The following is a 243,793-nucleotide window of genomic DNA, read 5'->3' as shown; positions in this document are numbered from 1 at the left end:
GAGCGGCCCGGACGGGCGGCCGCCCCGGGGTCACCCTGAGCCGTGCCCAGGAGGGCAGGTGTATCAGCAGCCCCGCACACCTGCTGTCCTCGCCTCTGCCCTCCGGGTCTGTCTCTGGGTCCGCCGAGGTCTGTGCCCCGGGGAGGCCGCGGGAGGCCGCGAGATGCCGGGACGGACAGCTGCCCCGGGGCTGTCCCCCTGTGACTCCCACACAGGGGAGCCTCCCTCGGGCCTCGGGCTCACCGCGCTCCGCGCTCGCTCCACCAAGCGTCTCCACAGGGCCGGGCGGGCAGCCGCCTGGAGGTGAGGTCCCTTCCGGCCCGGCCCTCTCCCCTCGCGCCCCTCCCGCCCCGAGCACCCCCGGGCACCCCGGGCACCCCGGGCAGGAGGAGGACGTGGGCCCCGCCCGGTGGCGTCTCCCTCTTCACTCCCCCTCCACCCCCGCCCCGCCTCCCCGCGGCTTCATTGTCCAGGCCAGCTGCCCTCGGGAACGTCCACCTCCCTCGCTCCCGGGGACCCCGCTTCCCGGGCTCGCGGCTTCCGCGGCGCCCCCTCCGGCCGCCACCCCTAGTGCCCGGGGCGGGCGGGGCCGGGACCTGGGCGGGGAGGGAAGGCGCGCCTGCGGCGGGGGTACGGGGTGGGGAGGCGCGGTGGTGCGGGGTCGCCCCGTCGTGCGGGGGAGGCGCGGTGGTGCGGGGTCGCCCCGTCGTGCGGGGGAGGCGCGGTGGTGCGGGGTCGCCCCCGTCGTGCCGGGGGGGGGGAGGGGGCGGGGCGCGGTGCTGCGGGGTCGCGCCCCCGTGCCTGGTGGGGGGCGGGCGGGGCAGGGACGTCGGGCGGGGAGGAGGGCGCGCCCGCGGCGGGGGGGTGCGGGGGGAGGCGCGGTGGTTTGGGGTCGCGCCTCCTGCCCGGGGCGGGCGCAGTGGTGCGGGGTCGCCCCCTCGGGCCCGGGGCGGGGGCCTGGGCGGGGAGGAGGGCGCGCCCGCCCCGCAGTTCCCGGAGGTGCCCCGCCCGCCCCGAGGGGAGGCGCTGTGGTGCGGGGCCGCCCCCTCCCGCCCCGGGCGCCCGCCGCGGCTCGGCCTCTTCCTCCTCCTCCTCCTCCTCCTCCTCCTCCTCCCCCGCCCCCCCGCCCTCCCGGCTGGGAAAGTGGGAGGTGGCGGCGGCGTGCGCGCGTGAGGGGGGCGGCGGAGAGGAGTCTCCGTCTCCGCCGCCGCGTCAGAGACCCTGCGAGCGGCGGGCGCGGCGGGGCCGCGGGTGCCTCGGTCTCCGCCGCCGCTGCGGGGCCGCGAACAAAGAGGAGGAGCCGCGGCGCGAGGTAGGGCGCGGGGCGCGGGGCGCGGGGCGGGCAGACGCCGGCGGCCGCGGGGGGGTGGTGGGGGCGCCCCTCTCCCCTCCCCCCTCCCCCCTGCCCCCCGGCCCCCGCCCCCCGCCCGGCCCCGTGGCCGCGGCCTCGCTCCTCGCCGCCTCTGAGCCCGGCAGGAAGCGCCCCGGGCCCGCGGTCTCCCGCTGCCCGCCGGCCCGGACTCTCCGGGGACTCCCGCGTCCTCTCCGCGGCGGCACGGAGGTCCCCGCGGCACTTTGGGCGGCCGTCCTCCGCAACTCGAGGCTGCGGATTTGTGCTGGAGTCCTTGAAAACTTCAGCAGGCGTTCGGGGGCCTTTTCGTGCCCGGCCTGGCCCGGAGCGCGGTGGGAGCGGGCTGTTGGCGGAGCGAGATCCCGGCTCCCGCTCGGCCTGGGGCCCCGTGCTCGTCGCCGGCACCTGGCCCTGGGGTGTGTCCGCGGGCCTGGGGCACCTGTACCTGCGGGCGGCGCGCAGGCGGCGCGCCCGGGGCTCCCCGACCCGGCGGCGGGCAGCTGTGGATGCCTCCACCAGAACCCCCTCCCCTCCCCTCCCCTCCCCTCCCGTCCCCATCCCTCCCCTCCCCTCCCCTCCCGTCCCCATCCCTCCCCTCCCCTCCCCTCCCGTCCCCATCCCTCCCCTCCCCTCCCCTCCCCTCCGTTCCCGCTGACACTTGCTTTGGCGGCAGGGGCGAGCGGCGCGGGCACTGGCTTCAGAGCTTTTTCCTGAATGGCCCCATTTTCATAGGATGCTCCCATTTTTCAGCCCAGCATTCCATTGTCGAATTCTTTGGGCGATGATTTTGCCAGATTTTCTGAATGGGATTAGGACAAGCTGTTCAGAAATATGTTTCAGAGTTTGTCAACCACTGCTCTGAAGGGTGCTTTTATATTTCAGCTGCTCTCAGACAGACCTTTAGTGGTGTCCTCTCCAATTGTCAACCTTCGGCTCGTTTTGCTGGGGCAAGATGAAACAGTTCTATTTTTAAGACCAGCGAAGAAACATATGTATTTAATATTGGGATCATTTACCACAAGTGATCACGCGAGGCATGGTTTCTTAAACACTAAAGTGACTTAAAGATTGGGAGGTTTGTTGGGTTTAAAAGTAATTTCAGGTAGAGGAAACTTTCCGTTGCTTCTGTTCAGCTTCTCATACGTATTGGAGACTTTATTAAGGCAGCCAGTATCGCTTTGAGAGCTGAAGAAATTATGTTCTTTATTGCATTTCGTAAATCCCATTTTACTGCAGGAATTCTATATAGTACCTATTAGCTGTTTCTGCACAGTGAACTCCTAGATACCTTTAGGGATTAATTTTGAATTGTTTAAAAAGCACATTTTGTTTTTAATTGTTGACTTTGGAGTTCAGGAACCACATTCCAAAGCAAAGCTGCACTATTCAGAGGAAGCACTTTTGTGTACTCTTTGGTTCTTGGCTCCTCTGTGAACCTTCTCCCCAAATAACAGTACTAATTTTTTTTTTTTTTTTTTTTGTCTTCTCTCTCCCCTCCTCCCCCATCACTCCAGAGCAAAGTCTGAAATGGATGTTACATGAGTCACTTTAAGGGATGCACGGAACTATGAACATTTCTGAAGCTTTTTTCTCAGTAAACTAGATAAAGATGGATGAATCTGCCTTGTTGGATCTTCTGGAGTGTCCTGTTTGTCTAGAGCGGCTTGATGCTTCTGCAAAGGTCTTGCCATGCCAGCATACCTTTTGCAAACGATGTTTGCTGGGGATTGTAGGTTCCCGAAATGAACTCAGATGTCCTGAGTGTAGGACTCTTGTTGGCTCGGGTGTTGAGGAGCTTCCAAGTAACATCCTGCTGGTCAGACTTCTGGATGGCATCAAGCAGAGGCCTTGGAAACCTGGCCCTGGTGGGGGCAGTGGGATGAACTGCACAAATGCATTAAGGGCTCAGAGCAGCACTGTGGCTAATTGTAGCTCAAAAGATTTGCAGAGCTCCCAGGGAGGACAGCAGCCACGGGTGCAAGCCTGGAGTCCCCCGGTGAGGGTGAGTAGCCTGCAGAAGCAGTTTGGTGAATAAAGGTGGTGACAACTACATTTTTTTTTTTTTTATGCTCCAGCTTTATATTTTCTAAATCAGTTCATTGCCAAAGAAGCCACACTTAATGGAGCAGATAGGAAATTATACCTCACGTTTATTTTTTTCCCCCTTTTGGAATGAGAATGGATATAAATAACAAAATTTTCATTTTTAAAAATTCTTTCCAGGACACCTTCATGGCTCATGGTTGGGTGTCTGCCTTTGGCTCAGTTCATGATCCCAGGGTCCTGGGATTGAGTTTTGCATAGGGTTCCCCTCAGGGAGTCTGCTTCTCCCTCTGCCTGTGTCTCTGCCTCTGTGTGTCTTTCATGAATAGATAAATAATCTTGAAAAAAAATTAAAAATAAAAATTCTCTCCAGATAGTTCCTAGTACCTTTTAAGATAAATTTTGAGAAACAGGTAGGCGTTATTCACTGAAATCTAAAACAAAGCAGTTTTTTGATGCTCATTTTAAAATGGAAATTTGGTGTGATTTTTTTCCCCTTTTTCATGGAGTTGGGAGAACCATAATTACATATATATGTGTATATGCGTAATATATGTTATAAATATGTGTGTGGGTGAATCACAAGTAGGAAATTAGACCTTAATTTTTATGTTGCATTGAGCCATTCTAGTCATTCTTTTGGTTTTATGAATGCACAGCACAGAATTTACTGGTTGGAGGAATTCTTAACAAATCATGGCCACAGGTAGCAGAGTTTCGTTGCTGTAGCAACGAAATGTCATTTAGGACTATGTGTAACGGAGGAGAATCTAGCTTTATGTTGGGTTTTACAGGGAGTGAAATGAAATGTTTGCATCAAAATGATTTTTCTTGGGTTTGGGGTTTGGGCTGAAATGATTTTAAATGAAGCTATTTGGATAGTTACCACATTTTAAATTTCCTAGAAGGTAAGGTATTCTGAATAAGTCTATATTATGTTGTGGGTGATGGCATCCCAGTAAGACACATTTTTTCTCATTTTTATAAAAATAAAAAGTAGTTATGGGCATCAGATAATTAAAACAATTTCATTTTGTTGGAAGAAATGATTTTGATAGTTGGCCTGACTGATAAAATAGGTTTTAAAAGAACAGTTAATTTGGATAAGAATTTTTTTTTTCAAATATTCATGGTTAACATCTAAAGCTGACTTCTTTCATTTAGTGTGAGAACAGCCATTGGGATGGCATTAGATAGTATAAATTTACAGATGTGACTATTAGAAGCAGGCTCCATGCCCAGGAGCCCGAGGTGGGATTCGATCCCGGTCTCCAGATCAGCCCTGACCAAAGGGCAGGCGCCAAACCGTGCGTCCACCAGGATCCCTCGAGCTCATCTTTTAAAATAATACAAAATATTTATATCACTAGATGTAAAGTAGGAAAGCATTTTAATTGCTAGGGAACAATTTATTAGGCTATCAGGCTTCTTGTGATTTGTATTTAATTTTTTTTTTTTTTAAAGACAATGAAAACTTTGGGATAGGGAGATATTCTTTGCATATTTGAAGCCCATGTGTTGTGAAGTTGGTCTTATAGCACTTTTCCTGGATTTCCTTTATTTTATGGAGTTTACTGGTGCATTGATTAGTGTATATGGTCATTATTATTTTAACCTCACAACCAGTGATCAAGTTGGTCATTTCTGAGACACCTGACCCAGGTCTGCTTAGCTTAGTGAGACAGTAGATTTGCTTCTCTGGAGAGATTTTGTTTCCTTGTTAATTAGAGATGGTGTAGCTTCTGGCTATGAATGAAGTATCTTAGTTGTTGACACATTGCCTTCCTTGTTGTGAGGAATGCATTGAATGTTTGATTACTGATAAAAAGGAATTTAAAGGGGGGCGCCTGGGTGGCTCAGTGGTTGAGTGTCTGCTTTGGCTCAGGTCGTGATCCCGGGGTCCTGGGATTGAGTTCTGCATAGGCTTCCTGCAGGGAGTCTGCTTCTCCCCTCTGCCTATGTCTCTTGCCTCTCTCTCTGTGTCTCTCATGAATAAATAAAATCTTAAAAAAAAAAAGTAAAATAAAAAGGAATTTAAGAAAAGGGCTTTTAATTAAGCATTCAACTTAATGTCCTTTGAATTTGTTTTCTTTCTTACATAGAAATTGACTATGTAATGCTGTAATGTTCATTTATCTCAACTGCTAAACTCTCAAAGTTGAGCTCCATTTATCTTGGGTAAATTATTTTGGGATTTTGATGATGTTACTGTTATTTTTCTGTCTTATATGAATTCCTAATTTGCATCATGTTTTTTCTTTAGCAAGAGAAAAATTATTGACCAAGAGGCTGATGAACTTGAGCCTTATAACTTGGATAAAATAGTTGAGGTAAATAAAACAGAAGATGATGTCTGTTACTTTAGGGGATGGGGAGGCACAGATGGTAGAGGACAAAACAAAATTACACAGTAATTTGAGTTCATACAAATGCTGCAATACTTATAAAAAGAGCAGTTTTATTTTTTCTATTCTAAAATAATTTCTCATTGATAGTTACTGGTACCTTTTGCTTTCAAGTATTCAAAACAACCAGAGTGGGATGCCTGGGTGGCTCAGTGGTTGAGCATCTGCCTTTGGCTCAGGGCATGATCCTAGAGCCCCAGAATCGAGTCCCACATTGTGCTCCCTACATGGAACCTGCTTCTCTCTCTGCCTATGTCTCTGCCTCTCTCTCTTTGTGTGTCTCTCATGAATAAATAAATCTTTAAAAAAACAAAAAACAAACAAATAAAAACAAAAACAAAACAACCAGAGCTGTACAAATAGTCCAAGTACCTGAAAGATAAATACATCTCAGACAATCCTCCTTTTAAAAAAGAAATCTGTAACATTCAGGCATGTGGAGGTTGTAATGCACTCCTTTGGACACTTTCCTGAGGTGAGTGACCATAATAAATCCCAAACATGCATTCCTCTCTCTTAGATTTTCTGACACAACTAAGTGGTACATGAGCCTGTTTCCACATGTTGCGCAAAGCTGAAAGTGATAACATGTGGAATGTTGCTTCAGTGTATTAGTTATGTTCTATGTTCTATTAGATTGTGACCATGTGGCTTCCTCATGCATTTAGCCGAGGTAGATTGAGTGTTATCAGCAGACACAAACATTTCCAATGTGTGACACAGATCTTATTCCCAGAATTTTAGTGTTTCCTGCCTAATATGAAGGAGAAAATGAAAAAGTGTTGGATTGGAGTCCCTGTGGGAATCCGTCAGGTCTCTACCTCATGTAAAGAATTCCTGTTGGTTTTAGGCCAAAGTTGAGCAGTGGAATGAGCCACAGGGTGAGGGGGATTGCAGATATTTGCTTAAATGGATTAAAAATGCCCACAGAAGATAGATAATATATAAAAATATATATAAGGGCACCTGAGTGGCTCAGTGATTTAGAGTCTGCCTTTGGCTCAGGGAGTGATCCCCGGGGTCCTGGGATCAAGTCCCACATCGGGTTCCCCATGGGGAGCTCGCTTTTCCCTCTGCCTGTGTCTTTGCCTCTCTCTGTCTGTGTCTCTCATGAATAAATAAAATTAAAAAAAAATATATGCAAAATTCCATATGGGAGACATGTTTAAGTAATTTCTACAGAATTATGACATAGTAGAATGGTTAAATTTCTGTTTTCTATGAGGGGTTCCATTCGTTCAAGATCTATTCATACCTTTGCACCTATCTGTCTGTCTAGGAATTATTAATGGTTTCACACTGCCTCTATCTCAAAGTGAGTTTATTCAGCAAAAATAGATCCACATAACCACTGATTTATGCTAATTCACACTTCGTTTATTCTTTCATTTATCTAACAAATATGTATTGAGCACGTACTGGGTGCCAGGCACTGCTGTAGCTGCTCAGTAGATAATGATGAATAAATGAGATACAGATTCCACTTATGAACTTAGGAGTATGTATCAACCTTGGGGGAGAGACACACATTAATAACACAACAATGCAAGTACATAATTAAACTTGGTAAGTGTTATGACAGAAAGCTAGGGGAGAGGATAGGAGAAAGACCTGTGTTTAGTGTGAAGGTAAGTGTGTGTGTGGGAGGTGGTCAGAGGAAGCTTCCGAAGCTTCCTTGATGAAGAGGCATTTGAGCTGAGATCTTAAGGATAAAATGATTTTTATTAGTTGAGAGAAGACTTGGCAGGTGAAGGAGCAGGGGGAAGAGTATTCCAGTGGCTTTGATCTGTTGTAGGACAGGGTATGGATTCTGGGAAGAACCAATGTAAGGGGAATGTGGACTAAGCAAGGGACAGGGATAGTGACCTGAGATGAGGCCTCAGGTGCAGTAATGCACAAGGCATCCAGAGCCACCACAGGCCACAGGAGGTTAAGGGCCAGATGAGCAATATAGCTAGTAAGTGCTCTGCATTTGGGCTTACAGTTATGAGTCATTAGGACTGAGATCATCAGGGCTCCGAATGGAAATGGCAATTTCGTGTCAGAGGACTGAGAGAGAAGGAAGGTAGGGAATTCTAGATTTGGGTGAAATTTCCTTCTGCAAATGTAGAGTATGCATTCATTTCTCCATAGCTACACTCACAGCTTTCTCTCCCTTTCCCTATTGCTGACTATTAGAGGCTGAATTGTGTCCTCCTCTACCTTATTCCCCAGATTCATAAGATGAAGTTGTATCCCCTAGTACCTCAGAATGTGACTGTGTTTGGGGAATAGCAACTTTAAAGAGGTGATTAAGGTCAAATGAGGTCATGTGAGTGGGCCCTAATCCACAATATGACATATATATATGTGTGTGTGTGTGTGTGTGTGTGTGTATATATATATATATATTTTTTTTTTTTTTTTTTTTAGTGAGAGAGAGAAGTGAGAGGGGCAGAGGGAAGATAGGGGGAAAGTTGAGTCTACAATGTGGCTCCAGGTAGGATGTGGGAAACTAGTGCTATGAATTGCCCCATTGGCCATCTATAACCTCCATTCAGTGAACAGGTATCTGCGGAGAATTTTTTTCTGGCTCACTTCTATGCTATGATATGTTGTAGAACAGAGGTGGCATTCATGCAGGTTTTTGTTGAAAGAGAGTGTACATTATGGGGAAGTAAACACAAGAAGCAACAAATAAGGCAGTGTATAGTGAAGCATCAAGCTATGGGATAAGAAATGGAAAAAGTCTCTGTGGTGAGGTTCGTGTATTGTGGCTCCTGGATTAAGTGTGTGGTCCAAGAATGGAGTAGTGTGGATTAGGGTGGACTGGACAGGGCAGGGTGTGCTACCCTTCAGTGGAAGACTCAGTCCAACACTGATGCAGGAATAGATGTCTTTGGTGGTTTGGATGATGGAGACGTTTGGCTATTTCTGAATGGCTGAGTTAAAATAGAAAATTGTGTTTGTTTTTGCCAAACAATGTTTGTTGGAGAAATTATTGACTTCTTTTATTGATCATTTCATTCCTGACCCCTGCTTTAGTCCTTATGTTCATCTTGTCCTTGACTTGACTTCTATTCCCGAGTCATCCTCAATGGCTAGGGCTCAAGGCTCAGATTTGGGAATGGGACAGAAGGCAGGGATGGAGAGGAGTCTGGCTGCATACTGATGAATAATTAAAAAAAGAAATGCCTAAGGACTCTTTTCTTTATTACACAAAGTATCATGTGACCATTATCATGTAAATCTTGCAACAACCCTCTGGGGTTAAGTACTATTATTATTTAAAAAGTTAAAAAGAATGTGAATTTCAAAATGAGTTCCTAAAAATATTCTGGTGGTAAAAGAATTCAACAATATAGATGTATAATATTATGAAGTGTGCATAGCATTCCACATATCTTCATATATGTTTGTATGTGTATATATATATATATATATATTTACATAAATGGAATTTCACACTCTGTATCTGATGATTTGATAGTTCATTTAATATATCTGGGAAACCTTTTCATGTTTGAGCACATATATCTGTCTCATTAAAAACACACCTCTTTACTGAGGTATCATACACAGAGAAGTGCACCTATTTTAAATGAACAACTCATTGAGTTATCATGCTTCGTTCTTTTTAAATGACTTGGAATTTTCTCCCTATTTAAAAAATTAAGGAATACACACTCATAGTAAGAAACTTAATGGTAGAAAAAGATGTAATGGAGAAAAATCAAGGCTTCTAATCTCTCCATTCTTAACCTCTAGGAGTGACTACGTGAAGAGGTGTTCCCCCCCCCATTTATAGAAATAAGATCACATTATATATGTTCTTCTGCAATTTGAGGTTTTTTTCTTTTTTCTTTTTAGAAAAAAGGCTTTCCTAGCTTTCCATATCTGCTCTCACTGATGTCTAAGAGGATGTTCTGTACTATCATTCTCATTTTATGAATGTGGAGAGGATGGCAGAAAGAGGCTGAATAACTTGTTCTGGGTCTCCTAGCTAGAACGTGGTGGAGATGGGCTTTCACCCCAGCGCGTCTGGTCCCAAGAGCTTCTTTCCCTCCTTTCCCACACTCTACTTAAGTGACAGACATTCTTCCAGGGTCCTCATGCTGCTTGTAACAGGGACAGCTTTTAAGTGGAGGTACTTGTGTCATTACTGTTGGTGTATGCATTGTTGTTTTAAAGGGACATTGAAGCTCCTTTACAGTGACAGTAGACCAAGAGACCAGATCTTGTTTAGCTTGGCACACGGGAGGAAGTGTGGTTTCGAAGAAGAGGTTGTGGCCTCAGTTTCTAATGCTGCCATCAACCAGCTGTTTGGCTTTTCTGGGTTTTGTATCCTCAGCACAGAAGTGCAGAACCTTAGGTCCCTAAGCTCCATGCAGGGGATGGGAGGACAAGAATTGCTGAGTTTGGTTCATCTTGCACTTTTCAGAACCCTTTGTGGTATCTGGCACATAGTATGCGTTCAAAAAGAGGTTTGTTGAATGAATGTTTGTTAGTTTTCTGGGGCGGCTATAGCAGAGAACTGTGAACAGGGTGACTTAGAACAACAGAAGTTTATTTTTTCACAGTTCTGGAGGCCAGAGTCTGAAATCAAGGTATTGGTAGAGCCATGCTCTTTCTCAAACTTTCAGGGGAGAATCCTTCCTCCCCTCATCCTAGCTTCTGGTGGTTCTGGCAGTCCTTGGCTTGTAGATGCATCACTCCAACCTCTGCCTCTGTCTTCACATTCCTTTCCTGTGTGTCTGTGTCGAAATTTCCTTCTTATGAGGACACCAGTCGTTGGATTAGGACTTCCCCTACACTAATATAACCTCATCTTAACTTGATTACATCAGCTAGACTATTTCTAAGTAAGGTATTGGGGGTTAGAATTTGAATATGTTATTTTAGGGGACACAGTTCAACCCATAACAGATTGAATGAATGCAGGGATGAATGATTGAGTGACGTGAATTCTATTTTTTTTTTAAAGATATTATTTATTCATTCATGAGAGAGACAGAGAGAGAGAGAGAGGCAGAGACACAGGCAGAGGGAGAACCAGGCTCCATGCAGGGAGCCCGATGTGGGACTCCATCCCTGGCCTCCAGGATTATGCCCTGGGCCGAAGGCAGCGCTAAACCCCTGAGCCACCAAGGGATCCCCCGTGATGTGAATTCTAATCACCTTGTAAGGATCCTTAGCTGTGCGTTCCCTCAACAATTTATTTGTACATACCCCCTTTCTTCCTTTTAATAGGTTGCCTAGTGGATAAATGCAAGAATTGATGTGCAAACATTTAGAAAATTATAAAGTCAACATAAATGGATGTATTATTGTTAGTATCATTACTATACAAATTATCAGTCCTCATAGGGAATATAATATCACTTCTACTTGGGTGACAAGAAACAAATAATTGAGAAGAAGTATAAAATTTCACAAAATGAATGTAGAACTACACAAAATGAGGACATTAGCTCAGTTATTTTGGTCCCTTACTGCGAGAAACAACCTGATGCATGTTCATTCTCTTTGGCTACCCCTGGAGGTTCTCCCCCGATTTCCCCCACTTGATTACTATTCCCTCGACCCTTAATTCTCCTGGACATGACTGAAAGAGAGGAAGGGAAGGGGAGATTATTCTATTGTTGCTAGCTGGACAGAGAAAAGGAGGATAATGAGATAGTCTAGTTTTGGTTTAGTCACAAGCCCTTGCCCTTCTTCCTGTTCTCTGAAAAGTCCTATCTCTGCTGTGAGTTCTCTGGCTTCAGCCTCCGGCTCCTAGCTCCAGCCTCTGCTGGTGTGGAACTTCTGTAGTTTGTTCACTTTTCTGTCTTCTAGCCACCTTGCATTGTCCTGTCATGCAACCATGGTCTGTGTTTTCCAAGTAACTGAGATGAGGGATATGAAAGAAATGGTGGAACAAAAAGGAGAGCAGGATTCCTGTGTCGTTCCATTTCCTTCCTTGAATTGTTTTTCCAGGTTGCATTCACAAATTGCTCCTTTTTCCGTCATGATTAGTCTCTGGGCTGGGAAAAGAAAGATTAAAAAGATTTAAAAGATTAAAAATAGATACAAAAAGGTAGGGGTAGTCCTACCTCCACTTCACCATTCCAAGAGTCCCTGGCTCTTCTTTGCACACCTCCATTCCTTAACTCACCTCCTCTACTGGGAAGAATGCTTGCTTTTCCCCACCACCATCAGGTGCTCACTCTGTTTATGAATCCATACCTCTCCAGTCCATTGCATTGATATGGTTTAAGCAAACCTGAGACAGTACTTGAAAAGCCTTTTTTATTTTAAGCTCAAGACAGATGACTTTGTAATTTGCTTTCTAGCAGGATTCTTTATGAGGATTCACAATAGTAGAGCAACATAGTATACGTAGTACAGTATAGTGACAATACTTGAGATAGAAATATTATGTATAGCAACATAGTGTAGTGAGGAACTTGGATATCAAATCAGATGTCAAGTCAGGCAAGCCTCTTTTACATAGTAACATAGAATAGTGAGGTGAACTTGTGATAGAAATACTACACTTGGAAACAGTTTTGCTAGTAAGGCTCCCTCATTGTGGAATTTAGACCTCTCACCCGCACAAAGCTTTTATCAGAAAGAATGGGTCTATCCCCTCTAACTCTTTATTTAAAAAAATTTTTTTTTAAATTTCCGAGACCTTGAAAGTAGTAACCTTAAAAAGAAAAATTCTGAGCCCCAATCCCCCTTCTTCTGTTCCTGCAATCCTTTGCAGTGTATATGCCTGCCAGTGCTTAGTCAAGAGGATGGTGGTAGCAGTTGTTTCATGAATAGTGACATATGGGTAACTGTAAACACAGCCATGTTAAAGATAAATGTGTGAATGGGCTCTTCCGGGGTAGCAGGGAAAGGAATGGAGGTGCCACTTCAAATGGTTGACAGTAGCAGTTAAGTAGTAGACTATTTGAGTTGTGAAGCATGGATAAAAGGGAGCAGTAGGAAGATGTGCAAATGAATTTTTAAATTATATTAATTATAGTACAGAAAGGCAAGGACTGGCAAGTTTGAACATTTTTCTGTTAGCCCAAGAAAATAAAAAATTCCTTATTTTTGCAAGAAAAAAATCCGTTTTTTTTTGAAAAAAATCCTTTTGAAACAGTGTATGTTTATTGTTTCTAACATTGCAATGACTAAACAAGAGTGGATTTTCATTATTTTAAGATATAGTGAGTAGTCCTAAGCAATGAAGAATTATACAGAAGTAAAATTGAAGTTTATTACAAGGTGCCCCATATCTAGTTTTAATTTATGTGTAAGGGATGCCACCCCTCCCCCCAGTAAAACAATAGCAGTAGAGTAAAAATATCAGTGTGGGATACTGACAGCTCTGGCATCTGTATAATATCCTTGGAAGTATGGTTGAGCACTAATGTTTAAAAGTTGAACATTGATTTGTTTTAAGGAGATACAGTTTCTATAGAGCTAAAAACATGTGTATACTCCTAATTACATAACTATTCAGTTTTTAAATAATTTTAAAAGTTCTTTAACACAGATTAAATATTATATATAAAAAATTAAATTTCAAACAAATTTTTATTTGTTCAGCCTGTTCAAAGTGACATGTAGTTAGCAAATCTCAGTTTTTCCCCTGTTAAGCTTGTGTTTTAAGCACACTTTCGATGAATTATTTCTGGTATTTCATGTTTTTACTTTTTTCCTCCACAGTTGAACACAGCTGAAGAGCTTAAGTCTGTAGGCTAAATATTTTTGGCATTTTTGGTGGGCCTAATTATTTTCATTCAGTATTTATTTCATAGTACATGATACTATGTGCTGGAATTAACACTTTCATTTTCCTCTCTTCTGTTCATTTTTATAAAACAAGTCCAGAACATTAGATGATATTAAAAACCTGATCTTTTTGCTGTACAAAGACAGTGATGCAGCTGTCTAGAGTGTTCATTGAAAGGCATCATCATGTGACAGCTAAAAATGTTTATATATTTCAAGAAAGTTCCACTCCTATATCAAAAAAGTATTGAGTGTCAGTATAGGAATATGAAAATGTATGCTGTGCAGAAGTTGGCAATCACCTACATGGTGATAAGAATGATGGTTTTTACTACTGGCTGTGTGGCTGACTATGCTGGTGATTTCTCTTTTATAGGCCATGGTTTCCTTTTGTAAAATGAGGGCCTATTTGATATCCCAAGTTCCTCTGCTTTCCTGATTTTTTTGAAATAATTAAGCTTTGACATTGAACATGATGAACAAACTGATTTGGTGTCTGCATATCATCTTGGTGCGATGAGGTGAAAGGTGGCTCTCAGAGTCACCCATGGACACCAGACTCTAATATCCCCCGAGAAGCCCACACTTCTGTCTGCCACAGGAACCTTCAGAGGAACTGTTGGATAATTTGGTTATGTGAGGTAGAATAGAGAAGCAAGGACAGTGTAGGGAGCCTGACTTGGGATCAGGCTCCAAGGAGGGCTGGTTTGCTTGATGGGCCATTTTTCTGTGGAATGGTCTACCTCGATCATGCCTGAATATTACCTTCGTGTAGTAGTCACACTGCTGGAAAATCTGACAATTAGAGATTGTCCATATATTAAAATGTTCTGCTCTTTAGAAGGGGTATGAAATCATTGAAATATGTTGCTTTTCCCATTCTTACTGACTTGAGAATACTTGCTCCGATGGACAGAATTCTTTATGCTGAAAGGGAGAGATGGAAGTAACTGAGTTTCTTTTGGGGTCAGAGAAGCCTGGATGAAGGGAGTGCAGAGGGTCGTTAGTGGAGTGACCATGTAATTTATTCTCTGCACTTTTGAGTGTAAAGGGATGCTTTTGATAATTTTGCAGAGTCAACGGGGTAAGCTGGGTCTGTCTGGGACAAACAAGGCCATATGGTCATCCTAGCTGAGAGCAGTGTGAGTGAGCCCAGGAAATAGAAGAAAGTTTCATCAAGTATGGGGAAGATGCCAAAGAATACAGAAGCTCTTTCAAACATTTTCAGGCTAAATGCAAGAGAATTGATTTTTTCCTGTGAATGCTTCTTTCTGTGGGCTCTGTGGTTCTTGCTGGAGAAAAAATGTTACATAGTGTAGGACAGGCAGGGGATTTAGCTTTAGGCAGACCTTCCTCTATTCTTTGTTATCCATGTGGCTCTTGGGCATGTTACTTCATTAGCCTAATTTATTTATTTGTAAAATGATGAAGATCTACTTTCCAGGGTTGTGAGGATTTTATGAGATAAAGAATGTTAAGTGCCTAGGATCTAGTTAGACGTTCAGTAAATGTTAGTACCTTCTATCTTTTCTCTTTCCAGAAATTAGAACTTTTAGCACCTTATATCAGTTACATTGTAAAATTATCTGTGTGTGTATGCATGTGTGTGCACGTGCATGTGGGTGTGTGTAGTCTGGTTATTTAATTAATCCACATTTCCAATGTTAATGCCACAGGAGATTTTGTTCTCTTCAACAGACAGACTTTAGGTGCACAAGCTGTCCATCAATTAGTGCCTGCACATGATGCTAAATATCTGGTTTAAGTCCTGCTTCTACCACTAACTCTGGTGTGACACTGGTTCTTCGGGCCTCATCTGTGAAAGGAGATGGTGAGCAACATTATCTCTCATACCTCTTCCTGTTCTCTCATCCTATAAGACACTCAGCCAGCAGAATTCATTGTATTAGACCATCTGTGACTGTTTTCATTGCCTGCCTGCTTTCCTTCCTGCCTTCATTCTTGCTGTGGGGAAGATAATAGTTCAAATAATTTAAATACTGATCTTTGTATTTAAAGACTTAGTACTAAAAAGACTTAGATCTCTAAAACTTCTGTAAAGGAAAGTAGATATGCTTTTGTAGTGCAAGTTTTTGTTCAGTGCACTAAGTTTTAAACGTTAGTGTCAGGAAGGATTTTTATGCCTTCACACAGGTTCTTAAATGCTACTACTGTTGGATATAGAATGCATGTGTGTTTTATTCCTTTGTGGCTGATTTTTGTTTACCATTCCTACCCTTTCCTACCCCTCGCGTCCATAGAGCATCAAGATTATGTTCCATGTTTTCATTAGTTTTATATCTCCTGTCTAGAGCAACTGATTGCTATTTTTATGTGATTAGAGCTATCTTTGGCTAAATAAATGCATTTACATAACTGATAACTTTCTGGTGAATTTTTAAAATGCTGCAATAGTCAAGAGCCTTGCTGTGCTTCAACTTGAAGCAAGTTGGTTTTTTTTTTTTTTTTTTTTTGTTAAATGGAGCTTCTATTTATAGTTAAAATATTCACTTCCTGAGTTTGAAGGGTAAAAAAGGACACTGAGTGAATATTTTATGAATATGGTCATCTACTGTATTTTAAAAAGCCTCTTGAAAGGGGCATTTCAAAAACTGGTTGGTAACTTATTCCTGTGACTTGCAAGCTTCATCGCCAGGAAGTTCCTTCTTTTGTATCAAATACAAATCCCTGTCCTTGCAATTTAATCACATTCCTCTAGTCTCATCCTTAATGGAAAAGAAGTGCTCCCTTGTACGTTCTCCTTGTAACCTTGCAGGCGGTTGTGCGGCTGACCTCCTCACTCAGCCATCTTTTATCTGGCCTAAATAACTGCATTTCCTTTACAGGTCCTCTTAGGACTCATTTCCTGACATTTTAATCATTTTCGTCGTTTTCCTTTGGATGCTGGCCAACTTCTCCTCATCTTGGTTGGGTTCAGGTCCAGAATAGCTCTTAGCATGGTACTAAAGTCCCAACTAGACCATCGTGCTGTGGAAGGCTGCTAGCACATGATCCTCCTGAGCTGGCTGCTCGTTTGTTTGTACTTCCTGATGCTTATGTATCTTTAAAAATAACTCACTGTTGCTGATTCATACTTTGCCTAGACCCTCAGAGTTTCTTTTATATAAAATTTGTTTTCCCCCTACCTCTTACTTGAGTGGTTAGTTTTTACTACCTTTCTAATTAAATTGCCTCCTGTTGTTTCTGTAATCCTTATGGCAGCATCAGCAATTTGCAGCTATCGATGGGAACAGAAAAATGTCAATCCAAAATGCTATCTCTTTAATAGGTATTTGTAATTATATGGATGCTTGATCTTAAACACATATATAACCTGTTTATCATATATGTTTTGAGTATCCTCTGCCCCCATTAGGTTTTTGGTCGTTCTTTAGTTAATTATGTTTTAGTTTTGTCTCTGAACCAAGTTGTAAATAACCTGAAAGCAGGAACTCTTGTGTTTTATATCTCTTTTCTGTTCTTTCACTGTTGAAAACTCAGTGTACATCTTGATGGGATTGATAGATTCTTTGCATTCCAGAATCCCGAAGTCCGTTTGAACACAATTACATCTTCATCGGAGAGAGTGCCTAACCACATGTATATTTTTGGTGCATTTAATCATATTCAGTTCTCCATTATTTAAGTCAGCAATGAAAGTATTACCCAAAGGCTGGGTAAACCCTCATGAAACTTGACTGTAACTGGATCTTGAGTAATAGTTCACTTGAGGGTGGCCCTCAAAACATTTGTGTTACACCCACCATGGTGGTCTGGAAATCATGTTTTCCTAGTTTATTAGAAAGAATGTTCTGCTGAATTGAATCGGAAGCCTTCACAAAAGTTAAAATATGTGATCTGTTATCTCCTATCCCCCAGGCACCCCATCGCTCTGACATAGAGGAAAATGAAATGGATCTAATAGGAATTAGCTATCCAACAGTCAAGCTGATCTTTACCAAACACCTTGTGATTTCTTTGCTTGCATATCTACTTTTGGAATGCAAACATTACATGTAATAAAGGCCTCTGTTTTGATGTAGATTTTCTATATACTAAGTAATTCCTATGGTAGGTAATCCTGTGGATGGTAGGAAGCACAGGTAATGATGTGGTTTGTAATAGCACCTCCACATTCTAATTCCCATAAGAGGCAACATGCTCATTCAAAATAAAATTAAAATTCTCGAGAATGAAGTGGAAAGGGGGGAAAAAGGCAGTTAGAAGAATAAATTAGCCCCAAGTGACTCTTTCCAATTCTCAAATTATAAGCCAGTCAGCTATGATATGAAACATGACAAGGACCCCAGGCTCTCTAGGTCAGGTAGCGGCAAGGCTGATATTCTGTGATTGTTAGTATATCAAATATTTAACTATAATGTGTGGAAATACCTCGAGTTATTATTACCCCTCAGGAGACTAAGCTATGTGATACCTACAAATAAGTAACACTAGATCCACCGAACATTTTATTATAGATGAAAGAGAATGGCATATCTCCAGGAGCAGCATGTTAGGAAGGCTTGGTAACTTTAGAAATGTGTCATGCTGTGGTTTTTAGGTATGCAGTGAATGAAGAGCTTGGTGTGGAAGGGGTAAGAATACTCTATGAATACTTATTATGTAAATTTGCATATGTTGCTAGGTTTATGTACGTTTTTCTTTTGTGATCCCAGCTTTCTTTATTTCCTGGACTGAGAAGCAAGTTTATTTTTCACATCAACCCAATATGTAAATTGGTCAGTCCTTGCTGGTGGCTTTCTCCTTCCAATTTAGTGGTGTCAGGTTAGTATCTGGGCAGAGGGTACCCATCATTAGCAATTAGTTAGCGTCTTGTCTGTGTAAATGCAGCCATGCTATGAGCCACCCAGCCCTTCTGTAAATGGAGGCTTTTGACCAGCTTGGGATTTATTTAACGTGGTTTATGTTTAGTGATATATGTTAAAATTGAGAATGTATGAAAACAGAGATTGTGTTTAGTGCAGGCATGTTATCAGTCATTGGTACACATTTCTTTGTGTCTGGAGTGAAAGGTCGCCATTTCTTGGTACTCTTACCGGACAGACTGGGATATTAAGCCAAAGAATTGAATAGGTGGGTTAAAGATAGATTGAGACTAAAGTTGATTTATAGTTTATTTTATTTTATTTTTTTTAAGATTTATTTATTTATTTATGATAGAGAGAGAGAGAAAGAGAGAGAAAGAAACACAGGAGGAGGGAGAAGCAGGCTCCATGCCAGGAGCCTGACGTGGGACTCGATCCCGGGACTCCAGGATCGCGCCCTGGGCCAAAGGCAGGCGCTAAACCGCTGAGCCACCCAGGGATCCCCGATTTATAGTTTAATACTTAATATCAATTTTCCTAGTCAAGTGTCATCTGAGAAGCATGCAGAGTTGCTAATTATCGGCAGCCATGTACTGGATAATATTCTCTGCACAGGTGGGGAGTAATTAGATCACAATGATATATCTGTAGCTTTAGGATGAAAATAGTAGTAATTTTAGTTTGACTCCAAAATCACACTTACATGATCATGAAATCATTTATGAGCTGATCACATGGAAAAATGTATATCTGATTCAAGAAAATAAGTTCTTTATTACTTGCCCTTAAGGGAAAATATGTAATGATGTTTTGTGATCTTGAGTGAGCTAATGAGTTGAGTGAGCTAATGAATTTGAGTAAACTGATATTTTGTAACTCTGCTCTGTTTGTTGCATCTAGGTTAGCAATGATTGAATTCATTCTTTTCTTGAATAACTTATTTTGCATTGATACCACTGAAAAGAGCAAGCTATAGTAAATTTCATAAGCTGGAAAACTCAGGATGCCTTAGAATGTGAAAATGCTGGGCTTCCTTTTATATACTGAAACATCGGGTTAATTGCCTTTATTTTCCACATCTTACAAAGTTCTTGAGTCTCTGGACAGCATACCAAAGTTCTTATTTCTGTAGATATGCATTCTATTGTTTATAGTCTACAACTGATAAATACCCTTATTTGGCACAAACACATATGATCAAAGGTGATCTGAACAGTATACCGGTTTGATTAATGAATATACTAGGCTTTCTTTAGGTTTGAACAAAGAATGGTATCACAATCGGTTTTGTTAATAAAATAAATAGAGGTTAAAGATTAGAACTCTTTCTGGTAGACTGTGCAGCCCTAAATCATTCAAAAGAAATGAAGCAGTTTTTTGAAACAGATTGTGTTTCCTTACGAAGGAAGCCACCTTTGTTCCATGTCACTGATGCATTCTTTATAGGTGAGGTCACTCTGCATTGCTGATATCTTTTTCCTTTCATAAAAGGGAGATGTGGACCGCTCCCAGTGCATTCCATTTCTCACAGCCCATAAAATAAGGCTTAAATGTACCTGTCCATTAAAAGCTTTTGAAGGACGAAAGCCAACCTCAGAGGCTTTGTGAACCATGAATTGACAATAAAAGACAGTATGCTTCTGTTTTTCAAATAGCCTGTTTAAGGACAAAAGAACTATTCACTCCTACATGACTTTCATGTAGTTAAAATAAAAGCTAGGAGGATGGTCATCTTGTTTTGTGCATGATTTTAAGGCAGCTTGACAGATTATTTGAAACAATAGTTTTGAGTTATTTAACAAAGTCACTGAGAGGGATGTGTGGTATAAAGTCTATAAACACACCTTTATGTCTGTTTCTTTAAATAGAATTAAATTTAAGAAGTTAGCTCCTCAACCCCCACAAAATCTAAAGGGCTTAAAGTATTTATAGAGTATCAGATTGAGCTTTAACTATTGAAATAGTCTCCTAACTAATCTTCCTCTTCTACTTGCATCTCCTGGCGTTCCCTTACATCTCAATGTGAAGGGACACTCTATTGCTTAAAACTATGTAATGGCCCATTAGACTGAAACAGTATGATTGAGCCATATCTTTTCCTCTACCTTATCGTTTAAGCTTATATATTTTGCTTCAGCCATACAAATTTTCTTGCTCTTCATCAAACCACCTGGGGCCATTTGTACTCACTCTCCATGGAACCAGGAAGGAAGGTCTGCTTTTACCCAGATTTCAAGATGGCTGCTTTTTTTTTTTTTTTTTTTTTTTTTTAAGATTTTATTTGTTTATTTGATACAGAGAGAGCACGAGCAGGGAGCGTGGCAGGCAAAGGAGCAGGGAGCCTGAGGTGGGGCTCCATCCCAGGACCTGAGCTGAAGGCAGACACTTAACCACTTACCCGAGTGAGACACCTAGGTGCCCCAGGATGGTTTGCTTCTTCAATTTGATTTCTTCTCAGATGTCACTTCCTTGGAAGGGTCTTCTCTGGCCACCATATTCAATCTTCTAGTCTGATATTTTCTTTTTTTTTTTTTATAAGTATTTTTTTTTTAATTTATTTATTCAGAGAGAGAGAGAGACTGAGAGGCAGAGACACAGGCAGCGGGAGAAGTGGGCTCCATGCAGGGAGCCTGACACGGGACTCGATCCTGGGTCTTCAGGATCAGTCCCCGGGCTGCAGGCGGCGCTAAACCACTGTGCCACCGGGGGTGCCCTGATATTTTCTTTATAGCACTTATGTCCACTTAAAATTATATATTTACTTGTTTACTTTGTCACCACCCCCACCCCCATAGACGGTAGCTCTATGAGGGTCAGGACTGATTAAATTTATTGCTGTCAGTATACCCAGCAGCTAGAACACTGCCTGGTACACAGTACGCCCTCGGTAAGAATTTGTTTAATTAACAAATCAGTGAATGAGTTTTACTTGATGTATGTTGGCCCTAATAACTCTGCAAACCTCATGTTGAAAAAATAATTCAGGGATGCCTGGGTGGCTAAGTGGTTGAGCACTTGCCTTTGGCTCAGGGTGTGATCCTGGAGTGCTGGGATCGAATCCTACATTGGGCTTCTTCCATGAAGCCTGCTTCTCCCTCTGCCTATGTGTCTGCCTCCCTCTCTCTGTGTCTCTCACGAATAAATAAATAAAATCTTAAAAAAAAAAGAAAAAATAATGCAAATAGGAATATGATTGTTGATCATTCAGATGTTTAAGTTAGAACTGAAAAGTTTTATAGATAAGTGAATTAAAGTGTCATATTTGCTTCCTTAGGAATTCATTTTGTATTGTTTGGCTTATGAATGTAAAAATGGAATGATTTAAAAAATAATTTTGCCATGAGCCTTTTTTTCCAGTACAAGAGATGAACAGCATGATTTCAAACTATAGCACTATCTCTGTTTTTAGCTTTTGGAAATGAATACACACCCTTTATAACTGATACTGTCAGCATACTTCAGTACTCATACATTTAAAGCTACCCAGAACACCCAAGATAATGAGAGCATGGAAAGGAGCACTGTCTTTTTCATATATTTCTGCAAACTCCTATGCTTAACATATTCTTTAGAAGAGAAGTGACATTGTTTTCTGTACCTAAAACTGTTTAAGGAGTGGGTGGAAACACCTATTAATCTTGGCTGTGTCGTGATTTGAGAATATTTGCTCATGGGATGTTGTGTAGATTCAAATTAGCCTACAAGTATCCATTTTTTTCCTTTGCAAAATAATACTACTGAATTGTGGGTTGATACTGTTGAGTGTCCTGAGCCTGTTGATTAATATTAGAAATGAAGTTCTTTTTCTAATCTAATCTATGTGCATTATATGTAAAATTCACTTAAGTGTCTCTGTGTAGACACTTATAAACATGATCACCATCACGTTCCATCATTTACCATCCTTAAATCTGTATGTGTTTTTTCTAGCTTATTGACATGGAGTCAGAGCTTGCTATAAATTTATTTTTCCCATTGTTGCCCTGTGTGCTTCTATGAGAGGGATGGATCTTTGTATTTTTTTTCACTAACAGATAATTCTGTGTTTTATCATATATTGGTACTGGTCTGCTTTCCACTTAGAATTAGAGGTTGTCTGGCACCTAGGTGGCTCACTCAGTTAAGTGGCTGCCTTTGGCTCAGGTCACGATCCTAGGGTCCTGGGATGGAGTCTCAGGTCCAGCTCCCTGCTTAGTGGGGAGTCTGCTTCTCCCTCAGCCTGCTGCTCCCCCTGCTTATGTGCTCTCTCCGTGTTAAATAAATAAAATCTTTAAAAAAATAGAGGTTGTCCCTCCTACCCACTAATGATTCTGGGGCAGTTCTATAAGGTCACTGTACATAGGCCCATTATTAAAACCAGGCTCTAGCTTGCACCTTTAGTGTTGCCTCACATGACCAGGCTGTGTCCTGTGTTAATCAGTGTCCCCGAATCAAGTACATACCCCTGATGTTGCTGTGGGTTATCCACCATTCATTCGCTCAGTAAATATTTACATGGGAGAAGATCCTTGAGCTACTTTGACCATGTCTTCTTTTCACCCACTATGGTCTCTGTCTAAACTATATCAAGCTTGTTTTTTCTTTTTTCATTTTTTTTGTTTGCCTCTTTTTTATCCCTATTTATTACCCACTCCCAAATCTCCAATTTGAGTATCTCAGTCTTTGTTTTATAGTCATCCCTCTTTTCCCAGTAAGCACATCATGTCTTAATGTCCTTTTTAAAATTCTTTAACCACATGGTTAAAGAATTATGGTAGAAAAACCAATGGTGAATAAAGCACATAGTAAAAAGAGGCATTAATAAGTATACTTTGCAATTTTTCTGCAAAATGGAACTTTATCTCCTTTTACTTTCCCTTTTTAGATGAAGAGCTATGAAATTATTCAAGTTTTTCTATAGCAGTTTTACAGGATTGTCATATTACCTGGGATTATTTTATAGATGAAAAAATTTGGATTGGCTTTTAGTTTCAGAATAAAATAATTGCTAGTTAAATGACTAATGTTAGTCGATCAGACTTAGTTAATATAAGTTTGTGGCTCTCTTAAAATAAAAGTTGAAGAATTAAATTTGTTTCTTGGTAATTTGATTTGTAGGAAGTGGGGAACAAAGGATTCCAAACAGGGCTTTTAAAATCAGTTCTAATTAATCGCGTGTGCAGATGCATCAGCAAAGATTGGGAGGCAATTAGTCTAATTATGTTTAAAATACAGTTGCATGCTTAAATAGATAATCACACCCTCAGGCTTGCCTATCTTTTTATACTTTATCCTTTAGGCACGTAGTGAATTTTTTGGCCATTAAGCATGACCTCATCAGTGTCTATGGAGCAGAACAGAGTGACAGAATGCAGATGAGCACGATTGCACGATCTCCCAGCTCAGAGTTCGATACTTCAGTGATAATACCTGCACAACACACGTACATACAAAGATTAAAACATACTACAGAAAATTTATGTTCTCTAGCTCACCGCTCCCCTCCACCACTGCCAAATCTAACTTTTGGAAAGCTGAGCTCTCTTTATGAACTCTTTCTTTCGTACTCCAATTTGGAGTAAACTATGGCTGAGTCCTATCCTGAGTGTTATGAAATAATTTGAGTTTCAGAGTAAACCTTGAATAAGCAACACCTCGCCTAACAGCATACCATTTGCATGACTCAGTTACAGGCGAGGTAGAGGGGCCAGGTAGAAGTGCCATCTGGGCTTCTGAAGTACTTTTTTACCTCTCAGGTCTTCAGTTGCTGCAGCTTACAATGGATGTGACACACCTGACAAAACTGTTTTTCTTTTCAGCTTCAGCAATTGCTATCTGGACAGGTGAATGAACAGAGATGTTTCACCTGTCTTTCATTAAAAACTAATGTGACCATTTTTCTCTTCAGTAGATTCAGCTTTATTGGAATCTTTTGAAGGTGGTCTTGTGTAAATATTCCCCTATTGCCCTTCCTTTGGTTTCTGGTAGCATTAAAAATGATTTATAAATTACATTTTCATTTTATAGGCTATTCCACAGTTACAAGACTATAGTCTTTATTACCAACCTACCACAGCGATTTTGCTTTTTCTTTCAGCTGCATTTGCTGTATTTCTGACCATATTATTTGTAGCAGAAACTGAGGTTTATTATCATTGCTCTATTTATAACTGGATTGTGTGTTTTTCTCCACGTAGGCAAAAACAGGATCTTGAGGATAGATAGCTAGTGATTTTAGGACAGTTGGAGCTTTGCTTTCTGGACTGTTTTTGCTAATCTTGGTATGAGAACATGGTTTACTTCATCTGTGGCTATCAAAATATAGTGGATTTAGGTGAATGATAGATAGAGACTTGAAACATGGACGTTTGAGTATGCAATTAAGATTGGTTAATATGGCTTGTGCTCTGACTCCAGTATGCGCCATCATTAGGGCATTTTGTTCACATTTCATGCATGGACATAGGCTTAAACCCAAGTAGATTTGTTAGATTTTTGTTGACAGTACCATTTTACTTCTTCCCTTGAGATTACCTTGTTAGAGTTGGTAGTTAAGGTTGTGTTTGAGACGTTTATTCTTCCTTTAATCTTTGAAACAAACTACTCTTATTATGGTAAACACAAGTTGTTTTCAAATTTAGACCAATTTAGGAATTTGGTTTGTAATACAAAAGATAAATGTATTATTTTAGCAGGTTTTTGGTGCCAATTGTGCTATCATTATGATGGAATAGCTGCTTATAGAATAGAGGTATGTTTACTGTAGTGTATAACCTCTGTGTGTTAAGTGATTTATATAAGTATGTAACCTGTGTTTTTGCATAACCTTTACTAAAAACTGGATGAGTTTCAGTGTTTCTTTTCATGATGAGTCTTATGTACCACCCTCTTTGTTTCTTATTAATAGGATGTTAAATGATAGTACAATTTAAGGATATTAAAGGAATTAGGTTAGAACAACAGAACTGAAAACCATTGACTAGGTTTAGAAAAGCTTGGTGCTGCAGGGTTGTCATTGTGTCTTGGTTAAATTTGTGCAACTCAAAAAATCATTATTCTCTTCTATATATTATTTCATTAGATATCCTTCACATACATATCAGTTTATCATAAGTATTTCCATGTGCATTTTGGGTAGTTAGGACACTGGATTTTACATGTCTTTCTCCTTCAAGTAATGCTGGTTATAGTTCGATGAATTTAAATTTATTAACTTATGGACTAGCAAAGTTTAGATTGATTGACAGTCTGGCATTAGCAGTATAATGTATTCTTGAGTCCACAAAAAAGATGTATTGTGAAACTCTAGAATTGGGTAGAAAGAGATCATCTGTGTAGTGGCTTCAAAAAAACTGGGAAGAGCTTTTACAAAAGCAGCAGGAAGTACTTACTGAATCAGCACTCGTCCATTGTGTGAAGGGGTTTGCAGATTTCTAATTAAGCCACTGAATACTTACAGTCCTCAATTCACATGGAAAAATTTTAAAATGGTGGCGAGGCGCGTGTACGTATGTGTGTTTGTATAGGGCAGCTGCTTGTAATGATTGAGAGTGAAAATTAGAAAAAAATAATGTATGTGGAAACAGCAAGAAAAATTGAAATAGAGCGTCTTTAAAAAAAAAAGTAGAACCACCAAAAAGTTACTCCGTGTAATTTTGAGACCAGACAAAGGGATGGCCAGAGCATAATAGGAGCATGTAGAAGCCTGTTGCTAAATCAGAAATGAACAGGAATGCAGTTCAAAACCTCATTTACTACTCTTTAGTCTGTTGCCCTAGAGACAGACTTAACATATTGACTTTGGCAACTCCAGGGTAGCCTGCCATGTCTGCAGTTATTTAAGTGAAAATCTGAATTTGTGACTTAAAAATATAAGTTTACTGTATGTAGTCAATACAGTCAATTACATTTGGGTGGGTGGGAATTTCCAGGAGATTTTAAGTCATCTTATGGAAAATAATGAAATAAATGGATAAACAATTCTGTTTCTAAAAAGTTCAAATAAGAAAACACAGTAAATGAAAGCAAGACTTAATGAAAACCCAGTGCAAGATCTGTTGAGACTGATTTAAATTTCAGGCACCGTCTCGCTTTATAGCATGAGTGAGGTAAGTGGAGAACATAGATAACAAAATTAATAGTCAGAGGAGTGCTTAAAATATTGTTTAAAGATTGAAATGAGTTGGTCTAGAATGGTCAAGATCCCATCTAGTCCTAATTTTAAATGATTCCTTAGAGCAAGTGAGCTTTTCAGCTTTCTCTTACACCATCTCTGCTGTGTCTTGCCTTCTGGCATTATTATTATTCTGTAGTTGCAGTGAAAATGACATTTCAAAGATTTTCCTTGAGAAACACTAATCCAACTAGGGATTGTTTAAAAAGTGTCAAATGAAAAAAAAAATCATGGAGTTGGGATAAGGGGCTTGAGGACTGGACAGCTGTAATGGAAATGAATTCTTTTCCCTGCAGTGGTATTTTCCAAGACCACCTGCATGAAAAACGCCAGGGTGCTTATTTAAAGTGCAGGTTCCTAGTCCCAGCCCAGAACCAGAGATTTTGATTTCCGGGGACTGGGACACAGGAATTTGTATTTTGAACAATGTCTGGTGCACACTTAATGTTTGAGGGAAACCAATTCCAAAATGTAAATGCAAATCTTACCTATTAAGCTGCACAGATTGAATGTTTCAAATCTCTCTTTCCTCTGAGTATGATTTTAGAAGTGATATTTCATCCTAAAAATATTGCCTAATAGAAAAAGATTACATAAATGCTAGAATTTGGGCCACTGAACAAGTGAGGTGCCTGTGGGGGGAGAAGAGTTTTCATGGGAAGCAGTTTTATGTTTGTGATTAAATCACACATCAGCTTAATGATTGAAATGGTTTTAGGCAGAATATTTTCCCTTTGGGGAGAGTGACAGAATCATTTAGCACTATATTTTTTTACTCCTCTGTTAAAAAAAATATTCTAATTGAAATAGAAAAATATTTGATTAAGAATCAAATCCCTTCTTTCCTACCAAAGGATCCTCTTTATAGCTTTTTTGGCATTTAAGGATTATTGTGTATATATATCATCTTCAGATTTTATTCAAAATATGAATGACCAGAAACTCAAATGACCTGAAACTTTATCTCCTATTTTTTGAAAACAGTTTTTGATGCTGTGCTTTCTACTGTTTTACTGTCTGCTTAACAGACTTAGGGACTTCAGCCATAAGGACAGAGAAGCCCACACTGACTTTGCCAAGGGTCAGAGGGCCTTGTAGGAAGGAACTAGCTCCTGTGTCCCTGGAAGTGCAGAATGTATTCAGTGACTACACTACGAATGACATTTCAGCAGGATCTCAGCCTGTGCCTTTAATTTTTCATTTTAGAAAGATAACCACCTTCTCCTTTTGGTTGTTCCGATGCCTGCCTGCCTTCCTGCCTTCCTGCCTTCCTTCCTTCCTTCCTTTCTTCCCTTTCTTCCCTCCTTCCCTCCTTCCCTTTCCTGATACATTTCTGGAGCCCTATTCCAGGACGTGCTGGTTTTCTCAGAGTCAGCCCAGGTAGAGCTCAGGTGTGCCCCTGTTGACAGTAAGCCTATGCCAAAGCACATTTCATTTGCTCAGATACATTCCAACACTTTTCTATCCCTAAGGCCTTTACTTTAGTGGATAATTTAAGACACAAACAGAACCCCCCAAAATCATGTCAACAATTCTATATGGAATTGGAGGTGAAGTTCACTGCCTATTTGCTGAAGGATGAATTTGAATCTATTGAATCTATTCAAGTGCCTTCTCAGTAGTATTTAGCATGTATTTCCTGTTAATTTGAATGTTTAAACTTGGTCCATTTCACAGACTTGAGCAGTGGCACTGATTTGAATTTTTTAGACCCTAGTAAACCTTTAAACAGAAGGCTTCACTTCAGGAGGGCCTTCCTGATGAGAGGATGATGCTTAGGTGAAGTTCAGTTAGGTCTTGTAAGCACATGGATCGTTGTACTGAATGAGGGGCTGGTGTGCAAGTGAGTTGAGTAGTGTATAAAGCAGGTTAGTATTCCAAGTTGAACACGGTTTCTTAAATTGCTTTCTTAAGTGGTTTATTATAAAACACCTTGGGAAGTTTTTATTGACTTTGAAAAAGTTGCTTGTCTTAGGATTCCACTTTTGGATATCCCAATGTCTATTTTGGGTTTATGCTTTGTAAATCTTACTGTAGATCTTAATGATTTTTAAAGAAAAGTTTTTCATTGGTAGTTTCATGTTATAATTTGCAATTAATTAATGGCAGTTATTCTGAGTACTTCTCAAATAAGGTACTCATTTCATTCATATAGGAATGTTTGATCATGAGGTGTACGTTGCTAAAGCTTGAATGGTTAAAAGTTTTTTTTTTTTTTTTAAAGTTTTAAAACTTAGACTGCCTTTTAATTTATTTGGAAGTCTCTGAACAGTTATTTGGTAAAAACACATATTTACACACTGATTGTGGAGCAGTGACTAGTTTCAGGGTTGATCCTTACAGATGTCCTCTGTTTTGTTTTCTGAACAACACTTGTAACCCAGAAATCACTTCATTAACCTCTCGTTCTATCCGTCTATGCTTGACTTCTTGAACTTCAGCTTTTTTTCTGCTTGCTGCTTGTGCGCTTGGCCTGCATTATATCCTTCATGGTTTAACAGAGATAAGTGATGGTAACAAAAATACTCCCTTTATACAAAGTGGGTAGATTTAAAAGCTTTCTTACTGGTGCAGTCTTGGCTGAAATAGTGACCCACAGATGGTTGTGAAAAGGCCAAAATCCCACATGGAGGAGGAATAAGAAGAAAGATCAGTGAAGTATTACTTAAGTGAGCAAATGTATCTAGTATGGTCTGTGTATAGTATAGTCTAGTATAAGAATTAACCAAGGCCAGTGCCGAGCAGTTAAGCTATCTTTTGTGAAAATGCTTGCAGGACCCGTATGATATCTTGAGACTGGAATTGGGCAAGGAAGGAAGAAGAAAGAAAGGCTAAGCTGGGAGATTATTTACCTGTCAGTTTTTATTCCTGAAATAGTTAAATAGCCTAAAAATCTAATAGGAAGAAAGGAATGGGCAGCTGTAAATGCTGCTTCTGACAAATGGGAGACAGAACTAAATGTGAGGCAGTAGGGAATAGGAGGAAGATGGTATCATAAAAGAGTTCTTTACAGCATTCTATCTATTACCACAGCCAACATGTTTTCAGAATGGAAGTGACTATTCCCTAAACTAATGAGCCTATAAGAATTTGTATTCAGCAGTCAGATGATGGGAAGAATAAACCCTGGCAGCATAGTTGGCTGAGTTGTGCCAGAATAAAGGAGGCAATGACTCGTTTCTTGTGAAGAGAGCACAGAGCTGATGCTTGACCTCTGTGCTGTCAGATCTGATCTTGCGAAAGTCATTTTACCCTGGTAGACAACGGCCCATAATTCTCAGCCTCGTCTACCTTATAGGCATCTAGTAGGACAGAGCTGTAAGAAGGTACTGTGTTTGAAACTGAAGTGTCCTATAGTTTCATGGTATTGGTAAAATGGGAATGCAGCAGAGAATCTATGGCAGCTTAATATTCTGTCTTTTTCTCAGTGGTGAAGATGGCTAGGGCCAGAGTTCCCTACAACCTTTCACACTAGGATGGCTGGCTGGGCTCCCTTCTTCCTGCTGTGATGAATTTTACCTGTATAGGCTGGATTTGGGCTGCTGTCTCAACCCTGGACAATCTTGGAGATAACATTCCAGTCTCAACTTTTTTGGGGAGGGAGGGGGACTTCTAGTCTTAGTATTGTCATTTCTCACCATTAACATTATAGAAAAAAATGGCAGCATTTGAGCATTTTTCTAGAGGCACCCTGGAATGGTGGCCAAGTGCTTATAGAGGCTGTGCCGACCTGTTGGCTTATCTTCTTGTCTTTCAGTCTCTTGTCAGACAGTTTAACTTAGCATCTTCCAGTTCCAGAAAAGGAAGTTTCTACTACTTTCTCATTTCTTCTCCTTGACCTTTGACATAAGTCTAGAGTATCCAGAAACCTCTGGCATTTTTCTCTTTTCTTTCTTAGGAGCTTTTTTTTTTTTAAGATTTTATTTATTTATTCATGAGAGACACAGAGAGAAGGCAGAGATACAGGCAGAGGGGGAAGCAGGCTCCCCACAGGGAGCCCAATGTGGGACTTGATCCTGGAACGCCAGGATCACTCTCTGAGCCAAAGGCAGATGCTCAACCACCGAGCCACCCAGGCGTCCCTCTTCTGAGTTTTTGAGAGAATTGTGTGTACGTGCATTTTTTTTTCTTTTTTGGAAAGAAGGTCCACACACTTTCCTCAGACTTTCCTAGGGTTCCATTACCCCAAATTGTTAAGAACCACAGATTTCAAATAAGCCTGTTTCTTATATTCTAATTAGTGCTGTAGGGTATTCTCTCTCTGCAGTCTTATTATTAATTGCTTATTAGTAATATATGTCCATCTGACTTTCACTATTTTTATTCTTTTGCTGGCCTTTCTGGTCTCAGGGCACTCTTCCTTAATTATTATTATTTTTTAAAATTATTACTGTTATTATTTTTTAGAGAGGGAGCGAAAGGGGTAGGACAAAGGGAAAAGGAGACGGAGAGAGAATCTTAAGCAGGCTCCATGTGAGGCTCGATCTCACCACCTGAGATCATGACCAGAGTCAAAATCAAGAGTCAGGTGATGCTTGGGTGGCTCAGCGGTTGAGGTCATGATCAGGTCATGATCCTGGGGTCCTGGGATCCAGTGCTACATCAGGCTCCCCATGGGGAACCTGCTTCTCCCTCTGCCTATGTCTCTGCCTCTCTGTGTGTCTCTCATGAATAAATAAATAAAACCTTTAAAAAAAAAAATCGAGACACTTAACCCACTGAGCCACCCAGGTGCCCTACTCTTCTTAATTTTTTAAAAGCTCTGTAACTTGCCACAGCCAAGCTTCCTAGATTTCATCACTTTACCTGTGATTTAGCTGGATATATCATTCCCTTCCATTAGCCACATTCAGGGCTTTCTAATTCATATTTGCATTAAAAAATATGTAAAACTCCACAAATACATTTTATTATAGCAGCCCCCTGAGTAGGTTAATTTTTAGTAGAGTAGGATATTTTTTCAGTATGTCAATGTGGTTCTTCTCTACCTTTAAGAAAGCCTTCCTCTATTTCTTTCCCCAAAACTGTCTAATAAAGACTTCAGAATTTTATCATTGTAGCATGCTAGTTTTTGATATGGGGAACCATCTTATGGGCAGGTACAGCCATTTCTCCTCTTGAAATCAGTTGTAATGATCTCCTGAGTAAATAAAGCACCTGGTGAAAATGGTCTTTGAATGATTATGCTTTTTAAAATGTTTTATGATTCTAAGCATGACCCTATTCCTAATCAAATCACCTTTACTGTGTGTCTAGAACATTCCAAGTTGGTTTTTGGAATCACATCACTTCTTTTCTATCTGCTTATTCTATCCCTAGCTACTTGATTTGGGTGCTGGTTCATTAGTAGACATTACTGTGCATGTCACACAGCCAATTGGCACCACATTTTTGGCTCCTTCTGATGAATCTCTTTCTAGTTGGCTGGCAAATTAAATCCGTTCATTGAGATGGGTGTGTGTGTGTGTGTGTGTGTGTGTTTATATTTATATGTGTAGTACTGGCAGAGGATGGGGCATAAGCAAAAGTTGGTTTGGTTAAATATAGTTGTCTCTTCTCTATCTTCCTTATTTTTCCTTTTTCATCATTTTATAGCAAGTGGATCATGCATTTTATTATTCAGTTTTTATGCCTGTCAGTCAATTATTTGTTAGCTTTTGGATCTGTATTTAGCATTTTATTATTAGAATAATGAGAAACAGTGTATATATTTACATATCCGTTCCTCATATTGTAAAGACCTGTGACCATAGTGACAATGTAAGTTAGCTTGCATGAAAGTATCTAGGATCAGGGCCCCTGGGTGGTTCAGAGGTTGAGCATCTGCTTTTGGCTCAGGGCATGATCCCAGGACCCGGGACTGAGTCCCACATCAAGCTTCCCGCAGGGAGCCTGCTTCTCTCTGTGCCTGTGTCTCTGCCTCTCTCTGTGTCTCTCATGAATAAATAAATAAAATCTTAAAAAATAAAAAAAGTATGTAGGATAAATAGTAGATACTTAACTGTTTTCCAGACAATGTTCTGGGTCCCTTTTTTTTTTTTTTAAATTTTTATTTATTTATGATAGTCACAGAGAGAGAGAGAGAGAGGCAGAGACACAGGCAGAGGGAGAAGCAGGCTCCATGCACCGGGAGCCCGATGTGGGACTCGATCCCGGGTCTCCAGGATCGCGCCCTGGGCCAAAGGCAGGCGCCAAACCGCTGCGCCACCCAGGGATCCCTGGGTCCCTTTTTTATTCTTAGAACAACACTATAAGGTAGTTGCTATTATGATTATTGAAGATTTCATTTATTCATGAGAGACACAGAGAGGCAGAGACACAGGCACAGGGAGAAGCAGGCTTCCTGCGGGGAGCCTGATGGGGGACTCATCCCAGGATCCCGGGATCACGACTTGAGCTAAAGGCAGACACTCAACTGCTGAGCCACCCAGGTGCCCCTATGGTAGTTGTTATTATTATCTCCATCTTACAGATGAGGTAATAGACACAGAGAGGTTAAGTAACTTGTTTAAGGTTACACATCTGGAAGTAATTGTATTATTTAGAATAAGTTAAAAAAAAAAAAAAAGAATAAGTTAAGCTTTGGGACACCCAGGTATCTCAGTTGGTTAAGTATCTGACTCTTGGTTTCGCTCAGGTCATGATCTCATGGTTCTGGGATCAAGCCCACGCACTGGGCTCTGTACTCAGCAGGGGAGTCTGCTTGAGAGTCTCTCTCTGCCCCTCCTCCCCTCACCCCCACACTTGATCGCTCTCTCTCTCTCAAAAAAATAATCTTTAAAGAAAGAAGAAATAATAGGTTAAGCTTTGGTACAGTAATGGACAATATGTGTAGTACCTTAAATATGAGAGGCTCAACACAGCAAAGACTTATTTCTCACGATGCATGGCCAATGTGAGGTCCCAGGGGGCTCTCCTCATCGTAATTACTAAGAGACCCCAGCTGACATAGGCTCTGTCTAAACTTATACTTTTAGGAGGAACGGGGAGTCAAGCTCTGGCTCTTAAAGTTACCTGCAGTGACACATTTACTTCTGCTCACATTTCATTGTCCAAACCAAGTCACTCAGCCATGACTCCATTTAAAGGAGGTAGGGAAGTGCAGTCCTGCCATATGCCCAGAGGGAGAAAAGAATTGGAGTGTTTGTGAAAAGCTGTAACAATTACTACAGTGGTGGACCTGGACTGGAAAGCAGGCAGTCAGGTTACAGAGGCTGTGACATTGTTATAGCACAGTGACTATAACTGTAAGAAAATACACAACAGCTTCTTGAGGCATATACTGTCTACAACAGTTTTGTCACTTAGGATGCAGAGGAACTGTCATTGAAAGACATTAACAGTTCTCTGTAATATGCTCATTATTATCATTTATAATTATTAATATGACATGCTAGTATATGAGAGACAGTATAGCATATTAAGTGAGAACATAGATTCTAAGTTATGCTGCTTGGATTACAGTGCCAGCTCTGTCACAGATTACCTCTGTTACTTTGGGCACATTACTTAACGTTTCTGTTTAATTGCTTCATATTTAAATGGGAAAAGTAGTAGCAACTATCCTACAGAGTTATTGTATCATTGAAAGGGATTTTTAAAATTGTGTATGTTTGGTGCTATTAGAATAAGAAGTATGAAATACATAATAATTTTGAATAGATGCTACCTACAGTTTTTTACTATGAATTTTATCCTGCTACAGAATAAATGGCATCTTTAAAAACTTAACTATAGACAAAATAGTTTAATGACTAGGTTTGTCTGTAAGGATATCACTGTGTTACATAAGCCAGATTATTGTAGTGCTTGGGTACTGTTTAACGTTTACATGTTTTCATTTGTATTCGTTAAGAATTAGAGCAGTGTTATACTGAGTCTGATTTCCACAGTAGGATAATAGGTAGAATTCTGTTTTAAGAATATCAACATAAAAGAACTTGTTAATTTAATTATTAAAGATATCTGTGCCCAGCAAACCTAAAACATGAAAATGTAGATGTAGAAAGCTTAAATTAAGGTTGTTTTTGTGTGTTTGTGTGTGTGTGTGTGTGTGTGTGGCAATTTTATACGTTTATTTGACAATCCGTGGTTAGTTCTCATCCACATGAATGGTCTGTAGATTTTTGACAGTAATGACAGGAACCTAGATAACCAGAGTATAGGGCTTATTTTTTTTTTTTTTAATTTTTATTTATTTGTGATAGTCACAGAGAGAGAGAGAGAATGAGGCAGAGACACAGGCAGAGGGAGAAGCAGGCTCCATGCACCGGGAGCCTGACGTGGGATTCGATCCCGGGTCTCCAGGATCGCGCCCTGGGCCAAAGGCAGGCGCCAAACCACTGCGCCACCCAGGGATCCCGAGTATAGAGCTTAGAGTTTCTTTGGTGACTCTTCCTCTTCATTGTATTTCCTGGACAACAGCACATGGATATGGCATTAGACATTACTTACTCCTTTGGCCCAGACACCTTTGTTCAACTTGGTGTTGAAATGTACATCTGGACTTTCCATCTCCTTCAGGCAGATTTCAGAATCGAGTGCCCAAGTGGCATGCTTCTTGAAACCTATTCCTTGGATGAGCTTATGAATGCTGATGGTATATTTTCTGGTCACTACCTCCTTGTTGGCAGGATGGCCTATCTTTTCACCACCCTTCTACGTGAGAGCCATTCCTTCGGGCCCAGGTTGGAAAGCTGGCTTTTGTTTCTTAAAGTTCTAGAATAGTGGTTGTCAGTGGGGGTAAGGGAGTGATTTTCTCTATCCCTGCCCAGGTGACATTTGGCAATATCTGGAGACATTTGTCATATTGGACTGGGGGAAGTGGTACTACTGGCATCTAGTGTCTCAAGGCCAAAGATCCTGATAAACATCTTCCAATACACAGGATAGCCACCCTCTCCAACCAAGAATTATTAAGTCCAAATGTCAATAGTGGCAAGGTTGAAAAACCCTGTCCTGGAAACAGAAATCAATTTGCCATAGATTGCTTTAAGTAGAAAGAATCCTTAGAGTGCAGGTAGATTCCTGTTGTAAATACCATTATAATGACTTATTGGAAATAGTATGAGGCTATTTCTAAATACTGCCAAGCAGCTCATTCTAGCATAGGTGTACTGTGAGGTATAGCAATGTCTATTAAATGATAAGTGTGGTCTTAGAAATGTGTTAATTAATCCTCATGAAAGGAGCTATTAGGATATCTCTATATAGATGTAAAAAGTGTTCTTCACCAAATCTGATATTCTTTAACCACCATGGCAGTATATTTGAAGAGTCTTGTGTTAATTTGCTTCCTGGGTGAAGTGGAAGATTGTGGTACTTGATTTTAGATAATGTTCTAGATGAGGGTGTCTTAGCTTTGAACCATGGACCTTTTGGGCTAGATAATCCTTTTTTTTTGGTGAGGGTTTGTTTGTAGGATGTTTGGCAGCATTTCTGAAATCTACCCATTAATAGATGCCAGTAGCAAAATCCTCCCTATCCCCTCCATCTGACCATTGTGGACAATAAAAAAATTTGGCATTGCCAAACATTCCTTTGTGGGATGCACCTAACGAAGAACTTCTGTTCTAGAGTAATTGGGATGAGGACACTGCTTTCTCTGGGGTGTTCAGGTTGACTAAATGGATAGGTTTAGTAGAGTGAGGTAGGAATGGGGAAAAAAACCTCAGCAAACCAGGAGTACTTTTCAGCTTTAGGAATATATAGAAAATCAGAGATACCTGGGTGGCGCAGCGGTTTAGCGCCTGCCTTTGGCCCAGGGCGCGATCCTGGAGACCCAGGATTGAATCCCACATTGGGCTCCAGGTGCGTGGAGCCTGCTTTTCCCTCTGCCTGTGTCTCTGCCTCTCTCTCTCTCTCTCTCTGTGTGACTATCATAAATAAATAAATTTTTTTAAAAAAAGGAATATATAGAAAATCAGAATGATAGTTGGAGAAAATTTAAGAGTACAGGATGAGGAAGCAGATGGTAACTAGCAGGGACAGAAGATGTTTTATAGTGGCTCTGGAGCAAGGGTCAAAATAGAGAAATCGAAGGGGAAGAAAGACCCTAAGACTTACCTGAAAGCGAGGTTTTCAATTATGTGCCATAATGAAATGTCAGCTTGTAAGGGCAGAGCTGACAAGTATGAAGGAGTAATGGTTCTGTGAAATAATGGTGTAGAGAGAGGCGGTTTGCTGATTAAGTTGCTCATTATCTGGAGGCTGTAAAGAAAATCAGTCAGTGAATTATGGTGGTGAAATCTAACTTTTATTTTTCCAGAAGCCAAACCACTCATCCTCACAAAAGAACCTAAAGTAACTGGGTTTGTTTTTCATGACTTAACAGTGGCAGTTCTTGTTTATCAACGAGTTGGTGAGGTAAAATATAATGCAATGAGTTAATAGATTTAAAGAGCTTAGAAGAGTACCTGTCCCATGGTAACCTTTCCATAATGCCATCAGCTGTTCAAATGAAGACCATGAATCATCATATTCAATATGGTTTTAATTTTAAATTATTTTATTATAATAATGCTTTGAAAATTGGTAATTCTTCTGTGATATATAGCTTATATGTTGCCTTCCAGATAATCAGAATAGTAAATTAACCAGAACATCCCATTTACCAACTATTCTGAGGAAATCAGAGTTTTGATATTATAATCTGCTACCTTTAAAGACTTAATATTTCCAACCAGGCAGTTTCCACCTTTGATTAGAGTTGTAGATTACATGATGTTCCGAGTTTATGGATTAAAACTAAAATCCTGCCTTATTGTTTTATGGACGTGAACATTATTTGGGTATTTGTGCACATCACTGAGAAGGGTAAAAAATATTTAATAGTAGCCAACTTTCAGGACTGAAGTGCGGTTTATAAAAATGTACTGAATCAACTTCATTTTGTACAGCTATGGTGTATGTACTAGGCCGTTTCGATCAGAAAGTATCTGATTAGTCAAGTCCAGTTCATTGCCCCAGCTAAACTAGGTTGGCTACAGTTCTGTGATATGACCAAAGTTTGCCTTTTATTTTAATTTCATGGGTTGGGAGAAGTTCAGTGGGATGAAGAAGACCTGGATTCAAGGGGCCTCTTAGCTATTATTTTGTCACCATTATGTGACCTTGGGCAAGGCTTTTGATCTTCGTGAAGCTCAGTTTCCAACATTAAATATGGGAGTAACAGAGGCCACTCCACACAAAGTTTTTGTAAGAGTGTTCTAATTTTGAAGACACTGGGAAAAATCATGAAGCCTGTGGACTTGGCATACCTGTTTTTTCTAATTTCTACTTCTCTATTATTTTTATTCTCCACATTGCTCTAGTGATTTTTCCCAAGTATGGATCTGAACCACCAACTCCCCTGTTTACCTGTTTAAATCTCTTCAGAGCCCTCTATGAACACAGAATGAAGTCCAAAACTCTTAGCACAGTGTAGCACAGTCTAAAGAGCCTGTAGGATTTCACCTCCTCTGACTCTCACTGCACAGGGCCATACCAGTGCCCTCACTGGCTATCTAGTATATAGACCACTCAGCAATTCCTGCATGTCTGCCTTTGTGCAAGCCACCCCCCTTTACCTACAATGCCTTTCCTCCCTTTCTTCCTCTGACCAGCTCCCTGGCCTGGCGCACTCGCTCCTCAGCAAGGATGTCAGGCCTTTCTTTTTGCCAATATTCTGTCTTAGATATATTTTCATTCTGGAATTATTTATTTATTTAATTTTAGTTTTCTTTTAAAGATTTTATTTATTTATGAGAAACAGAGAGAGAAAGAGGCAGAGACACAGGCAGAGGGAGAAGCAGGTTCTCTGCAGGAGCCCCATGTGGGACTCTAACCCAGACCCCAGGATTACGCTCTGGGTCAAAGGCTGAGCCACCCAGACGTCCTTCATTCTGGAATTTTTTAAACTGTTAACATCTTTTCATTTGTTCTTTTTCTAGGCTAATAGATTTTTTTTTTTTTTTTTTTTTTTTTATGATAGTTACAGAGAGAGAGAGAGAGAGGCAGAGACACAGGCAGAGGGAGAAGCAGGCTCCATGCACCGGGAGCCCGATGTGGGATTCGATCCTGGGTCTCCAGGATCACGCCCTGGGCCAAAGGCAGGCGCCAAACCGCTGCGCCACCCAGGGATCCCTCTAGGCTAATAGATTTTGAAAGACAGGATCTGATACTACTATATCTTTCTATTTCCAATGTCTGGACAGTGCTTGACATTAGTAGATATTTGAATATGCTTGAATGAATTGATAATTGAAGAGAGATGGTTCAGGTAGAAGTAGAAAAGGCATTGGAAAAAAAGAAAAAAGAAAAAGGCATTGGTTCAGGACTGTGATGGAAACAGTAATGGGTAGTAGGTTAATGGTTACAGAGAGTTGGCAGAGGTGTAGGTATCCTGTCATAGCTTTGGGCCAAAATGAATGTTGGCAATTTAGATAGACTCTTCAGAAATGTATTTTTCTTTTTATTAATGACAAATTTAGGGCAACAAACATGGTCAGAGACAGTGTAGTAAAAACGTTAATATAATAACTGTAATATAGTAATGACACATTAGTTGAGTGCCGTGTGCCAGTACTATTCTAACTGCTTGGCATATTTTAACTCAGTTAATTCTCACAGCAGCCCCACGAGGTAGGTGTTATTACCCTCTCCCTTATATAAATGAAGCAGGGTGGGCTCTGAGAAAGTGAGCATGCCTACGACACACAGCTGCTGGGAGGCAGAGCCGGATCCCACTCCAGGCCCCAGAATGTGTGGTCTTTCTGTTGTTACTTAACATCTCACAGGAGCAGGACAATGATCAAGACGTTGTTTTTCAACTTGTTGAGCCTCACGTATTGTAGATGCCATTTGTATAGAAGTTTTAAAAAAGGGGAGTCAATAATATTTGAATAGTTAACATTGTAGGATTAAAGTTGAAATTTTATCTTAGATGTAAATAATTCTAGAATTTATTGAAAAACAAGGTGAAAACCATTTGAAAGAAATTTCCTATCATTTTAGAATTAACCTCAATGTATTTTAATTAAATGTTAGTTTTTATTAACTCAGTGAATGAAGGAAAAAAACTTTTGACATGCCTTTTATGAATCTGCTGTGTATATGTAGTGGATGGAACATCCATGGCTCTATTTGAGGGCCAGCATTTTGAATGAGAGACATTTTGACTATTTATAAACATGGCATGGTCTGTTTATACTTGGATCATTTAACGTTATGTTGAGTTAAACAGTATTTCTTTTAAATGACCCATCCATATAAATACAATTAGAGGCTGCAATGCATTTTTTTATTTGTGTTGTTTCAAGTAAATCTTAATCATAGTTGCAATTCGGCATTGATTCTACATTTGACATTTGTACCTATATTTCATAAGCTCTCATGAGCTAAACTGGGGTTGCTTTTGTTCCCAGTTGTCTTGTGAATGCTCTGGGTGCTCAAAAAAAGAAAAGAAAAGAAAAGAAAAGAAAAAAGAAAAGAAAGTGGCCAACAGAAGTATTAGGTAATTTATTTGAATTTGACAAAAGAATCATTCTTAATTAAATTCAAATACTTTAATCATTTTATGTAAGTCTCTTCACTTAATAAAAAAAAGAATTGTAAAGATGAATCCATTTTCCCATAACTAAAGTTGAAATTAAAATGTCATGATTTATTTTTTTGGAAAGCACTGACACTTGAGACGGAGTTCAAATATCTTTGGTTAACTGAATGGAGACCTTGAGAATTTCTGGAAAGACTCACTCTTTTGAGATAAAGTAAAATTAACTTAACAAAAGTGTAGCCATAGGTCAGCCTGCCTATAGCAGTATGAATTAAGACTATGGACAGGAGCCTTAGGACCTTTTCTAGAATAAGCCTAAAATGAGATCATAGTAGATATTAAACTTTGTGAACCTAAAAGAGTTATTCATTGAGGTTATTGTGCTTTTGTTATCCTACTTTTTGATCAAAGTAAGCTATTTTCTGGTTTGCACTCTTTGAACCATCTGTTATTTCTTTTAAGAACAGATTTTTAAAATAAAATTTTAACACTACAAAGTTATAGGAGATATTTGTGGAATTATTCAGCATAGTCTAGAATTCATAAAGTAGAACAGAAAAATCTAAAGAATTTTGTGTGTGTGGATATGGTATATGTCTTTGTATCTATGTGAAAAGATAAAATGGTATGTGTACTAATGGATGATTACAAATTGTGCCAGGCGGGATAATGCCCCTCTCCCCACAAGATGTCCACATCCTAATCCTTGGGACCTGTGAATATGTTGTTACCTGACAAAGGGGAATTAAGATTGTTAATCAGCTGACTTTGTGATGAAGAGAAGATCCTAGATTATCCAGATGGGTCTGATGTTATCACAAGGGCCTTTAGAAGCGGGAGAGGGAAGCAGAGTTAATGCTAGGTTGAGAAAGACTTAAAGCTCTGCTACTGGCTTTGAAGATGGAAGAAGGACCTATGAACCAAAGAATGCGTCTGGTGGGAAAGGCAAGAAAATGGATTCTTTCCTAGAGCCTCCAGAAAAGAATGCACCCCTGCTGACACCTTGATTTTAGCTCAGTGAGACCCATTTTAGACTTCAGACATCCAGAACTATAATAACTTTGTGTTACTTTAATCTGTGAAGTTTGCAGTAATTTGTTACAGCAACCATAGGAAACTAATGCACATGTATACTGTAATATGTTTGGTGGCTCCCTGTGTTTGAAGACTACTTGATTTTATAGCCTGTAATTTTCTAATGCAGATTTTTAGAAGATACACATTTAGAGTATCTATGTATTTAATGATGATGTACTTACTATTCATGGAAACAGCTTGAAAAGTAGAATAGTGAAACAACTTTGAAGATTAAAATTGAAATGCATTATGTTACTTTTATAGGAAATAAAATCCTTAATAAAGTTCACATCAGGCATTTGGGATTTAGAATCATTTTATGACTCCAGAATTTATGGGGTTCCCTTCATTCACTCTTGTGGCATTATTTTTTCAAGGTTTTCCTTAAGAATTTTCTAAGGTGAGGTATTTGGGGATGCAATTAGATTCTGCTCAAGTATCCAGAGATGGTATGTTTCCATTGGGAAACTGTATTGTAGCTATCCTATTGCCCTTTGATACACCTCTTAAAAGTGGCTGGGTTTATCTCAATGGCACTGTTCTGCTTCCTGGGGATGTTGTCTCTCTACTCTCAAGTTGTTTCCAGTCTACTGGTGGAAAAAGGCACAAAAAGAGAGTAATTATAGATTAATATGGTAGTATAGAAAAATAAATAATGCATGGATGCTGTACAACACCCAGGGATCCCAACTATCCCTGCCAAATGTTGTTTCAGAATATAAAATGCTAATTCAGATTTAGAAAGAAACATTATGCTGCTGTGGGCTCATCACAAGTTGTAAAGCCTAAATTCCAACTTGACACCTGACACCTGTTAAGAAAACCACATACTTTTGTAGCCATAGATGGTCTCCATTAATCATTTTGCCATTTACCTATCAGTGAAAGATGAAATATTTGGTGATAATTACAGCTTTTTCAACAGGAATATTTTAAAAATATGTGAAATAAGGAGTAGTTCTTTATCATCTGCCATTCAGAACTTTTTAGTGTCTAATAAATTAAGAGTTCTTTGAAAATAGGTTATTGATTGTTGATAGTCTAGTGAATTTTTAATTTTTTTCCTATTGTTATTTTGTAATTGGAATTAACTGAACTCTCGATTCTTTTTTGTGTATTTTTAAAACTAGTTTGGTAATTGAGATATAGTACAACTTAGGTTTAGAATTGGGGTGAGTAATGCTGTTTTAATTTATTTAGGATGTCACCAATTATAGTTCTTATAAGACTTTAGCTTCATTGATAATTTTGGCAAACTATATAAAATATATTTGCAAAGATGCATTTTCATTATCTCTAAATGTTTCCTGGTGATACATCATGACCAATTACTTTAAAAGCTCCTGATCTAAAGACAATTGCTGATGCCTTGTACTTTTTCTGTAGTTTACTTTTTTGGGGGAGGGCTAGTTAAATGTGGTTAGTATGAGCTATGATTGATTATCTTGTTAATTACTTAGCTTATCTTTGTATTCTGTTCTTTCCTGCTCCTTTTTAAAAAATCAAGCCCCATCAGATTTTTTCTCATTATATCATATTATATCTCTGTATATTTTGCTTTTCAATGCTATGGAATGGTAGTGTCATGGTGGCTAGGAAAAAACTTGACGGATATACACAACTACAGTAAAAAGCAGAATTTTTTTGATTTATGAATTTGAAACTGAATTGTAAATGTCAAGTGATTGAGAAAGACTAAGTAGGAGTCTAAATGAATTTCAGAAACAAAACATACTGTTTTATATATAGCATGCTAAACGGTGTCTAGAAGATTGTTCTTCATTCATTTACCAAAGATACTTAACCACCCACCTCTTTCATTCACATCAAGTGCATTAAACAAAAGAGACAAACTGTGAATCATAACATTCAGTTGTTCCGATGTCATGACATTAACTAGAATAATGGCATTAGTCAGAATATTGATTCTTCTAGAATGATTATTAGTTGTGTTGCCATCTATAGCGTTATTCCTTATCTCATCATTCACTTCAGAGTTTCACATACTGTTGACACCAGTCTGTTACGCTGTCAGCAACATGGCGGCCACCATGGGTCACAAGGCCTGATGGTGTTCCCTTCTTTGTCGAGAAAGAAACAAGGATGCCTTCTCCTCTCCAAGGATGTCTTTCTGCCCATCTCTTCTGTTATCCTCTTCCTCAGCAGAAGGTGTCATCTTGCAGTTTTATTCTCTCTGTTTGCACTGGAGTTCTTCTCTTTAAGCCCCTTAAGTTAACTCCCAGTGTTAAGACATTTACGCGCACATGCACTCACACAATCTCCTCTCAGCTCTGCCCAAGCTACCCCCCTCTTATGTACTTCCTTTTATCACCACACCTTGACAAATAGTGTACTCTCGTGTTGGTTTCCTAGACTGACTCACTTCCGTTAGCACTTTGCAGTCACTTTCTCTCTCTTGATGAAACTGCACTGTTGGCAGTTCCTGACTCTTAGTCACAATGTCCTTTGGCCTTTTTCAGGCTTTCTCACCCTTTACATCTGTGCATTTGACCTCATTGCACACAGCTGTGTTCTTGAAACTGCCTCTTCCTTTTCTCCCATCACCACATTCTGTATCCACGGTTTTCTCTGCCAACCTTCTGTCTGGTGGTGGCGCTATTTCAAACTTGTGACTTGATTGGTCATCATCTTGCTAATGACTCCCAAAAAGTGATCTCCAGCCCTGATGTTTGAGCTCTGGCCCCACGTATTCAGTTGACTTTCCTACTTGTGAGATTGGCCAGCACTCAAACCCAGGATATTATCTGAAGCTGATGCTGGACATACTCCTTTTCTTCTGAAACCCTCTCCTCTCTCTCCATAATGCCCAGCTTTGTTCATGGTCCTGTCATCCCTCTGTCAGCCAGAGTAGAATCTCAGTGTCAGCCAGTCATTAACTGGCACTGCCTTTGTCTCTGTGATGTCTTTTGGATTCACCTATGCAGAGCCTGCTTCCTTTACCCCTATGTAATTGGCCTCACTCCTCTGGTCTCCTCCTTTTCAGTTTCTCCTTTTCCCATTTAGTCTGTACACTGCTATTGGAATACTCTGCTGAATGCATGGAGTGCTGCTTTGGCACCCTGTTGCCTACAGGATGAGACTACAGATTTTGAGCTGGCTCTCTAGGTCCTCAGCGATCTCTTCTCATTTTCCCACTCTAACCTCAACTTTGACTTTCCCTTTTGAAGTATTTTGCTTCAACTGGATGAAGCTACATCATGCAGATTCTGATGGCTCTGTCAACAAAATGCCCCTAGTCTTGCTGCTTTTCAGCATCTCCACTATAATGACCCCAGTTCAAGCTGTCACAATTAGCTGATTATGGTAGCCTTGTACCTGGTTACTGTGGGGCTACTTTGATCTAGACTCACTTTTTTATACAGTAGACAAAGACGTCTATTAAAGATCGAATTCAGATCATAGTTCCATGAAAGAGACTATTTCCTATGTTCCAACTCTCTAGTGGCTTCTCATTTATGCTCAACAAAATCATATCAAGTATTTATGACAATAAAGCCAAACAGGATTTACCTCAGTGGTTCTCAGTGGGAGATACTACTCCCTTTTTGTCACCTATAGGAGTGTTTAGAAATAAGTCATGGTTTCTTCTGTCATTACAAGGATGGTGCTATTGGTATTCAGTGCTTCAAGGACCATGATACTGAACAGAAAGAAGCCAACATTATCCTGTCCCAAATGACAACAGTGCTCTTACTGAGAAATGCTCATTCTTACTTCACTTACCTTTCCAGAAGCATTTCCTGCCTTTTTTCTCCTTCACTTATTCTACTCTTGACACATGGGTTTTCCTGCTAGTCTTAGATAATGCCAGACTGTTCTGCCGCAGGGCCTTTGTACATACCCCCCCCCCCCCCCCCAGTCTTTCCTCTGTTGGAATCATTTATTTTCTCACTTGATTCAGGTCTCTGCTCACATACCACCTCACTGATCACCCTTAATAGAAATCCCCCTAACTAAGCCACCGTTCCCTTGCTCTGCTTTATTTTTCTTCTTTGTACTTATCACTATCTGACATGAACTTTTATATTATTTGTGGATCTCTTTGTTCATCTCCAGTTGAAAATAAGGTTGATAAGAGCAGTGATTTTGCCTTTTACAGTGCATCCTCAGCACCCAGAACAGTGCCTGTGACTGTGTGGTGTTCAGTAAACATTTATTGACAGTGATTTTTAGATATGAATCACTTTTGAATATGGAGTAGAATAATTTGAGATAAATATTGACAGAATGAGCAGATGTTATACACTTGCGAGCCTCATGCTGTGGTGTCTCCTCTTTGTTTACCTATAGAGTATATTTTATTCGTATCTCCAATTCCCACCCATCCTTTGAGGGTTTTTTTCAGCTGTCCCCTCTTTCATAGTCCCTTCTGTGATCTTTCTAGCTCCTCAGAACTCTCAGAGGACTTTGTAGCTCTTATTATGTGTGCTGACTTCTGTTATTTATGTTTCAGTGTTCCTTGCTTGTCCATGCTCTGTGTCCATTTCAACCTACTATCCCTGTGTGCTGAGCACAGCACTTTGCAGTGGGTGTCTGTTATATGTCAGTTGAATAGGTATCCTTTTGTGTCTGCCTGGGAGAAAGGGCCCCCCTCTTGACATTTTATGCCTGGACAGCCCTGGAGCACTGCCATCAGGGAGTCAGCATGTTGGAGTACTGATACCACTTGGGAAGAAAAGTAGAAGCAATATTGTGTGTGCTTCATCTTTGTAAAGGGCTGCAGCTGAGCAAGCCACATGAGGCATGATACTACACCTCCTAAAAGCTCACAGGAGGGCAGCCCAGGTGGCTCAGCGGTTTAGTGCCGCCTTCAGCCCAGGGCCTGATCCTGGAGACTGGGGATCGGGTCCCAGGTCAGGTTCCCTGCATGGAGCCTGCTTCTCCCTCTGCCTGTGTCTCTTCCTCTCTCTCTCTGTCTCTCATGAATAAATAAATAAAATCTTAAAAAAAAAACAAAAAACAAAACTCACAGCGGTACAGGGATGCTGTCCACACAGGCTTCATAGTCTGCTTAGATCTTTCCATTTGAGACAAAATTTTCTCAGCTGAACTTCTGTATTAGAGATGTGGCAGGGAGCAGGACAGAAATGGGGAATAAACATGTTCTATAAAAGTTATGTCACAAAATAGAGAGTTGTTAATGTACATTCTTTCTCACTTTTAGTTATAAATGCATTTAAGAAAGTGAAAGATTAACAAGGGAAGCAATAAACTGAAATGTGTCCTCAGATTACGATTCCATTTTTATTGAGGCAGAGTTTGTTATTATTTTGTTATGGCATTTATCTAGCAATGTGGTTAAAATGGAGTTAAAGTCTGTTATCTTAAATCCCTGTTGGTAAGGTCTCAAAATGTACAGAAAAGCCAATGATTTATAATTTATTAATTACAACATTGCTGATTTTATAGTGTAGTATGTTTTGCCTTTGGAAGAAAAGAAGTTGACCTTAAAAGAAAAAGCAAATGGATTGAATATATATATCATTATCATCAGATAGTAGACATCTACACTTGATAATATTACAAGGAAAAATTAGTATTTTCTCAGTGGATGAGGGGAGGAAGGCTTTATTTATTTTTTTAAAGATTTATTTGAAGAGGGGGGCAGAGAACTTGGGAGAAGGAGAGAGGCAGACTCTCCACTGAGGTTGGAGCCCCACAAGAGGCTTGATCTCACCCTGAGATCATGACCTGAGCCAAAATAAAGAGTCAGATGCTAAACCCCTGGAAGCACCCACATGCCCTGGAAGGCTTAGTTTTAGAAGGATGAATTTATGTAGCTCTTATTACTGAAATCCATTCACCCACTAAGCACTAGAGTTATGCTTTAGCTTAGCAATTCACTTAGGATCCCTCTCAAAAAGGCTATCAGAATTGTAGAATGCAGATATTATGTAAAAGAAGAATTTTAAGATTAAGGCAAATTTTAGGGAGTAACAGATGAAGTGTGTCATCTTGAACATAACAGCTACATTCTTTTATTATAAGGCATAAAAGATACTGCCTTTAATTGTACATAGGTATGTTACAAATAGTGTTTATATGTTAGAATGAAATGCTACATATCAAAAGTTTTAGCCTAATCCATATATCTGGTTGAAACCTGTTTTCCTAGTGTTAATGTTTTTAAAATTTTCCCAGAACAGAGTTGTTGTTAGTATAGCTGATTATGGTAAATCTTAAGTTATACATTATTTTTCTTTGATGGAGATCAAAGTAGTAATTTGGACAATTTTTGAGTTTTATTTTTGTGGAAACTAGTTCTTAAAAGTGCTTCCAAATCTGTGTCTGCAGGATAAAGACTCAGCTGGTTGACGGTCTATCACACTTTGTAGGAAAGATCTGTTTTTTTTTTTTTTTTTTTGCATTCAGATGCTTCTGAGAGTTCTGTTTATAAACATTGTCAGAAGCAAAGAGTGTTAGGAATCTTCCACTTGAAAGGAAAATGACAAAAAGAATAAAGTCATTACTTGACTTGCCTGTGGTTTCATGCTCAGCCTCTCATCTTAATGCCATTGAGGATTACTCTTGCTCACTAGAGAGCACAGAATGATGTTGTGTCAGCAAATTGAAAACAGTATAAAATGCAGTGTGTGTGCCTCTCATTTCTGATTAACCACTTGAGACCTTTTGGTATTAAAGTTAAGTTGTGTTCAAACTATTTTGATACATGATGTTCAAAGTACTTTTGACCGAACCAGAATTATTTGCCAAACTTCTAATTTTAAGGCAAATTTTACCTGTTGACTGATCTTTAGTCTCATTACTTTTAACAGTAATCAGAACCTCTGCAATGACTTTGTTCTTGAAAATTATAAATACTAACCTCATAAGATTTGTAGATTCTTACTGTAGATTATATTTTCAGGTAATTTCAAGTTCCTCTGTGCATTACTTACCAATAAATAATAGGAGGTTAGTATATTCAAGCTTTGTCTTGCATGATGGTGAGATCTAGGGCTTTGTGGGTCAGTTGTTTGAGGAGTGATCTGTCTGGAGCTGGGTACTCAGGTGCCCAGACTTCTGGAAAGTGGGCAGAACTGCACATTGCTAAAATTGCCAAAGACCAGAAGACGGCTGCTCTTGGAACAAAGCAAGTGTTCCTCATCCCCAACACCTGTCCCACTCCTCAACCCACCCTTGTGAGAATATGCACTCTAAAAGTACCAGAAAAAGAGAAGTTTATCCTGTGGAAGAGAGGATCAACAGAAGTTCATTCGGTTCATTCATTTTTGACTGAGGAAAACTAGTGTAAATATTTAATCATAGAACTTGTGAAATGACATGTATTTAAAATGAAACCTAGTTTTCATCAGTCTTCATGTGAAGAGTCAGCTAGCTGTAGACACCACTTGCCACTTTGAGTTATAATTATAGGAAGTTCATAGGAAGGAACAAAGAAAATTATGTTAGTTTTAATTTCATTATTAAAACAGTAAAATTATGCAGTTTATAACACAAAACTATTTCTTACATTAGTTGCTTTTCTCTTAGTTATAAATAGGCCATGTAATGTGAGGCATGCTGGTAGACAGATGATTCACTTTGGCTGATTTGAAGTAATTTTAGTATTTCTTTAAAGCATAAACCAAAAGTTTCTCCTTTCTCTTTTCTTCTTTCCTCCCTTCTGTCTTTCTCTTAATTTAGATTACACAGGCTAACTTGAATTGATTGCATTAATGTTGATTGTTAATAACAAACTGTCTATTCAAATATCATTTCAGGACAGCCCCAGTGGCGCAGTGGTTTAGCACCACCTGCAGCCCGGGGTGTGATCCAGGAGACCCGGGATCAAGTCCCACGTCGGGCTTCCTGCATGGAGCCTGCTTCTCCCTCTGACTGTGTCTCTGCCTCTCTCTCACTCTCTCTGAATGAATGAATGAATAAATAAATAAATAAATAAATCTTTTTTTTAAAAAAAACAAAAATATCATTTCAGTCAGCTGAAACAAAATACAAATCTGGGAATAAGCAGCATAACCTATATGTGAATAAAATGATTTTACACAAGATGACAAGTAAATAAATTATTCTGATGATTGTTTGATAAGGACTGATAGTAGAGGGGCACAAAGGAAGAAATAATTTCACCTTTAAAGTGTGTAGACCCCTGGCTTCACCAGCAGGAATGCATGAACAGTGTTCTGGAGTTTGGGTTCTTTAGAGTAATCAGAGCAGCTATCTACTATTGGCCTTTTGCCTGCAAATAGGCCTAAAGGAAACAGAAAACAGTAGACAAAGAACAAACACAAGCTGCCCCTTATCCTTCAAATATTTGGTAAGGGATTTCAGAGGAAAGTACATTAGTTTTTTAGCAGGCAATCTCTGGTGGCGTTGAAGTAGTTTCTTTTAGGAAGAAAAACTTGAAAATAAAGCAGTGGCTACTTTATTTGGCACTGGCTAGGAAATAAGGTATTCTCAAGGATGAATATTTAATCTAACTGGAGTTTATTCTGTGAGAGTCCAGAACCCTTTTTCTTTTCTTGTAATTTTTATTAAATCTTTCCTTCCACACATGAAGGGCTCCCTACGTCCACCGAACAAAGACTACACAGCATAGATTAACTTTTTTCTGGTGGTTTAGGATTACCCTTCCACTTATTGTTGAGCAGTCTCAACATAGTGCAGTCTGTTTCTTTGTCTTTTGTAGAGGTCAATGTGTCAGTTATCACCTCTTCCATGTTGTTATGCTTGCATCTGTCAGCTACTCCTTCTAATTTTTTCTGAGTTAAGAAATCAGATAACTAGGTTTATTGTGAAGTCTCTGTTATATAAGGAAGGGTTATTAAGGAGTTTGAGTATGGAGGTTTTGTGATAAGCTGTATTTTGGTGGGGTAATCATGCTTCTGTGTTCAGTGGCTATATTTTAGAGGGTAGATCTGCAAAAGTCTGACTTCCAAATAGTATAAATTACAATGTTTTTAAAGTACCTTGAAAGAATTCCCAGATACCTGAGGCAAAATTTTACTTCTAGATGCCCTTTACTTAGCATTTTTTATTCTTAGATGCTTCCTTCCATAAATTAATTAATTTATATAGTTGTTAGGCACACCACTACCTACTTTGCAGACTTACAAAGGCATTTCAATATTAGCTTCAGGCAGCTATGACTAGGCAGTGAATGTGGCTCTGATTTTTTTTTTTTAACTTTATTTATTCATGAAAGACACACAGAGAGAAAGGGAGAGAGAGGCAGAGACAGAAGCAGGCTCCACGCAGGAAGCCCAATGTGGGACTCGATCCCAGGACTCCAGGATCACGCCCTGGGTCGAAGGCAGGCGCTAAACTGCTGAGCCACCCAGGGATCCCCATGGGGCTCTGGTTCTTAACAGTAAATGACTGATTTCTCTGTATTTAGTGTCAGGATGGTAGTATTCTCTTTTGGTCTCTGCTCTGCAGCCTTTCCTCCCTGTATTGAGGGTGGCTAATCCTCCATACCCAGGCTCCTGGTCCCAGTCCAAGGACATGGATAAAAGAAGTTTTAGTACAGGCCAGAGGCTTTGATGGGAGGAGAGTCAAATATTTTACTTAAATATTTTAAGTAATAAAATATTTGCCAATCTAAATGTGTGTTGTATGTATATATGTATGTTTATGATTTATAGTTAAACATGGCTGTGTCAACCTTGATTCTGATGCAAACTCTGGCTACTGCTTATTCTTCCTATATATGAATGCATTCACATTTGAATTACACTTGACCCTTAAATGTGGGTTTGAACTGTGCAGGTCCACTTATGCGAATTTTTTTTTCAATAAATGCAATATGGCACTGTAACTGAATTTCATTTACCAAAAATAGGAAAATACTGAAGACTGTTAGCTAGCTTTCTAGAAATAATTCATGAGTTAGCAATTAATAGATAATATAAAAGAGATGAGACAATTCCCATTAATAAATTTGACTGCATGTTTAAGAAAGCTGTATTAAATCAAGTTATGAAGATATTTTCCTATGTTTTTGTGTTGCTATTTTTTAGTTGTGTAACAGACCATCATTGAATCTGATGTCTTAAAACAACAATTTATTATTTCTTATAATTCTTAGATTGGCTAGGCTTAACTGTGCAGTTGTTCTGTTCTTGTGCTATCTGCTGGGGTGATCTGACTGGGGCTTGAACGTCCAGGATGACTTCACCCTCAGCAGATGCTGCTTTGGCCTTTCTCTCTCCATGTAGTCTCAGTCTAGTCTAGCTTCTTCACATGTTGCCAATATGCCAGGATGGTTTTTAATTTATTTTTTATTTTAATTAAAATTTTTTTAATTAAAAAAAATTCTTTATATTTTTAAAGATTTAATTTATTAGAGAGAGGAAAAAGAACACGAGTTGGAGGAGTTGCAGAGGGAGAAGTTACTCCCTGCTGAGCAGGGAGCCCGATGTGGGACCAGGACCCTGAGACCATGACTTGAGCCAAAGGCAAATGCTTACTTAACCAACTGAGCCACCCAGGCACTCCTATTCTAATATTTTTTAAACTTTATTCCTAATGTATTTAGTTTGTTTACTGTTAACTACTTTAAATAGTTAAATACACCAAAATAGTTGTTTAATTATTATATATAGTTTATGTGTGTGTGTATATCTAGAAAATTAGAGTAGAATTTTTGCTTGGAGTAAGTAGGCAGTTACGCTGTTTTGCATATGTAGATAAAATTTTCAAATGAATTGCCCTCGAGCTATTCCTAAATATTAGAGTGCAACTTAATTTTTTTTTTAAGATTTGTCCATTTATTGTAGAGAGAGAGAGAATATGTGAGCTGGGGAAGGAGCAGAGGGAGAAGGAGAAAAGCAGATTCCCCACTGAGCACAGAGCCCTATCTGGGGCTAGATCCCACGACCCCAAGACCATGACCCAAGCCTAAACCAAGAGTTGAATACCTAACTGGCTGAGCCACCCAGGTGCCCCTAACATGAGTTTTTGATGTAAAAACATGAGGAGAAAGCATTTCTTGTTTCTGGACATTTTTTATACTTCATAGTAGTCGTTGCATAAATCTTATTTACACTCACGCTAATAGCAGACTATGTAAGTGCAGTTACAGGAAATTTTGCCTAAAAAATAAGATATTTCAAATACTAGGAGGAAACAATGAAAAATGCCTGGCTATTTTAAATTCAGGAATCATAAAGATAAATGCTAAATTAATATTTTAATGGTTAAATGTCTTATTTTTAAGCATTATAATTTCAAATTACTTTAAACTCTTTATTCTTATAGAATATGGGCTTTAAAAGATTCTTTATTATTTGTCTGCATTAGAAATAATGAGTTAGACATATAGCTAATATATACATATACTACATTACCTGACTATTAGAATACAAGTGAGTATGCCACATATTCACAGATAATAAATCTGTGAATTTCATATTTCTGAGAGAAATAAAATGGAACTTTCATAATAAACAAATGATGTAATTAAATAGGAAATCTAAATAAGGCTAAATCTATTAAAGAAATTGAATCAATAATTAATAATCTTCCAAAACAGAAAACACCAGGTCCAGATTCACTGATAAATTCTACCAAATGTTTAGGAAAAATTCTATCAATTCTCTGCATTTTCTTTAAGAAGATAGAAATAGAGGAGTTCCTTTCTAACTCATCTAGGAGGCCAGATTACTCTAATACCAAAATTAGATAAAAACATTATAAGAAAAGAAAACCATGGACTAATATCTCATGAATGTAGATGCAAAAATCCTCAAGAAAATATTAGCAAATTGAATCCAACAATGTAAAAGGAATTATACACCATGATCAAGTGGGATTTATCCTAGGCGTGTAAGTCTGTCAAGTTCATCATTTAAAAATGAATTAATGTAATCTATCACATCAACAAGCTTAAGAAAAAAAGGAACATGATTATCAATATATTCAGGAAAAACATTTGATAAAATCTAATGCCCATTAGTTATAAAACTCTTATTAAACTAGGAATTGAGGGATGCCTGGGTGGCTCAGTGGTTGAGTGCCTGCCTTTGGTGCAGGGCGTTATCCTAGAATTCCGGGATCAAGTCCTGCATTGGGCTCCCTCCATGGAGCCTGCTTCTTTCTTATGTCTCTGCCTCTGTCTCTCTGTGTCTCTCATGAATAAATAAATAAGATCTTAAAAATAAATAAACTAGGAATAGAGGGGACTTCCTCAACTTGTTAAATAACATTTACAAAAACACTATGGCTACCATTATTCTTAATGGTGAGAAACTGGAAACTTTCTCAGTAAGATCAGGTACAAGACAAGGATATTGCCTCTTCCCACTCCTTTCCAACATCATACTGGCTAATGCAATAAGATAAGAAAAGGAAGTAGAATGTATCCAGATTGGGAAGGAAGTAATGAAAGTGTCTTTGTTCTCACATGACATGATTGTCTATTTAGAAAATTCTAAAGAATTAACCAAAAACTCCTAGTGCTAATAAGTAATTATAGCAAGGTTGCAGGGAGCTTAATATACAAAAATCAATTGCTTTCATATATACCAGCAATGTACAAGTGGAATTCAAAATTAAAAACAGTACTATTTACATTAGGACCTCCAAAATTAAATGCTTATATATAAAGCTAACGAAATTTGTATAAGATCTGTATGAAGAAAACTACGAAACTGTGATGAAAGAAATCAGAGAAGAACTTAATAGATATTCCATGTAAGTGGGTAGAAAATGAAAGAAAATGAAAAATGAAAGAAATCAGGGAAGAACTTAATAGATATTCCATGTAAGTGGGTACTGTTGATCTTTCAGTACTGTCAGAATACCAGTTCTTCCCAACTTGATCTCTAAATTCAGTGCAGACCCACGCAAATCCTAGCAAGTTATTTTGTGCATATCAACAAACTGATTCCAAAGTTTATATAAGAGGTAAAAGACCCAGAATAATCAGCACAATATAGTAGGAGACTAATAAAGTTGGAGGAATGGTGCTGCCTAATTTTAAGTCTTGATGTAAAGCTAGAGTAGTCAAGACAGGGTGGTACTGGCAAAAGAATAGACAAATATAGATATATGAACAGAACAGAAGGCCAAGAAATAGATCCCCATAAATAATCAACTGATCTTTGACACGGGAGCAAAGACAACACAATGGAGAAGAGATAGTTTTATCTTCTGGACATCAACATGCAGTAAAATGAACCAAGACAGAGACTTTATACCTACCAAAATAATTAACTCAAAATGAATCATAGACCTAAATACAAAAATGCAAAAATATCAAATTCCTAGAAGATAACGTAGGAGAAAATCTAGGTGACTTTGGCTATGATAATAACTTTTTAGGTACAACACCAAAGGCATGATCCATGAAGGAAAAACTGATAAGCTAGACTTCATTAAAATTAAAAATTTGCTCTACAAAAGATAGTCAAGAAAATATGGCAAGCCACAGACTGGGAGAAACTATTTGCAAAGACACATAAGATAAGGGACTGTTAACCTAATATCTACAAGAACTCTTCATATTCAACAATAAGAAAGCAAACAACCCTATTAAAACTGGGCAAAAGACCTGGGCTGGTACCTCACCCAAGAATATACACAGATGACAAATAAACATATGGAAAAATGTTCCACATCATATATTATCTGGGAAATGAAAATTAAGATAATAGACACTGCATACCTATTGGAATGGCCAAAATACGGAATACTGACAACACCAAATGCTGTTGAGGATGTGGAGCAACAGAAACTCTCATTCATTGCTGGTGGAATGCAAAATGTTATAGCTACTTTGGAAGATAGTTTGGCAGTTGCTTACAAAATAAAACATACTCTTAGCATATAATACAGCAGTTATGCTCCTTGGTATTTACTTATGTTCACACAGATGTTTATTCATAATTGCTAGAACTTGGAAGCAACCAAGATGTCTTTCAGTAGATGAATGGATAAAGAAACTGGTATATTGGGACAATGATATATTCTTTTTTTTTTTCTGAAGATTTTATTTCGTTATTCATGAGAGACACACACACACAGAGGCAGAGACACAGGCAGAGGGAGAACAGGCTGCATGCAGGGAGCCGGATGTGGGACTCAATCCGAGGACTCCAGGATCATGCTCTGAGCCAAAGGCAGATGCTTAACTGCTGAGTCACCCAGGCGCCCCATTGATGATATATATTCTTCAGTACCAAAAATAAGTGAACTTTGGGGTGCCTGAGTAGCTCAGTTGGTTAAGCATCTGAGTCTTGATTTTGGCTCAGACCATGATCTCAGGGTCGTGAGATGAAGCCCCATGTCAGTCTTTGCGCTGGGCACACAGCCTGCTTAAGATTCTCCCCTTCTCGCTCTGTTGCCACCCCTCATTGGCTCTTGTGTGCTAGCTCTTTCTCTCTCAAAAAAATAATAAAAATAAAAATGAATGAACTATCAAGCCGTGAAAAGACACAGAGGAATCTTTAATGCATATTTCTAAGTGAAAGAACCCAGTGTAAAAAGGCTACATATTGTATGATTCCAACTGTATGACATTGTGGAAGGGCAAAACTGGAGACAGTAAAAAGGTCAGTGGTTGTCAGGAGTCTTGGGCCGGGATGGAGGAATTTTGGAGCAGTGAAACTATATTCTATATGATGCTATGATGGTAGAATGTTATACATTTGTCAGAACCCGTAGGATGTACAACATCAAGAGTGAACCCTATTGTAAACTTTGGACTTTCCTAAGGATAGGTTTATCAATTGTACCAAATGTACCATTCTAGTGGGGGATGCTGATAGTGGAAGGAGTTGTGAATGTGTGGAGCTGCAGTGGGTTTATGGGAATTTCCTTAAACTTCCTGTTCAATTTTTTTGGTACATCTAAAAGTGCTATACATTCTATTTAAAAGGAAAAAATGGGAGGAAATGATGAAAAAGAAAAAATACATATTTTGCTTAGATTTTAAAAAGAGTCCTGAGGTTATTGTGTCAATATATTGCTTCAAACTAGAAATGTTTACTTTGTCTTTGCTATTGATTAAGTATTTCAGAGAATATTTTAGAAACTAACGACTAAGATGTTACATAGAAACATTTATTTCTCTTTAGCACTATTCATGAAAGTCTAAGTGATATGAAAAGTAGAAGATTAATTAGCTACATTTGGAAAGAAGTATCTAAAACTGGGTCCTGCAGTTTTTCTTATATTTTTGAATTTCAAAAAAATTTTATTTTTAATTAACCTCTCTACCCAACATAGGGTTCAAACTCACAACCCCAAGATCAGGAGTTGCATGCTCTACCAACTGAGCCAGCCAAGCACTCCCAATTTTTCTTATATTTTTGGTTTTAGGGTATAAAACAGATAAATTGATATCACTTTGAGAAGCCCTGTCTATATGAGAGTTGACTTAGAAGTGGTGGCCATCTAGATGGAGACTTGGGATGACAGCAGCACAATTTCGTGCCAGTTTCATTATCATCTAATGATTCCCTGATATATGTGGTCATAAAACTTATGAATACTTTAATCCACCAACACACATACATTTGTTATCTAGGCTTTGTTTATGAAACTTTTCCCCTTTAATGATGAAAAATATTGTACAAGTGCACAAGGTCTTCATTCATATTGAAGGAACTCACTAAGAACAGTTTGACCTCATTCCTCATTTACGGTAGATGGTGCTGATGAGATAACCTGCTTATTCTGAGCTCTCCAGTGAATGGTTGCAGCATGGTAATCTTGGATGTACTTCTTCAGAGAAGGGGTCAAAATACAAAACCTGTTCACTAATGGACAGTAGATTAAGAGACTTTTAATGGAACTTTCTATTTAAGGGTATAAGTGTTTTGTCTTTTGTTCTTATTTACATTCCTGTGAAAATAAATAATTCTCTTTTGATGAAAGTGGGGTTTTTGGAGCACATAACATTGAAATAGCATCACCAAAAAAATAATTATGCAAAGTTGTGCATGCTATTATGAAAAGAATAGTTTTTATAAACTAGGTAAATGCAATTTTATTTCAGTGGGGGTTTTTAAATTATTATTTTAAACACCTCATTAGGCTTAGACCTCTTTTGAAAATAATAAACTAAAGCATATTGTTTCATTATAATTTGTGAAATTAACATTTGTTCAATTTTTGTATCATGCTATAAATAATCATTGGTTAAAACATATCTAGAGTATAAGTTACGTAGTCACATAAAATGTTTTGTCTTGGTGTAAATTAAAAGGTAAAGTTTACAGTTTTCAAATTCAAATGATCCTTTGTGATTTGGAGATAGAAATAAATGGCAAGGCAAATATGGAAAGAAGAGTGGGAGGGAAAGTTAGAGGGAGCTGAAGGATACAGTGGCAGAAAGACTCCTACAAGATGACATGAGGGAAAGGTATTAGTGAGGGAAGAAGGTAGGAAGGGACCCATCAGAATGCAGAGATCTGAGGACTAATGAAAGGCATGAAAAAAAGGTAAACATTTAACATCTGTTGAGTCCCTGAATTGTGCTAGCATTTACTGGTACAGTACAGTATTATTTGTCTATTATGTCCATTTTGCAGATAAGAAAACTTGAGTATCTTATGTTATAGTGTGAGTTAATGGTAGAACCAGGATTTGAACTCCTTATTTAATTTTTCTAGTAATATTTACTGACCTTCTTTATAGACCAAGCTTGACATAAAAAATACTACAGTTACAAGGTAGTTAGGATTCTTGTCCTCATACAGCTTAAATTCCAGTGGGACAGGCAAGACAAGTAACTATCCAGGTTCGGTGCAAGTGATAAATGCTGTAGATAGGAGAATGAATGCAGTAGGAGAATTCAGGGTGAAAACACCTGACACTGATTTGGCATCAGAGAAAGCTTCCTGGATGAGGTGAGGTGGATTCTTGTCTGAGAACTGAAAAATGAATTGACAATGACCACTCTTCTCTCCTATAACAAACTGCCTTTTCAACCCTTTTGTTTGGTGTTTTTCATCTCTTTCCTCATTTCTGTTCTTTTAATCCCTTATTTTTCAGCCATAGAAACTCAAGTTTTGAGAAAAATATTCATATCTGTATTCATGCCTGGAGATTTATGCATGGTTGAGGCTCCCAGCCTACTTGGCTTTGTCCCTTGAGTTACAAATGACTTGGAATGAATGTTTGGTAACTTTCTAGGAGCAGGACCTGAATGAAGGAGGTAGATAAGCCTGATACAGCTTCAGGGTAGATGTATGATGCTTAATTCAAAACTCTGTGATCTTATTTTGTCCTTGGGATGCTAGGACAGGGTGAAATTGGTATAACTAAGATGGCTAGTAGTCATTTACTGGTCTTCTAGGTTATGTGTATTTGATTTAATAGGAATGAAAATAGTTATTTACTGAATTATTAGGAAAGAAACATTTGACTTCATAGCAATTGTTAAGTTTAAAAAAAAAACGAACATAAAATAGATGTGTGTGTATACACATGTATTTTTTTTGAAATTCTTGTGTCTGTCTTGCTAAAAAGGAGTATAGCTTTATGGTATTCAAATTTATTTTTCATCTTTTTCTCTAACCTACCCAGTGATAACTATTTCCTTTCTCTATAAAGAGTTTCTGTAGGAATGTAAATAAAAGTGAGAGGGAAAATGAGAGCACAGTGGGTTTCAGTGGGTAACAAAAGGATGAATGGAATTCCTCCAGAAGATAAAGTGGGTGGAAGGGCAAAGGTCATTTAAACTCTGGGCAGAAACTACTAATACTTGGGGTCAGACGGCAGGGATGTGGATGGAGAGTTAGTGAAGGAATGTAGTTTCCTTTTAGGAAAAAAACAAAACAAAACTGGAAGCCTTAAAGTCTGAACTAAATCTTTACATTTTTAAAATAAAGTTCTTTTATTTTAGTATGTTTAATTGTATCTGTTCCATACTCGCAGACAGGAAAACCTGGTAAAGCAGACTAGAAGCTGTACTTACCGGGTTTTGTTTGGGTTTTTGCCTAGACCCTGCTCCTCTCTCTGTGGAGAATCTGTTCACCCTCACTGCCCACCGCCCCCCACCATGGTGTTGTCATTAGGCCTGTGATGTGAGTCCGGCCCTGTAGAGAGGGTTGTTCCTGTGAGTGCCCTTTGGACAGTGGCACCTGTATAAACAACCCCATCTCCTGTTGTCCTCTGTTGCATCTTGATGGTTTTTGACACGGGATAAGCAGTTAAGGATAAAGGAGCTTTCTAAACAAGGGTCCTCCACAGAGGTAGATCTGCTGGAACTGGCCTAGGCATCACAGTCCGCTGTTGGGTTTATCTCTCAGCAGAGCTCACAGCAGCCAGAAGCTGGAGGGCTGAACTTCAAGAGTGCAGAAGACCACTTGAGCTGACCACAGTTCTGGACAGAGCTCTGGGTTTTTTTTTTTTTAAAGTTCTTTCTGGTGTAGTGTTGATTCAGAGGCCAGAATCTAATTCTAAATGATTTTAGTATATTGTGGTGAGTTATTTTAAAATGTAAGAATTTTGGTTTAGTAGATGGAATAATATCCAGAAGTTAGCATATCTCATTTCTTTTTAGATTACTGCCCCATTTACTTTGTCCTTAACTTGTTTGTTCATTTCTATTGGTAAAATGACAATAGTACTAAACTATAAATTTTCTTATATCTCATGTGGCTTGGTGTATCTTCTGCTGTGTGCCCTACAGATTGGACTTTTGATATTCCTAGGGTATCCTAAGAGCTTGAGCCTGAGATTCTCAGTACAGTTTTCCCTTACTATCTGAAAGTAGAGAGTTCCTGTGAAACCTTTTGTAGGCCAAAATGGTGCAAAGTGAAGAAGCAAATACTATTAATTTATGTGGGAAAGTTCTTGAGTGTTCCCAGGCCCAGAAATAACCTCTTTCAGGCTTTTTTGATACCTTAAGACACATCTTGCTAACGGATGCACAGAATAAGTCAAGATAAAGGAGAGATACTCACAGACACGTTCAAAGCTATGGAGCTTGGTGTTGAGATGCTGAGTGTATAGTTCGAGGAGAAGGAGCTTGAGGATGCCCTTCTGGCTGCACCAGGCTGAAGCTGCCTTTATAACTACTGCAAAACAAATGATGAATGCTGTTTTCACTTTTGCCTTTCTTGATAAATGCAGAAGTCCTTTTGGGATTTCTTTTAGGTTACCTGGAACAGGTACAGGTTTCCCCTGATATCCTGTGAAACCTTTCATAAGTCAAAATGTCTTATAGTGAGGAAGCAATTACCATTTTGTAAAAGTGAATCCTCAGATTTCTTCTGGTTAGCAAAAATAGGTGGTAATGTAGGGTCCTTTATATAAGTGAAGTGGTGTAAGGTGAACTTTCAGAATGTAGGGGATACCTGCATAACTTAGATTTATAGTAACTTTGTGGAGCTTTATATATGGCAAACACTTTTTTTTTTTTTTAAGATTTTATTTATTCATGAGAGAGACAGAGAGAGAGAGAGAGAGAGAGAGGCAGAGACACAGGCAGAGGGAGAAGCAGGCTTCATGCAGGGAGCCTGATGTTGGGAGAGAGAGAGAGAGGCAGAGACACAGGCAGAGGGAGAAGCAGGCTTCATGCAGGGAGCCTGATGTTGGGACTCAATCCCAGGACCCCAGGATCATGCTCTGAGCCAACGGCAGACACCCAACCACTGAGCCACCCAGGCATCCCTATGGCAAACACTTGACCCAAATATTTCTAGACTTCATTTATTTAATTTGAATCTTATGAGCAGTCTTTGTTGTACATTAGACTTAAGGGCAGAATTGGCACACCCCTGTTTGCAAGAGGTCATGAATCCAGTGGAACCTCAAGCATTCCCTGTAACCAGAGTCATATGTATGGCACACAGAGGTGTATCATTTTCAAATATTTGGAAGTACTGTGTCATTTATAGTAGTAAATGACATTTCATACATTTTGTCATATTTTCTTAATGTTCTCTTGAAATGTTCTGATATATTCAAGAGTGCTCTTTAGAACTAATGTTAAGTTCCTTGAAATTACTCATCTGATTGACTGTAAGTGCTGTGTATGCTTCTCAGGTTTCTGTGTTTGCTGCATTCCAGAATTCCATTACTGTTTATTCCATTTAAAGAAATTAATTAAGATGCACCTGGCTGGCTCAGTTGTAGAAGCATGAGACTCTTGATCTTGGGGTCATGAGTTCCAGCCCTACGTTGGGTGTAGAGAGAGAGATTACTTAAATAAATAAACCTTAAAAAATAAAGACATTAATTAAAAAATGTATTTATTGTACTTGGTGGAGAGAGGAAGAACCAATTATAAAAGGCCCCAGATTTTAAGCTTAGTTCAAATGTAAATATCTCTAATGAGCTGGAATGAGGCGGTTTTGCCAAAGGGGATCTGAGAATATCTTTGGACAAGGTTTGCTTGTTTTCTTAAGTCAGGATATGGATTCTCTCTCTCTCTCTCTCTCTCTCTCTCTCTCGTTAAAAAATATTTTAAATATTCTTGATCCTCTCTTTCCTTGAGTCAGAAGAATTCCACTCAGTATCAGTATGGTATGTTGGCAAATTTCAAGAAAGGGGAAGATAGAAATTTATTAGTCCAGTTAAAGATATCATTATGTCTGTTTAAGGGCTCCTCTCAGAATTACTGTCTAATATTAATAAGTGAAAAAATATGCTGGAAGATTTTTCTGACAGGTGAATATTTGTTAACACTTTAATGAGATGAAATGGCTTAAAAATAACCCAAGAAGGATATGCTCAGTGCTGCAGTATGCCCCTTAGTGTAGGGCCATATATTTGACACACCTGGAAGTTGGCCTGCATTTTTAGGTGATTTGATCTTATTTTTACAAAATCATAATTATTAATATAAAGAAGATAATGCATGAGAGACTTTGCCATGCTTATTATTGCCTTATCAATGGTATTTACAAAAATATACTTTTCATCAAGAAATCTGAGAAGTCATTTCTGTTTCTCCAAAGCTCTACATGTGGTGTTAATTTTGACCTGATTCATAGGTCCTCTGATACCCTAACATACAAAGAGTTGTGTGTAAAATAGCTAGACTTATTGGCATTAACTTTCTTGCAGCTCTTGCCAACAAAGAAATACTATGTACTAAATTTGAATCTGGTTTCAAAACAAATGTCAAAATTTTAAAACACTGGATTTACTGTAACATAAATAGCGTATTTAATGAAGCTATTTCTCTTGATTCCCTTGTTACTCTGTCAGCATACGGCAACGTCATGTAGCTAGTAAATTTACATTTTAATATATGATTCCTATCTTCCCTTCATTCACTAATGACTGATTGAGACTGAGAAAGGAAATTTAACCTTTTTATAAAATCTTTTAATTAGCAAATCAACTTCTTAATATTATAAATTGCTTCAAATTCCAGAAACAAGATAGATATGAGCCTGGATGCTTCAAAGGGGAGAAGTTGCTATCTGTGATAACTAGGCAAGATTCAGTCTTATCTGTGTCATTTAGTTATATATTAAATACCCAACATCATACTCTCGTTGTTTTTAGCATTGTAGAGTTTTAAGTATGCTTTGGGAAATTTTTATGTTTGAGGGTTTTTGGAGGATAGAGACAATATATTAACATAAAAATATGCTGTTCTGATTTTGAGGATGATAAAGCCTTTGACAGCGAATAAGGTAATTTAATGAAATTATGTGCTGGAAGTTTTGTTGAATTAGTTTAATTGAAAGAAGATGTACACTTCAAAATTAAAAGGAACTACAGTATTCAGGACCTTTAGGTAAATAGACCAAATAGTATTACAGTTGTTAGAAACTAATTCTCTATTTTATCATATTCATTGTGGGATTTGTTTTGCCTTACTTCATCTTATTTAATAGCCTACCATGAAGTTTACTTATCCTTTGAGTTTCTTTTTTCCTCAGGGTTAAAGAAGTTAGAATGATGGAGAGAGAGAGAGAGAGAGAGAGATTACTAGTAACTTTTGAATCCCTCTGAGTGCCAAAATTATACCAGGCACTTTCTTCACAGTAGTCTTTTGGGATAAAAACAGTTTTAATTCCTGTTTTGCAAAAAGTAACTGTTCAAGATCACACAGCTAGTTAGTAGTGCAACTAGACTTTAAACCTTGTTAAGTTTAGCACCAAGCTCTGTATTCTTTCTTCTGTAAATGTGCTTCAAAATCAATGATTTCATAGAATCACAGATTGCTGCTACCTCTCAGGGAGTCTGAAGAACAGAAGAGTTATCTCTTGACTAGAGTTCGGGGGGGTGGGGGGGGTGGGGGATGCAAATTATCCAATCATTCATTCAACAAATATTTTTATATGCCAGATACTGTTCTATGTGTATCCTTTTTTTTTTTTTAATTTTTATTTATTTATGATAGTCACACAGAGAGAAAGAGAGAGAGGCAGAGACACAGGCAGAGGGAGAAGCAGGCTCCACGCACCAGGAGCCCGATGTGGGATTCGACCCCGGGTCTCCAGGATCGCGCCCTGGGCCAAAGGTAGGCGCCAAACCGCTGCGCCACCCAGGGATCCCTCTATGTGTATCCTTAACCAAACAGGCAAAAACAGCTTACTTTTTTTTTCTTCATCATTTACCTATAGTATACATTTATAGAAGAGACCTCTTATTTATGGTAGGAATTGTTTTTTTTTAATGATAAATTTATTTTTTATTGATGTTCAATTTGCCAACATACAGAATAACACCCAGTGCTCATCCCATCAAGTGCCCCCCTCAGTGCCCATCACCCATTCACCCCCACCCCCCCTCCCCTTCCACCATATGGTAGGAATTGTTGAGCATTTAGAACAACTCCAGGGTATCTTTATTTTGAAGGAACTATAAAAAATATTTTGAGTAATGAGTTAATACTCTTTGATGCAATAATATATCTAGCAGCTATGTTAATATGTGGCATAATTGGAAAGTACTACATAACATTTCTTTAGGTGTGTTCATTTTATTTTATTTTATTTTATTTTATTTTATTTTATTTTATTTTATTTTATTTTATTAACTTAATTTTATTTTATTTATGATAGTCACAGAGAGAGAGAAGCAGAGACATAGGCAGAGGGAGAAGCAGACTCCATGCACCAGGAGCCTGACATGGGACTCGATCCCGGGTCCCCAGGACCGTGCCCTGGGCCAAAGGCAGGCACCAAACCACTGCGCCACCCAGGGATCCCCTCTTTAGGTGTGTTCTGTGGAGTATTTGGTTGAATCATTTTGGAAAATGTTTGGTTAAAGAGATTTCGTTACTGCAGAACATCTTAGAGCCCTTAATATGCTAATGTGCGTTGTCAATCTTGTGCAGTATTTCCCAAACTTATGAACCTTGTTTTTCTAAGAGATGTCTAGCCCAACTAGTGTGCAGGAGAGCTTCTAGTACTGTCTAGCTATAGAATGCTGTATCTTCCTTCTTTACTTGTTTTTCTTTCCTACTCAGAAAGCACATAATTGTGTCCTTTAGGGTTCCTTTTATTGAAGACCATCTCAGCATTTCTAATGGTAAATATATTAATCTCTAGGTGCAAAAATGAAATATCTGATGACAACAACGTGTGTAAGGAACTCCAAGGAACTCATTTGTCATAAACTCTTCTCTGCTTGTCATGAAGTTGCTAGGTAAAATTATTATGTTATTTCTTTAGAAATAGGCACTTACACAGGCCTGAAATTAATTGATACTTTGGTTTTTGAAGGTAGATATTTACTACCATTGTGTTTTCAGAGGTTCAGACAATTGTCAGTATACTTTAAACCCAAATAATAATTATAAGCTGGCTGCGAGATGAAGACTTTTATTCATTTTTAAATTACCCTTTAAAAAGAACCACATCCCTCCTTCAGATGAGTTGGTAAATTGAAATAGTATTTGGACTCCATTTTTCATCTACACAGAGACTCACTGTTTGAAGTTATTAAATGTGTACTCTTTTTGCCTAGATGTGTGGGCAGGAGAGAAAATAGAGGGCTGAGCTCGAGGTTGATCTCATATCAGGAACCAGCCTCCTGTAGAAGGAGGTAAGCATTAAATTGAAGAAGCAGGGTAAAGGAACAGTTTTTGTTAGGGCTATAGTCCAAACATGGTTCTTTATGGTCCCAGCATTCAAGCACTGTGTGGCACAAAGTAGGCACTCAGTAAATATTTGCCCAGTGACTAAAATCATAACTTCCTCTTTAATTCTATATCCTGAGTTTATAGTTCTGGGGAACTCAAGATTTTTTTCTTTTTTTAGGATGACATTTGCTAGGTTTTATGCTTAAGTGTTTTGTGTACATTGTCTCATTTAATTCTTACAACTGAATGAAGTGCTTTTCCATTTGACAGATGTGTAAACTAAAGTTTGAGAATATTAGATACTGTGCCTGAGGAGCCTTATTTCATAACCAGTGGAGCCTAGAATGAATCCAAGTAGGCAGCTGCTGGTACTTGCAGTTTTAATGAGTATCCTGTGCTACTAGGTTTCTCTACTTGCCTTTGTAATGATGATAGATGGGATATTGGTTCTTATTCCTAGAACTTTTAATAGTTAAGTCTTTTATTTACATTAGAAAGAAGAAAATCAATGTATGATTCTGACTGGGAAAGAAGAGCTGCAGGGGAAGCCAGTAATGTTTTCTCTGTGACATCACAGAAGTTACCATGGAAATGATTATGGTATTATGAATACAGAATTATAACCTCGAGTGGGAAATAAGCTGCCTAAGGAGACAAGGCTGAGAAATAGCAAAGTTGTTGTCATGACAGTGCCTTTCAGGTTTTAGATGAACAAATTTAGCAACGTGAGGTCTAAATGCCCAGTCTCTCTAAGCATGCCTGAAACATCAGTGTTAAATTATTTTAACTCTCCCTGGTTTTGTTACTATTTTTGAAACTTGTTGAAATTTAAGTAATTCCCATGTGTGCATATGTGCTTTTAGTTTAGCAAATATTGTTGGGCTTTTTTTTCCTGAATCTTCCCTGCCTAGCTTCCTCTAATTCCTTCTTCACAATATCCCCAGTGGAGATAAACTGTTTCCTGGTTTTTGCATCAACACATTCCCTGTAGAGTATGTTAGCACTGGTATTTATTAATTGTTAAAGCCAACTCTGGCAGTTGCGTGGAGGGGGTGTAGTAAAAAAGTGTTATTTTGGGGGATCCCTGAATGGCTCAGAGGTTTAGTGTCTGCCTTCAGCCTAGGGTGTGATCCTGGAGTCCCAGGATTGAGTCCCATGTCAGGCTCCCTGCATGGAGCCTGCTTCTCCCTCTGCCTGTGTCTCTGCCGCTCTCTCTGTGTCTCTCATGAATAAATAAATAAAAATCTTTTTTTTTAAAGTGCTATTTTTCCAATAGCAAATTTAATTTCAAATTCATCATTTCTGTATCTGTTTAAGAAATGCAGTCCTTAAAAAAAAAAAAAAAAAAAAAAACAGTCCTTTCCAAAAAAATGCTTGTTTAAAAAACATTGGTCATGTACTTTAAACTTTGTCAAAGAAAACTGGAAGTGGTATTGCTCTTAATTTCTTTATGTTTGTAATCCTCTTGTGTTTTTATTTATTTAACTAACATTTTGTCTGACTTTACTCTGACTTGCTGCAGGGTGCACCGAAGACTTCTGTTCTCTTATGGCTGTCATTTTGCTTTGAAAGGGCTAACGATTTTATACAGGAACTTCATAATTGTCTGGCACTTAAACTTTAGAAACTTGCCAATTTACTTATTTCACTTAGTACCATAGATTACTCTGGGATCCAAAATCTCTTTCCAGTCTCTTCTGGGATCTGAAGTATTTTACTAATCTGTGATTAGAAAGAGAGTAGTGAGTAACTGGAACTTTCTTTTCAATTAGAGGGAATTTAAAAATGGTAAAAGGAACAGAGAGAGAGTTGAATTGGTCATAGGTTATGTGACAGTGTGTCAGTTGACAGTCAAGCCTGAAACAAAAGAAAGACTATGTAAGGTATGTGTGTTATAAGACTTATATGTAGATTGGTGAACCTGTTACCCAGGTTAAGAGTCAGAACATTACCATTACTAGCGAGGTTATTTGTATGTTCATTCACTGTCCCATTTGTCTTCCAATTTTTGTGTTTAACATTTACTTGTAAAAAGAGTTGTGTAGTTCACCACATAAGTACAAGTAGTTTTGAAGTAGTAGTAACATACAAACTGTAGCAATTTGTTTTTCTCATTCAATATTGTGCTTCTTATTCATCCATGTTGTTTTGAGCTGTGGTTCATTCTTACACAGACACATTTCTTTTCCAGTCTTTACTTTGACTTTATGACTTATTTAGAAATGTTTAAAAATTTTCTCAGCATATGAAGATTTTAAATTTATTTTTATATTATTGATTTCTAACTTAATTGCTTTGTGATTTGGGAACATGGTCTATATAACACCTATTCTTGGAAATCCATGGACACTTCTATTGTGGCTTAGCAAATACAAAATCTTTGACAATGGGTGTATGAAAATAGTGCATACTCTGATTATTTGGTGCACTGCATGTGTTCACTACCTTGAACATCTTTTGGAATCTCCTACTACATGATAAGTTTACTAATTTCACCTGTGTTTATTAAATTTCCTTTATTCACATTTGAGGCTATTTTAAGGGTATATGGATAGAATTGTTATACCTTCTGTTAAGTTAAATTTTTATCATTATGTGGATGCTCTCTTTATTTTATATTGTTTTGAAGCTCATTTAAATATAATATTAATATATTTTAACATCATTTATTTAGGTTAATATTTGCCTGGTATTTTTTTCCATGTTTTCAGTCTTTTTATGTCTTTATGTTTTAGGATCTCTTTAGTATTGCTGGATTTTAATACCCTTTTAAAATGCATTACATCGGGGCACCTGGGTGGCTCAGTCAGTTGGTTGTCTGACTCTTGATTTCCTCTCCAGTCCTGATCTCAGGGACATGGGATTGAGCTCTCTGTGGTGGTCTGCACTTAACAGGGAGTCTGCTTGGGATTCTCTATCTCCCTCTGCCCTGCAGCCCCTGCTCAAATAAATAAATCTTAAAAAAAAATTCATTATAACAATCTAATGCTTAACTGGCAGATTAATTTATGTTTATTATGATTGCTGATATATTTGGTATTACCACCATCTTATCTTATCTTATACTTTCTGTGTGTCTCACTTTTTAGTCTTTCTCTTCTCCATTTTTTGTCCTTTTTTAATTGGTTGAATTTTGTGTTCTTATTACACTACACTATACTTCTGGTTTGGAAGCTATAACGAGACTCCCAGGTGAACTCTTGAATGTATATCCTCTTCTTATTCTTGAGTGTACAACTCAACTACATTTCCCATCTTCACTTGCTATTAAATATTACCATGTGGTTGAGGTCTAGAGAATAGAATCTGAACAGAAGTGATGTGTGCCATTTTGGGACAGAGGCTTTTAGGAGTGCCTGAACCTCATCTATATGCTTTTCTACCTCTGGTTTCTGGATGTAGAAGGTGATGATACTCTAAGGATTGATGGAGCCACAAGATGGAAAGAACCTGAGACTTTGTGTGTAGAGGAAGATCACTTGCTAACTGAACCTTAGACTGTTTTGAGAAATACTGTATTAAGCCAGTGAAATCTGCGTGGTTTGTTATGGTAGCTGGTGTGTTCTTGAATAATGTAGAAGTTGTACACTCTTTTTGTTCTTTTAGTGGCCCCCTTGCCCACGTATTGCTAGCTGAGTCTGAAGTTAAACCTGACTTTAAAACCCTCCCCCACAATGCAGGGATCTGAGAACACAACTCCAGTTGCTTCCCTCTTATCTTTCATGCTTTTTTTTTTTTTTTGTAAATCCTAGACATTGTTATTGTTTTGCTTTGCCTTCATTTTACCATTTTATTTCCTTGCTACCTTTTCTCGTCACTCAGACTTGCTTTCTAGTCATTTACCTTCTTGAAGTATGTTCTTTAGGAGTTCCAGTGGGTAAAACTCTACTGGTTATTAAATCCTCTTAGTTTTCACCTGTATGAATATGTCTTTAATTTTCTCTTGTTCTTTAAAGATACTTTCACAAACTTTGGCTTTTATTTCTTTTGAATCTGTTTTCAGCCTAATTGTCATCCTTTGTTAGTCTACCTTTTTCTCTTTTAAAGTTTTATCTTAATTATTGAACTCTGCCTTGCAAACTAATGATAAACTATGTTAATTGAATTTAAATAAAATTTTAAAAATTTAATCTTTGTGTTTGATGTTCTGTAATTTGATTATAATGTATCTAGGTGTGGTTTTTAAATTTATCCTCTTGAGTATTCATTTTGTTTAATATATTTATTTATACATTTTAAAGATTTGGGCAAATTGAATATCTAAAAAAGTCAATCATTTGATTTATTTCCATAGAAAGTACATTATTTTTAATAAATTGATTTGCAAATATACAAATCTAAATACATGTGTTGGTATGTGTATATTATATTGAACATGATATAAAAATGTATAAAAATATATTTTATTTATTTACTTTTGGACATTTACAAAGGTGTATTAATATCAAATACAGGGCAGCCTGGGTGGCTCAGCAGTTTAGTGCTGCCTTTGGCCCAGGGCCTGATCCTGGAGACCTGGGATCGAGTCCCACGTCGGCTCCCTGCATGGAACCTGCTTCTCCCTCTGCCTGTGTCTCTGCTTCTCTCTCTCTCTCATGAATAAATAAATGAAATCTTTAAAAAAAATCAAATACACATTTATATTGACCAGTCCTATGGAAAGTTATGGAACATAAAAAGTTAAGAACCTGGTGGCAACATTCTTCTCTATGTAGACTATATATACAATGCAGAAGGAGAACGCTATTATGAATATAACCAGGAATGTTAAAAATATTCATTTGCCCCTATTTTAAGAATTAGGCCTTTATTTGCATTTTAAAGTATTGAAAGCTACAATAACCTAACAATTTCTGATTATAGAAAGCAAAAGAAAGGTGGAGACAAGAGAACCTTGTTGTGGATCTTTTAATAATATAATTTACCTTTTGTTTCAGCCTAAAAACATTGCTAGAAAGGGCGGAAAATCTTATTAGATGCAATAATTTTGGACCAATTGATTTTTCTAAAGCACTATTATGAAACTTTTTCATTTCTCCCGTCAAAGGAGAACATTTGGATTTTGGGGGTCACTTTGTATTTAGCAGTCCGCTCATGTGTATCAATTGTTTTTTTCTTATACAGCAAAGAAAACAGTTCAAACAGTTGAAACTTTTAATATTTCCACTTGATCTGTAGCTAAGTGCCAACTTTTAGTCATATTTTAAAAGGCTGTAATATTGTGTTTTTTTTTAATTTTTTAAAATTTATTTATGATAGTCACAGAGAGAGAGAGAGAGAGAGAGAGAGAGAGGCAGAGACACAGGCAGAGGGAGAAGCAGGCTCCATGCACCAGGAGCCCGACATGGGATTCGATCCCGGGTCTCCAGGATCGCGCCCTGGGCCAAAGGCAGGCGCTAAACCGCTGCGCCACCCAGGGATCCCTGTAATATTGTTTTAACCAAAACTTGCAGGAGAAATTTTATCATTTATCAGTTATGAAAGTACTAGGTCTGTTTAACTTCTGATTTTAATACAGAATGTCAATTTTATATTGAAAAGTTTATTCCCATTCTTATCATTCCAGATACAGTTTGCTTTATAAAACATAATACCACAAACATAGTTATTCTAGAGTAGTACAGTTAAAAATAGAAGTGATAGAAATATAGATCTTTTTCCTTTTACCTTTTTTCCCCCTTAACAATGTAAATCTGGTTTACACAGTCCTAACAGCTAGAACTTGCAAGACCAAGGTGTTAGTAGGGTTGGCTTCTTCTGAGGGCCTCTCTCTTTGGCTTACAGTTGTTTGACTATGGCATCTTCACTTGGTCTTCCCTCTGTGTCATCTTTTACTTGACTGTTTTGTTTTACTTTGAGTGTTTCTTTCTCAGTATTTTTAGACTTAATGTTTTAAGACTATTACCTATTTAAATGACTTCAAAAGTAGAGAACAACTATTTTGTTGGATAAAACTAAAGCAATAATAGACAAATTCATGGGTTAATATGGTTAGACTTTGAGGAGATACAGTAAAGGAACAGCTTGTTAAAATAAAACACAGGGCCAGGGTAGTGGACTAGGTAATTTAGGTTAACCCTCTTGCTGAGGAAGACTGGAAAAGCAAGTTAAAATATTAAAAACGTCTTCTTGGAACAACCAAAATGTCTTTCAGTAGGTAAACGGATAAAAACAGACTCTGGTACATCCAAGTGTTAGAATATTATTCAGGGCTAAAAAGAAACAGGCTCTCAAACCATGCAAAGACTTGGTAGAATCGTGTCTATTGCTAAGTGAAAGACTCCAGTCCTACAAGGCTACTTCCTGCATGATTACAACTCTGACATTCTAGAAAAGGCAAAACTATAGAGACAGTAAAATGATGATTGACTGTCAGAGAGTAAAGAGTGGGGGAGGATGAATGGGCAGAGCACTGAGGATATTTAAGGTCATGAAAATACTCTGATTATACATGTCCTTGTATATTTGTCCAAATGTGTGGAATGTACAATGCCAAGAGTGAACTGTCAATGTAAACTATGGACTCTGGGTGATTATGATAAGTAAATGCAGGTTTTCAGTTGTAATGAATGTATCACCCTGATGGGGGATGTTTGTAATGGAGGAAGCTATGCATATGTGGGGGTAGAAGGATTTATGGGAAACCTGTACTTTCCTCTCAGTTATGTTGTGAACTTAAAACTGCTTTAAAACATTAAGTCTTTAAATTAAAAAAAAAAATGGGGGATCCCTGGGTGGCTCAGCGATTTAGTGCCTGCCCCTGGCCCAGGGTGTGATCCTGGAGACCCAGTATTGAGTCCCATGTTGGGCTCCCTGCATGGAGCCTGCTTCTCCCTCTGCCTGTATTCCCCCGCCCCCCCGTCTCTTTCATGAATAAATAAATAAAATTTTTTAAAAATCTGCTTGGAGGCATTGGGGAGGTTATAAGATAGTGAAGAGTTGTGAGGCCAGATCAGGGAGATTGGAGGCCCAGCTTCTAAGAAATCATCATTTCCTGAAATTAGATTAAGGTGATTCTAGAGTAGTAGTCCCACAAGTATCTGGCAGAAACAAGCCTAAATTTTTTCTGTAAGAGTATAACATCCTAATCCTCAAATTATTTTTACTAACAATTTTGCGAAAACAGTGTCGGACAGTCAAAAATAAACGCTTGTGGAAGAAAGACAAATATTAGCAAAACCTAGAAAAACAAGAGCAATAGAAAAATGCATAGAGGGATCCCTGGGTGGTGCAGCGGTTTGGCGCCTGCCTTTGGCCCAGGGCGTGATCCTGGAGACCCGGGATTGAATCCCACGTCGGGCTCCCGGTGCATGGAGCCTGCTTCTCCCTCTGCCTATGTCTCTGCCTCTCTCCCTCTCTCTCTGTGTGACTATCATAAATAAATAAAAATTAAAAAAAGAGAAAAATGCACAGAAGCTTTATATATTGGTGTAACAAGAATCAGACTTTAAAATATTATGTTTACTATTTTCAAGAAAAGATAAGAATTCAGGAGAACTTTCTAGGTTAAAGAAAATATACAAAAAAAAAATAAAGAAAATATACAAAATAAAACGGAGCAAAAGAATAAGAAAAAGAGAAGAGAGGATAAGAGACATAAAGGATGTGGTAAGAAGCTTTGCCACTCTTGTAATTGGAATCTTGGAGGGTAGATGAGAGCTAAAATAGCAATATTTGAATAGAAAATGGTTTAGAACTGTTAAATAGCCTCCATCTACAAATTTAATAAGTCCTATGAACTCCAAGGATAAATGAAAAGAAACTCATATCTAGACATATGGTTGTAAAACTGATGAGAACAGAAACAAAGAAGATTTTAAAAGCAATGAGAGAAAAAAAAATTACTTTCCAAGGGGCTATACTTATACTAACAGCTGATTTCTTAGCAGCGATAGTGGGAGTCAGAAGGCAATGGGATGGTATTTGTATTTTTTTTCAAATTTTTATTTAAATTTTAGTTAGCATCAGTGCAATATTGGTTTCAGGAGTAGAATTCAGTGGCTCATCACTTACGTACAATGCCCAGTGCTTATCATAACAAGTGCTTTCCTCAGTACCCCATCATCTAGCCCATTCTCCACCTATCTCCTTCCATCAACCCTCAGCTTATTATTCTCTATCATTAAGAGTCTCTTATGGTCTGTTTCCTTCTCTCTTTTTCTTTCCCTTCCCTAATGTTCATCTGTTTTGTTTCTTAAATTCTATATATGAGTGAAATCATATGGTTTGTCTTCCTCTGACTGATCTCACCTCTCACAGTATATTCTTGCTCCAACCATGTTTTTGCAAATTGCAAGGTTTCATTCTTTTTCATGGGTGAGTATTTTTCCATTGTATATATATTTACATATCTTCTTTATCCATTCATCAGTCGATGGACATTTGGGCTCTTTTGATAGTTTGGCTATTGTTGATAATGCTGCTGTGTGTCCTTCTGAATCAGTATTTTTGTATCCTTTGAGTAAATACTTAGTAGTACAATTGCTGGGTCATAGGGTAATTCTATTTTTAAGTTTTTGAGGAACCTCCATATGATTTTCCAGAGTGGCTGCATTGGTTTGCATTGAGATGATACCTTTAAACTGTGGAAAGAAATAACTGTCAACTTAGAGTTTTCGGCACAACAAAAATATTCTTCAAGCATGAGGGTGAAATAAAGACATTTTCAGACAAACAAAACTTGAAAGACTTTATCCCAACAGATTTTAACCAAAGAGAATAATAAGGGTTTTATTTGGAAGGAGAAAAATTATCCCAGGTGGTCAGAAATGCAACTTTAAATGAATATGATTAGATTATAATTAGAGAAATCTAATACCTTATCTTGTATAAAATAGCAATAATGCCTTTTTGGATTTAAAATATATACGACAAGTAGGTTTTGAAACCTACAAACAAACTAACCTAACAAAATGTGTTACAGGAAAATGAGAGATACAACTACATTGAAATACCACTATACTCGGCAAGTATGGCAAGGATATGGGCTACCTGGAGATTTCAGAAACTACTGGTGGAGAACGTGAATTATTCATCCACTTTCGGAAAGTAGGATAATGTGCAGACATTATGATATACATGCCCTATGATCCAGCTTAATATAAATGCATATAAAAGACACATTAAATAATCATAACAGAGCCATTCATGATAACTAAAACTTGGAAAGATCTCCAGTGTTCACCAAGATTAGATGGACAAATTGTATATTCATACAGTGGAATTATATATACATCAGTGAAAAGGAATGAACTAACAACTACATATAACCACCTGGATAGATTTCACAGACACAAAATGGAGCAAAAGAAGCTGGGCATAAAAGAATATAAGACTGCACGATTTGCTTAAATATCATCTTTAAAGACAAAAATGGAACCATAGTGTCAAACAATGCATACTTAGGCAAAAGTTTGGTTGGTTGCCTTTTGGGAAAGGGAAGAGCTAGTTATTATGATCATGAGGGAGGCTTATAGGTTCTGGCAAGTTCTATTTCTTGACCTTGGTAATGGTTACATGAGTGTTTTTCCTGTGATAAATCTTTGAACTGCCTATTTTGTTTTGTGCATGTTTCTGTATTTCACAACAAAAAATGTTAAAATGCACACTCATACAATTTTCAAACCATACAGAAGAAATTTTAAATGGAGAACTATTTTAACTTCCTATGATCTAGATGTGTGTCTGTTTGGGAGGTCCTTTTGGTCTAGTTTTTTTTTTTTTTTTTTTTTTTTTTTTTTAGCAGCTCTCATGCTAGCCATCAGGAGCATGCTAGTCCCGTTTTACAACTCTGGCCCAAATATGAACAAAATCCCTCACAGTGTTAGCCCAGCTGAAAAAAAAAAGATTTTCATCAAATATCCATGGAAGAAAAGCAGAAAAAATATGAGCAACAACAAAGGATCATAAACCTGAAAAACAGTCTCTTTTGTTCAGATATTGAATCTAACAAGAGCTAATTTATTCCCAAAGCTCATAGACTCTGTCCTTTTCCATCCCTGAGAGAGTGTCTATTAACTGCTAGGAGAGACCTCATACTCCGTTCCAGTTTGTAGGCCAAGGGACCTATTCTTCAGGTGACTGGCAGGACTGTGTGATGAGACCCTCCTTCCTTATTGTATCAATGGAGTGATGCATTCCCTGACAGGTTTTACACTGTAATAATTACTCGGCCATGCAGTGAGCTAAGCAGTCTTGGTAATAGGGCTAAGTCTCCTTATTTGTCCCAGAGGGAACAATTTTGGAATGACAGTTCTAATTTGCAGACTTAATATCTGTATATATCGAAGTAGAACATAACAGCCCTGGAATAGCTACAGGCATTTATTTATGTTTAAAAGAAAAAATACGCCCCAAATAACTCTCTGGGGGTGGAGTCCTTGTGCTTTGTCTGTTGGAGGCTGACACATCTGCAGCATTCTGCCGAAACTTAAAACATAAACCTAAACTTAACTGGGGGAAGGGGAGAAGGGGAAAAGAGGCTGACCTGCACCGAGCATAGCCTACTTTCTGTATCCTTGGTGCTTTGCATGCTCTCACCACCCCTTTCAGCCCCACGGAGCACTCAGATGAAGAAAGCGAATGTTAAGGAAGTCAGGCAGCTTGCCTCAGAGCAAACAGCTACTAAGCATGGTGGAGCAGGTCCCAAAGCTTGTTCTTTTCCTGTGCACTCTACTTTCTTTAATAATGTAGGGAAATAAGAATTTTATTTTTAACCTAGGGTATTGCACTAATGGCCCCTGAAGCAGAAAATTTGTGAAAATCTGTAAAAGAATCTCCAGAACAAGACAGCAATAATGTATTTGCCTTCCCACCCAGTTCTTTCCCTGTCCTAATGCCAACGTTTAGATTTTCATGTCCAGAGCTGTGATGAGGAGTAAGAAAAAATTCATACTAACTCACCATGACTTCAGCTCTCTGTGGCCCCACATGGAACTCATCGAAATGCATGACCAGATCTTTAAAAGAGAGTGGTTTTTGTTTGTTTGTTAGTTAATATTTTATGTATTTATTCCTGAGAGACACAGAGAGAGAGAGAGGCAGAAACATACATAGGTAGAGGAAGAAGCAGGCTCATCATGGGAACCTGATGTGGGACTCGATCCCAAGGACCCTGGGATCACCACCTGAGCCAAAGGCAGATGCTCAACCACTGAGCCACCCAGGCACCCCATAAAAGGGAGTGTTTTAATGGGACTAAAATTGCAGCAAAATATCAGCACTAGGAGCTGATGACTTTCCTGCTTTATGACTTATTTGACTAATTTCAGAGAATCCTTTCTGAATTGATAGAAATGGCTTGGGAAGGGGACTGCGTTCACTGTTGCGATACAGTTTGCTTTGTTCTGGTGGCTCTTGAATGCAGCATCAATGAAAGCAGAATGGTAAAAACCACAGTGTGTTCATCTTAGACATTTAGAAAAGCTTCTATTGAAGTGGTCAGAATGTCTTTACAGTAATTGTAAGCCAAAGCTATATTTACTAGAATGATACTGTTATTTGTTTCCCCAGAAATTTTCATTTTCAGTGTGTATATATGCGTTGTGCCTCTGTGTGTGTGTATTTTTTCTTTTTTCAAGGTAGCTAACTTCTTGAAAATGTCAAGGTGATTATATAATTTCATTGAAAAAGTCAGTTACAACTGGTACATTGATAAACTATTTCCTTAGCAATGCAGCCACCAAAATATTGGAGAAGAAAAGAGCATGTGTGTAACATTCCCTGCTGAAAGCTTGAAGCACATACAAAAAATTGAGATAGGGAGTATGGAAGAAATTATTTTGCCAGTTTTGTCCACTTCTGCACAGAGTTTTTCACTTAAAATTTATTGAACTGTGGCAGGCAGGTTGAAATTATTAAATAAGCCAGAAAAGCTGTAAAGATTTTGAGTATGTCGATTTTGAGATGTGGGCTTTTTTTTGTCAGATTTTCAGTGAATTTTGATTATAACTACATTTTCATTATTTTTTTGTACTGTAAAGAAGGGAAGCGTTTTCAGAAATGATTAGAGAAAAACAGTGTATCATTCCTCAGTGGTCATACTGTTAGGATAATAAGCATGTACACTGCCTTTTTTTTTGTAGTTAGATTTTGCTCTTACCTTGCAATAGTCTAAGAGCAAAGAGCTGCCTGAAGGTATGAACACTGGTGGTTACAATGAGAGTGATGAAGAAAGTATAAAGATTGTGTTGTTAAACTGAGTAGGAATTTGCCCCAGTGTTATGTATCTTTGCTGCCTTAATATTTTACTTGAAGAATGAATGGTTGTGGGAAAGCTGCTTTTCTCTATCTAAGCATGCCTTTCAGCCAAAGATATTATATTAGTTTCCTAGGGCTACTGCAACAAGTTACCACAAACTGGGTAGCTTAAAACAATAGAAATTTATTTTCTCATGGTTCTGTAGGTAAGGAGTCTGAAATCAAGGTGTTAGAAGGGCCATATTCCCTCAGAAGGCTCTTGGGAAGAATCTTCTCTTCTGTCTTCCTAGCTTCTGATGATTGCTGGCAATCTTTGGTATTCTTTAGTCTGCACCTTCATCATTCCCAAGTTGGCCTCTGATATCACGTAGCCTCCTTCCTTCTGTGTATGTCTTACTTTGTCTTCACACAGCCTTCAAAGAAGCAGCCCTTGAACTTAGAGCCCAGAAGAATCCAGGATGACCTCATTTTAACAAATTACGTCTGCAAATTACGTTTGCAAATAAGGTCATTTCTGAGGCTCCAGGTGGACATAAAATCTTGGACTGTTTAACCTAATACAAGCGTACCTCTTTTTTTTTTTTAAAGATTTTTTTTTTTTATTCATTCATGAGAGAGAGAGAGGCAGAGACATAGGCAGAGGGAAAAGCAGGCTCCCTATAGGGAGTCTGATGCAAGATTTGATCCCAGAACCCCAGGATTATGATGTAAGATGAAGGCAGACGTTTAACCAACTGAGCCCCTGAAACAAGCTCATTTAAAGCTTTTAACCATAAACTAGAGAGATAGTTGCTAGTAGCCCTAATAGTTTAAGAAATATCAAAAAGAATCCTTTTATATAAAACAGAGATCTTGAGATTTTATAGAAAATCTTAATTTACCTTGGAGTGGAGATTGTACTAGAAATTGAATTTAAACAACAGATTCTTTTTTTTTTTCTTTAAAAAATTAAAAAAGATTCTGGTATAGTTAATATACAGTGATATATTAGTTTCTGGTGTACAATATAGTGATTCACCAATTCTGTACATTACTCAATGCTCATCAGGACAAATATGCTCTTAATTCCCTATTTCACCCATCACCCCACTGATCTCCCCTCTAGTAGCCACCAGTTTGATCTCTATAGATAAGAGTCTGGTTTTTGCTTTGTGTGTTTTTTTTTTTTTTTGTCTTTTTCTTAACATATGAGTGAAATCACGTGGTATTTGTCTTTCTCTGACTGATTTCATTAGTAGTATACCCTCTAGACCTACTCATGTTGTTACAAATGGCTAGCTGGGTTCTTTTTTATGGCTGAGTAATATTGTATATGTGTGTTTACCACATCTTCTTTATCCATTCATGTATCAGTGGACATTTGGGCAGTCTCTATAATTTGCTATTGTAAATAATGCTGCAATAAACTTAGAGATGCATATATTTTTTTGAATTAGTGTTTTTGTATTCTTTGGGCAATACCCAGTAGTGGAATTACTGGGTCATAAGGTAGTTCTACTTTTAAATTTTAAGGAACCTCCATACTGTCTTTAACAATGGCTGTACCAGTTTGCATCCACACCAACAGTGCACGAGAGTTTCCTTTTCTCCACATCCTCATAACATTTGTTGTTTTCTTGTGTGTGTGTGTGCGTGTGTGTGTGTGTTTTAGTCATTGTGACAGGTGTGAGGTGATAATTCATTGCGGTTTTTGATTTGTATTTCCTTGATATTGGGTGATATGTAACGTTTTTTTCATGTATCTGTTGGCCATCTGGTTGCCTTTGGAGAAATGTCTTTTCATGTCTTCTGCTCATTTTTTCCTTTATTTTTTGGGGTGTTGAGTTGTATAAGTTTTTTATATATTTTGGGTAATAATTCTTTATTGGCTATGTCATTTGCTAATACCTTCTTCCATTCAGTAGGTTGTCTTTAGTTTTGTCGGTTGTTTCCTTTCCTGTACAGAAGTTTTTTATTTTGATGTAGTCTCAATAGTTTGTTTTTGCTTTTGTTTCTGCTGCCTGTGGAGACATATATATATTATATATATATTTTTTTAGAAAAATATTTTTACAGCCGTCAAAGCAATTACTGCCTGTGCTCTCTTCTAGGATTTTTATGGTTTGAAGCCTCAGATTTAGGTCCTTAATCCATTTTGAGTTTATTTTCGTATATGGTGTAAGAAAGTGGTCCAGTTTCATTCTTCTTCTTTGTTTAATATATATATATTAAACATATATATATATATATATATATATATATATATATATGAGAGAGAGAGAGAGCACATGCACACATGGGGGGAGGGGTGCGGCAGAGAGAGAATCCTCAAGCAGACTCCGTACATCCTGAGACCATGACCTGAGCTAAAATCAAGAGCCAGTTGCTTAACTGCCAAAGCCACTCAGGTGCCCCCCAGTTTCATTCTTTTGCATGTTATCTCAACACCATTTGTTGAAGAGACTGTTTTTCTTCAAAGAATAGATTCTTACTGATAGGATATTTTAATAGTCAAGAAAATGTTTATCTGTGGACATATTTTTATTATTAACATTGGCATTTTCTAGTATATGTGCTGCTGAAGCGAGCACAATATTGGCATTTTCTAGAGAATATTTTGGAATATGTGAAGTTAAAGAGATCCTTTTAAAACAGTAAGTGTAATTTTCATTATTTCGTGTACCTAAAGGAAAAGAATAGTTTATAATATAATCAGAAAAAAAGATTGATATAAACAATCATTTTATAGTCGATCTTTGAGAAGAAATAACTTCAGTTTTATAAAATGAGATACCTAAGCTGCCTAAACAAATTACTAACAGTAAGTTTGGGCACCTTTCAGTCACTCGAAAGTTAAATACTCAGAAAATAGGACAGTCATTCCTCATGTTGAAAGAGGAAATCCTTTCTTTACTTGCAGTAAAATTTTCTATATAACCTGCAGTTCTCTAAATCTTTTAGTTCTATATCGTTACTCTTATCCTAATAGTTAAAAAAAAAAAAAATGACCTGAGCCCCCATCTCACACATTTTGGTAAGTCCAGTGTCTGTCCTAGTGTTTCTGTGGATCTTGGGGAGGTGGGCAGTGAAGAGTAACTTTGGTGGAAGTATGTGTGCAGGAAGCTCATGATGTGCATTATTCTGGTCCCTGTAGCTTTGAAATCCTGTTCCCATTGGGCTCTGATTACTCCGTATGCATACTTCTCAGCTGTGATTTGCTGCCATCTTTCAGATGTTGCCTTAAGCTGGGGGAAAAATCCCCCTCCTTCATCCTCAAAGCACAGTTTATCTAAACCTGTTGTGTATAGCAGCCTCCCTCTACTGAAGGCTTGGATGGATAGAGGAGGCTGAATTAGGACATAGTTTAAAATGGACAGTTTAACACCTTCAAATTCCTATCACTCCTAAAACCTCTGGCTTGAGGCTGTGGCTGTGACATTGGACTCATCCCTACCCTCCCACCCTACCTCTCACCCCCAGACCCATTTTCCCCTCCTCTGGGGCTTTATCCTGTCCTTCTTCCCCCAGTCCTGCCCCAGTTTCCTCCTGGGTGAGCAGAGCCTGGACAGCTGTCCAATTCTTCTTACCTAATTATGTAGAATAAGTCAACTCTTCTTTACTTTTCTTCTTTCCTGTCCACACCAGCTTTGAGGCTGTTAGCAGTTGATAATCACTTTTTTTTTTTTTTAAAGATTTTATTTATTTATTCATGAGAGAGAGAGGGGCAGAGACATAGGCAAAGGGAGAAGCAGGTTCCCCACGGGGAGCCTGATGTGGGCCTTGATACGAGGACTCTAGGATCATGCCCTGAGCTGAAGGCAGATGCTCAACTGCTGAGCTACCCAGGTGTCCCGGTAACCACTTTCTAACTAACATATTTGCTTAAAATAAAAGAACAATATTCCTTAATAGTACTTTTTTTCTGTGCAGCTTAAGAGATCAGCTGAGACTGCAATTCACTCCTGAAAATTTGAGAATTATTTTCTTTCTCTTTGCTATATTTAGAATATTTCAACAGTTTGAGAAGGAGTTAAAAGTTACCATTTCATCCTGCCACTGTTTCTCTCCTGGCAGTTGTCCCTGAATTCAGGTGTGGGCCCCCCAAACTGCAGAGACTATCCTTCTCTTTCATCATTTTATTCTCAGTGCCTAGTCCAGTGCTTGGTATGTGGTAGGTACCTAGTAAATATTTGTGGGATGAAAGAACAACCTCTGTCTACACAGAGAAGGAAATCTTGAAATTCCCATTAAGACTTGTCCCTTTTGATTAAAACTTCATCCTAGGAAGCAGATGATGCAAATAACATACTTGTAAGACATTTGGAATAAGGAGACTTTTTCCCTGGTGGTCTTGTGGCATCACTATTTGAAACCTAAGGTGAGACACAAAGAATTTGAGTCAGGAAAGTAAACTATCATGCAAATTAATCTTTCACATGTATAATCTTGTCCACTGCTGTCCATTTGCTACTGTTAAGTCCACTTTAGTTTTAGGTAATGCTATTCAAATATAACTTAGTTTGTTGTACACCCTAGGGCACAGACGTTGTCTGAAATATTTCCACACATTGCCAGTGTGCAAAAAACAACAAACTGTCTTACCTCAGATGATTGGGAAGTTAGGAATCTTTTCTTCACCAGCCTTCTTCATACAGAGATAGATATCTTCTTTTTGGTGGCTCATAGTTAATTAGTGGTTGCTGTGGATTGCATTTAAAGGTCATGAGCCTTAGCTGTCTTCAGAGTATTATTACATGGTTAGTTTTGAATGGCTCAAAAGGGAAAGAATAGCTAGCTCTCCTCATGGGAGGCTCAGAAAAGTGAAGTAAGTTGTGATGAAGTGAAGCAGTTTGGATTCAAGCCCAGGTCTAACTGACTTCACAGTCCATGTTGGTTACACACTGCTTTGTGGCCTCACCATCTGGTTTTCTAGAATCTTCCAGCATGGAAGGTCAGATCTATTTTTTGATACGTGCCTGTGTGATGTGCCCTGGTATTGCTGATGGAGTTAGAAACACCTTAAAATTTAGAGTTGAACAGAATGTGTTGCCGTAAAGCATTCAGTAGATAATTTGCCTTGAGAAAATAGACATCTGTGGGAGATCCTCGTACTATAGCGAATGGATTTCAGAGGTAGGGGATGTAGGTTCACAGTCCACTGATGGGGTGCTCTTGAGGTCTGGTACCTTCTGTGAGTGAATTTCTGTTAGTCACCAAGGATTGTTAATGCTTTCCAGCTTCCTTACTACTACATCCCAGGTAACAGATTGAGGCAAAAAGAGTGACATACCCTATTATTGTTTTTAAAAACAAACAAGCCTTCCTGTTGGCCTTGCTAAAGGAGACAGTCTGTCAGCCTTTTCTTTGTAGTCTCATAAACTTCATGATTTTATGGAAATAACATATCTCTTTCCTACATTCCTATTATCTCAGCAAAGGCTTCCAACAAGTCCTAACTCATGTCCTGACTCATTTTTTTGGTGACATTAAAAAAAAAAGTCAGCAGTTATTAAAAAGTCTTGGAAAAAACCACTAACAGCCACCTTTCTTCTTTGATGATAGAAAAAGGCAATTAGGGATCCCTGGGTGGTGCAGCGGTTTGGCGCCTGCCTTTGGCCCAGGGCGCGATCCTGGAGACCCAGGATCGAATCCCACGTCGGGCTCCCGGTGCATGGAGCCTGCTTCTCCCTCTGCCTATGTCTCTGCGTCTCTCTCTCTCTCTCTCTCTCTCTCTCTGTGACTATCATAAATAAAAAAAGAAAGAAAGAAAAAGGCAATTATTTACATACTATTTCATAATATATTCTCTTTAAGAAAACAGAGTAAGCATCCTAATACCTGGACAGTGTACTGTTAGTCTTTACACTTGGCCACTTTGCCTCCTTGAAGTCCTATTAAAAAACAAATATTCAGCTGAGTAAATATCAAGATCAAATTGGCTTTATTTAATGATTCATAGATCAGGCAGCATCCTATCTAGTAAATAGAAGCACCATTGAGCCACAGAAGAGGAAAAGTTAGTAAAGGCAGAAAGAGGGTGGAAAAAAGAAATTATTAGCAAAAAATGGATTGCTTCAGGCAGAGTCACCCACCCTCATCATAAGGGGAATTGAAAAGATCTTTTGGGCAGATGACCTCACTGATGCTTGACCAGGTAATCCCAATTTGGGTGGTTAAAGGTTACATTCCTGGGAGAGGTTGAAGCTGCAGTTAGGTTAAGTATTAAATCTTGGTTTGCTGATGTGGGGCTTAGCACAGATGACTCCATTTTGGGTCTGTTGTCTCTTAAAAAAATTGCCCCCTTTTTTTCAGACTCCACTTAATTGAGAGATGTGATAAAAATTTAAGATATTAACACCACTCTTAGCTACTGCTGTATAGTTCTTGTAACTTTTGTTGATCCTTTGTGTGGTATTCACAGGCCATGACATTTTTTGCTTAATCTCTGTATAGGCCATGATTTTAGGTTCACAGTTTTTAGGTTGGTCATTGTCTTCATTTGTTTTCTGACATTCCAGTCTTGGGGAAATCATTTGCTTGACGGTTAGCAGCTGTGAATGTGCATTGAAAAGATTTGAAAGAACACAATAAACTGGGGAGATTACTATGATTTTTATAAGCAGGGTAATTCCTAGTGTTTGGAATGTACTTTGGATCTATGGTCCACAAGACCCAAACCAATCAAAATCAAGTAAGTCATGGAAAGACTGTATTGAAGGAGTCCCCTTTTAAGCCAAGTGGCTTACTCAGTGATTTTATGTGGGTGAGTTTCAGTTTCTCCAAGAGTGTTAAGCCAGGTGCAGTGGGTGGTGGTGGCAACACAGACACCTCTTTGCTCAGTTAAAGGATAGTTAAGAGCTATTCTATTATCAAGAACAACTGGCCAGAGAGTCTAATGAATGCTTTTGGTCAGGCATCTATTGTCTTAGCAGTGGATTTGCATTATTTTTAAATGTGAAGGGGAGGTTTTTCATTATAGATTCATTTACATGAATGAAGACCTATATCCCTAACCAGGGATATAGGTCTTTACCAAAGGATGTGAATCCTGAATCTTAGCAGTGGATTCTGCATTATTTTTAAATGTGAAGGGGAGGTTTTTCATTATAGATTCATTTACATGAATGAAGACCTATATCCCTAACCAGGGATATAGGTCTTTACCAAAGGATGTGAATCCTGAATCATAAAAGACTTATAGTAGATTCTTTCTGTCTTGATAGCGTAAATTCAGCAGAGTTGACCAAATGATTTGTTAATAATTAGGGGCAGTTAGATAGCGTAAGAGGCACTTCCCAGTTATATGCCAGCTCTCTAGGCATTCATAGGCCCAAGGAGAATGACAACCACCACAGACAAATCCTGTCAGGGCACAAACCACTCCCATTGGGGTGATACTTTTAATGGTCATATTGGAGTTTTGATAACAAATCCGGCAGTCTGAAAGGCAAGGTTTCCCTGTCTTAGCAATGGCTTAAGAAATATGTATGATGTTTTATCTTTCCTGGCCAATGCCAGAGTAAAGGAAAGAAAGAAGAAGAAGATGTTTTTTTTTTTTTTAATTTTTTATTTATTTATGATAGTCACAGAGAGAGAGAGAGAGGCAGAGACACAGGCAGAGGGAGAGAAGCAGGCTCCATGCACCGGGAGCCCGACGTGGGACTCGATCCCGGGTCTCCAGGATCGCGCCCTGGGCCAAAGGCAGACGCCAAACCGCTGCGCCACCCAGGGATCCCAGAAGAAGATGTTTTATGTTTAAAGTATGAAATTTTGATTCGATGTCTTGGGAGAAAGCAGTCTACCTCACTATCAGTTACTTCTCTTCCTGATTAATTTGACTTGGACACGACCAGATGATAAACGGAGCCTTTTCATCTGTATAGTTCCAAGGAGATTGAAGGGCAGTCTTAGTGATTCCAAATCAGAAGGCTGAGAATTGGAAATATTAGTTTGGTGAGTTGTAGCCAGATATTTGAGGAAACTTGAAGAATTTAGGAATCAGTTCAGCCTCAAAGACAACAGGATTAGAATCTACTGTAGACAAGGATACAAACATAATTTTTTTTTATAGTATTTCCTATTTTTTCTCCCAAGGATAATAACAGTAAAACTAATTTGTTTGCATTAGACTTGGCCTGGTTATTTACACAAGTACAACAAGAGTAGTAATTGACCATATAAGCTTCTTTTATGATTGCTTTGTAAGCAAGAACCTTGTAAACAAGATGGCAGGCTGAATTTTTCAAGGGGCTTTATTAGTTCTATAAAGTCAATCTTAGATCCTCAAAACTGTGTGGTCAAATCTGAGTCTACACATAGCTCTCTCAAATACAATATTCTAGTCAAAGCCTTGATGATATGAGCAATGTTCCCAATTGGGTCTTGTTACAAGGAGAATAGATTTTTATTGGACTTATGCAAATAACTATATTGTTCTAGAAAGAATACTCAAGAGTTTCTGAATTCTGGAGGGATCAGGTAGGAAGAAAGGTAAATGTTTCATCTTTGTTCACAAAGGCATCTTTACCACATTGTCGATAGTGTAAGGAAAAAGAGAAAAAGGCTTCCTATTTTTGGAAAAACAAAGTATTAAAGAATCAGAGATGTTTCAAACAGTAAGTCTGGAAAATGATTATACTTCTCTTCAATTTATTTAGTACCATTGAATTAATACTTGTTTGACTTGAGTTCAGTTTTTTCATTAGTTCTGGAAATTGCTATCCAGTTCAGTTTTATGATCTTAAAGTTATCAGAAACCATGTTCTAGGCTTTCCATGAGTGTCCTTGAAGATGAAACACTTTTGCAAAAGCATTACAGTGATGTCAGTAAATGACAAAAGACTTAAAAATCGGTATGATTAAAGATCTGGTGGAAAGTTCATTACAATGCAGCTGTCAGAGCAATTTGGTTATTTCATTGATAACACTGAATGATAACATTTCAGGATAAGAACTAGAATTACAAGTAATAACATACCAGGACACAGTTTCATATGATTTCTGAAACACATATTAATAACATATCTATACAAATATAATCTAAGAAGGTTTAGTATCATGTATTTGATAATACTTCCCATGTAATTTAACAAACCAAATAAACCTAATTTGTGTAACATCTCTCTTTTTATAAAAAGAGGGAAAAAAATCTTCTGAGATGTTATAGGGACCCCACTAGAGAGTCCTGAAGTTAATTTCATATCAAGAAGATGAGTGTGATTTTTGGGAAGTTTGTCAAGAATATCAAAAGGTTTTAAAAACTTGATTAAATAGACAAGTGATTATAGGTCACTGTGAAACAATACTTAGTTATCTATTTAACCATAGTACAGTTAAACACTTTGAAGGCAATATAGAAAGTTAGTTTTTAAAAACCTTAGCTCTTTTAATAAAGAAGACTCAGTCTTCTTAAGTAATCAGAAACCTGATAAAGACGCAGAATTTTGACAAATTTTTGACAAGACACAAAATCCTTGTTTTCGAGGCAGATGATTTAAAAGGTTAAGAAAACCTTTTATAGTGTCTTATCAGGAGTAAAAAAAACCAAATTCTATTTTGTAGTGACTTACTTTTGTTATTAAAATTCATTTAACCTAATTAATTTTATTTTTTAATCTTAGCCAGCTTGACCACACATTAAATTGTTTTCTTTTCCATAGACTTACAACTTTCTTACATTTATATTTTGTCCTATGTTTTCCTCCTTACCATTTTTAAATAATTAACCTCTCTTTAGAACAAACTTTCATTTCCCTCTAACAAAAATGTATTTTCATTCCTCATACCTTCTTTTTTCTTTTAAGATTTTATTTATTTATTCATGAGAAACAGAGAGAGAGGGAGAGGGAGGGAGAGAGAGAGAGAAAGAGAGAGAGAGAGAGAGAGAGGGAGAGAGGCAGAGACACAGGCAGAGGGAGAAGCAGGCTCCTGTGGGGAGCCCAATGTGGGACTTGATCCTGGGTTTCCAGGATCATGCCCTGGGCCTAAGGTGGCACTAAACCGCTGAGCCACCCAGACTGCCCCCTCATACCTTCTTTTACTGAAAACACACATTCTACTTCTGTTTCATTTGGAGATATTTTCCTTCTTTCTAGTGGCTTTAATTGAATCTATTAGAATTTTAACCCTCAAGAACCTTAATTGTTAGTGAAAATAAAGAAATATTATGAACTGTCTTTTATAATAGCTTTCTGTGGCTTGGCAAATCTAAAACTACTTTTTATAATTTCTATAAATATATGTTTTTCAATAATAATTTTTCAGCATAGCAAAAAAAAAACATGTTTACTTATAGACCCAAATATCTTTAGTTCCTCTGTAAAAGGAAACAAAAAGTAGATAAGCCTGTGTTCAATAATTGATGTTTCAGCATTTTATCTTATTTGGAAGTGATCTGGCTACATAATGAATTTAACTTAACTCACCATTTAACTTAATTTAGCAAAACTTTAAGGTTTTAGATTACAAAAAAAACTAGGGGAAAGTATTTGAAAGTTTGCTAAAAATGACTTCTATTTCACTTAACATCTTTTTCTTAACAATTATATTTAGACTACCCACAAAAACTTAATGAGACGTTAGACAAAATCAGCCACATGCCTAGCTATTGTTCTTGCTGACAAATTCCGTAAGAGATAAAATGAACTTACTTGATAGTAAACCCAGGTAGAATATAAGTTGTGTGTCTGTATTGTGTTTTATGCTGGTAACTCAGAAGACATGCCTATTTTAATGAAACCAAACTCAAGCTAGTTTTTATTTGTCAAAGGTTAACCTGGATCAGTGAAACTGAAAGTAGTTGGGTTTGTTTCTGTTGTATTTTTGAGAATGTTTATGAATACTAATTTATATAAGCACTTGATTTTCTTTAAGACACTTAAATAGAGGTCTTTCACAAATTAATTTTGGCATTGCCATCTAGAGGTAGAAAATATCACACTCATCTATAACACACACATATATAAACACACATAAACAGACAGATGCAAACAGAGACTTTATAGTTTCACAACACAAGATTTCCCATTAGCCCAAGCTCGAGTGACTTCCCCCTTTTGTTTCTCTTTTGATAAGAACTACTTCTCTGAAGTGTGTACTTTAACATTTATATCCCAAAGCACCGGAAAGAATGCAGGTTACAAGAATTTTAAGATAAATGGGGAAAGTTTGGGGATTGGTAAAGAGGAATATGTGGAATTTAAGTTGCCCCTAGAGTTGCATTTGTAGTTTTGCAGAGATTTTTAAGATAAAGATAGTTGCTCTCAATTCCTCAAGGGATGGGGTTGCACCTTCAATGACCTGATAGGTTGATCCACTCATAAATCATTTTACAAGGGCTTTGGGAGGTTTTTCTTCTATCCTGGATACATAGTTTTATTTTGTAAAAATAAAACTTAGAGGAGAAGGCTTAAACGTTTTTTTTTTTTTTCTATCAGGTTCTTGGCTAGTTTTTCACAACAGAACTACTTTAGTTTTTAGTTGAGACAAACAGTAAATATTTTTGGCAGTATTGGATAACCCCTTGGACTCAAGACACACCCCCAAAGAAGGATACAAGAGAGATTTTACTTCCCTCTTTCTTATGGGGCACTATAGCAGAGATCCAGGAAAGCTGAGGCTGGTAAGAATTGTCACCTTTAACCAGCTTCTGCCAGTTTTCCCAGGATTCCATCTACAGGCTCTTGAGCAATGTTTAAAGGAGGTATAGCTCCAGTATCCAGAATTTGGCAAAGTTTTTCATTAATTTTTAGTTTCCCTTGGCTGTTTAAGAGAATAACATAGTTTCCCAGAAAATTCCTCAGAGTCTCATCAACTCTGGGAGAGGCCCATATGGACTCCTTTGAGGGCAGATATGAGTTCATTTGAGTTGATGTTGAAAAATTTGCACAGGCCCTTTGAGAACAATCTCTTTCCCAGTGTCCTAGCTGATTACAACTGAAACATCAATCCCTCACCATTGTTTTCATGACGGACTGCTAGGAGAATGCATTGCAGGTATTTTATGTGGCTGGCCTTGGAACTTTTGTAACTATAAAGCTAATGGTTTGGCAAGATTTTGTTTATGGTCCTGTGTCTTTAGATTTTCATTAGCTTTTTGCAGTGAACTTTTTAATGAAGCTGTTACGGAATCCTTTTTTTTTTTTTTTTTTTTGCTGTTATGGAATCTTAAAGACACTTTTGGAACCGTCTACACACCAATGAAAATAGGTATCCCGTTCTGTTTATTTGATATGGGAACCCTTAATTTCAACCCTTAATTTCAAATACCCTTCTGAAATCAATTGTGTCTAATTGGAATGCTTCCCATAATGGCCATTGTAATTCTAAGTTGGCTTTTGTAAGATTTTGTTATTTTTGTAGATATTTACAGCCTTTAGGACTGCAGTTCTTAGACATAAAATAAGGAAGTGTGCCAGAAGATGGCACGCTTAACTGGTGTTTGAAGATATCATTTTTATTATTACTACTACTACTATTACTACTATTATTATTTTAGCTGGGCCTTTGGGTCTGAGCCAAATTAATACCTAAAAGATGTATGTCATGGGGTTTGGAATGGTGTGCTGTTTTACAGTATACCTTATTGCATGGAACTTTTCTTGAACCTAATGGGTAACGTAGTGTCCATCTAACTTGTTCCATGACCAACTTATCCTAACGTGGGAATTTTTTAATTAGGTGGTGAGGGCTTTATCATCTTTTAAGTGCTTGACCTATGCTCACCAATTTTGTGGCTTTTTGACTTCAAGATTCTTATTAGCAATTAGCCTTTGTCTACACAAAACAAGACAAACATTAACATGTGCATCTTAACACACCAGCAGTAACCAAGGGATTTTAGTGCACACCACCAGCAGTTCGCACTATGGATTAAATCAGCAACTCCAGTAAGTGGGGACTCTGGACTGGAACTGGGGGAAGTGATTACAAATGACTGGTAAATTGCCAACTGAACTGTTAGAGGTGGAAAGTCTGCATTGTGTGAATGGGGGTCTTGGTCCTTGGATTTTGCATGAGAAGATTTCCATGGGGGATCCACTCTAATAAAGACAGCCAGAAGGAAAGTAGCAAGCACAAAACAGTTTATAAAGCAAAAGTACACTCTCTAGGTGGGAGAGTGGGCAGATGCCTTGAGGTGGAACCAGCCCTAAGGTTATTTGAGGATTGGATATTTGTTGTGCCTCTCTGGGCTGGGAGGAGCTGTGCCATTCAGTCTTGCTGGTCTCTGATGGAGGTTGTTTCTGGTCATTTGAGGGACCCCTCCCACAGGTTGGGAGGGGGAATTTTTGACTGTACAAGGTATGGCAGCCTCTCTCCATTGAAGGGGCTGTACCCACAGTGCAAATGCATTACAATGAGCCTACGGGTTATTCTAGGGCAGAAGTAGAAGAGAATAGTGCATGCTCTGCACCTGTGGCTCTTGATCTGTCAGCCCCAAGGCCTTAGAAGCCACAAAGGTCAGGATGTTGTGTTCCCAGGCTTTTAATATATAGCTTATTTATCACCATTCTTGCCTCCAGCACATGTCTCTGTCATTCCCTTTATGGACTTGGAACTATACCTCAGGGTATTCCTTCCACTGTTCAGGTCTAGCTTCTGCCTAACAGAATCAAGGGCAAGGAGTTGGATTCTGGATGGAACTGTCTGCCAGCTCAGACTGACCTAATAAGCCCTGGATTGGAAAGCTAATTAGATTGGGAGCTCAAAGCAAAGAGAGCAGAACTCTGAACATAGGAGAACTCACCCATGGCCCTCAGAAGAAGTTGAGAAAAAACAGTGAATTCAAAAGGGTTTGTGGGGTATCATGCCTGTTTCTCTTTGTCCCTGAATGCTGTCAGAAGTTCACTTCAGATCCCACCACTGCCACCAAATCTGATAAAAACCAAAAATTCCGCTGAGTAAATTTAAAGATCAAATTGGCTTTATCAGTGATTCATGAATTAAGCAGCATCCCACCAGCAAATAGAAAAGAATTCTTCTGAGCTACAGAAAAGGAAAGAATTTTAAGAGTGTAAAGGGACAGAAAAGGAAATTATTAGCAAAGAATATGCATTGTTTCAGGCAAGGTCACCCTCCTAATGTGAGGTACAGGAGGGGTCTATTGGACAGATTATTTCATGGTGCAATTCAGGTTAATTCCAGATTGTCTGGTTAAAACCTACATTCCTGGAAGAAGTTGAAGTTTCAGTTAGGTTAGGTATTAAGTCTTGGTTTGCTTACATGAGGCTTAACACAAATGACTCCATTTTGGTTTTTTAATAGACCTTTTTGCAACAGAACCAGCTATGAAGAGAGGCAAGAAGGGGATGATGGTAATTAACAGGGTGCTGAGCTAATCGTTCATGTTCAGAAGAAACATTTTCCATAAGCCCTTTGTAAGTCACATTAGAGCAGAATTGGTTTTAAAAAACCTAAAATTACTCTATGATAGAGACTAATAAACGGGTCTCTTTTATTTTAAACTGTACAGGTTAGTTTTTATGTTAGTTTCCATACTCTAAAAGCCCCCGTAATAATATTTTTGAGGAGTTTTGAATTTTCCAGGTAATGTTAGGATATTAAGAATACTTTGAAGATAGAAAATATTTTGGCATTCTTAATTATATGTGTGTTGAAACATGTATACATTCTATGCTATGTCTTTGTGTACAAGCCATTGCTTAGTAAATGATCTTTTTGGTTATATTCTTTTGGAAATGGTGGTGTTTTATACAATCATTGGTAATTTGGTTATAAAAATGAGCTATTCCTAACAAATCAGTTGTAATTTTTTTTTCATTTATAGAGTAAGATATAACTAACTTGAAAGTTATCACGTATTTGACTTTTCCTGAATTAATCTCTATTTCAGATAGTCCATTCCATTCTCCACATAAGCAACAAAAATTTCGTTTATTCATTAAACAAAAATTAGGTAAGTACTTACCTCATGCCAGGTACATTTTCAGGCACTGAGGATACAGCAGCGAGTAAAATGAATATGATCCCATTCCTCACTTTAATAGAAGAGGCAACTGTCTCTATACAGCACAAAAATAGGTACCTAATAGAACATCATGTATATATGCATGGATAGATATGAATTGAACTGTAAACACCATAAAGAAAAATGTAGCAGAGTAAGAGGATTTAAAGTGTTAGGAACAGAAATGTCAGATCATTTTTTGGTCAGACCATGCATCTTTAATTTTTACTTTAGAAAATTTTGTCAGCAGCGCCTTTTTGCAGTAGGGCTGGTGAAACCCGAAGGGAGAGGGGAGTTCAGGCTCTGGAGACCACTTGGAAGAATGGCCATTTGGGTGACAACCTCATTTTTAGTTCCAAGAGCTGAAGAAGTTGGAAGTCTCAAGTGTTGTGTGGCCTCGTGCAGATTTCCATCCCGTTCTTTTTTGGTACCACAATCTTAGAAAAATGAGAATAAAAGGATAAGAGTAGCAGCTTCAAAGGGCAGGGTGGGCAAGATACTACATTTTGAGGGTAGAACGTTTCAGTTATGCAAGATGAATAAGAAATCTGCATAAGATTGTGCTTACAGGTTAGCAATACTGGAGTATACCCTTTAAAATTGTTAGGAGGATAGAGTGCATATTAAGAGTTCTTTTACCACAATAAAATACAAAATAAAGTAAAATAAAAATTAGACAAGATAAGGATTTAAATTCGAATGTAGTGGATAGTTACCAACATGATATAGATAAAAGAGTGTTGGGAAGACTTTTACACACTCAAATATCATCAGAATGCCTCAGATTTCACCATTATTTTCATTTCTTTGATACTTAAATCATTTTATTAATCTTCAGGAGACTTTCTTAAAGGGGTTTTCCAAAGTGAGTGTTTGCTAAAAAGTATTTTGGATATGGGACATAGGGAGGGAGGGATGACATGAAGATTAGGTACCAACCAAATAAGGGAGGAAAAAGAACATGATAAATTACATGGAAAGGTCATTATTTTCAATATGGTTCCCTGGATGAAATATGAGCCCCAGTTCCTCTTTCTGCGCTTTCCCTGGAATAGTGGCAGGAGGAACTGACCCACTGTGGAATGCTCAGTCAGCAAGGTTTTATGATTTCATTGCAACAGCGGAGAAAAGATACTGTGATTCTGTTTTTCTATAAAACAAAAGGAGTAGAACAGATGATTTCTAAACTTCCTTCCAGATTTAATAGTTCCTAGGACTGTGATCTTAAATAATTGTAAGAAAATACTTTGCGTTTCAATGGAAGGATTGAGCATTTCTCTACAGTATGTGTAAGAACGCTCAGGATACTGTATAGGATTTTCCTAAGTATCTGGGTTAGGCTACATTTCAAATTTAATTTACTTTACTAAGAAAGAATACAGCGCCCTTCATTTCCTAGAGTGAACGCATGATTAAAGAGAAAAGAAAGGGTCACTGGCAGGTGAAACTCTTCCTCTGGTTAGTGAGGGGAATGCTAATAGGTGCCTGAGACATCTGAGATTTTTTTTTTAAGTATTGTTTGTTTAGGTTAGAGTTTAAAAAGTTGAAGAATAAAACTGAAAGTATTGGGTTTAAATTGTGGGTTTTGTTGGGGGAGTTATGTTAAAGTTTACAAAGTTGAAGAGTAAAAGTGTCTTGAATTTGTTTCATGTATACACTAACATGAGGTAAATTAGTATTTATTTCCTATATCACAGTGTGTATGTGGTGCTTTTACTGAATTTTACTTAAGTAGGCAATAGCTAAAGGCTGAACCAATTAAATAAACACAAAAACAAATGGGGTGGGTGGGGGGACTAGGAAGCCAAATCCTGGATGGACTAGACTCCTCTTGTTTACTCTGTGTTAGTCTGCATACTAAACGTTCATCTCTTTTCTTTTTCCATTTTTGCTTTGAAGCTCAGCACAAATGTAGCTGGTGACGGGCAATTCACCAGACTAGTTAAAATTCCTCTGGTTGTGGCAGTTTGTTAAGCTGTAGTGTTATTATTGTAACTGGCTAATTATGTAATGTCAACAATTCAATGAGGTGGAGGATCAGTATTTATACAAGCAGGACTTGGAACACGAGCCTTTAGCCTCTCTGGTTTTGGCACATTTTTCTCATCTACAGGTTTTCAGTTTAACTCCTTTTTTTTTTTTTTCCTTTCCCACACTACTTTATTCTTCATGGATAATCCCTTCCCAAATCAAGACACATTAAGTTGGAAATTGGAAAGGAAATAATCAGTTAAGGCTTAGGTCTCATTTTGCTGCATTTGCTTCTTTTGCCTTTGGTGTTATGCAGATGGTCTGGTGTTGGTTGTTCAGCACTAGAACTACAAGTTTTCTTTTTAATTCTGCTTGCCCCTCCATGTATTGGATGTGGCAAAGATTTTTGTAGCTTTCCTTTGCATTAAATTTAAGGTATTTTATATATTCACACCTTCCTGTAAGAAGCTTATTGAGGAATGGAAATCTAAGGGATTTGCATTCACTCTATAATCTACCATGATTACCAAGGCTGCTGGTATGACTTAGTGGGTGGAATATGTCTTAGGAAAAAAATACATAATTCTGACAAGATGCTTTTTGAAAAATCCCAACCAGCTGTTTCAAGTAGAACACTGTAAAATTTATTCAAAGTCAATTTTATTTCACTTGGAAGCAAATGTAGTTCAAAGAATGAGCTAAAGTAAACAGTGAAATTTAACTTATCCAAAGTTCGAGCAGTGTTGTCTTTGTATAGGGCTTTCAGCAGCTTTCTTTTCCATTGTCAAGCTGTGTACCATTTTACTCAACTTATCCTTGTCTAACCTGCGGAGTGTGGGGAGTTCCTCAAAGCAGACGTGAGGTCTGTCCCAGGTGGCCTCAGATGTTGGACTGGCCAAGGGATGAGAATGTTGAATATGGAGTCACATAGTGAATTAGTTTATCTTGGCTGTAACAAATTAACATAAATTTAGTGACCTAAAGCAACACAACCTTATTATCTTATAGTTTTATAGGTCAGAAGTCTAACAAAGGTCTCACTGGGCTGAAATCAGGGCACAGGCAAGGTTGTTTTGTTTTTTGGATGCTCTAGGGGGAGAATCTGTTTCCTTGCCTTTTCCACTGTCTAGAGGCTACACAACGTTCCTTGGCTTGTGGGCTTCCTCCATCTTCATAGCCAGCAGTGACTCATCTCTGCATCAATATTCATAGCCAGCAGTGTTCTTCCATAGTCACATCCGCCTCTGCCTCTGCCTCTGCCTCTGAACTCAGCTGGAAATGTTTTCTGATTTTGAATACTTTATGACTATGTTTAGCCCAGCTAGATAACCGGGGATAACTTGCCCATCTCAAGGTTCTTAACTTCATCACATTTGCAAAGTTTCTAGCTGTGTGGCTTTGGGCATTCAGCTCACCTTTCTGTCCTGATGTGTGGGAGTTGGGCTAAATAATTTTTAAGATCCCTTTTAGCCCCAACATCCTTTGAGTTGATGCCTCAGAATAAGGTTAGGTTCATAATTTCTAATTGCGATTTTTCTTTTAAACTCTCAAAGATGTCATCTGTGGGAATCAAGGCCTTAGCACCTCTTTATCAGCCTTGTAAGTGAATATTTGTATGTGTGTTCACATTATACATGCATATATGTGATGTTTTCCATTCCATATATACAGGGAACTGTATATATGAACTATATATAGGATCTTTTCTCTTTTAACCTCTTAACTCCATTAAACTTGTTTACATATATGTAAGCAACTTTAAGGTATAGATTTATTTTAGGGGCACCTGTGTGGCTCAGTTGGTTAAGCATCCGACTCTTGATCTCAGAATTGTTCAAGTCCCGCTTTGGGTTCCATGTTAGACATGGAGCCTACTTTAAAAAAGAGAGAGAGATTGATTTTAAAACATTTGAGTATTTTTTAAATGGTAGATAATACCATTTACACGTGGTTAAGATGTATCTCATTGTAAAATTAATAACATGAGGGACACCTGGGTGGCTCAGCGGTTGAGTGTCTGCCTTCAGCCCCGGGCATGATCCCAGAATCCCCGGATCAAGTCCCACATCGGGCTCCCTGCATGGAGCCTGCTTCTCTCTCTCTGCCTGTATCTCTGCCGCCCCCCCCCCCATGTCTCTCATGAATAAATAAATAAAATCTTTAAAAAAAATATTAACATGAAAGATAGCTTTTACTAGACTAATCTTTTTAGTGATATAGACATATACAATGGATTATCAATGGATTATGAATATTCTTTCATGGGGCAGCCTGAGTGGCTCAGCAGTTTAGTGCCGCCTTCAGCCCAGGGTGTAATCCTGGAGACCCAGGATCAAGTCCCACGTCGGGCTCCCCACAGGGAGCCTGCTTCTCCCTCTGCCTGTGTCTCTGCCTCTCTTTGTGTGTGTATCTCATGAATAAATAAATAAAATCTTTAAAAAATATATTCTTTCTTGTTTATTTAATAAACTTTCATTGCTTATACAGATTGTGTGTTCATTCGAATCAGTGTGGGGATCTTTTGATGCTTAATTTTGTAACTTCTCTGTTTCTGTTCTTGCAAGTGTTGTCTTTATTTAGTTGATGTCTTATTAATTAAAGGATGAAGAATGCCTCCTTTGATACAAGTGGGTATTTATAAAGTAAAGATCTCTAGAGTACAAGCTGAGGAAGTCTTTAGGAAAAGATCTATCTTTTCTGAACGTATTTAAAATTGGAAGACAAAGAGATAAGCAAGACCCTATTTGTGAGTACACTTGCATCTACCTAGTGTTTGGAGTTAACAAAGGATGGCATAACATCCCTTACTTGTTTTATAATAATTGAGTGCTGGACTTTGAGATGGCTTATCATTCTTTCAAATATAACTAGCTAACACTGCTTTGAGGAGTTGTAGACATTACCATTCAGTGTTCTGTGCTGTATTTAGATACAAAATATCTAAATGTTTCCTTTTCCTTCAAAAAGGAAACACGTTGAAAATTAGTGCTGAGAGGAAAAAGGGGTCTCTGAACCCCCACCCAAATTGACTATTCTCTGGGCAGCAAAGGGACAGCAGGTTAGCCAGCCTTCATATGAATACTTGTTATTGACTAAGAAGGAACTCATTATTAGAAAAAATGTTTCTTTGCATTGAAAATGAGCATGGCCCGTTGTAACTTCCCTCTGTTGTTGTAGTTTTAGGCCCTAGAATTGTAATACTGCTCCATATGTCAACCCTTTGAGTGTTTAAAGATTACACTCTGGAATAAAACCCCACCACTTACTGAATGTGTAACATTGAGTAGGTTACACAACCTCTCTGAGCCTCAGTTTCTGCATCTGTTAAATGGGAATAATAATAGCCTACCCCACAGTGTATTGTGTGTGTGAATGTATGATGGCACATTGAGAATGCTCAGCAACTACCAACTATTACTGTCTTCACCTTCTAGGTTTTTTCTCAAGTCTTCTAAGTCATTTAGGCAAATGTTCTTTACTATGATTTCTAGACCATTCACCTTTCTAAAGATCAGTTTATTAATATTCCTCTTATAAGTTGGGATACGCAGAACTGAACAAGATTCTGTAGATGTGGCTGATCAGTCGGAACATGAAAGGTCTGTTCCTTTCTCTAATTGCCACCAGCATCTCATTTATGCAGGCTAATGTTCCAGTGAATCTGACAGCATCCTTGTTTCTTGTGGCTTATATTGAACTTGTGGCTAGCAAAAGTCCTTGAGTCTTTTTCATTTAATCTGCTTTTAGGGCAGGTCTTTTGTAGTTTCCTATACCTATGCTAGTGGTTTTATTTTTATTTTTTTAAAGGTTTTTTTTTTTTTTTTTAATTTATCCATGAGAGACATACAGAGAGAGGCAGAGAGAGAAGCAGGCTCCCTGCAGGGAGCCTGATGTGGGACTTGATCCCAGGACCCTGCGATCACATCCTGAGCTAAAGGTGGTTGCTCAACCACTGAGCCACCCTGGCATCCCTGTGCTAGTGGTTTTAAACAATAAAATACACTAGTAAATGTTCATCCCAGGAAATACTTGCTTTGTTTGGTCCGTATTTCTCATTGATGAAAATCTTTCAAAATCCTATTTCTGTCATCCATCATTTTAGTTGGCTAGCACTTCCTTCTAGTTATGTGTCACTGGCAATTTAATTGTGTTCTAAATACTTTCTTTGAAATCATTACTAAAAATGCTGGACATCCCAAAGGATGGACAGTTACAAAGCTTTGGGGTACACCACAGAGCTCTCTACCCAGGTTACTTTCTATTGATTCATTTATCCATTTTACCAGTGTCAGGTTTCTTTAATAAAACACTACAGACTGTGGGGCTTAAGCAACAGACATATATTTCTCATAATTTTGGAGGCTGGGAAGTCCAAAGTCAAGGTACTGACACATTTGTTTCTTGTTAAGGGCCTGCTTCCTGGCTTGTAAATGGCCACCTTCTTACTGTGTGCTCACATGGCTTTTCCTTGGTGTACTTTTGTGGAGAAAGAGAAAGGAAACTCTGGTGTCTCCTCTTAAGAGCACTAATCCTACCAGGAGAGCTCTATCCTCATGACCTCATCTAAACCTAATTACCTCCCAAGGGCTCCTCCTCCAAATGCCATCACATTGGAGCTTATAGCTTCCATATATGAATTTTGGAGAGGCCATAAACTTTCTGCCCATAACAACCAACATGCATTAGAGTCTCTACAACTTGTTAGGGATGGACATAGGCTTATGATCCTTACTTGAATAAGGTAAGCTGGGTTTTAGAGCTTATGTTCTAGTATTTTGGAGTGGGTGAGGGTAGACAATAAACAAGCCAACAAAGGAATGACTAGTATAACTTCAGGTGGTGAGAAATGCCGAAGAAAATGAGCATGGTAGAAAGAGTAAGGTGAGGACATTATGATAGATGTTGGTTGTGTGAGGCTATTTGGGGATAGTTAGGGAAGGCTTTTCTGAAGTGATGTTGGAGTAGACACTTGAGCAATGTGCAGAAATAAACCTATAAAGAATATTGTAGGCATAAGGAAAAACAAGAGAAAGATCCTGAGGCAGAAAAGAGCCTGTAGTGGTTTTAAGCAGCAGTAGGGTTAGGAGTTAGAGGTTAGAGTGAAGGAAGTTGGTTAAAGATAATGCAAAGCCTTGGAGGCCATGGGAAGGAGTTTGTATTTTAATATAAGTGGATAAGAAAGCCATCAGGAAGTTAACAGGCAAGAGAGTGTAGATATCAGACTCTAGGGGTTCAAGAGTGGCAATATGGAGGTAGTGTTATTTTGGCTTAGGTTAGTAGCAATCGAAGTTGTAAGAAATGCACCAGTTTAGGATATATTTTGAAGGTAGAGCCAGCAGGATTGGTGGTGAATCAGATATAGAATATGAAAGAGGCATCATGATGAGGCTCAGTTTTTGGGCCAGGGCAGCTACAGGAATGGTGGGGCCATTTACCAAGATGGGAAGAAGTGGTAGAGGATCAGGTTTTGGTGGAGTCAGGTGGAAATCAAGAGATCTATTTTAGACAGGTCAACTTGGAGACATCTATTAGACGTTCGATAGGAGAAATAGAAGCACTTGCAGCTCAGGGGAGAAGTTCAGGCTTGGGAGATATTAGCATGTAGATAACAGATCTTGGCCCTTTATTTTATTTATTTATTTATTTTTTAAAGATTTTATCTATTCACTCATGAGAGAGAGAGAGAGAGGCAGAGTCACAGGCAAGAGAGAGAAGCAGGCTCCATGCAGGGAGCCTGACGCAGGACTCGATTCCAGGTCTCCAGGATCAGGCCCCGGGCTGAAGGCGGCGCCAAACCCCTGAGCTACCAGGGCTGCCCGGTCTTGGCCTTTTATATGGGAACCATGAAGGAGCTTTTTAAAAAGCCTATATTTCTGACCCAACCCTGAAATTTTTGCTTCATTGGTTTGGGGTGGGGTTTTTATATGACTTTAAAAGAACTCCCTAGTTGATCCTAATATGCAGCCAGAGTTGGTAATAGCTGGCATAAATGGTGTTAAAAGAAGGGAATAGATGAGATTGGCTTGGGAGTAAACTTAGAAAAGAGAAACTGTTAAAAGCTTGAATCCTGGAGCAACTGAGGAAGAAGAATCAGAAAGGACATGAGGAAGGTGACTGTTCCCTGATTCCCATGCTGCTCGAAGTATGGTTCCTGGACCCAGCAGCATCACCACTGCTATCTCCTGGGAGCTGTTAGAAATGCAGCCTCTCCAGCCCTACCCAGACCTACTGAATCAGAGTTGCATGTAATAGGAACACCAAATGACTCATAGGCCTGAAAAATAAAGTTTGAAAAGCACCTGTTTTGATTTTGTAATCATGTTAGGGCTTCCACCAAATATGAATTCATTCATTGGTTCTCCATTTCTCTCTCACACTCAGGGAAAATTAAAATGGAAGTATCATGCTATATCCTTAAATCAGATTGGTAGTATTGGGAGCTGCCCTTATATTTCTAAAACACTTTGTGAGAAAGAGAGAAATGGCTTTATTTTCAACATTTTAAAAGCTATCTCAGATTAATGAAGTTTTTTTTGACTGTGGCTCTAAGAATTCATATACTATCAACTTACCTCCTACCCCCACCCTACTCCCTGCTTAAAAGTAAATGATGAGGTAACTGATAGTTAGGATCATATGTTGACTTCTTAAGTTTGCATGAGAAATAGATATTTTTGAAAGTGACATGTATTTCATAAGTTTAGTAAACTAACCTCTTTTGATCTGAGGAAAGGCATTATGGTTTTATTTCCTCCAAAGCTAACATGCTTCACTCTCCAGGCCCCATGATCTACAGCATGTCAGGATCACCAGCTCCCAGACATAAAGTCTTAAGATGAAATCACATTGATTAGTGTGGCCAGGTCTTACAGAAGTGGAAGGTATGATTGTGGAACCAATTTATGTCTTTTTTTAAAAAAACAATTTGTCTTATTTTATACAATTGTTCTATTTTTAATAGTCATAAAGATAATTAGCATAGCAAGCTAAAAAGTCTGTATTTTTATAAGAGATTTTGAAATAATAAATGAGATAGTAGGGGTTTTACTGATGTTCTGTTGATATTGCATTAAAGTGCCAGAGTCAATTATTTAGTGCAACCAAATATCCTAATCAGTAATAGTATTAACTGGAAGTGTGAACAGGGGGTGTGTATTTAGGGTCTACCTAACTTTTCTTCTTTTCATTTTCATTTAAAGGTGATTATGTGGTTGCTTAAGAATATATAAGCGGCCTTGACTGCATTTAAAATGCTGTTTCTCAAATTACGTTGTAGGTACAGAGCTCTCTTTTATAGTATCCATCTTCTTTGCATATCTGAATTATTTAATAAACAAGATAATTAAAATTTATAGTTGACTATATTAGAATTTTACACACTGCATTCCTTTTTCTTATGCACTTTATTTTTAAAGCTATACCTGTTCATGATATAAAATATGTAACCACACAGAAGAGTCTAAAATAGAAAATTAAAGTGTCTCTTCTCTCATACCCTAATCTTACTTTCCAGAGCTAAGGGCTTATACTGTGTTCTGATATTTGGTTCTTCTACTGGTTTCATGCACAACCTCAAAAAATGTGTTTCTTTTTCTTGATTCCTTAGCCTTGGACAATATCAATTTCGGATACTAAGGGATAAAATTGAGATTCCTTCTACTTCCCATCTCCCCTTCCCTAACTCCTGATTTTTGTTTGTTATATTATCAGAGTTTATAGAGTTCTGTTATGTAGCTGTAATTAATTCTTCTTTTCTATGTTTGGAGAATGATTCTATAGGTTGAAACTCCATAAAAACATTTTGTGGTATTCTGATTATATAAGCATTATTCACTGCAGTGTGGTTGGGTCCATTAAAAAGGGAAACACAACCTGTGTCACCAGATCCTGCTTCAATATAAGTAGGATGAATGTAGCTTCGAAGTTCTATGAATTCTCCTTAAATTTCTTTTCCATTTTCTTTATGTCTTCTAGATCATTTTTTAGCCATCCATGTTTTTTGTATCACATATCCTCTCTCTAGGAGTCTTCTGTCGTTTTGTTGGGGGTAGGATGGGAGATACCTCCTTGAACTTTTTTTTTAAGCTTTATTTATTCATTTATTTATTTATTTATTTATTTATTTATTTATTTATTTATTTAGAGAGCAAGGGATAGGTGTGGAGGGGCAGATGGAGTGGGAAAGAGAGTCCCAAGCAGGACTCCACACTGAGCGCAGAGCCTGATGGGGGACTAGATGTCATGATCCTAAGATCATGACCTGAGCTGAACCGAGTCAAATACCTAAATTACTGCCATCCAGGCGCCCCTGAACTTTTTTTTTTTTTTTTTTTAATCTACAATAGTCACACACAGAGAGAGAGAGAGAGAGAGAGGCAGAGACACACACAGGCAGAGGGAGAAGCAGGCTCCATGCACCGGAAGCCCGAGGGATTCGATCCCGGGTCTCCAGGATCACGCCCTGGGACAAAGGCAGGCGCCAAACCCCTGCGCCACCCAGGGATCCCTGAACTTTTTTTTTTTTTTTAATTTGAAATGCACAGGGGATGAACTTCCTGAGATTTTGTTTATTCAAGAATATCTTTCTTTTTTCCACATAAATATTTAACAACTTAGCTGGCTGAGTTTTTCTAAATCACGTTCCCTTAGAAATTCAAAGGCATTGCTCTGTCGTTTTCTTTTATCCAGTATTGCTGCCAAAAAATCAGATTCTGGTTCCATAATGGTAAACTTTGCCCTAAATTTTTGAGAATTTTTTCCTTATCTTTGGAATTCTGCAATATAAAGTGATGTCTCCAAATATGAATATTTCTTTCCTTATTAACCTTAGTACTTAATGACATTATTGTAATTCAGATCTTGAGTGTCTTTAGCTTATGAAACTTTTCTTCTAATCCTCTTATTTCTTTCATTATTCTCTTCCCCCTTATTTTTTTTTCTTTATGATTCTTACTTTAGATTGGTATTAGGCTTTTTTAGAGGTATCTTTCATATCTCTTAAATTTTTGGTTATTTTTCACATCTGTCTTTTTTCTGTATGTTTTGTGATACATAGTTGACTTCATGACGATGGTTACCATCCTGGTATTTAGTCCTGCCCCATATATTTTTCAATCCAGCTACTGAAAATTTTTCTGATTCCATTTGTTTTCGTTTTTGTAGAAATTCCTAAAGTTTTCTGGTATGTTTTCCCTGTTCTCTAGAGCTCCTGTGGTTTTATTTTTTAAAAAATATTATTTGTTATTTCAATATGACCTTAGGAAAAAAGGTCACTCAAGCAATTAAATGCATTTGTTTAGCTCATCATTGCAAAGTACTGCCTTGATATAAGTCTCTTTCTTTGATTTCTTTGCTTAGGTCAGGTAAAATAACAAAAATACAAATAGACACCCATGTCAGTCAGTGCCCTGACCTTCTGCTTGATTAGTACATACAGGCAGTTACCATGTGGGCCACTCTACTAATTTTTTAAGTGGAATTCCTTTGAGTAGAACACCAGACATAGACTGCCAGCTTGAATGGAGAGTGCAAGATAGGAGGGGAGAAGCTTCCTCCTCTTTTTTAGAATTATGTAGTTGATGAGAATTGCCTAGAGGGAGAGACTGACCTAATTTATTTCAGTAAATATGTTTTCTGTATATAAGATACATTATTAGGCTCTACAGGTGATTCAAGAAGGTGTGAGAGACCATCCCTGCCCTCAAAGTGTTTTGAGTCTGGTAGCATATTAGTAAAATACTCAAATATATATAATAAAAGGTATAATAAAGCCAAGAGAGAACTGTAAATAAAACCTTCTGAGGTTCATAAGGAGAATATACATCTATATTGGACGATAGAGAAAGGATTTGGGAAATATGATGTTTGAATTGTGTCTTGAAGCCTGGATGGACTTCTGACAAGGGCTCTTTGGGTGGAAGGAATAGCAGAGAAAAGTCCCAGAGGTTAGGGAAGAAGGATCATATTAGGGGAACTAGAGGGAATCTGTTTGGTTAGAATGTTGGGAGATACTCCAACAAGTATTTGAGAAAACAGTTTGGAGTCAGACTATGGGCATCTTAAGTGCCAGAGAGAAGGGTTTGAACTAAATTTGTTAGGAATGGAATTTAAAAAAGGTTGATGAGACAGATGATTTTGTAAAAGCTGTATTTTAAGAAGATGAATCTGGCAAATTTCTGTAGGATGGAATGAAGTAAGAGGCAGGCAGAAATCAGTCATCCAACAAGTTGGTTCTGTGCCATGTTCTGGGCTGTCTGGATACAAAGATGAATGATATACAGACCCTGCCCTCAGGTCGCTCACAGCCTGGTGCACATGAAGAACTAGTTGCCTTATTCAAAGAAACATTTAGTTAAATCATTTTAAAAAACATACAGATGTGGTATTTTATATTAGTAGGTATTTTAAAACCGTAATTTAATTGGTTGTCAATGGCTATCTCAGATGATCAATTTCTCATTGTCTCAAATTTTCTATTACAAATAGAGCTAGAATGATGTCTTATCTTCTTTGTGCAGTATGTATTAAATGCTTAATGAAAGTCTTGGATCCACACATATGGACTCCGCATAATTTTTATATTCTTTGCTCTATATTTAATCACCTAGAAATGTAAAAAACAATATATCATTTTCATATAATGGTTCATTTTGGTTGAAAATACCTATAATTCATATCCTATTGTTAATAAACAATATATATAATATATAAATAATAAATATAGGGGAAAATAGAAGAGCTGGATTTGGGCTTCTCAGTGTTGGATTAGTTAGTAAATCTTCTCCCCCTTACACTTCTTATTTCATATTTTTAATGATCAATATACTTAAATTGGAATACTTTTTTTTTGAGAAAAGTTTCAATAAACTACTCATTTTAAAATAATTATCTATTGGTAAAATTATCCATTGCAAATATTTTTTTCTTCATAGCATTTCTTGTGTAGTCATGTAATAGAAAAATTAGATTAAAAGCAATTTGCATTTTCTAGTAACACTTATTTAAGTATTGCAGAATATTTACAGATATTTTTAAAGTATCATTTTACAACAGACTTAAAGGTAAAAGAGATTTGTTGAAATAACTATAAGATTGTCTCTACATTCAGTTAATACTTAAAAAATTTTTGAAAGCCAAAACTCCAAAGCATATGCATGTAGATTGGGTTTTTTTCTTTTAATGAAGACTTAATTATCTTTTAAAGATCTGATTCTACCCAATGGGTTTCACAGGATTGGTTTTATGTCCTTGTAATAGATTTATTTCAAAGTAAGAGGATATTATCCTGCAGTAATTACTTAGTCTTCACTGTGTAAACTTCATATTAATTAACTGGCAGAGCACTCTTATGGAGAGTAGTAACAATAACACACATATTATGTATTACTTTTTGACATAAACAAAAATAATGAGATAAAAGAGGACCTGGTGTAACTGACCATAGCTGAGCTTGCCTCTACTTTTGCAAGTAACATTGCAACAGGTTGTGATAGATTTTGGAGTATTGAGGCTGACTTGATTTGATTTGATTTCTGCAAACTAATTCATATTCTCCTTTTGTTTTCTTTCTAAATGCCCTCTCCTAGCTCACTCTCCCATACCTTAGTACTTTCTTTATTCTTGAGATTCCACTCCTAAAAAAAAGAAACAAATTACAAAATCATCAAGAATACAATTGCTCTTTCAAATGGTCTTATTGCCAAAGAAATCATAGTCTTACCAGAGATCACGCATCATAATCTTTGTTCCTTTGCCTTTGGACAGAACCAAACTTGTGAGATTGTCCTATTTTTAAAAGTCTCCAGTGAAAGAGATAGAATAATCCATTGCAGTATTTAACAACCCTCACTGGCAAAAAATTCTTTTCTCCAACTTAAATAATACATACATCAGTTTAAGCCTTTATTTTTTCTTCAGTGAATATGAAGCCAATTTACTTTCCTTGTGTAACGCCTTTTCATTGTATTTGAATACTTACTTTCATACTGCCCCATTGATATATTTCACCTTCTGCAGCTTTTCCATCGTATTTTCCAACACTTCTATCATCTATACCACTCCCCATGGAACCTGCTACAGCTCTCTGTTCATTCTGTTTATGGGATTCAGAATGTAGCATGGACATCTACTGAACACCTGACTGGTGCTAAGTGTCAGGTCAGATTATAGCAGAGACCCTATATTATGTACACATACTCTGTATGTCAGTGATGGGTTTCCTTTTCAAAAAGGAGCCATCTTTCTAGGCACTAATCTCCATACATCTGGGCTTCAGATTTCTTATATTGCCAGTTTTGCTGTTCTCCTGATTGCCATAAGTTATTCACTGTGATACTTTTGTATCTTTTCCTCCATGTGCATACATGGTCACATATTCGGTATATGTGGTTATTTCCATTTTTATTTCTAAGTGCTGCTACTGTTTATATATATACACACACACACACGTAAAAGAATTTATTTATTTATTTATTTATTTACTCATTTATTTATGAGCGATACAGAGAGAAGCAGAGACGCAGGCAGAGGGAGAAGCAGGCTCCTAACAGGGAGCCTGATGTAGGACTTGATCCCAGGATTCCAGGATCATGACCTGACCCAAAGGCAGATGCTCAACCACTGAGCCACCCAGGTGCCCCATATATTTTAATATTGAGATAAAATTGGCCTATATGAATTGTAGTTCTTAAGTGTACAATTTAATATGTTTTCACACATTTGTATAGCTGGGTAATCAACATCCCTTCAAAATGTAGAATCTATCTCTAATCTCAGAAATTTCCATCATTCACCCTTCCATTTCTATTCCCCAATCCCTATAGACAACTACTGTTCTGATTTATATTACAATAGAATGATTTTACCTATTCTTGAGGTCATATAAATGTGTAGTATTAATTTTATTTTTTTCACTCGTGTATCACTTTTTTTTTTTTTATAACTTAAGGATTTCATTATCTTTTCTCTGGTTGATGGACATTTGTTTTTCAGTTTTTGGTGTTATAAATAGTGCTGCAATGACATTTCTGTTACTGGTCTTTGTGTGGACATATGTCTTCATTTCCTGGTTATTACCTAGAATTAGAATTGTTAGGTCATAGAGCAGGTATATGAATAGCTTGATAAGAAATTGTCAAACAGCTTTCCAAAGTGGTTGTACCATTTTAGACTCCCACTAGCAATGTATCTGAGTTCTGTTTGGTCTGTATCTTCGACAGCATTTTCTGTTATTTATTTATTTTTTTTTTTTTAAAGATTTACTTACTAGAGAGAGAGAGAGAGAGATGGAGGGAAGGAGGTAGGAGGAAGAGGGGCAAAGGAAGAAGAAAGAGAATCTCAGCCAGACTCTGTGCTGAGCTCAGAGCCTGACACAGAGCTCAAACCCACAGCCCATGAGATGATGACCTGAGCCAAAACCAAGAGTCAGATAGATGCTCAACCAACTGAGTCACCTCTTGGTCAGTCCCTGTTGTCAGTCTTTTAAATTTCATTTTAATGACTGTGAAAGAATATCTCATTATGGTTTTATTTTGCATTTCACTAATGGTGCTGAATACCTTTACATGGCTGTATAATCAATCATTTCCTTCTTGAATTATTATCTTCATATCATGTCTGTTATTAAATTCATTGTTTGTTGTTGATTTGTAGAAGTTCTTTGTATTTCCAGATTAAAATTATTTTCTCAATTGTCTTTTGATGGACAGAATTTTCCAATTTTATGAAGTCTAATTTATAAATTTTTATGATTGATTTATTTGTTGATCTATCTAATCACTAATTTGTGCTTTCTTCTGGAAAACTTAGTTTTAACTTCTACGTTTGGTTTTTGGGGTTCATCTCAAATTATTTTTGTATATGATGTGAGGTAGGAGTCAAGACTCATTTTTTCCCCATATGGGCTTCCAATTATCCCAGAACCATCTGTTGAAAATACTTTCTTATCTTAAATTGAAGTGCTTTGGCACTTTTGTCTAATTGCCCATATACATGTGGGTTTATTACAATGTTATTTTACTCTGAAACTATGAACTGTCTTTCATAAATAATATCATGTCTAAATTATGAGTGTCTCTCTTTGGGATATTAATGGAAACATTGGATTCCCCCCCCCCCCAAAAAAAGTCTAAAACCAGGCCATTGAATGAGATTGGGACCTTACCTGATCTTTCTATTTAAATTAAAAACCTACTCCCACAGACCCCTCTGCCTCTGTATTTTTGACTCCCCTAAATTTCTGGGTTTCTGTAAGGATTAGGCAAGGGCCACATAGCATTCTGATACACAGTCATTCTTCATCTAGTCCCACGCCCCCACGGGCAGGTGGGAGGTTTAGGAAAGGGCAGGGGCAGATTCCTTGCCAGGAATCAAACTTTTTCAAATAGACAGAAACTTGACCTTTTACCAGGAAACATCCCTCATCCTGCCATGAATCCCCAAGATGATAGCTCATGTTACTGCAGAGAATTTTCCCAATAACTTTTCTTCCTCTTTGCAAAACACTATTGTAATTATTAAACATGTGATGAAACAGAAAACTAATATTCAGGGCAATGAGTGACATAAATTTCCTGTATTTTATTTCCGTGACTGCATTCTCAATAGCTGTCTTCCCTTAGAGAAATACAGTAAGTTTTTTTCTGTAATGATTTGCCTGTCAGTTGGATACCCCCTTCTTAAGGCCAGCTAAGAAAAAAAGCTATATATCAACTACGTGACTATTTCCTCATAACCGCCAGATGAATTTGAAAGGAAAATATTTGTTTGCTATGGTTTGCTATATAATTTGTTTCACATTTTTTAAATGCCAGCATTTTGTTTAGTACAAATTCAATTGGCCATTTCCAGAACAGATCATGTTTTTAGTCATGTTTCTAGAGCACATTGAAGTGGACACCAGGTGAGCAGACTTGCTCACATTTCCTTAGGGTTTTCTGTGGCACCTTCATGTGCTTCATGCTTCCCAGCAGCCTTTGGGAATGAGGAATGAAATTCTTTCCACAGTGTTTCTGCTCCTCCTACGTCTCAGTGTCAAGCAGCCACCGTATACTGTGTTCCATAGGAGGCACTGAAGACAGTTTCCAAAGGATGGGCTCACGATCTGCTATTCATGAGGAGTATGAGAGGCACAGAAATACATAGGTGCATATATTGTACAATACATTTCAGCTGGTGAGCCTGACTATCCACAGAATTGTCTTTTAAGTTGCTTTTCCTTTAGGTATGCTATTTTTACATTTCGCCTTTCACGTCATAGACCCCAGCCACCTAGAGATAAATTCATTAATTTATTTATTCAGCAAGAATTTATTCACAGACATTGAGATAGGTTATCGTGATAGAAAGATTCTGCTTGTTCTCTTCCTACCTCTCAAATCCTTAGGTTTTTTTTTAATCTCTTAAATCTAGGTATTTCCTAAACAGTGTACTCAGTCCACTTAGATCACTTCTCCCCCCCCATAACACAGCTTTTCATACTGTGCTTGAGTGCCCCCTCAGGCCTTCCTGGACAAGTAGGAGAGGGGAGCCCCATTGAGGCCTGAATCTACCCCACATAGGTGGATTTATCTATTCCCTATACTGCAGTCCTAGAAAAAAATTTAGAATCTCATATAATTTTTTTCTTAAGTTTGGAAAACTGTCTTCATTCTCTCTCTGGATGTTTGAACATAATCTTTTGACCTCAATGTATTTCATTCTGTATTTACATTTGATTGAGTATTGATTAAATAAATGATTATGTATTATCATTTGAGTAAGAAGCAGTGAGAATACTGCCCAGGGAAATGGGTGAGAAAGAGGCTACTTTGTCTCCTCTCTTTTAAACCTTGGGTTTGTTTTTTTCTCCCTCCACCCTTTCCCTAAAACACTGATTGATATCACTAAAACAACAAGGCTGAAAGCTGTAACTGGCTGAGTGCTGTTTAGTCATGAGTTGGGACAGAAACTCCATGAGGGCTTGTGGGTTGAGCTGCAGTTGCTGACGGTGAGGAGAAGGAGCAGACAGGGAATAAATGTGAATGAAGAAAACATGTATTTCTTCATTTTTGTTTATTCACAACTACCATCCTCAAAGTGCTGGCAGATAATGATTGAAGTGAGTCTGATGAGAAGATTTTATGTGACTGTCTTGGGGTGGATGGCAGATGGTAGCTTAAGAAAGTGATCATCAGATAAAATGTCCTAGCACAGTACTCTCCATAAATAAAGTTTAAAGGAAAGTACAGATAAAAAGATGGACTATCATGGGATTATGGGATTCTCAGTCCCTTCTGATACTGCTTTGGAAAAATAACTTGTAGTATTCATCTTGGATGTTGGTTATATTGAAGTTGAAACATTCCAAGTGATGGAATAATAGTTGAGTAATAGTTGAGTATTAATCCAACGTAGGCATCTTGCAATCAATACTTAATACTTATTAACTATTAAAGAATCAGTATTTTTGTGATATACTATTGGTATATTCTGATAGATTTTCACATTGTGGGGAAAAGCCAACATGTATTTTGTTGTACAAAGGACAATTAATTTATATATTTATAAAAGATTTTATTTATTCATTTGAGACAGAGAGAGAGTGAGAGTGCACAAGCAGGGGTGGAGAGGGACAAGTGGACTCCCTGCTGAGCAGGAAGCTTGGTACAGGGCTTGATCCCAGGACTCTGGGATCATGACCTGAGCCAAAGGCAGATGCTTAACTGACTGAGCCACATTTTAAAAATCCTTTTTTGAACCCATTTTGCTAACTGTTACTCTGTGTGTAATACTTTATATTCTTGTAATTTTTTTGTGCTTCAGTTCTTTCTGGGAAGTTTCTGAAAGTCAAGTAGAAATCAGCCATAGTTTGTGCCCATTTAGTTATAACTAAATTATTAAATTATACACCCTGTGGTACTGCTCCTACAGCAAGAGTATCTTCCAGATACTCTTTTTAGTAGGTCATTGAATCTCTTTTACTTTATGGAGCAGTAAGAAATGCATGAAGGGATTTGAATTTAAAGACGCTGTCTTGCATGTATATCTGGGCATTGGCATTTAGAGTCTATAAAATAAATTGGCAGTGAATGTTTTATTTACCCATCAGAATCTCAGCCACATCATCAAGTAGCACTTTGCCAGATATATTGGAATACACTTGATGGTACAAAAATGGAGTGTAGAGTGTTTAATCAAAAATATTTGTGTGCAGGTCTCATAAGGATTTTATTTTTTAAAGATTTTATTTATTTATTCATGAGAGACACAGAGAGAAGAGAAGAGAGAGAGAGAGAGAGAGAGAGGCAGAGACACAGGCAGAGGGAGAAGCAGGCTCCATACAGGGAGCCAGATGCGGGACTTGATCCCTGGACTCCAGGATCACGCCCAGGCCAAAGGCAGACGCTAAACCACTGAGCCATCCAGGGATCCCCACCATAGGATTTTAATGTTATATAAAATATCTGTATACATTAAAAAAAAATCTGTATATATAATGTAGAAGGAGAATTAGTTGAAGAGTAAAACTGGCCCATTGTCATATTTATTATTTTAAATAAGTAAAATAGTCACTATTTATTGAAAATTATTTCTGATTAAGAATTATTATAATAGCTCACCTATCTAAATTGCCAAGGTTTTTGATAAAGCTGGCAGCATGAATGACAGCTGCAAACCCAAGGTTAGACTGCAGAGTCAGTTTCTCTCTGGCTTTCTCTCCTTTTAAGCCTCCCTTTCATGTGTAGCCAAGTGAAATGTAAGCTCTGCAGATCCTCTGGGGCCTTGGCCTGATGAGAGGATACAGAAGAAAGGCAGCCGTTTGGAAAGCCTGCTGAAGGCATAGAGGGCAAAGGGCCTGGGCGATGACATGACTCCCAGACCTTTCCAAGGAGATGAATGAGAAGGCATTGCCTCCTTGGGCCTGGGACGTATTTTATCCACAAGAGTAGTCCGAGGCTATCAAACCAATTGTTTTGGCTTTATCTTTCAGATGTTGCAAAAGGAAAATGCGTTCTTTTATTGCTTTTCCAAGTCGTTTGACCATTTATCCTTAATCATCTGTAGTCTGTGTGGGAATAAGTCTTTTAAAGATCACTGAACTTTGCTTGATTTGAAATCAGAGTCGAATTCATTTTATTTAATGTGGGAAACCTTCTTTTGAGAAACTTAACACAAACTGGCTTTTTAGCCTCTTAGAATTATTTGAAAAAGAACACCATGGAAAAACATAGCCAGATGCACAAATGTCTGCTCAAGGATTAGATTGCCATAAGCTTTATGATTCTTTCTCTGTGGTTATTGATCATTGAAATAACCTTAGCAGTCCAGATTTGGCAAATCAGTGTGAATTAATGAATTTTAGGTTGCAGTCTCAAAGATGTAACTAGGCTAATCATAATGTATATCACTGTTATCATAAATTTTATCCTTGCCATTCATTGTATTAAGAATGTGTGATTTTAGGAATACTTAATAGATTTGCTTTAGTAGAAAAGTTAATAAGCCCATTGGGCTACTGGTGTGTGGAAGTGATCTGTGAAGAAATAAATTCCTTTAGTTCCCACATGAGCATGTCACAAAAGAACCATACTGTGGTTTTTTGAGAATTTTACAGATCTCTTCAAGGGGCAGTTCAGAGTAGTTTCTAAGAGTGCTAAGTCTTGGTGCATGGATTTGGCTGGCATGGATTTGGACAGAGTGGGCCAAACAGAGCTAATTGAGGTGGGGAAAAGATCAAGAGAATAGGCCATTATGGTGAATAGAGTTATTTGTCACCGAGTTTGTAATAGGATTTTCAATTAATTCATGCAGGCTTCCAATGCCTTACATTAGCCCTGTCAAGATGAACTACAGCCACATCTAAAATGCCATCCCCTATTAAACTGTGCATGTCAGTGAATTTGTAATTTCTTCTGTTCAACCAGAAGATGAATGGATTTCACTTAGAAAACAAATGTGTGCTTCAGAAATTCACAGTTCGAAATCCCAGCACTTCCTAGGAGGAACATTCTTTACATTGCTATATAGTGAATATGTATTAAAAATATAATTGCTATGTGAATTCATCCAAAAGGAGAAGCATCCAGCTGCATAGACACAAATACATTTCCAGGTGCTGTGTTTCACTGGTGAACAAGGCATTTCATACTGGACAATGATGATGATAGTTCATGCATGTAGCACTTACTAACTGCTGGGCCTTTTGTAGTGGTTTACTAAATCCCCAGAACAACCCAGATGAAGAAATTGAGGCACGGAGAGGTTAACCTTCTCAAGATCACATAGCTTGTGAGTGGCTGAGCTGGGATTCAAACCCAGGTTTTCTGGCTTCCAGCGTCTGTGTTTCCAACCTCCTTGAAAATGCCTGATCATGGTGCTATCAACTTGTTCCAGAAGTTGGTTTATTACAGTACTTGCCAGTGCTCTGTCTCTGGTTTGATCACTCTTGCCCTCTTTCACAGTGATACTTATTTCTCTGTTTATTTATTGTTACTTTCTCAAATCTATCTTGGGAAAATTAGTTATTATGATAACCTGACTTCAAGAAATATGTAATAAAATAGAGAATGTAGTGAGGCATCTCTGTGAGAGACGAAAATTAGAATCATCCCACAAAGTTGGACACTGAAGAGATACAACTAAAGTTCACAGGATTGTGAGGCACCAGATTTCCTGATGGGCATTTTCCTTCTGCAGAAACCAAAGGGCACAGCAGAATTGTTTATAAGATTCATGGCCAGATAATAGGAGTCATGCTTTCATAGGCAAGATCTTAAGGCAGGGTCCAAAAGTCAGAGGGCATGTGACGGTTTCAGAACTTCTGGAAGGCTCAGCTCCCACCTCCTTGGGATATTGGCCTTGAGAGCAGCTCTCATTAACCAAATGCAACATCACATGGATCAAGCCAACACAAGATGACTGCCAATAGCATTTCGAGAGCCAAGAATTGGCTATTCCTCTTAGGCCAAACAAAAATATTTAACCAAAAAAAAAAAAAAGTTTGGCTTAGGGAGTAGGCCAGACTCTAAATCTCTGACTAGAAACCAAAGTAAATTTTAAAAACTGTATTATGAAGTTCTGTTGCCTCAAGGGTATAAAACTTAGATCCACTTTTTTGGGGGAGTGGGGAGATAGAGGAGCCCAGGGAGAGGGCAGTACTATGAGTAATGTTTCATATTCCTCTACTTCATTAGAAAGATTAGGCTGTAAAAAAAATTTTTTTTCAAGTAATTTAGGCCTGTGCTTTGCTCATAAGCTGTCTGCCTGCCTGTCCCCTTCTGTCCGTTTCCCACTCTAATGCCAGATTCATCTCCTGACACATGCTTCTTGCCATGGCCATCTGTATTTCACACCTGTGAGGGCTTGTCATTGCCTGAAGGACACAGCATTTGAACCTCTTTACCATGTTTTTCAAGACCCTCCATGAGTTAGCTTCTGCCTACTTCTCCTACACTTTATGTTCTGTAATTCCTGTCTGGGAACACTGCATTCTTTAGAAAACTCCAGTCCCTCTGCACAGCATGCTCCCTGTCTTGATGGGTGCTGTCCTATCAGCTTTGAATGCCTCACTTTTCTCTTTTATTCTTCCACTCCAGCTTTGTGGCTAACTCCTATGTGTCCTTGAAGACTTGGCTCATGTGTTACTTTCTCCAGGAAATGTTTCATTTTCCCACCCACTAAACGCTAGAGACCTGCGCTCTATGTTGAGTTAGTCTTGACTAAAGATGATAACACAGTTAAAATTTCAGACATTTTTGGATCATTCTTTAATTAAAACTCATCTCTTTCCTTAAGGGTATACCTCAGTTACCTTGTGCCAAAGCGTTATACAACTACGAAGGGAAAGAACCCGGAGACCTTAAATTCAGCAAAGGTGACATCATCATTTTGCGGCGACAAGTGGATGAAAATTGGTACCATGGGGAAGTCAACGGGATCCATGGCTTTTTCCCCACCAATTTTGTGCAGATTATCAAACCATTACCTCAGCCCCCACCTCAGTGCAAAGCACTTTATGACTTCGAAGTGAAAGACAAGGAAGCAGACAAAGATTGCCTTCCATTTGCCAAGGTAAATTTAGAATGAGATTTTCTGTTTGCTGCCTCTTCCTCTGGACCCGGATACACAGCAGTATGGCCGGTATTTCTTTTTGTAAAAAGATAGAAATAGTTTTAGTATTTCACTGTGCTTTTAAAAATACCCAGAAGCAGTTTTCTTAAAGTCACAAAAAAATATTTTGTGCATAGGCTGTTCTTAAATGAAAGATAATTTTGGTTGATATTCTTTGTGGTATCATTTTCATATTTAGAGCCTAAATTTAATTCTAAGCCACTTTATAGGATGTGTGTGCCACTGAGGGGTTTTAATTTACTGAATTATGAATAACAAAATGAAACATCATTATTTTCTTATTTTAAACATAAATTTCTTTGCTGACAGCACACAGGAGTATATCCACTGAATTGATAAAATGCTTTAGAATTTTAAGTAGATTAACACAATAGTGTTTTTAATAAAGAAAAGCAGTAGGATATGCATTTTTAAATGGGAATTTGGTATGTTATGAGAGAGAACGTGAAAAGAGCCTGAGAATCAATCTAAAACAGAAGTTTAAGAGCCTAAGATGGGTAGTATTTGAAGTTATAATTTGTGGATCTAAACCAAATACGCAGCCAACCCTTGTATAGAAGGAGTTCATAGTTTTATAACTGTCTGAGAGGACCAACAGTTTGATTGTGATAGTGGCCATTTAGTTCGTGATAACATTGGATTCACGTACTAAAGATATGTCATAGCATTTTAATTCACGTACTTTTAAAACTTGAGCCCCTTCATTGAAAAGAAAAATTAAATGATGAGCTAAATGGGATTAAGTAGACTAATGTTTGCTGTTTCTTCAGGATGATGTTCTGACTGTGATCCGTAGAGTGGATGAAAACTGGGCTGAAGGAATGCTGGCAGACAAAATAGGAATATTTCCGATTTCATATGTTGAGGTAAGTTAATCTGTAGAAAATCCAATCATGTTAGTACTCAGCTTAGTAGACAAATCTTATTTATGCATTTTGGGCATACAGAAGTTCTCCCAGGAGTGCCTGGCTGGCTCAGTCAGTAGAGCACACAACTCTTAATCTCAGAGTTGTTGGGCATAAGCCTACTTAAAAAAAATTTTTTTAATTAAAAAAAATTAAGAAAAAAGAAGTCCTCACGATCATTTTGCAGTATATACACACAGCAAATCATTAAGTTGTACGCCTTAAATGAATACAATGTTTTATGTCAATTATATCACAATAAATCCGGGGTTAAAAAAAAGAAGAAGAAAGACAAAATTCTAGCCTGCAGAAGACAGGAGGAGGAGAAGGAGGAGAAGCAAGAGAAGAACACATAACACAAAGAACCAGGAATGCCTTGTCCCAGATCACTGGGTGGATTAGGAAGAGTTCTTCTATCGTGCCTACAATTACTGAAGACTCTGAGATGTTTGAAGCTCCACTTTGTCCCTCTGCTAAAGCATTCCTGTGTCTTGTTAAATGGTACTTAATGCTTCCTATCAGTACCTATACTGTTTCCAGGTGTTCTATTTCCTTTGCCAGCTTTGGCATCAGAAGGTTGATGAAGTTCTGAATAAGGTGGGAGGTGAGTGTGTATTTGTTTACTTATTTTTTTTTTCATTATCTGCCAGGTGATCAGAACTATAACTGATTTGCAGAGTAGGCCTCTAACAAACATAAAGTAAATGAATAAATATTCCCCCATGTCATTCTCTGCAACACCTCACACCTCTTTCCCCCTTTTAATCAGCTTTACTCGGAAAGGTTATGGCCAACCTGACTCACTGAAGTCTTTATAGAGAGTATGTATAACATGATTGTATTATTTTAAAGAATAACACAAATTAAAAATGAAATAGGATGTTACAATTTATAATAGGCTGCATTACATCATACATCATAAACATTCATGTCCTCTAGTCATGAGTTTCTTGCTGAAGACAAATTAAAGGCATTTTTAAAGAATGAAACAGTGCAAACAACCATACAAAGTTAGCTGGGATCACAGAAGGATTATAGAAGAAGTGAGTTCTTTTTTTTTTTTTTTTTAAATAATTTATTTATTTATTCATGAGAGAGACAGGCAGAGGGAGAAGCAGGCTCCATACGGGGAGCCCGATGTAGGACTCAATCCCAGGTTTCCAGGATCACGCACTGCGCCTGATCCTGGTGTCCCAAGAAGTGAGTTCTTAGTACATATCTGTGTGATGGATAAATAAAGGTTAACCAAAATAAATGGAAGAAATGCATTTTTATGGCAAAAAGAACATCCACGCAGGAAGACTGGCATGTGCAAGAGCCAAAAAGTAAGAACACAGGTTGTTTAGGGTAATTGAAAGTAGTTCTGTCATTTAAGATATCAAAGCATGTGTTTTAAGCACATAAAAAAGAAAAACCACCATTACTTATTTTTCCATCTTTTTGTCTGAGGCATTTGTTTTGGCACGATTTTTAAAACTAAAATGACAAATTGTGTCATTGAAGTTAGCACTCAGCTTCTCCCATAGACAGTAAGATTGCCAAAATTTCCATTAAAAATCTGTTTGACTACTGTATACCCATGGAAAAATAATTGAAACCATGTATGAGTCTTGAATTTTATCCATACCCTTCATATGTTCTCATTTATTGAAACATTTTTTTCTCCTTTGAAAGTAAACAACAGAAAAAAAATTCTTAACTCTCCGGCAATCCTTACTATATATTATTTATATATTCTAGCTGTGGGTCATGGAAAATTACAAGCATTTCCAAGTATCTGAATAGTTACACTGAAAAGCATGGGTAAGCACAAAATTAGTAATGAAAACCTGTCTTTACTTGTTAGGTATTATCAATATTACATGCCAATACTTGGTTTGTGATGCATGAAAAAGGATTGCTATACTTTTGTTATTGAGCAGGTGTAAAATTGTGCAGAGAGGCGTAAAAGATCCACCCCTGGCAAATCCAGAGTCATTTTGAGTCACTTGGGATTATTTATTCTAACTTAAGTTGGAAAGATAAAAGTCTGTCCAAGTGGAAGGTATTTTCATTCTCCTGCCTCCTTTCTTTCAAATGAATATTTTTCTCATTTGAACCAGAATTTTGCTAGTTGAGATGAGATAAACAAATTGGCTATCTCTAAGAAACTGTGAACATTTCTTTGATGTCAGGCCATCAGATTGAAGTTTCTGGTAGGAGCAGAGCATCTGGGGATTAGTAACACCTGGTTTAGCCTGCAGGGGAATTGAGGGGAGGTGGATTTCAATAGCAACCTACCAAAATTGAACTGTTTAAAGTATAGACTGTCTTACACAAGGCAGTCTTAGATGGGTTAAAGCCAACTATAAGGAGTCAAAAACTGAGCCTTTTTCCTGAAATGGTCTTTCTCTTGCTCTGTAAACCTCTTCAGGACCCAGACTATCCCCAGTATAAAAACAGTCTGTGTTATAAAAATCCATTTACAAAACATTTTCTTGACTCTTATAAATATACTTTTAGGTCTCTATGATTGTTAGGTGCTTTTGTTTTTTTCACAGTGCTTCAAAAACTGTTACCTTCCTCCCAGATGCTCTGAGAGGATCAAAAGTATAAGATATTTTGAGGGGTCTGGCACTGCTGTGTTTTATGCGTAGTGTTTGGAGCTCAGATTAAACTGTAATCCAGAATATGGCAGAGTATAGTAATGATCAAATAAGAGAATCTCACCACTACATATAATGAAAGAAATGAGTTCAGAATTGAATTCTGCGTCTCACAATGACATCTCTGATCTCCACAGGCCTGTCAGCAGAAACTGGAACTCCCCCTCAACTCCTGCTGGTTGGCTTTGCTAATGGAAATGCTCAAGGGACTTGGTTATGGCAGACATGCTAGAATGGGCCTAGGGATAGGATCATGGACCTAGAGTAGAATCATGGGGTCAGAGGTTCAGCTGTGGAATTAGAGGGTGGGGATAAATTGAAAGGAGCTGAACATTAGAGGTGGGTAAAGAGAATTGAGTGGGAGGATTGAGATACTGAAGAACTAGAAATGCTACTGAAATAGTTTGCCCTCCCTTCTTGTCTTCTTTCTCTCTCCCTTAGCATCCCATATCTGTGTACTACAATCTGCACCTGTGTTAGAATAAAGTAATAAAATGGTTGTGTGGTATAGCCACAAATTACCCTTATGAAAGTACAAAATTCTTCAAGATTTGAGCAGAGTGGGAGCTTCTGATTGAGGAAAGCGAGTAGGACAAAGAATGGCTATATAAATGGCCATGAATTCTTCTCTTGGAGCCTTTGTTTAAGCTCCTAAGATTGGGGTTGAGCCATAGAGGTTGTGGATTCTATTCTGCTTAGACAAGATCTGCCTAGATTTGAGCAAGCTGGAAAGTCGGAAGAGGTAGGGGTCTCTTAGGGAAATCTGAGGAATTCTTGAAGACACCATGCCAGGATATGTATAAAAGGGTATATTTGTCAAGGACTGAATGCAGCTTAAAAAAGAAATCAGTAGCTTTCTTCTTTATTTGTTAAAAAAATACCAGTCTTCTGCAAAATAGGATGGAAGACTTTAACAATGTCATTAATTCAGAGCTGACTCATTCAAGTTTAGCACTCATTTGAGCAAGTATGACATGATTCTTAGCAAGCAAAAAAGTTTGAATGAAGTAAATGCTAAATATGGGACTTGGAATGTTTTCAACCATTGTGCATTGTAGGTTCTGGTGAACTATAAATTTCTATTAAGTTTATTTTTTTCTTTTTTTTAATTAATTAATTTATTTATGATAGTCACACACACACAGAGAGAGAGAGGCAGAGACACAGGCAGAGGGAGAAGCAGGCTCCATGCACCGGGAGCCCGATGTGGGATTCGATCCCGGGTCTCCAGGATCGCACCCTGGGCCAAAGACAGGCGCTAAACCGCTGCGCCACCCAGGGATCCCTATTAAGTTTATCATTTTATTTTGATTCTTAGTCATTCATTTGAAATATCGCTCATTTTTTTAACAGCTACAAAAAAATTATTTGGCAACCTGCTACTCTGCTATAGCTATAATATAAAGATAAGCATTTTTTATGTGCAAATGGCATGAAGTCGATATGGCCCAGTAGACAGACAACTATGTTTACTCTTTAGTTCCTGCCAATAAGAAGGGCTATATTTCTCATTTTTCAGATCTCTGATCAAATGTCACTTCTTCTGACAGACTTTTCCTCACCACTTTATCTAAAGTAGTTCCTCCTCTTCCACTTGCTTGACATGGTGGTTGTAGGGAGAAACTTGGACTCTAATCCCAGATGGCTGGGATTCAAGTCTTTGCTCTACCACTAAGTGTCTAAGTGACTTTGGTCCTTGTCTCTTCTTTTGTACAATAGAACTACTTGATAGGGTGAGTTAATTCTAATGATGCTTAAAAGCAGTACTGTAGCACCTAGTTAGAGCTGTTATGTGATAGCTGCATTGTTGTTCCTTTATAGCATTTTATATTCTCTGTAACTACTTGATATGGTTACTATTTCCCTGCCCCATTAGGAAGTGAGCTCCTAAGGGTAGCACCTTGTCTTATTTCTGGTTTACCTTGGTCCCCTGAAGTCCTTGTACAGCATCTGCCCATTGGCTCTCAATAAATATTGGTTGTATGAATGAATGAGCAACCTAACAACCTTTAGAGTGAAAGGTTCTAAACCAAAACCATATTGATTTTCAGATGTTGCCAGCTTTTACATTTTTCAGCTAATACTCCCATCATTCACTACCTAGGCATCTAGTTCCTCACTGATTTATCTTAGTGTTATTTCAGGAATCTCTGTTTCTCAAAGCCTAGAAGATCTGTTCTATGACCTTAATAAGATCTTTCTTTTCTTTTTGAATGAGGTTGGGTGAGTATTTGGTTGTGCCTACTTTAGAATTTTTCCAGACCAAATAATGATAACCATATTTTGTGGGTTAGATCTTGAATCCTCTACTGATTATTTATCTCGAATACACAGATGACTCCCTAATACTTTCTGAGATGAATTTTCACCTGCTTAGGATTATTCCTTTGACTACTTTGAGCAGAGCTGCAGTGGCCTTATTGTCAAGGATCCTCAATTTTTAAAATAACATTTTTGAGTTATAAGTGTCATTACAATAACTATACATATTTAAAGTATACAGTTTGATCAGGTGCTATTTGTTGTTTTCAACTTTTAGAAGCAACTCATAGGCAAATCTTGGGAGATATTTCTGTGGCTAGGAAAGAGAATTAGTACTATCAGCCTTAACAGGGAAAAGTCATATGTGCAGGTCTCAGAGATCATAAGTGGCCTTAAGGATAGGAGTGCTAGCCTTCTCCTCTATGGTCATGGAATCGGGAGATAATCATCTGTGCTCCAGAAAAGAAGAAGTAGAGGTTGAGGTACATAGTCGAAGTTGCCAAGGTGACTGATCCTTGGAGAAGCTCAAAATAGCAGTAACTTTCTATCTTAACCTAAAGCCTTTGCTCTAGAGAATAATGAGAGCAGAAGACCAAAATAATAGTTTGTGTGAGTTTTTTTGTTTTGTTTTGTTTTTAGAGAGGGAGAGTGAGAGAAAGGAGAGGGGGTGGAGCAGAGAAAGAAGGAAAGAGAATCTTAAGTAGTCTCCATGCCCAGTGCATGAGCCCAATCTGGGCTCAGTCTCACAATCCTAAAATCTTGACCTGAACCAAAATCAAGAGTCAGATGCTTAACTAAGTTACCCAGGTGCCCCCAAAATAATGGTTCTTGTTTATTAATCGTGATTTAATAATCAGAGTTGATTGAGCATTATAAAAAGGTATTCTATCTGTATTTTTCAGTGTATTCTTTTCTTTTAAAATTACAAAGTAGGGACACCTGGGTGGCTTAGCAGTTAAGTGTCTGCCTTCGGCCCAGGGCATGATCCTGGAATCCCAGGATTGAGTCCCACATTGGGCTTCCCGCAGGGTGCTTGCTTCTTTCTCTGCCTGTGTCCCTGCCTCTCTCTGTGTCTCTCCTGAATAAATAAATAAAATCTTTAAAATAAAATAAAATTACAAAGTAAAATGTTCAATTAATTGAAATCATTTTTAATAAAAGAAATGTAGGAAAATTTGGAGGAAGTTGGAGAGAATAATTATATTGCTTAGCATCCAAATTTCCCCTTTATTCTGAAGTAAATTAATTTTTATAAAAGAAACTTAGAGAAATTGTTGGAAATTCAGAAAGGCATAATTACTATGTTGCTTACCACACTTATTCCTTCAGTTCTGAGGTAAATTAATTTTTACAAATGAAATTTAGAGATATTGTTGAGAAATCAGTAAGGGAGAATTACTCTGTTGTTTAGCATCATACTTTTGTCAGCAAGACTGAAGGGCAAACCAAAGGTTTTTATTTGAGGTGTGAGAACTGCAATTCAAGAGACGCAGATTCGAGCAGGAATTGAAAATGTGTTCCAAAGTGTGGAGAAAAGAGGAGGGCTTTTAAACATAAGAGGGGATTTCCAGTAAAGCCACATAAATTGTCAAGAATTATGATTGGTGCTGACAGGCTGAAGCTATTCTGTACATGATTGGTTGCTAAGGGCTATCACTAAGTAAAAAGTCCATTTGTAAGTCAAAGAAAAAATTCATTTCTCTTGAAATGGCAGAGTTGCAGCTGGTGCTTTGGGATGCTTGTGGTTTGGCAGTGACCTATACTGTAAAGTTTACCTTTTCTTTCAGGTGGGGATATGAAACAAGCCTTACTTTCTTAATGGCCTCCTGGCTCCATTTTAAATACCTCTCCTAGCAAGACTGACTTCATTTTGATGCTTCTTTCACATTTCTCCCTTTGATTGAGATCTTTCCTTGGAAAGATTTGAGGATCGACTAGTAGGTCATCCAACATTAGTATAGGTATCCTCAGCTCTAGGAAGGCTCATTCTTATAAAGTCACATCCCACAGAGGAGGGAAAGTAGAGGTAGGATTACTGATATATTTGAGGAGAGCTTGTGATCGTATTCACACAACAGGGAGGTTTTTAGGAGACAAGGCTTGAGTAGTTTTTCAAATTTATACTCACTTGAGTAGTTTTTCAAATTTATAGGTGTATCAAGAAGGTGTTGTCATCATATATGGAGGGATCTTCATCAGAGTAATCCTCATTTATATTAAGGACTCTCTATTGTCTTCCAGATTTCTGGGAACCTTGAGTTACTAGTTTAAGAATGGTGAGTGGAGTTGTTAAATAACCCAGGAGACATTGTCCAGGGAGTCTCCAGCTATGTAAATAGTCAAATGTCTATGGTTTATTTTTATATGCACAGATATGTGTCCTGAGGGTACATAAACTACACTTGCCAGTGTCTGCTTACTTAGAGATTCATTTACCAGTATGGAAGAGGGTATATGATCAAACCAGGAATCTGTATGTAGGTTGGTGTAACTGTTTTTTCAGGCATTGATTGGCTTGTTTGCCCAGCCTATAGATCTCATTCTAGTTGGGAGAAGGTGTTATATAGAAGGCCAGGGGAAGATATAGTAGGAAAATATTTATTTTTGAGTGAAACCATTGATAAAGGAGAGCTAATGGATATTGTAGGTACTCCTGCAGTTTAGACTCCTAGTCTAAACCCTAAAGCATTGGGGGTTTGCTTTACCTGGCAGCAAAACTATTTTGACACAATAAGTGGAGCTTGAAAGGGTTATTTGCTTTTTGGTGCAATTCAGAAGGGATGAAAAATTATCAACAGGTATAAAAAGGGATCAGCTGTTTTACCATAGTTGGTAAGGGGCTGATGACGACGGATCTAGCAATCAGATAAGTTTCCTGCTTTGGCGATAGTCTAGAATAACCAAATAAGGGTACTTTTATGTTTCCATATGGGCTAAGGACAGAATAAGTAGGATTATGGGAATCATCTTTGGGTATAGTAAAATCAGAACTCTTTAAACAGAGAAACAATTGCAACCAGGAGGAATAAGAAGAAATCAAGCAGAGTGCAATTACTGCTTTAAAAAGGAGTAGGATACCCAATAATTCATGAATGTCCATTGGCTAAAGAGTTTAATATATGGACCTAGTCTAGATTATTGGAAAACAGTCTACATCAGGTGTCATTTGCCTGGTTAGGTGGTAGTCTTCAAGGTAGTCTTGGGCTCTGGAGACTTTTAATTTGAGATCCCCCAAGGCTCAAGATGACCACTCAGGACTTGATGCCCTTTAAAAATGAATCCATGAGTCAATACCCCTGAGTTTAGTAGCACAAAGATTGGTTAATAATTTGGTATGGTCTTTTCTATTGGAGCTATAAGATGCCATAAGGATGATGTTTCCAATAAACAGAGTCACCAAGTTGGAGGTCATGGTAACATATATCTTTGTCTCCCTGCAGCATGCTGTGAAAAGATTGCTCTGTGAGCTGTAGGTCAATTTTGAGGGCTTTTATGAATTCTTTGCAGTAGGTTAAAAAATTCTTTTAACAAAAGTGCTTCGTACATTCCATCATGTAGCCTCATAGGTCTGCCAATGATCATTTCAAAGAGTGACAATTTGCTTTTTCCTGTAGATGTGGACCTAAAGCTGAGTGATACTAAAGGTGGAACTCTGGGCCTAGGCACTTTAAAGTATTCTGTGGTTTTTGCCAATTGATTTTTTATAATCCTACTAGTACATCCCACCAGTCCTGAGGACTGGAGATGGTAAGCACCATGAAAATGTTGGACGTGCCAGATTTTACAAATTGAATAACCTGACCAATGAAATGGAAACCTCTGTCACTATGGAGCTCTAAGGGAATATCCCAAGCAAAAATACTTTTTTTCTAATAGTATTTTGCTTACTGATGAGTCTATGGCTCTGTGGCATGGAAATGCATCTACCCAATGATAAAACATACCAATAATTACCAGTATACCAGTATACCAGTAAACATTACCAGTATAATTTTGTATCCCTAAGAAAACAGCAACTGGATATGAAGTCTATTTGCCATAAACCAAAGGGACTTGAGGCTAAGGGAAAATGTCCCATAAAGGTATCAGTGGATTTTCTAGGGTTATGTTTTGGACAGATTTGACATTTCTGGTACACTTGGGAAAGCTTCCAATAGTACTGTTTTCCCCTTAAGATCATTTTGTCAGTGTTCCAATCAGTTAAGTCATGGGTATATTAATTGTTAATACAGGGAGGACTGGCCATCCATTTGGTCCCACCCATAAATTCCTTTTTATTTTAAATTTGCATCCTTCTTCAACATATTTTTTTCTTATTTTGTTGGGCAGCCAAATGTGGCCCATGATATTGATAAAGGACTCAGGCAAGGTTAAGGATGTCCTGATTGTCTTAAGGGGTAAATTGAGGGCTTCTCTCTTGACAGCTCCATCAACCAAATGCTTTCTCTTACTTTCTTCTGTATTTGCCATAGAGTGTATAGGAGTTTTCATAGACTAGAGTTTTAGATAATTGAATGGATTCTAAAAGGCTTAAAACACAAGTGCTATTTTTTTTTTTTTTTTTTTTTTTTTTTATCTTTTGTCCAGAGGAGATCAGAAAACTTCTTTGTTTCCAAAGCATTACAAAGTCATGGGTAACACTAAAGCATATTGACTGTCAGTATAAATATTGGCAATTTTTGGCTAAGACACAAGGTCAAGTTAATGCATGGGGTTCTGTTTGTTGGGTGAAAGTTGCTTAGAACATTGTGTCAGCCTCATTTGTTCATTTAAGGAAACAATTATGTAACTGGCCTGATACTGTCTTGTTTCATCTTTTAGGTAAGGTCCATCAGCAAACCAAATTAATTCAGTGTTTTTAAGAGGGATTTCCTGTAAATCAATTCAAGGAGTCAGCAGTTGGGCTGTCAATGTTAATCATGAGGAAGTTTATTTGGAGGCAAAGGGAGAAGAGTAGCAGGGTTTAGTGTATTGTAGCAATCAATAGAAACATTAAGAAGACGCCTAATCAATAGTTAGGGTGCCCTGGGGCAAGAAGGTTGTGGAGGCTCCCTTTTTTGCTAGTTCTTGAAGAAGGTAGAGACTGGTTTTGAGAGATGCCTCTCCAGAAGTTGAACATGGGAGGAGTTATGTACATATTATAGAAAGGAGAACTGGTGTGGAAACTCATTTATTGGCGATATCTGCCTTCAAGATTTGAGAAAAGTAGGTTGGACTCTTAGTGTGACCCTGAGACATTACTGTCCATGTGTACTGTTGTCCTCCCAAGTGAAAATGAATAGAAACTGACTTCTAGAGTTGATAGGAATGCTGAAAAAGGCACTTCAGAAATATATAATTGTAAAGAATTTGCTTTCTGGTGGTATGGCTTAGAGCAAGGTGTGAAGATTAGGCACAATGGAACTCTGAGGTATAACTGTATTGCTTACTGGTCTCAGATCTTGGACAAAAAACTCCATCCCTTTCCATGAGGTTTTTGAACAGGATTGGAATGTTTTAAGGACTTATGAGAACAGTGAGACCTTGCCTAATATATTCCTCAATAATGAGCTTAATTCCTTGAGTAACCTCTGCATTTTATTGATGAGTATTAAGCAGGGCTTATTTTCATCAATTCATATTTTTAATGGTAATATACAATGAATGTAGCCAATATCAATTGCATTGTAGACCATACTTCAGGTAGAATGGAATCTAAGAAGGGATTTGGTTCAGTTACGGTGCCTGAAAAGACTGGGATAGCCATGGACAAGTCTTCTTGAGGATTGTCAGTTGTCTCTTTTGAAAAAAAGAAATGTGAGCTTTGTATGCCTCAAAGAAGTCTTGTCGTAGGAGGTGAATAGGGGCAAAAGGAACTAAAAGGAATTGATGAGTTCCTTGAATGAGAAGGAATAGGAAGGAATTTAGAAACAGTGGATTGTTTGAATTGGATTGACTAGAAATACCCACCATTTGTATAGTTTTGGTACTCTGAGAAAGGAAAGATGAAGCTGGTGGGGTTGAGGACTGAGTATAGCCCCAGTGTCTGTTAGAGCCTTAGTTACCTCATTTCCAATGAGTAAGTCTATTTTCCCCAGGGAGTTAGTCAAAAGCATGAGGAAAATCCTCATTTGATCCTTGGAGCATCCCTACTGTTGAGAGTGTTTAGGTTGGAATCCCTGGAAGGAATTACGGTTTCAGAGTCTATTGGTCTTATAGGAGCCTCTTATGTTGTAAACAAAACTTTTCCCAGTGTTTGGGATTTTTTACAGTAGTGGAAAATCCCTTTAAGGGATGGCTTGCCTGGTAGATTTTGAAGGCAAGTTTCGTTAAGTGTTACATTTATAAGCTCATTATTTGAGTGGCTTAAATCTGGGTACTTAAAACTTGAGTGGCTTTTTTCTTATTTTTTCTTTGGATTATTTGGTTAAGTGTTCAGGCAGGTTGACTAGGTTGTGAGGATCCACAGTGCCTCAGTTAAGCTACTTAGGTTAGACAAGTGTGCTTAGTTCTTCATTGAACCAGTTCGGGAAGGTTGAGTTAAAAAGGGTGGACATTTCATAATTAATTGAATCTAGACAAGAATATTGTCTTTAGATTCTTTCAGGGAGATTAAGCATAAACATCTTTATCAGGCTTTGAGTACATTGTTGGATCTTTTTCTAGTCAGTAATTTTAGGAAAAAGTTTAGGAATCTCATTTTAAATTTCTTTTGCTAGTTTGAGAACATTTAATCAGTCAGTTGCTCTCCACTTATTGAAATTCTCAAAAAGACTTTTCTAATTTACTATATCCATTCTTTAGCTCTACCTTCACCATTGAGCATCGAAATCAGTTGGTAAAGATTGGAGTAACCTAGTTGATTAGTTTGGATCACTAGGTTAAATTCCTTTGCAAAGCTTACAGGATTATATTTAGGATCTGAGAACTCTGTAGTAATAGTTCAGAGTTCTGTTTTTGTCCAAGGAGTGGAGGTCATCGGTGGGGTGGAGGGGGTCGTAAACCACCTTCATTAGGTTTAACCTTAAAGGCAGTGGCAAAGTCTAGTAGCTCAGGATCTGAATCATTATGGAAAGAAAGTTTAGCTAGTGAAATACAGAGATCTGGTGGGCAAGCAGAAGGAGCAGAGGGAATACAAACAGACCACAGATGAGCCTTCAGAAGACTCCTCAAGTTTAGTGAGTCTCTGAGACAGCTCAGAATTAGCCTTGGTTAATTTCAAGTTAGCATTCTGCAGGAAAGCAATTTTGCAAGTACTTATGCATTTAGAGGCCTTGAAATGTCAATGAAAATAAGCTTCCCACTCAGGCTGTTTTGTCTTACAACATCTTTCAATTGGCTGCACAGATAAACCAATTTAGGCCAGTTCAATTGTAAGTTATCCTGAGTAATCATCGGTCAGCATGACAAACATTTGTAGGACAAAGGTCCATAGTTTTTTAAGAGTTCCAGAAGGAGACTGATTAGTAGCCTTCTTTTTAGAGAATGAACTACCCGTTTTAACAAAGAGTGTGTACTCTCCGGAGACAAAACAGGAAATCTTACAAAGGCTGGCAACACAGTAGACCCAAATAGAGCCTGAACCTTAATTGAGATGGGAGTTCCCCGACCAAGCAGACTACTAATGCAACCCAAAAACCTTGAGGAGATGACCGAGCATAATGGACTCTTGTAGGCACCTTACTTGAATCCACAATGGCAGCAGAGGTGGGGAGAGGAAGGCCAGTCACTTTGAATCCCACTTCTGATAGCATGGAATGTCAAATGAGAAATGCAGCAAGACTGAAGGGCAAACCAAAGGCTTTTATTTGATGTTTGAGAATTGCAATTTAAGAGACACAGATATGAGCAGGAATTGAAAATGTATTTTGAAGTGGGGAGAAAAGAGGACTTTTAAAGGCAAAGGAGATTTCCAATAGAGCTACAAAAATTGTCAAGAATTATGATTGATACTGGAAAGCTGAAGCTATTCCTATCTGTACGTGATTAATTGCTAAAGGCTATCACTAAGCAAAAAATTCATTTGTCTTAAAGCAGTACAGTTGCAGCTAGTGCTCCAGGATGCTTATGGTTTGGCAGTGATCTTTTCTTTCAGGTGGGGACATGCAGTAAGCCTTGGTTCCCTTAATGGCCTCCCGGCTCCATTTTAAATAGCAATACTTGTTTCATTTTGATGTTTCTTTCACATTTCCAATTTTAAATTCTGATAACTGAACACATAGGAGTGGATTTTTTTTTCTTTTTTAAGCATTGTGGGCTTTATCTACTAGTGCATGTTTTTTTGTCTTCTTTCAGGAGATTACTTGATATAAGTAATTGTTGCCTTTTGTTCTGCCATAATGATTAGAAAGAAAAATGAGCACTGGTTTCTGAATTTCTAAGGGCAAAGGAGGGTCTCCTCTGGACTCCAGGAACAGCTGCTTAATGCATATAGCTAGAAGCAACTTGACTAGACTCAATCTGACAAGAAGGCCTTTAAATTAGGTAATGAACTTTATTTAAGGCAGTTGACAATCTATTATTCAGTAGCCTCTTTCTAATTTAAGTTTCCTTTTTGTTTTCTATCTCAAGGAGCTGAGATTCTTAAGATCAGCTAATGTTTATTGAATTCTCACTGCATAAATGGACAGTTTCCAGTACTCTGAGTAGTTTTAAAGAACGTAAAAATACAGGTCTCCTGTAGTGCCTTCATCAGAGGATGAGGATAATGACTAACCAGAGTCTAACATACACAATGATTCCCCATGGAACCCTCAAATTACTAAGCCTGGCCATATCCCCTAGACATACCCAGAGCCCTAGCTAAGTTAATCTACTGATTGTTCCTGAAAAACATACCTTAGAAGTGCTGCCTTTATGGCTCATCTGGTATATTTTTTTTGTCCAACTATCTGTGGGAAGCTCACTCTTTCTTCAAGGTCCAGATTAATACTGCCATTTCTCCTAAAGTCTTTCTTTTCTAATTCTCCTATACAGAAATAAAACAGAAAAACACCCAGCCTCCTCCTTGCTTTGGAGTTCTGTGATACTCAGTTTGTACCATTATAGATCTGGCACATGCTAAGAGTATAATTATGTGTGTAGATGATTTAATGTTTTCCTGTGTTCCTTGGGAGCCACATCTTACATAAAGAATATTTTTAATGATTTTATTTCAGTAATACAATCACATTGTGGAAAAGTTGGAAAAGAAACAGCCCTTAGTATCATCACATATAATTTTGGTAAATATCTTCCCATTCTTTCCCCTTATGCTTTAATGATACTACATACATGATTTTTCCATTCTCTACATTATTAGAGTACTACTAATCATCAGGTTTTTAGACTACATAATAAACATTTTGGTAGCTAAAATCATAATTTAGTTAATTTTTCCCCCTCTTTCAAACAAGTTAAGTGTCTTGTTTAGAGACACCCAGCCAGTAACTGAGAAGTGAATAGTGGTATCTATTCTGCTGTCCATTGCTACCCCATACTTCTGCCCCACAGTAGCCTTATAGCATATGTAATACTAGTGTTCCTAATACTGGTACAGAATCACTGTTATGCTTTGCTTAAAAAGTATTTAGGACATTTTCATTTTTCATCAAGAATCATGATAGCTTTTCAAATTTCTAACACCTAAAAGGTTAATTTTCAGAAATGACTCATTATTCAACAATTTCAAATATCTGAGGTTGCCTTTTTCTTTTTTAAGAGAAAAGCCACAAGTTAATTAAAACCATAGTATCTTAAGGCCTTTTAAATTTTATTATTTATTATTTTAAAGTTTTATTCTATTACTGTATACATCTTAAATTTGGTAGTAACTAAGGCTTTAAGAAGCAAAATAGATTAATTTTAATTAGCCAAGGGTTAAGTCCTTTCTTGTATCTTGAAGAAGATTGGATAAATATTCTGTATTATTCTGCACATTTGTGTGCGTATGTGGCATATAAGCAGCATGAAAAGAAGCATCTTGATTATTAAACCACTAGGGAACAAGCTTCTCTAAAATGAAATCAAATGTATTTCTGGAAAATTTTTCTTAAGTGTTGTAAAACAGTATTCCTTTTAAAATAGTGTTTAGTGGCAATGTGCCTATTAGGCTTCACATGTGTGTAGAGTAAAAATTTCTCTATGCTGAGAAGAAGGGAGATCTTAAACAAAAGTACAAAGTCATAGTGATCAATATTCTCAGTATTTTTATGTATAAGATTACTTCTTGTTGATTAGCTTTCCACCTTATTCCTTATAACCTATCACTGTTTCACACACTTACACTTGAGGTACCAGGGCTGGAGAAATCTTGATTCTCTCTCTCTCTCTCTCTCTATCTATCTGTCTATCTATCTATTTATTTATTTATTTATTTATGATAGTCACAGAGAAAGAGAGAGAGGCAGAGACACAGGCAGAGGGAGAAGCAGGCCCCATGCACCAGGAGCCCGACGTGGGATTCGATCCCAGGTCCCCAGGATCGCGCCCTGGGCCAAAGGCAGGCGCCAAACCGCTGCGCCACCCAGGGATCCCGATTCACTGGTTTATTAACTGATTACGTATCATTTTGGAATTTCTGTCAGTGTGTCATTTCACACTGACAAATTTTTACTTAGAATTTAGTGACAACTACATATTCTTAACCTCCTGATACATATTCCAGATGTGGCATTACTAACTACCTCTGGTAATGAGGTACTTGAAAATAAAATGTGTCATTGGAATGTATCCTTTTGGTTTGTAGACATTTCTTATTTGTGGTGTGCATTTGGTGAACAAATATCAAACAGAATGAGACACACACAAATCTAATATATTGTTAGAATTATAGACATGGAGAGCTGAAATGAGCTCAACTTTTAAATTATTCATTGGTCTGTCTCTCTCCTTGGCATGATCATAAGATTGTAGATCTGTTGCTTCAGAAATTAACAGGTATGACTGCCTCTTTAGAATTAACCTTTAGGGTAGAGCTCTGTAACCTATAAAGCTCTATAAGAACGTGAGTTATTCTCACATTAGCCTTTCTCCCTACTCCTTATAACTTCCCACTGCTTCATGCATTCACACACACACACACACACACACTCTCTCTCTCTCTCTCTCTCACACACACACACACACACACACTCTCACACACTTTAGGTACCAGGGCAGGAGAAATATTCGTTTACTGGCTTATTAACTGATTATATATCACTGGAATTTCTGTCGATTCTCAGAAGAATCACAACACTTGCTCGGTGCCTCTTTGTGATTACCTGCAATTAGCCCTGGGCTACTTCAGCCCCTGCAACTGCCCTCCTGGCTGCCAGTGAACTGCCTTTTCTTTTTTTTTTTTTAATAATAAATTTATTTTTTATTGGTGTTCAATTTGCCAACATACAGAACAACACCCAGTGCTCATCCCGTCAAGTGCCCCCCTCAGTGCCCGTCACCCACTCACCCCCAGCCCCTTTCCTCCTCCCCTTCCACCACCCCTAGTTCATTTCCCAGAGTTAGGAGCCTTTATGTTCTGTCTCCCTTTCTGACATTTCCCACCCATTTCCTCTCCCTTCCCTTCTATTCCCTTTCACTATTATTTATATTCCCCGAATGAATGAGAACATATAATGTTTGTCCTTCTCCGATTGACTCATTTCACTCAGTATAATACCCTCCATGAACTGCCTTTTCTTAGCACTTATTTTATTGTTCTATTCTCCCAGTGACATCTACCACTATTTTTCCTTTCTTTTTCCCCTCATGGGATTAATCATCCCAACCACCATTCTTAATCTTCCTGAAACCACTTGCTGTTTTCACTTCTGGGGTATTGGTTGGTGGGTTGGTCTGGGAAACTATGCAGGGCCCTTCTGTAGCCTGAAATGCTGAGTGCCTTTTGCTTTCCCTACTACTTGTTATCTTCTCTACTTTTTCTTCCCTAGACCAGAGAATGCCAATTAATGTGACCCCACAAGACTTTCTGCTTAGCTTGCGGAGTGGGTTTGTTTTAATTCATTGTTAAGATGGAAAACTCAGGAGATTTCACATAGGCCTAAATTGCTAGCTTTCCTTATAAAAAAAAAAGAAAAAAGAAAAATCAGCTGACACCAGCAAGAGCTGCCTCTGGAGAGAGGACCGGCACTCCCCTGTGCACCAGAGAGGCCACTGTTCCCTGTTGGTTTCTGTCTGGCCTTCACTCGTTGACCTCACCTGCCCTAGCTCTGCTGACCCATCATTTTTGCACCTTTTACCTTTAATGTTAGAAATCCATTGTGCTATTTCTGAGGTCTCTTTTTCTCACAAGTCAGAGGGCGTGTGTCTGTGTATCCCTTTTCTCCTATGTACTGTGCATAGTACTATGCCTGGCTTATAATAGTCACTCAGAAACAAAACAAAACAAAACAAAACAGAACCACACATTTGAATGAGTGAACGACTCCATTAGGTTTGATTGTGGTCACCGTGGATCTGAGGGCTCTATACTTGACAAAGAGGTCTTTGCCTCTGAGTATTTTGAATGGGGTGCTTTTGTTTTGGGTTGAGGAAAAGGTATCAGTACTTTACATAGGAATAAAACTTTATAGATATTAAGTCCCACTTCATATTACACACAGCACATAGGAGATACACCCAAGATAAAGTGACTTGCCCAGGGCAGCAGAGCAAGTGAAGGACCAGTTGGGATCCCTCTGAATAGTGAGAATAGCTCACATTTATATAGAGCTTTATAGGTTACAGAGCACTTTAACCTGTATTCATTTTTACCTCGGGTATACAGAACTGATGTTACCTTTCCCATTTTATACAGCTAAGGAAACTGAAGCCATGGAATTTAAATGGTCTATCCAAGATCACTTAGCCAGTGAGAAGAGACCTGACTCCAACCCAGACCTTGCAACTTTACGTGCCCAGCTTTTCCTATGGTTTTCTTTCTCCAACAATCCTTTATTCAGCTCACTAAGATAAAATTCTTTTTAGGCTTTCAATGAATAAACACCCCCTCGTCCTTTACATTTCAGAATTAGAAACCTGAAAAAGAAAATTCTAGTTTATTTTTTTTGTAATGGTTGGGTCCAGCAGAGGTGAAGATAATGAAAATAAGCAAAGGAACTAAGTAACTGATGTCTCACCTCCTAACCTAGTGCAGTGGGACAGTTACGTAGAAAATCCTTTTCCCTTGCTAGGACATCATGAAGGTTGTATTGAGTTTGTTTTCCTCACCACCCTGCTGCATAAAGGAGTAACCCGTATTACCAGAGAACTGCCTCAGGGCTCCAGAGGCTTCAGGAATGTGGGCTAGGGGAGACAAGGGGAGAAGTTTCAGTTTTCCTTTTTCTGTTCAGCAAATTTGTTGTGCTTAGTGAGCCTCAGGACACAGCTACCTTGGGTGCAGCTCCTCTCTCCTCAGAAACCTCTGAGAGTCTAGAGCTGTGCTATTATGTACGTGTAGATACTGAGCACTTGAAATGTCCCCATCCAGATTGGGATGTCCTATAAGTATACAATATACACTGGATTTCAAAAGAAAAAAATGTAACTATTTTAATAACATTTTTAGTTTTTAATATTCTATTTCTTTTCTAAATATTTTACTTATTTGAGAGCGAAAAAGAGCACACGCAAGCGAGAGGGAGAATAAGGAGAAGCAGAGGGAAAGGACAAGCAGACTCTGCTAAGCACAGAGCCTGGCATGGGGTTGAGTCCCCCAACCCTGGGATCATGACCTGAGCCAAAATCAAGAGTCAGACGCTTAACTGAGCTACCCAGGCACCCCTATTTCAATAACTTTTTAATGTTGATTATGTATTTATCTTGGATAATTTGGATTAAATAAGATACATTATTAAAATTAATTTTAGCTGTTTCTTTTTAAATGTGGCTATTAAATTTTTTTATTACACGTGTGGCTCATATTATACTTCAGTTGGACAGTGCTATCCAACTGAGAGAGCCCCTTCTTCCCTTGATAGTTCTAAGAGACTGACATTTTTATTCTTTCAACAAATATTTACAGAGCCCTAAATGGAGCTGTTGGCTGAGGGAGGCTTTCAGATCAATTTAAAAGACTCCTGAGTAATCCCTTCAGTCTTTCTAATTATTCCTTTTTTGTGAGGGAGTCTTGTATTATAAATGAAGACTGAGCTTGCTTTTATATTTGGATTATCCAAAAACAAAAATCTTGTTACCTAAATTGCAGGGAAGAATGGAGGACTAATGGAAATAGGAATTCTTCATTGCCATTATGTAAAAACATTTTGGAAAGGACTGTAACCTGAGGCAAAATATTTTTGCTAATAGGAGGTAAATAGCATGAATATATATCCTATAGCATTTGTTGACGGCTGTTATTCAAAGTGTCTAACTGTCTGGAGAAAGAACAGTTGGACCTAACAGTGCAGCAGAACACTAAAGTATCTTTTTAAAACATGGCTTTATGAAAGTGCAATTCAAACCAGTGAGGAAAGGGAGACTTAAATAAACAGTGATGGGCCATCTCCTGAGCTGTGTGAAAAAAACAGCATGCTATCCTCACCTGATTCTTTACATAGATGGGCACATGGTTCGAAGATTGAGATGTAAGAAGGAGCCATTAAAATATTAGGAAAAAAGTAATTTTATTTTTAAAAATAATTATAGAATAAGATTTTTAAAGTATGGTAAATTGAGGGGTACCTGGCTGGCTCAGTTGATGGAACATCCAACTCTTGATCTCAGGGTTGTGAGTTTGAGCACCAAGTTGGGTGCAGAGATTACTTTAAAAAATCTTTAGGGGCACTTGGGTGGTTCAGTTGGTTAAATATGTGACTCTTGATTTTGGCTCAGGTCATGATTTCAGGGTCATGAGATCTGGCTCCATGGTTGGCTTCATGCTAGTCATGGAACCTGCTTGGATTCTCTCCCTCCCTCTCCCTCTGCCTCCCACCCTGCGCTCACACATGCACCTGCTCTCTCTCTCTCTCAAAAAAAAAAAAAAAAAAAAAAAAGGATAAAATATTTTAAAAAATAAAATCTTTTTTAAATTAAATAAATAAATAAAATCTGGTAAATTGAGATGGCATAATGGAAAAGATTGATAAATTTGGCACATAAAATAAAAAGGTATGTATAACAAACATACCAAGGTAACAAATTGGAACAATATTTTTAATTTGATGGATATATATACATATATACACATACGTATTATATTAAAGAATGGTTTATATGTGAAGACCAGTTATAGATCTATAAGAAAATGATTGATAATACCCAATACTGTTAACAATGTGGAGAAAGAGACTTTTTAATTGACTATTGGAGGTATATCTTCAATTTACACAATGTTTTATGTCAAATATATTGCAATAAAAAACAGACCCTGGCTGTTTTGCGGTTCCCTGGGTGGCTCAGCGGTTTAGCGCCTGCCTTCGGCCTAAGGCATGATCCTAGAGTCCCAGGATCAAGTCCTACATCAGACTCCTTGCATGGAGCTTGCTTCTCCCTCTGCCTGTTCTCTGCCTCTCTGTGTGTGTGTGTCTATCATGAATAAATAAATAAAATCTTAAAAAAAAAAAAAAAAAGAACCAGACCATTGGAGATGATCAAAATTTGACACCTTTTGGAGCACAATAAGGCATTAACCCTTCCTTCAAAAGGGTTTTAAGCCTATTCTTTGATCTAACAAGTTCACTTTTAGGAGTTCACCCTGCATATATACCTGCACAAACATGCCAAGATATATTAAATGAAGACAGCTCTACATAATGAAATACCATGCTATCAACCTCTCTCTATTGATACAGAAAGATGTTCATGTGATATTGTAATAGAAGAGAGTAGTATATACTCCTTGGTTTCACTTGTAGTAAAAATTAATAAAATAGATGCATAATTAACAATGTCTACATAGAAAATATATGGAAGGATATGTTCTAAACTATTAAGCTTTGATACATCTGGGAAATGAGTTGAGGGGAGACGTGGGAAACTGAGGCTTTTCATTTTTACTTCATATTATTCTATACTCTTTCTTATAAAAATAACAGACATACATTTCTTTTATAATATGTTTTTTAAAGTCTATTTGCCTCTCTTAAAAAAACCTTTTATGTTTAAGGGACACTCTAATGGGTTGTGAATTAGAATAGGCTCCTTCCTCAGACCTACTGTTTATATTCTCTGGTGCTCAAAAACTAGACTGATTCATCTATAAAGCTTCATATCAAATAGTGACTATTCAACATAGTTTTTATTAAACATTTTTTTTCTCTTTTTAAGACATATAAGTTTCATCTTTTAAAAAGGTCATATTGTCTTTAGCAAAGAAGATAGCTACATGCACACACAGATTATTTAGACATTTCTTCAGCTGCTTTGTTATTTTTATTATAATATTTTGTCAGTATTTCCTTTCTCATATTTAATTATACTTATAATAATCCTCCATCTGAATTTTAAAGTTTCCCAAAAACAGACATTACAGTTTAAAGAGATTACCAAATCCCATTTGTCCCTGCATTAGCTCCACTGTACTGAATTTTACCTTGTGGGCAACCTAGGTCTCATCAGATATTCCTTACCAAGTGTTTGGAGAAGGTATATTATTAGGGCACAAATTTATTTTGCAGGTGACAATACACTCCTAAACCTAAAGGTCATGGTTAAATAAATGTCACAGAAAGCCTACATGAGTGAGCTCAAATAAACATTCATAAATGAATGTTAACAAAATTCAATTATAAGCTGCCAGATCCTTGCTTTCCTGTTGTTGCTGAAGGTTAAGTTACACTGAGAATAAAAGTGTCTTTAAGTTTCTGCCTGATTTACTTAATGCCTTTCCCAAATAGTCTTGACTTTGTGATATTCTCTGGGACTTATAAAGGCAGCAGATAGCATTTTTTAGTACTAACCTCTGCTGCTTCAGAAAAAGTTTAATTTTAAATTATAGCAACATTCTGTTAACAAATATAACTGCCCATGTGTAAAAATGAAATGAGGGAAAAATATAATAGGTGATTTAGAGGAAGAGAAATGAATGATGTGAAATAGAAAAATGAATTATATTTGCTTAAAGTGAGATAATGCATTACACATATGGACAGCTAAAAAAACAAAAACGGTCATTGGCTCCAACTGTCTCATTTTATGGATGAGGATCAGAACTGTGGTCTTCAGTCTGCAATTCACTGGTTCCCACTGTACCACGATGTGTCTACCTATATGCACATACTTCTGCATGTGCACTTTATGTTTCTAAACATGCCTACTATGGCCCAGCAGTTCCATTTCCTAGACATATAGCCAATATCTGGATGAGTGCTTATGTCCACCAAAAAATATGCATGAGATTATTTATGGCAGCATTGTTCTTGATAGCCAAAATCTATAGGAAGGAAAGAAGAAGAAAGGGAAGGAGAGGGGAAAAAAGAAGAGGGAACAGGAACCCAAATATAAATCAATAATAGAATTCCTAAATAAATTGTAATGTATTTGTACAATGGAATATTCCATAGCTCTTTTAAATTAAAAGACTGATTCATAGGGCCATATGGATGAATCTCAAGAAGTATATTGTTGAATGAAGGAAGCAAGACGCAGAAAAATATAGAGTGCATGTGTTTCTTTATAAGTCTGTTTGTAAGCTTCTTGAGGGCAGGGACCGTTAGTCTGCATGTGTAGATCTCTAGCATCTAGTGTATTATCCAGCAATGGAACGTGTGATCAATATGTATTTATTTTGATGGCAAATATATGATAGAGAAGAAGATACAGGGAAGCACCTAGTATTTTTATAATGAGAAAAACAATAGGAAATATAGGGAACAATTCTTTATTTCCTGTGTTTATTCCAGGACACAGCATACAGAAACCTGAAATTTTAATACAATATTAACTATAACTGACACTTGGCTGGATGTGAACAGAACTAGACTATGGTAATATTTCAAACTGTTTCAAAGCAGACAGTGCCAATGGAACCTATGATTTGATCCCAGGATTCATTTAACTGTAATATCAAGTACATGTCATAGTTTTTAAAATTCCTATTTTTGGCCTTAATGGGGAGGAAGTCTTCTCAGCTCCTTTTCTTATTTCTTACTCAGTGCAACATGAATGCTAAGTTAATTGGCCAGATTCCAGCATATGGATACATCATGCTTTTGAGGCTTTGTGCCTTGAGATCTAAATGAACTTCTATTAGAAGGCATTTTCTGACTCCTTTTCTTCTGGCATTGCTGAGGTTTGGGCCACTCTCACCATAATAATAAAACATTACATTTCTTCCTTTGGGCATGTGTTTTTCTTGGGGACCACCAGGAGGTAAGAGGATAGACCAAAGTAGGATTTATAAATACTACCTAATTTTTTTTTTCAAAATATAAAATCCCAGTATTATAGGTAATGACAACAGTCAGTCAGATTGGTAGTATTGGTTATCCCTAGTGTCCTCCAAATGGTAAATTCAGGTTTTGGAGGGTCCAGTGATCTTATGCAAATGGTAAAATTTCAGGGTAGAATAGCAGGTCAAGGAAGTGTGAATTATGGATCTCTTGGGAGATGCCACTATAATGTTATAATAAGGCCAGCCTTTAATAGTACTTCATTTCTTCTTTCCTAATCACATAACACAGAGTCCTTATGATCCTCTTTTGCCTGCCATTTGTACCTGAGGCATTGATTGTGTTAATGGTGGCATTACAGCCTTTTACTCTTGAAAGTTTATTATGTGGAAAAAACCCTGAAGTCTGAAGGAGAGGCACGCTCCTGTTTGAAAAAGATGTACCCTACTAATTGTAGATTACACAGGCCAGATGAATTCAAGTCCTGGGGAAGCCACAGGAAGAAATAATCAATTTGCAATCATCTATAGAAGCAGTGGCTACTGAGCTGCGATTAATGCAGTGTTGTGAGCAGCTAGTTGTACCAGAGCAAGTTCACTTTGTAAATATTGACTGATGGGATTTCCATTCTTCCAGTAGGAAATTTTCATCAACGGGTAAAGAGACATGATCCTAACCATTTAGGTGGGTGGAAAATAACATCTGATGGTGATATTTTTTTCTAAGGGCATTTGTGAAGTGCTGAACATGCAAAGCTGAGATGAGAAGATCCTATTGTCCTTAATCTTTACCTACATTACCTTTTTAAGAAGTCTATTCTTTTTCACTTTAACACTTTTTTTTTTTTTATGAGAGGTTAAATTAAGTGCTCAATGATTTCCTATTACTGTAATATCTAGGTAAGTTCTGTACAGCTTGTTATTATTGCAGCTTTCTGGAAACATTGTATTATAGCTCAGGGAAAACAAATTTTTTGTTCTTTCCTTTCTTGCTGGTGTTACCAGCCCAGAGCACAACTTTGGACCCCTTGGACTCTTTTGTAATCAGAAAACTTTTTGAATAGACAAGTTAGCTTGCCAGTAGCACTTAGATTTCATGTTTTACCCCCTTGTGATTTTAAAATGTAAGCATGTATGAAAAGAATTGATTCAATGACATTACAAACAGATATCAAGAATGTCTACCAACCTTTTTGTGAACTTCTCCCAAAATTCACAGAGGCAGGAGGTTAATTCATGTGGAAATGGGTAAGTTCACATATAATGCTTTCATTCTTTGTCGTCTTGCCCATTTTTACCAAACCCAAGAGTTGCCCCTTAGTGTTCACTTGTGCTCTGAGCAAATACCCGGCCATTATCAGGCAACAGAAGATTTGGTCAGACTTTCTTTCTCTTTCTTTTCTTTTCTTTTCTTTTCTTGAGCTTTTCGGGGAGGTGGATGGAGGGATGGGGGAGGGGGGGGGGCCTTTGATGGGGGATGGCTGCGGTTCGGTTAAGGAAGTTCAGGCCTTTCCTTTCCTTTTCCTTTTCCTTTTCCTTTTCCTTTTCCTTTTCCTTTTCTTTCTTTCTCGTTCTTTCGTTCTTTCTCTTTCTTTCTTCCTTTCTTTCCTATCTTTCTTCTTATTTTTTCATGAGAGACTCAGAGGGAGAAGCAGGCTACCTGCAGGTGGGCCAATGCAAGACTCAATCCCAGGACCCAGGCATCATGACCTGAGCCAAAGGCAGATTCTCAACCACTGAGCCACCCAAGTGCCCCTAAATTTTCAATTGTTCTTTAAATTTCATCACTGAACTGAAATGAATCTTCATTTGTTACTGGTAAATTTTAAATTTAGATATTCTGAAAATTCTTGGGGAAAATTTTTTTACCTTATTGGTCTCAAATTAAAATGGTTTGTTCTTGATTTAACATCTATTGCTTAAAAAAAAAAAAAATCTATTGGGCAGCCCCGGTGGTGCAGTGGTTTGGCGCCGCCTGCAGCCCACGGCGTGATCCTGGAGACCTGGGATCGAGTCCCACGTCAGGCTCCCTACATGGTGCCTGCTTCTCCCTCTGCCTGTGTCTCTGCTTCTCTCTCTCTCTAGCTGTGTCTCTATGAATAAATAAATAAAATCTTTAAAAAAAATCTATTGCTGACAGATATAATGAAATCCTGGTATTGAGAGAAAAGACATCTCACATGGAAAAAAAGAAAAGATATACTCACAAATGCAAACTCTAAAGTGATAATGTTAAGTTGTAGATAAAAGCTGGTTGAAAGGGCACCTGGATGACTCATTTGGTTAAGCATCTGCCTTCAGCTCAGATCATGATTCTAGCGTTGTGGTATCAATCCTGCATTGGGCTCTCTGCTCAGTGGGGAGTCTGCTTCTCCCTCCCCTATACCCCTCTCCCCAGCTTGTGCTCTTGCTCTCTTGCTCTCTCTCTCTCAAATATATAAATGAAAAAAAAAATCTGGTTGAAAATAAATCTCAGTGAGTCCCTGAGAATTGTGTAACGGTCTTATGTCGATTTCTTGCTTTGCAGTTTAACTCAGCTGCTAAGCAGCTGATAGAATGGGATAAGCCTCCTGTGCCAGGAGTTGATGCTGGAGAATGTACCTCAGCAGCAGCCCAGAGCAGCAATGCCCCAAAGCACTCTGATACCAAGAAGAACACCAAAAAGCGGCACTCCTTTACTTCCCTCACCATGGCCAGCAAATCCTCCCAAGCATCCCAGAACCGCCACTCCATGGAGATCAGCCCTCCTGTCCTCATCAGCTCCAGTAACCCCACAGCGGCTGCGCGGATCAGTGAGCTGTCCGGGCTTTCCTGCAGTGCCCCTTCTCAGGTAAATCATATAAAGGTATGAAAAGAGGTTGGAAACAAAGTAACCTACCCACAAACATGTTTGTTCACTAGCTGGAAAATGCTATTTATTTTTGCCTTCAAAAGATAGTAACTTTCCTTTAAAAAAAAAAAAAAGAGAGAGAGAGAGAAAATAATAGCTCTCCTGGGAAGCCTTTTTCTTTCTTCATTCTGTAGATAGAAAAATGGAGAAGAGAAAACTAACCTGAAACTACTCAGTCATTTTCAAAGGAAGGATCAGAAATTACAAAATGATTTAAGTAATAAGTTTCAAGCAACTGCTCAGTTTTATAGAACCTTGTTTGTCATGGGACTACTTTGGAAGATCTTGCCAACTAAAATCTTATCTTCATCCAAACTGAAGATGCTGTGGTTGAAACTGATAGTTGACAGTTGCTTTCATCTGTGTACCTTACCCTGATACTTAGGCTTCCCAGTAGGAGTTACAGAGAAAAAAAAAAAGAAAGGACATGAAGAAACATTTAATTTAATTTAGGAATTAACCATATTTTTTTAAAAACCTCATAAGTTCATCAAGGCTTTGGACTATCTTCAGAAGTAGCTGCACATTATTCTTGTGTTAGTAAGAATACACAAGGTGATTGGAAACACGCATGCAGTCAGCAGGCATTTATTGAGTGCCTCATTGGTTAGACCCTCCTAGGCACCATGTACACTGCAATAAGGAGCTATAGGACTTCCCTATATTAGGCCTTCATTCTGGACTGTAAAATGAGCCCACCTAAGTCACAGGGCTACTATAATTATCCAGTTAGATGACAGCTATATTTTTCCTCAACCCAAAGGTCAGAGAGCCCAATCCAAAGCAGTCTGTCATAAAGGAAGAAATTTCTTTCAAGTCTCATATTTAATTTTTAAAATTCATGCAGATTTTACATTCTACTTTGTAATATAGCTGTAGTTTTTTTTTTTTAAACACAAGGATTATTTCCTTTAAAGAAAAAGAAACAAATACATAGTCTTGGTCCTCAGAAAGTTTTCAGTTTAATTAAAATGGCTGTTTTGGGCCACAGAATAAATATGTACAACATAGTTTTCGGTATTCCTTGCCAATTTTATTAAAAATTTTTTTCTCAAAAAAAATTTTTTTTCTCAGCCTCATTTCTTTGACCTTGCTCCTTTAGATTCATCCTGCATGTTGTGAGTTAAATGCATTCATTTTCTGAATAAGATTCTGATTTATTGGTGTTTTTTAGGTGGTGGGGAAATGAAGCTTTTGATCTTATGAGGGAACGAGGATATACAGACATACCTCACTAGGACATAAGTGTGATGAAGGGAGAGGTCTTTGTTTTTTGTTCACCAATATATCCCAAGTGTCAGACATACAATAAACACTCAGTAAATATGTATTGAATAAATGAGATACTTGAAAAATAGGTAGAAAGGAGAGCTATGTTACTTTATATGTAACTTTATATGTAACTAATTGCACCTATGTGAAAAATAAGCATGGGTTATAGATTGGAGTAAGGAATACCAATTGAGGTCGCTCTGGAAAGGTTCAAAAGATTTTTGAATAAGGTTCTGATGGAGGTGGCTAGTAAAGATGGCCATTCAGTATAAGAAAATTGAATCATTTGTGTTTTTTATTTGTGACCTAGCAACGTTTGCACAATGATGTTTTGTTAAAATAAAAGGTATATTTCTGGTAAGACAGTGGCAACTCAGAATACGAGTAGCTTTAAAAAATAGACAGTAATCTTTTGGCATTAGAGAAAATTAAAAGAGAAAGGAGGATAAACCTACCATTTATATCTTTTGTAGAGAATTCAGCAGTCAGGTGTGAGCATGTCTGACGCTGCCACACCAGAGCTGGGAATGAAGACCATAAAAGTAGAGCTATTTTTGTTTTGGTTGGAGTAGCTTAGGAAACAAGGCTCTCTCTGTGTTCCATTAAAACAGCTTCCCCTTCAACTGTTCCACCCCTCCTCTTGTATTCTAATTCATTCTGTTTTAGGTGGTAATGTGTTGCCTCAGGGATAAGTTATTTGAACATCTCCGATGGGAGATGTTTCAAGTGCTGCCTAGCTTCTCCAGCCCAGGTTTACAGAAAACAATTCCCTGTCTAGCTCACTGTGTACATTGGAGGGAACCACAGTCCATGATCAAGCAATACGTGTGTGTAGCATAGGTGATGGGCAAACACTCTCCTACCTGTGGAGATCAGTGTACATGGAAAGATGACTCATGTTAATACTGTTGAAAATAGGACTGTCCTTTTTCTCTGCCCTGCAAAGGACCAGTCAAGAGATTTGACTTCTCCTGCTCTGACCCTTTTTCCTTTTCTTTCTTTTTATTTTTTATTTTGACAATGCTGAGAAGAAGGATGTTTTATTATCCTGACTTGCCCCATTTTCTCTCTTGCTTTTCCTTAATTAGGTTTGGTTGCACTTAGAAAATCTGAAGTAAGGAGCCCAAAGAAGTGAGTGTTAATTTTTCTATCACCTGAATGGAATCCACATGTAGGTAGTCAGTGATGATGTGATGGTGCTTTTCAGCTCACCTTTCCAGCATGGGGGTAGAACCTTATCCTCGTGTGTCTATATGGAATTTAGAGATCTCTCAATGACATCCAAATTCTAGTCAGCAGGATGGGGAAATGGACAGAAGAAAGGAGCAGAGGGCTTGCTTGCTATTACATTTGGTGACTATTGAGTGAAGGCAGAATTTTCAAATACCTAAATTGGGAAATTATTTATAGACTGTGCTGTCCAGGTGGGTCACCAAAACAAATACGCACAGATGTCTGTGACATCTGTGAAAGCAGATGATGCTCTAAATAAATAAGCCTTTTTGTCTCCTTCTCTGTCTCCACGCATATTTTTTGGTCTCTGCCAGCTGCAGGAATGCTTCATAATATTAAGTGTTTTTGTGGCATTTTTTTGAATTAACAATGGCTCCAAGGGAGCCAGAGGTGCACGCACTCATTTCCATTTGCTTTCCTTACCTCTTTCCCTCTCCACAGAGTCCTTGTGGAGGAGCCAAAACTAATATGCAGTTCCATGAGGAAGAGAGAAAACAGGAGAAAGTTGTTCCCAACTCCAGCATTTATTCTGGGCATACTCACCACTCAGCCAGTTTACTTGTGCTTTAGTCATTCTCTGGTGACTTTTATCTCTTATTTTACTCAGTGTTAGGAGTGGCCCTGTGTTGGCTGGGGTTTGCAGAAGTCTCAGTATTCACTGCTTCCCTCCCGTGTCCATGATAGCGGACACCTTAGAGGGCATCTGGTCCAGCTTCTCACAGGCTGTGAGGTGTTTTGTCCAAGACCATGAGCTCGTTAGCAATTAACTATCTTGACTCCCAGTTTGTGGCTTTTAGAGAAACATCGATCAATCAGGAGATCATTCTTAGATATCTATAGGGTCAGGCCCAGGAAGCTGTATTTTGGTGGGGTTTTTTTTTCTACCCCGAAGATTCCATAACAATGACATGCACTTTGAAGTGAGCTTCATTGTATCTTCTGAGAAAGACTCCATCTTTTATGTGGTGCCAACTTACAAATGTTCTTGTGGTGCGTATGTATATAAACAGATTTATTGGTTAAAACAGCTAAAGGCCATTGGATTTTATCCTAGAATGAAAACTCACTGTACTTCCCATTAAAAATTGATTGGAAATAGGCTTTGGTTCACAGGAGAGACAAAAAAGGAGGGTTTGGGGAGAAATTCTTGTTAGGGCATCACTTGGATCTGCTTAGTTTAAGCCTTTGGTTGAATTAGTATCTGAGCAAACAGGTGCAGATGTGATTTTAAAAGGATGTGGATTCCGTGTATAACACAGATTTATTTGTGAAAATAAATTGTATGCTGTGATGCTGGTTTTCCCTGGCCTTGGTGAGGCCTAACTCAGCGGGGAAACTCAAGTTTCCTTCGGGCCTCTGAGAACTAATCTCTGAGCTTTTCTTTGTCCTGATAATCTTTTTCTTAATTTATAGGAATTGAGGGAACTACGTTTGGGATTAAGTTTTATTACAAAAGGCCCTGCATTGTTGGAGTATCATTGTTTCCTTGGGGAAACAAGTCACCAGCCAACCACATTCCTTTAATAGTGGAGGAAAATTGTCCCATTTGTACAGGAACCCACGTGCCTCCATCTGCAGCATCAAGTGATGACAGCATTCTGCAGTTGGACCTGATCTGCAACCTGAGTGAAATTGATTGAGTAACTGAACACAGGCAATGAAATGGCCTGAATAACTCAATTTCTTTCTAGTAAATTAATCTTGGATAGTATCAGGGATAAGACACCTTTGAAAACAGCTAATTTTGCTTGACATTGTTCCTTTAAAGGTTTTATAAATAATTACCTGCTCTAGGCATGTCTAGGCAGCTGCATTTTAATTATGCATCCCCACTGAAGAGTAGAAGTCATGAAAAATGATCCTGAGAATAACAAAATACCTTAAGCATTTCACAAAGATTTGCATATTGATAGACAGGTGAGTATTCAGCCACGATGTACCTTCCCAGAATCTTCAGGAGAATTGCTAGTGGGCTCGTCAAGCATCAGACTAACCATCTGAAAGGTCAGTTTGGTTCACAGTGGCATCCCAAGTGAGGCAGCATGTCATTGCAAATGCCAACAGCAGTTGAATTCTGTATGTAAAACATCACAGTGGCCAGTACTTATCATGTGACCAACCCAGTGTTGAGTACCAATTAGGTCATCAGTAAATGTTGATTGAATAAACTGAAAGAGTTTCTGCCTTCCCCAAATCATAAAAACTTACAGATATTATTTTTTAAAATTATAACTCATCTCCCCAAGGTTTAGTCTGTACAGTCTATTGTATTAAATGTAGTTGTCTTTCAATTAACTTTTTTTTTTTTTTGACAGGTTCATATAAGTACCACCGGGTTAATTGTGACCCCACCCCCCAGCAGCCCAGTGACAACTGGCCCCTCATTCACTTTCCCATCGGATGTTCCCTACCCAGCTGCCCTTGGAGTGAGTACAGCCTCTCTGGTCTCTGTTTCTCTCTTAGGTATTTAGTCCCATTAATCTGGCACACCCACCTCCTAACACCTGCAGTTTATATTGACACTTGCTAGGTGGGTGTGGATCTCTTTCATCTGTTATCTCTATTAATCTTACAGGAAAAATGAGAAGGTTTCTTGCCTACAGCCTGCATAATTTTAGCAGTAAGGATCAGTGGCCTGAAGCCATTAGAAGAGTTCTATAGAATACTTTTAATTTTCATTAACGTTCAGCCTGATTTCCCAAAGGCTTAACCTAAAATTTCTTTTTCATTTCTTTTGAGTTTCTAGACTTTAATTATTTCTTTCAAAGACACATTTATAGAAATACTGAGGAAACAGGAATCCCAAAAGCTAAGCTGTTTGCTTTCAGTCACATGATGAGTCGATTCCAAATCTCTCCATTTATGATTCAGCTTTTGGTTTCTTGTCTTCCTCTACGATAGCTGCAGCTTTGCTGCCTTGGAAGCCTCTCTCAGATTGTCTTGATTTTCTTTGTGAAGACATAGCATCGTACAGAGTCTAAACACTAATTGCTTTACAACACCCTCATAGGAGGAATTAATAGGAGAAATGAGGGCAGCCAAGGGAGATAGATACATAGAAGAACACTATGGAGAGAAAATTAAAAGAGAAGAAACAAGCAGTTTCTAAACTCAACCTTACATAGCAGAAACACAATTGTTTACATCCCAGTTTCCTGGGGCACCTGGGTGGCTCAGTGGTTGAGCATCTGTCTGCCTTTGGTTCAGGGCGTGATCCTGGGGTCCTGGGATGGAGTCCCACATCAGGCTCCCCACAGGGAGCCTGCTTCTCCCTCTGCCTATGTCTCTGCCTCTCTCTGTGTCTCTCATGAATAAATAAATAAAAATCTTTAAAAAATAAAAATAAATAAATCCCTGTTTCCTGAAGTTACAGGCAGTTGAACTACAAGGAACCAGCAATTGTGAGACATCTCTCATCCAGGCCATTGCTTTGGCTTATGTTCTCAGACTGTTTCTTTCAGTGCTAAATCAAATGAGAATAGAAAAGATGACCAAATCAGATCTCCCCAGTGGGCCCTGCCCCTATAAGTTGATTTATAGAGTCTCACCTGGCTATGATGCTCTCAGAGAAACAGCATGGCCCAATGATGTGGACACAGACTTGGATTGGAAGCCCAGCTCAGCCGCTTACTTGTTTACATGACCATGAAAAGTTACTCAACCTCTTTAAGCTTCAGTTCCTCTACCTGTAAAATGAAACCAATACTATCTACTTTGAAGAGTTAGTACCATGCCTAGAATGTAGTAGGGGATGACTATTACTGATCTCTCTATTGAGGACTGTTGCGAGGTGGGCCTGTGATTGTGCGAATGCCTTGGAGGGCCTGCCTGGTCCATTGTGTTATGGTTTCTCTGCTCTCTGTACCAGGAATAGGGAGGCTTCTAAGCAGCTGGTTTGTTTTTAGGTTGTAGATTTTATATATGTTGTAAAGATTATGTTTCCTTCTGCTAGAATGCTTAGAGCCAAATCTGTACCCCCCTCCAACTAAGACCTCACAACATATTAGCACATTAGTCAAGATGTCGGCTCCATCTAGTTTTATTGTCCTCATGTTCCTTTTGTCTCACTTTACTTTGAAACAAGGTGGGATATAAATAAATGTGGAGTTATTACTGAGCCTGACTTAGACTTTAGAAAACTTTTTATAGAGTTAAGCATGTTCTTGTATTTAAATGGAAGTTAATAATGTTCTGGTTAGGAGTTAAAGTTGTATTTTTTTTTTTTTTTTTTTTTAATGTTCCCAAAACAATTACAGCTGCCTTGATAGTACCACTGTTTGGTGTAAGAAAAGTTGTGTTGATTCTTCTGGGTAGAAAAAATTCAGTTAACTTTTATTAAAATGTGGTTTCCATGAGATTCTGTTAGCCTCGGGTGTTTTGACCAGAGCCAAGTTCCATAATCACCCTGCCCTCCTTTCTCCAGAAAAGACTCTCCTTTCCTTCCTGCTCTTCTACCCCAGTATATACACAACCAGTTGGTATTTCCATTTCCAGATGACTGCTTCACATGGAAAAATTCTAGCATAATTTCTTGAGTGAAAAAGGCTGCTTTTTCTGATCTTAGAAAAATTAATTAGTGGAAAAGACAGAGCTGGCTGAATTTCAGCCCTTGTGGGCTGAAAATTTTACAGTGTAGTAAAAGGCCAGTTGCTCTTCGCTAGAGGCACACTGTAGGGCAAGTCAATGGGACAGGTCACAAGAGAGTATGAATATACAAAAATTAATTTACATTCAACCATTTCATCCTCGGATTATATAAGAAAGCCTGCATGTTAAACAAGAGGAAGGTTTATTAAACAGTATGTCTACTGTGCCAATTCCATTTAATGAAAAACTAATTATAAACAGACCTGTCTGTCATCCCAGGAGATGTCTAGATCTCAAAGTCCCTGGTAGGTTGGCAGAAATGTTTTGGATTTAATATGTTAGGTTTAAGTGGAAAAAAAATCTCAGTAGCATGTACCCTATATCTTACATTAATCATGGCAAGTATCCTATTTAAAATCTGAAATATTGGGACACCTGGGTGGCTCAGCGGTTTAGCACCTGCTTTTGGCCCAGGTCATGAGTCCCACATCAGGCTCCCTGCATGGAGCCTGCTTCTCCCTCTGCCTATGTCTCTGCCTCTCTCTCTGTCTCTCTGTTTCTCATGAATAAATAAATAAAATCTTCAAAATAAAATCTGAAATATTTTCTAAGAATTTGAACACTGTCACAGCAATAGTATGCAGCTTGGTAGAAAGGAAACCATGTTTTTTGTGGTGTGGATTTATTAGAATAGGAAATGAAAATTATTTCTAGTATTTTTGTCATGAATTGAGACTTTGGAATCTTTTATGCAGAATGAAGTTAGGAGCATATTGTCCTATACATTTCACATATAACAGTTAAAATGTTAGATATCTAATATTAAGAGCAAAACTGGCATTATTTCTATCTAATGTAGACATCTGGCTATTAATAGTAACGAGGGATTTTTTTCCAATTAATTTTATGAAGGGAAGAGGGTGAGGATCTATGTTAGTCTTGTATTTCTGCACAAGGGCAGAAGAACTCTTAAATAAGTGATTAATAATCCCTGATTCCCTGTACCAGCTGAGAGGTGTTTTAGCTGCAAGATGTCACAAGTTAGGCAGGTCAGTTAAAGGCCAAATACGGCCCATGGCCAACTTATAGATAGATTGCATTCCAAAAATGCGTAACCCTAACTAAAAGAATTTAACACGTACACACATAGTGTGTGTATTTAAAGAAGTAAATTAAATGAGGTCAGGTTCTCAGAATAGCCAATATGTACTTAGCCCTTTGGAGCCCATGGTGGAAGGCTCAGTAGGACTTAACTGCTATTGTCAGCATCAGAGAAGGGCTCTGGAAGAAGGGTAATGAACTGCCAACCTCTGTAGTTTGAGAGGTACAAGTTGAGCCTTTGGAATTGATGGGAATTCTAAAAATCAGGACTAGGGGTAGGATGTGGCCAGAATGTTCACAGCAGCAGCGGAAAAGGACTCTGGCATCTCAGGAACCGAGGCCTCTCAGTCCGTATCATATTGTCCTAAGGGAGGTAGAAGCACAGAATGTTTTCTCATTTGCAAAAAGCTCATTGAGGATCTGTTAACGTCTGTCTGTGGGAGCTGGGTGACAGCAATATAAGGATGAGCAAGACAGTTTTCTCACTTCAGAGTCTCATGAATCATAATAACAGCTTCTATTGATTGGGTTTGTGCAGTGCTTGAGGGCACCGGGAAAGGCAACTTTACCTAAGCTATTATAGTTATAACTCCATCTCACAGATTGGTATATTAAGGCATAGAGACCTTATGTAACAGATACAAAGTCAGTTAACTAGCATTAGGTATCTCTTCTTACAAATCAAATCTAGAACAATAAATCCATCATTTGTGAGAGAAATTCCATTCTTGAGAGATTTTTAAAAATTGCCAAATTCTTCACTACATCTTCCCTTTGAGACATAATCATCTAAGCACCTATTTCTATTTTTTTATACATTCTTTAATTTTATTTCTTTTTCTTCATAGCTGTACCCACAACTGATGGGCTTAATTCGGTGAGCATCCAGTTGAAACTTAAGACTTAGGACCTTCCATCTTTATCTTAATTTTATTGAATTCTGACACCTAAGTTTTTTTTTTTTTTAATCACTAGTGTCAGTATTCTCACTTTTCTTCTTCCTACTCATTGTCATAAACTAAAGCAGACCATTTATATAATTGCACAAACACTGCTTTACACAGCGATGCTGCCGAAATTGCCAACACTCCTGACTTGAGGGAGCATGACCATGCAGCAGCTTCAACTGTTTCTCCCCTCAGCCTATATACATGCGTCTGAGTTCAGTACACAGGGAGGCTGTTCAGAGATGTTGATGTGTAGGGTGAAGGTGGGTTGATTGGAAATCAGATGTTTAGGAAAAAAAGGATGCTGGTATTGGGAGATATCACATGCTATGTGCCCAGGAACCCAGAAATGCCCAAAGTCTCTCCTGCCAGTCACTCTTACATGGGAAATGAAATGGGTGTGAGGGAAATGCACACCTAAAGGGCAATTGGAAAGAAAATGAATCTTTTATTGTCAGTTGAACTTGTGCCCCAAACTACTTTTCTGGTGAGGTGGCCTACAGCCCATGGCCCAGGCTTAAAACCTGCTGGATCTTGTCACCTTTCTTTAGCCACATTCAGACCTAACCACTCTTTGGTCACATGAAAGAGCAAAAAAAAGGAGAAAGCACCAGAAAGGAGTGGTATCATCTCCATGTACTTAAGCTTTTCACTCACAATGTCCACTAGCAGTTGTTGCTTGTCTGGCTTAGAATCCAGCCCTTTCAGAGAGGACAGTTCTTTTCTGGTGTTCATTCTATCAAGGGCTGCCCTAAGAGGCTGAGCCAAGATTGGAATCTGTGTTTTTTGAGCCCCAAAGCCCATACTCCTACTGTGTAAAGCCGATGCTGCTCTCAAGATCAGTAGGTCAGGGCAACAGAACCTGGCAATGGCAAAGGATGATTACTACACATTAGCAGACTACAGTCCTGTTTTTAAGCTAAATGTTATTCAGAAATAGTAATTCTTGCCTCAGACCATTAGCACAGACTATAAACAGAAGATCTGAATCTATAAAAATGTAAGGAGGAAGCTCATTTTTTTTTAAATATTTTTTTAAAGATTTATTTATTTATGATAGACATAGAGAGAGAGAGGCAGAGGGAGGGAGAAGCAGGCTCCATGCCAGGAGCCTGACGTGGGACTCGATCCTGGGGCTCCAGGATCACGCCCTGGGCCAAAGGCAGGCGCCAAACCGTTGAGCAACCCAGGGATCCCCAGGAAGCTCATTTTTAATATATATTGGAATAACTTCTAATTTTCTATATTAGTATTTCTGTGATGTGGCACATAGTTTGTAGACACCTGTGCTTTGATAATATAAACCTGCTACATTACATAAAATAAAATTATAAGTGAGCTGCTTTTTAAACCCCTATTAAGTTAGTATTAGTATGCAATGTCTAGTGAAAATGGCATTTAAGTGCGACATTTGGTTCTCAACGATATTAACAAAATATTATTAGCAAAATATGATCTGTACTTCTTGCAGGTCCATAGATGTTTTTTGCTGCTGATGGAGATTGCATCTTGGCCTCTGAGGCCTGGTCTGGGCTGGACTATGAAATAATAAGCAGGTCTCTAGGTCATCTCCGGGTGAATGAAAGGCTGTGGTTTGCTCTGTAGAAATTTCAGGTCTTGCAGGATAGCAAACTGCCTGAAGCACAACACATAGTGAATTACCTTTTGAACTTCCACATCACCAGATTATTTCAGTTTAAGTTGTTTATAAAGCAACCCACAGAATTTCCTAGTCTGTCCCAGCCCTGGACTCACCAGAGCCCTATCATTTTACCAACCCCACAGGGCTGAACAACATCTAGGAATCTGATTTTAATCAGACTTTCTCTCTAGGTCTTTGTGTGCTTATGTTCCAAGTACACATGCACACACATGTGCACATTTCCCCAAAGATATGTAACCCAAGAGTGGGAAAAAAAAATCTGCCCAATTTTATTAAAACTATTTCAACCACAAAAAAAGAGATAACTGCATTTTCTCTCAAGCACAACCTTTGGGATCTTTCAGAATATCCTCTTCTAAGCTGTATCTCAAATGACTTCTAAAAGTACTCTTTGTGAAAGGAATGTACATGAAGCATTTGTTTACTGTATTTTTTAACTGTCTCTCTTTTTTACACTTTGGTAACAGAATATGACATGTTTTTATCAGCTCTGTAGTTTTTGTTTTTGTTTTTGCCGTTTTCTACTTAGGGCTAATTTAGTGCAGCCTCTGTTTTAATAAAGTTAAAGTATAACAGACTATTTTAATTTCCTTTCCTCTTGAGAATAGAATTCTACTCAGAGTGTGAAGTGGATCTTTTTAGTTCTCTGCCTTGGGTACTATTTTAAGTAATTTCTAGGAGCAGTTCTTGTTGGACTCCTTGTGTGCTCATATACTGGTCTTCTTGTCTTCCTCCTTCCCACAGCCAACTGTTTGGAGATTGGGCTTTGGAAGATTTAAGTGGAAATCAATTGAGTGGTAATTTTACAATCTCCATATATTATCCCATGTAGAGTCTAGACTTGTTATCTTGCCTGACAAGTCACCGATGTGTTGTTATTACCAGTGAACTGCCCAGGTCACATGTCCTAAGTGTTTTTACCAGGATTATCTTTGTTTCTCTCTATTCTGTCACTGGGAGGAGCCCGATTGGAATGAATGCTTGACCTTCTCCTGATTAAAGGTTTTGAAGACTCTAAGCCCCTGTATCTGCAATTCCAGAATTGTAGCAAATCTTATGGCTGCCATGTTTTGTATGGAGAGCGTGAGTGATGTTCATGCGGTTCTAACTTTTTGAGCTGCCCTCTGCCTTGTCCAAGTTAGTACTCTGTAAGCAGCTCTGCACCTCATTTATTTCTGCACTAAGTATTCCACAGCACCTCCAGCTTCGGTATGGGAAAAAATCCTTCTTGAAAGTCATTTCAGCAAAAAATTAAATATAATGTGTGAAACAGTTGTAACATATGTCTAGAATTCTGAAATTTTTTTCTACTCAGTGTATTGTGTTTCTGGAACTATGTATATTAACAGATGAAGCAAATGTTGATTAGATGTGAATTATTATTTCAAAAAATAGAAGCAAGGTGACTGTTATGAACTATTTTAGAGACCATTCGATTTTAGAGCCATTTATGCTTTCTTAGGTGCATTCTCTAGTCTCCTTATTTCTCTTTTGATTCAGTTTTTACATTTAGTGGTTCAAAGATTTGGGGAGGTGGGGGTTCAGGCAAGTCTTTGTGTGCCTGTTTTCCCAGGAGTTTCAGTATACAGACCCTAAAGAATCATCTGGGGTTTATAGATCAGAAAGTAACAATTGCTCCATTGATTTTCAAAAGGCATGGAATCCTGTAGGCAGAACCCCATTAGGCTGTGCCCATAAAGGAACCAGCAGCTTTTCATTGGTGTACTTGTTAAAGATTACCAGCCTTGATAGTACTAAATTTCAAAAGCTGGCAAAGTTAAGAAAAGAATAAGCAAAAGTGGCAACAATAGCCTACTGATTGTGGCTTGCTATTGTTTGGGCTTTTTTGGAAACCAGGCATCAAAGGAAATTTTCTTCTGAAAGAGTCGTTTGAGATATAGTGCAGCTAAATTGTTTTGTGTTGTGTTTTAAGTTTCCAGTTACAGAAACAATCACAAATTAATTCCTAGCAAGCAGTGTGATGTTATAGCTGCCCCCTTGAAAAGCGTTGGAGTTCTTACCCAAGTCAATACTGAAAAATGCTATTAATCATAAAATTACATGCTGTTGTTCCATTTTTTTCTTTCCCCCTTCCCGAGCGTCCTTACTTACCTGTTTGCTGAAAAAGTTGCTGTGGCTCTAAGATCTTAAAGGAGAACAAGAGACGAGGTTTTTTTGTTGTTGTTGTTTTTTTTTTTTTTTTAAAGAGGCTTTCATACAAGGTAGCCTGCTGGTTCTGCTCCCTGTGGATTCCATTAAAGTCTTTTCCAATGGATTCCTGATTCCTCTTCCCTCCCACTTCCCACGAAAGATGTAAATAAACTATTCATTATTATTTTCTTTCTTTTCTGCCTTTCTCCCCCCTCCACTCTCATACCAGACGATGAATCCTCCTCTTCCGCCGCCCCCTTTACTGGCCTCTACACCTCCAGGCGCTGCTGCTGCTGTTGCTGCTGTTGCTGCTGCTGGAGTGGGACCGAGGCCCACAGCGGGACCCGCTGACCAGATTGCACATTTACGGCCTCAGGCTCGCCCCAGTGTGTAAGTGAAGATGTCATTTATTACTGCTTTAAAGTCCACTTCAAGCTAGGCCCAAACAGCAGAGGTAGAGAAACACCTTTCTGATAGGAGCTGGTGACAGGCTTATGGCTCACCAAAGTGGTTTGTGTTCTGCAAACTTACACCCAGTCATGCATATAATGAGGAAACTGCTGAAACAAAATGGGTCCAACACATGAGCTCGCTAGGCAGCCATCGTGCAGCCATCCCTTTTACAGTTTAGGGAAACATCGTGTTTGCTTCTTCATACCGCCTTTTGTCTTCATTTTCGTTTCTTGCATGAGGATGCTAAGGAACAGGAAGGTATTCCCACACAAATCAGACTTAGAGGGAGCGTGCATGTGGAAAGCTGGAAATCCCCAGCAATAAGTATGCAGAAGAGCCTCATTGTCTCGTTCAAAGTTTACTGATGGCAGAAAAGAGCTACATTTTTATGGCCCCATCATGTGTGATTTTATACGCGGAACAGTTTAGAGCCCTGGTTAAAAAAAAAAAAAAAAGAAAGAAAGAAAAAAACTATTCATTGGTTGGTGTTGCCTACTTAGTTTCCATTGTTGGTGGCACAGTCACCTTGCACTGTGGGGTGGTTTTGCACTATGATCTGGACTTTTTTTTCCTTTTGACTTTTTCAAATTCACTATTTTTCCTGGCTGAGCATATGAAAGCAGGTGCACCCCAGACCTCTAGGTTCAGCTTGTGTGTGGAAGGCAGCATGTTGTGCCTCCCAGTGGGATTTCATGCCATATGTCCTCATTTGGGGCTACTTCCCACGTCTAACAAGTGCCATTTGAAGAGCTCAGGTTTCCCAGTAGGTCCCTAATCCCCAGCAGCAAGCTAGACACTTTGGGAAGCTGGGTAATTCTTTCACACCCCACGAATACCATTTGGTCGGATAGTCACCTTCACACTGAGGGGGACCAGGTTGGCACTTCTTAATCAGGAAGGCCTCTGTCAATTGTAGGCTGCAAAAACTCTCTCAATGGCAAATCACCAATGCTACTCACGGGTTAAACCATTACATTTTCTCTTTACACTTGTATGGAATATTCAAGACTTTGTACCAAGGAAGAGTTTTTGAGCATTCAGGGGCTTGTCTGCTACTCAGCCTGAAATCAAATATTCTTTTTTATTTTAGGTATGTTGCTATATATCCATACACTCCCCGGAAAGAGGATGAGCTGGAGCTGAGGAAAGGGGAGATGTTTTTAGTGTTTGAGCGTTGCCAGGACGGCTGGTTCAAAGGGACATCGATGCATACCAGCAAGATAGGGGTTTTCCCTGGCAATTATGTGGCACCAGTCACAAGGTATGGTCTTGAATAAATGGTTTACTAAGTTCTAAACAGAGAAGCTTTGTTCTTTCCCATGGTTTTCAGCCTATCCAAGATTCCTTCTCACACTATAATTGTCTGTTACATAGCTAACATTTAAAAAATTCATATCTCTACTTGCTGAAATCCCTTCTAATTCTCAAATTCTTAGCTTACTTTTCACATGAGTATATGTGAAATTATAGGTTTCAACCAATAAATGTACTAGGTTTTAAATTATTTGCTTCAAGTTATATGTGAGAAGATCCAACTATACCACTTTCAATATTTTTCTGCTCAAAAATAAAAAATAACATGTTTAGCATCAACAAAAGCTATATTATTACATGTTTGTGTAACACTTCCTATATGCCAGGCAGGCAGATTTTGAAATGCATGTTACACATATTAACTCGGAGTCCTTAAGCAACTTGTTGATGTAGTTGCTGTTACTATTCCCACTTAATAGATGAGAAAATTAAGGCACAGAGATATTAAATAACTCATCTGAGATGGTACAGTGAAGAAGTGATTAACCTAGGTGTCTAGTTCTATATTCATTACAATAGCTTGTTGATGACCTCAAAATTCTGAGTTTCTTTTTTAAAATTTAATTAATTGTTTAAAATTTAAATTCAGTCAGGACGCCTGAGTGGCTTCACGGTTGAGTGTCTGCCTTTGGCTCAGGATGTGATCCTGGAGTCCCAGGTACAGTTCAGTGATTTATAAGTCTTCTTATATAACACTCAGTGCTCATTATATCACATGCCCTCCTTAATGCCCATCACCCAGTTACCCCCATCTCCTCCTCCACCTCCCCTCCAGCAACCCTCAGTTTGTTTCCTATGATTAAGAGTCTCTTATGATTTGTCTCCCAATTAATTTCTCTAATAAAGTCAGAAATAAAATTCCTTAAATATGACATCGATCCTTTATCCTTCTCAGTTAAGGGTGATTTTGCTCCTCAAGGGAATTTGGCAGTGTCTGAACACAGTTTTGATTGTTACTATGGAGGATGTGGGAGGATGTTGCTATTGGCATGTGTTGCATAGAAGCCAAGGATGCTGCTAAATGTCCTATAGTACACATAATAGCCTCCTACCAAAAGGAATTGTCTCACCCAAAACATCCCTGAGGTTAAAAAAAAAAAAAAAAAAACTCCGTTATAGGATAATAGGAAGTAAGAGCTTTAATTATACAAAATTTTCATTCCTTTTTTTAATTTTTTTTTCTCAAAATTTATTTAAAGATAGCTCACCTTCTAGTCACTGAAGAAAGTAGCCTTGGAAACTGAATGAAAAGACCTATAATGGCATTGAGGGAGCCTCAGATTTTAACCACTGTGCTTTTAATAAATGGTCCAGGTTTAGCTGTGTTAAATCATTCCTCAAACACCCTGATTTTAAATAAATGGCTTAATGAACTGACATGTTTGTCAGCTGTTGGCCTTGATTTATAGGTTGGCCAGCTGCCTAATCAAATGAAGATCACTATTGTTGCAGATGGTGACAGAATGTTAGCTTTAATTTGACTTGCAGATTTTTAATCAATATAAACCTTCTTTTCTGTGTATGTTAAAATCTACATTCAGGATCCAGAAGATGGCAGATAGACCTTCCCTGGTGAGAAAAAAAACAAACAAAAAACCACCATCACAACTGAGGGAAATAAAACAAACCAAACCACAACAAAAGACTAAGTTAATGAAGGAAAGCATTTTCATAACTTTCAAAAACAAATTATTAAAAGTCTCTGGGGATATGCTTACTTAGAATAAATTTTCTGTTATTTATCATAATAAATAATATGGATGTTTGAGTTAATGAAGTATTCTACTTTGTAGAAAGTTACAGTACTATACTATATAGAATATAGTAACTATACAGCTATACTATACAACTCTACTATGTAGAGTTTAAATGAATTTAGGATATGAAAAAAATACATGACACAAAACTACATTGAACCTATTTTAATTTAATTTAACCTATGAATGCTTCTTTAGAGCTGTTTCAAGAAACTTATACTGAATCAGGAGTATTTAATAAAGAATTTACATGCTAAAAATAACACATTTGGTGATCAAGGGCCATAGAAGGAAGAAATTCACGTGAAACAATAGAAACAAAAGGTCTTCAGCCTAAGCCTTAGGAATGTCTTCTCTAAAAGAAGAGATTTCTGCTGGGCCTTGAAACATACATGAGATTAAGACAGGTAAAGAGAAGCTAAAGAGACTATTCCAAGAGTGTGTGCATATGTGTATATGCACACACATACATGTTCACAGGCACTCATGTGATCTGAGCTGGGAGCAGGCAGAGAAAAGGGCCAAAAACATGAGCAAAGCTATGAAAAAGTAGCAAAACTGCTAATGTTATTAGCAGCAATAGCAAACAAATCAACTTCTTTGATAGCTGAAGCAGAAGAATCCAGGACCTGGAAGGCAGTGGCGGGTGCTGAGCCTTGATATGGAAAGCTGAACCCAGTAATCACTTATTCTTGAGCAGATTATGACGTGTAATGTTCTGTGACTCACAATATATTTCCAGACCTTTCTCTCCCTCAGGGCCATCTTTACTTTGAATTTGTGATTTTTACATTTTTTACAACATATAAAAATCCATTAATTCTTTTAAAATGTTCTGTTTTAAAACCCCGAGTCATTTTTCTTGCATTTAATGTTTTCTGCCCCATTTTGCTGTTTGATTGGGCTCTCTGTCTCTGTCTCTGTCTTGGCAGGGCCGTGACAAATGCTTCCCAAGCTAAGGTCCCTATGTCTACTGCTGGTCAGACAAGTAAAGGAGTGACTGTGGTCAGTCCTTCCACTGCAGGAGGGCCTGCTCAGAAGCTCCAGGGAAATGGTATGGCTGGGAGCCCCAGTGTTGTCCCCACAGCCGTGGTGTCAGCAGCTCACATCCAGACAAGTCCTCAGGCTAAGGTCTTGTTGCACATGACTGGGCAGATGACAGTCAACCAGGCCCGCAATGCTGTGAGGACAGGTAAGGGGGAGACTGGAATGGAAAGTACCAGGAAAGGGGCTGCTAGCCTAAACCAGCTCTTCTCCAACAGGTGTTGAGAAAAGCAGATGTTATGTTACGGTAATGAAGAACATTAGGAAATGAAGTAGGCACAGTCTAGTTAGCAGCGCTCCACATCTGCTTATTTTGGCTAAGCCTGCCCAACACATTAATTCAAGCCTGATCTCCAGATTGAAAGTCTGAAAGAATTAAGCCAATCCTAAGAATAGCAATAGACTTGAAAATATGACTTCTGCAGTTAACACCGGAGGAGCTCAAACCTCACCGCTGTCAGCTGTGTGACCACGACATTGTACTCTACTAACTGGGGTGCTGATTTCTGATGAGCTTAATCCCAAATCTGTTTTAGACCCAATAGGATCTTAAATAACTTTCTATTTTCCGTAGTGGTTTTGAAAACCTACCCAAGATTCTTGGGTAACAATGGTGGGGTAAACTTGTAAATTCTATCAGAAAAACCAAAAGAAGGAAAATGGTTACTAAGAAAAGGGAGAAGAACGTATGTATGTATTATTTTATTTTATTTTAATTAATTAAATTATGTATGTATTTATTTATTTTTAAGAAAAGAGAGAATCATTTTGAAAAGGCCTGGAGGCCAAACTAATCTGACACTGTAGAGTACCATCAAAGACAGGCTATGTCTATAAATATGTGGAAAGACCTTCTCTCTAACTGAACAGCATGGAGTTATAGCTAAGCTTCTAAGCTCTCAACAGACTAAGAGCTGATCTGCAAGGAAAATAATGTCTAGGGACCCAGCTAAGATTAAGTGCTTTTAAGCCACCAAACATCCATTATTTATTGTAAAAATGCAATAGCAACCTTTCATTATGGTCTGATATAGTGAAATGACTCATGTTTTGGTGAGTAGCATTTATTATTAGAAAGTCGAACTTTGCTGTTTTCTCTCCTGTCATCTACTAGTGGCGGCACATAACCAAGAACGCCCTACGGCAGCAGTGACACCCATCCAGGTACAGAACACTGCCTGCCTGAGCCCTGCGTCCGTGAGCCTGCCTCATCATCCCTTGGCTTCCCCACAACTTCCAGTTCCAGTGGCAGGCCCTACCACCCATGTGGCTGCCGTCAATATGGGTCGAGTCAGTGCTCCCCTAGCTTGTGGTTCAGCTGCCTTATTGACCTCTCCGAGCATCACCACTGCCTGTCTGGAGACTGAGCCCAGTGGCCGGGCAGTGACTATTCTTCCTGGACTTCCCACCTCTCCTGACAGTGCTTCACTGGCTTGTGGGAACAGTTCAGCAACCAAGCCAGACAAGGATAATAAAGTAAGACCAACATCCCTCTCCTCTGCTTATGTTGTGTTCCATCCTTTCTAACTAATGAAAGGACTCGTTGTCCAACAATCCTTCAAGTGCTTACCATGTGTGAGTCACCATGCCAGGTGCTAGATTCATGATTTTTGTGCGTTGAAACACCCACTAGTTGCCAGGCCTTGTACTGGGTGTTTAGGGAAACCACAGTGAATAAGATTTAGCCATTTCTTCTGCAGCTTATGTCTCATGAAGGAATTTCCTTACTTCTTTAGTTAACTCATTTTTTCATCATTGTGCCATCCTTAATTCTTCCTATTCAGTCAGTTCTGAAAAAAAAAAAAAGGTAATATATGAAAGGGTTGGAATTGTTGATCAGAAGTGTTATTTGTGGATTTATTTTTTCTGCAGTGTATTTAATTATAATCAGCATGGATAGTGTTCCTCTTGATTTGAAGTATGGGTGAAAAATGATTTCCTAAATCTGTAGATCTTTTTTTTAAAAGATTTTCTTAATTTATTCATGAGAGACAGAGAGAGAGAGAGAGAGAGAGAGAGGTAGAGACACAGGTAGAGGGAGAAACAGGCTCCATGCAGGAAGCCTGATGTGGGACTCGATCCCAGGTCTCCAGGATCATACCCTGGGCTAAAGGCGGCGCTAAACCGCTGAGCCACCTGGGCTGCCCTAAATCTATAGATCTTTAAAAAATCTCTCATTTGGGGCTGAATTTCAAAGAAAATATAAATAAAAAGCTGTGGGTTTGAAAGACTAACGTGTTTTTGGGTTTGGAGACAGGTGGTTTGAGACAAGGGAAATTGATGGTGAGTAATCGTGAACAGAAATCGAAGTGATAACAAAGTCTGGATAATTGTATTACAATCAAAGGAAGTAGCAACCTGAGGAAAATCCTGTTTTCCTCAGTATTTTGTGTATTTTCTCCACAACTCTAGCCCGATTCTGGGAAGTTCTAGGGTAATCATAAACTCTTAACCATTTGGTTCGGTGGTAATGTACGTCGCTTATTTTAAGTGGTTAGGTAAGCCTGTAAATAGGAGTTTATAAGGAAATAAACTTTACAGCCTACTAAAAAGTTAATATTTAATTGTTCAGTTAACCTTAGTGTTTTTGAAAAAGATTGGTATCTGTTCAATGTTTATAATTAACTACATTAAACTTGTACTCAAGCTGACATGTTCAACTTTGTCAATATCTTTAAAGAATTGTTTTGTAGTTTAGAATTTAAGATTTCAGGACCCTCATCATTGAGAACAGGGGCTCTTAAACTCCTGTCCTCCCAGGAAAGAATTAATTGAATCACAGACTTGAAAGGGAGCTGTGCCAGAGAGAATAATGGCTCCCCAAAGATGTCCACATCCTAATTCCTGAAAGTTGAGAATATGTTTCCTTATGTGGCAAAACGGATTTTATCAATCTCTTGGGATGAGGGGATAAATCTGAGTGGGCCCATATAATCACATGGATCTTCCTGAAAGGGAGGCAGGAGGATTGGGTCCAGAGGAGATGTGACATCCGAAGCAGAGATCAGAGTGATTCAAGGAGGGAGCCACAAACCAAGAAATGCAAGCAGCTTCTAGAATCTGGAAAAGGCAAGGAAACAGATTCTTACCTAGGGCTTCTGTAAGGGATGTAGCCCTTGCTGAGACCTTAGTTTTAAAGCCTGATTTTTACCACAAAGTTTGTGGTAATTTGTTACAGCAACAATATAGGGCCTAACAAGTTACCTGTTGAGTCCCTGTCCTTGACAAATGGCCTCTGTTTGGACACCCTAACCAACCATTAATGCCTTAGGTCCAGAGTGTCCCATGCCATTTTCCTTATGTTGAGGGGCTGCATAGAAAATGTTGCTCTCCTTTCTATATGATGCCTTGACTTACTTGCAAGTTATCTTCTTTTTTAAGGCTATACTCTTGAAGTTTTTGTCACTAGTACTTATGTCACAGATTATAAATTTTCCTTCCTAAATCTCCTACCTCATTTAATGTTCCAGATCCACAGGGAGACTTCTCTTGGTTAATATAAAATCCATAATTCCATGACTAACATGACTGGAGTGTCATTTAGTTCACATTCCTCCATCAGGTCTATAAGGATATCATGGGAGAACTTATCAGATGCCTGTCAAAATCCAGATGTCTTTTATATTCTCCCATCCAAACTATTCCCCAGTCCTCCATCATTTTAGCTGTTACTCATGTTAGCAAGTGTCTCCTGAAGAAGTCTCCTCCTCAGAGTCTCATTTCCTTTCATTTAATATATTGTTCTAGAATTTTCCAGACAGTCTGCAAAGTACATTGTTGTCTTCTTTTTGAAAATTAGGATTATACATCCCTTATTGCCCTGTTGAGTTGACCTGATCTCAGGTTCACCCACATCTATCAAAGATTATTTGGTTGCATTTCAGCTGTTAATTTTCTCTGTATGCTGGGGTGAATTCATCCTGGCAAGTAATTATTGGATCTCTAAATCCCAATCTCTTCACCCATTTCCCTCTTATCAGGGTTTGGTCTTTCTAGTCTGAAGATTATCCTTCTCTTTCTTCTTATCTTCTGAGAACCACCATCCATCTCAAGCAGCAGGTCTGTATCTTTCCTGTTCTTCTCATTTCAAACATAACTTTAAGTCTACCCCCCCTTTTTTTTTCCAAGTTTAAGCTATTATGGGCCATAATACATTCTTTCTTATGGTCCCTTCTCTTGATCTTTTTGTATTGAGTCCTTTAAAAATTTGAGCCCATTAGGCCGCTCTCTGGGGGATCACATTAGCGCCGTTAGATGCCTCTACATTTTTATCTATTCAGATAATTTGCAGTAGTAATGTTGGAATTTCATTCTGGAGATCCCTCCCATTCTTCTTGAAGTATCTTTCCTTTTGAGTTCCAGGTCATTCATATATTTTCTTTGAACTTTTAAAATCAGTTCTTTTAAACTTCAGAGTTTAAATCTCACTATAGCCAACTTCTCTTTGGGTGCTTACTTTCGAAGTTTTCAACATTTCTGCTTCACCTAATGAACTTTGCAACTCCTACTGGTCTCTACCATTCCCCAGTTGATCAAAATTAGATCCAAATTGAGATTAAATTATCAACAATTCAAGGGAAAAGTATATCAGAGATTCTAAGTGTATAGAGACCCTAGTCTTAGTTGAGACTTCCAGCAGATAGCTAGGGATTTGACAATCCCCTTGTTATCTCTATCTGCTTTCATCATTTTGTGATTAGCATCATCCATTTACTGAAACTCCTTAGATAGTGTGTACTGTTTCCCCCAAATGATAGCTTGTCGAATGCCCTGTCCTTTTCTCTATACATAAATCGTCTGCAGTGAGCTACCACTGGTGTTCCATAGAGACCTATAACTTTTTGATGTGCACACAGGACTGTTGCAGCTCCTTGCCTAACTAAGCTATTCCTTTTGAACAATATTTTATTTGGAAGTCTTATCTCAAATGTGTTTGTCCTTGACTTTAAGAAAAAGTGTTTTTGTCCCTGTAGCTAATTTTGTCTGGTAACTGCTTCTGTGATTTGATAAATAAGCATCTGAAACTGTGTAATATGTTTCCAAACATTATCTCAGTTATTTCTTCTTTGAAATCCTGAGCCTTTCTGCCATTGTTATTCTTCATGTCTTCTACAGTTATCAGTTTAACAGCTTTGTCTGGACATTTTTCTAACTGCATGTTCAGTTTAAAGGCTTCGTTATTAAAAAAATAATAAAGGCTTCATTATTTGACCAGCTAATCTCCAGGCAAATGTGTTTCCCAGTCCTTATGAGATACTTGGGCCCATGTGCATATGTGTGTATATTTTATTGTTTTCTTATTATAAAAAATTTAAAATCTACATATTTATTTAGATGTGAAAGAAAATCTAAGTATCCAGATAGAAAACCGAAGTATGATCCAAGATTTCAAAGACAGCCATTAATACTATGGTGTGTATATACTTTTTACCCCCCTCACATACAAAAATACAGTAAATGTTGTTTTGGTATGCTAAGCTTTTATCCAGAAAATAAAATCTTTTTTTCCAACACCAATTACATAATTGGCTGTTCTTATATTTCCTAAGTTTTATTTGAAGGTGAGCTGATATATATTAAAAATTCTAAGACTTCATTTGAGTAAAAAATGTATACAAATCAGTCAGCACCAAACTGAAGTGCTTAGGAGCACTCTACCAACAGTTGCGCTGGAGGCAAGGATTACATAAAGGACACCTCAGAGCAGAACAGGGAAGTTATTTGATTGGCTGTCTGCACACAGTTGCCTTATTTGGGAAAGCCCCATTGGCTATTTATGATTGGTTGTCCTTAGGTTTGATTTCTTAACCTTGAGGTGTTTACAGGCCTAGGTTTGGATTTGCCAGTGGTGGCTGGTAGGATATTAGAATCCCCTCAGTCCTAATGGCCTCTAATCAAATCTCTAATGATTTAGTCAATTTAACAGAATTTACCCTCACATAGGAAAAGAGAAGAAACCATCTCTGAGGCCCCACTTTCCCTCACATGCTTCCATTTCCTTCCCCTCCCTTCACAGTGTTAGTCTTCTCTGACATTGTCATTTATTTCCCATACCAATCAGCAGAAGTAGGTGTGGGTTCTCATGCCCTCTACCACATCCTAGATTTGTTCCTAAACGATAACATTTCTACAAGTAGGCCACAAAAGGTCAACATTTAGTGCCTCAGATGTTCCACCGCCAAAGTCCTTGTGACCCTCACCCTTAAGGAGCCAACCTTTGTTGTGGACCTATGCTCTTATTCTTGGTTTTCTTAAGCCAAGGGTCCATCTAGTTTTTAAATATCCATTTTTGGGGTCCCCGGTTGGTTCAGTCAGTAGAGCATACAACTCTTGATCTCAAGGTTGTAAGTTGGTGTAGAGATTACTTCAAAATAAAATCTTTAAAAAATAAATACCCATTTTTTAAAATTGTATTATTTATTCATGAGAGACACAGAGAGAGGCAGAGACATAGGCAGAGGAAGAAGCAGACACCCCACAGGGAGCCCCATGTAGGACTTGATCCCAGGACCCCGGGATTATGCCATGAGCCAAAGGCAGATGCTCAACCACTGAGCCATTCAGGTGCCCCAATACCCATTTTCTTCTATTCTTGAACACTTGTCCTAGAGTCCCTACTGATCACTTTCTTTGCCCACATGATTTTCCTTCCTCCCAGTTCTTAGTTCACTGTCAAAAATAAGTTGATCTGTGAGCTTCACCATTTCATTTTCTCAAGGAGAAGCCACTGTTGTCCATATTAAGTGATCAGAGTCACATACCTGCCCCTGTCAATAACTAGGATCCAGGTCTGGATGGTATGGATGTGCACACAGTGACCCTTATGATGCACAGTCCTTAGGCAAACATACCTGCTCTTTTCACTCCATCGAGTAGATGTGCTTCTAGAAATGTTCCCTGTGCTGAACTCTCAGAAGAGAAGAGCAAAGGCTAGGTTCAAGTCCCACTCCCACCCCTTACTAGCAGTGTGATTTAGGCAAGCTTAGAGAGGTGTAGGCAATGAGAATAATAATCTCTAGAGTTTCACATGGCCTTTCTCTCTCCCTGCACTTCTTTAAAAAAGCCTTTCCTGAGCCCCCCCATCTCAGACAGCACGGCGTGGTCATTCATTTTCCCCTTCCCCTGCTTTATTTTTCTAGAGAGTGCCTGATTTACTGTCTCTAGTCTCTGCTAGAGAATATGAACTCCTTCTTGTCTTGTTCACCTATTATATTCCCAGAGCCTAGCACATTGTTGGTTCATATTCAACACTTAGTAAATATTTGCTGAAGGAGTGATTATTATTAGACATCAGTTAAGCTTTTGAGATCCCTTATCTAGGAAGAGTGACTGATTGTTGGGAATATGTGTAGATTTTTGATGGCAATGGCCCAGAAGACTGTTTATCTCTTGCTACTTTCTTTGTACATATGAAGACAAAGAGAGGAATAAAGAAGACTTGAGGTAGAATGTAGTTCACTATATAAGTTGCTCAAATGAATTTATTTTTGTTTGGTCAGGAGAACTTGAGATTTCCTATATTGTACTCATCCTCCATGATATGACTAATAGAAAGTTATTTAGGTGATGTTCAGAAATGATTTTTGTATGTAAAAGTTACTCTTTCTCATCATCTAGTAATTTTCTGACCCAAATAGTTCTTTTTATATATGAGTTGTGATTTTAAATCATCAGGCCTTCTAAAGAAAAAATTATGAGTATAAAAATATTATTCCATCTAGGAATAATTTCCTAGAAAACCCATAGGAGGAGAATTGTTAAGGTTTATGTTAAAAGATATGTCCGTTTTGCATGCATGCTAACACTACATTTTAAAAATTGCTTTGCTGAAGTGTAGTTTTTATTCATCTATAGTTCTCATTTCTGCTGTTTTGATTTTGAAAAAAACAAAGGTACCCTTAGATGCTAAGTGTCTGTGTTTGCAAAATTATCTCTCTCCAGTGGCAACTGTTCTGCTAATGTAGAAAACATCAGAATATGATATTAAAAGCACAGTTTGGTGAAGCTAGGGCAGCATGTTTTCCGTGTTAGCACTCCCACTTCGTACCCCCACACCCTGCCACACCACCTCATCTTCTGCCTTCTGCTCCATGGTAGTCGGCATCAGCTAATGATGATAACAAATCCCTTAGAAGTCATTAAAGCAAGCTGTATTTAATGTGCTTAATCATTTTAGATGAACCAAGTCATCTTTCTTCCTAATCACTTTAGAGGCTCTTTCCTGAGCACCATTCAGTTAACTGAATTTTTCTGAGTGCCCAGAACTGAGCTTTTAAGAAACATCTGTAGCCGTGGCTTGCTGAGATTGTAATTCACTTGATCTCAGTGAATCTGTCGGGATCCAGGGATTAGCGTGTGCTTTCTTACATCATGGAAGGAATAGCTGGAAATTGTGGCTGATAGGCCATTCGAAGTGTAGACATTATTCTTTCTCAGCTTGTTTGTCGGCCCTCCAGACCTCAAGCTCTCCTAAAGAAGTATGGTAGTAGCTTTGGCAAACGTTTGGTCAGCCTACTTCATTGGCTACTGTATAAAGGGAAATCTTCATCTCCACAGGATTTGGGAACTGCAAATGCCTTCTCTTAGGCCCTTACCCTGGGACTAGCCAAATCTTTCCCCTTCCTCCCACCTGTCTCATCCTCTTTCTGTCTTGGCCACACTTAGCTCAGTAGGTGCAACTCTGCACGAGGCACCAGGTGGATAAGGTACAAGCATTCAAGCAGGTAGCCCAAGTGTATAGGGTCATTCAGTGGGATGTATTAATAGCCCTTTGGAAAATGAAGCAAAAGCCAAAAAGGGGAGTTACGGCCAGGCCTTGATGAAAAATGCAAAAGAATCTTCCTCAGGCTGGGATGGGGAGAAAAGGGGTGGGGATCAATTGACTGATTCTGCTCATCTGCAGCCTGAGTCGACCGGTCCAGAAATGAATTCAGCACTCCCTACCATCCTTCCCTGTCTTCTGTTTCTAACCTGTGGCTTAGTTTGAACTGTGAACAGTATTTGGTAAATGGAGCCTGCAGTTTCCTAGGATGCTTTTTCCCCGGAATGCTTTTTCATCATCTAGTTAAACATTGCTTTTGTCTTGTCTTTTTTCTGCCATTCTGTCTCTAATGGAACTGTGTTATTATGGATTCAGACCCCTTTCCCCAAGGGATTTTTACTGAGCATAAACTAACTCATATTCTAAGAAAAATTCCTCAGTGTTCTGTCTTTGTATGGGCCCCTCATAATCTAATTCCCTTTTTTAGTAGACCATAATGATTCCAGTTTGCCTATAGAGTTTTCTAAAGAATTATTTCTCTATGAAATGTTTTATTTTCAAGCAATGCTTCCACTCAGAGGACTTTATGATGATGTTGACATCTTAGTAAAATGATGTAAAATTATTATTGTTGACTATGCTTGGTCATCAGAAAGACCGTTGACATGGGTTTTGGAAATGAAGAAAAGTTAGCTCTAATCTGGTTTTCCTAGCAGAGCAGAGAACAAAAGTGTCAAAAGAGACAAAGATTCAAGAGATGGTTTTTTATGGAGTAAGATTGCTGGAAAGAAAATGTTTTTCTACATTTGCTAGCAAAGAAACATAAAAATGTTTTCGATTATACTGAAGCTTTATTTAAAATCTTGTGGAGTCTTGGCTGTCTAATCCAAGATATTCTTGCACAATAGAAATGGTTTGACTTCTGTCATTATTGGCTTACTGAGAAGTGTTTTAGTCCTTAACCCTGATCAAGACATCACTACCTATATATGATAAGAATCAAGTCTGTGGATAGAGAGTAAAATGCTGTGATGTTTAAATCAGTAAGTCCATAATCAGAAATTTCCATTTTGTCCTAAAATGTCTGTTTTTGCCTTCACCAAGCCTGAGATATGACTTGGTGAGTTTTTTTGTTTCACTTCTTTTTTATCTGCTTATTCTAGTTTAATAGAAGATAGTGATGAACATTGGAGTGTCCAAAACAAGCAACAACATGCAGGCAGAAAGGGAAAAGAAGGAGAGACAAAACGTTGGATTAACAGCATACAGGAATTGGGAGCTAGATCACAAATAACCAAATATCCACAGAAATAAATTTTAAAATACCAAACCAGGGGCACGTGACAGGTTCAATGGGTAGCACATGCGATTGTTGACTCAGAGTTGTGAGAGCCCCATGTTGGGTTATAGAGATACTTCAAAATTAAAAAAAAAAAAGGTTAAACCCAAAATTGAAACTGTGACACCCTACTGATTACAATAACAGCAATACCTCTGGTCTCCAATTAATGTACTTTTTTTTTTTTTCTAGAAAGAAAAAAAGGGTTTATTGAAGTTGCTTTCTGGCGCCTCCACTAAACGCAAGCCCCGAACATCTCCTCCAGCCTCACCTACCCTGGAAGTGGAGCTTGGAGGCAGCGAGTTGCCTCTGCAGGGAGCAGTGGGTCCTGAGCTGCCGCTCGGGGGTGCCCATGGCAGGGTTGGCTCCTGCCCCACGGATGGGGATGGTCCAGCTGCTGCTGTGGTCCAGGATGCTCTTGCTCTGCATCGCAAGACCAGCTCTCTGGATTCGGCTATTCCCATTGCCCCACCACCTCGCCAGCCATGCTCATCCCTGGGCCCTGTCATGAATGAGTCCAGGCCGGTGGTTTGTGAGAGGTGAGTCCACTGTTGTTCCTAGTGACCTTCATGCCGAACTATTTATCCTGACATTAGGATACATTTCCACACCCTCCTGTTTTTTTTTTAACTGAGTTTATAGTAACAACCAACCACTGGCTTTCTTTTCCCACTTGCTGTGTTTCTTCCATGGGTTAGGCCGCCAGCGCTCTCTCTGTGTATTTTCTCCAGACAACCACTCCAGAATTGCATCCAGATGAAATTTGTGAATCCCTGGAACTTGGTTCACATCTCTTTCCTTCTTGCTGCTCTTCCACTGCCAGCAATTGCTCCCTTGTTTTGTCCTTTGCCTTTTTCATTAAACGTTTACATCAGTACCTGCTAGTTGCACAGCAGCTGGAGATTCTGACAACTGAGAAGGCTCTTTGTATTCTTCTTGAGCGAGGACAGTGTGACCCAGTTCTCAGAGACTTGACTCCTCTGCTGACAGAGGCACTCGGTTTGGTTATACCTGGAACTAGGAGTCCTGTTGTAGTGATTCTGGCTTTGAATAGTGATTACAAATCTGTTTTATACAACCAGTGGGGTTCCAGGAGTACGCTGGGAAAAACTATATGGGGAGTAAGACTAATATCTGCTAGGACTACATGAATTTAAAAAGCATTGTTGGGGGATCCCTGGGTGGCTCAGCAGTTTAGCACCTGCCTTCAGCCCATGGCGTGACCCTGGAGTCCCGGAATCGAGTCCCACATTGGGCTCCCTGCATGGAGCCTGCTTCTCCCTCTGCCTGTGTCTCTGCCTCTCTCTCTCATGAATAAACAAATAAAATCTTTTAAAAAAATAAAAAATAAAAAGCACTGTTGTGGGCACCAGGGTGACTCAGTGGTTGAACATCTGCCTTCGGCACAGGGCAGGAGCCTGAGGTTCTGGGATCAAGTCCCACATAAGGCTCCATGCAGGGACGCTGCTTCTCCTTCTGCCTATGTCTCTGCCTCTTTCTCTCTCTCTCTGTGTCTCATGAATAAATAAATAGAATCTTTAAAAAAAATTTTTTTTTAAACACTGTTGGTTGGCCAGGAAAGCATCATGAAGTACACTAAAAATAGTGGACAATTTTCACATCATGCATAAATAATACAAACATTTATTTTTAAAAGTGCCATCTGTTTTATTGTGTCTGTAAGCTTTATTCCTTGTGTACCTGCACTTTATAAATGAACCAATTGTCTAATTTGTGGCAGTGTTGCATCTTAGGTAGCATTTTAGGTTACTGATTTGAAGTCTGACTATAAAATGTTACACTTCAAAATGACTTAAATTCCCTCAGGTCTGTATTTCAGATGAACATTTGTGCCCACCAAAACTTGAGGCCTTCATTCATAAAATCTGGGGGACATACCTACTTACCAAAAAATAAACCAGAAAAGAATAAACTTTGAACAACCTATGCACATTAAGTACAAAGTACATGGTTTATTATATATTTTCATGGTTAAGTGAGATAATTTTCCCTAGTTCTCATCCTTATAGAACCAGTTTTGAAATGAGAAATTACCCTAAAAAGTGTTCCTCTCCCACAAATAAAATCATTCTCTTTCCCCTCTTCCACTATGCTCCTGCAGTATTACACCACTCGAGACAGGCTCCTTCTTTCCTTCCCATCCCCAGGCATTGATCTGCAGTTTTTCCTTTGTGCCCTGTATCTGTCTCCTCTTTTCCCTGTCATTTGTGGTGTTTGTGTGACTGTTCTGAGTGTTAGTTCATTTTGCCCAGCCCCTCCCTGGGCACTGGCTCTGGCACTGCTGCCTGCCTCCCCCATTATGCATTCCTTTTCAGTTGCCAGATGTCCTGGATCTCTGTGGCTTCTGCATTCCGGCCCTCATTTCTAACAGCAGGCCCTGCTGTTCAGTGTGTCTGAAAAGGAGAAATCGCTAATGCAGACAGGTGATGGTGGTTCAGGGAGCAGGGGATTCACATCACCTAGGGTACAGGGAGAATTTAATGATGGAACAGATGGGCACAGGCACTCTGGAATTCTCTGGCAGGTTTTTTATATAACCATTTCAATTTTTACAAGTGGAAAAGGGGTCTTTGGAGAAGATTTCTGCTGGATTTTATATATTTATAATCCATATGTTCAGTAGCATATTAAAAATAATAGCCAGACTGATCAACTTTTCACAGCCCCTTTGCCTTCATACAATGATGATGATAGTATTTATTTAACTTGTATTCTTAGGTCTGCCTGACTATAAAAACAATAGGGAAAATGTGCGGAAACAAGTAATATGGGAAAACATCTTATCCACTGGGAATTAAATTTTTTGGTTAGTTAGCTACCAAGTATATCATTTAGGGATTATCTGTTTTGACATTTCAAATTTTTTAACACAATAAAAAGTGCTTATTGCTAAAAAAGAAGGGAAGATTAACTTTCACATCAGTATGATTCTGAAAGTATCTCAGGATCTTAGATTCCTTGATTCACCATGTAAACATCAACAGCTCCTGCTCTGGCAAAGTGCAGAAGCCTGCCTGGTTCTTCTGGTAGAATTTTTACTGATAGAATTTCGTAGAAGTGGTTGTCACTGTAGTATTGGTACAGGGTGAGATAGAATTCCCCTACAGGTTATAATGAGAACGAGCATAAAATTTCTCCTCAAACCATGGCTCTGTCCCATAAATCTAAGGTAAAAGAATGCAAGTAGGGCAGCTGGTGCCTTCAAAGGAAAGAAGCATTCTCGTGACATAAAGACTTAAGCAATCTCACAGTAAGAAAGGATGAACCTTGAGGTGTGTTGACAGGTCTTGGTGTCAGCTGAGACAATTCTCTGAGGAACAAAAGAATCCTTTTGTGTTTGTTAGAGAGGCTGAGGAAAACAAGCAAGCGATGCTATATCCTGGAGGCAGGAGATGTATAATTGATGACAGCAGAAATAATAGAACAAATATTTTAGGTTCTATTTTAGGTAATGGAGGAAAAAATAATTCGAAAATTGTGAAGAGAAAATAGAAATAAAATAATACTTCGGAAGGGATGACAATAAAAGAAAGTATATGTGACAGGCTTTTTTTTTTTTTTTTTCTCTCTCTCTACTGAAAATGAATAGATAAGGGCTTAAGGAAACACAGCTCACTATCTCTTTGTGTATTTTGAAGCTTAGGAATTAAACTGATAACCACATACCTATAAACCCATCTCCTAAATTGGAAAAGAACCTATGATCTTTGATCAGGGATTAAGCTAGAACACTTGGAAATACACAAATTGGATAGAGATAGATTTACAGAGAGTCAGTCAGGTTTAACCAGCATGATTAATTTGAGTTAGTGACAATGAACCCACTGAGTGAAGCAATGGATATAATTTACTTGGACTTCAAGCAAAGCTACAAAGTAAGCTAGTATGGTTTTGCCAGTGAAATACTTAATTGGATATTAGATTGCTGTAGCAACTGGCAGAAAGCAGTGCAGGTTACTTACCCAGGGTGATGGGCAGAGTGCCTCCCAGAACCCCAGGGGGTCCAATTTGGACTGTACCAGGAGAGATTAGAAACAACAACAACAAAAATGTTTGAATTGCAGAGAATGCAAGAGACCAGAAAAATAAAGGAAATAGAAAATTTATACAAATAAAAGATTGCAAGTGCTTATTACGTAGAAGCCTCAACACCATAGCCCAAGCCTGGAAGATTGGCAGTGGGATGTCAGTGGAGCTTCTTTGTTGTTGTTTTTCAAATTTTTTTATTTAAATTCAATTTGCGAACATATCCTGTATAACACCCAGTGCTCATCCCATCAAGTGCCTTCCTCAGCCTGTCACCCAGTTACCCCATGCCCCCACCCACCTCCCCTTCTGCAACCTTTGTTTCCTAGAGTTAGAGGTCTCTCATGGTTTGTCTTCCTCTCTCAGGTTGTTTTTCCCCACTCAGTTTCCCTCCTCTCCCTTATAATCCCTTTCACTATTTCTTGTATTAGTGAAGCTTCTTTGTGTAGCAAGCCTCTGTGTCTTGAATTCCATCCTGGTAACTGTCACAAAAACTGAAGGTCAGAAAGCCACCAAAATGCAGAGGCCCATTCAGGGCCAAGTCTGTGAGCCATGCTGTATGCCTCACACTGCCTCTCAGGTGCTCTGTTCAAATGCATACTTAACAAGCATTCATCTTACCACTCAGCTTTCCTTTTTTTTTTTTTTTTTCATTTTTCTTTCTTTTCTTCCCCCTAATCTTTCCATTGTTTTTTTATTCACTCACTTATTCATTTATCTTATTTTTAAATTGTGTTAAAATATACATAAAGTTTACCATTTTTTTAAGGTAAAAGTCAGTGACATTAAGTAAGTCCCTATTGTTGAATAACCATCACCACTATCCATTTGTAAAACTTCTTTGTTATTCCAAACTGAAACTCTGCACTCACTAAACAGTAAGTCCCCATTCCTTTTTCTGGCACCTCTTGACAACCACCATTCTACTTTTCTATGAATTTGACTGTTGTGGGAACTTTATAGGTGGAATTATATGATATTTGGCCTATTGTTCATGGCTTATTTCACTTAGCATAATGTCCTCAAGGTCCTTCTATGTTTTAGCATTTGTCAAATTACATTCCTCTTTAGGGAGCTTTGCACTTTTTGGAAATAGTTTTACTATACATTGTGCTTTTTCTTTTGTCATTCAACATGCTTATTAAGAATTATCACAAGAGGCACCTGAGTGGCTCAGTCAGTTAAGATCTCACTCTTGATTTCAGCTCAGGTCATGATCTCAGTCAGGGTTGTGAGATTGAGCCCTGCATTGGTGGGCTCCATGCTGTGTGTGGAGCCTGGTTAAGATTCTCTAAAAAAGGGCAGCCCGGGTGGCTCAGCAGTTTAGTGCCGCCTTCAGCCTGGGGCGTGATCCTGGAGACCTGGGATAGTCCCACATCAGGCTCCCTGCATGGAGCCTGCTTCTCCTTCTGCCTGTGTCTCTGTCTCTGTCTCTGTCTCTCTCTCTCTCTCTCTCTCTGTGTGTGTCTCTCATGAATAAATAAATAAAATCTTTTAAAAAAAAAAGATTCCCTAAAAAAAAAAAGAATTATCATGAACTATACTAAGTGGTATGAGGCATATAAAGTGAATTTACCGTCATCTCAGCCCTCAAGCAGCTTATGGTCTGGGATAATAAATGAGACAGGGATGGAGATGATACCAATACAGTGAACACTAAGTGTATTTTGCAGGGCAAATTGGAGCCAGGCTGTGGGGGGCTGATCAGGTGTGGATGAGCAGAGATCCTCACAGGGAGTTCCCAATAGAAGGAACCGCATGAGCCAAGGAGTGGAGAGATAAAAGCTATGTATGGTGGGCACATTCAGGTTTAGAGACCTGTTTCGTTCATTTATGGAGATAATCATAGGTACAGATAGAGGGGAAGGTCAGATCATTGAGAGCTTTACATACCAGGCTAAGGATTAGCCTTATTCACCAGCTGAGGATTAGGCTTATTCACAGGCGTTGGAAGCCAGTAATGATTTTTGAGCTATAGGCAACTATAGGTAGAGTTGCCAGTTAAGAAAGAGCTTGTCAGGACGCCTGGGTAGCTCAGAGGTTGAGCATCTGCCTTTGACCCGGGGCGTGAGTCCCGGGTCCTGGGATCAAGTCTTCATGGGGCTCCCTACATGGAGCCTGCTGCTCCCTCTGCCTGTTTCTCTCTCTTTCTGTCTCTTATGAATAAATAAATAAAATCTTTAAAGAAAGAAAGAGTCTGTCAGTTCTGTATAGAATGGAATGGGGTCAGAGAGGACAGGTAGTTTATTTGACCAGGTGGAAGGTCATGAATTTGCCAACCAGGATGGTAGCAGTGACCATGAAGAATAGATAGGGCGCGGCTCTGAAAGTGGGATTAGCAGGTCCGTGAAGGTTATGGGAGAAGGCTCTTTGACTTCTGAGGTTCACTGTTTCCCAGAAGCCCTACTCAAAGACAAGCATAATCGAAGTGAGGCAGAGGGTGAAGGAACAGATGTGAGGGGCCTCTGCAGCTGTGCCTTACATCTGTGTGTTGGTCTGTAAACATTCTACTTTCCATGCCTGAGATGGTTGGCCAGTTGTGCCCAGAATTTGGCCTTAAGAGTCTATGTTAGAAATCTGTGTACATACTACCTCACAAGGCTCGAGGCCAGCTTCGGAGCTGGAAGATTTCTAAGTAGAGTCTGTTACCGCTGCACCTGGTAGTCTTCATACAATTAGGCCTGTGTCACAGTTTCCATTATGCACATGGTTTCTCATTCCACCTTCCCCTCCCTACCCCCCCCCCCCCCCCCCCCCCCCCCGCTGAGGTTTATAACTGAGCAATGAAAATTTGCTCCCACTGGGAACTTGGCAGGAAGATTATGTTCTTAGCCCAGCAGCAGTTCTAGTTCAAAAAATTTTTTGACAAAATTGGTTTAGTGCATTTTATAAAATGCAAATATTAATCTAATTCACTTCAAGTTTTTCAAGAATTATTTTTGTTCCATTTCACCTTTAAGGCAGCTCACAGAGAACCGACAGAGAATACATTTCATGAGAGATCTACTCTGAATATAATGTGAATCACTTGTATGCTTCTTTCCAGACTTACAACGCTTTGCTCAAATTTTAACTTGCCCCAAATGGCAACCTGTTATATTGCTTTTTACATGAGTTTTTAGCTTGTTGGCATCAGACTTGAGAAATCTTTTCACCTGGATTTCTTCCTTCAGATAAGTGTCTGATGAGATTATTTGTCTTGCTTTTAAAGGTATCAAAGAAGGAATTCCAAAACCTAACTTTATCATTCTAAAGTGTCAAGTGTCATTATAAGGCAGTTCTTTAGGCTGTGGTCTGAGTCTCTTTATAGTAGAAGTGGCCAGTGACTTCCTGGCCCATCCTTCACCTCCTTGAAGTACCAGACCCCTCCTGCTTTTGTGTAAGCCATGTGATCCCAATAGGAGCTAGTATTTTGGGATATAAACTCTGTAAGAGACACCATGCTAAGAGCATCACACTTAGAATATTACTCCATTACATGACAATATCTGTTTAAGTTACTGCAATCTTTTTCTACAGATAAGGAAGCTGGGACCAAGAGATCAGAGATAATTAGCCCAAGTGACACTACTCCAAATGACTTTTAAGGCCACATCAACCCAGCCCAGAGCTTCACATACAGTGTTTTTGCACACAGTGCCAGGCCTCCTCCCTCAGTTCATGCTTGATTGAACACTGAGCCTTGTAATTCGTGTTTGAATTAACGGAATCTTTCTTAGAAATAATAAGTCAGCCTCTGTGCTGTACTTTTGCTTCAGACCTTAGAGGATAATTTTTTTTTAATTTTTATTTATTTATGATAGTCACACACACACAGAGAGAGAGGCAGAGACATAGGCAGAGGGAGAAGCAGGCTCCATGCACCGGGAGCCCGACGTGGGATTTGATCCCAGGTCTCCAGGATCGCGCCCTGGGCCAAAGGCAGGCGCCAAACCGCTGCGCCACCCAGGGATCCCCTTAGAGGATAATTTGGTTCATGTGCCCAAAGTAGCTCAGGAATTGTTTGGGAAGCCATGCAACTTTTGCAGAGATGCCCCTTTTTTTTGTTTTGTTTTGTTTTGTTTATAGAGTAATAGTCTGGGGCTCTTGCTGTGGTCTTTCTTAATGAGAGTCTATTCTAGTTTTTATGAGATGGAGATTGGTGAAGCTAGCAAACTTCTTAAAGGACTGGGCTCTAATCGGTTTCATACTTTAGAGGCAGTTCTATAGTACTTGTTATGACTACCATATTTAAGCCATACCAGTCTTTACTTACAGTCAAGAGTGAGTCCCTATGAGGCTTTGGACTTCTTTTCTGACTTTAAGAACCAAACAAAAGTAGTAACTCAGAATTACCTTTATGACCAAATATTGCATAAAGCCAGTGGAGAAAGATGTATGTTCACATTTTTTAGTTATCTATTGCCATGTGACAAATTACCCCCAAAATTGAGTGGCGTAAAATAACAAACATTTTGTTACCCCACAGTTTCTGTGGGTTGGGAACTTGGAAGTGCCTTATCAGCGTGGTTCTGACCTGGATTATTTCCTGAGGTTGCAGTCCAGATATTGGCCTCAGCTGTAGTCATCTAAAGGCTTGACCAGGGCTGGGGGATTCTCCTCCAAGATGGCTTTCTCACATCACTATTGGGTAGTTAGTTGACTTTTAGAAAGACACCTCAGTTAGGGACAGCTGGGTGGCTCAGTCTGTCAGAGCATCCAATTTTGGTCTCAGCTCAGGTCACAATCTCGCAGTCATGGGATCGAGCCCTGCATAGGCTCCATGCTCAGCAGGGAGACTGCTTCAGATTCTCTCTCCCTCTCCTTCTGCCCCTCCTACTGCTGCTTGCTCTCTCTCCAAAATAAATTAATTAAATGCTTTTTAAAAAAGAAAAGGGCAGCCTGGGTGGCTCAACGGTTTAGCACCTGCCTCAGCCCAGGGCATGATCCTGGAGACCTGGGATCAAGTCCCACATCAGGCTCCCTGCATGAAGCCTTCTCCCTCTGCCTGTGTCTCTGCCTTCTCTCACTCTCTGTCTTTCATGAATAAATAAATAAAATCTTAAAAAAAAAAAAAGAAAAGAAGACCTCAGTACCTACCATGTGATCTTCTCCATAGGAATGTAGAGTTTTCTCACAACATGGCAGCTAATTTTCTGCAGACTGTGTGATCTAAGAGATACTGATATAGAAGCCACAATACCTTTTATGATCTAGCCTCAGAAATCACACACTTCCACAGTATTTTACTAGTCATCCCTGTGCATTTATGGGAAGAGATCACACAAGAGAATGAATACCAGGAGACGAGGGTCACTGGGGCCATCTTAGAGGTTGGCTAGCATATACCACCTGTTGGGAATAGCAAGAGAGGAATAAGGGAGGGCAATAATGCTGGAAAAATAGAGAAAGATAAAAGGATATGAGGCACAGAACATCTGTCTTCCATGGCTGCTAATCATAATTTTCCAGGAGACTCAAGAGAGAGGAAGAAGGGAGACATAATATTAAACCAATAAGGCTTCTGGGGTTTTTAAGTGATAATCATACTTTCCCTACTAATATCTGAGTTGAGAACCAATAGAGAAAGAGACACAGTTATCAGACTAACGTAGAGCAGAATGTCAACCTCCTTATTGGTGGTACTGGATTGGATTTGTAGCCATTGTGCTCCCCTCCCTGTCTAGAGCTTAGGACAGCCTGCCCAGGGGTGGATTTGGTTATGTAAGGGAAATGAACTTCCTTAGAATCGCTGTCTCATCCATGTCAAGACCCAATGTAAAGGACACAGAGAGACAGACTTCAGACCTACTTCCAGAAGGCAGGTCTGCCCCCCTGGCCCCTGACCATTGCATGCTTCCAATGTGGCAGCAGAGGCAGAGCAGAGCCCAGAGGAAGGTAGCTCAGGAAGGACTGAAACCACCTACTCAGCTTCTCCTAGTCTCACTAATCCAATAAATTCACTCCTTTCTTCTTGGAGGAGAGGGAAGGACAGGGCATTTCCTCCTAGGAAATGGAATAACATTTTCCATATGGGAGGGGACAAGAATAGCTCTCCCTGTAAACGTCACTCAAATAAACCAGTCTGAGTCATCAGTAGTGGACTGTGAAGCACATCCAAATTCCAACAATCTCTACAAAACAGAGAATAGTGTATTTTGAGTTATTTTACAAATGTTATAAACAAACTTATGTTATTTCCTATTCTGTTCATGTTAAAGCTATGTGTATTAGTAGTACACCTTTTTTTTTTTTCACTACTTTGTGTGGCTTTAACTAAAATATATCTCTTTTTTCTAGGCACAGGGTGGTAGTTTCCTATCCTCCTCAGAGTGAGGCAGAACTTGAACTTAAAGAAGGAGATATAGTGTTTGTGCATAAAAAGCGAGAAGACGGCTGGTTCAAAGGCACATTACAGCGTAATGGGAAAACTGGCCTTTTCCCGGGAAGCTTTGTGGAGAACATCTAAGGAGACTAACACTGAGAAGGGTGAAAGTCACATCATACAACAAAGTAGCACAAAGCATTTTAATGGAAAGAGCACATCTGTGGACTTCCAGATAGTCAGGAGATGAGCAAAGGATTGGTGCGTGACCCCAGTGCACCCAGCATGGTTAGGCCAGCCAAGAGCATGAAGAAGGGGTGCGTGCGTGTGTGTGTGTGTGTGTGTGTGTGTGTGTGTGTGTGTGTGTCTTGTCACTCTGGATTCGGATGTATAAGGTGTGCCTTGTACTGTCTGATTTACTATACAGAGAAACCTTTTTTAAAAAGATATATAGCTAAAATGGACAATTGTTTACAAGGCTTAACTAATTTATTTGCTTTTTTAAACTTGAATTTTTCTTGTAATAGATAAATTCATTGGATTGTGATTTTAAGGAATTATTAATTTATGAAATGATAGCTAAGGAGAAGCTGGATTATCTCCTGTTGAGAGCAAGAGATTGTTTTTGACTTAGAAAGAACCCCCCCTTCTCTCCCCCTACCGGTGTTACTCTTTGCTTCTTTAAGATAGAAATGCCAGTTCTCTAATTTGGTTTTCGTTTTTTGGAAACTAAACATATAACTGAATCAAGTATCAGTAAAGGCCTGGGGTAGGGAGACAGAAACTTGAGAGGAAAGAAGTTAGTGGTTCCGTCTTTCTGGTTTGGTCAGGAATCCTCCTTAAGACCTAGTTCTCAGTATAATTTAGTGGGTTTTAAATTTCCCTAGAATGAAGTCAATGAAGTGATAAGGAAAAATAAAGCACAATCCTTGAACAAAAATGTATTCAGAAATATATTTAGTTTTATAACAGAAGAAGCTCAGTTCATTGTTGGAAATTGGGAAAATTGAAGTTGTGCTCCTGAGAGTGGCTATGAGATATAATCTCCTATTTTTACCCCAAGTGATCTGCATGCCCAGGACACAATAAAACGTTTGTGAGATCGTGGTGGTGATGCCCTCGTGCTGAAGTTAAAGGCTATAAGAAACACTGTGAAAAGTTTACATTCATCCATTGTGGTTCTTTTCCCACCGTCTTGCATGTGTTACTGGATCCCCACAGTAATATCGACTGTGCATGGAGTGTATATTTCACTGCAGTGTCCTGTTGAGGTTAGTTTGTGCTCAGAAGTGACCAATGCAGGAGGTGTAAAATAAACAGTATTCTTTTCGCTCCTGACCAAGGTCTCTGGGTGTACGCCCTCCCTCCCTGGCTAAGGCATCCATCAGCCATTATACAGTCATTCATGAAAATGTTCCTTTCTGTCCTCCTAGCTAATTGAGGTAAAGGATGAGCCAGGAGGCTGTTGCTGTTACCGTTCCCTTGATGCTCCCTTGCAGCTCTGGGAGGCCTTCCTCAAGGGAAAATGGCCACACCTTACAATTGCAGCAGGATCCAGCTGAGCCTGTCTTTTTATATCCATTCTTTGATGTCATTGGCCTCTTCTCCCCATTACATTCCAGGGCCACTGCAGTTGTGGGTCTGGGTAGTCCTAAAAACAAAAGGAGGGAAGACAGCCTGGTAGTGAATGAAATTGTTGCTACAGTTTTCTTGTGAAAAAAATTTTTTTTCATTTTTTACTCTTAAGAATTACAACTGGGATATAGAAACATGAACTGAAAAGTCTTCTTGCAATAGCAAGAGGTTTCATGGTCTTAAAAAAGATGTTATATGGTTGAAATGAAATCATTCCTAAATTAACCTTTTAGTTTTTTTTTTATATATATATATATATATAAAACACTGTACATTATGTTCCTGTGTGTTGATTTTTTTAAAAAAATACTTTACTTGGATATTCATGTAATATATAAAGGTTTGGTGAAATGAACTTTAGTTAGGAAAAAAGCTGACATCAGCTTTCATCTGTGTAAGTTGACACCAATGTGTCATAATATTCTTTATTTTGGGAAATTAGTGTATTTTATAAAAATTTTAAAAAGTAAAAAGACTACTACAGCTTAAGATAATTTTTTACCTGTCTTCTCCATATTTTAAGCTATGTGATTGACGTACCTCTGTTAATAGTTTCCTGGTATGAAGTTGGTTAAAATTTCATCTGTTAATAGATCACTTAGATAATATAATGTATGGGTTTTCTATTGGTTTTTTGGAGACAGTAGATGGAGATTTTGTAACAAGGGCTTGTTACACAGTGATATGGCAATGATAAAATTGCAATTTATCATTCCTTTCCATGTTAATAGTTTGAAGACTGGAGAAAAGGTTCAAGATTAAAATTTGATGTTCAATCATGTGTTCCTTGTGTTAATTCTTAAAATTTTTCTTTTTCTCCTTTTTTAAAAATTTTTTTTAATTTTTTAAATTTTCTTTCTCCTTTTTTAAACCTAAGACACATTTGACGTAAATTCTACTTCATAAAAACCCTTTGCATATACCTCAAAAAGAAGGTGTCTACAATAATCAGTTTAGTGGTTATGATACATTTTACCTCTCCAACTAACAAACCTTCTTTGGTTAGTTCTCCAAGAAGCTTAAAGTCTTCTTAAAAGACCTTATAGGTATTACCACTTCTGCTCCCCTGCACCTTTCATGACAACTAAAATGTCTGGTGGCCACTAGAAGTTGTTTCTTAGCCACAGAAAGAAGTAGTAGACCTATAACCAACTGTATAATAACCAGTAGGCCTCAGCAAAGCATGGGAACATCATCTTTAGACTCTGATTTTACTCTTCCATGGAATGCCAACAAGTTGTAAATTTAAAGAAACCATGTACATCCTGTTAAAAATATTTTCCTAACCTAACTTTTAGTTACTATCAAATTACTTACCAGAATTAAAAATCAGGAATTCCAGTTTATAAATCATAGCTTTGCCAAAAACTACCTTTGTGACCACTTGGGCAAGTTACTTATTTCTTAGTTTCCCCTGTTACTGCCCTGTCTGCCACACTGAGACTTGTTTGAAAAGTGCTATTGTAGTAGGTGGCATTATTTTCATATCTGGTTTCAGATATTTCCTCTTATTCTCTTGGAGTACATGCATGTAATTCCATTATTGGGTCTAATTAAATTTAGAAAGAACATATTAAGGTGATGTTTCCAACTGCTATGCATTTAATTTTTTGTTCCTGATGAGAATAGGACCTTTTTCATATCTCCAGAAGTTCAGGTGAATATTTCACAACATTAGAATTCAAAAAATGCTTTTAATAGATGTTAGGCTAAGTTGTTGTGTGTATCCGTGTGAAATTTTTAAAAAATTTGTTTGAACCAATTAAACTATGTTCTTACCGAAGTGGCATCCTAATGAAATTATTCCTTTCCAAGAGAAAGAATTTGCCGAGCTACCACAGTAATGGAGAGGATTAGCCAGTGTCCAGGCTTAGCAAGGCCTTGCCCTTCATGAACTCCTGTCAACTGCAGACTGTAATGGGGCATGCTCTGGTACATAGGATATATCTAATGGGACTTTGCTCTGTTCCTGGGAGTAATGATCATCAGAGATAGTAAGAAGTTTTTGGAGCAGTAACCAGCCAATGTGAACTGTGACAGTTTTAAAATACTCTCTCTGATTTACAAATGAATGTTTCTTTTATTTATTTTGCGTTTCTTATTAATAACTTCCTGGCTTGGCTTGTTTGGATTTCCATCTTGAAAACACCACCTTGGTCTCATTTAGGATGGACCTGCAATTCACATTAATCTTTGAGCCACCATTCAATACTACTATTATATGGCAAGACTACTTTAGTGGTACTGTTAAGTCTCCAAAGACAGCAGAACTATCTCTACTGGTAATCAGTGAGCCATACGTCACTGCTATTGCTTCCAACTTAAATAAGAAATTTGGTTCCAGAAGGCTCTGACCTTGAGTTGACTCTTTCAAGGTCTGAATTCTTATAAAAGTACTGGAGAAAACCATGAGAGATTTCAGAGTGAGAAGGCCTTCCTAACTATGACATAAAAACCAGAAGCCATGAAAAAAGAAAACATTGATACATTCAATACAGAAAAGTATCTACATGACAAAATACCATAATCAAACTCAAAATAATAGGGGAAAAAAGTATTTGTAACTCCTGTAACAAACAGAATTTCATTTACATATAAAGAGCTCCCACAAATCAATAAGAACATAAGCCCAAAAGTAAAATTGTGACAGAAACTGACAATTGCCTCCATTATAATATTCATTTTCCTATTCTCCCTTACGAACTGATATCTGGGCAATGTCCTCAGTTAACTGCATCCAGTTTTTCTTGGGTGCATCTCTGTTACTAAGCTGTTGTTGAGAAAACAGCTTAAGTGTTAAAAGAGACTTCTGGTAAGTTTTCTTAAAAAGGCACACTTCCTTTGACCATTTTGCTTTTCCTTCTTCCAGCCTGCAATGTAGACTTGATGGCTGATACTCTAGTAACTGTTGAACCATAAGATAACTCAAGAGAGAAGCCACATTTTAATGTGATAGAGAAGAAAAAAAGAGCCTGAGATGTTGATACACTTATGGCCTTCAAGTCAGCTTGCACTACTCAGCCTTAGAGATGATTTATGTGAGAGTAAGTCCCTTGATTTTAAGCCACTGGAGTCTAATCTCTTACCCTTAACTGCCCTGCCTGATACCAATGTAAATCGACAGTTCAGGGATGCCTGGCTGGCTCAGGCAATGGAGTATGTGGCTTTTGATCTCAGGTCTCCCACTGGGCATAGAACTCACTTAAAAAATAAATAAGGGGCTCCTTGGTGGCTCAGTCAGTTAAACGTCTGACTCTTGATTTTGGCTCAGGTGAGGTCATATCTCAGGGTTATGAAATCAAGCCCCACGTCATACTCCATACTTGTCTGCTGGAGATTCTCTCCCTATGCCCCTCTCCTTACTCTCTTTCTCTAAAAAATAATTAAATTGATGGTTCATCAAACGAAATTCAAACATATTAAAAGATGTTCTACTTTGTCCCCAATATAAATGGCACATTAACAACAGTGAAATACTTTTCATCTGTAACATTGGAAACTAAAAAATTAGAAATCACTGTGTTGGCAAAATGAGGAACACTTAATACTTTGCTAATGAGAATGGAATTTGATAAAATATCTAGGGAGAGCAATCTAGAAAATACCAAAATTGCAGATGTACTTACCCATTCTACTTTTAAGAATTTGTCCTCCAAGTATATTTATTTATCAAGTGTAAAATGACAGTTGCCATATTTGTTGCAGCATTTATACATTGATTTTTTGCTGTGTGGGGCACCAGTGCCCCAACCCCTATGTTGTCCAAGGGTCAAGTGTATTTAGAAGAGAGAATGAGAGAGGAGACAAACATTAAAAATTTTTTAGGAAAGTGAGATCTTTCAAATTAAGTAGAAAGCAAGGGATTTCTCACTTTAGTGAGAATGATTCATCATTTTACTATTGAGTTCAAGAACAGATAGAAAAATGATATCATTTAGAGAGGGTGATCCCACACTTCCACTTCTTTGTTCAGAGCACATTATCTACAAGAGCGCAGGAGAGCCCAGAGGTTGACTTTCCACAAAGGATTGACTTTTATTCCTCTGCCATTACTTTGGGAAATTGAGAGACTTGTTTTAGAGTACAATGGATCCCACAAATAAGACCTTACGAAATAAATTGGATACACAACAAGGTCAATAATGAGATTCTACTGGGGCCTCTGCAGGTAGTCCCAAGATGCAGAACTCCTAGATTTGCCATGGTACAAAATGAAGGAAAAGTATCAACAAAAGATGAATGTTAGGGTGCAGGCTTCCAGCCTTGGATCTTGTCTAAGGACAAGTCTGAAACAAGGCAGGACTTCTATCCGTGGTCGTCCCTCCCATAAACACTGCTACAGGAGTACTACCTAAATACCCACAGAAAGGGATTCGGATATTCACCACTCGGCTCACAACCAGGTAGTCGAAAGTGAGACAGCAAGAGCAATGGTGATCTGCTTGGCAAACGTGAACTCACAGGCCTCACCCAGTCCTGTTGATTTGTGCAGAACCACGAGGCCTTCAGCCTTAATCCTCTCGGAGGAGCTGCTGGAGGCAAGAGGATGAGCAGCAAAAAACAAACAAACCCCACCAAGGCCTCCCTCCCAGAGCAGAAAGATTTGATCAAGTAAGATGTAAAATTCAGAGTCCTATCTGGCACTATCACTATCCTCTCTTTCTCCAGGTCTTTCTGCAGCTTTTCAAGCTGACCTTCCAAGGCATTCAATTTCGGAAGCTGGAGCTTCCAAAAGACCCATCATTGAAAGAGATCAGTGTGCCACACCCTGCTAGCCATTACATGGCAAAACCTAATTGGCGGTTGAGGCGGTCTAATGGCAGCTTATGAAAATTACATTTGAGCTGCTAATTAAGTGTTTGGCTATTTGGCTATTCTGAATATACGTATATATATATGTGTGTGTATGTGTGTGTGTGTGTGTGTGTGTGTATACATGTATATATGCATAGGTGAGAAATAAACTTCATCACTATTTATTTTCTAGATCAGCACTGTCTCATAGAACTTGTGCTCCAAGAAGTGGTGGAAAGCTTTACAGTTGTTTATCTGTGCTGCCCAGTATGGTAGCTACTAGCCACGTGTGGCTCTTGAACCCTTCAAATGTGGCTCCTGTGAAGTGAATCTCTAATCTGATTTAATTTTCATGAGTTAAATTTTAAAGTAGCCCCATGTGGCTAATGGCTACCATAGTAGGCAGTGCAGTTTTAGAAAATAGCTATTTTCAAATGATCAGACCAAAAAAAAATGTAAATACCAAAATGTGGCCTTATCCAAAACATACCATATGCAGCTTCTCATTTGGAGGCACCTACTTAGCAGTTAAGGATCACAGAACTGGATTCTAACAAAGAACCCCCTCAAGATAGGTGAAAACATCTTAACTGGGCAATGGAGATTCTTTCATTTTGAGTGGTTTTTCCCTCCCACTGCCCACCAAAAACTAGACAAAGCAAGAAGTTAAAGAAGAGAATTTGGGGATCCTACTGAAGCTTTTTGGTGTGGCTGAGAGGACCAGGACCCTTCCATGAAAGCAGAGATCCCAGCATCCTTCAAAGGGCAGGCCTCTTCTCGTTCCTTGATTCTAGCATTTACCTTGATCTTCAGCCAACTAAGGATCGCCAGACTGAGCACATGACTCTCAAAGCCATTAAGATGACGATCAGATGATCTACCCACTGGGAACTTAATGAACATTTTCTCCACAAACTGAGGTTGGGGTTTACAGAGGGAAAGAAATGGAACCGTAGCCCTCTAATTAAGCATGAAGTGACACCTGTGGAAGAACGGCCATGCTTCTTATTCCCCAAGCCCTGGAGCAAGGTCAGCTCAAGCGAAGGCTGGTACCTTATCTTTCCAATCACATCTAGTTCATTTATTTTGCCAGAGAAAATTGAAAGCTTAATGGAATTACCTTTTCCCTTTAAGCACTCAAGGGTACTACATGGCATAAAGCAAAAACGTCCTTTTGAGTAAAACCAATTTCCTTATAAATTATATCACAAAAGCACATTCAATAAACTCCCTAAAGGCAGAAACAAAGTGAAGACTGAGGCCTCACTGCCAGCTCACTCCTGAACACAAGCCAGTTCAGCCCTTGAGGGCCTCCTCATCGGTAGCCCCTCTTCCTTTTTCCCTTTCTTACAAAAGCTTAGTAGGAGACTCTGTTAGGAACTGATTAGGGTCAAGAACCTTAGCTTTGCAGAGGAGGGAAGATTCTGTGGGTAAAAACCTTTATGTTTTAGAGGACACCAGATGACAGGGCACCTGGGTGGCTCAGCGGTTGAGCGGCTGCCTTCGGCCCAGGGCATGATCCTGGAGTCCGGGGATCGAGTCCCTCATCGGGCTCCCTGCATGGAGCCTGCTTCTCCCTCTGCCTGTGTCTCTGCCTCTATGTGTGTGTGTGTGTGTGTGTGTGTCTCATGAATGAATAAATAAAATCTTTGAAAAAACAAAAAAGACACCAGATGACAGCACCACCACGTCTCCTGGGTCCTATGTGTGGAACAACTGCCGGCTGTAAACTCTTCCATATTCAGTGAGACCACCTTGGTTGTTGAAACCCTCTGTGCGTCAGCGAGCCCTCTTCCTCCCTATAAGCCACAATGGTTAAAACCAGAAGCAGACAAGACCGCTGACCCCATGCGCTGTGACCCATTGTGCTTATTTCTCACCGCACTTTCTTGAGGCATCGATGAAGGTGTTTTGTAATGACCAGAACATTCTAACTGCCAGGCTAGAAAAGCCCTCCATTAACAACAGAAGGCCTGTAAGACCACAGCCCCGCATCCCCAACCCTGCCCAGGATCGCGCTGAGCACGTGCCGACCCTGCCCCTGAGCTCCAGCCCTGCGCCTGCTGCGCTGCAGGTTCCCCTCACCCCCAGGCTCTCCTCCTAAAACTCTAGGTTTCCCATCTTGTGAGCAGAGAGGTGGCTTGTTCAGGCTTGAGCCTGCCCCCGCCCCCGGCTGCTGGAGCCCGAAATAATTGTCTCCCTTTCTCTTTTCCAAAGACTCCATTCTCCAGTCCTTGACTTCTCTTGTGATGGATTTCTCGGAGCTGGTTGGGCAGAGTGTGGGCAGATCCAACCGCGAGCCGCGCTCTGCGTCCGCCCAAGCCCCGGGATGCCCGGGAGGGAACAGGCGGCCCCAGCAGCACACCAGGGCTCCCCGGGCTTCCTGAGGTAAGGGCTGTGACACAGCCGCACATGTGGACAGCAACCATGGACACAGAGGACAGTTCAAGCGACACGGCGCTCCAAGGAGGCCCTATACTGGCCCCGAGGTGCTCAAGCAGCCAAGTCTACACAAACAGCCACCTGCAAGGACCCAAGCCTCAGGTGAGGAGTAAGGCATCCTGCCTCTATTCCTGACTGCAAAGGAAGAGCTGGGCTCATGAAGATCGGAGGAAGTATGACAAGCTGCCCGCCCCCAGTCCTGCCCCGGCCACCGCAGCAGTAGGGCAGCCTCCGTGTAGGGCCGGCACTGCTCGTTCCGCTGGGGTAGCAATTGTGGGATTGCTCTGATGTGGTGACGGCGGCAGAAATCAAAGCTGAGCTTGAATTTCTACCCCTTATGCTAAACTGTTCTTTCCTGTGATTTCTTTGCCCACTGAGACAGATGTGTGGGATTGGCATGTTCTCAGTCAGCCCCTGTAATAAAACTGAAATGGGTGAAGCTTTCAGGAGGGTATCTCAAAAGAAATGCTTCACATACGCAAAGCTGCAATAATCTCCTCCACCATCTAAATTCACCCAGTGGCTTAGGCCTGAAGAACACAGACTCAAAACTTTAAAAATCAAAATCTTACCCTTTGATCCTGAACCATGCCTTATGACAGAGAATACATTTTTTTCTTTTCTTAAAAAAAAGTCCTACAGTTTGAATGATTCCTCTCTTATCTCACTGTCTCCATCTCTGCCTCTCTCTCTCCCTCTGCCTCTAGCTCCCACTCTCACCCTCTGTTTAGTATAGGTGTTGGGTGATGGAGTTGGTGTCCGCTGGAACGTTCCATAAACGAGTGTCCTCATCTAAAAATGCTTTTATCATTAACTACTCCTGTTACATTTGCATCTGAAAATCCATTGAGAGTTTTTGTTGTTTTGTTTTCCCTTCTCTCTCTCAGTTTTATTTTTTTTTAATTTTTTTTTAATTTTTATTTATTTATGATAGTCACACAGAGAGAGAGAGAGGCAGAGACACAGGCAGAAGGAGAAGCAGGCTCCATGCACCGGGAGCCTGATGTGGGATTCGATCCCGCGTCTCCAGGATCGTGCCCTGGGCCAAAGGCAGGCGCCAAACCGCTGCGCCACCCAGGGATCCCACTCTCTCAGTTTTAATTGTATTAAGTTATTTTCAAGGTACTAGAATATAATAAAAGACAACACAGCTGAATCAGAGGAGGAAGAAGACTTAAATGATTCCATTTAAATTCCAACTTTTAAAGAACTGATATGTATTTTCTGTTTGCCTGAAATTCATACACATATGCCTCACTATATTTCAAAACCAATTATATTATTTTATTGAGTGGGTTCCCACGCTCCACTGTGTCTTTAGCTAGCATAATCACAGTTACTGTGACAGAAACAGAAGAAATACTTTCTTATACTGCAAATGTTTGGAGGTAGCTTATGAAATCATATAAAATAAAAAAGACAAAGGTAAAAATAGGTATAATGTATGATCAGGGCAAACAGGACATGGAGAGGAAGGGATAATCAGAAGAAATAAAAGACACTGTCCTTGTCCTCAAGGAGATTACAGTCTGGGGAGAAAACACCACCCAAAAACTGTACGAAATAGAAGACATGGCATCATCATAATAATTCTGAGGTAAGATGACAAATACAATGTAAGCTCAGAGAAGAGAGAGGCCACAGAAGGCAGGAGCAAGGGTTAGATAAAAGGGTGATAGGACTTGGACAAAGAAGAATGGAGAGATTTTGAATAGATATCAGGGAAAGAAAGGACGTGCAGGGGACCAGACTCGAAGCAGAATAGCTCAGCAGCAGACATCAGGCAGGCATGTTTGTGTGGAGATGGAAAACCCACAATGAATACAGAAAATGTATAGTCTGTAGTCTGCTTATGGCCAAATGCTGACAAGTCATGAAAGCAAAGCAGAAGTGTTACCTTGATGCTGCTGAAGGTTTCCCAATTCAGGAGATGTGGCCTGCAACTGTCTGTCAGGCCAGGGTAATGGAGATAAGCAGGGGGGCAGGGAGTCAGGGAGAACATGGGGAGTCAGGAAGCTCGATCTCTACCTCGACGGGGGACGGCGGACAGCAGGAAGAGGAAGGAAAACCAGGAGAGACATTTTGAAAAAAAATAGCCAAACACCAAAGATTTGTATCACAGTGACTGTAGTGGTGGCCTTCGGAAGGGACGCAGAGGTTGGAAAGGAAGAGCATTTCCAAGTAAAAAATGTTAAGAAATGTTAAGTTTTGTTTGGGGGAATGTTGAGTTGAAGTAATGTCAAGAGTTTAAACTGTAGGGATCCCTGGGTGGTGCAGCGGTTTAGCGCCTGCCTTTGGCCCAGGGCGCGATCCTGGAGACCCGGGATCGAATCCCACGTCGGGCTCCGGTGCATGGAGCCTGCTTCTCCCTCTGCCTGTGTCTCTGCCTCTCTCTCTCTCTCCCTCCCTCTCTGTCGATCATGAATAAATAAATAAAAATAAAAAAAAATAAAAAATAAAGAGTTTAAACTGTAAATGTCATGTAGGCCTCTAAAAACATGAAATTTAAGTTCATATGAGGTGAGAGTGAGAAAAATGCCAATGGAGTGATTTCAAACTCCTTCAGGGAAAAGCAGTGTGAGCCATGGACAAGCCCAGGACCAAGGGTGGCCGTTTGGAAAGGCACACAGGGAGGTAACTGCATGAAGAAGAACATTGCACAGTGTTTCCTTCTGGTAGCAAGGTCAGGATAAGTCCCGCATCACAGAAGCCAGGAGAGTAGTTTCCAGAAGTAGAGGTCAACAGGGTCTCTTGCAGCAGAGACAGGAGTGAGAAAGAACTTTCTATTTCCCAGTCTCTTCTCACGTCACTGACAATCCAACTGAATCCCTGAATGGGATGTGACATTTGACATTCTGAGGGATTTTGCCCAGAATGCTTTGGAACCAACCCAAGAAGCTCTTGGCAGCTGTCCTGACCCTTTTCCCTCCTCTGTTAAAAAACAAAACAAAACAAAACAATACAAAAGAACAAAACTTTTTTTTCAAAGCTATTGCTCTTAAGGAAAAGAATGCAAAGATCTTGTAGACCCAATCAGAGTTGAAATACCATCTCGGTGTTCTCGCTATAATGTAATTGTGCAATGATGTATAAATCCTGCTGGCAGATCATATAAGGATTGACATACAAAATGGACGTCTTTAAAACCATATAAAAGTCTCATTGTACACAGCATGATATTTGATGTATAAATATGACCGTGTTTTCCTTACATTGATTTTTCTTATATAAAATAAGAACAGATCATTTATGAGAAGTCACATATCCCCCTGGCCTACTGCGCTATTCGTGTAATAGTGTGCAGAGAACCCACTTGCCTGGTATGAGTAACAACTTTGGCAAGTGCTCGCTGCTGAGAACACTTACAAGCTTTCCCATTTGCTATTTGGATTCACATCTTGACTGGTCGTTCCCTTTATGTGATTTTTTTCCCCATCTCTAATCATTTTCTCTGCTTCTTATGTTACACTGCTCGCTCCGGGCGTTCGGCCACAGAGAGGGAAGAAACACACGTCGTTGTTGGTTCTGCGGTGCTTGTGATGTCTGTTAAGTCTGCTGGTGATTTCTCAAGATCAAGAGCATGGGGCGACTTTAAAAACTGTTCCCTTCGTGATAGGACAAAATGGAGAAGTCTCCAGAACTGTTTGTTCCCTCCTGGCAGAAAGGAACCGTCGTGGGAGCCGGACGACTCTTGGCTGATCCTCAAAGACAGCTCGTCCAGACCGTGGATTCCGGTTCCTCAAATTGCAAAGTGCGTTCTCCCCACTGCAGCTGTGGGACCCAGGCTGCCCCCCCGGGACCGGCTTGGGCTCGGGTGGGAGACCTGGAGCAGGTGTCATCTGCTAGGACTCCGGATCCCACCAGCGCCCCGTGCCGGTACCTGCTCGCCTCGATCCTTCTGTCTGCATCGGCAGGTTGACACACAACCCTGAAGGACAAAGGGCCTGGCGGGTGTCCCGGGTTCCAGCCGCTGGGGTCCCAGGCAGCTCGGGAGTAGGGCCCTTCCGGGCTCGGCTCTGGGCTCGGCCCCGCCGTAACCCGCTGCCCTGTCGGTGTGGAGCAGCCGAGGGAGGCCTGACGTCCTGATTTACAATCGCACGTATATATTTGGTGTTCATCCCGGTTCTGGCACAGAGCTCTTAAAACACTTGGAATTTCCTGAGGTGTCTGTTATGTTAATGAAGTAACTTCTGACAGCACTGGAGGTTGGGAGCCCCCGGGTCAGGGGAGCCAGGTTGGAACTTCCAACCTCTTCAGAGAGAGGAGGGGGCCCAGAGGTCGAATCGTCACTAACGGCCAAGGAGTTAATTAATCTTGTAATGAAGGCTCCATAAAAACCCAAAAGGACAGGGTCAGGAGAACTTCTGGATGCCTGGGTGGTTCAGAGGTTGAGCATCTGCCTTTGGCTCAGGTTGTAATCCCAGAGTCCTGGGATCGAGTCCCACATTGGGCTCCCTGCATGGAGCCTTTTTCTCTTCCCTCTGCCTGTGTCTCTGCCTCTCTCTCTGTCTCTCACGAATAATTAAATAAAATCTTTAAAAGAAAAATAAAAAAATTAAAAATACAAGTTAAATATTCTCTAAGCATTTCTCCTGTTTCTTGCAATATTCTTTGAGAGGGGCTATTTGGTTTGGTATCAGGTTGGTCTCCTCTGCAGTGTGCAATCTTTTCATATGTCCGGTGATTTTTTTTTTTTTCAGTTGCGGTTTTGTTGATCCTTAAGGAGAGGAGTCTCCATGTATCTGGTAATGGAAATTAAGATGTGTTCTTTTAGGATAGTGTGGATTCACTGCAAATCTTTGGGAGGGAGAAATGTTTAGATTTATTGTAGTTTTTCTTTATCTTACAGATAAGGGTGGGTGAGAGGTTGTGGGTACCAAAGGCAATATTTTTTGGTCCTAAAGATTTCTTGGAGAAATAACATGACCCATTCTATCCCAAGAGAGCAAGCATTCAAGAGCTTCTGTAATGGCAAAGAATCTAGATGCCAGTCTTCCTGAAATGCACCAACCCCTTCCTTCATATCTGTGTATGAGTTTTCTGGTAGTAGCTTGGATGTGGAGGTCGGTCCAAATGGGCTGGACCTCATGTCGGTAAGTGATTAGGATGGAGGGGAACCGATGGCTGAATAGAGCCTCATGTTGGCAGGTTATAGCCAGAGCCCAGAGCTGGACAAAGCCCTGAACTCACCTAGTGGCCAAGGGTATTTAGTATCTCCTATAGAAATTGATTCTCGGGGATCCCTGGGTGGCTCAGCGGTTTGGCCCCTGCCTTTGGCCCAGGGCGCGATCCTGAAGTCCCGGGATCGAGTTCCGCGTCGGGCTCCCTGCATAGAGCCTGCTTCTCCCTCTGCCTGTGTCTCTGCCTCTCTCTCTCTCTCTCTCTCTCTCTCTCTCTATCGTGAATAAATAAATAAAATCTTAAAAAAAATAAAAATAAAAACTTGTTAAAAAAAAAAAAGAAAAGAAATTGATTCTCAACTTTGTACCCTATCTCTTCCTTTCCTGGCCAAGTATCTTCAGGTTAAAGATATTCTACTTTACCTTCATCACCATATAGGAGGATCTGAGTCAAACCCCTTTAATTCCTCATCAGCTCGTGAATATAGGGTGGCAGAAGGTAGTGGTGGACAGAGCAGCTAAGGAGTTGGGAATGGTTGGCTTTACTCATTTGAAGGGGGTGGAGTAGGGATTGAATCTGTTCCTGAATTTTGTGTCCTGTGCCCCTGCCATTCCATCTGGGCTGCAGCAAAACCCTTTTGTAGCAGTTCTGGAAACTAACTCCTTAGAACTGGGCTTGGTTGTAAGGAACTCATTCCCTCCTAGGCCAAAGGCCAAAGTGTTACAGCCCTTAACGACCAACTCTTTCCTCATAAGCACATTCAGCCCGGGAACATAAACCCACCCCCAGGAGGTGGGCCCCAGCTTTGCACAACTGCAGAGAGCACCATTGTTGTGTCCTGTGTGAATGATGCCTTCTGGAGCAATGCAGTAGTTCTGCTGGAAGCCCTGGGTTGGGTGATTTCTAGCTCACCATTCTGTGGCCCCAGATGTTCTTCAGGCATCTGCTCTCCAAGAGATGGTACAGATTTCAACTGAAAACCTCAAAGCACAAAGTATCTTGTGAGTTTGACTCTTTCTTCCAGGTAATGCGGGTCCTTGATGCATTCTTACTGTCCTGAAGGTTGGTCTCCTCTTTCTCTCTCACCAAATAAGGGAAATAACACAAAGTTAATTTCTGGCAAGGCATTGCTTTAAACTGGCACCAACCACACATGTGTCTCATGGCTATCTGAAGTTATCCAGGGTGGTGACCTTCTTCAAATACACATCATATCTGCCCTCTTAGGAACCATGGTTGAGAGGGACCTGACTGGTTCATCATCCTATTTGTGCTAAATATAAGTGCCAAGCACTACAGGAAGATGTCCCTGGTGTGGAATCCAGCATCTGATAACTTCTAAAAGACATCCATGGAACAAGTTGGTCCTGTCCCAACTGCCCAGTGGCTTCACTTCAGGCCTTACTCTATCCTCATCCAAACCAGAGAGGTTGGTGGCTTCCCAGTGGCAATGTCTTTCCTTCTCTCAGGCAGGACTTTTCCCTTCAATGCAATGGTGTTTGGTTGATCGTCCTTTTTCTCTTGTCTTGTAACCACAATCCATGATAAAAAAAAATTTCTCTTAAGTTTTTGGCATGTGATGGTACTGTCCTTACCTACCAGGAGTTGTGTCGCTGTATTACTGTCCTGTTTTCTTGAAGAATAGGAGGCATTTCAGGTAGAATGCATCGAGAATTCTTCTGGAATGCTCTATGGAACCCAGCTTCTACCGCAGAAGAAACATCTCCATTTGTCCAAGGAGCCCCGGTTGCTGCATGCTGCTTTGAATTCCTTAAAACAGTCTGCCCATATTTGAAGCATATACCATTTCCAGGACACATTTACCATTTTTAGAACATTTCCAGAGCTGTCGCCTGACAACCCTGATGACTTAATTCTCAGAAAGCCTTTATGTGAGGGTGCTGCTCCTCTGAGAGGGAAGTGGATTGAGTGAGGACATGCCCTCTAGCAAGTGGTAAGCATAGAGAAATGGGTTTGAGGACACAAAAAAACAAAACACAGAGTTAAAGCAATCAAGTGAACATACACATATTTTTAAAGATTTATTTATTTTAGAGAAAGAGAATGAGCAGGGGGAGGGGCAGAGGGAGAGGGAGAATTTCCAGCAGACTTCCTGATGAGTGTAGAGTGGGATGCGGGGCTCAATCTCACCACCACGACCTGAGCCAAAAACCAAGCGCCTGACACTCAACCAACTGAGCCACCCAGGTGCCCCCTGAGTGTCTATGTTTTATTATTTATTTATTTATTTATTTATTTATTTATTTATAGATTTTATTTATTTATGAGAGACACAGAGAGAGAAAGAGAGAGAGAGAGAGGCAGAGAGAGAAGCAGGCTCCATGCAGGGAGCCCGACGTGGGACTCGATTCCGGGTCCCCAGGATCAGGCCCCAGGCCAAAGGTGGTGCTAAACCGCTGAGCCACCCGGGCTGCCCCTGTGTTTTAAAACTAAAAAAAAGAAACTATTTTCTATCATAGGGTGTCAGGAGGAGGCCAGGAGATGGGTGGCGGATTGTGGGTTTCTCTCCTGCATCTTTTCTCCCCTCCCCCTGCCCTTCCTCTCCTGGCTCCGCCTCCTCCTTTTTCCTGTCTCTCTCTCTCTTCCATCTCCTGCCCGTTTCTCCGCCACCTCTCTACTAATATTCTTTCAGCTTACTTTCCTCAATCCGTCTGGGAGTTTTATTCTTTAGGAATTAAATAGGAGCCTGGAAGTTTTGCGTTCAAATTGCTAGTTTGCAGCTTAAACATATTTTGCAGGAATTACAGAGGATATAGAAAAATTTAGAGAAATTTGAGGTATAGAATCATATTACCCTGGATATAATCATTCTCCTTGAGAACCATTTCTCTCCCAACTCTTATCTAACCCTACTTATTGTCCTCTTCCTTTTCTGGAACTTTTGCTTTCTCACTTCCCACCCCATTTCTAATGGTCTGAATATCTCATTAACCAAATAGTGGATATTTGCACTCAAATTCACTGAACTTAATATGATGATTTTAAGACCCATAATTCTAAGAACCAATTTGAAATAATCTTGCATTGCTTTTGTTGGCCAAAACAACATTAAGTGAGCCTGAAAGGCGACATTTAATGAGGTTAATTAAGGCCTGGTTAATATAAACTTTTACATGATCATTTATATTTTTCTGTGGTAGACTCTTTATACAATGATAGCTGTGAAGTTCAAAGGGCAAGAAGGTATGCCCGGGAGATGTTGCAGGTCATTTGTTAGCTTTGTTCCTCTACCAACTGTAAGGCACTTACTATGTATGAAGATGATGTATACAGACTTGAGTTCTGACACTTGACATGGCAGACAGACAGACAGACAGACACCTTGCCTTGGTCTTCAGTGATATAGAAACGCTTTGAGGAAGTTCTGTAGTCAAAACTAGATGGTATGGTATTTAAAAAATAACAGAATTTTCCTAGTAAGGAAAATAGGATCCCAGGGTGTTGAGAGAATTTGGAGATGTGACTGAGAAATCTTTTGAAGAATCTTTGAGGAATCACAAAAAAAAACAAAACAAAACAAAAAAAAGAAAACAGAGCCACAAGAGATGGGGTTGTGGAATTATAATTCTCAGAAAGAGAAAGAAGGCAAATATAAACTATAGATGAGTGAGCTCGATATTGATTCTTGGTAAGAATCTTAAAGAGAATACTATAAAATGGTTTCTGAGCTCTTAGAAAGGGAATGAGTAGGGATCCCTGGGTGGCTCAGCGGTTTGGCGCCTGCCTTTGTCCCAGGGCGCGATCCTGGAGTCCCGGGATCGAGTCCCACGTCGGGCTCCCGGCATGGAGCCTGCTTCTCCCTCCTCCTGTGTCTCTGCCTCTCTCTCTCCCTATGTCTATTATGAATAAATAAATAAATCTAAAAAAAAAAAAAAAGAAAGAGAATGAGTAATGAGTAAGAGAAAGAGAATCAGTGAGTATGAAAAAACAGCACAGGGTCACTAAAAACACGTTGTGTCTGAATGTTTTCATCTCCTTTTCTGACAGGCTTATCTGACTGGCAAGCTTATAAATGAGATTGATACAAAGAATTGTACATTCCAGGAAGGAATCTGACATGGTCACTCCAGTTCTCTTGGCCTAAGGGCTAAAGCCGGGTGTCATTTCCTGTTTTTAGGTCATAAACAACGGAAACAAATTCTAACTAGTTTAAGGGAAAAAGAAATTTTATTTGAGGATATGGAGCAGCTCTCCTGAAGGGCTAGACAATCAGGTTTGGATGTCACAAATCAGAACCATATCCAAAAATCACAGAGGTGGTCTTGTGAGCATGTGACAGCTTGTCAACACTGGCATGAACACCACCATTTACACTGCTGACACCGCTGACCCTGGTGTCCCAAAAAAGGGTGTAAAGCTGTCCTTACCCTCTGCCAGAATAGAATCCTTCAAGTCCCAAATTATTTGCACCTCCAACTCCTAGGTCTACCGCTCAGCACGATGCCTCTGATTGTAGAGTGTAGATCATGTGGTGAACCCCAGGTGCAAAGGAAGCTGAGCCAGCCGGGAGCCAACATGTTTCTTCTTTCATCCAGAAAGGCAGTCTCTGGTTTCTGAAAGACGCATAAGGTAGGTAATTGCCCCAAACAGAAAAGTTTCAGATGATGGCTACCATGAAGATCGGTTAATGTCCTCCTCATAGGGGCTGAGGGATAGGGTAATTGGGTGTTTATAAATAGCAGAAGGACCCTAGCTAAAGCTTGTTCATTAATCATTCCTTTTTAATCTTAAAGTTTTTATTGGCGTACCACAGAACTCTGCATTTTTGTGCTAGACAAGATATTTTTTAATGAGTGGCTGGGCTGAAGACAGAAAAGAAGCTTATTTTATTTGCAGGTGACACACAGCTAGACTGGAATGCTAATGCATGCAAGGGCAAAATCAGAATTGCAAAAGATCTCTAAAAGTGTGAACCAATCAGCCTGTGTTACAAGACAAAGTCTATCAGTAGTAAATGGCAGGCTTTGTTTTAGGGTTTTAAAAATCCAGCTACTCAAATATGTAGTGGCTGCTAAGAAACAGGACATAGTTTAATTGGTTGCCAAGAAAGCTAATTAAACCTTAGGCTGCATGAATAGATGCATAGTACTTAGAACAAAGCCTTCCTCACTCTGCGCTAAATGGACCATAGCTGAGCACTGTGCCAAGTTATGAGCACCGTAGTTTACCAGGAACCAACAAGTTGGAGGATGGTCAGGGAGGAGCACCGGTATGGTGAGCAATCTCAGACTGTTCGGATAGGAAGGATGGCAACTACAGAAACGGAAGGAGCTTGGTCTGTGAAGAGAGGCCTTGAAGAAAGTGGCCACCAATTACTCAGAGCTGGCACGTGGAAGCAGGGCCAGGTTTATCCTAAAGGGTGTGAAGAGGTGAAAGTAGGGCCAAACTGCAAATTGTAGACAGTCTTTTATGGAAGGAAGACAGACTTTCCACCTGAGTAATCCAAAGGTGAAGAGCCTTGTGCTGGAAGGTATAAATTACCTGGAGATACTGGATGAGAGATTGGTTGCCAGCATTTAGAGGTGCTGTTGAGGGGCCTCAAGCTATGTTTAGATCAAGTCAACTTTCAACTTTTATTTTTAGTTTCAACATTTAAGAAATTGATTAAAATAGAATAGACATAACATCATACTAGTTTTATTTTTTTATTTTTTAAAATATTTTATTTATTTATTCATGAGAGACACACACAGAGAGAGGCAGAGACACAGGCAGAGGGAGAAGCAGGCTCCATGCAGGGAGCCCGACGCGGGACTCGATCCCAGGACTCCAGGATCATGCCCTGGGTTGAAGGCAGGCGCTAAACCGCTGAGCCACCCAGAGATCCCATCATACTAGTTTTAGCTGTACAACATAATGATTTGATATATATATATATACACAAATATCAAGTCATTATGTTGACATATATATGTATATATATATATATATAGTGAGATGATCACCATAATAAATATAGTTAACATCTCTCACCCTACATGATTACAAAATTTTTTTCTTGTGATGAGAACTTTCAAGATCTACTCTTTCAGCAGTTTTCTTTATCTATGAGCTCATTTGTGTGTGTGTGTGTGTGTGTGAGTGTGTGCACACACATGTGTAAGATTCTACATATAAGTGAGATCATCAGTATTTGTCTTTCTGTTTGGCCTTTTACTTAGCAGAATGCCCTCAAGCCCTATTTATACTATCTCAAATGGCAGGACTTACTTCCTTCTTTTTTAAAGCTCAATAATATTCCACTATACATACAACAGTTTCCTTATTGATTCATCCATCAGTGGACACTTAGGTTGTTTCCATCCCTTGGCTACCGTAAATAGTGCTACAATGAACATGGAGGTCACATAGCTTTCAGGTTAGCATTTTTTGGTTTTTAAAGTAAATACCTAAAAGTGGAATTGCTAGATCATATGGTAGTTCTACTTTATAAATTGTTTGAGGAAACTCCATACTGTTTTCCATAGTGGCCACACCAATTTACAATGCCACCAACAGTGCACAAGGGTTTCCTTTTTTCCACATTTATGCCAGCATTTGTTATATGCCTTTTTGATAATAACCACTCTAACAGGTATGACATGATAAATCATTATTTTGATTCATTTGCATTTCCCTGATGATCAGTGATGTTGAGTATATTTTCATGTACCTATTGGCAATCTGTATATCTTCTTTGGAAAAATGTGTTCCAATCCTCTGTCCTTTTTGTTTTTAATTGAAGGATAGTTGACACAATGTTACATTAATTTCGGGTGTACAACATAGTGATTCCACAACTCTGTACATTATGCTGTGTTCACCATAAGTGTAGCCATCATCTGTCACCAGGCGATGCTATTACCATACTGTTGACTGTATTCCCTTTGCTGTACCTTTCATCCCTGTTGCTTACTCTTTTCAAAACTGAAAGCTTGTACCTCCCATGCCCCTCACTCCTTTTTGCCCATCTCTCCACCTCCTCCCCTCTGGCAACCATCCATTTGTTCTCTGCACTTGTGGGTCTATTTCAGCTTTTTTTTGTTTGCTCGTTTGTTTAGTTTCTTAGGTTCCACATATAAGTGAAATTATACAGCATTTATCTTTCTCTAACTTATTTCACTTTAGCATAATACCCTCTAAGTGCATCCATGTTGTCACCAATGACAAGACTCCATGGGTTTTTATGGCTTAGTAATATTCCAGTGCATATATAATATCATATCTTCTTTATCCTTTCATTTATTTTTTTAGAGGGGGGAGAGGCAGAGAGAGAGGGAGGTAGAGAATCTTAAGTAGGCTCCATGCCCAGCGTGGGGCTTGATCTCACCACCCTGGGATCATGACGAGCCAAAATCAAGAGCTGGAGGCTTTTCATTTTGTTGATAGTTTCCTTTGCTGTGCAGTCTGATGTACTCCCATTTGTTTAATTTTGTTCAGACTTCAAGATTCTATTGTTTATGAAAATGTAAGGCATTACAAAGGTAATATAACAAGTTCTAATGTACATGTGAGCATTTTATAAGATTTTTCAATATAAAAATGCACAAAGATGTTTTGTGGATGACCTGAGGCTGATGGAGTTTGCTTAAGAAGCCCCAAGGACAGAGAGGAGAAATGCTGCATGGTAGGGCTCGTTAATGTCCAATGGCAAAAATCTTCCTGGGCTTGCTTGGTTTGGGCTTTGTGCATGTGAACCACACTAGCAGAAATAAATCGCCAGGAATTCAATTCAATCAATTCAATTCAATCAATTCAATTCAATCGCTTGAGGAAGGTTTCAGAACAGTGCCAAGACTGCAATCCCAGGGAGCTCCCCATGTTCAGGCAACAAGCTGTTCCCTTAGGACAACCAAAGCAGATGACCAGTAATCTCTGATTTTTGTCTCCATTGAATGCTTGGGCTTCACCCCATTTAGAGTGGAACTTAGAGAATGTCCTTATTTTTTCTATAGGGCGTGTAATGCTTCTATTTCAATTACTCATGAATCCTTACAGGCACATAGGCCTGTGAGCCACAGCTTCCTTGTACAGAGGGGAGCGGGGATTGAGTGAAATTACTCCAGAGAAAGCAAACAAGGACCTTTAGCTCTAGGGTACTTGGAGAACTACAGCCTGAGCCTTTCACCCACATATAAGGAGAGAAATCATTCAGAGGCCTAACAAAGGGAAATGTAGTCATACTGGTTGAACAACTGGTAGATTGCACCCAGCTAGACAGGAGTGCTGTCTTCAAGGTATTCCTAATCATTGTGGATACCACTTAGAGAGAAAAGTTGTAGCAAATGTTTTACATTATAATTCTCTGCTTCCAAGATAATAGGTTAAAGGGGGGTAGAAATAGTAGACACTATGTTTCTTATATTATCTTAGATTAGGATGTTGTGATAGTAATTAATGATTGTTAGGATGACATTGGGGCTACCCATGTTCATGTCTTTGTGACCTATGTGAGATGGAACCAGTTGTTTCTGTCTCTCAAATACTTTCCCAAATTAGATTTATTTTATTTAATTTTATTTATTTTATTTTATTTTATTTTATTTTATTTTATTTTATTTTATTTATTCATGAGAGACACACAGAGAGAGGCAGAAACACAGGCAGAAGGAGAAGCAGGCTCCATGCAGGGAGCCTGATGTGGGACTCGATCCCCGGTCTCCAGGATCAGGCCCTGGGCTGAAGGCGGCGCTAAACCGCTGAGCCACCTGGGCTGCCCCCAAATTAGATTTCTGAAAACTCATAGAAGTGCTTTGATAGTAGTAGATTTCTGGAAGTTCAAAGTATCCCTGGATGTCTGGTTCAGGTCCTGTTAATCACACCACAAAACATAGGCAAATTCTCACCATACAAGGCTGCCTTTGTGATTGGAATATTTTGGGGCATAGAGAGGGAAGGCAGGGATTTCAAATGCATGTAGAGGGCTTCAAATTTATAGTGACATCTCAGACGTGCAAAAATGAAACTTTATTTCTCTATAACTGCACTCAATTTGCTTATGAGGTTGTGGAAAACTCAATCTTGCCACTTTAGGATAATTGACCCCATTCTGGCTTAAAAGCCTCTTTTGGGTAATTCCTCTGTCAATTCAGGATTTCAGCTCCAGCCAGGCAAGATGTTTTCCCTCATCTTCTCCTCCTGAATAAGTCCTGGGTCTAAGTTCCTCACTTTCTGTTCTCTGTTCCTAGTTGGCCTCCTTGGACACACCTTGCTACCTTGGTCATGGGTGTCTACCTTGGTCCCTATTGACTTTACCATTGACCCTCCTTGTCAAGTCTGTCAGGCGGCACGTGGAGGCTGCTCCGTGCTCTACAGGGGCTGATGCTGCTCTCACCAACTCTCCATTCTCTTCTGCCTTCCTTACCCCTCCTAAGGAGCTATGGGATCCTTTCTTACTCTCCACACACAGGAAGAAGTGAGGGAGACTCAAGGAGGGTGGGTGGTTGAGGTCCACCATCAGTCCAAGTCTGCCCTGCTGACCTTCTTCCCCTCTCCTGCCCCCCTCCACAGTATGCACTCTCATAACTTTCTCTCTCCTCCCCCGATCTGCCTAGGCTCTGCCCCCACCCCTCTGTTCTCAGTCAGGAAATACTTTCATTGCTTGTGTGCATGTGTGTGTGATGGAGAAATGACCTTGTACCATTACCTGCATCCTTTAGAGGGTAACACCTGTAAACTCTATGCTCTGGTCCTCCAAGCCTTTACTGTTATCTTCAAGTTGAGCCCTTTTGGAATTCAAAATAAGACCACTTCTCCCTCACACAGGACTAGCTCTTTCAAGTGTCTTCAACTTCAGATATTGTGAATTATGAATCCACTCAGCACCTCCATTGACTGCTTTATTCTGGCTGTTGCCACTTTCTCCTTAAGTAGTGAATGCCATTGAACCAATGGGTAGAGGACCAATAACTTTGAGAAGGAAAAGAACCTCAATTAAAAAAAATTTTTTTTTAAGATTTTATTTATTTATTTATTTGAGAGAGGGAAAGAGAGCAGGAGCAGAGGGAGAAGTAGACTCCCCACTGAGCAGGGAGCCCAGGACCCTGGGAGCAGGACCTGAGCCAAATGCAGACACTTAACTGACTGAGCCAACCAGGCATCCCTTCATTTAAATTTTAATAGTGTTGTTTTAATCTTTGTTAACCTACATGCCTGCATTTCAAATCAATGAAGATTAAATATGTGAATAAAAGTCGAGATGACATCTAGTTTTCTTCCACTCCTGGTGCAGCTTGAGGAAAGAAAGGCTCGTCTCCCCTAGTATTATTAGCTCAAAGCAACTCGCCAAGTTTGTCAGGATTTCTGTTTTCAAACCATCCCCCCTCCACATACACGAATCACATGTAAGTCACACTACCTTTACTAGTGGAGGCTTATACCATCTGGATTCCTGTTTTCATCTATAAAAAACTGATTTTTAAATAAGCACTGTGGTGATGATTTGTTCTGTAGCTTATTGTCATAAAGACTTTTAGAGGAAAACTACATTTTTGTTTTTTACATCTGCCTTGGGCCAGTTCTTTGTTGCCTCTGATGTATTTTTTGTAAATGTCTCTTGTGGAAAATATGGTGCTGTGCAGGGCCACAAGTGGTGATTACCAGAGTAGCTGCTCAGTCTCCCGAGGCCTTTCATGGAAGTGTTGCTGCCAATGCAAGCATCACCAGCACTCCCCTCACGTCCAGAGATCATCCTCTCCTCCACTATGTCCAGTCCATCTGCAGTTTCCTGGATCTTGTAAGTGTTGGTGTGCATCTCAGCAGAGTTGTTGAGCTTTTGATGGATGATCTTGATGGCAGGTGGAGAAAGTGGTCAAGAGGCAGCTCTCAGGGACCCAGAGAGATGTGTGAGCTTGATGTAGCTGAGGCTGGGCTTGCTGGCTATGCAGGGGGAGAACTTAAAAAGCAGAGGAAATGATTTAACATTAGCATTTAACACAGTGAACATTTAGAGTATACTTCTTCCAACATTTTACCCAACAGTTTTCTACATGCTGTGAAGAATCCTGGCTATGTGAAAATGATCTATACAAAATTTGTTATGACATAATGAGTAAAGAAATCACAACAAATTACATATTTTAAAAAGTTAACAAATAGTACAAAACACAAAATCCAGAAAAATAATACAATATTTTTATTAATTGATTGCCTGCTATACTTCTATAATACTTTTCCTCTCTATATTTTTTAGTTACCTTTTTAAAGAAAACGATTATATAATTTAATTTCCTCTAGAGAGCATAGAATCATTCAATCTTTGCTCTGGCATGGTTGATTGAAATTTGTTTATTGATAATTTAAAAATAAAGATTATTGGTAATGTCATTTAAAAGTCTAGGGTTAGGGGCACCTGGTGGCTCAGTATTTGAGCATCTGCCTTCAGCTCAGGTCATGATCGGGGGTCTTGGGATCGAGTCCCACATCAGGCTCCCCGCTGGAAGCCTGCTTTTCCCTCTGCCTACGTTTCTGCCTTTCTGTATCTCTCATGAATAAATAAATAAAATATTTTTTAAAACTTCTAGGGCTATGTTAAATTTGGGATAACGTCTATCAAGTTCCCTTTATATAGAGGCTGTGAAATCTGGAAGAGTTTTCCCAGACTGGCTTCTGGCTCCATGTGTTTCAAGCTATGTTTTAGGTTCACAATCCTAGACTAGTGGGTGCCAGAAGCCACAAAACACATCTAGACTGTGATGCAAGCTCTGGCCCCCCCATGTTCTTGTCATGATGCTGGGTGAGTTGACACAATGGGTGGCAGTTTTCCTGGAAGCCATGCCTACATCAGGATGACTATAATTGTAACTATACACAGATACGTCTATGAACCAGATGAATGTATCCCACCAAGTCCAACTGACTGTCCAACTAAATGTATTTCTCTAACTCAACTTCTCCTTAGCTGGATTCCCAAACACTCCTGCCCACTTCTGTGCCATCTAAAACAAAGGGGCGTAGGGTGGAATGCGAATGGTCTTAACCATCTGAGGCTCAGATATTTCACATCTGTACATTTATTAAAAAGCTGACAAACACACTGTGAGGGGTCCCTCCAAGGACATCGGAGAGAGGCAGTGCAGGTGAGGGATTTGAAGGCTTCCATTTCATTTGTTTCACAGAAGAGCCATAGCTGATGAGGTGGAGAATGCTGGACAAGGACAGAACTCAGATTCTTGCTGAGAAGACCAGTACAAAAGACCATGAAACCACACTGCCCAGTTCAGTGACTTGCTGACCATGTCATTTTTTTTTAAAATATTTTTTTCTTTATTTATTTATGATAGTCACACAGAGAGAGAGAGAGAGAGAGAGAGAGAGAGGCAGAAGGAGAAGCAGGCTCCATGTACCGGGAGCCCGACGTGGGATTCGATCCCGGGTCTCCAGGATCGCGCCCTGGGCCAAAGGCAGGCGCCAAACCGCTGCGCCACCCAGGGATCCCTGACCATGTCATTTTGAAGGAGAGGTGGAGGGTGGGGGATAAATAAAGCATCAAGTGGCCCCTCAGAGTGAAGGCGGATGTCCTGTGGGCTCCTGAGCATTTGCTCACCCCGTGTACCTTAGTAGGGTCCAACCACCTGCTCCCCGACCTGGACAGCCCTCCTGTGATGAGTTTCAGGAAGGACTTAAGCCATGCCTTTGCTACCTTAACTTTGTAGACATTCAAGTGATGCGACTTTTGCCATCACTGTTTCTCTTCCGTGCTGTGTTAGTGCTGCAAATGGCTGGTGGAACTTGGGGTTTGGTGACAGAGCTGGGAACAAAGGGCATGTTTCGATCCATCTGGAAGGCAATGACTCTTCCACTGTAGTGTGCTGGGGTTTGGTGGTGGAGGGCATGGACATAGAGGCCCCAAAGGCAGCATTTAGCCAAGGAATCACTGTTGTTACCCACTGGGGTATATTTTGCTCTGCCTGGAAAAGTTCCCATGTTTCCTGGCTGCTACCAGGGAAGGATGGAAGTCCTGGGAGATCTTGGTTCAACAGTGGCTGCCTGTGTAACAGGTCATTCACTTTATGACCACCTTAGGAACCACTAGTGAACATAATAAATACACAGAACTGGTTGTGGGTCTGCCTTTTCTGCCTTTGATTCAGGAGGGAAAAGATAAAGCTACATGGCCGTGGGGACCTCTTCCTTCAGAAATGTCTTTGTTTAATCACTGATGACAACAGAGTCAGTATTGAACAGTGAACATATGCAGTATCCTACAGGATGGTTACACTCCCTGTTTTATTTATTCATCCTTCCTTCTCCCATAGATAGTTGGGTCATTTACTAAAATAAAAAACCTTCAAGAAGAATCCCCTCTGTGAATATTAAAAAAGAAAACCATAGCTGGGGGCATCACAATGCCAGATTTCAGGTTGTACTACAAAGCTGTGGTCATCAAGACAGTGTGGTACTGGCACAAAAACAGACACATAAATCAATGGAACAGAACAGAGAATCCAGAAGTGGACCCTCAACTTTGTGGTCAACTAATATTCAACAAAGGAGGAAAGACTATCCATTGGAAAAAAGACAGTCTCTTCAATAAATGGTGCTGGGAAAATTGGACATCCACATGCAGAAGAATGAAACTAGACCACTCTCTTGCACCATACACAAAGATAAACTCAAAATGGATGAAAGATCTAAATGTGAGACAAGATTCCATCAAAATCCTAGAGGAGAACACAGGCAACACCCTTTTTGAACTCGGCCACAGTAACTTCTTGTAAGATACATCCACGAAGGCAAGAGAAACAAAAGCAAAATTGAACTATTGGGACTTCATCAAGATAAGAAGCTTTTGCACAGCAAAGGATACAGTCAACAAAACTAAAAGACAACCTACAGAATGGGAGAAGATATTTGCAAATGACATCAGATAAAGGGCTAGTTTCCAAGATCTATAAAGAACTTATTAAACTCAACAGCAAAGAAACAAACAATCCAATCATGAAATGGGCAGAAGACATGAAGAGAAATCTCACAGAGGAAGACATAGACATGGCCAACATGCACATGAGAAAATGCTCCGCATCACTGGCCATCAGGGAAATACAAATCAAAACCACAATGAGATACCACCTCACACCAGTGAGAATGGGGAAAATTAACAAGGCAGGAAACCACAAATGCTGGAGAAGATGTGGAGAAAGGGGAACTCTTTTGCCCTGTTGGTGGGAATGTGAACTGGTGCAGCCACTCTGGAAAATTGTGTGGAGGTTCCTCAAAGAGTTAACAATAGACCTGCCCTACGACCCAGCAATTGCACTGCTGGGGATTTACTCTGAAGATACAGATTCAGTGAAATGCCGGGACACCTGCACCCCGATGTTTATAGCAGCAATGTCCACAATAGCCAAACTGTGGAAGGAGCCTTGGTATCCATTGAAAGATGAATGGATGAAGAAGATGTGGTCTATGTATACAATGGAATATTCCTCAGCCATCAGAAACGACAAATACCCACCATTTGCTTGGACGTGGATGGAACTGGAGGGTATTATGCTGAGTGAAATAAGTCATTTGGAGAAGGACAACCATTATATGGTCTCATTCATTTGGGGAATATAAAAAATAGTGAAAGGGAATAAAGGGGAAAGGAGAAAAAATGAGTGGGAAATATCAGAAAGGGAGACAGAACATGAGAGACTCCTAACTCTGGGAAACGAACTAGGGGTGGTAGAAAGGGAGGTGGGCTGGGGGGTGGGGGTGACTGGGTGATGGGCACTGAGGGGGGCACTTGATGGAATGAGCACTGGGTGTTATTCTGTATGTTGGCAAATTGAACACCAATAAAAAATAAATTTATAAAAAAAATAAAGATATTTTTCTACAAACTAACGATAAATTACCTACACAAAATTTTTTTTAAAAAAAGAATCCCCTCTGTGATATCTGTACCATAGTCTTTTCATGCATTTAAAAAAATATTTTATTTATTTATTCATGAGAGACAGAGAGAGACAGAGAGAGAGGCAGAGACATAGGCAGAGGGAAAAGCAAGCTCCCTGCAGGGAGCCCGATGCGGGACTCTATCCCAAGACCCTGGGATCACGACCTGAGCCAAAGGCAGACACTCAACCACTGAGCCACCCAAGTGTCCCTCATGCATTTTTTAATAAAAGTTTTTTTTTTTTTTAAGACCTGTCCTTTTCTCAACCTTGTTCCACAAAAAATAACTTTCGCTTTCTTATTTATTACCAGTTAGAGGGCTACCTTGATTTTTCCCAAGAACATTTTAAAAAAATTAATCAACTTGATTTTTGAAAGTAGATTCAGATTTATAGAAAAATTCTGTCAAACGTAGAAAAATTCTCATATATTCTTTCTCCGCACTTCCCACAATTTCCCCTACATACTTCGCACTGGTGTGGTACATTTGTTACAGTTCAGTAACCAATGCCAATACATTATTATGAAATTAAATCTGTAGTTTACATTAGGGCTCACTCTTTGTGTCACACATGACATTATGCATTTGCAAATGCATAATGTCATGTATCCACCATTATAGTACAGATGTCCCAGAGGATATCTTTTTGCAGATTTTTCATCTTAGTAAATGGCTCAATTGTCTGGTTGTACAAACTAGACAACTAAAGGTCATTTTGACAGCAACACAGAGCCCCCTCTTGGTTGATGACCAAGTCCCTAGGTGTCTTAGTCCATTCAGGCTGCTATAAAAAAAGAGACTGAGTCACCTGAACCACAGACATTTATTTGTCACAGTTCGAGAGGCAGGAAGGTCTAAGACCAAGCCCCAGCAGATTCGGTGTCTGTTGAAGACCTGCTTCCTGTTCACAGATGGCATATTCTCACTGTGTCTTCACATGGTAGAAAGGGTGCAGGAACTCTCTGGTGTTCCTACTGGGCACAGTTCCCATTCTTGAGGGCTCCACCTTCATGACCTCCCAAGGACCACACCTCCTTATACCATTGCATATGAATTTTGGGGAGGGTGGGCACAAAGTCTCTATCACCATCCAGGACTGAAGTATGGCAGTGTTGGCAGTGTACCGCCCAGCACCAGGAGACATGGCTGACAGACCACAATCTCGGGGGACTTGTCTTTTGCCATGACACCACTGTACAACAAGTTGTCATCACATGTGGCCTCTTAATTGGTCTTCTGCCCAGCCCATTCTTGGCTCTTTTCTCTCTGTCACTGCCTGGATCCAGAGCAATCTTTCAAAAGCACAAATCTGATTGATTCTCTCTTTTGAAACTCTTCATAGCTTGCTTATTGTCTGTCATCTGTCTCCAGATGATTAGACTCCAGGCAGCCTCTGCAGGCTCAGCCATACTCGTTTCCCACTAATCTTTTAGTTCCACAAGAGCATCATGCCTTCTCCCATCCAAGGCCTTTGGCAGTGCTGGGAATGCTTTTTCTTTCTGCTTTGCTCATCCTTTGGATCTCTGTTTAAAAATAACTTCTTTAGAGAAGTCATACCTGACCTCTTGACTAGACTAAGTCCTGCTGCCATTAAACTCTTTCTTAGTCCCTTATATTTTTATAATTCTATGTGACTGATGACTGCTTCATGCCCAGCAGACTATGAGCTCTTAGGGAGCAGGGCCTGTGTCTCTTTCATGTGGCATTTCCCCTTCAGTGCCCATCACAATGCTTAGTCCATAGTAGGCATGTATTAAATACCTGTTGAATGAATGGATAAATGATCTGGAAAAAAAAAACTGGACTTACATTGGGCAGTGTGGGTGATATTGAAAGCACCAATAACCAATGTGTGACATTGAACAGAGTAAAGAATCTTTATTGACTTCAGTTTCTTCCATTGAAGATGAAGAGATTGAAGATTATCTTTACTTTCTCCTTTAATTATGAAGCTCTTTGATTATATGGATGGCCATCTGTTTCCTGATTTTTTCAAGAAGTATGTATTAGGTTGTAGTATACTCCGATAAATTCTTTGTACCTGTAAAATGCCACATTGCAATGTATAGTATTGCTTAGCACGGGATATATATATTAAGGATATATATATTTAAAGGTAGTTTAGAAAATCTTAAAATGTGGGACTGAAAATTCAGTGGAAAACATCATAAAAGAAACTTCAGTTTAAGCTGAAGCATCAGCAATAACTGGCCAGGACAGTGTTCTTAGGAGATATATCCAAGGTAGGCTTGAGCCCAGCAAACTTGGCAAGGTGTAAATCTCAGCTTGATACATGCCTAATGCACAGTTTTTAAAAGAGTGTTTTTTAAAATAAATTATTTTTTCTGTGTGGTGAAATCTGATAGTTTCATAAAGCAAAAAAAAAATCTCTTTCACGGTCCCCCCTTCTTTTAAACAGTGTCTGTATATTTTATACTTCAGGGGCCATTAAGATTTAAGATATTTCCTAGGCAGTCAGTATGTGTCCTCTAGATGGCAGAACAGGATTTCATTTTGCGCTGTTGAATCCTTTTGGTCATTTAATTGAAGATTTCCTATTGCAGAAAGTTCTTAGTGATCTTGCAACCGAAAGACTCAATATATGTCTAAGAATTTCTTTTGTACAGATATCACTTGACCAATCCAAAGTCACAGACAGAAGAAGCAAGGTGCATTAGGAGAAAATCTGAACAATGAATTAAAAAAAATCCAAAATTTTTGATGTTCTTAAGCTACTGAATTATTTTGAGTCAATTGCTTATTATTTTGCCAAAATGTAGATCCTGCTAGACTGGCTTTAATGGGGCAGCCACGGTGGCCCAGTGGTTTGGTGGCGCCTTCAGCCCAGGGTGTGATCCTTTTGAACTGGGATGGAGCCCCACATTGGGCTCCCTGCATGGTGCCTGCTTCTCCCTCTGCCTGTGTCTCTGCCTCTCTCTCTCCTCTGTGTCTCTCAGGAATAAATAAATAAAATCTTAAAAAAAAAAAAAAAAGACTGGCTTTAATGGACAGATAAGACTTGTTGTCAAGTTGTTGACCTTTATTGTCGCTACTTAACAAATGTTGCTGGAGTCCCTGGAAATTATTCTCTTACCTAGATTAAAACTGCTGTTACATTTGCCCGTATATTGCAAATTTGCTGAGTAACATATTTTCTTCTCAAAGAAATTTCAAGAATAAATTTTAGAATAGATTTACCTGTTATTAGGAATTTTGGATTGGTCACGTAAGCAATCCTAAGAGTTTATGATATTATGAAATGTCATCTCTGAATACAGTTGCCATGGAGGATCTATTAGCTTTTTTCCATCTGTTAATAACCAATTCCTACCAGGGAATACATTTTCCAGAGAGCAGAGATGCAGTAAATATTTATGAATTTGAATGGACTTGAATACAGGTCACATTCAAAGCTTGGATGTGAAACATCTCGAGAGATACACTCAAGAGCTGAAGTTTAATCTTTCTGAGAGAGATCAGGTTTCCTCCACAGAAAACTTGGATCTCATGTTTCCAAAATGAAGGTCACTCTATCCACTAATATAGATAAAGTAATGAATACTAATATGTGGGTTTTAGGTTTGTTTACATTGAGGTCCAAGTTCTCTATTCCTTCTTTTAGGTAGCAGACAAAAGTAACAAAATCTGTGCTTTCTCAGTCTCTGATAATTTTGCCTACAACTGATGAATGCAAGCAACAGTGAGAAATAAACATTGTCTGGAGTATATGCAGTTATGGCCTGTAAGAGAGCCTTGCTGGGCATTCTTTTTTTTAAATTTTTTTTTACTTATTTATGATAGTCACAGAGAGAGAGAGAGAGAGAGAGAGAGAGAGAGATTGAGGCAGAGACACAGGCAGAGGGAGAAGCAGGCTCCATGCTGGGAGCCTGACACGGGACTCATCCCGGGCCTCCAGGATCGCGCCCTGGGCCAAAGGCAGGCGCCAAACCGCTGCGCCACCAGGGATCCCCCTTGCTGGGCATTCTGAGGCAAGTCTGCATTCAGAAGGAAAGATGAGGTGATCCATGAGCCTTTGCTGTCAGGGGTACCCGCCGCCTCGGCCGCCCGGCGGGCCCGCGCCGCAGGTGGCATCCGGGGCGGGGCCTGCGCGCCGGCGGGGGCCTGGCCCCTCCCCAGGTGCCTCGGCGCGCAGGCCGCCCCCCGCGCGCCGGGCCTCCGGGTCGCCCAGTGCGCAGGCGCCGGCCGGGAGCTCCGAGCGAGCGGCGGCGGCCCCGCGGACGGACGGACGGTCGGGCGGGCGGACCGACGGGCCGCGCGCCATGCCGCCCTGCGCCTGTGAACTCCGAGCGCCCGAGGATGTCTGCGCTGGCTGAGGAAGGTGCGCGTCGCGGGGGCCGCGGGCGGGGCGCGGGCAGGGACCCCGAGCCGCCGGGGCGCACGGTCTTGGGCTGCGCGCGGCGGCCTCGTCCCTCGCCGGGGCTGTGCGCCTCGCGGGCGGGGCCTCCCGGACCCTGCGCTCCCGGGACGTGGGTGCGGCGCGGGCGGGCTGCGGGAGCCGCGGGGACCGAGGAGGGGGCGGGTCCGGCTCCCGCGGGGCGGCCGCGAGGGGACAGGGGCGCAGGCGGAGGCGGCTCGGGTTCAGGGCAGCGCCGGCGGCGGGACGGACGGTCCCGGGACGGCTCGGGAGCCTCCGGCCACGCCGCCCGCCGCAGCTGGTGCCGGGTCGGTCCTCCGGGTGCGGGGCGCCGCCCCCGGGCGCTGAGGCACGTGGGGAGCCGCGCGCTAACTTCGAGGCGCCCTGGCACCGGCCGCGCGGGCGGCGTGCGGCACGCGCCCCGGGGTACCCGCCGCCTCGGGCGCCCGGCGGGCTCGCGCCGCAGGTGGCATCCGGGGCGGGCGTGCGGGCTTGGGGAGCTGCGGGGACGGAGGAGGGCGCGGCGTCCGGCTGCGGCGCGGGGCAGTCGCGAGTGGACAGGGGCGCAGGCGGGCCGAGGGCCGGGAGGGGCAGGGCGGGAGGGAGGGCGGGGCGGGGCGGCGGGGCCACTGGTGCGTTATTTCTTATACCCCACTGATGAGTGATACCGTACGTTAATTGTCTTTCTTTGATTGAGTTATTTTACTCAGCATAATACCCTGCACTCCCATCCATGTCGATGTAAATGGTGGGTATTCATCCTTTCTGGTGGCTGAGTAATATTCCATTGTATGTGGACCACATCTTCTTCATTCATCTGTCCATGGACATCGTGGCTCCTCCCACAGTTTGGCTACTGGGGACACTGCTGCTATAAACATTGAGGTGTAGGTGTCCTGGCGTTTCACTGCATCTGTGTCTTTGGGGTAAATAACCAGTAATGCAATTGCTGGGTCATAAGGTAGCTCTATTTTTAACTTCTTGAAGAACTTCTTTACTGTTTTCCAGAGTGGCTGCACCTGCCGTGTTCCCACCAACAGTGCCAGAAGATTCCCCCTTCTCCACATCCTTGCCAACATCTGTTGTTTCCTGTCTTGTTCATTTTCCCCATTCTCACTGGCGTGAGGTGGTATCTCATTGTGGTTTTGATTTGTATTTCTCTGATGGCCAGTGATGTAGCAGGTGAAGAACCATTTATCATGCAGATGGACCTCAAAAGAAAGCAAGGTAGCAATCCTCATATCAGATAAATTAGATTTTATTTTTATTTTTTCCAGTTTTTTTTTATCGGAGTTCAATTTGCCAACATATAGCATGACACCCAGTGCTCATCCCATCAAGTGCCCCTCTCAGTGCCCATCACCCAGTCATCCCCACCCCCCGCCCACCTCCCCTTCCACCACCCCTTGTTCCTTTCCCAGAGTTAGGAGTCTCTCATGTTCTGTCTCCCTCTCTGATATTTCCCACTCAGATAAATTAGATTTTAAACCAAAGACTATGTAGTAAGAGATGAAGAGAGACACTATATCACACTTAGAGTCTATCCATTAAGAAGTTCTAACAATTATAAATATTTATACTCCTAATTTGGGAGCAGCCAATTATATCATTTATTATTTCTAACAGTTGTAATCTTTAGGACTTTCTAAATATAGTATCATGTCATCTGCAAATAGTAACTTTTCCTTACCAATTTGGATGCCTTTTATGTCTTTTTCTTGTCTGAATGCTGTGACTGGAACTTCAGTACAGTGTTGAATAAAAGTGATGAGAATAGGAATTCTTTTCCTGTTCCTGATCTTAGAGGAAAAGCTTTCATGTTTCACCACTGAGATGTTGTTGGCTCTGGGTTTGTCATATATGGCCTTTATTACGTTCTGGATGTTTTCTCTAAACCAACTGGAAGAGGTTTTTTTTTTTTTTTTTATCATAGATGTTGAATTTTGACAATTTTTTTTTCTGCATCTATTGAGGTGATCATGTGATTTTTATCCTTTATTAATGTGTTCTATCATACTGATCGATTCAAGGATATTGAACCATTCTTGCAGCCCCAGAATAACCTCACTTGATTGTGGTGAATGATCCTTTTAATGTATTGTTGGATTTGAGTCTCAGGGTTTTTTAGTGTTTTTTCTGGGTGAGTATGACCACAATTTATTTATATTGAAGCTTTGTATGGGGGGCACTCAAATCAGTAGGAAGAATCAAGTTTATTTAAATCATAAGTTTACTCAGTAAACATTTCCTTCTAGGAAAAAGAACTGAAAGAATCTCTGTGAGATAGGAGGCATCACTGAAAGTCTTCAGAAATTATGGGCAGATCCGTGAGGAGTTGAGGCCACCCCAGAGGGATTGGGGGGGGTGGGTGACTGCGAGATTGCAGAGAGTTACAGAGAGAGAACAGAAGAAATAACCAGGAGGTGCAAGTCAGTATTTAAGCCCTGAAGCTTCTTTGAATTCTTTATTCATCTTTTCAAATCTCATAGGCATAAAGAATTTATCAATGCACCAGATGGAGATTTACCAATTTTTAAACAAAACGCGTGTCTTCTAAGATGATCCAACATAATAAAATGAGATAAATAATAATTATTTTCCTTGAGGTATTTAAAAATAAATGTACAGAGAAAGCACGGTTACGTTTTACAGTCTGCCAAAACTTAGGGATAATGGCCCTCTCTGTCTCTGTAATTGCAACAGGATGGGCATTTCAAGGCCCCTGAGAGTCAGAGCTGTGGAAACGGTGCAGTATAGATTTCGGTTCCCTCTAAAGCGATGCCTTGGTAACACCGTCATTGCTTCCAGCCCCTTTTCTGAGGGGAGGGCTTCTTGAGCCTATGAGCTGCTCATTAGTTTCTCCTGCCGAGTGGAAATGGTCCAGCAGGTGGGCTGTTCCCACAGGAATTCCTGAGCCAGCTCTTGGCCCCTGCAGCTGTGTCTGCACGACACATCTGACCTTCCCTAGGCGGCCGGGTTGCCGGGTCCCCGATGGGTGTCTGGCACATCCAGTTGCCAGCTCCATCTACAAACACTTCTGGGGTTTACCAAGTTGTAGCTCCACTGGACTTTGACAACTTCCACTGTATCTTAAACAGTGGGACAGATCTCTCCTTAAATAGCAGGAAATCACAGGTTCAGTAGGATGGTGCTCGCACACCAGAAAAACTTCAAGTGTGGATTTCTGTGTGTCTCATCTTTTTTTCTGTGTGTGAAGCCTTTCAAGGAAGGCCGAGTGAACGCAGGTTAGAAACAAGGGCTGCAGGATTAGCATCCTCTGTTCCCATAGAAAGGCATGTTCGACACTTGGATGTCTGGCCACGAGTGGAAAATCAGAGAGGGGTAGATGCCTTTGTCACCAGGATATGTATTTTTAATCCATCTGGTAAATCTTCCTAGCAATTTGTTCTTAAAGACTTTTATTTATGAGAGATGGAGAGAGTACAGAGGGAGAAGTGAAGGGAGAGGGACAAGCAGACTCTATGTGGACTGTGTAGCCAATGCAGGGCTCCATCCCAGGACCCTGAGATCATGACTTGGGCCAAAACCAAGAGTCAGACACTTTTCCAACTGAGCCGCCCAGGTGCCCCCTTCCTAGCATTTGTAATAATCTGGATAACTTTGGCTGAATTTCTAGATACGTGGTGATTATATGATTCTTTAGAAGATACTTTTCTGTGCGTGTCTGGTGGATACAAGAGAGAAGATTCCCGTGTTTTCACTCATTTAATGTTTCCCAATGGGCCAAGCTCTGTGCTCAGCATTCCATGTATTTTTAGTAAACAAGAAGGCCCTTGCTGGAGTCTGTGGAGGGAGATAAATATTAAGTAACTACATAACAATTTCTAGAAGTGTCTTCACGATTATAATTACGAGTCTGCTGTGGGGGCCACCCTGAAGGAGGGGCATTAGTCGTATGATGAGAGGCAGCCTGGAGCGTGGGGGCAGGCGTGGCATCTCAGGTGAGTTCTGAAGGCTTCCATCAGGAGTCGGGAGCAATGTGGGGGGTGGTGAAGGGAATCGTCTTCAGGCCCAAGGAAAGGGTGTTCAGGGGAGCCTCAGGGACCCTCCAGGGCTCTTGCCTGGGCCAGTGGAGGATGGTGCCATCCTGGGCAGTGTCAAGGGTCTGGTAAGGTTGGAACCACTAACCCACTACTTGGGGATATTCTTTAATCTGCTTCTAGGTGGTATGGACACAATTGCATATTTAGGAGGATTTTAGGAGAATACTAAGTGCTGGAACTATAGTTTGCAAAGCCCGGTCTCCTTGTTTAGGTGTGGTTTGGGATTTGCTTTTCCTTCTCCAGATCTCCAATCTCTATTTGTATCCAGCCCACCTGGAGATCTTATCCATCGTCTTTTGGATCATCTAGAATCTGTTAGATCCCAAAGTCCTCAAGGCGAAGTGTCTGGTCAAGCCTCGCATTTCACAGATGAGGAAACTGAGGATGGCTTGCAGCTGCTCCTTCCCATAGGAGTGCTCTTTCTCTCCACCAGGCTGTGTACCCCGACCACACCCTCCCCCCGCTGTGCTTGAATTAGTAGAATATTCTCTTAGCAGGTCTCTGCCTCCAGTCTCCCTGGGCTTGAAACCATCCTACACACAGCTGCTGGGATAATCTTTCTAAGGCCATTTTTATCATGTCACTTCTCTGCATGCTGTTTTCTGTTGCCTTTTGTCAAATCCAGATTTCTCCTTTCTGGCTTTCAAAGCTTGCTGCAAAATATCCTCTTTCCTGGGGTACTCCACATGAAGCTTTGTGGAGCAAACACTGCTCCTGTGGGATTGCTGTTCATGGTTTCCTGTTGCCTGCCACTGGGCCTTTGCACAAGCCATATCACCCACCTGGGAAATTCTCTATCAACCTGTTTCTTTGTTCCATTTCTCCCTCAATCTGTGTCCATTTCTCTTTCCTATCTAACTCTGAAGCCCTTTTTATCCTGGAACGTCTATGCTTCCTCCAACTCTGGCCGTTCCTTTACTCTGTGGTTCCTTTTAGCAGTTGTTTGTTCAGCGTAGATGATTCAGAAGATGTCCTATGCAAGTGATCTTAAAGTGCAAATGAGTCATCCTGGTGTGGCTACAGAGAGACTTACAAATAAATACTGGAAGTACCCCACGCTGAGCTTTCTTGAAAAGAAGGTTCCCCAATATGTGTTGACAGTGATGCAGTTACATGAGGTTGGCGTATTTCACACTAGGTTTTAAGCGATGTGACCCCCATGCCTGACTGGCAGACAGGATGCCACAGCATGCTTCTCAGAATGAGGCCGTGGCTCCCACGGGCCCAGGAGGTTCTTCAGTGTCCTGTGCCTGCCCGTGGGGCAGAGGGTGCTGGCTGCCGGGCTGTGTGCTCCCCGGGCCTGGGTGTGGAGTTAGAATCCGACTCTGAATCTAGGATCATATGTCTTCGATTTGGAGACTGTGTATCTTTGATTTTCCCATTTTAGAGTCCTGTTTTAGCAGAACCCAGATCCTGTTGAAAGTGGTAGAAGCTGAATGCTCTTCCCTAGAAAACTCGGTGTCAGATTTGCTGTGGAATCAGAGGCTGAGCCTGTTCTCCTTGTGGATTGAAAAGCCAGCAGAGCGTTTATACCGGATGTATGCCCCTCGGCTGCGGGATGCGCGATCTTGGGGTGACCCTGGGGCACGATAGCGAACGAGTGGGTGAGGGCTGGGTGGCTCTGCCCCTCCTGACCTCCAGGCTGTGTGCACTTGGCTGTGACAGCGTCTGTGAGCATCAGTCCTCTTCTCCGTGGAATGGGGGTAGTGATGGTGCCGTCCCCTCTGCACCCGTGCAAGGAGGCTGTGTGAAACTGAGGATCCCAAGATGTAGGGAGCCCGTGGGACCAGCCAGAGGTGAGGCCTGGACTGATGTTTGGGTTCCCTTCCTAGGGCCGTGCGCTTCCCTGAACTCTGCTGTGTCGCTAAGCAGATGGCATCCTGGCGAGAGCTCCGTGTGCACACATGTAGTGAATGTGCTTTGACCATAGAAAGGACTATACTCAGAAGGTAAGATTGCATCTCCCATATTTATGGGAAAGCACTTTTAAATTACTTCTCAGCTGTTTTTTACAATCCAGCAATCATTAGGAGAGACTGTGTCTTTTATTTTCACTGATTAAAACTTTGAATATTTTTATGGAATTAGAAGTGGCCCAACAACTCGTCATGGGACACATTCGAAGTATGACTACACAGGTGTTTCTGGAAACTCTTCAAAAGTACGCACTTCCATGGTCTGTTCCGCTTTCTGATCTTGATGGCTTGGCCTCAAGTTGGTCACCCCCAGTGCTGTGTGTCTGGTATAACCTCGTCCTCTGCATGCCGGGAGCCCTTGGACAGAGTGGGGCTGGCTTAGCTTTTCCACACTAACCTCCCATCATGTCTGCTGCTTTCTGCAGACCTGTTGTCATGGGGTCTTCTTTTCCAGATGCATCCCCAGCCATACCTCATCACAGGTCTGCATCTTTCTCCCATGTCCATTGCGCAGAGCATCCACACTCTTCCCCCAGAGTCTCTCTGAGTCATAGTGGGGTCCTGGGGGTGTCCTCTGAGACCTGAGTACTCAGTGTTTGTCCCTGATGGTCATGGCTCTTTTTCACTGATAGGTTATCTAACTATAATGCATCCGTTGGTTCATCCATTGGCTGAGAGCTGACTTGGGCAGCAGATCGCCGTTTCCTTTGCTATTGCCCCTTCCCCCAAACAGCTGTGATTTTGTGCACCTCACCCTTAGCTCTGGGGCCCCATCTCTAAGGGCATGGAACCAGATTAGATAATTTCTACAGTTATTATGAGTTGTAAACACCAGTTTCTCTACTTTTGTATTTTTGGGGGGGGGTTTACCTGTTCGGCAAGATCTAATTTGCATATTTACCTTTGCACAATATAGGTTCGAGCTGCGTTTTATTTTATTTTTTTACAAAACCAAATGTATTTTCGAGATCCCCAGGTGGCTCAGTGGTTTAGCACCTGCCTTCGGCCCGGGGGATATGATCCTGGGGTCCTGGGATCAAGTCCCACGTCGGGCTCCCTGCAGGGAGCCTGCTTCTTCTCCCTCTGACTCTGTCTCTCATAAATAAAGAAATAAAATATTTAAAAAAAAACTTTCTCATGTGCTTGTTGGCCATGTCTGTGTCTTCCTCTGTGTGATTTCTGTTCATGTCTTTTGCCCATTTCATGATTGGATTGTTTGTTTCTTTGCTGTTGAGTTTAATAAGTTCTTTATAGATCTTGGATACTAGCTAGCCCTTTATCTGATACGTCATTTGCAAATATCTTCTCCCATTCTGTAGGTTGTCCTTTAGTTTTGTTGACTGTATCTTTTGCTGTGCAAAAGCTTCTTATCTTGATGAAGTCCCAATGGTTCATTTTTGCTTTTGTTTCTCTTGCCTTCATGGATGCATCTTGCAAGAAGTTACTGTGGCCAAGTTCAAAAAGGGTGTTGCCTGTGTTCTCCTCTAGGATTTTGATGGAATCTTGTCCCACATTTAGATCTTTCATCCATTTTGAGTTTATCTTTGTGTATGGTGAAAGAGAGTGGTCTAGTTTCATTCTTCTGCATGTGGATGTCCAATTTTCCCAGCACCATTTATTGCAGAGACTGTCTTTCTTCCAGTGGATAGTCTTTCCTGCTTTGTTGAATATTAGTTGACCATAAAGTTGTGGGTCCACTTCTGGATTCTCTATTCTGTTCCATTGATCTATGTGTCTGTTTTTGTGCTAGTACCACACTGTCTTGATGATCACAGCTTTGTAGTACAACCTGAAATCTGGCATTGTAATGCCCCCAGCTCTGGTTTTCTTTTTTAAAATTCCCCTGGCTATTCGGGGTCTTTTCTGATTCCACACAAATCTTAAAATAATTTGTTCCAACTCTCTGAAAAAAGTCCATGGTATTTTGATAGGGATTGCATTAAACGTGTAAATTGCCCTGGGTAACATCGACATTTTCACAGTATTAATTTTTCCAATCCATGAGCATGGAGTATTTTTGCATCTCTTTGTGTCTTCCTCAATTTCTTTCAGAAGTGTTCTGTAGCTTTTAGGGTATAGATCCTTTACCTCTTTGGTGAGGTTTATTCCTAGGTATCTTATGCTTTTGGGTGCAATTGTCAATGGGATTGACGCCTTAATTTCTCTTTCTTCAGTCTCATTGTTAGTGTATAGAAATGCCATTGCCATCAGAGAAATACAAATCAAAACGACAATGAGATGCCACCTCACACCAGTGAGAATGGGGAAAATTAACGAGGCAGGAAACCACAAATGTTGGAGAAGATGTGGAGAAAGGGGGAACCCTCCTGCACTGTTGGTGGGAATGTGAATTGGTGCAGCCACTCTGGAAAACTGTGGAGGTTCCTCAAAGAGTTAAAAATAGATCTGCCCTACATACGACCCAGCAATTGCACTGCTGGGGATTTACCCCAAAGATACAGATGCAATGAAATGCCAGGACCCCTGCACCCCGATGTTTATAGCAGCAATGTCCACAATGGCCAAACTGTGGAAGGAGCCTCGGTGTCCATCGAAAGATGAATGGATAAAGAAGATGTGGTCTATGTATACAATGGAATATTACTCAGCCTTTAGAAACGACAAATACCTACCATTTGCTTCGACGTGGATGAAACTGGAGGATATTATGCTGAGTGAAATAAGCCAATCGGAGAAGGACAAACATTATATGGTCTCAGTCATTTGCGGAATATAAAAATTAGTGAAAGGGAATAAAGGGGAAAGGAGAAAAAACGAGTGGGAGATATCAGAAAGGGAGACAGACCATGAGAGACTCCAAACTCTGGGAAACAAACAAGGGGTGGTGGAAGGGGAGGTGGGTGGGGGGTGGGGGTGACTGGGTGACGGGCACTGAGGGGGGCACTTGATGGGATGAGCACTGGGTGTTATTGTATATGTTGGCAAACTGAACACCACTAAAAAATAAATTTATTGAAAAAATGAAAAAAAAATGTTCGGCCAACCTTCACATTGTTTATACCATAGGCTCTAAGAAAGGCTTTAAGGAATCTAGTTAACCTTTATTTCCAACATCAAAAGCATGAAGTTCCATTCTTAAAGCCATAGATTCGAATGAAGAAAGGTTTTGACTGTGTCACTGCAATATGCCACTTGCAGAAGCCCTTTGAAGTAACCAGAATGGACTTTATTGGCCTTGCCGATGTCCTACAAATGTTTTGTTCTCATCTTTCATTTAAAACATGAATTATTTTTCCCTTTTGATTATCGAGTATATTTCATCATGGAAAATCAGGGTCTTCAACTTGGTGCTCTTTTTTCTTCAAATTGCTTCCAAAATGAGGTATACTCTGGAGTTTTGAATGGATCATGTTTTTATTTTTACAGTTCTCTTCCATAGCAAATCAAGCTCATTAGGCATGTGGCTGACCGCAAGCTGTTCTGTGTGAACAGGAAGCAGCGTGTGAATTGGCATTTGGATACAACTTTTGTTGGGGGGGATCAGTACATAGAGCTTCCATTCCTTAAATTAAACCAGGCCACGTGTTCTTGTCCTTGTTACTGCTCTTCAGGTACTTATGAATGAAGCAAAAAGTCTTCTTCATGTAATAATGGGTTTTAATTTTTGTTTAATTTTTAATATTTTATTTATTAATTCATGAGAGAGACACGGACAGAGAGAGGCAGAGACACAGGCAGAGGGAGAAGCAGGCTCCAAGCAGGGAGCCAGGTGTCGGACTTGATCCCTGGTCCCCAGGATCAGGCCCTGGACCGAAGGTGGCGCTAAACTGCTGAGCCACCCGGGCTGCCCTGGATTTTTCATTTTTAAACAGGAAAATCACTTAGTGGCATTTCTCACAGTAGCTCTTACAGGTGGGGTTTCACTTCTGTTCTATTAATAGTTTTCTTATAAGGTAAATATCTGCTAGCATACTACATGTTAGCAATGACTCTGCTACATTGCGTGCTCTTGCTATTACAAAAAGCCCAACAGTCATTTCTCCTTTTGTTGAGTTTTTCAAATGAATGGCTTTATTTATTACAGTGGGTAATAGCAGTAGACTTTCCTGCAGTACAGTCACCTTTAATAAATACTGTTAATTGGCGACAGTTAAAAGTTTATACACAAAAGAAGCAGGTGAATCAGACTAGACCAGATCTAGAGGGAGATACAGAAGCAAATTCTCTACTTGTTACACTGTGGTCTGTTAGATTTAATATATTATTCTGAGTGAAATAAGTCAGTCGGAGAGGGACAAACATCATATGGTCTCATTCATTCGGGGAATATAAAAACTAGTGAAAGGGATTCAAGGGGAAAGGAAAGAAAATGAGTGGGAAATATCAGTGAGGGTGGCAGCACGTAAGAGACACCTAACTCTGGGAAACGAACAAGGGGTGGTGGAAGGGCAGGTGGGTGGGGGTTGATGTTGATTGGGTGACGGGCACTTGACGGGATGAGCACTGAGTGTTGTATATGTTCACAAATCGAACTCCAATAAAAAAAATACCAAAAAAAAGGGGAAAGAGAATAGATAAAAATAAACTTCATTTGAAAAGATTTAATATATCATCTTACTGTGATTATATCTTAGTCTTTACACAAATGCTGTGTCAACAAGTTGCTGAATATGTTGTGTCTCATGGCATTGTACAGAACTTTGTGCAATAGTCATTTCATACAGGAATTCTGCCAATAATTTTCTTTCATTATGTAGTTTTTGTCTTTCATTTTGAGACTCATAATAATGGCAGTAGTGTGATTTCCCTTTTAGCTGTAAGGAGTACAATGTTTCATAATGTACGTGTAGTTGGCTTTTATTTTTCAGTTTTTCTTTAAGGTAAGATACATGTATAAAATTTGCCATTTTTACCATGTTAATGTACAATGTGGTGGCATTAGGTATATTCAGAATGTTGCGCAAACATCACCACTCTCTATTTCCAAAACCTTCTCATCACTCTACACAGAAACTCTGTGGCTGTTAAGCGCTAACTTCCCTTGTTGCCCACCCCCAGCTCCCGGCAACCACCATTCTACCCTTTGTCTCTAGATTTTAACTGTTTTACATAGTTCACATAAGTGGAACTATACAGTACTTCCCCTTTTGTAACTATACCATTTCATGCAATGCTTTCAAGGTTCGTCCATGTTGTAGCATGTATCAGAATCTCCTTCTCTTTCATGGTTGAATAACATTGCACTATGTGTGTCCACTGCATGTTGTTTGTCCATTTATCTGTTGATGGACACTTGCGTGTGTCCACCTTTTGGCTATTGTGAATGGTGCTGCAATGGACATTGCTGTGCAACTATCTGTTTTGAGTCCCGGCTGCAGTTCTTTTGGGTAGACACTTAGCGGCTGAAATGCCTGCTTATATAGTAATTCTGTTTAAGGTTTGTGAGGAGGAACCATCAAAGTGTTTTCCGTGGAGTCTGCACCATTTTACATTCCTACCAGCATTATATGAAGGTTCCAATTTCTCCATATCCTCATCACTACCTGTTACACTCTGTAATTTTTGATTATAGCCATTCTAGTGGGCATGAAGTGGTAGTTCATTGTGGTTTTGATTTGCATTTCCCTAATGACTAATGATGTTGAGCATGTTTTCAGGTAGTCTGGCGATCTGATTGCCTTTTTGTTGTTGAGTTTGGCATTTTTTTATATATTTTAGATATTAAACCCTTATCATGTTTTCACCTTGCAAATATTTTTCCCATTGTGTAGGCTATCATTTCACTTGTCTTATAGTATCCTTTGTACAAAAGTTCTAATTTCTATAAAGATCAGTATCCATTTTATCTTGTGCTGCTTATGCTCTTGGTAACATATTTAAGAATCTATTTGCAAACCCAAGGTTATGAGGATTTACCCCTTGATTTAAAATTTGAGCTAATTTTTCTGTATGGTGTGAGATAGGGATCTAAGTTAATTCTTGTGCATGTAGGAATCCAGTTGTCCTGTATAGTCTATTTTGTTTTCATCTCTATTTTTTTTAAATTTTTATTTATTTATGATAGTCACAGAGAGAGAGAGAGAGAGAGAGAGAGAGAGGCAGAGACACAGGCAGAGGGAGAAGCAGGCTCCATGCACCGGGAGCCCGACGTGGGATTCGATCCCGGGTCTCCGGGATCGCGCCCTGGGCCAAAGGCAGGCGCCAAACCGCTGCGCCACCCAGGGATCCCTCATCTCTATTTTTAGTGGCTATCAGTTTTTATCTGAGAAAGCATTAATTTGTGCTTTCTCTGGAAACAATTTATTGGCAAAAGGTCAATATCCTTAGTTTAAAAATTATTGGAAAAATTTGGTGGCTTCATGACATTGTATAACAGAATTTCTTAAACGACAAAGCCCTGGCGGTGGGGGAAATTAGCTCTCAGGATAAAGAAAACCTAATTCTTATTATTGTGCTTTGTATTCTGACTCTGTTTTGGCGGCTTATATTTTTGGTTGTTTTTGTGAAATAAATGCATTTTCAGTTCCACTTCTAGCATAGCTAGATTCACTATCAGTTAAGGTTGGAACCCTGTTAACTTTCTTTGTTGATGTTATTAGTCTGTGGTCCATTTATCTAGTAATAATACATAGTAGGAAAAGGCCAGTTGCAATTAATCCACATTAAACAGGGTATGAAAAGAGCAAGAAAATGGTGGGGGAAGTGAACAGAACTTTATCTAGGAACAGGAAATCTAAAATGTGACCACATTTGAAATGTAATTAAGAACATTGTAGGTTACAGTTGTAACTGCTAATTCTTAGCATGGATGCAATGCATCCTGCTGAATTTTCCTTTGTTGGCATAATATTGCTACCAACATTTTATAAGAGCACTTTGACTTTTCCAGTTAAAAGGGCATTTTAACAAAAATATTTGAAGGCTTTAGTTTCTGCAGTAGTATTTGGTTTTTGTTCATTTTTGAAGTTCAGATTGTTCCCTTTCGAAGTGGGGAGTATTGTCAGATATGTTACATTTTTCTCAGTTGTTGACTAGCAGACCTCTTTCAGAGGCTTGTTTACCACCAGCATCACTTCATCATCATTTTCGTCAGCCCTGTGAAGTCCTGTATTTTTGCAGTCATGTTTATGGTGTCCAAGATAAAAACCAATGACAGTGTAGAGGGCATGTGTTAGGTGGGAAGAAGTGTTTAAATGAGGGCTGGTATGAACATTGTCAGTTTATTGGTGAATATCATAATGTCTATATTCCTGTAATATAGACGTTAATTCCTTGTTTGGGAATTAGATCCTAAATATTCAGAAGATAGGAACCTCTATGTTTGTATCAGTATTTTCTTTATTTTCCCAACATTTGTTTTAGAGAGAGAGAGAGAGAGAGAGAGAGAGAGAGGAGAGGGGCAGAAGAAGGAGAGAGAATCTCAAGCAGATTCCACAGTGAGTCCAGAGCCCAACATGGGGCTCAATCTCATGACCCAGAGACCATGACCTGAGCCAAGATCAAGAGTTGGATGCTTAATCAACTCAGCCACCCAGGCACCTCTGTATTACTATATTCAATGACTAGGCTTCTATGAACTAATTTTAAGTCTTTTACCTATCTTAGTTAATTGAATATATGACTTGAGATAATTATAGTTGTGTAGTAGAAATTTTCCAAACATGATGGCGATAAGCAAATGCTGCGAAGGTTAATAGCAAAGCTCTGACAAGCTCTGCAGCCCTGGCACAGCCTTATGAAAACAATTATGCGAAAATAATAATCCTGTCGCAGATTCAAATCCAGGCGCATAAAAATCTTAATTGATTTTTTTTCTTTCAGTAGTGCTAAGTTGCCAGTGGAAACTGCCCATGGGCCACATGAGAGACCACGGATCCTGCAATGCTCGGGATGCATAAAGCTGGCACAGAAGTGCTGCAGAGAGGCTGTCACCAGTTAGAGGGAAGGAGCTAGAGAAGCAAGAAGTGCGGCAACAGCCAACGGTCTTCAAAGGTAGATGGGCTGTGCACCCCCTTCCTGAATGGGAGACCAGCACAGAGACCTGGAGGGGGTGTGTGTGTGTGTCACGCCCCGCCCCGCCCCGCCCCGCCCCGCCCCGGCTCCGCCCCAGGCCACGGCCTTCCGCTGGCTCACGTGACCACGCAGCAGGCATGCAGAGAGGCTGGCTGAGCTCTGCCAGGCCAGCAGGGTCTGTGCCAGGCCTGGGAGACTGCGAGGACAAGCAGCAGGTGACGGCCTTTCTGGAGAACATGGAGGTGGAGAGCAAGTACCAGTGCTACTGTGAGAAGGACCCGGACGGTGAGTGCTGGCAGAGCAGCATGTGGGAACACGGGGAGACGCATGGGGATGGCCGGGGGCTGCAGGGGTCACGAGCCACCTCTGAGGAGATCCAGAAGGGGTCTCTGGTCTAGGTAAGTTGGTGGGGCCAGGTGCTTGAGGACCCCTAATCCTCTGCCATCTGCCCCATTCCCCAACTGAGTCAGATTCATTTAATCTTTTATTATTTTTTTTAATTTTTATTTATTTATGATAGTCACACAGAGAGAGAGAGAGTGAGAGGCAGAGACACAGGCAGAGGGAGAAGCAGGCTCCATGCACCGGGAGCCCGACGTGGGATTCGATCCCGGGTCTCCAGGATCGCCCCTGGGCCAAAGGCAGGCGCCAAACCGCTGCGCCACCCAGGGATCCCCATTTAATTTTTTAAGGCCAGAGAAAAATGAATAATTTTGCAGGACATGGTGTTTACTGTAACTGACAAAGGAAGAGATAGAAAACCTAAATGGAGAAATTTCCAGACACCACCCACAAGAAATAAAGTTGGGGGATGAAGCTGCCCTCCATAATGTATCCGATCCACCTGGTTTCCCATGGGAACGCCATAAAACACTTAAAGAAGAGATTACTTTAGTGGTGTTGAGATGATTTGAGAGCATATAAAAAGATTGAAACTTTCCACAGTGTAAAAAAGAGCGGAAGGAGTGTAACACTGATACTATGACCCAATAAAGACAGGACCAGGAGAAAAAAAACAACTTCAGAGAACTAATGAGGAAAGTCTCAGTAAGATATCATCAGTGGATTCCACGGCACATTGAGTGACCAAAATATCTAGCCAAGTGAGGCCCCTTTTGGGAAAGCCACGATGAGATGGGTAGTATTTGGAAATTTATAAATAAATTCTGTGACTAGAATTCCCATATTACCTAGTCACACCAGGAAAACACTATTGGTATATATGGTAGAAAATATTTTGTGAGATTGAACATTAATTACTTGCAGTAATTTTCACTTTCATATGAACTTAATATTTAAAATTATGTCCTGGAGTAAAACACATATCATCATAGGGTTACCAGCATTTGGAAATTCTGGGAGAGCATTTAAAAATTCCTGATACAATACAAAGTCCCAGGGTGGACAGGGTAGGGGTACGCACTCAACTCACTTGGGTGAAGAGGGAAAGATGATGTGGAAAGAGGGGCTCCTTGTTTATAAAAGCCCCTCAGAAGAAGGAAATGAAGTGGAGAAAGAATGTATTTATTTGGGGCATATAATGTTTAAGTTGTAGTTATGGTACAGTATCAATACAAATTTAATCTGGAAAAATTAAGAATTGTCGGAAAGAAGAAAGACAGGGAGGGGTGAAGAGAAGCCATCCCTAATCCTGTAGTCCCTGGAAACAGCCGGTATTAGTTGTCACATATCCGCGAGCCTCTCTCTATCTGTTCATCCAGCCATGATAGAGCTCCGTGAAAAAGGCAGACAAGATGTTAGTCTGAGAGGCAGGCATGTGGAGTGACGACAAGCTCTGATACTGAGCCAGGTGGCCTGAGTTTTAAGTCCCAACTCATTTGTTTCTATGTGTGGGACCATTGCAAGTTATTATTTAAAGAGTAGATGAGGGGATCCCTGGGTGGCTCAGCGGTTTGGCGCCTGCCTTTGGCCCAGGGCGCGATCCTGGAGTCCCGGGTTCGAGTCCCACGTCGGGCTCCCGGCATGGAGCCTGCTTCTCCCTCCTCCTGTGTCTCTGCCTCTTTCTCTCTCTCTCAGTGTCTATCATAAATAAAAATAAATAAATAAATCTTTAAAAAAAATAAAGAGTAGATGACCTGATCCCTACGAGTGTATTACTTGATACCTATTAAAAACTGGAAATTCTGCGGTGCAACTGTTTTATATATATAGTGCAGGGGGGTAATTTCTTCAACTGTAAATAAGAAGAGGCTCAAGTAAGTTTTCAAGTATAACATTTTAAAGGCACCTGTGTAAGAGCTGAAGTAGATAAAACGTAAAAGCCAACAGTTTTGCATTTGTTAAAGCAGATTTTTTAAGGAACTCCATGTGTCTTCTAGTGCACTAAAATACAATCTCACCTTTGTTGTTTCTTGGGTAATGTTGGGAAAAAAAGGACCCAATTTTTCCCTGATAGTATAATTTTCCTTGTTATACAGGATAGAAAGTTATCTAAGCTCAATGGTTCTGAGAAATGTCTTCATCTAGGAGCAGTCCTTCTGTTTCTTAGAAGTTTGAATTTGGGAGGAAGGTTGACAATCTGGGGGAAAAAAAGACTAAGTGAAAGGAACCGCATGCTCAGGAGGGCACACACCACGCCAGCTCCCTTGCCTCTAGTGGTTATCGTGTACCAACCCAAGTGGCTGCTGCCTTATCACTTGGCTTTAATCATCATGTGTATTTTTAGCAGAGATATGAACTACAACTGATACTTCAAGTACTGAAGCAATATGTTTTAGGAGTTACAGATTTTAGAAAACTATCATAATTATTCAAGGGAAAAAGGTTTAGCTTTTATGTGGGCTCTATTTGATAACGATTTTTACCCCCATTTGACATCATATGTAACAATGTATGGTGATAGTAACTAAATTTACTGTGGTAATCATTTTGCAATATATAGATACAGCAAATCATTATGGTGTACATATAAAAGTATTACAATGGTACATGTCAATGATGTCACAATTAGAAAAACTTTGATTAAAAAAATAAACATTCACATGAGAATCTTAAAAAAAAAAAAGACAGACTAAACCATAGAAATAAGCCCACTTATTTATTCTCTATAGATTTATAGAAACGTTTAATTTTTTTTTGAGGTTTAGTGGATCCGTTTCTATTTGCAGTGCTGAAAACCCTTCAACTATCTCACCATTCACTAGCAGATGAACTTGTTGTATACTCTTGTTTTTCTTCTAGATTCATGAAAAGCTCCACTACTATGAGAAGCAGAACCCCGTGCCCATCCTCCATGGCACAGCAGTCTTGGCCGATGATGTAAGTGTGCCTTTCGGAGCTCCCTGCCACCCAGCTTCCTCGGGCCCGGTCCTGAGCAGAGCTCTTCTTGGCACAGACACAAGTGTGAGATCCTAGGGGTGAAAACCAGAAAAAGCTGCAAATGTTTCCAAAAGTCCTGTCACCGAGGACCTTATGTGGATACTGTGCTGATTTGCATTCACTCTCCTCAAAAAATTGTGTGTGGGGATGCCCTCTGTTCTACCTGGGTAGCTACGGTAGCAGAAGTTTGAGGCTAGAACTGTCTGGGCAGAGAGAAACTGTCAGCTACTAGTGTTCTGAGAAAGTCACAGGCAGGAGGAATGCTTTGGAGAAATAAAGACAAATGAGCTAGGTCTGTTGCTGACAGTGCTAAAAAATTGACAGGTACGCTAGTGTCAGAACGAGGCCTGATGAAATACATAAAAAGACAGGATTGTTTTCAAAATGGAGTATAAAGCATCGTAATGATTTATGGATATTAGACCTTTCCAGATTACCTTCATAACCAAAGAATAAGTTTAAGAAGCAGTTGGCATTGATGGAGTAATTTCCTGTAGCTATCATTTTATTTTCCGTCTGGGGGAGGGAATTACCTTGCTGTTTCTTGTCATTCACTTTCAAACTCGGATGAATTGAAAGCACACCTGGATAAACTGTAAAGGACACTAAGCCAGACGCGAAATAGGTCTCGTGTGAAGGCTGGTTTTCATGATCTCCTAGGGCTTATCTGTTGCTTTTTAAACCTTTTCCTTGTTTATGATTTTAAAAAGCCATAGTTTAAATATCGGGGCCATATGATTAAAAAAAAATCGATCATCTTCAGAAGTTGATTTTCTTATATGTGTTTTCTATTTTATTTGTAAAAGATTTTACTTATTGATTTGTGAGAGACACAGAGAGAGGCAGAGACACAGGCAGAGGGAGAAGCAGGCTCCCCATAGGAAGCCCAACGTGGTACTGGATCCTGGGCCGGAATCACGTCCTGAGCCAAAGTTAGATGCTCAGCTTCTCAATCACCCAGGTGTCCCTGTGTTTTCTATTTTAATTTAGATAATAAGGCATATGTCATCAATGTCTAAGTGATTTGCTATTTGGTTAATCCCCCAGACTCCTTTCAGGTTTTATCCACAGATTAGAAATTATAGGGATCTTTCACTTGATGTGTTTTATGCAGACGCTTATTCCTCTGCTCCTCTTGGTTCTTCATTAGAGAACCAAACTTTTTGAAGTGAAGTTGAGTAAAGGTATAGACATAATTCTAGTAAGGGGCAGTTGCCACTTGAGGAAGTCTAAAGTAATCACTTTATTTTTTTTTAAACTTTTTTTTTTTTAAAGATTTTATTTATTCATAAGAGACACACACAGAGAGAGAGAGAGAGAGAGAGAGAGAGAGTCAGAGACCCAGGCAGAGGGAGAAGCAGGCTCCATGCAGGGAGCCCACAGTGGGACTTGATCCTGGGTCTCCAGGATCAAGCCCTGGCCCAAAGGCAGTGCTAAACTGCTGAGCCACCAGGCTGCCCAATTTTTAAAAACTTTTTGTCAGGGACGCCTGGGTGGCTCAGTGCTTAAGTGTCAGCCTTCAGCCCAGGGTGTGATCCTGGAGTCCCGGGATCGAGTCCCACATTGGGCTGCCTGCATGGAGCCTGCTTCTCCTTCTGCCTATGTCTCTGCCTCTCTCTCTCTCTCTCTGTCTGTCTCGTGAATAAATAAAATCTTTAAAAAATTCATCAAATGCCTCTTTTGTGCCAACCACAGGACTACGTGCCTTGTTCCCTTGCATTCTTATAACAATCATATTTACCACCACTTCTTCTCTTGCTTTAACTGTACTTTGAGATAACTGTGGATTCATGTGTTGGAAGACATAATACAGATCCCACGTACCCTTGACCCTGCTTCCTCCAGTGGTGACATCTCGCATAGTTATGGTGACCACAGTGGGTACATCATCACTGATGTAGTCCCTTAGGCTTTTTCAGATTTTACCTGTATTATATGCACACACTTGTGTATGTGCATACGTTTGTGAATTTTTTCCTGTCCAGTTTATTATATGTGTAGATTACTGTTTCTTTTGAACATATGATGGAAAGAAGGCTGAGGTAAATTATGGGAGATAAATGAAGTATAGACCTGGTTTGAATCTAGGTCTGTTTGACTCAGAGTTTTGATTTTTCAATAGCAGTAGTGATGGGCATTCCTGGGTGGTGCAGTGGGTTGAGTGTCTGACTCTTGGTCTCAGCTCCGGCCATGATCAGGGTCATGATTTGGAGCTTCGTGTCAAGATCCATGCTGAACGTGGAGTTTGCTTACGATTCTATCTCCCTCTGCCCCTGTCCCCTGCCTCTCTGTAAAATAAATTAATCTTAAAAAAAATAATAGTCATGAATAACAGTAATAATAATAACAATAGCTGAAGCTCCCTGAGTTACATATGAAACAGACTATTTAGCATGTGCCGGGGCTGTTCTAATATATTACCTCATTTAACCTCCCCCCACCCCCAAGAACTATACCTCATTGAACTAGTATCATTAATTAAACTAATCATATTTCCAAGGAACAAGGAATTCCTTTTACTGCTCCTGAAATCAATAATAAAATAGTGAAATTCTACCTCCTTTTTATATAATTTTCAATTTGAACCTCTGACCTTAACCTGATCTGATCTTGGCAATTGTCATGTTTTTAAAGGTGTGTATATCTGTGTATGTGTAAAGTGAGACCTGTATTATTATCCATCGAATTATGTTGGGACACCTTACATATATTGTCATGAAATCATAAAGAAGAGCTAGCTTAGGCATGAAGCCAGGTTTTTAAGGGAATAAGTGTAAATCATCAAGAATACTTAAGAGTGTAATAGGGAGACATTTTTTTCCCCCTAAAGTAGGATAGATCTTTTTGGCCACATGCAGTCCCAGGAATGTTTGAGTTTAACGTCTCAAGTTACAGATCCAGCTTTCCAAGGGAAAGTGAATACATTTGGTGAATGATCACTGATTATCAAAATATGATAATACTTTAGGAAGATAATAGATATACTAATCAGCAGGCCATAATTTATGATTCTTTGCTAGTTACATATCTCGTGAAGCTCTCCCTGTGATAAACAGCAGCACTTCTTCAGAGCAGGAATAACAACACGTTCCTGTGTTGTAGATCCCAGGAGGTTTCGGTGCTCCTGTAGACAGCAGACAGAAATAAAAGGAAGTTTCTCCTTTTTACCTCGTATAATCCCACTGGAAAGTGAAACGTGTGCTGAGAGTTGATACTGACTTCTTCTAGGTCACCTCCCTGAAGAGGCCCCGGGGCAGGCACTGTCGTAACAGTTCTTGGACAGGAGTCTGACGGCCCCCAAAGGAGGTGGAGGGTTTCTGCAACAGGCTACTGGTGGAACAGGGCGCTACTGTCTAGCCCCAGGAGACTAGTGAGGAGGGCCCCGAGGAACCTGCATCCTTTTCCTTAACTCTTTCAGAGGGTACGGCATACACCCAGATTGGAGTTAAAGGTAAACTCAGTGCTGTGTAGCTTGTGGTTGTTTTTGAAAAATGAGCAGCTACAAGAAAGCAACACCACGTATGGCTTAATAGGCCTTAGCTTTTTGGAACTTGAATTTGGATGTAGATAACGTGAATGGTTTTGAAGCTGTATATCATTAGGAACTCTTTGGAAACCGCAAAACCTTTTTAATGGTCCACTCTATCAATTTTCTGCTCTTCTAAGGAAGTTTTTCTTATTCATGACTCATTTTGCTCTTTGGCTAACACTGAGGCAAATGTAGTGACAATTTAGTTTTCTTCTTCCTCTGAAAACTTGTACATGTTTTCTGCCTCGGGTTGTGTCCACTTGGATGCCTGGAGAATGTTGACAAATGAAAGGTTAGGCTAGCCTGTTGATGCATATTTGCTTGGGCTTTAAAAATCAAAAAGGTTCCTTGGCTTCCTCGGAGAAGCGTTCTGCTTGATGGCCCAGAATTCTGATCCAGTAAAAACGACATGTTCCAGCCATCCTTCACACAGACCTTAAGTGAAATTAATGAGATCACTCTACAATTACGCTTTGTGTTTTATTTTCACTTTCTAGGTCTGTATGAGCTGTTGGCTGTTGTGCGAGGCCAGCTGGGGCCACATGTGGACAGCCAGGAAGACCTGACCTTTCTCTGGGATATGTTTGGTGAGAAAAGCCTGCATTCACTGGTAAAGGTAAAACCATGCTGATGTCAGATTCTCTTGGTGGGAAAACATACAGAAAAATATTTTGAGCGCCGTCTCATAAACCAGAGATCAAATTGTTGCCTTCTGCAAGGCAGAACAAAACAGCCTTGTTCCACTTCCCTGACGGGCATGGAAGTTGTTAAAGATTCTACCAAAAATACCTAGATGATTTCCTTTCATGGTAGTGATCTGGCTGTGTGCACTAATGAAGCCAACGTGTGCCTGCCCTTGTTTAGAAGAAGAATATGAAATAATAGCAGGAAGGTTTAGGCTCCTTATGGACAACATTCATGAGCTGGAATTTAACTTGAGTAAATGAATGGCCACAAAAAAATTAGAAAGAATATATTTTCTGAGGTTAAGGATGGCAGCAGTTCGTAGCCACATTAATTTAAAATAATTGCCTTTCCACACAAATCTTAAGATAATTTGCTCCAACTCTCTGAAGAAAGTCCATGGTATTTTGATAGGGATTGCATTAAATGTGTAAATTGCCCTAGGTAGCATTGATATTTTCACTATATTAATTCTTCCAATCCATGACCATGGAGTATTTTTCCATCTCTTTGTGTCTTCCTCAATTTCTTTCAGAAGTGTTCTGTAGTTTTCAGGGTATAGATCCTTCAACTCTTTGGTTAGGTTTATTCCTAGGTATCTTATGCTTTTGGGTGCAATTGTCAATGGGATTGACTCCTTAATTTCTCTTTCTTCAGTCTCATTGTTAGTGTATAGAAATGCCACTGACTTCTGGGCATTGATTTTGTATCCTGCCACACTGCCAAATTGCTGTATGAGTTCCAGCAATCTTGGGGTGGAGTCTTTTGGGTTTTCTATGTAGAGTATCATGTCATCTGCGAAGAGGGAGAGTTTGACTTCTTCTTTGCCAATGTGAATGCCTTTTATTTCTTTTTGTTGCTTGATTGCTGAGGCTGGGACTTCTAGTACTATGTTGAATAGCAGTGGTGAGAGCGGACATCCCTGTCTTGTTCTTGATCTTAGGGGAAAGGCTCCCAGTGTTTCCCCATTGAGAATGATATTTGCTGTGGACTTTTCGTAGGTGGCTTTTAAAATGCTGAGGCATGTTCTCTCTATCCCTACACTCTGAAGAGTTTTGATCAGGAATGGATGCTGTATTTTGTCAAATGCTTTCTCTGCATGTATTGAGAGGATCATATGGTTCTTGGTTTTTCCTTGCTGATATGATCAATCACATTGATTGCTTTACGAGTGTTGAACCAGCCTTACATCCAGGGGATGAATCCCACTTGGTCATGGTGAATCATCTTCTTAATGTATTGTTGGATCCTAGTGGCTAATATCTTGTTGAGAATTTTTGCATCTGTGTTCATCAGGGATATTGGTCTATAATTCTCCTTTTTGGTGGGGTCTTTGTCTGGTTTTGGAATTAAGGTGATGCAGGCCTCATAGAACGAGTTTGGAAGTACTGCATCTCTTTCTATCTTTCCGAACAGCTTTAGTAGAATAGGTGTGGTTTCTTCTTTAAACATTTGATAGAATTCCCCTGGGAAGCCATCTGGCCCTGGACTTTTGTGTCTTGGGAGGTTTTTGATGACTGCTTCAATTTACTCCCTGGTTATTGGCCTGTTCAGGAAACAACAAATGCTGAAGAGGATGTGGAGAAAGGGGAACCCTCTTGCACTATTGGTGGGAATGTCAATTGGGGCAGCCACTCTGGAAAACTGTGTGGAGGTTTCTCAAATAGTTAAAAATAGATCTGCCCTACATACGACCCAGCAATTGCACTGCTGGGGATTTACTCTGAAGATACAGATTCAGTGAAATGCAGGACACCTGCACCCCGATGTTTATAGCAGCAATGTCCACAATAGCCAAACTGTGGAAGGAGCCTCGGTGTCCATCGAAAGATGAATGGATAAAGAAGATGTGGTCTATGTATACAATGGAATATTACTCAGCCATTAGAAATGACAAGTACCCACCATTTGCTTCTATGTGGATGAAATTGGAGGGTATTATGCTGAGTGAAATAAGTCAGTCGGAGAAGGACAACCATTATGTGGTCTCATTCATTTGGGGAATGTAAAAAATAGTGAAAGGGAATAAAGGGGAAAGGAGAAAAAATGAGTGGGAAATATCAGAAAGGGAGACAGACCATCAGAGACTCCTAACTCTGGGAAACGAACAAGGGGTGGGTGTGACTGGGTGATGGGCACTGAGAGGGGCACCTGATGGGATGAGCATTGGGTGTTATGCTATATGGTGGCAAATTGAACTCCAATAAAAAATAATAAAGAAAAAAAAGAAAACAAAATTACCGTTGACAAGGTCAACTGAAATTTGACAAGTTCCCTTTTTTTTTTTGCACACAATGCCATTGAAATGATATTTTGTGTATAAATACATGCAAGCTCAAAACGAAGAAAAAGAGTCTGGAGCTGGTTCTTGGTAAATGGTCGGCCACCAGAGATGAGATCTTGCCACACAGCAATGCTGGGAGTGATCAGAACTCTTAAAATAGTAAAATGAGATCAAGAAGCTTAGTTTTGCTTCTGGAAATATGAATTGCATTTTTTTTTCATTTAACTCAAGCTGAAAAAAAAATTGTGAGTCTTACTTGAGTCTGTAGGAAATTGATACCTGTGGTGCCTTAGCCCTATCTGCACCAAAACCAAACTCAGGTGAATAGGTTATGGTTGTCTTGTCATGAGAGAAGGATGTTACTGATGTATATATAGTATTTGAAAATCAGCCACTTCCGATGTGCTTTTGCTTCACAGGATAGAAGAAATCTTAGTCCATTTTTTTTCCCGTCAAATTTGCTGAAATTTGCCTGCCTCAAGCAGTAGCAACTCTCAAGAAATGAAAAAGTTGAGATGTGGCATTTTCCTAACAATACATGTAAAGAGTAGAGTGCTTGCTTTAGTTTTTATGGAATTGCCACAATATCTTTGTGTATCGTTGTGTTCATCAGCACCCCCTTAATCATTAAACAGACATGCCCAAAACAGTGCATGCACGTGTGTCTCTATTTAGTTGTAATGTGGCCACTGTCTGTTTCCTTCCTATAAAATGGAAATTATAATGTTTGTTAACAAGGTGGTTTTGAGTTTCAAATACAATAGTGAAGAACTCCTTTCTTTGATAGTTACATAGGTTAGGCAAATACAGGCAGGCATTTAGTATTAAATTATAGCACGTGAAAGGCCAAAAAGTAGTGACAGGTGGTTGTTATTTCTACTGAAAAAAAAAAAAAAAACACACCAATTTTTTTTTTTTTTAAAGTCTTAGTTACACTAGCTCATGAGTTTTAAGCTTGGTGATTTTTCAAAGTAAATGTGACTAGTAAGTGGTGATGAAGCAAAGTTACTAATAACCTGGTTTTAGAAAAACAGTGAATAAACAAATTGATGTTGCTAGCATTTAAGTGGCACAGTAGCATGTGTACTATTACAAGGATCTTTCTGTAATTGCTATAAAATGTTCTTTTAAAGTAAAGTTTACTGTGCCCCTCTAGTCCATTCTCTGTTTCTTACTAGCTGCCCCCACTCCCAGCCTCTATCACACGCAAACCTCAAGTGTGTCTTTGGACCCATTGTGTTCATTTTCAAGTATGTCAACAAGAGAGAGAAAGAGAGCCACACGTGAGCATACGCGAGAATGTGCACAAGTGCTAGAAGGGGCAGAGGGAGATGGAGAGAGAAACTTTAGCAGACTCCCCACAGAGTGGGAGTCCCCACTGACTCTGAGATCAGGACCTGAGCCCAAACCAGGAGTCAGAGCGTAACCAACTGAGCCACCCAGGGGCCCAGGCAGAGCCCTCTTCTTGATTGGCTTTGACTTTATTTGAACATGGTAGGAGCCACTATATTGAAAGGGTTAAAGCAGCAGAATGACGACATCAGACTGTTTTTTGTTGTTGTTGTTTTAGAAGTAAAATTTAGTTGCTACGGAGATGGGATGGGCCTGGAGATTTCCAGGTCAAGACGATGGCAATGAAGCCGTGGTGAGGGAAGGAAGGTGATTTTTGTTTTGAGAAAGGGAGTTGGATGCTCAGCCTACCCTCACCAGCAGGGTGATGTTTCTCAACTTCTTGAAACTCCTCCCCCGTGTTGGTTAAACCTCAGCTCCTAGAACCACACCCACTAATCCAACCACCAGATTGTTGATGCCAGGCCATCCGGGGTTGAGAGAGGGCTCCAGAGACCTGCACAAGCCCTGACATAACACTTCTTACATATTTGAATATCTTCTCATAAGAAAGGTGATTTTAGTTTTATGTTCATTTGCTATTTGGCAGTTAACCAAGTAGAACTTGCTACTGTGTAGTTGGATGCCTGGATCTTGAATTGAGGATAATTAGTAAGTTGTAGGGTGGAGGTAATAGACTTGGGAGTCAGGTTGCCAGATAAAATACAAGGCATCCAGTTTTTTTTGTTTTTGTTTTTGTTTTTTTCAAGGCATCCAGTTTAATTTGAACTTAAGAGAAACTAATTTATTCATTTTTTAGTGGACGTATGAACTGTGCTGTTTTTTTTATATTTCCTTTTGTGAAGTCTTGCAACTCTGATTGGGGTGTCATCAACATTTAGATAGTAAGACTCTTTGTAACACTTTATTGAGACATATATCAGACAGTTTACCCATTTCAAGTATATATGCAAGGATGTGAAGTATATGCACAAAGTGATGCAGCCACCTCCACGATTCTAGAATAATTTCATCTCCTCCCCCAAAACCCCTGTCTCCCTGTCTCATGTAGCTGTCTACCCCTAACCCTTCATCCTCTGACCCTTCCTCACTCCATCCAGCCCTATGCAACCACTAATCTACTTTCTGTTTCTATTTACCTGTTCTGGACAATTCATGTAAATGGAATCATATGGTGGGTAGATTTGTTTGCGATCGGCTCCTGTCACTTAGCTTAACCCACACGATAACACGTAGCAATACTTCATACCTTTTTATGGCCCAGTAGTATTTATGGATATACCAGCTTTGTTAATCTCTTTATCTAGCTTTGGACATTTGGGTCGTTTCTACCTATTGCCTATGATGAATAATGCTGCTAAGAATCTTCACATAGAGGGGCTGCACCTGGCCTTATGGGCTGAGAAGAAAAGCCAAGGTGATCACAGTAATGAATGCTGTGGAAGAAAACCAGGGGTCTCAGAAGGTGGAGGAGGCCAGCCCTCCTGCAGTGCAGCAGCCCACCAAACCTGCATCCCCCACTGTGGCCACCACACCTGAGCCCGTGGGGTCAGATGCTGGGGACAAGAGCACCACCAAAGCAGCCAACGATGAGCCGGAGTAGGAGGACGGCCAGGGCTTTGGCATTGGGGAGCTGGTGTCTGGTGTGGGGGAAACTTCAGGGCTTCTCCTGGTGGCCAGGCCGCATTGTGTATTGGTGGATGATGGGCCGGAGCCGAGCAGCTGAAGGCACCCGCTGGGTCATGTGGTTTGGAGATGGCAAGTTCTTGGTGGTGTGTGTTGAGAAGTTGATGTCGCTGAGCTCCTTCTGCAGTGCTTTCCACCAGGCCACCTACAACAAGCAGCCCATGTACCGCAAAGCCATCTGTGAAGTCCTGCAGGTGGCCAGTAGCCGCCCGGGGAAGTTGTTCCCGGTGTGCCACGACAGTGATGAGAGTGACACTGCCAAGGCCATGCAGGTGCAGAACAAACAGATGATCTAGTGGGCTCTCGGAGGGTTCCAGCCTTCTGGTCCCAAGGGCCTGGAGCCACCCGAAGAAGAGAAGGACCCCTACAAAGAAGTTTACACAGACATGTGGGTCAAACCTGAGGCAGCTGCCTATGCACCACCCCCACCAGCCAAAAAGCCCCGAAAGAGCACAACTGCGAAGCTTAAGGTCAAGGAGATCGTTGATGAACACACAAGAGAGCAGCTGGTGTACGAAGTGCGGCTGAAGTGCCGGAACATCGAGGACATTTGCATCTCTTGAGGGAGCCTCAACGTTACCCTGGAACACCCTCTCTTTGTTGGAGAAATGTGCCAAAACTGTAAGAACTGCTTCCTGGAGTGTGCACACCAGCACGGTGATGACAGCTACCAGTCCTACCACACCATTTGCTGTGGCGGGGGGCGGGAGGCGGGTGCGAGGTGCTCACGTGTGTGGGAACAATAACTGCTGCAGGTGCTTTTGTGTGGAGTGTGTGGATCTCTTAGTGGGCCCCGGGGGCTGCCCAGGCAGCCATCAAAGAGGACCCCTGGAACTGCTACATGTGTGGGCACAAGGGCACCTACGGGCTACTGCGGCGGCGGGACGACTGCCCCTCACGGCTCCAGATGTTCTTCGCCAATAACCATGACCAGGAATTTGACCCTCCGAAGGTTTACCTACCTGTCCCAGCTGAGAAGAGGAAGCCCATCCGGGTGCTGTCTCTATTTGATGGAATTGCTACAGGGCTCCTGGTGCTGAAGGACTTGGGGATTCAGGTGGACTGCTACATCGCCTCCTAGGTGTGCGAGGACTTCACCACGGTGGGCATGGTATGGCACCAGGGGAAGATCATGTATTTCGGGGATGTCTGCAGCGTCACGCAGAAGCATATCCAGGAGAGGGGCCCGTTCGGTCTGGTGATTGGGGGCAGTCCTTGCAACGATCTCTCCATTGTCAATCCTGCCTGTAAAGGACTCTACGAGGGCACTGGCTGGCTCTTCTTTGAGTTCTACGTCCTGTTGCATGACGCGCAGCCCAAGGAGGGAGATGACCGCCCCTTCTTCCGGCTCTTTGAGAATGTGGTGGCCATGGGTATTAGTGACAAGAGGGACATCTCGTGATTTCTCGAGTCCAACCCTGTGATGATTAATGCCAAAGAAGTGTCAGCTGCACACAGGGCCCACTACTTCTGGAGGAACCTTCCTGATATGAACAGGAGGCCATTGGCATCCACTGTGAATGATAAGCTGGAGCTGCAGGAGTGTCTGGAGCACGGCAGGATAGCCAAGTTCAGCAAAGTGAGGACCATTACTACTAGGTCGAACTCCATAAAGCAGGGCAAAGACCAGCATTTCCCCGTCTTCATGAATGAGAAAGAGGACATCTTATGGTGCACTGAAATGGAAAGGGTGTTTGGCTTCCCTGTCCACTATACCGATGTCTCCAAAATGAGCCGCTTGGCGACACGGAGACTGCTGGGCTGGTCGTGGAGCGTGCCGGTCATCCGCCACCTCTTCGCTCCGCTGAAGGAATATTTTGCTTGTGTGTAAGGGACATGAGGGCAGACTGAGGTAGTGACACAAAGTTAAACAAACAAACAAAAAAACCACAAAACACAACAACATAAGGATGGAGAGAAGTATCCGCACCCAGAAGAGAAAAAGGGAATTTAAAATAAAAACCAGAGGCGGCAGAAGTACCAGAGGGCTTTGCCTTGCACAAAGGGTTGGACGTCATCTCCTGATTTTTCAGTGTTAATTTTCAGTCCTATTTAAAACCGAATCCAAGCTCCCTCCCATCCCCCCCCCCCCCTTTTTTTGGTCAAACCTTTTGTTTTCTACCCTTTTCAGAGGGGTTTTCTCTTCGTTTGGGTTTTTGTTTCTTACTGTGATTGAAATAAGAGGGTTTATTGCAGCAAAAACCAGTAACAGGAAATAATAATACTTTGCAGAGGAAGGACAGGAGGAAAAAAAAAAAAGGAAATTCTACAGAAATCTATATATTGGAGGTTTTTTTTCTAACTATATATCTTTTTTTGTTGTCTTTAGCCTGATCAGATAGGAGCACAAGCAGGGGGCGGAAAATAGTGAATCTCAGTGGCAGAATTTCCTTCCAGCTGCTGAGCTGTCTTGCCAGCACTATTCCTGGTCATGCAGAACAGAGCCCAAAGAGCAGCAGGGAGACAGATCACACAAGACCCTTTTATACAGTATTTCAGGTGCCTACCACACAGGAAACCTTGAAGAAGATCAGTTTCTAGAAGCCACTGTTACCTCTACCAGTTTACATATATATGACAGATATGATGTATATATATAGTACTGTTAACTACTGTACAACCTGACTCCATAATGGTGCTTTAAAACAGTGAGATGAGTAAAAACATCAGCTTCCACGTTGCCTTATGTGCAAAGGGTTTTAACTTGGATGGGGAAGGGAGGCAGCTTGAAGGTGAATCGTTGCCATGGCAGGCTTTCCCCCTGGTGTTTAACAAGGTGAAGGAGGAGAATTTGGGACCCACGTACTCCCACTTCTCCCTGCCAAAAACGGGTGAGAGGTGAGACGGGGTGGGTCGGACCGTGGAGGGCTGAGAGTGAGATTCATCCAGGCTCATGCAATAACCTTTCGATTTTTTTTTTTTTTCCAATAAAAGGAGACTCCCTCGGCAAGATGGCAGGATAAAGGGGTCTTCATTCCCAATTTCTCACATTAGCCGATTCAAGGGCTCCTTGTGGTGGGATCAGAAATTATCCAGAGTGTGGGAAAGTGACCGTTAAAAACCCAACCTGGAGGGATCCCTGGGTGGCGCAGCAGTTTGGCGCCTGCCTTTGGCCCAGGGCGCGATCCTGGAGACCCGGGATCGAATCCCACGTCGGGTTCCCGGGGCATGGAGCCTGCTTCTCCCTCTGCCTATGTCTCTGCCTCTCTCTCTCTCTCTGTGACTATCATAAATAAATAAAAATTAAAAAAAAAAAAAACAAAACCCAACCTGGAGCAAAAAAAAAAAAAAAAAAAAAAAAAGAATCTTCACATACAGGTATTTATGTGGGCATATTTTCATTTTTCGGGGCTATGTATGTAGGAGTGGAATTGCTGGGTTAAATGCTAAGTCTGAAAAAAAAAATGCTAAGTCTGTGTTTAACATTTAAAAGAACCAGCAGTT

The 243,793-nt window shown here is 39.6% G+C and overlaps 1 protein-coding gene, 1 long non-coding RNA gene and 1 pseudogene across 7 annotated transcripts; 2 read left to right on the top strand and 1 right to left on the bottom strand.

Annotated features, from left to right (window-relative positions):
* The first annotated feature begins 279 nt into the window (after positions 1–279).
* Positions 280–182,691, top strand: SH3RF1 (SH3 domain containing ring finger 1). 4 transcript variants are annotated; one of them, XM_038573565.1, is made up of 12 exons: positions 280–303; positions 2,866–3,353; positions 115,000–115,275; positions 116,106–116,201; positions 141,940–142,242; positions 147,123–147,233; positions 155,486–155,646; positions 156,800–156,970; positions 159,713–159,972; positions 160,939–161,300; positions 170,117–170,463; positions 180,251–182,691. In XM_038573565.1, exons 2-12 carry the CDS (start codon positions 2,961–2,963, stop codon positions 180,417–180,419), a joined length of 2,649 nt encoding a protein of 882 aa, XP_038429493.1. In that variant the 5' UTR covers positions 280–303; positions 2,866–2,960; the 3' UTR covers positions 180,420–182,691. The 4 variants fall into 4 exon arrangements, with proteins under 4 accessions (XP_038429493.1, XP_038429492.1, XP_038429495.1 ...); XM_038573564.1 differs by lacking the exon at positions 280–303 and adding an exon at positions 1,159–1,312; XM_038573567.1 differs by lacking the exons at positions 280–303; positions 2,866–3,353 and adding an exon at positions 15,244–15,376.
* Positions 146,607–156,138, bottom strand: LOC102153565. 3 transcript variants are annotated; one of them, XR_005378532.1, is made up of 4 exons: positions 155,483–156,138; positions 155,218–155,251; positions 148,356–148,493; positions 146,607–146,881 (listed from the first exon to the last, which is right to left on the bottom strand). It is a non-coding gene; the product is annotated as an uncharacterized LOC102153565 (long non-coding RNA). The 3 variants fall into 3 exon arrangements; XR_005378535.1 differs by lacking the exon at positions 155,218–155,251 and having other exon boundaries at positions 155,483–156,130; XR_005378533.1 differs by lacking the exons at positions 146,607–146,881; positions 148,356–148,493 and adding an exon at positions 152,564–153,078 and having other exon boundaries at positions 155,483–156,137.
* Positions 182,692–240,074: 57,383 nt separating the features above from the next.
* Positions 240,075–242,254, top strand: LOC119865928 (annotated as a pseudogene).
* Positions 242,255–243,793: the final 1,539 nt, after the last annotated feature.

Source organism: Canis lupus, chromosome 25 (genome assembly GCF_011100685.1).
Source record: "Canis lupus familiaris isolate Mischka breed German Shepherd chromosome 25, alternate assembly UU_Cfam_GSD_1.0, whole genome shotgun sequence".
NCBI classification, from domain to species: domain Eukaryota; kingdom Metazoa; phylum Chordata; class Mammalia; order Carnivora; family Canidae; genus Canis; species Canis lupus.
Note: the sequence above shows the minus strand (reverse complement) of the source record. Positions and strands in the feature narration are given on the sequence as shown.

What these genes read in the sequence shown, in the direction of transcription:
- SH3RF1 (XM_038573565.1), top strand. Translation starts at nt 2,961, where the DNA reads ATGGATGAATCTGCCTTGTTGGATCTTCTGGAGTGTCCTGTTTGTCTA. An exon ending in ATTGCCTTCCATTTGCCAAG is followed by an intron (nt 115,276 to 116,105) that starts GTAAATTTAGAA and finishes CTGTTTCTTCAG; the next exon opens with GATGATGTTCTGACTGTGAT. An exon ending in AGGCCGGTGGTTTGTGAGAG is followed by an intron (nt 170,464 to 180,250) that starts GTGAGTCCACTG and finishes TCTTTTTTCTAG; the next exon opens with GCACAGGGTGGTAGTTTCCT.